Source organism: Aphelocoma coerulescens, chromosome 8 (assembly GCF_041296385.1).
Source record: "Aphelocoma coerulescens isolate FSJ_1873_10779 chromosome 8, UR_Acoe_1.0, whole genome shotgun sequence".
NCBI classification, from domain to species: domain Eukaryota; kingdom Metazoa; phylum Chordata; class Aves; order Passeriformes; family Corvidae; genus Aphelocoma; species Aphelocoma coerulescens.
The window spans coordinates 8,467,700-8,756,057 of record NC_091022.1 but is presented as its reverse complement, the minus strand read 5'-3'; the positions used below and the strand labels follow the sequence as shown (position 1 = coordinate 8,756,057).

General features: G+C 46.7%; 6 protein-coding genes across 31 annotated transcripts; 1 reads left to right on the top strand and 5 right to left on the bottom strand.

The window, feature by feature from the left end:
* Nucleotides 1–9,561: 9,561 nt before the first annotated feature.
* On the bottom strand, nt 9,562–77,588 carry TEDC1 (tubulin epsilon and delta complex 1). Of its 3 annotated transcripts, XM_069022985.1 has the most exons (8): nt 77,402–77,588; nt 76,396–76,474; nt 70,854–71,056; nt 58,596–58,766; nt 52,951–53,049; nt 33,746–33,832; nt 30,517–30,729; nt 9,562–10,493 (listed from the first exon to the last, which is right to left on the bottom strand). In XM_069022985.1, exons 1-8 carry the CDS (start codon nt 77,558–77,560, stop codon nt 10,134–10,136), a joined length of 1,371 nt encoding a protein of 456 aa, XP_068879086.1. In that variant the 5' UTR covers nt 77,561–77,588; the 3' UTR covers nt 9,562–10,133. The 3 variants fall into 3 exon arrangements, with proteins under 3 accessions (XP_068879086.1, XP_068879087.1, XP_068879088.1); XM_069022986.1 differs by lacking the exon at nt 33,746–33,832; XM_069022987.1 differs by lacking the exon at nt 52,951–53,049.
* Nucleotides 77,589–85,139: 7,551 nt separating this feature from the next.
* CRIP1 (cysteine rich protein 1) lies at nt 85,140–89,129 on the bottom strand. Its single transcript, XM_069022670.1, has 5 exons — nt 89,015–89,129; nt 86,176–86,270; nt 86,010–86,067; nt 85,835–85,883; nt 85,140–85,487 (listed from the first exon to the last, which is right to left on the bottom strand). Exons 1-4 carry the CDS (start codon nt 89,052–89,054, stop codon nt 85,843–85,845), a joined length of 234 nt encoding a protein of 77 aa, XP_068878771.1. The 5' UTR covers nt 89,055–89,129; the 3' UTR covers nt 85,140–85,487; nt 85,835–85,842.
* An 8,663-nt stretch (nt 89,130–97,792) lies between these two features.
* CRIP2 (cysteine rich protein 2) lies at nt 97,793–112,384 on the bottom strand. Its single transcript, XM_069022669.1, has 8 exons — nt 112,251–112,384; nt 102,622–102,716; nt 100,717–100,774; nt 100,123–100,263; nt 99,888–99,956; nt 99,396–99,490; nt 99,057–99,114; nt 97,793–98,894 (listed from the first exon to the last, which is right to left on the bottom strand). Exons 1-8 carry the CDS (start codon nt 112,291–112,293, stop codon nt 98,827–98,829), a joined length of 627 nt encoding a protein of 208 aa, XP_068878770.1. The 5' UTR covers nt 112,294–112,384; the 3' UTR covers nt 97,793–98,826.
* An 8,180-nt stretch (nt 112,385–120,564) lies between these two features.
* On the bottom strand, nt 120,565–197,346 carry MTA1 (metastasis associated 1). 6 transcript variants are annotated; one of them, XM_069022387.1, is made up of 21 exons: nt 197,214–197,346; nt 181,715–181,782; nt 179,233–179,326; nt 171,685–171,811; nt 171,452–171,515; nt 166,076–166,193; nt 164,364–164,466; nt 162,256–162,355; nt 160,614–160,802; nt 159,441–159,515; nt 152,790–152,848; nt 146,333–146,448; nt 145,326–145,477; nt 143,484–143,673; nt 143,040–143,129; nt 141,078–141,230; nt 140,211–140,246; nt 134,465–134,476; nt 129,536–129,567; nt 126,545–126,696; nt 120,565–122,257 (listed from the first exon to the last, which is right to left on the bottom strand). In XM_069022387.1, the coding sequence occupies exons 1-21, from the start codon at nt 197,239–197,241 to the stop codon at nt 122,119–122,121; spliced, it is 2,097 nt and encodes a 698-aa protein (XP_068878488.1). In that variant the 5' UTR covers nt 197,242–197,346; the 3' UTR covers nt 120,565–122,118. The 6 variants fall into 6 exon arrangements, with proteins under 6 accessions (XP_068878488.1, XP_068878489.1, XP_068878491.1 ...); XM_069022389.1 differs by lacking the exon at nt 120,565–122,257 and adding an exon at nt 122,273–126,330; XM_069022388.1 differs by lacking the exon at nt 134,465–134,476.
* A 7,768-nt stretch (nt 197,347–205,114) lies between these two features.
* Nucleotides 205,115–279,476, bottom strand: PACS2 (phosphofurin acidic cluster sorting protein 2). Of its 19 annotated transcripts, none has more exons than XM_069022519.1 (26): nt 277,445–277,595; nt 256,214–256,387; nt 251,933–252,020; nt 248,664–248,753; nt 244,683–244,808; nt 242,517–242,679; nt 241,436–241,509; nt 240,591–240,671; nt 238,270–238,329; nt 236,868–237,025; nt 236,562–236,666; nt 235,041–235,131; nt 234,282–234,359; nt 233,427–233,548; nt 232,800–232,935; nt 232,030–232,134; nt 230,430–230,536; nt 229,577–229,731; nt 226,126–226,236; nt 224,105–224,213; nt 217,572–217,614; nt 214,101–214,143; nt 212,801–212,936; nt 209,199–209,425; nt 207,034–207,147; nt 205,115–206,091 (listed from the first exon to the last, which is right to left on the bottom strand). In XM_069022519.1, exons 2-26 carry the CDS (start codon nt 256,306–256,308, stop codon nt 205,973–205,975), a joined length of 2,736 nt encoding a protein of 911 aa, XP_068878620.1. In that variant the 5' UTR covers nt 256,309–256,387; nt 277,445–277,595; the 3' UTR covers nt 205,115–205,972. The 19 variants fall into 19 exon arrangements, with proteins under 19 accessions (XP_068878620.1, XP_068878610.1, XP_068878611.1 ...); XM_069022509.1 differs by lacking the exon at nt 277,445–277,595 and adding an exon at nt 277,203–277,429; XM_069022510.1 differs by lacking the exon at nt 277,445–277,595 and adding an exon at nt 277,203–277,429 and having other exon boundaries at nt 232,800–232,932.
* A 356-nt stretch (nt 279,477–279,832) lies between these two features.
* SEC22B (SEC22 homolog B, vesicle trafficking protein) lies at nt 279,833–287,802 on the top strand. The gene is made up of 5 exons (XM_069023026.1): nt 279,833–279,981; nt 280,231–280,340; nt 284,778–284,938; nt 285,266–285,412; nt 285,783–287,802. Exons 1-5 carry the CDS (start codon nt 279,907–279,909, stop codon nt 285,935–285,937), a joined length of 648 nt encoding a protein of 215 aa, XP_068879127.1. The 5' UTR covers nt 279,833–279,906; the 3' UTR covers nt 285,938–287,802.
* The last annotated feature ends 556 nt before the right edge of the window (nt 287,803–288,358 follow it).

Genomic DNA, 288,358 nt, shown 5'->3' with positions numbered 1-288,358 from the left:
CATCAGCAATTTATAACCCCTGGCTCCCTACAGCATCCTAACTGCTTATGGCTCTGCGTTATTTACTGCCTGACACCGAAATGAGAAACAAGATGAAAATTTGTTGAGGAGTTATTCGGGCGCCCCAGATGCAGCGCAGAGGCGCTGGCACAGCTGTGGAGCATCCAACCCTCCGTGCCCAGCCTGCAGGCGGGCCAGCAGCGGTGCCTCCCTCCCTCCCCCGTCCCTGCAGCCCGCTCGCTGTGCCGCATCCTCCTCCAAGCGCTCCGGGATGCCGGAGCAGCCGCTGACGGAGCATCATCACCTTAATGAGTGGCAGACACTGATTTCAGCCCGCGCCGCGCGAGGAAGCGCTAATTACAGCAGCAGAAAGCGCCGAGGCTGAGCCATTTGTCCCTGTGCCCGAGCCCCCGGTGCCACCGAGCCACGGGGGAGGGCAGGCGGTGCGGCACTACCTGGGAATTACCGCGGTGCCTTCTCAGCGGACTGCGCGGCTGCATTTAGCACAGCAGCCCCTCTCACAGATCCCCATCCATCACGAAATGTCAGGCCCTCCTACAGGGACAAATTAAGAACAGACCGGCCTTTTTTTTTCAACCGGCAGACAAAAATATTAGTATTTCTCCTTTTGTTTTTTTCTTTCCTTCTAGATACCAAAGTGCAGTTTCCCGTGCTGGACAGACGCACGGCTTTCCCCGCGGGCTGCCAGGGGCTCTGGCTGCAGCCCGGGCGGCCACGGCATCAGCTCTTGCTCATTAATAGACTCATTTAGGCAGCCGTCCCCCGCAGCGTCCATTAACACACATGAGAGAGTGCCCGGAGGTGAGAGCTTCACTAATCAAATGTGCTATTAAGATCCTAATCCATTTCATTAGCCCATTTCATTTGACACTTAGTGAGGCTCAAAGATGCTCTGTGTAACGGGGCTGAAGGCACACGGCCTGTCCTGTGGAAAAATAATCTTTTTTTATTAGCCCCATAATTCCCTTTTATCTTGTATTAGTTTGTTTCCCAAGCTGAAGGGCGCCAGGGATGTGCAGCTCCGGCAGAGATGCTGGGGATTTTCCCTTCATGTGTGAACGTGTCATCACACCGAGTGTGAGACCGGGAGGGATCAGGGCAGCAGCAATATCCAAAAATAAAATAATAAAAAAAAAACCTGATTATTTGATTGCATATTATAGGACTGTATTTTGGGGACGTTATCTAGATGACCCTCCACTGAATATTTCAGAGACTGAAATGATTAAAAACTTCAAGTCCATCTGAAATAATTTCTAATTTCTCTCTTCCTTTGAATGTCAGCCATGTGAGGTCTCCAAGTTCAGCAGAGGGGTGGGATGAGGAGTGAAATACAGATTGTTCAGGAGGCTGATGAAGCATCGAGCTGAAGCTGCAGGTGTGTGTCAGGCAGAGAGGCTGACACTGCCTCATTCTCTGCACAGATCCTGTGTCTCCTCTTCAAAACAATGAACACGATGCTGCGTGACTCTGCCTGGGAGCTCCACACAACCGTGGGGATTTTGTGCATGGGGAAAGGTCCTAAGTTATCAGATAAGCAGGTCTTCCTTATCAAATAAGCATTCCTAAATATACGTACTTCCCACACAAAAACACACTCGGAACTGCATTAAAACTTCATACTATTAAAGAAATATTTTACAAAACAATAACTTTGTGGGTATAATATTCACCTCAAGGAGTAGGTTGTGGCAGTTCTTCAGAAACAGCTGAGGAAGATGCCTACGTATCACGAAATGTTCCCACTGAACAAAGCTGAAATGTTCCAACTGCAGGATAAGCAAGCTCCTACCTGAATGCAGCCTTCTGCCTGGAGTTCCAAGGGTTCTTTGGGAGCAACCCCATATGCCAGCAAGCCTTCCAGGCCATGCACTGGCACCAAAACCTCCCCGAGCTCACCCCAGATTGCTGCCGCTGCTCCCTGGCAGGAGAGAGGAAACGCAGGTGGCATCCAGGCTGGGTGGCAGCTTCTTCCTGGCTGGCCCAGGCTGGTTGGGCATGAAGCAGGTTAATGCATCCCTGGAGCAGCCTGTGCCATCCTCCCCAGGAGCACACACCTCGGTTCCCATCCCCAAACAACGAGGGAGAGGACAGGGGGTACAGCCTGGTGACATCCTTCTCACTTTTTCTCACTGGGGTTGCTCCTTGAGATGGGTAAACAGGGACAGGCCACATCCCCAGAGCCAGAGGTGGCAGTGGAAGGGATGAGTGGCAGCCATACCATCTCTTACAGCAGGACGCTTAGGGGGACACGGGCCCTTTTGATAATTTATTAGCATACAGAGTCCCTGCAGCCAAAACAGCAATCCCTGTTCCTTGCTCTGTTCTAACCCACTTTTTCAAGACAATTTCTGAGCAATTGATGGAAAAAAAACTTTAAAAAGCATCTTTACTCTTAGAAATTCAGTGCCATCTGCTCCTTCAGCATTGCCCAGGGCATTTGCCTCCCCCTGAGCAGTCAGTGGATGGAAGCTGGTTCCCACCTGCGCCCACCCCTGGGCTGCCACAGGCGCTGCTGTGCTCTGTAGGGTCCCTGGCACAAAAACAGCTCAAAGCCTGGTGCCACATTCCTGTGCTTGGGAAAATGGTGTTGAGGGAGAGGGAAACGCACAGCACTGCTGGTGGGCAGGGAGCTGCCAGGGGCTGCAGTCCCACCAGTGCTGCCCTTGGCAGTGAAGCCAGGCACAAGTGCAGATCTAGTCAGGGCTCATGTGTGAGAGCAGCAGCAACACAGGATGTAGGCAGCAATGCTGGGCTGCAGCTGGAACAGCGGGGAATGTCCCTACAAGATCCTCAGGGCAGGTTCAGCCCGGCCCACATTAAATACTCACAGCTGTCTTCAGCCAGCCAGGCAGCACTGGGAAACTTCTGCCCCAGGTTCTCCCTTCAGGTGTATGGGGAGAGAGATGTTTTTATTGAAAAGCACCATCATCTCCAAACAAAATTAAGCAGAGGCACGTGAGAAATCCCTGCTGTGGGACCATAAATCACTCCCATCCCTATCCCCGCCGGCCGTAGAGGCTGGAGCGCAGCCACGGCTGGTGGGCAGCAGTGTGCTCTTGCAGAAAGTGTGTTCTCCAGCCCCCTTGGGGCTGGCATCTCCCTGGGAAGCTTCACAGCCTGGTGAGCCCGTCCCTGTCCCCACTGCAGGTCCCAGGGGAGCAGCAGGGCAGTGCATCCCCAGCTGGCTGTCCCCATAGGACCCTCACAGGGATGCACCATGGGGTGACACTGTCCCTCCCCACTGCAGTCCTGCCCTTCCCATCCTGCAGTCTCCCTTTCCCCACAGCACTTACAGTCCAAATCATGGCATTTGCCTTTCCACCATGACACAAGTCTGTGTTCATCCCATGCCACCCCCATGCCCAGCCCGGGAGGTGCAGACCCCAAGCATGTCAATGAAAAGCTCTTCTTGATTTAGCAGTAAGAATTACAGCGTGATGTAAAGGCCTATTAAAGGCTGATTTCTAGAACAAATGCTGCCCCCGTGGCTAATCAGCAGAATATTTCCTTCATTGAGAGACAAAATTAATATTGCTGTTTGGCAGATGCAATGATGCCAAGCAAATAACTTGCAATCGAGCTTTATTGTTATGATGCCCTTTGGTTGCTGGCCTTGGCCGCGAGAGGGTAGCAACAAAAATGGGAGAATACAAATGGAAACCTCTACAAGCCTGAAATAAATGCATGCCCTGAAACTGCAGGGAACCAGCGATTAATAGGGGAGATCAGCCTGCACAGCACAGGCTGGGCATGCTGCCCTGTCCCCTGTGGTGGCACCCAGCAGGCAAGAAGACAGACACACAGCCTTGGCCAGGACATCTGCCCCAGACCCCAGGCAGCCTGGACTGCTGACTGGGGGCTTTAGAGTGTATTTTCATTCTTAAAAGGGGTTTGGGAAGTGAGAAGACACTGTGTCAATACCATGAAAGCTGGCATTAATCAAGGGTGATAGCGTTGTCTCCTTGGCAGTAGTTAGCACTAAAAAATACATATTAGCATTTTTAATATTAATCAGTATAAACAAGAAAGATACTTCTATAAAAATTACTTAGAAAGCTCCTTTACTTAGAGGACACTAATGAATTAATATCACATCTCAGGGCAGCAAAGCATCCGTACAAAGTGAACCTCCTCAGGCTCGTGGCTCGCCCACGCCTCACAAGTCAAGGCTCATTCGCTGGGATCAGGGGCTAATCCCGCCCCCAGAGTCACAGACACCTTGTGCCAGCCACAGGATGAACTGTGCTTCAGAGCTCGTGGTTAGTCTAAGGCTTTTTCCCACTCCCTTCTGAGCCTGTAGCAGGAGTGGACTTTTTATGGCATTAATGGTGCAACCTGGATAAGCCAAGTCATTCCAGGGCCTGACACTGTCGAGGGATGGGGCTGAGCCAGTGCAAGAGGCAGTGATTCCCATGCTTACAGAAAACACACAGGCTTTTACCTGCCTTTCATCCCTCCCTGCCCAGGAGGCCACAACAGCAGGAGACCGAGGGCTGGGGGACCCACCAGCTCCCACACCACACTCCACGGCCAATCTGGCTCAACAAATTCATGTAGTAGTACCCCAAGAGAGCCTCTGCCCCCTGCCTTTCCATAGCCAGACCCTTTATGCTGTGTCCTCCTGGGACCTGGCTGTCAGCACAGCCCTGGCACCCATTGGCTCATGGCCCAGGAAAGTTGCGAGTCCCACGTGGAGGACAAGAGGCTGGTAGGATTAAGAAAAATTCTCTACTTGCCCCTGCCAAGTGCTGGAGATTTTGCCAGCTGAGCAGTCAGACTGGCAGAAAATAACCAGCTTTTTACCTGGGATTTTTATTTGTAACATAAAGGGTGTTTGGTGGCTCCTGTAAGACAAGCCCAAGGGCCAGCACAGTCCTGCTGTGCCAGCTCATCCCCCACATCCCGCTCCCTGACGGCACTCTGGTCGTGCTCCACTGAGCCATGAGGTCTTTCCAGAGGATTCACAGCTCTGTTCCCTCCAGAGCAGCTGTGGGCTGCTGCAAGGCACAGGAGGCGCCTTGTGAAACAACCAGGCTGATTTAATAAGGTCAGATGGGAGAAGAAGAGCATTAGCAGGGGCTGCTTTGACTCTAACCCAGTAAATCCCTTGTTTGCTTCTCTCTGAGGCAGGCAGCCACGCTCAAACATTTTTTAGCTGTACTTCATGCTAAATTAAAGCAGGAGCTGCCAAGAGAACTCAGCTTCTTCCTGGCCCCACTGCCCCCCCAGCCCGGGCTGGTTGGCGGGCCATGCCTGTCCCCCTCTTCCTGCTGACCCTCTCAGTGCCCAGGGAACCACAGGGGGTTGCTTTCTCCAGCTGTTTGGATTCCCTTTGTTCAGGTTCAGTGTCTAGGTGGATCTCCACAAGAAGCGTTTCTGGGTGAGTAGAGGGCTCTCCAGCCCTTCAGAAGGAAGCAAACCAGCAGGATTGGACACAGACCCTAAGATTCACGCTGGGAAATAAGGTGGCACAGTTGACAGTGAAGGTACCTGCCGGTGACAGCTCCTTGGCTTAGTGGGACACAGTCACCTCATTGCTGGGGGATGATGGCTGGCAGAGCCATCTGTACGCACAAATCCCATCAGAGACAGAAGCTGGGGCTGCGACAGACATCCCCAGCCCGGGCCAGGAGCTTTCATGGGAGACTGGATGCTCACAGGAGAGTGCACACCTTTGTTTTCCCTGCCTCCCATTTCAGAGCAGCAGGGGAACAAAACATTTCAGGGATAGGAATAGGGATCTGGCCATGGCCTGATGGCTGGGACACAGGGTGGGCATGAAGGGGCTGGGAGGACAAGAATCTTCGCAGCCTAAAGGTGAGACACTGGCCACCAGGGCTTGGGCTGTGAGTCGAGGAGCAGAAGCACTGTCAGACTGCTCCATATGAGCTGTTGGCTCCAGGAGGCGAAGCGTGAGGGTGAAAGACCTGAGGCTCTCGCTGGAAGAGGCTGAGGGTCAGAGGAGAGGGAGCTGAACCATCAGGCATGTGTTAACTCCCACTGAGCTGCACCACGCTGCAACACACACGCTCACACCAACTGCTAGCAGCTCATCCTCCAGCAGGAGCTGGTGGAGGAATCCCACAGGGAACCCAAAACACTCTAGGCTGGAAATCACTACTCGCAGCAGCTCTTATTTTTAAACATAGGTTGCAGCCCTTATTTACCAGCAGGCGCAATGTTGTCGGGAGTGGTGACTGCGGATGCCGCGCTTGCCTTTCGCAAAGTGAACCTCCTGTTTTGACTGCAAGCTAAATGATGCTCAGTTATTTGGGGAGGAATATTTCCAGCTACACAGTGTGAGCCAGAGTTATCAGCCAATTAAGTATTTATGGCCAATTCCATTTTCCTGGCAAGATACTTGGAAAGCAAGCACCAGTTACATCAGCGCAATGGGTTAAACTGTGCTCTTCTACAAACGCCTCCATGCTGACCTACCAGAGCCTGCACACACACAAGGCCTGTAAAAACTTCTCTTAAGGCTGTGCTTGAAAACAATCCATCACCAGACAGTGTGGTTTAAACACTGCAGCAGTAACTCAGCCTGTCTTCAGTGAAGCATCAGCAGAGCATGAAGCAAAAGGCCAGGTGCTCCCAGCCCCACAAGGAGGGTTAGCTGTGATGGGGGCTTCACGTGGACAGGCTGTGCTGTCAGTTGTCACCAGGTGAACATCTGGGACAGCTCTTCACTGCCTGACCCTTGCCAGGTGGATCTGACTGACAACCACGTGCAGCATCTCTGCCAGGTGCTGATTTAACCCTGGTTTCCTGCTTATCCAGCATGGGCCTCTAATATGCTCCTCTCTTTCCTTAGAGAAAGACTTAGCTCCAAACTGGATCCAAACCCAAATTACACCCTTCAGGATGCACCAACAAAAGCAGAAACAAAAAAAAGCAGAGACCAAACCAAACCCTGCTGCCTACCCCAGATGTTTGGACAGCATCACCACCAGCCTTCCCCCACCACTTGAGTTCAACAACCAGCTGCACACAGTGTGACACTCAGCTTCCCCAGCTGACACCCACCCACTCTTCTCTGGTCAACTCCATCAACAATTTTAGGGCAGACTCCTGCTTTCACAGGGAAATGTCAAACCAGCACAGTGGTATGGCAAAGGACAAACCTCTTAACAGCTTCTGTCTTTGTTTTGAGCCTGTAGTGGGTTATTTACAACACTCTCCAATTTCTGTGAAGTAATGCTTAACATTTAGGGAGCATGCAGGAGCCCATGGATGGCATGTATTGCTTGAGTCACCCTCCTCCTGTCACAGCATCTGCCACAGACCAGCCAGTCACTTGGATGCTGGTTGTCATACATCTCCCAGGGCAGCCATTCCCCCTTCTGGAGCATCCTCAGCTGCTGACACAGGGCCAGGCCCCAGTGACCGAGAGGGTCACTGCAGCCTTGAAAACTGCTGGGCTGTGATAGTGGGTGAGAGAAGTCAGCCTAAACAAGGAAAGGGAAATACTTCAAATGCCACGGTAACAGTGTGAGGTGACAAACATCTATTTGTTCCTAGGTTATACCACATTAACTGTGGTCACTCAGTTCACCTTCCTGCCCTCACTGCAGCTGGTGTTAATGCAGGGATATTTTCTTAGGCTTTTAAGTGGTGTTTATCATTTATCATCGTAGTGGAGAGACAGCTGATGGGCCACCAAGCTCACGAGGACTGGAAAGCTGTATTCCAGATCCATTGATATGCCTCAAAAGTTGTGACCAGTCACCAAGGCATGACCACAGCTCAGCCCCTGTGTGTCCAGCTCCTGGGGAAGTGCTGTGATTTTTAAAAGGAATACAACCTTCCAAAAATTGGTGTGAGAGAGCACCAAGCCCTTACAGAATCTTCTGCTTTGTGCACACTGTACACAAAGAAGAGAGGCAAAGGAAAGAGAAGGCTGCAAGTATTGTCTTTAAAACCACTGCCAGCTCAGAACACACTGCTGACCTTCATCAGGGACCACAGAGTAGCTGTTCTGGTCTAAGCTAATTGGTACCTGAAACAAAAGACAGTGCAAAACTAGTGCCAGGAAATAAAAACAGTTCTCTCCGATGCTCCTAGCAAGAGCCTGCAGCACATGACGCCAGCACAGCACCGCAGGTGGAAACGTGAACTTTTCAACTGCCTCAGCTGCAGCCTCTCTTGATGGACATTCCAGGACAAGAAGCTCCAGCTCCAGCCCACTGGCTCTCCTGGCAGCTCCTGTGTGGCCACTTCAGCATGGTGACTTGTGCCGTGCAGTTGTCTGCAAGCCACTGTGGGCACTTCTGTACATCACACACACATTGTACAGACACACTGAGCACTGCCATTCTTGACATTGCACCAGAGAAAAAAACACTTCTTCAGGGACAAGGGGCTGCCAGTTGCAGTCTCTGCTGAAGGGGGCCCTCAGCTGAACACTGAAGCACAGGGCACTAATTGTCCGTGATGACAAAGGGCTGATCCCAGGAAATGAGTCATCCCCTGAGTGACTCCTGTCAGTTTAAGTGCACAGCAGGACAATGCATCCTGGCATCCAGCATTGAGCCATCCCTGATAAGCCACAGCGAGGCAAGAGCTAGACCCGCACTTGAATCCGAGGGCTCTTGCCATGCTCAAGAATATTTGCCCACTCTTCTCTGCCGAGTATCCCAGGAGAAGAAAAGATCTTTTGAAGGAGATATTTTAAACCTAAATGTGATGCAGTATGAAAATTTCCTTGTATAAAAGCTAAAAGAGGATATAAAATGCTCAAAGAGAGAGAGAGACTGGTGCTGCCACTCTTGTTAGTTCTGGGATATTCTGCTTTGCTCCCATTCATGAATTCTGTGAAACCTGCGTCTGAATGAGTCCTCTTGTACATAAAACATCAGCAGTCCTGGAGCCAACACCTGCCCAGAGCTGTACCAGCCTGAAGCAGGTACCCTGCACCTACAGAGACAGTTTGGAAAGCAGAGGGGTGTGGTTAAAAAGCAGTGTGCTTTTTAAGGCCATGGAGATTCTTCTTCCAGAAGAAGCAGTCTTGGGCCACCTGCCCCAGACATGGATCCTACCAGTCCCACTGGGTTCTTCTGCTCCAGGACCGTGTGTCACTCCTGTGCCAGCTGCCAGCAGGCACACTGGTTGTGACTGACAGCCTTGGACAACACACACAAAGACCCTGCTCCCAGGGGCTGCTCTCCCAGATGGAGGAAATCCCACTGCTCACAGCAATTCACAAATGAAAAGCAGACTGGTTTCTTTAAATATTATTTATTCCTCAAAGTGTACAACTAGAATATAAAAATATTCCTCGGTGAAAGCAAACCAGGAAAGGATAGGAAATGAAGGCCAAAGGAAAAGCATTTCACTGTTCCAAGGGAAGAAGTCTTCAGAGACAGAGCTTGGAGACTCCTCAAGCTTGGAAGTTAAGGTTGAATTTCTGTATCACAGAAACTTCCTATAGCAGGTCCATAAGTCATCTACCTCATTGTGACTCATAACCTGAGGGAATGGGTTTCTAGTTTGTTCTCTTTGAGAACCCAATTACTTCAAGTGCATCACACCAGTAAATGAAATCAGTGCAGTGTTTTATTTATTATTAGGCATTTGTTTTTCTTTATTGTGACTACATTACAGCTGCTACAAATACTCCAAGCAGCTGAATTAAAACAACACACTTTCTTGAATATTTCCAATCTCTCTCAGCCTTGGTATTTTTCATGTTCTCCAATACTTGGATTTTTCTGACTAATGAACTCTTCCAATTGCTGGAAAATGTTGAATGCAATTAGTACTTCAATGCACAGCCTTAATGTACGCCGTGCCTAGCAGCTGGGCACTGTAAAAGAGTCCAGTGCTTGGCAGAAGAACTAGAAATCCAGAAGATAAAAGGGAGATTTATGCACACTCCCACCAAGGCCAAATGCAGAATTTAATTGGCAAGGTTAGCAATAAAGGGGCTCCAGAGAGAGCACTGAGGTTATGGCCCCAGTACAACTCACAAAGCAGTAATGAGTTACGATTCCCAAGCTAAAGAATTAGAAATTACATTCAGTTCCTCAGCTTGCACTCCCCCATGCCAGCCTGCACAACATGATCAAGCCACTCTATTCCTTTGCTCCTCTCAGTCCAGTTTTACCTCTTCAAGGGGAGATACAAATCACTCCCTCCAACCCTTCTGCAATTTCATCCAGCCTCTGCCGGCACTCCTCCCGCAGCTGCTCCAGCTCTCTCTGCAGGCTGGCCTCCCTCATCTGCAGTTCTCTGATCACCTCTGTAGCACTGACAGCTGAAACAGGCTCCTTGGATACCTGAGACTGACCAAAGGCCGTTTTGCTGGCAGGATGTTTGTTTCTCAGCACCAGCCTGCACGAACCATGCATTTTATTTTTCTTTGGAGCATGAATGAATGCAAGACCTCTCAGCTTCACTTCAACGCTTTCCTGTATCTTTCTAGCGGCGGCAGAGAACCCCTCCTTCTGTAGTTCTTCCCTTGCTGCCACCTGTAGAGGGAAGAAAAAGAACAGGAAGGGAAGAGTATGGTACATTTCTGTGAAAAAATCCTCCCGCCAGGAAACAACACAAAACATCATGTTCAGACTAGGACGTACCAGAAAGAAGAGCCAACTGTTAGTGTAAACTAAAGTGTGTGGCAGTGAAAACTGAATTAAGCTAACATGTGCTTTCAGTCAGGGAGCAGCCTCAGTAACCAGAAAGCTGCCTGTAGTCATTTGTTTGCCAGTCCAGCAGCCCCTCCAGTGATGACTTACTCACAAGGCCTCTGCATGCATCCTTTTTACTGGGGAGTGGGTGGTTTGGCTTCAGAGCAAAACACACGCAGCAGAAAGGGACACCCAGCAGAGTGACCTTCATCCCCGTCGTGCTTTAAGCCACCAAGCTGTCATAACAGATTAATTGCCTCGTGAATAACAGCATTATTTCAGTTTGTAAATGCTTTCTGCACTTGGCAATGCTGAAAAGTAGGGGTGACAATCGTAAGCTAGCGATTCCTTAATTCTCAATTCTCATTATAGGGTAACAATTAGGAAAAGGAAAATAATGAAGCAGAGACAAAGAGGCAGAGGCCAAGACCAAAATGAGTACCAGGCAGCACACTTTCACTGAAGACAGGCCCCAATAAAATAAAGCTTTTTTCGTGACAGCATCACACGCTGGATGATAAAAGCAATTGTATATACTGGGATTTTTCCAAAGCATTTGATTTAATGTTCTCTAACAATATGATTTGAAGAACTTGCAAGACAGTAATTGCCCTGCCAATTTTACTAGTGGATTAAATATGAATTCAGTGACTCATCTCAAAATGCACTTGTCAGTGGGGAAACATCTGTAAAAGAGGCACCCTGCTAAGGCCTTCAGGGAAATGGTTCTTGGCCCAATGGGATTTCCCATTTCTGCTATGGCAAAAAGCTGCCAAATCAACTCAGTCAAAAAGCAGCAAAGTTTCCCAAAAGCGATGCTGCCTCTGCAACCTGCACAGATCCCAGAGCTCTCCTGAGACTTGTGTTTAGTTCTGGACTTCATGCCTCAAAAAACCACAGGGAAACTGAGAGTAGGATTCACAGCAGGTCACCCAACGACCCACAGGCCAGAAAACTAACCTTGGAATATGAAACTTAGAGAGTTCAAAATACTCCATTCATGAAGACAGATATGTAATTTGTTTTAGTTCCTAAAAGGAACTGGAAAAGAAGGTGGTAAAGATGAGACTTTGCTGACAAAGCCATAAGAAGATCAAATGGATGAAAATTCCAGTTAAGATATTCAGCTTCAGAGTAAGACATTGTTTCCTACTGTGAGGATAATGAACCATGAAATACTTCACTGCAGCTCCAGGGATGAATCCTTTGGCCAAAGCTCAGCTCAGGTCAAGCTCAGTGCTAATGATAACCCTTCCAGCCTTGAAACTGCTCTGCAACCCCTCCCTTTCCTGCCTGTGGGTGAAGCTGAACAACTCCTTGGGGTTTTAAATCTGCAGATCTGCATTAAGATATCAGTACCTTACAGATCAGGGCTTTGACAAGTTCCCTGTAAAGTCAGGGATATTCTGGCAGCTCTCTGAAGCACCAGAGATCAGGCAGAGCTCAAAGCAGCACCAGCTGCAAGGATGAGAATCCTAAGGTAGCAAAGCACCTGCAGCATTTCCCACTGTCAAGCTACAGCTGCTCAGGATCAGACCAGCTGCTGTCTGTGAGAAAAAAAGGATTTTTCTTCCCCAGATCAGTGGGGAAGGCTTTATTACTGAAAAAAGTTCAGAAGGTTATGACATACAGAGGATCAGTCTTCATTCTCTTACAGTGGAACCCTGCAGGTGCGATGGCTGCAGTCACAGTTAAATTTCCCCACTGACACCAACTTCATCAGGGCTTCACTCACTCATCCCACATCTTCCTTCAGAATATCTTCATGAGTTTTGCAGCCAAGTAATTAATCCTCTCCATAGTCTTCTGATGAGTTATTCTCACCCCTCAGCCTCCGCTTAAAGAAGATTAAGAAAATCAATCACATCAGAAAAGGAGTAAATTTCTCTGAATTTTTACTAACACATTAAAGGCTTTATCGATGCAGAACCATCTGCTAAAGGAGACCTCTGTTGATTAAGGCATTTGAACAGAGAATTGAAGCTGAGAGAAGTCTGTCTTTGTCCTTGTCCAGGAACCAGGGGTCCCTCTTTATCATAATCCCCGAGGAAGCCCAGGGACATCTCTTGCTGTTGGCTGTAAGAATAACTGAGGTGCAATTCTCTAACACCACTTTAGAAGGAACAAAACTGAAAAAATAAATTCAATGTTATCTGGTCTTCCCACAGCCAATGAATAAATGGAAAATGATGTTTGCACAAAGTGGATTTAACACTGGAATCCAGGATGGGAAAAATTTCCCACTAGTTACAAACAACAACATCACTCAGCAAACAGAGCCCACAAAACGTTATTTATTTTTCACATTAAACTCAAGCAGAAGCATAGTAGGGCTGTAAAAAAGCATTCCTAATGAAACATAGGTTTTCATACTCTCCACCAGTCAAAACTGGAGAATTTTATTATCCATTAAACAAGGCACATGATGGAGGAGCAGCATGCTCCTCTCAGCACTAAGTGCATTGAGTTCTAACCCATAGCAGGGGCAGGAATTACTATAGGGAAGCAGGAGCAGTTGTAAGGACAAGGACAACAGCCTTACAGTCAGGAAAACAGAAGTGTAACAGAACCTACATCCAAGTATCAGAAGGGTGTTGCACATGCTATCTTCTATAAAGAGGACCAGCATTTCCTGGGATAACATTAGATAAACTTGAGAGGGGAAATTTTTTTAAATTATCCATATTAAATAAGATAACAAGTTCAGCAAAGCACTATTTATTTCCTATCAGCACACTCTGGAATTGGAAAGCTAACTCCAATTCTGTTCTTGGAAGGCTCTGCAAACATACGTATGGCCACAAATACTCTTGTTGCAGTTTATAGATTTCAATTGCTAAAATCTCCGAGGGTTACCTTCAAGCAATATCCTCTACTCTTCACATCCTGAATGCTTCTGAAAATACTCAATAATCTCCCCCTGTATGGCTAATTGATGCACCTTAACAGCTTGCTGTCTCCCATTAGTCAGCACACAACGATTATTCTACTCTGCAAAACAATCTCAATAGACCACTTTGTATTAAACAAACATATTGTAAAAGATTAGGAGCCTCAGCATTTTGTGCCTGCCCGTTTCTATCCCACAGCTCTGCCTTTCAGCCTCAATCTACCAGCTGGAATTTGAATTCCCAATTAGGTGCGTAGTGCTGTCTGAAAACTGCTGCACATCCTCTCCAAATAAATACAACAACATGATAATCATCTCTTCCACTTGTACAGAACCATCTTCATCCCAAAGGAACCCAGTGCACTTTGAGAAAATCCACTCCAAACACAGAGGGAATCAGCATCTTCAAACTGACACACACCCTGCTCTGCAGTGGGTTGGGTTCTCCCTTCCAGCTCCTCATCTCACCACGTCACCAACTGCTCTTTGGGATGGGACAGGGGCCAAACTGCCCTGAGCACTCCCAAATGTTCTCCTTTAGATAACATCAGTCTTCAAAAGGTATTAGGAACTGAAAGCTAACAGGAAAACTGTAATGACTTTCATGTTCTAACAAGAAGCCAACAAACTAGTGGAGTTGCAGGGAGCAGTACTGCATCTTAGGTCAGACTGAAAAGGGACCAAAGTGACAGCCAGCCTGTGCTGTCCTCCCCAAACCTGGCACAGTGCAAAGGGCTGCCGTGTGCACAGGCACAGATACTGCCGGCATATCCACAGGCAGGAATGTACAGGGAATAAGCACTACAATAAAACAGATCTCTTCAACACTGGCTGGAGGGTGGGCAGAGACAGGTGGCCTCTAGTCCCCAGCGTGGTGGAACCAAGCCCGGCAGGACATCCGTCAAGTATGGAAGGGATTTGCCATCTCTCTGGGACATCCCTGGGATACTGCATTTACAAAACTATTCAGGCTGGCATCTGATTGAGGAAAATGCCCAAGTCAAAACAGAAAAGGATGGGCCCAGTACAGAGCTGGACAGGGGAACATCCAAAGGGGAAGCACAGCCAAAATCCAGGCTGAGCAGGCAGCTTGGTTAATCCACCATGCTGGATTAACTTTTGCACCAATGCACAGAAGAGGCTTCAAGCCTGCAAACACCATGATTAACTTCCCCAGCACTTCTTCAGCCCAACCTTCTCTGAAATGGCTTCTAACCAAAGACAGCTGTCTGAATGAAAAGGATAGGCAGTACTATCCCAGCTATTTTCAGTCCTGGGGATCCTCTGGCTTTGAATAAATTTCGTAACAATGAGTTCAGTGTGTAAATCATGGCATAAGTAACATGTTGCATATTTTGAGTAAGCTGCCTTCCAGTTTCATTGCATCTTTCACAGTTTTGAGGCCAGAACAGCGTTACCCAGATTCACCTCCCCTGGACGAGTGACAATTTGCCATGTGGACAGCCCCAGTCTTTCTGCTGCCCATCTTGTGAAGCTCTGCTTCCATCAACTGCTTAGATGCCCTACACATTGAGCTCACTTGATCCCTCCTCAAAAGGAGACCTTCCAGCCCCTCAGCTCCCTCACGTTTGCCTGCACCTTTCTGGTAATGAGCTTTCCAGAGCTCTCCATTTCACTCCATAGGGCTTGGAATTGTGCCAGAGAGGCTGATCTCGCTCACATTTTTAATAACTCACTAATAAAAAGTGCAGTAAAAATTACACACAAATTGGTTCTTTTTCTGCTAAAAAGCAAGCTGAACGTGAACTTCTTCAGAGAGAATGTTACCAACACGCAAGACATCCCAAAGAGATGCTAAGAGATCTAGATAACCACATCCTGTTACTTAAATCATTTCCAGTAATGGCCTAGCAAAAGTGACAATCTTCCAAATGCTGGAAGTCAACGTTTCAGCTTCCTAGAACTTCACATGGCAACCTGAAAGCCTCAGAAAGTGAATGAATGCTCTGCCTCTCAATTACATCCCTGAAGGAAGCCACTAACAAGAGACGGAGGTTTAAAAAGCAGCATCAAGGAAAGGTCCAAACATCCACTTCCAGGAAGAGGAGGGGGACTCACAGGAGCCTTTCCATTTTATGATTGTATTGTTGCCAGCTTCAAAGAAGGAATAGCAAACCGAACAGTTGGAGTTTCTTTTGAAGTGGATTATAAAGACCAGAATCATGTCATTACTTTTAAACCCCAATCTTTTCATATTATTCTAGGAGTTTTGCAGGAACAGCTAGGACAGCATTGTTCAGAAAAACACTCTGCAAAAGCCTAGAAATGGCACATTTTCTGTCTCCAGTCCTATCTGTCCACTCCTCCTCTCGTATTTCTCTGATGAACAGGGAGAAAACCCCACATGCATACATGATGAAATACAAATAATCCTTGCCAAGCTGTACAGATACTACACACTGTGATGACTGCCTCTGCCAGAAAATACAATGAGCCTGGGAGCATCCTTTGTGCTCCTAGATGCAAGGAACAAACAGGAAAATCTCAGATCTTGTCTTTTGGGGTTGGGGAGTGAAAGGAAATTAGGAAATATAAACAGATACAATATCCAAGCCACCAAGTCATGCTCCTTTGCCATCAGGGCATAATAACCCAACACATTTGATAAACTCTGAAAACACCAAACAGCATTTGACTTGCAGAATTTTGTACTCCTAAAGGATGCTCATTTCTGAGTTTCATTTTAAACCTGTTACGTCTCAGAAGGCCCCTGTGCCTGGGGAGTTGAAAGGATGAAGTGAAATACTACATGCTTGGCAATATAAGATTAATGAAGGGTGAGACTGCAGGAGTGGAAGAGACCCTCCAAGCCAGTCGATGCACTCACCACCTGTTGGAAAGAAAGGTCCATGGACTCCGGCGGGGGGAGGAATTGCTGTCCAGCCAATGTGGTTGGTAAGAGCAAGCTCCGTTTATTAGCAGTCCAAAGGCACTTATATAATATAGTATAAGAGCTTGTTAACTCCTAAGTGGCTTAAAACTTATCAAAAGCGCATTTCTACTTCTACATAATTGGACTTACATTGGCAAGCTGCTACAGTTATGTTATGATTAAAAGAATTCAGAGTTCACCCTCCCTTCTCTCCTGGTTAGCACAGCTTATCTGCACAGCTGCATCACTTCAAAACTCCCTCTTTGTTTCCCAGGTCTTTTTCTCACACAGGCCTTTTTCTCATGCAGTTTTTCTCACACTAACCTTTGCTTGCAGGCCCTTGCTTGTACAGTTCTTTTATTGATCCCATAATTCTATCAATGATCCATGCCCCTGATCCTCTAACCATTCTTCAATAACCACCCTGGCCCCAAACAGCTCCCGAGCACATCAAAACATCTCAAGCATGGCTTCACCAGCCTGGAGGAGCTACCCAGAGCTCTCAGTCTCCATGTAAACTGAGCAGACTCTAATTCAACAGACAAACATCAATTTTAGATAAAGATCTATAAGTACAAAATGAAAGCGGTATAAGCACAGAGATATTGCCATCTCCCCGAGGCTGCGGGGCAGAAATCCTGACAGCTGGGCACTAGAAACCAGGAATAGCAAATTAACACTGATTTAGGAGCTTTCTGTTTCCAGAGTGGAATCCAAATCAGTCCAGGGGCTGAGCCTTACAAGCACTTGTCTTTAATCAGTACAAACACTTTATAAAGGATCATTATTTATACCTTGTATTGACTTAGTGTTTTTTCCACTACCACCCCCTAAGAAATGCCTTGCAGAGCTGCAATCCCAGCTGACAGTCTATCTGGGATTCAGAGAACAGGATACAGAAAACAGGATAAACAAGGATTTGCAGACTACTTTTAAGAAAGTCCTCCTTGACAGCACTAAAAAAACAGCACCAAGTAAAAAAGAAAAGAGCAAAAGGAAATAATAAGCAAGAGTACCAATAACATAGTCGGGGGAAGAGCAGAATTCACTCTAAGCACAGCAGCAATATCTGTAAGTATTAAATAAAAGTAGAATACAATCAAAATAGTCACAGGGATCCCACAATTCCCACCCACAACCCCTTTGTGGTCCTATACAAGGATTTCCTCACTGTACAACACGCATTCTGTACCTTGCTGCACATGGAGCAGCACTGAAAAGCAGCACCCAAGAAGATGCCCAAGCAGAGTTTGTCTCAAACATCATCAGGGGTTGCAGGAAGTGAACATGCCAGCACTGCTTCTCCTTGTACAGAACAGAAATCACTAACTCAAGAGGTCTGTGTGACTCCCAAAGACATAAAACCAAAGCTTTTTTCACACATAAATAGGGTGAGGGCTTTAGCCTTCTTTAACAAGAAACAATAATTTGGCTGGGACACCAGTTTCTTTTAACAAAAATGTTTGCCTTCTTTTTTTTTTTTTTTGGAACAATGATAGTTAAGGTTAAATGCTTTCCTTCCTTAGCTGTAGACAGTGACCCATTCAGCCTCAGAGGAGCAGAGAAAGGCACTATTTCAAGGGATGCTGTGAATGCATAATTGACAGAAAATCAAGTCCTGCAGCTCCTACTGCTGGGAAAAATTATAGAGCAGGGGGGACAGGACCCTGCAGGACCCATAAGTTCAAACATTTGCTGAGAAGGAAAATCAGGCCTCCAACCTTCAGAAAATAATCTGCTGCTTATGTACAAAAGCCCACAAGTTAAAGCAAAAGCAATATCTGAAATCAGCTGTTCTGGAAACACTACAACACTGAGTAAGCAGGTGTTTTACTATAAAAAATACCTTACCCTAATTTCAAATTCTTGTCTTATAGCAACTTGCCCAAATGTAATTTCAAGCCTCTAAGAAAGTTACAGAGTTAGTACTGCAGCTCTATAAACCTTGTCTCATTGAACCAAACTTCTCTGCTATCAGCTTTCAAGGGTTTTAATTTTCTGCTGCAATTTCTACACACTCAAGACTAACCAGTTTCAAAAGCTAGAAACCATCACTTTCTATTTTAATAGCTGAAGACTTCCCACACTGTCCTGCCTAAATAAGGTTTCTTTCTTCTCGTGAGATCCTTGATTGTACACAGAGACTTGAAATAGCCCATTTAATGCCAATGCTCATGCATTTGTGGATTAAAGTCATAATAAACTGTTTGAATAGTCTAATCTATCACAAAGCACAGGCTACAGTCTCTCACCTGGTAATTTCTGCAATGTTCTGCTACATTTTGGTAAACTACGGGGTCTCTTCTAGAAACACAGAGTGTTGGGTTTCTAAACACAGACTCCAGCAGATCAAAATACTACCCTATCACTGCACTACCTCAGCAGTGAAATCCAATTATGATTAAAAACACGCCCTTCTCAGCAAGTTCCACCTCAGCCACTGGGTCTGCTTATACCATCTTTTATCTAAAGTCTAATACCCTCAAAATTCCACTTCTGCCTAGGAATTTGCAGAACACAGTCCAGCTATGAACTTTGCCTTGGTTAAATTACACTTTTCTCACTTCTCAAAAAGCCAGACCAAATGAATTCCTTTATTACCCTGCCTTTAATCCTTTCTAACCTTTCAACTATTTCCCACCTGTGATGGTGGTATAAGTGGTGCCAACACATTTCATTAAACTCTGAATTGTGATCTGTATCTTACCTGCCATTCAATGGCCAGTGGCAGATCGTAACACTTAGTTGCCAATAACCCAGCAACTCTTCCATGACCCATTACCCACTATTTCCTAAGGCCATGAAATGGAAAGGTCCCCATATAACCAAAATCAAACTGACTTGAGGTACAGGAATTGGTATTTCTTACTAAACCCACCCCCCAGCAACAGGAAGAAACTTAAATAATGTCTTTTGGCTTAACAATAATTACAGCAGCTAAAGCAAAATTTCACCTTAATAAAACCACTAATTTAACACTCATTATTAGTTCAGCATGATAAAAAAATCTCAGGCCTTTGGAACTGGTGGTGAATAAATGAAAGGGGTGATCCCAAAGTAGTATCAGTGGGGACATTATTTGTCCCATAAACTATGAAGATATTTTAGAAGGGCTGTAAAGCTAAGCTATAGCAACTGACAGAAGATGTAATTATACAAGCAGCTGCACTCCAAATTTTGCCGGGATCTGCAATTTCCTGCAATTAGGGAGGAATGTATGCATCTCCAATCTTATGGATTTTAAAACAAGACATTCACCATCAGAATGCTCCTGGTGCACCTACTGTCATTCCAACACAAACTGACAGGGAAGCCATGGAGAAGCTGGTTACCTATCTTATCTAGGAATAGATATTATAACTACAAATACAGTTTTAATGCCCAGAATGCACACAGCTGCATCTGAGGAGAAGAGCTGCCACAGCCTGGCAGGGCACTGCTGCTCCCTGCTTCAATTAAACATCAGATACTGCAAAGCACTTCCTAAGCCTTCAGATCAGCATCCACACTGTTATCTCCAATGGAAAGATGGTGAGGAAGCACAGTAATGAAAAGTTAGATGCTAATTAAAGCATTTGACTCAGATAATTTAATAACGAGGAGTGACCTGATCTTGTCAGAACGGATAACAGATTTTCTTAGGGTTTGCTTGGTTTGTTTTGGGAGCTTTTTACTTTGGTTTTTCTTTAAGATAATCCAATGGGTCTGTACTTAAGACTCATGCTCTAAATTCATTGATGGGAGTCAGAAAAGTCAATTTAGCTTAAGATAAAGGAAAAGGATATAGGATGAAGAAAAGAGGAGAGAACAACATTAATATTTTTCAGGGTCTTTACCAGAAAAAAACAAATACCCTTCCAAATATCAGTACAAAAGCACACAACTGATAAAAGCATTGCCTGTGTGCTGAGCCTACAAATAACTACGACAGAGGCAAAGCCAAGGGGAAATGAATCCTGGTAGGCCTGAGAGCAGCAGAACTCTGTGAGAGCTGCACAGTGAGCCCATGTGACAGAGCTGCTCAGGGTCAGGGCTGCACCCAGCTCTCCTCCTGCCATGGAGCTTCACTCCCTGAAGAGATGCATCGAGGCAGCTCCTCCAAGGACAGCCCTTGGGATGGATCCCTAAAGGACATACCTGAGGCAAGCAGCCCAGAACTCAGGCAGCTATGCTGAAAGCCTCATGAGATCCATCCCTCTTCCACAGAGCTATAAAAAAAGTATCCTCACTCAGGGGACACCTTAACACTCTCTAAAACTCCCCAAGAGGAGGTTGTAGCTGGGTGGGGATCGGCCTCTTCTCCCAGCTAACAAGCAATAGAACAAGAGGAAACGGCCTCAAGCCTGGGGGCGTCTGTGTTGGAGATCAGGAAAAATTTCTTCACAGAAAGGGTTGTCAAACACTGGAACAGGCTGCCCAGGAAAGTGGCTGAGTCACCATCCCCAAGGAATTTAAAAGACATGTAGATGTGGCATTAAGTGACATCGTTAGTGGTAGATTTGGCAATGCTGGATTTGACTCCACGATCTTAGCAGGTTTTTTCAATCTAAGTGAGTCTATGATTCCAAGATTCTGTTCCATCATATTTTCTGTACTCTCTGTTTCTGATTTTTTGGCATATGAAATTCGCTTCCCAGCGGTTAGCTTCTGAGAAGAACAACTGAACTCAAAGAAAAAAACAAATAGGAGTCAAAAATGTAATTATACTACTGCAGCAACTCTGCAGATCCAGACAAGGACAGATCTTAAAATAATAAATGGTCTTCAAAGAAATTTCTGCACCACCTCTGCTCACCTGAAGAGGATGCCAGCACAAAAAGAGCAGACATGAAACTTCAGCAAGAGCATCCAAGCTGACCAGAATCCCTGTGCTCTGGAGCCAGGAGCTCACCTGAGCCTCTTCAGCTCCTTCCCAAGAAGATATGCAAGCCTGCCCCTCGGGACAGTCTCTACTCTGAGGAAGTGGGACAGCTCCAAGCAGGATCATCAAACCTGCAGACTTTACCAGCAACTACACTGAGACACAACCCAGACTTGTGAAATTCTGAATGCACACCACAAGAAGTAAGAGGAAAAAAAAACCCTATTTTCTTCTCCAAATTAGAAATCTTGAGCATTTTACAGTAATTTAAAAAGTTCCATTCTACCATTCCAGCCTTTCATAACTCATTTCTTTTTAACTATAGTTTTATTTCTAGACTTTCCCAAATCCTTGAATTCAATTAGAAGATCACAGAAATTAAAGTAGGAATAGGCACATACTGAAAATATATGATATGAAAACCAGAATATGCCAGTGCAAGTAATTTAGACACTTGCAAAAAGGCTGCAGTGCTACTCTGAAAAAGACCCTGACAACTACAAATTACAAAGGAAGGCAACAGACAAGTATTGCTTTGGATAATAAATTGCTCACTTACTTTTCAATTTGTTCTACCAAACTTTTATCTTGGGCAGCGGAGACAAACACTGATGACAGATCATCTCAGATCTAAGTGGCCTGCAGAAGCTTGGAGGGTCCCACTCTGCTTTTAGAATACTTTTATCACTGTGCAACATGAAAGCAGCCACTTCAGAAAGAGTGCTGCTTGTGCCTTGCACCTCTCTATATTATCCCCCTTCGAGAGAACAGGATGTGAAACCTGAAATTCAAGCAGTGGGGTCCTTGTATAGACAGCCAGCAAAAGGAATGTTGATACAAACCACTCCGAAAATATAGAGATGAGAGGAAGGTATTACCACCTAGTCATACAAATTTTCAGAAAAGGGTTTTTCTTATCCAAGAATTACAAATAAAAAGAAAACAAAAAAAACCCCCATGACTTATAGGGAATCTTTTCACCCCCAAACTGGTTTCGTTTCCAGTTAGAAAATACTCCCTTGTCCCTTCCAGGGGCTTTGTATGACCACTGCAGAATGCCCCAGCACCCAGCCCTGTACTCTTCTCCCTGCTTTTGGGGAAGGCAGGAGTCATGCATCCAGAGCAGTAAAGGTCATTCCAGCAACACAGCCTATCCACAACTACGGCACGAGGAAAATGAACTTTAACTCCCAGGTGGAGATTTTCTACAGGAAACATTTTCCGGGTTTCAGTGCAGACATTTTCTAAAGCCACTACTCTTCAGATGCATTCAGCAGTGTCTATTATCTCACAATCTGAGGGTGAGTAGCAGCTGTAGGTGGATGTGAGGCTGCTTGGGTGGCCCCTGTGACTCTTGCCGCAGTTAAAGGCCAGGCCCTGCAAAGGGAGACAATCAAACAGCTCTCAGGGCTTACAGAGAGCCAGTAAAATGAAGCAAAATGATGAGTTTGGAGCTCAGAAGCGTACTAAAGCTTTATTTAGATGCATTTCTGGCTGGAGAGAAGATATGTGACAACACTAAATTACAGGTTTACTTTTATGTCAGCTCTTCTACAAGCACAAGGGACAAAGACAGAAACAAGGTGGATACTTTTTTCTCTTATGATCAAGTAACCTTGATTTCAGGCAGACAACTGAGAGAACAAGGCCAAGGTTTCAAGAAAAAAGGAAACAAAGTTAAGCTTTGAATACATGAATGCAAAGAATCCTTCTAAAAGCACCTCTGTCAACTCACCAAAAAAAACCCAAAAAACCCCAAGTAGTGCTGCAAAGCACTCAGTGACCCTAGCTCCTGCTGGCAGAGGGGGAACTCATCCCCACAGTCTGCCTAGAGCTGCAAAGCAAGCCAAGCACCTCCTGGAAGTTACTGTCCCCAAAACCCACTCTGAAAGGTTCAGTAAAACACACTAATGGTGTTTCAGGTAGAGCTGTCTAAAATACAGCCTCTGGCTGTGGTGTTTAACATGGCCTCTGTCAGCCAGAATTAGCTATGACCCCACGGTGCTGCCCTTGTGGAGGACAACATGTGTTGTAGTGGCTCACCACTGGCAAGACAAAATCCAGCAACCTTGTGGCTTCTGGTACCTCAGATCCCACCCTCAGCCTCCAAGCTTTTCAAAAGATAGTGGTGCTGGGACCTGTGCTTCCATATCTTGTGCATCTGAGCCCTGCAGACATTCCTAGTCTTCATCCTTGTTTTATTGCGTGCTTTAACTGTGAGAACCTAAGTGCTATACTTATTTCTTAAAAATGCACTAAAACATTTACAGTGGCTACAAAACACATTCTCTTGTTGCAATGGGGTTTTTTTACACTTTATCGTTAAATAAAGCTCATCTAAAATTTATTGGAGTATAATTCTCCAGCTGCATTTATTACATGTTTCATTGCCTTGGTCAGTATCCAACATCTTCATAAATAATGCAAGTAAAATATTAACACTGGTTATTTATTATACTTTAACTGATCCTGTCACCTAAGCAAACATTTTGGCAAAGGAAGGGAAAGCAGCACCTTCTGGGAAGCAAGAAAAACTTTCACCCACGCTCACCTAATCCCAGAGTTCTGCACACAGAACAGGAGACAGCACTCAAGTTTTTAATGTTCCTCTCCTCCCTAAGGAGCTGGAGTCTTTTAGCATACATAAGCCCCATGAAAAATGTCAGGCTAGGTAATTTATTTTCAGTTACAGTTTTTGTGTGTGTTTGAAATCAGTTTGCTGATTTAGCCACTGGTACACGGAGTGCCTCTGTGTCTCACACAGCTCGGCACTCATTCAGCAATCTGCACAGTGAGTTGCATCTGCAAATGAAGAATAAATACTTATCTTTCCAACCCTTTGTATGCTGCAAGCTTAACATTGACTATTCAAGTCTGGCCAGCCTACACAGAGTTCTCAGAAGCAAGCAAGAGTCTTTCAGAAAATCTCCCAGCTCTGCTACGTGCAGTAACTTTCCTCATGCACACCAGCCCTAAACCAGGGTAACTTGGGACTTCAGGTCTAAAGCAGATTTTAGATCCTGCTGTCAAAAGGAGAACTAGATGCACAGGCATGATTCCTTTCCTCCTTCCATCACAAGAGAGAGCACACTGCCTTCCATGAACAATCACTTGGATCTCTACAGGCACTTACCAGAAACAAGCAGCCTCGGATCTCCTGCTAGGAATATTGATGAGTGAGAAATAAACCAGTGCAAGAAAATACAAGAGCAAAGAGTGAATATAAAGATCAGGATTTACTTCCTACTGTTCACAGCAGATTCATGTTTTCTAATAGCCTAAATCTGCCAGAGCCACGGCAATTCCATCAGCAGCAAATTAAATCCTACATTTAACTAAATAAGAACTGCACATAAGAGCCAGCAGACTTGTCCCTCCTTGCTGTCCTCCTGCCCATGTCCTCCACTGCTCCCTTTGATGGATGTTTTGGTTGATCTCTGTGGGTTTCCTCCCCCTTCCCAAACATCTGGGCCCAGCCAACCATGCACTTCCAAAAGCTGCTCTTGTGGTCTTGCTAGTTCTTCAATTTCTTTTTGCATGAGGAGCTCCACTGACAGCTGCTCAGTGCTCCAGATGGAGGTTTGCAAATACAAAATGCAACACAGAAGCGTTCTGGGACCAGGAAAGGGAATATGCTGACTGAGGAAATACACCAGCACTGAACTATTCCCTACCACCCCTCCACTTCCTCCACCCCAGACAGCATGGGTAATTAACTGCTCACTACACTAACATCTTCATATTAGCAAAAAGCCCAGGGAACTAGAATAAACAGCAGCAACAGCAAAGATGAAATGGGAACAGTGTGCTCACAAAAAAAAAAGAAAAAGAAAAGGTGGTTTTGACAAGCCTCAGAGAGTTCTTCAGCAAGAGCCCAGCTCTCTTTGCCACAAATCCCTGATTTAAGGCAACAGAAACACAACCCAGCCCTGCACCAGTGTAGGAAGGAACTGAGCCCACTGGGAGCCAGTCCAGCCCCACCAGTGCTCCTCACCATTCCCATGGTGCAGAAAGCAACAAGAATTTACATTTTCCTAGCAGTGGCTACTAGGGACCCACAGCTCCTCACCCCCTCTCCAATCATTATGAGGCATACAGAAAACCTTTGGAAGTGCATTTATCTAAGTAGGTAAAATTCAAGTCAATTTTGGTAAGAAAAACAAAAAAACTCAACCCCAACCAGAAGGATATAGGACTATGTTCCAGCATCAGCTTCTGGAGCTGCTCCCCTGCTTCAGATTTTGAAGACTTAAATCAAAAGTGATCAAAAACCACTTATAGTCTTTTATAAATGTAAGAACCTTAGAAGAAAGAGCTCTCTTTTTAGACACTACAAGGTCTGTAGCAGTGTGCTGGGATGAGCTAGCAGTGGCAAAATGCTGAAGTGAAATCACAGAACTCTTGGGATGGAGTTAAAGTCCCTCTATGTTTCAGTCCCTACCACCTTCACCTGATTGGGTGCCCCAGGCCATTCCTGCAACCCCTGCACCCGCCTTGTCCCCAGAAAGAGAAAACAAAGCATTCCTTTCCCGTACAGCCCCTCCCCAACACACTATGAATTCAAAGGGCATCTCTTCTGACACTGGGCAGCCCTGCATCCTCCCATCCCTACCCAGGAGACAGGTGCAAGGGTTTGGGAGGGTTAAGGATTATTGAATGGAGGGGAGAAGATGGATCAGGAGAAAAATACAGAAACAAAGACAGAATGTAGGTTTCAGTGCCCTCCCACTGTGATTAAGGAGGTCTGGTATGGGCCAGGGATTCCAGTCTCGCCTGGGTACTCAGACACACCACTGGCCAAGCACGCAAGCACAGCCACCAGTATTTCTGAGGAGAACTGGTGTGTGGAAAGAGCATGTTCCAGCTCAGATTAATGGCTCTAAGCCTTTCTGCTCTGTGCCTCAGAGATGTATGCATGAGCAAGCTCCATCCCATCACACCACCATCTCAAAGGAGTCTGGCTTGCTTTTAAATGCAAGAGAACACAGAGGGTCCCAGGATACAATATCCCAAGTTTCAACAAAAGCTCAGAATGGTACAAGCATTTACGTGATGAAAACTGAAACGATTACCATGTGGAGTCAAATACTCTGCATTCCAGCTTTGTGGATGCCAAATGTTTTAACACAGACTGAAATCAAATCCTCCCCTCTAATAGAGGAGCAGGTAACAAAATATTCAGAAAGGAAAAAGCAAACAAACAAGTTCTCTTCTGGGATTAGGAGATTTCATCTTTTACAGTTAAGTTTGTTTCTGAGAGGAGAAATGTTCTTAAAGCTTAACCATTTCCCTCCCCTTTTTGATCATTTCCAGATCCCCAAAATGTCACCAAAGAAATGATTATTTGCCCAGTACTGCAAAGAAAAGAGCAAAGCTAACAAAGAAAGCCCCATGTTCAGATCACACCTCTGTCCTATGCCTTTTCTCCTCCAAGATACTGAACACACTGCTGCCTACAGATGGGTATCAGTTAAAATGTCCTATTAATCAGGGTTTCACAAATCTCCCACGGCAACATTCAAATGTCTTCTAGTGAATGTCCCTGAAAGGTGAAATGGTTTCAGGGTCATTCCAAGCACACAACCAAAGAAACAACTGAGGGTAGGTAGAAACAAACAAAAGAGAATAAAGAAATGAAAAATGAAACAAAAGAAAGTAAGTAAAATACTTTTCTTAATTTTAAGAGACTTAAGATTGATAGTTTTAACTACCAGAATCACAGTGTGCAAATGATCAAACTTGCAACAAATAGATTCATTGCCCCTGAAACCACATCCTGAATCATAAGTAGTTATGCTTAGTGGTGCAAACCAGGCATAGTGGCATAGCAATGACTTTAACACATCTGAAATACTTCTACACAGTCCAAAATAAATAAATGAATCAACTGCAGGCTTTCCGAAATAAAAGACACTTCAACAGGTTTTCAAGCCCAATCCACAGCCTTAGAGAAGGTCAAGTAATTTCCTTTAGGTTCACCCTTCATGAAAACCAAGGAGCATCAGAAGAACAGTAAAAAATGCTTCCTCCTGCTCCATTGTGATACCCCTCTTCAATCTCTCCTCTTCTTATGCAAGGAGCCCAGTAAGTTTCCTCAGAGAAACCCTTTCACAGCTTGGGTCATCACTGCATCCCCTCCCTCCCTGTTCCTTTCCAGCTCAAACACTTTTTTTTAAATTTATGAATGGGACTAGCACCACACGTTGCATTCCAGAAACAGACGGGAGTATTTTAAGTTTTGCTTTTTTCTGCTTCTCTAACAGTTTTAGAATCCAGTTTACTATTTCTGACCGCTGACCTTTCCACAGAGCTCATTCACATGCCATGACGATCCGAAGAAACACATGTAAAATTACGATGCTCCCTTCAGACGTGTGAGCCTGGATTTATCTCCACACACTTGTATCTGACGTTTTACCACTCAGCACAAGGACCCTCAATAATCCTTTGCTGTTGTCCTTCACGTCCTTTCAGGGATTCGATCTCCTCTCTCCACGTGGGCACCTCGCCATGCAGCTCCTTTCCCAGAGCTGAGGGTGGCTCCCAGGCCCGGGAGGCTCCACCAGTGACCACCTCCACAAATCCATCCCAGCCACCTCCTCCCGGCTTCCTGCTCTGCTGTTTGCTCAAGGCAGAGAGGGAAGACAATCACGTGGGCAGTTTATTTTTGCTGAGAATCTTTTCAGGGCCTTCATCAAATACCATTTGCAAATGCGATTAAGCAGCATCAATCCAGCCGCCCCTGCCCACATGCTCACTGGTCCCTTCAGAGAGCTCCAACAGATTTCAGAGTCATGATTCCTCTCTGCAGGAACTGTGCTGTCTCTTCCCCAGTATATCATGTTTCATCATGTGCTCTCAATTGTGCTGTTCAGAACAGTTTCTACCCAGTTGCCTGGCACAGACATCAGGCCTACTGGCAACAACAGACACAAACACTCTGCAGATTATCAGGTTCTTTGTGAAGTACAAGGTAGTGGACGTAAGAGCTGTAATAAACTGTGCTGTCCCTCAGCTGGGCATGCCTGTAAGAGCCAAGATAATTTCCAGATGTCTCAGTACTGCAAGATACAAAGTTAGCAATAATGACTTCAGCTACCGCTGTATCTTCTCTTTGTTTGATTAAAGAAATAATATAGAAGGAAAGATTTGATAAGCTTATTTCTCCAGGGAAAAGAAGGGGTCAGAAACATACAATTGATAGAGGAGCCTGCATTCAGCAAGCATCCTGGCTGTGGGAAAAAAAGACCACAGGAAGAAAGCATCACGCAAGCAGCAACACTATGCAAAGCAAGGCTTGATATAAAGAGGATTGATGGAGAGTCATCTGACCCCAAGCATTCCAAAAAAAGCTGTCATGTAGCATTACAAAACAATTCTGTTTCAGGGCATATGTAGAAGAGAAGGCATTTGTAGTAAACCAGCCTTTTAACAACATACTTAAGATGCACTCCATTTATCATAGTCCCAAACTCATATGACATCCAGAGAATCTCAGAAACACTGGAACATGACCAATCATCATTCAAATCCAATCAGTGCATCTACTTCGAAGAAGAATCATCAGTTAAATCTTTTTGGACTTAATCCCCAAATGTAAGTATTAAAGAAAAAATCAGTGTGATGTTATATAAACCTAACATGATATTTAACAGCATATATATTGTTACATGTAAGAGAAGTCAGAGCATATCTTGCTTTAGAAATTATGCACTGGAAATTTTCTTTTTAGAATTCAAGGTCTGAGCTGTCCCACAACAGTCGTGTCCATTTTGCCCCAGGAACAACCAAATCTGATGATTCTAGAGATCTGCCTAGTCCAGTACCTTGTCATTGACAGTGATCGACAGTAAGTGCCTAGAGAAGACTCTAAGACAAATGTAAATACATGGAGATACTTCCACAGAGCTCAGCCTGCAAAGACTTGTTCTCCCACTAACTCATAAGGTTGCAATTTGTATCTGCATATTTTATGGTTTGGTGGATTTCAACTTCCAAGAATGTGTACAACAGATTTCAAATCCATGTACCCTGCTTATATCCACAGTGCCCTGTGGGAAGAAGTTTTGTACTCTCTGTGAAGCAGCAGCTCCTTGTGCCTTCCCTATCCAACTGATCCTAATTAGTTCCTTATGCTTAAGGTAGAAGAGAGCAATTAGCTCTCCACACACTTTTTCCATGCCAGATGCCTTTTGAACTCTTGGGCAAATACTTTTTGATCTGACAACGTGCCATTTTCCATTTTGGCAGCTGATCTACAATCCTGCCTACCAACACTCCAATCTAAAACCACACACTCCTCTCTGTCCTGAAAAGGAAAAAAATCAAACACCCTGGGCAAAAAAAACCCTCTCCTGAGTTAACACAGACACGAAGTGGTGATATAGCAGTTTTGTTACTGCTCTGTCTGTCCCGTTTCTTTCACTCTTTCTCCATCCACAGGTAACCTATCTGGTATCCTTGTCTCCACCTGATGCCTGGAAAGAATCACTAGTTTTTCATGCCTGCATCTTAATTGTTCTCCTTGTGCCAGTATGTTGATACTCAGATTCACCTTCTACATCTACATTAACATCTCCTTTATTTATGCCCCACCACCCGCTCTGGGTGCTTCCCAGTGTCTCCCCATCCTTATACAGCAAATACCACGCACACTTCCTTCATATCACCTGCTCTCCTCCACAGCCAGCCTCCCACAGCCAGTCTGTTCTTCCATCAAATCTTGTGCTCAGTCTCTTCCCTCACTTCGCAGGTTTCAAATTCCTCTCATTCCTTCCCTCATCAGACATTTCAAAGACTCCTAATTCAATGAAAGATGACAAGCTCAGGCCTCTTTCCCTGTAAATACTTTTCTTTATTTTCTCACTATAACCATTACTGCTGCTTTCAGCCTGCTGCATCCATCCCCTCTGGGGCTGCCATGATTTCCTCCTCTTTCTCTTTTTTCCTCTCCTCTGCACCGCCTATCTTCCAAAAGAACACTTGTTTTGTTTCAGAGCGCTGCCTCTCCGGGACAGATGCCTACTTTGTGTTTGAAAGAGCACTTGCCATGCTCTGGGCATAAACAGATGAGGAACTGCAGATCTGACACCGTGACTGCAGCAAGGTTGACACAGAGCAGCAATAGGGAGGCTGTCCTAGGATGGGCCATAGAGAGTGAGATGAAAAATGCAGGATCCTAAAAATCTCCAGTGGACATGAACACCACCCAAAGCCTTACCTTCTCCCACCACGCAGCCTTTCGCTGAGTTACGAGCTGGTGCAGTTGGTCTTGGAGAGCCATTAGATCTCTGGATAATCTGTCCATTTGCCCAGTCAGCTTGTCAGCCCAGGGGCAGCAGGAGGTCACCTCTGGTAGCCTTCTTCTCTCTGCATGAGCGTCCTGGGACTCCCATATATTTCCCTCTTCAGCCATATTATCCAACACAGTTTCCTAAACAAAAAACAATAAAAGTTACTTTTCAGCAGGAGCTAAAATGGCTCCCCCCATCCTCCTGGTAATTCATAGCTAGGAATTCACTGCTGCCATCTCAATATACGGTTGCTCCACAATTTCAGAGTTATTTTAAGAGAGAACCCCCTCAGTTCACTATAACATATTTCCAAGTTAACAGAAAACTTATGTTGCTAACCTAGTTAATTTTGGAAAGCACTGCATAGTCAGCTACTCTCCACTGCACTAAAGTATAAAGTAACACTCATGAGATGGAGGTGATCAGCACTGCAGCAGCTCTAGGTATGCCCTTCCTCTCAAATTCTGAGGTTGGATGCCCTTCTATGGCTTTTTGTAACTAAGTGATGACCAGGACAGAGGTACATGCTCACACTGTTTGGGAGAGCCCCACCTGCTCTAACACCCACAGGTGCCCACGGAAAACTCCACAAATTGAGAAACATCCAGAGATCCCTGGTCCAGGCTGATCAGGAACTGGCAGCTCTGCTTGACCATGACCATCTAGCTGGTTTGATAATTAATTGTGCAATTGCCTTCTGAGATAGTAACTGCCATTTCAAATGCTCAAGGAAAAAAAAAAACCAAAAGCATTTAAACAAAACATTCAGAGTCCATCTATACAGTCTGGTGCACAGACTGTGCAGAAACACAATTTTCAAGCCAGAGTAGCACAGCATAACTAAAGGACCCAGGCCTCACTCACAGAGTATTAAATATTTATTTCCATACTGTTATCAAGAAGACATTCAATTGGAGAGGTCATAATCTCTTTTAAGGACATAATTTGCATTCAGAATTATCTTTAGCAATTGAAGAAGTAATTTAAGAACACTGGCAGGAAATTCAGCAGTTGAGCAGCGTGGTCTATACACAAGCAAGGAAAAACCAAGTGGATAATTACTGGCACAGCAGCAACACTGCTGGATGAGACGTCAGAGAGCCAGAAGTCACCAATGTCACACTGTTAAAGTCAAGCACCATGTCACAAAGTATAAACACAAGTCTCCGTGATAGAAGAGTGCTGACTGTAGTGCTGACATACAGGTGAGGCACAAAGTTAAACACAGACAAATGGGAGGGAAAGTCCCAGATGAAAGCAGCAACAAACATCAAAAGCTGGAATGAATGGCCTACAAGGACACATAAAGACATCAAAACTTTTGCTTAGCCTAGAAACAGGGACTGGGAAGGCAGTGACATGCTAACAGCCTTCACTTATATAAAAGACTGCTATAAAGAGCATAGGAATTTTTATTTTTTCCCTTCTTTCTCTCTTTTCTCAGAAGGTAGGTTAAAAACTCTGGCTTAATTCACAGCAAGAGATTCTTAGGCTCATGCAAGAAAAAGCTTCAGAAGACAGCTACAAATGGCATAAGACACCCTGCAAAACCTCCTTTCTAGGCAAGCATTGGTACTGGGAATTGGCACAAAGCAGCACTGAGGGCAGCAGCTCCTCCTGACCCACGGCCCAGCTCATGAGAATGCAGACATGGTAGGGACATTGACAGGATAACAAACTGCATAGATATAAAGCAAAGGGGTCTGGTTTTTTGGGAGGTTGGGGGTTCTTCTGTTTATGCCTTATTTTGAAATTGATTAAATGACAGAATTGTAAAGTAACATTAATATCTGGACAATGTTCTCAGGCACATGGTGGGATTTTTGGGCTATCTTGTGCGGGCCAGGAGTTGGACTCAACGATCCTTGTGGATCCCTTCCAGTTCAGGATATTCTGTGATTACTGCAGTCATTACAGTTCCTGCAGTGATGTCATGCTCTGTTGTGTTCCTGCCCACCACCATCAGGAAGAATTGGCAGCAGCTTTGCAAGAACCATCCTATCCCTCAGGTCAGCAATGCAAAACACAAGTTTGGTAGAAAGAAAACTACAGTCTTTTCAAAGCACATCTCATTCCCATACTATACCTCATTCTCATCCTACTGCATCCAGGAACAACCACCATCAGCAGTGACACAAAAGAAAAAGGCAAATTCACCATCCAGCACATTGAATAGTTTAAAAAGATGTGCTGGTCAAGTATTTATTTAGGACTTAGCTCCAGAAAGCAGGCTAACACTCTCCACACTCTTCAACATGTCAAAGGCAAATGTTTTGGTGGATACACAGAAATACTTGCAGTTATATTTTATCCATTGGGAGCCAGGCCTGTGCTAATTTGATGCTTTCCAAAAAACCCTAAGATGGTAAACATGTAAAGCAAAAACCATTAGATAACTAATGAAAATTGGAAGTACCCTTCAAGACAGGTGAGGTAATTCCACACTGCTCTCTGCCTTGCTTTTAGCATAGAAGGTGGCATATGGGTAATTAGCAGTCAGCTCACCAATTCTCAAAATTTTGTAAGCTCATACAGCTAATGTGGTGTGCTAAAGAATTATTTCAGCAACACTGAGTGGGCAAAAGTCGTAGAGAGAAGTGAGATGGATGGCATAGTTTGCACTCACTTGAGAAATCCTAAGATGCGCAGAGAAAGGGTTATTGATTTTCTTATGTTCATTCAACACAGTTCAAGGGGAAATCAGCAATGTCAACACACTATTTGGCTGGGAAAAAATGAAGTTGTTTTCAATATCAGCTGCCTGCAAATTTAGATGTTCTCAAGACTGCAATAAAGCTTAGAGGCCCTCTTCTGAAAAGCCATTTAATTTTACCAAAGTGTGCGACTGCTATGTTTAAAAACTATTAAAAAGATGAAGATCAGACCTTTTCATTTGTGTTAACTATATGAAATTCTGCCATTCTGCCCTGCAATTTCTCAACTCTGCTGGGTGAGTCCTACTGAAGAAAACAGGAATGAAAAAGAACTATGAAAACATTCCTTACTTTACCAAGACTTTTTTTTCCCTTTTTCTCAAGTGCTGTTGAGCAGCTGGTTTGCAACATTTAATTTTGTGGGACTAAAGAGCCTTTGGAAGTAGTCAGCTATGCTGAAGTCAAGAAAGCTGCACCCTTCAAAATCAGTTTGATTCATTACCATCCACTGCCAGTAAACTGGTTCCAGTTGCTTCCACTCCAGAAAGGCTTCCAGCTGCATGGTTTCAGACTCCAGGAGCTGTAATAGCTACAGGAAAGGAAACAATGGAAAGGAAATCAGGTAATGTTGGTCACTTCAGAACTACGTGAAATGTGTGCTGGGCCTGAAGTACAAAAACAGTGTGAGTGGTACATGGGACAACTCTGGGTGACTTTACAAGAACTGTAAAAGCAGATGGGGAAACATGAAGTGAAACACTTCTTCCAGCACCATTGACTGATATCCCTCATGCCAAATGTACCAACTTCATCAGCTTTTCTACACATAAATGTGAGTTTCCATATTGTTTTGAGGTATCAAAGAGACATGCTTACGTGAATTACCAGCTTCAAGTCTTCTATGCTTTTTGATTACCAAAATAGGCTGTTTCTCCAAAAGTATTTTTCCACATCTATCCCTTTACTCTGAAACAGCATGGAAGAACTTACTCTAAAATGTTACGTATTTTATAAACTGTCTGATCTGCTGCATGAGGTATCCCTCCCTTTGCCTGAGAGCACTCAAAGGAGAGATGTTGCATTATAGCCACGCAAATTATAATTTTTTCACAAATATATACATGATACACATATATGTACACATATATGATGGAGACATTCCAAGACTAAATATTTATATATCAGAAAAAAAATAAGTTCTTGTAAAGAATGATAACACTAACAAATTTACTATAAATCAGAGCTCACTAGCTTTAACAATTTTGGTTCTGACCATATATTTGAAATGAACAATTTTAACACCAATCTGACACCAAAGGCAACTTCTTAAGATGACCACAAGGAGTGTAGTGCCTTGAGGAGCATGATAAGGACCAGACCAGTACCAGCTAAATCCATCTTGATGCCATGATGATTTTTTGCCTTTTCTTTTATACCCCTTTTATACCTTTTTATAACTTCTGTATTGGTAGGTTTTTTAGCCTCCATTCTTAGACTTATTTGTCAAGCTAGGAGACTAAACATTTTAGAAGCTTCGTAGTTAGGGATCAGTGTGCCCCAGACCCCAAGGTCCTCTCCAGAACACATTTTGTAAACTAAGATAGAACCATCCAGGGGAAGGTTCCTTGGGGAGGGGGGCTCATTCGAGCCTCTCATTGGGGAATCTTTGATAGATGTGCTAATTACTAAGACCTATAATGTTAGACCAGGATCTATCAGGTGTGTGCACTGCGGGGTGCATTTCGGCACATTCCACCTGGCCGTGTGCACCTAAGGTTCCTTGAAATAAATACCAAGGTAAAATCCCTTCTCCCCTTCTAACTGTGTTCGATTCTTGATTTTAAGACCAGGAAAAGGCATCAATCTAATACAGACAACTAACTATCTTCTGCTAGCTTTGTTTGCTTTAGTTACTTAGTACATAACATAATTTAAGTAACTGCAAAGTATGAGTTGACTTTGCAATTTTATTATGCAGGTATTACTTGAAGATAAAGGAACCAAAGAAAGGAAACCACTTTGCAAGAGTAACTGCTGGAAATTATAAGCAGTTTGCTCTAAAACACTGCTGGATCCAAAATACAATTATTACACATTTGCTCACACACCAGACACTTGGCATTATGCTTAATGACTCTGCTAGTTTCAAGCTCAGCTGGGATATAAAAGGTGGAAGAATGGGGTTCTGTCTCCTTTTTTCTTTTCTCCTTTTCTTTTTCATAGGTACATCTACAGCACAAATGGCTTACATTATGGAATCTGAAGCTTGCAATAAAACCCAGCCAAAAAGTTGATTAAATATTCAGGGAACAGTGAAGTTACTTGACTTTAAAGTAGGTTTGTAATGTGGTCACGAGCTGCGTGTGAATGCAGTATGAACATGTCTTATTACAGCTAGAGAGGGCTGAAAGTTGGAATGGGGAGTTTTTCATTCTGAGCCTTCAAAAAAAGAATGATCTTAATAAAAACATAGTCATCATCTTTATTCTCACTAGAATGTTAGAAGCACCATATGCCACTTGATTTCACAGCACAACTGAAAGGGTATGGTTCTGAAACTTCACCAAACCTCTAAAGGATCTGCTGGAGTTAACTGACTTTAACAACAATCAAAGCTTCCTGAGCAGTCTCCTAGTCTCAAACCCTTTGGGATCTTTTGTATTTGGGGGCTTTTGTTGCCTTTTTTTTTTTTTTAACTGCTTCATTAGTTACACAAAACTTGAACAGCTTGTGTGAAAGCATTCATCTGACTCACCTACTTACAGCATCCTCACCTTTCACTAAGGTATCAACACCCTCAGAAATATCAGGCCAGCAACTGTGTGCTAGATTGCTTCAGCCATAAATCAGTAATGGGATGACTACAGCCATCCTAGGACAACAGTTTCCACCATAGCTGGAATACACCGTGGCAGCCTCAGGCAAGCCTGCAATAGCCAACATTTGAGTTTCTACCCGGAGGGACTTTAGGCACTGCTCCTGAATGCCAATATCCTCTGCCATCCTCTGTATGGGCCTTGCAAGGCTTTGATGTTATTGCAGCACAGAGAATAAAGCAGAACACAATAAAAAATAATGTACTACAAATATCCCTGAGACACCCTAGCAAAAATCATAAAAACAAATAAATGTTCAAGGTTGGGAAGGGACAATAGATTGTATGTCCATGTGCCTTGAATTTGGTCACAAGGACAGCCTCCACATGACCCAGGGGTGACAGGTTTTCACTCAGACATGCCTGCACTTGGGAATGAACATTTCTGTTAGGCAGCTTCCTTCCCCCAGCCTCATCCTCTGCACAAGCTTCTCACAAGCACTTCGTTTTCTTTAACAAACTCTGCTTTTTGTGACTTTGAGGTGTACATTTTCCTAGGTCACACATCACAGTCATACCAGAGCTGGTATTTCAGAAACCAAAGCCCAAATTGTACCTCTGCATTTCCCCCCTACCACAGTACCTTTTCTTGTTCATTTACTACCAACAAGAGTTCACACATATGCCATGAGCAGTTCCATTTCTGCTGCTACATGAACCTCTCAAAATGTAAAACAAATTCCTGTAACTAAAGCTACCTGCCCATTTTCAATGAACTAAGAACCCAATACTGTCATGCCTCCTAATGAAATTTAAAGACTGAAGTCTGTAGAAGAGCATCAATATTTTTTCATTAAGAAAGTGAAGCAGGAAGTCAAAAATGTGCCTCACGTGGGTATCTAAGTGATACTTAAGGATAATGCCTGAAAATTGTGTTTCACAAAATTAAGACAACAAAATCCATTTCCTTCATTCTTCTGGAGGAAGTTACTGCTCTAAAATATTTACACTGACTGAAAAAGTAATGACAAATTCAAATTGCTAATCTCTGTGGCGAGGCAATTCCATAATGACTGCTGAGAGCAAGCACATTGCAGTAACAACTTCTTTAAGCCATTGTAAAGAAACCACCCCTGGTGCAATCAACAGCTTTGCTGTAGAGGGTAAACTGTGCCTAACTGAGCTGCCCCAGAGCAGGCTGCCAGGAAACCTCAGTGTGATGCAGAAGAATTCTAGCTCTGTAAAGAGCATGCCTTGCTTCCTCCGGCACGTGGTTGTGACCTCCAAAGCCAAATGTCCAGCATCCAACCCAGATCACAGGCCTCAGGAAACTGTGGGAGCTTCAGCTGCAAAAGCCTGAGGTGACAAGATGACCTAGGTGGTTTTGGATACTTCCTTAGAGATATTCAAAAGCCATCTGGACACAGCCCTGAGTAATGTGCTCCAAGGGACCCTCCCTGAGCAGGGAGGTCAGACCGGGTGGCCTCCAGTGGTCCTCTCCAACCCTACCCATTCTGTGGTACTCAGCAAGAGGCCAAAGCTGAATCTTCCTCAGGATCCACAAGTATAACTCATATGTTGTTTAAACATATTTGTAATTACTTTTTCTGTAGAGATATTAATCTCTTTCACATTATTTACCACCATATTACAAAAATCATTAGTGCCTGTAGACTGTTACAGAAATCAATATTTAATAAATTTGCAGCATAATGGTCCCTTTTCATGGGCTCAGTTCCAGAGAGCTCCCCACAATAAGTATTTAATCTCTGATGCCCACAGCTCATAATTCAACTACCATAGCACTGACGAAACTATTTTTAATCAAAAATTGCTCTGCCTAAATGTTCAGAAAATCATTTTATTGTTAGACAGACAAAAAATGGTCTTTCAGCAATAAATTCTGTTTCTTGGCTCAGAGACAAAACCCTGCTAATTCATCACCATTCATATATGTCTGTACACAGTAAACTTGCATTGGACTCCTGAGCCCTGCAAACCTCACTCCAGATGCCAACATCTCTGGAGAATCACTCAAGGCTTGAGACAGGGTTGGCTTAGTAGGAAAGCTTATACGGGGAAACTATCAAGACTATTCAATGATTATATTTGTTTAATAGGAAATTGTTTTCTTCACTGTGCACTTGGGTAATCTGAATTCTAGTTCTGAATATCTCACAGCCACAGGAGAGAAGCTAAGTGGAGAAGTTCATTCTAAAAAAAAATGCAAAGAAAAGAGGTAAACAATCATGAAAGTGACACAATTTACACTAACAGAAGTAAATCATAACTGGGACTAAGGCTTTAGAGACCTAACTGAGCATCAAATGAAACAAAAAAAAATTCAACACATCTTCTCCTCTACCAATAGAAAACTCCCTTAACTGAAAAAACATGCAAACCTTGACAAATGGGAGTCTCTCAGCAGGCAGGCTGTTAGGTGGATGGCATTTGGTTTAAAATGGCACGCACTGCCCAAATTGCCTTTGTCAGGGCTAAGTTTTGAGACCCCCTTCACCAAAAAACCCCAGAGAAAATCTCAGTATCACAACCATCTCAGGCTTGGACAAACAAACAACAGTGTAGGTGGACACACTCAGTGCTCCAAGTTTCAGTTCCACATTGTGATTCTTCCAGAAGCAAAGCTGGTTTAAGACATTGCCACACATCCCTTGGAGGCTAAAGCAAAAATAAACAGGCCTGAAAACTAGAAAGTCACACTGGAGTAGTGTGAAATACAAGCAGCTGAAGAGCAAAACCCTTCAGAACAATAAGCAGCCTCTAGCCACAAGGCAAATAAAGACCATCCCTAATTTGTCTGCCTGTGAAATATCACTGAGACCCGAGACACAGCAGGAGAAGCACTGCAGCCCAACCATCACAAGGCAGTGGATCTGAAAGGCTCTTGGAGAACAGAAGTGGATGAGAATTTCTTCCAGCACCAGCTATGGATCCCATAGGGCACCTGACCAACATCCCAGCAGGGGTAGGAAAAGACCTCTGGCTCCAGAAAATAGGATTTCTGTGTCTGCTGAGCATCACCTCTTTTGGAGCTGTAATTTTGGGGGGTGGTTTTGTGCTGCAAGGGAAAGCGGGACTTGAATCTGTTGCAGAAGACACGGTACATAAAATACAAAACACACCAGCTTTGGGTGCAGGAGTATCATTCCAGATGCTTTGATATGTGCAAGATCTCCAACACCTAAATCAAAATATGTAACTTTTCCACCCACCAACGCCAGTTTTATGCCACCACAGCTCAAAATTCAACTGAGCTATCTCGGTTTCACACTGCTGAGAGCAGGAAATCAAACCACTAGTTAAAAACTTAAATGACAAAGATCATCATTATAAAACATAATTGCTATTTGTGGAGGGATTCAGAAAACAGCTGTTTAAAATGCAACTGAAAGAAAATTAAATTTAAAACAAACAGAATGAGGCATTTGGCAGATAAAAATTGTATTACAGCTTTCACATTGATAGGCAATGAAGTGGGATGCATTAATGGCATTCATTTGCAGAGGAACGGGTCAATGAATGGACTGCTTGGCATTTTCCCTATGGAAACAGCATGTATTAAAACATGGCAAAAATACCAGGAAAAAGAAGACTGAAGTTTTATACTTCAGCAGCCAGGATCAATACATGTAAGAATGACTTTCTTCCCCTAAAGGTACCAATGATTTTGGGTGCCTAACCTGGCATACCTGAAAAGCCAAATTTTCAGGCAGTACCAAATACTTTTAGCTCAGTTAAAGCACATCCAGTAGATACCAAAACTCACAATTTACTTTAGAGAAATCTCAGCTAGAGGATTTCAAAGAAAAGCATCAAATTGTATCACAGTACTGCCTGACAGCTGTTATTATTGTACTGCCAACCAAAACCCCCATGCAGCTGATGTCAAAAAAAGACCATTATTCTTCTGCTTTTATTCAGACTTTCTGTACACAGAACAAAGCATTATCCATACTCATTTCTTTCCTTTCCTCCCCCCCATATACTCACCCATTTCCCTGTATTTTTAACAGGCCACAGAAACACACATAGAAATCAACAAGAACAAGCAGTTTCTAACTTGTTTAACTGTTCTGAATTCAGAATTGATGCCACACTTTTGAACAGCTCCAATATCCTGGGTTCCGTGCACTTCCACACGGGGTGTAACTACACCAAGAAGTGCTGGTTATAGGAGGAGCATCCCTGTGTGTGCATGTGCCTTGTTTTCCATGCACCTGTTCCATGGGTGTCCTGACCTTCCACAAGCACCTGCCAGCTCTCTGCCACATTCTTTGCCTACACACCTGTAAGGACCAGGTGGTCCTTACCCCAGGACTGGATGAGCAGCGACATCCAGACTTCCCCAGCTGTACTTCAAGGGAGACAGGACAAAGCTGCACAGCTGCACCTGCACTCCCAGGACACCTTGAGATGGGTATCATGATGAGGACTGGCTTGTACAGCACCCACAGCAACAGAAACCCAACCTCTAAGCACCAACAAATATAAATGTTAAATAAAATTGAGGTCTTGCCCAAAGACAGAAAAAGAAACAAAGACGAATGGCTTCCGCCATCAGACACCCAACAGTACACAGAATTATCACAGATGTTCATCTTTGTTAAACAATTAATTTAAAAATTTATTCAATATGCAGATTAGTCTAAGCTTGCAGCTTGATATGAGTTACAGTTTCTCCCAGCCTAGCTCTTTGACAAGCCATCATAGAATATTTGTGCATGCAGGTATTTTCACACATTTTAAAATGTGTTACTGACTAGAGAAACTACTAATTTAAAGTCTGCTGTAGTTTCTCATGTCAATTAATTTCTCTTGCTAGTCTCTTTCACACTCCTTTAAATTAAGCAACAAACATTTAAAAAGAACCACAAATCCAAAATCTCTCTCAAACCATGAGTAACAGCTGATTTTAGAACTCTATTTCCTTGGCTATTTAAAAAAACAAAAATACCTGCCAGTAGAGCTGAGTTAACATTATGGGCCAATTGCACACAAAGTTTAATTTTACAAGGCTATAAAAACAGCTCTACCAGTCTCCTCACAATGTGAGTTGCATTCTCACATCCAGAAAAACAGTTCAGTTCAGCTTTCCAGTAACAGTTCAGTTGTGGCCAAAGCCATTGTAATATATGGATTTAACTGCAGTCTGCTTCTTTAATCAGCAATGAGGTGGAGAACGCAGTGGTCCTGTCTTGCTTGACTTTCTGGATGGGTTAAGTGTACTTTGATTCAGAGGTGGATGCAGGACAACACAAGGTCCCACTTAGGGATCACAAAATGATCATAGTTCTGGGGCACTTCAGGATCAGCCTTCATCAATAGCTGTACTTTGGCACAAGAGAAGAGTGAGAAGCCTGGGGTCCCTTTTCTGTCAGAAGCTGGTAATTCATTTCTCTTTGGCATGAAAACAACAACAGTGAAGACTCCACAAGCAGCTCTGCACTATCTAGAGGCTACTGTTAGCTTCAAGGCACAATTCAAGAGATGAGTCAGGAGTCTTTAAGGTCCTCACCCAAATTTTTTTCCTGATATTTTATTTGTTCCTTCAGGGTCCAATCCAATACCCCAGTTAAGATCCACTAGGCTGAACCAGCAAGACCCTTTCTGACTCCATCACCAAAAACTATCAGCAAGTAAGCCACTCTCACTCTGAGGTCTCCTCTGACAGAAAGTTAAGAGGCAGCATAGCATGACCAGGGGATTTTGATGTGGATACAAGACACACCTCTCACCACACCAGTCTCAGCTGGTAAGTGGCAATTCTATCTTCAGCTTACAGGCATCAAATATGATGCTGGTACAACCTTTGCTGTAGCACTGTATGAGCCACAGTGCCTGCCTGTCCTCCCTGTGTTAACCCAAAGCATCACCTGAGCTGGACAGCTTGCTCCCTACACTGGGTTTGCTGGCCCTTCCACCAAAGAAAAAAAAAAAAAATCAAACACCAACTGATGATAAAATACCTCAGCCTTGTCTCTCCAGCTTATTAATTCCAGCTGCATTGTCTCAGGTGGAATTATATTATAGTATATCACTGTCATCGTCACTGTCACAGCATTCAAATTATGTTGAGTATGGCATGAAACAAGCAAAAGCACAAAAGCAGCAATGAAGCTCAGTATCATTCCATCAGTTCTGCTGCTGGCAATCACAACCAAGTGTTCATATCAGTGCAGTATGTATAGACTGTGTTTCAGAGACACCTTCCTTTCTTAGGGTGTAGGAGTCTAACATATTGCTGCTACATAGTCCAACAATTTATGGAGTCCATGATAAACCACTGCATCATTTTTCAAGGTCCAAGAACTCTATAAGCTTGGTCAGTAAAATGTACTAAGCAATAACTCATCCCCAAAAAAATGGTGATGGCAACTACAGAACTGCAGCTCTATTAACTCCTTTTTTTTTTTGTATGGATAAGTTTAGCTGAAAGCAATATTAGTGACAAATTGCAGCCTGGGGAAATTTTCAGATCAAGGTAATAATGCTATGAGGTAAAATGATTTGCTTTAGTGTTGCTATATAATGCTGCCAGCTCACTCCAACTGGACACTAACTGCAGCCGGAGGCCACCTTGCTTAAAAAAATATCTAAAGAAATATTTTAGCACTAAACCTGTCTGGAGTAATAAAACAAAACAGAGCATCTTTCCCAAGAAGGGGCACTGGGAAAGTGAAATTGGGTAGAAAGTTCAACAGCTAAATGATTCATGGCTGGTGACAAGCTAGTGCCTGTGAGCTGAAGGAGCTGGTCTCAAGCTAACACTGCTGAACCACATTGGTGGGAAGGAACCTCTGGAGTTCTCTAATCCAATCTCCTGCTCTAAGCAAGGTGCTCAGGGCTCTGCCCAGCAAGTCCTGAACATCAACAACACAGAAGTCACCCCTGCTCCAGGATCTGGTTCCAGAGTTTGATCAATTCATGGCAATTTCTTCCTGTTTTACCTGGCCAGAATTTCTCACGTTCCAACTTGTGCCTGCTGCCCCTTCTCCTGTCCCAGTGCACCTCTGCAAAGGGCTTCATCCATGCTCCAGCTCTAACCACTTCAGTGGCTGTACTGGATTTGCTGCTGGTGTGCCACTGTCCTTGTGCTGGGACAAGGACACCAAGCACTCAGGCTCACGAGCACTGGGCAGAGGGGCAGGATCCCTCCCTTTGCCCTCACAGCATTCCAGCTAACAGTGCCTGGGATGCAGTCAGCCTTTGCTGCCTGGGCACACTGCTGACTTCTGGGCAGCTTACTGCCCACCTAAGCCCCCAGGTACTGTTAAAGAGTACTGGACCAAGAGCTGATCCCAGAGGGATATCACTAACAGCCAGCTTGAGCTCAGTGGCCCAAACAATTTTCCACTTGCACCACCGCTCACTTGTCCAGCCCACCTCTAACCAACTTGGTTATAAGGATGTCAGGATTTTCCTCGAGTGATACACAAACACAGGAACATCCTCTGCACCTACCTGCCTTTCTCCAAGCTCTTTAATTGCATGTCTCTGCCTCCTCCTGGGATGGGATACTCCATTCTGCTTTGAAAGAGAACCAGCAGCAGGATCCGAGGGGACTGCGAAGATGGAAAGTGCCTGTCCCAGAGCAGGTGGAACTGAACCAGCTGGGAACAGCAGGCATCAGAGGAGCAGAAACCATCTGATGCCACAGCCAGTTGCACGGAAGGAGAATTCTTTTGATCATATTCACCTTTTGAGATTTAAAGCAGGTTAGCTCCTGTAGAGGTTTCTTTCTACAGCATGAGGAAGTGTCATTCACACATTCCTAGCCTCTCCAACCTCCCTAAATTAACTCTCCCATAGGTATCCTTTCTCCTGTCATCAAGCCTGAACTTCCACTCTGACCTCCACCTACTTCGTGGCTCTGGATGGTGCTTGTCCATCTTCCAGACAGAATCTGGAAGCCAAGCCCCACTGCTTCTGGAGGGTGAGTAAAACCTCCAGCACCAGCACAAAAGGGATCAACAGGGAAGTTAGGAGAGGAATTCCTCACCCAAAACAACTGGTCCACTGCCTGCCCCAAGAGGAGACCACACAGAGCATTCAAAAGCAAGTCATTTATATTAAACTTTTTTCAGCCTTCCCTTCTAAACTTGACTTGCTTTAGAAACTCCCAATACACATTATCTCACACAATTTGACTCCTCTTGCTTCCACAGTGCACAGCAGGCCAAAGATTTCCACCTTCTTAAGAAGGATCAGGAACTTGGCTACAAGCAGACAGTGTCTAAAAGCAGCTTTGAAGCCATTCGACCTCCTGATTTTACACGGATGACAAGGGTTGAATCTGTTCTGCCTCATTTTTGCAAATGAGTGCCTCGATCCACTGTTTTCAAGAGGTTTTAATAACTCCTACAGCAAGCTATGTTTTATGTGATAAATGTCAGGAAATGAACTGAAAACCATTTGCCTACAGCATTTCGGAAGGAAGATGACATGGCAGCCTACCCTCTCCTGCTGTAAAGTGAATCATTAAAAAAGGCAGGAATAACATTCTTTGTTCCTGCCATGTAGCATAGGGTGGGCAGCACATACTGTCACTGACAGCTCCTTTGCTTTCTTAGCACTTATTCTTGCCTTGTGAGGAAATGTGAGGAAGAAAAATTATATCTGAATTGCCCAGAGTTTTTTGGATCTCTGTTTTAAATTGTTTTCTCAGTAGCCACTCTCCTAGTCTACGGGAAATACATAACAACCACCAAATCACCCTTTTGTAAGACAGTACCCACTGCTGTTCCAGTAAGCATCAGCCAAATGGAACAAAATACACCAGAGCTTTTTCCAATTCTAACAACCTTTAACATATCAAGCTTCAAACCAACAGAGCCTTCTCCCAGAAAAGAAATGAGTAATAAGTATTCTGAATTTTAAAGGTGATCAAGGCAGTCCCACTAAGAAGACCACAACACTTAAATGGATTGTGTTGAGCATCCTCACACACATGTAAATGTGGATTTCCAACAGAGCTTGTCCTCCCTGGAGGCTCTGAAACTCTACCTATCCCAGCACAGCAATTTTGCCGTGCCCAGCACCACGGCACCATTCTGCTCCTGACATTACACCAGCAAAACACCAAACTAGAGACAGCTAGAGAGAAAGAATAAACCTTTCAACCAACATAACCCACGGAGGTTTAAAGCCAGTTTTTGCTCTGTAATTCAGCTTAGCAATGCCAGGGCACCAAGGAGAAAGCAGCAGTCCAGGAGTCTCCCACAGGGTCAGAAAGTCAGCTCAGGAGAGGGTTGCCAAAACAGTCCTGACCCTGCTCATCATAGAGCAGCATCAAGGGTATATTTCATTTTAGCCTGCAGGTTAAACCCATCCTTACAACTTCCACTCCTCCTTTGAACAACCATCATCACAATTTGAGTACTCTGGATCATTCCGCTCCCTCAAGCTTTCTTGTGTGAGCCTCCAGGCCTCCTGCATTTAGGTGCTGGAGCCCCATATATAATGCAATACATCATCAGATCTGCTCTCCTCTGCAATATTAATGCCAGCTCCCATGTTATTTCTCACCAACCTGACTACCATGCATGTAAAATGTCTAAAGTAACTGTGGTTGGAAGAGCAACACAAAACATTAAGTCATTTAACAGGGGGAAAAAAGCACTACCTTTCACTGGCAGTGTTGTTCAGAGCACATGGCAGTAAGCATGCTTTACACCTCTAATGCACAACCCAGCAGGAAAAATGCTAAAGTTGGAAACTGTAGCATTCAAAGTTAAAAAGTGCCAGAATTCAAGCTGCCTGAACACCACTAGTTTGACCCTCCCACATGTATAAGGTCTAGAATTATGCAACCAAAATGTTTCCCTTCATCAGCTGTCTCACCAAGGGCACAGACTGGCTGGTGCTCACTCCACATGCCATTCCTTTTCCTTTCAAATGGTGTATTATTCTGTTTGTTCTTTAGAGGGAAGCCATAGCCTTATTTGTCACACATCATTCAAAACCCATTCTAAAGGCAGAATTTTTATCTTGAAGATAAACAAGTTATCCTCCCTAATGACCCATGTGAGACGAGATAATAGCACTGCTGTCGTGCAGCAAATGGGAAATGAAAACAAGGAGGTGTAAGTAAAATGCTTCCATTGCTTTTGGATGCCTTAACTGAGACTTCCAAGACATGATTTTCAGGAAATTTAAATGTTACTGTAAAGCACTTCATGGATACATCTACCCAGCATAGCTCAACAACTTGTAGGGATGGTTCAGGTAGCTGTCACTGAGATCCTGAGCCAGCCTTGACCTTCCTGTCTACATTCAGCCCCTTGTGCCTCAGTCTGTTTCTTTTCACACGTACAATACGAATTCTTTCACATCAGAGCTACCTTGCTTCCACAATGGCCTCATTCAGGCTTCTTTTCCATGGGTCTCTCCCAGCTCCTGACTTCACTGAACAAGAGCCAGAGCAAAAAGGTTCTTCACTATCCATCCCATCCCCTTCCAGAGTCCAGCTTCAGCTCCCAGTCTGCAGCTCCTAACACAGTCCACACTCCCTGTGTTCTGCAATGAATATTGGAATGGTTTAGTAAAATCAAGTTAAAGACAGGAAGAGAGGAAAATACTTTAAAAGGGCAAAGCATTTGCTATTTTTATTCCAAGTACTGTGGAGAGCATAATTATGCAAATTCAAAAAACTTGTCATAATTGACCTTTTCAAAACATGTGTGTCCATAGGCCTAACATACAGTTCTTTGGTGAACCTTGAAATTTATTAAAGGTCAGCAGCTCTAGAACCTAATTTAATTTCATCATTAAAGAATTTATTCAACATGCAGCCATCACCAACCATCAAGGAAAAACAAATTTGCTTAAAAACAGGTAAAAATTTTGATGCATTGGACTAGCAAAACCTGTACCTTTAAAAAGTTGTACAAGAAAATTTAAAAAAAGACGTTCTTGCTACAGAACCTATCAGTTTAGTTGTTGTTCTGAAAATTTAACAATGCCAAAATCCAAAGATTCTGGTCATCTGAAGCCCTGGAAGCAGCTCTGGTAAACGGTCAGGAGCCACCACTGATTCAATCTGAGTTAATTCTGGCAGTGTATAGAGTAAGATTAAAATCTCATTGTGTTTAGATTCTCCAGGGCTCAGCTGTCTCTTCTGTGCTACTGCTCCCAGAATTGTCACAGACCTTCATGCTCCTTTGGGGAAGATTGTTCTCCACCTTTACAATCTCATTTGCAGCGACACAATCTCTCTCCACCTCGAAAACTGGTTCTTTCTGTGAAGAGCTCACACAGACCCTGGCACAACTCCTGGTAAAATGAAACTCCATGAAGATTTCTGTGACCTCAGGACTGGCCAAGGAAGGATTTTGGACAGAAGAGGCACAAAAAGAAAACCAAAACAGGGAAACCACATGTTTTCACAAACACTCACAAAGCCCCAGTGCAGTTACTCTTATGCTGTATTATTCTTTATGCAGGATCCACTTGAGAAATTTCAAGTACTTTTTTTCTTCCAGGAAAGTAAAACACGATGACAAATAGGCAAAGCTGTCCTTAATTAGAACAGTAGTTACAACACATAATACTGATCCTGTTCCATGACAGAAATGACAGAACTATGGCTTTTACCAAGGGAATGAAACAATAAACCTATAAAAACCTGAGGGCCAGATCAAACAGAATTAGTTGCTAGAGCACCACAGACATGAATCTATGACAATTTATACCAATGAAGGCAGTTTGTCCTTGAAGCTCAAGGTCATTTTTTCACTAAATACCAAATCTTTTTTCTGGAATTTACATGCAGTACGAGCCTTCATTTCCTGGCTTAAATCTTCTACCCAGCAGCATCACAGACTATAGGATGCATGTAATTTTTTTCCATTGGTATCTACACTCTAAGAAATGTGTTGCTTCAACTGCTTCTTGTACAACAGATGGAAGGACATCATAAAATATCAGATGGCTCCCTAACAGGCTCTTTGAAATTCAAATAAGGTTACACATCCTTCACCTCACCATACAAGACTGCAACAGGGTTGATTACAGAAATACTAGCACAGGTCTGTGTCAAATCAATAATGTGACATGGTGTCAAGCTTATCAAAGGGGTTTAACTGTTTATTTTCATTTAGCACCTGCCTGCAGCGCCTGTCACCACCAGGAACATTCCAGGAAGTCCCAAACAACCAACACAAGGACACCAAATATAGCCTGGGACACAGAACTGGAACTATCCTGCCACAGTTACTTCATTTTCATCCAAAAGGGTGAACAACCTGGGATCCATTTCTGGAGATAATGCAATAGATAAATGTAATTATTCAGCAGCCAGACAAATAACCTGTATTAGCTGACAGACCTCACTTTTGCAGCTCTGCCCCCACACACATTCCAGGAGGTGGTGCTGTCCCTCGGATGCACTGAAATCACTGGTTTCCCTTTGCAGATAAAAACTTCAGCAGATCAGGGGCACTTTATGCAAGTGCACAAGCCCAGGACACCAACTGAAGACTCAACTTTCATGAAAAGTAACTGGTAAATGCACATTCAGCATTTCTGAAAATTCCAATTCTATCAGCTCTTAATGCTTCCAATCAGAATGCACTTGTTCTGGAAAGAACAGCAGCTCTTTAATGCTTTGCATGAATTCAAGCCATGGGCTATTACTCACAGAGAATAAACCTGTTGTGTCACCCATCTGTAACAGCCATCTGGGACAGATGTTTTAAAAGGAAACTGCCACAAGATTTAGGGTTCACTATCAACTTACCTTACATCTTGATCAGTTACCCCCTGAATGACACAGTAAGAAATTATGGACCCCACCTGACTGAAGGAACCAATACAGATTGTTTACATTGGTGTCCTTCCCTGGTATATCAACAGTCCAGAAAGCAGATCAGTGCTATGCCTGTACCATCCTACCCCATCCTATTCAATCCCTGCTGCTTGGAGAGCTAAAGCTCACTTCAATTTTTTATGGGCATGGAATTGACCATATATTATGTGTGCAAAGTCAGACAGCCCATTTTTTTGCTCTTATTTACTTGCTACAAAGAACCTTAGTTTCTTAAGCCAAATAAATCACCTTTAAAACATGTTAATGATCAACAAACATAAACATTCTTCATAAATTTCTGAAACAAAATTATTAACTATTCACATCCAACTTCTATAAATTTCATTGCATGTCCATCTGGCAGACAGCTGCATTATTTATTTGCTGTCACACTCAGTAAATTGATTTACTGGCATTTAAAGGTGTCATCTTTACTCATTACAATTTCAATGATCACTCCAGCACTGCCAGCATTGCACCAATGACCTGAGTTTCAACTTTTAATCTCTACTACGATTGAATTCCACATACAAAGCAGTATATGAAGAGACAGAGGAAACTGAAGGACTTGGGTGCTTTGATTTAAAGTTCACTGATCTCTGTACAGTAACAATTTGATGAGAAAGTTAATTTAATGACTCAAGTGCAACCTACACTTTTCTGAGCCCAAGGTAAACTTCAGACCTGGCAACACTGCTGTGCAGAATTAAGATAAACGGACTTGATAGACAGGAGGAATGAGGCCGCATGCTTGGAAAGGATTACTGCCCTGGAAAGCTTGGGGCAAATGTTGCTTACCCTGAGCCACATCATCTGCATGCTCTCCCAAGTATGCTGCCCAGATATATCAGCTACAGTGCCAGAGACCAGAATTACATTCCTGCTCTGGAGATATTTCAGGCAGGCAAATAGCAGCAGCCCCCCATCTCACCCCACCTGGCAAGGGGAACCATTTAAAAACAAGCAGTACCCATCAGCTTGGAAAATGCATCAAAACACAAGATATTCAAGATGCTCTAGACTGTGTTCTAGGACACTACGTGATAAGTACGAGAGATTTTCCAGAAAAGACACAATGACCCCCCCCAAAGCTCCCTGTGGCTGTCCCCAGTTTGTGTGCTCTAGCACGGCCTCAGGCAAACAGCTCCAGAACCATCCCCACTGACTGAGGCACTTCTGTGCTTCCACTGGAAACTGAACTCCAGCTGAAATAACACCACCTCCCCTTCACTGACACCCCCAGGCAGCACAGGAACTAAACAGAGCAGTGACCTGCAACTCACAGCCACACACATAGATATAACCACAGCCAAACCGCAGGGAAAGTTGGAGTTTTGATCATGCCTCACTAGAGAAAAACATAATTAAAACCATTAGCTTTGGAAAACTTCCAGCCCTATGAATCTGACAAAGACATTTATGATGATAGAAGAATAATAATGTCCAGTAAAATCTCTGTACATAAAAGCACTAGAAGTGTTTTATAGTCAAAAATCCAAGGAAAGAACATTTTAAATAAGTTAATGTGCATCTCCTACAGAAAAGGAGCAGCGTGACTTTCACATTTCATAAAGTAAAGCTTGACTTCACAGCTATCTGTATCCTATCACACTTTTCCTGTCAGACTAAACATCTCTTGTTTTGATGCAAGTAGAGCAACTTATCTCACAGGGTATTTTTAATGAAAATGAACTCGAGGCTTAAACAAGAAGAACCCAAGTCCCTTCTGTGATAGCAAATTTCTGACACTTCGATCCACTTTGCATTGCTATGCTTTGAAGGATGCCCAAGATGAGAAGGAATTTATAACACCATCCACCAAGAGGGGGGCATTACAGTAAAGCATATTGACATGCTTGCTCTTTTTATTGATCCATGCAGCAGGTTCTTACTGGAGGTAACATTAAGAGAAATGTCTCGTTTACTTGAAAAGAAAAAAATAATTTCACAGTTTTTGGATAAAACATTTGGCAGAGTGCTGCCATCTGCACCAATATTTGAAAACCGAGCTATTCAAATATGCATGATTTACTTAATCTTAGCAAGATATTTGAAAATTAGAGGCTTTTTATTACACTTTCCAAAGCTTTTTATTACACTTTGCATATTGAGTATTAGATCCATCTGGAAAAGTGACACTCAAAACAACAATGCCTTTTCAAGTTCATACCACCTTGTTGTATCAGGCTCTTCCTACATACTGAGCATATGAGTTCCAGAAGCTACTTTTGAGAAATAAGGGTAAGGGGAGACAAAATCTACAAAGAATATTCAAATGGTGACCCTAAAAATTAGAAGGCTCTCAAAAATGTGTATACTCAAGTGTTGTGATGATTTCCTGCCAATTTCTCCTGTTCATTTTAGAATCAGGCACAAGAGAGCAGCTTAGAACTCCTTTCCTGAATAGGTTTGAGAGTTTTAAGAAGTTAAGAATTTCACAGCTGATTATACTGACAAACAATCCCAATTTTGGATCAGTGCAAGCAGTAAGAGACATAAGAAAGGAATTTCCAACGCACACGCACTGAAGCTGAAGCCTGTTTGGGATTGCACCTCTCAGAGCCCAGAAACTGGAGACAAACTGTGGCCATTCATACTTCATTTAAAGAAAACATCTTCTGTCACCCTGCCTCTCAGTCATCACCCTGGTTTTGTTTCATGTATTTGCTGTTTAAGCCTGGGAAAGGTGGAATGAAGACTTCATTAATTTTAACTAAACAACACAGCTGCCCATTAAACCTTCTTGACTACAGCACTCTACTGAACCCCAATGCTTACAACACAGAAAAATTCCTTGCATTTTATCCTGAGCCTCCCCTGAACAGAACACCTGGAGCAGGCATCCAGGAAAGGGAGCAGAATGCAAGAAAAAAACTCCTGGACTGATTCATTAACAAAGTCATCAAAACCAGATACCAAGAGTATCACTAAGCTTTATTGTAACAGATCAGTGACATACTAAGGGTAAGGCTTTGGAATAAAGGTAGTTGCAAAGTCCTTCTGCACAGCCTAGAAGTTTCTAATAGCAGCCTGCCAGACCTTTACAGACATTTGCTAAGATCTGGAAGACTACAGACTTCAGAGCAATGTGATGCTGTGTTGAGCAAACCACAGGAGGGGGACTGCAAAGCAGAAGTGAAAAAGAAATCTCAAGCTGACTTAAAGCCATTTGCTCCAGAAAAACAATAGTTTTCCCAGAAAATGTTCTAAGATGAATCTTACCAAGAGGCTGGATGTGACCCATTCATCCAAGAAATGCTCAGCAATGAAAGATTTACATGCACTTTTTACTTTAGGGGCTTTGAACATAAAACTTTCCTCCCACCTTCAAATCTACTTTCCTGAATTTCTTTGTGCGCAATATTTACAATGCCCACTTTCATTCTTAAGCAAGCAGCAGGAAGAGTATCTTCTTTGAGCAAACAGGTCTGGACAGACTGGAGAAATTTGCCAAATATTGATTTTGTTAGGGATGAGCTTGAAATTTCCATCTCATTTCAGCTTCACACAAAATGAACTTTTAGAAACTGATTTTTTAAAACAAATGTATTATACTGTATTAAAAGAAGTGAATTAAACTACTTCAAATAATGAACTATCTATGATAATTGAGTAATTGAGAGGAGTAGGAATTTATACTTCAGGGTAAAACAGTACACTGGGAAAAATGATGCTGTCCTAAGAGGTTCTGTCTTGCTCAGGCAAGGCCCCAGGCAGATGTTGTGCCTGACTGGCCCAGATGTGGTTACTGGCAGGAGACAACAGTAAGTCAGCCAACTTATCTAGAGTGTTTTAGTCTACAAGCCTTTTCTCCAGTGGCACTTTCAGACAGGGTTCTTCCCACTCCTTGTCTATCAGGTTCTATAAACTTAGCTTAATACCTTTGGGTTTATGTTCTATCAAACCAGACTCGGTGAATACAAATAAGTGAAGAAACTGAAAATTCAATATATAAGCCCTTATTTCTGTTGGAAACTAAGTTTAAAAAAATGTTATAAGAAATGCAGTCTTCACAGTGTTTGTGTAAAGCATACTGAGCATCCAAGAATTACAGGAGAAGCATTACCTGCTTGTAGTTCTCTGGTTGTCTAATGAGATCTGTTTCTGTGACAGAAAAATGTCCGAGGATCTGGTCCATGTGGGAGCCACTTGTGAATAAATGGATCTGGAACAGATTAATTAAAAAGATATTTGTCCGTGCAAGGACCAGATCATTAACATCATTAATCCAACAGCTGCGTGGATTGGACTGGTGATGTGACCAGTGGTTACAAAGCATTGCCAGTGGACATGTACAAGTGTAACTAATATCACGAATATAACAGCTCTTTTTAAAGCAGCCAGAATGGGAAGGATGAACATGCACCACAATCATCTCACAAAATGGTCCATCTGGTAGTGTTGCCAGAACGATACGCAGGAATTGCAACCACTGCTGCCACAGTACTGTGCTGAAGATTTCTCTTTTCATCCTGTCTTAAAAGCCTTTTTCCTTACAGTACACATGGTCTTGTGCATGTCATGAAAGGAGAAACCATTTACACCCACAGCAGCAGTCTTAAAGGAGCTAAAGTGTACTCTCAGAATAATTCCTATTTCTTTCTTTAAAGCAGAAAATGCTACCTAGTTACAGTAAGGTTCTCTTTTGCTGCTCTATACTGTTGGCTTTTGCTTACCAAGACCTTGTCCCAGCTGCACTGGTGATAGTATCATCAATTACTGGATGAAGAAGCCTCCCAAGTTAGTCAAGGGAACAATAAAAAGCAATTCCTCCTATTCAGAGCTGATCCCTTTGTTACTGTAATAACTGCAGCTGCCAAACAAGATAGCAGTGCACATTTGTCAGACAATCACTCATATTTCATTAATATTTCTGCCAGAAGACAGAGAATGTTTCCTGCTTTTCTTCCTTTATTCTAATACGAACTTTTTATCACACACTTGGGTATTGACAACTATTTTAAAGTTGACAGGCACTGGGTAATTATCAACCCTTCCGTGAAACTTCAGAATATTTTAGCGTTCCTTTCCCAAAACTCACTGCTGGTGACAACCATCTGTCACATGTGCAGAGCTATGCGAGTTTAAAAATAAAAGAGCACCTCCCCACACAATGTTCTTCCTTTCCACTTGCCACTCCTCTCCCTGCTGCATTCTTGCGTAACTCTGGCCGCCAAACCTTTGGGCCCCCAGCATCAGCCCCTTTTCCAAAGCAGGTGGCAGCAGCATCCCTGACCAAAGCCCAGAACAAATACACTAAAGCTGTAACAACAGAGGAATGAGGTGCTCCCCTGAGACCAGACTAGATGGACACTGGAATAATCCAGTATTTGTATTTTTGCTATCTCTTACAGATAACCAGGACACACTGCAGATAAAACAAGGTTTAAAGAGGAAAAGAACACTAAGTTAGAAGTAGCAGGTGAGAGGGTGAGAGGCAGAACATGCATAGGTATTGCTACTTAGCACTGGAATACCCCCAGGTGGAGGCAGGTCTGATCCAACCTTACACTAAAAGTTTGCAAGAGAGCACAGGCACAGACCCCCACACTCAGCACCACTTCTGGGGAGTTCCCAGTACCAATTCCTAAATGCCCCTGAGCTCAGACAAGCTGCTCTCCCTGCAGGGCGCCTAATTCACCTACAAGATGAAAAGGGGGCTTGCTCATTGGTCACACACATTTGCATGAGAGGGAAAAAATTTTACTGTATTAAGAATGTGCTTCTGAGATTTAATGGCAAATTCACCTTAGGAAAAAAGCAAAGATTTTCAAACCAAATAGACAAAAAATATATCAATAAACAAGGTAGCAATTCCCAAAGCAACATGGTAGATTTTTTATGTCAAGATACAGATGCACCTAACAATTACAGTTTAGCTCACTCATAAATTACTGACAATGAGGTAATTACCCAGCACCAGTCCCTGCCCTCTATTATTCAGAGATCAAGACTCTGTCCTTGACCCTTTACTCTTACTACATCAGATATATAGATACAACCCATCCAATCCACTGCACCCATCTTATTTTATGTTGTTTATCCTAGAGGGGGCACAAGAAACCACTCCATTCATAAGTGGTAATTCCCAGTGCTGATCTGCAGTCTTACTGAAAATACAACTCTTGCTTTTAGTTTCCAGCCATATTAAAACCATTATTGTTGCTTTACCATGATCTGATAATTCCAATTATGTTAAACTCTTCTATCATCAAGAATTCCATTTAATATCATTTTTTTCTTACTAACCCACACACAGAGCCCATAATCAGATATTCACCTGCTTAAAAAAAAAAAATCATCTCTGAACCTGCTCTAACCCTCCACTACTTCAGGATGGAAGATAACTGAAAATAGCCCCAGGACATCCATCAGTTTTGCACAAACTCATCTGTTGCACTATTTTTCGTAACATGCTGATTGTGGCACAGTGCATTTAACAGAGCCCCCCAAAAATGAGAGTTTTAAACTACACAGGTTCCTACCTGTTTCGCTGAAACTATGCAAGGCTTCTCACTCGTATTTTTTAAGGCAAAGTGATAACTTGAAGAGTAAATAAAAACAACTGCTCTCTCCTATGAATTCAAGAGAGATCAAAACCAGGCAGACAGATATTCTTCTGGCATTTGACAGAAATAGGAAGAAAGAGAAAAGAAGGAACCAAGAGACATGCCTTAACACAGTAATATTCACCATGTTCCCATATATTTGAAGGCATATCAGGTAAATATGTACCACTGAGAATTTCGAGGGAATTATAATGGTATTACTACGTTATACTTTCAAAGCGAGCCAACCTGTCCATGTTAAGAAACCATTATAATGTTATTCAACAGCTCATAGCCTCAGGCTGCAAAATTCCTCAGAAACAAAGAGGTTAAGATTTCCCTCAAGAAGTCTTCCTCCTACAGCCGGACACGTGTGCTTCTGTAAGCTTCAACGTGCCTTCTGGGAGCTGAAGTCACTGAAAAGCAGCTCACCAGAACAGCTAGCAAAGAGGAGCAGCCAGGGAGGCCACCTAACAAGCAATTCCCAGCACAGAACCAGCTGTAGCTCCAGGGAGGCTTCCCTCTCTTGGGTACTGCAAAACTTCATCCCATCTACCTTAGGTGGCTGCAGGCAGCACAGAGCAGACAGAGGACCCAGCAATATCCATACTGAAAAATACAGACTGGAAGACCAGTCACCTTCTGAGTAAGAATGTATTTTCCAACTGTGTTGTGTTCTTCTCAAAAAGGCCCAAAGAGAGAAAATGGTATTTTAGAGCTCGTGTGAGTCACAGAATGAAATCTGTGGAAGTGTCGTCACTAGTTGACAAAAATTACAGCTCCTGATCAGCAGTAAATAAAATTGTTCCACAGTTGAGACATATAACCTGGTAAGTTATTATTTTACAGAGCAAGTAAAACCCATAATTATCATTTTGAAGAGAAAGCCCTCTGTAAATCTGTCAGCATAATTAAAAAACATAACACCCATTAGCCTTTTGCATACTGTGTTTGTGGTTTATTAGAGAAAAGCAGCAGCTCATATAGAGGTCATACTGGGTCAGTTCAGTCTTCTAACACATAGAATAGTTTAAAAGTTTTAAAATTAATGCAGTAGTAAAAACAATTTCTCTAGAAAGAGTCAGGAAATATCAATTATTGTTTATACAGCTGTTAAATTGTGTTATATTTTGTGTTACCAAAAATGCTAACATTAATGTGGCACTGTACTGAAGTCCTTCCAAAGTCACTCCTACCTTTCTAGTGTCCTGCTTTTAATTCAGACTAAAATATAAACCAGAGCACTGCACTTTATTACAGCTCTGAACAGAGCTCCCACAGCTGCACACATAATACCAGTGTGGGTTCACATATGGAGTTGGAGCAGGGCTCGGTTCCATCCTCCTTTGTGTGCCCCCATAGTGGCAGCCCTGACTGTGAGAATCATCACCAGCATCACTGTTGCCCTCAGTTTAGCCTAGCAATGACTGCTGGAGAAGGCAGTAATGGTAGCTTTGGGAAACTGGATGAACAGGAACATTCTCCCTCCTGCTTATTCCTCCAGATTCTGGAAATTGTGGTCCAGGGACCTGCAGCATAACTAACCTGTCTCTTATAGTTGTCTGACTGTCCTAACTTCAGCGAACATTCTGCCTTAGATAGCCACAAAGGGGAAAAAAAGTCCAAGTTTACTTCAAAGTACAACTTCCACAGGAGGGTCATCATCTCTCATGTCCCCTGTCAACAACTTTAGCATGTTGCCCGATCAGCACATCTCTTCACTACTTCAGTGCCTCACCTGGACCATTGAGAATATCTCTGTTTGTACTTGAGCTTCCAGGTCTGACCTGCTCTCAATTCTTCCTTGGACTCATTAACTGCAAGCTGAGGCACTGGAGCTGCCTAATGATTTGTTACTGTCAAGTCTCACATAAATCAGAGCACTGATGATGAGTTATGGAGGCATTTGCCTCACCTACTAGAAAAAACAGCATACCCTAAATAGAGGTAGTTTATCAGGAGGAGAAGATGCCAATCATTTCACTTGAGATTCACCTCTCCCAATCTCATCATGGTCTGTAATCACAGTCCAAAAAGCCAAGGACTGCATGGGCACTTAAGAGGGAATTGCTACCTTTGTTCCCAGATCAGGGGAAGCACATCAGCAGTGATCAATGAGAAGCAAAAGGTTATTTTAGATGCTGCACACCCAGCACCTGATCCTTCCTCCCTAGGGCTGTCAGTCAGACATGCTCCCTGGCAATCAGTTCATAGAAAGAACAAAAGGTAACCTCATTATAGTTTTTAGCACTGCTCTGTTAGACACAGGATTAAAACCAAGAAGGCATCTTCATTCAAAGGTGAAGATGATTCTGACAACTTTCTGATGTGTACTTTGAGAAGAAATTTCCCCAAACCATTTTTAGTCTCAAAAAAAGGTTTTCTGTGAAGATTTGGAGTACAGTAATAGCTGGCTCCATTTAAGTTATCCAAAGAGATATAAATGGAGAAAGGCGACCTAGGTAAAACCATACTTAATAACTCTTGGGACTATCTTTAGAACTACATTTTTTAGGTTGTCTCTGGAGTCACCACCACTGTCAACTTTGGGACTGAAGGCTGGTTCCATCCTAGAAAGACAGAATGCTTCCATATATAACTGTGATTAGACAGGCATCTAAACATTCATAAATGGGAACAGAACTGGAATCTAAGCAGTGTAGAGACCATAACTGATTCCTGATTTATAAGCAGGTAGATTTTGGGTTTTGCTAAGATGTCCCCTAGTACTTTGGAAAGAGATCTTGCATTTTATTTTGCTATTACTTTCAATATTTATGCTTAACATTTTGAATCCACATTTCCAGTGAACTTATAGTTCTGCATCGCTACTTCTTGTCTGGGCAACCAGAATGCTGTGTCTTGTTTCTACCACGCATTTTCTGAGAAAAACAGCAGCAGCCTATGGTTGCAGAAGTGACTAATGTGCCAACCTGCAAAAGAGACTTTTATACAATTACAACCTTACAAACACTGTACATGCTACATTTTCTCAGGGTTCTGCCACACTGGGGAAAGATGGACATGCTTATATTCAGAGTAATTCACTCTTATCTTCAGAAAATGCAGAACTAGCAAACAACAATAATTTGTACATTTAGCTCTAGCTGACAAGGCTTTTAAATAATAAACTATGTCATAGTGAGTTAGAAGAATCATTTACCTTGTGCAAAAGTTTGCATTGCTCTTGGTGCTGAGCGTGCAAACTGTGCCACTGGAACCTCAGTCTCCCGTTTAACCACTGAAGGTATCGAACATCCACTCTGCCTTCCAGCCCACCTTCAGGTCCTGCTTCAGTTGTACCCTCCTGCCTGTTAGGCAGATCATCTTCACACTGAAAGCAGAAAAGAATACCAAACTGGTTTTAATTAAAACTTCATTTAAATTTTTCAACATTTTCGAGCCATTCAGTAGCGAACATACAAGATATATATAGGCCAGAGGAAGAAAATCGCCCTAAAATGAAGTCAATTCCAGCAGTACAGAGAAATTAGAACACAGGACTGGGAATAGCCTAAACAAGTAGAGAAGTGTGGAATAAATATCAGCTTCTCAGCTGTGACGTGGTGAGCTGTCTCCTCTCCCATCTTTCATTTTCTGTACCCAGGAAGACACAGTGTTCCTGAGACAGCAAGCATGTTCTTTTCCCAGATGGGAAAAATCGTATTTTGACTAGATGCTAATATGTCAAAGAACATAAAAAACAGATTTAGCTCCTGCAGTGTCTTCCTGAGACCCTATTTTGTAAATCAATAACTTATATAGGGACAAAACTGTGGGCCTGTGCTCACCCACATATTTTCTTTTCTCCATCCAGCATTTCCCGTCTGGCAGGATAGAGGAAAAGAAAAAAATCATGCAGCTGGCAATGGCCAGGAGTCCACAGAGGCACTTCCAGCTATAGTTGTAGCATCTGTCTTGCTTGTTTTGCCTTTTTCTAGAGCAATTTGGAAGGAAGAAGAGAGAAGCAAGGAGTTCCCATTTGTTCATCTTGTCCCACTTGCCTTCTGCTGCAAATAAAAAACCAAAAACCAACACCTTCATCTTCTGCCCAAAATTTCTGCAGCACATTTCTGTTGTATCTCTTTCCCGAGGAACATGGGGAATTCCACCTCCCCCAGCCCCTTGCACAAAGAGATCATTCACGTGTACAAACAGATCTCTTCGTTTTCAGCTAAGATACCTGCAGATTGTAAATTAAAAGGGGAAGAAGACATGGGTAGTTTTACTTCTGATGCCAGTAACACCATTTAAAGTAAAGCTTTCCATTTCATGCAGTCTACAGAAATTACAAACAACAAACACAACCCATCATTCCAAACGTTTTTACTACAACATGTCATAAGAAGTAGAAATAACACAGAACTGCAAAGACCTGGTTATTCAGAATGCCATTCTGAAAGGAAGTGTCTCCCAGTTCTTAGACTCTCAAGACATTTCTTTAAAGTGAAAATTTTAAAAGCCTACTTGAAACATGACTGTTTTCAAGAAAACACTTAGGCAGATATTTGGACCCATAGACCTTGACAGTATTTAAACATATGTGCTTCCATGCTTCACAGATTTCCATGTTCAATGACATCTTCCAAAGATCCAGTTGGCAGGCAAAGCTTGAATGTAGTTCCAATTTGGATCCTAAACTAACAATGCAAACTGTAAAATGAAGAGATTTAATCTTGCCTTAAATGCAGATTTCAACAGAAGTGTGTCTACAACCATGATCAAATAACCCCCTAACACTTGTTTTAACCTAATAGCTCCAGCTGACAAGGGCCTCTATTACAATGAGTGCTCTTATTATTTATAAGCACAAAAATGCTGTTCTGGTCACATACCAGAATGTATCAATATTACAGGTTTGTTCCCTTTGCTCTGTGGCTCAGATAAACACATGCTATAAATCACAGAGGCGCAGGGCTGGTAAAGGGCTTCTCCTTTCAAAGGCACAGATTCATCTTTAACAACAACAAAAAAAAAAAAAAAAAAAAAAAAGGAAAAAAGAGTTGGTGCTAACTCCAATGTCCCTCTTTCCTCCGCTCCTTCATCCCCAGGCTCCTAAACCAAGGCACTGTGTCCTAGGACACTGCAGTCCGAGCTAAGCATCTCCACAGTTCAGACTGTTTTGCCCCAAACAGGATGGTTTCTGGACTAGGAAACCATACAGACATGATTACCAAGCTGTCCATTAGCATGATTAGCCAAGCAGCTGGATATTAGTCCCTACAGCAGAGAAAACCCATGTGTCAAGAACATTAAAACACCTCACATGAGCAGCCAGAAAGCCACATGGCCAAAGACAGACTTGGGAATCCCAGATTAAAATCTGCATTGTCCATAATTTACAGTTCTACTCCAACTTCCCTGGTTAGAGGTTTCAGAACACCACAAATACTGCTCTCCTGGGGATTTATTTCAGGAAGGAATGGCATTAAACTCGATTGCTTTGGCAGTACAGGGACAAACACCATGCAGAGCTAATTTTATTGTAGCAACCTGCCTTATTAATATTAAAATAAGGAAGTCAGCCAATGCATTTTTAACAGGATCCCTCCATTATTTATTTCACAAACTGCACAAAAAATTTACTTTTGCTATGAAATACTTAGCCTGGCATAAAGTAAACAAGGTAAAAAAAAAAGGTCTTGCATATTATACTGTGACCTCAATTTCCAGTCCCATCTTTACAATCTAAGACTATTTACTGCTCTCCCAGTGGGTGAAAAATCACTATAATACCAGCCCAAGCTACAGGCTTTGCTTCAAGTATCACTGTGAATTTATCTAATTTATGCAGCAATCCAGGTACACACCTACATTCACTCTGAAGAGAGCATATTTTTTAGTCCAGTTCATAAAGAGAGCAGCCAAGGCAACTACCCAGAGACCTCAACGGCCTTCCTACACTTGGAATGCTCCATGCCAGTTTTGGAACAGATCATTCCATAGCCACTTACCAGAGCAGCATTTTGCTTGTAAGCTGTTTGCTGCAATTATTGTTTCTCTTTGATTCCATTTCAGAGGAGGGATGTGCTTGGATCAGCTACAGGAATGGTGCCCCAGCCTTGCAGCACAAAAGCCACATGAACAAGTATCAATGCCCTCATCACCATGTTGAGTTTTTTTTCCCATTACTGGTGATGATGCCTTTTCTTGGTCTTAAAATCAAGAGCCGAATACAGTTAGAAGGGAAAAAAGGATTTTACCTTGGTATTTATTTTAAGGATCCTTAGGTGCACACAGCCAGGTTGAATGCACCTCCATGCACACCCACAAAAGATCTGGTCTAACATTATAGGTCTTAGTAATTAGCATATTTAGCAAAAATTCCCCAATGAGAGGCTTGAATGAGCCCCCCCCCCCCAGGAGCTTTCCCCTGGATGGTTCTATCTTAGTTTACAAAATGTGTTCTGGAGAGGACCTTGGGGTCTGGGGCACACCGATCCCTAACTACGAAGCTTCTAAAATGTTTAGTCTCCTAGCTGAACAAACAACTCCAAGAATGTAGGGAAAAAACACTAAGAATACAGAAGTTGTAAAAAAAGGTGTAACAGGGGTATGAAAGAAAAGGCAAAAAAAAAATCATCATGGCATCAGTGATACCTGAGATGGTCTTGTCAAACTGGGTGATGTGGACCTGCCAGAGCACCCCTGATCAGTGTAACTTAAGAAGACTGATTAAGTAGAAGATAGAATGAAGCCCCTCAATGTCACCATAACTCACCCCAAAGGAGCTTTCTATCCTAAAAGCTGCTGCTAGAACTTTTCAGTATCCACTTATTGGCAAGACTAAGAAAAGCAAGCACAAACCTGATCAAAGTGACAAGCATATATTTACACGAGCTCTCTCCAAGCCAACTTCTGAACTATCACCCTGCCCACACTTCAGCAGAACCAGCTCTCCTGTGGTAAAAGATCCAGGAAAAATAAACAGCTCAGCCCCATAACAACTACACATTCCAGGACACCACCCATCACAGTCCCACCTAAGGTAGCTCACAAACTACAAAACCTACCCCAGGCTCATAAACACACCTCTGGCTTAGTCAGACCTAAACATGATTAGTCCCAAAAGCATGTATTTAACAATTTTTGCAAGGCAGCCTAGAATTCAGTCTTTAACACACAAGTTTTGCCCTAAACATTCCATCCCATGCTATTTCAAGTCAAATTATAAAAACAGGTGCCAGATCATTCCCAAAAGTGTGAATGGACTTGTGGGTAGACAATGCAGCAAGTGCATTAAAAAAACCCAACACTGCCAATGTCCTCCTGTCAGAATTGTTCTGAGCAGACAAGTCAGTCACAAAATAAAGTGAACTGAAAAAAGCCATCAGATATGAAAGTAGTCAGAGGAAAAGAATAAGGGGTGAGAGAAAGGAGGGTGTGAAAAAAGACATTGTGCTATATCAATTTTCTGTCACATTCCATACATCTGAGGAAACAACTTGTATGCGACATGCTCAGAGAGAAATTAAAGATTAAGAAGTTTCAACTTCAACAGCAGAAATGAAGCTGTTCTTTTTGGTTTGAAATACAAAGCAATCCCGTATGATCAGAAATCAGAGAGCAGGTGTACCAACAGTGGATGGAGATAAATTAAACAAATACTTCATCATATAAATACTTGATCAAAGAACAACACAGGCATCAGTGTGTTTGCAGACATGTGAGAAGGGAGCATTTTTTCCATGACTTGCTTTATTTGAGGATTTTAGTGACTTGGTATGGAGTTAATCTTGCTCTGTTCATACACCTTGAATTACACAAACTCCAGAAACTGATTTAATGCAAAATTCCTTGCAGATCTGGCGATATGCCATAAGCAGGACTGCAGAGGAAACCTCTCTGCTGTGCAACTTCATCTAGATTTTCTATACTATTCCTACTGATACAAGAATCTTAAAGGCTTATAAATTCTTACCTTAATAAATTTGCTGTGCCCTATATAGGCAATGGAAAAGAAAAGGCTGTGCTGCCTGCACTTCTGGAAAACAAGGCGATGGCAGGGCTGGCTCCCCCAGAGATGCTCTTTTCTGACTATGAGCTGCCACCTGTCGGTCCAGGACAGACCCCAGCCACCTCCAATGCATCCCCAGCAAGCTGTGGCTTTTGCCGGGCATCTTCCAAATCCCCCCAAGCACCAGCTCTCTGCTTCCACACCTGGACAGCCAGCAAACAATTTGCTGTACACACTACCCATGGAGAAACAAGTCTGTTGGAACATGGATAAGATGTTTAACCCATGGATAGATGCACTAGGTCAGCTCCCTGACACTAATCCTTGAGCAGAGCAATACAAAGTAACTGCCAGCTGAAACCTCCAATGCCCATTCCCAGCCCACTCCTCACCTGCACTGGAGTTACTCTGGGTCTAGACAGAGAATATTTACTCCATTACCACTCAGATCTTAACTACACTAAGCACACAGCCTGATATCCCAAAGGTGGGTAGGAGCATATTTAGATCCTCACTGCAGGGCTCAGGAAAGGCAAGGCAATCACAAAAATCAAGCCAATGAAGTGCTTCTGCAGCTTTTACTGAGCGCTCGTTCTGAACTGCTCATAATTCAGACAATGGTTTTGATGTGACATAACATATGTTAACTTCTGTAATTACACATCTTTAAACAGAACGTAATTTTTTTTTTTTTTAATTAAACACCATAGCCAGAAATAACAGCATCAGACATGCTTTCTTAATTAATACAGCCATATATCTATCTGCAGGAGGGGAAAATGTGAAAAGGAACAATCTGAACAGATGAATGAGAAAGGGACAGCACTATTTTCATTAATAGCACCATAAACAACACTAATTGGATTTCCTCCTAGACAAGGCAGGATCCAGATTAGATTTATGCAGGGAAAGATAGATGGTGTAAAAACCCACTCCCACATGGTGCACATACCAATTAAATCTCCAGATATTTGCATGGAAGAGCAAGTTTTCCACAAACATAGGTGCTCACAACATCAAAGTTACACTCACGTCGCATTCAGCCATTAAAATAAAAAAAAACAAAGTCCTGTGTTTCCGCAAGGCCTTTTAGCTTTTAAGTTTCAATGCCTTTTGTAAAAATTACTACTCACAACAGCACTCCCAAGAGCTTACTCTTGGCAAAGAGTGAAAAAGAGAAGGTGCAGAGGGAAGACAGAAAATGTGAACACAGCTCTTACCCATGCCTGCCTTGTTCAAACAAGCCTATCTGGCAGTAGCCACAGGCCTGAGGCACTAGAGCAAGTGAGTCCTTTATCCCATCCCTCCTCACTCATTTGGGAGGTTCTTTAAGAGCTCTGCAATACAGCAAAAGCATTATGCCTTTAAAAGAGCCCGGCAGCGCTGCCTAATCTTTGGAGCTGCAAGGCTTTAAAAGAACATTAAAATCCCAATGCTCACTGCATTACATATTCAGACAAAACATGGAAACTAAATATACTAAGACCAACACGTGACAGGGTAGACCTTAACTGGGAGAGCACAGCGTTCTGCAGGGGTCATGAAATGAAATACACAGATAAAGCCTTGCACGGCGTCTCCTCTGCCTGCAGCTGCAGTTCCCCTTGCCCACGGCCACTTGCTCCACTGTGGCAAGAGAGGATAAAGATGCAGCTCCCTACAGCAACAGCACACCTGGAGCTAGAGGAAAACAGGGGAAACAGCACCCGCCCTCCAGGAGAGAGGAGACAGAGCTCTGCCATGGGTAGGAGCCTGCCGGGCCTGTCTTCATACACGAAAAGCCCTCCTGAGAGAAAAGTGCTTTATTTCAAAGGATCCTCCCATGTAAATTAAACCCAGGTCGCTTACAGTGGGACACCAAAGCAGAGGATGGCCACATTTAAATCAAAAGGCTGCAAAGATAATCAGGACATACCAAAGGTACTGGCTGCTCCCTGTCACTGGAGGGCAGGAGAGGCCCTGAAACATCTTAAAATCCCTCTGTTTCACCAACTGCCAAGGAAGGCGCTCCCTATGCTGCATTTCAGCAGAGTACCAGAATGACCCTGGTAAACCTTCCTACTAGCATGCCAGTCCTCATCATCTTCTCCTCACACAGCTCAAGTGACTCCAGTGCCTGTTGCTGAACCCCATCCAGAACACATCAGCTGTAATGTCAGGTTCAAGAAATGTTGCAATTCAGACATTACCAGAGACACAGCAGATTCAATAAATTATAAGCCTTTCTGATCAGTTCAGACTTGTCTTTTAGAGTGTTTTACTTTGACATGCTGTCTGAAAAAAAACCCAAACACTTCTTAATTGTGCATTCACTGTGTCAAGCAAAGACAAATGTTGGTAACTACACATCCTCCAGTGCAGCACAGGAAAAAGGTACCATGACAAGTTCAAAGTATGCTACAACAGACTTGTCAGCCACACTGAGGTGAGGAAAATTCTGCAGGAGAAACTTCAGGGATCCTGCGCCCTCTGTTCAGGTTTCACAGATGGCTTTTAATAAAAAAAGTGTTCCTTAGCAGCTACTGAATCCAGCAACAGTAATAGCAGGAAAAGGGCAAAAACATAAATGGTGAGAGCTACTAGGAAGACAGCACGACAAAGAGAATAGAAGTGTAAGCTCAGGGAGTAAGGGAGGAAAATCAAAAAATGAAAGCTGACAGACTAATATAGCCCATAAAGATCTGGAAAGTAATTATGCTTCTGAGTCAGAATCAATAAGGTTAATAAAATTCCCTCCTCTATCCTCACTGGAATAGATGAAGACGTGAAAAAAAAATGCAGAAAACTTATTTTCACTGAAACTAGTGCCAAAGGTTTGCTGGTTTTCTGCTGGGGGGAACATCGAGCTTGGCTGCTACTTTAACACTTTCTTCTAATAACATGGTTTATGGAACAGCAGTGACTGTCAAGTTTTCTGTAAAAGAAAGGCAATTCAACAAGATTAGACCAAGCATAAGCCTTACACTATACTGGAAATAGCCAGTGAGCCAAACTAGACCGTGACAAACAAGAGATTAATCAAATTGCAAACCTAAGAGTCAGAAGGCATGTTTATCTTCATTTTTGCCCACCAGAAGTAATTAAACTGAGTTCACTTTGGCATGCTAGAGACACATGCATGAATTCCAAGTATAAGAGACATAACAGCTCTATTTGTTGATTATTGTAAATTCACAAAAGGGGAGTGGCATCCAATTTCACTCAGAGGGCCAGAAGCAGACAGAGGGAATTAGTGGAAACAAGAACCAGTGTTTGTACAACATCTCCTGATGATCATGAGGGATATAACATCACTACACCTATTTAAAAAGCTCAACAGCCTCCATGCATAATTAAATCACAGGGCACACAGATTAATTTCAGCTATAGAAAAAGCAATACAGGCAGTATTCCTCCCTGGAAACAGAAAGAATATGTGCTCACAGAGTACTGCTATTACCTGCCCAAACCATCACAGATTTGGAGAAAGCTGGGATGGTATCACTAAAATTTAAAAAGCAAGGTAAATATAAATTAGTCAAATACTGAATGTGCTAAAAAGGGAAGTTTATATCAATTACCTGCTTCTCAGAGACAATGAGCACTCCCCAGGTGTGCCTTGCAAGTTCAGTGAAGGAGAAGGTTTCACCTACAGGTTTTCAGCTGTGTCTTGTACAGCAGGATTTGTTATGTGTGAATAGGAATCAATGAACGGCACTTGAGAATAATGTGCCTGTACATGAGCACCAAAGGAACAGAAGACATTGAGACAGACATGACAACAGTGCCTGAGATGGAAATCCAAGAGGGCTGTCACAAACCCTTGAAAACCAAGTCCATCAATTACTGGCCCAGTGCTTTAAAGCAATTAACAGGTGAGAATTCCCAAGCAGACACTTTGGTAAATCAATGTGAGCCTCCAATTCAGATTGTACTTAAGTCTTTATAGATCCAACAGAGTTAGTGATTACTTCCTCTAAAGAGTTGGCCCATGCAAGGTTTGAACTTTCACTTACTGCTTCTGGAGTCACCAACCTGCTGATGAGAACAATAAATTCAGAGAACAAACTTGAACTACTGCAGCCCAGCTCTAGACTTTACCATGGATCCCCTCCTCCTTCTCCTGCTCCTCCTGCCTGCACAGCAACACAGTTTGCTCCTTTAACTGTTTCCCCCTCCAGTTTACAAACTTCACATGCTAGAAGGATCCTCCACTCCTGCTCACCAGGGCAACCTGCCACAGGCACCAGGATCCTGCTCAGGAGACTGCAGCACTGCCAAAGAGTAGGAGCTGGAGGCCACGAGAAGAGGTGCCCTGAAGGAATCTCGTACCTAACACACAAAAGCAGTCATAGAACCCATAGAAGCACCCCAGGCTACTAACCACGCCTGTCCTTACCTACACCCACCTCACAGTGAGTATTGATTACATTGGCCACACTAAGCACCACCTCTTACCACCTTTCATCATCTTTGAGTTTATAATTTCAGGAATCACTTAACTTTTGATTCTGAAGATCTAAGGGCATGTAGAAGTAAGCTTGTGGAAGCTTTTCCCAGCTCAGGATCTAAAGATTAAGAATTCCATGCAGAGCATGAGCTCTTTGTCCATCATGTGTCATGAATACCCTTGCACCTCTAAAAATCTTTTAGAGCTGATGGAAGTGTTCAATTTGCAGGGAAGAAAAGTGTGTTGCTAAGGAACTGCAAAGGAAAAAAAGGCCAGAGTGTGGTATCTGAAATGAAATTAATTAATTTAATTGGCCCTTAATATGTTGAGTATTTGGCATAATAACAGCAATTTAGCAGGCTTTAGGCTTTGTTTCAAACTTAGGCTGAAAGAATAGTCAGAATTTAGATCTATAAATGATTGCACACTTAATTTAGGGATTAGCTCCATTCTCTTTTCGCACACAACAAACCCTGTTCATTTTTGTGGATTTCACACAAAATTTTAAAAGCAAACCACATGAATATCAGTTTGAACCACAGCTATGCCTACGGTTATTGAGACTCCTTTTCTTTTAAATGAAGACAAAGGGTCAGGATTCTCTCCAAGTTTCTTCTCACTAGCAGACCAACAGATGTACTCTTCCAGCAAGTACTGGCTTTCATGCTTTGCTCATTTTGGCAGAGATCTCAGCCATGCACAGAACCAAATACTATCTCATGGATTTTTGTTTTGCAACATTTCACTTCAGAAAAATATTTTCAATTGTTTGTAATCATTGAAGATTCCATACCGTGGAAGATTTTTCAAGTTCTCAACCGAGAATTTCATTTCAGTTGTTTTAAAGAGCATTTCCTTTTCTCTCTTCTATTTTTTGAGACAGATCTTTCCTGAGTGAAGGTTTTTTCCTCTTCTTTTACCTTTTTCCTTCACTTTACTTAAATAGAAGAGTTAAGACTGCAGAGACTACATCTCTGGTGTGTTAGCTTACAAGATGTCAGGTAGCAAAGTAACAACCTCACCTTCCCCCTCTCTAACTAAGATTTTGGGGCTCTGCTGCTGAACACTGTCTGGCTGATAAGCAGGCTTTGCCACATGGTTATCTCACAAAATAACAGCCAGCAAATAACAGTATCTAACAACAAAAAAACTGTGACAGTTTTATGAAACAAACGACAGGCTTTCATGAGTGGTTTACAAGGAGCTGATTTACTGACCAAAATGAGGTGTGTGACCCACCTATCTCCTCCTCATCCACCATTGCCTCCTTGCATCCTTGCCAGTGCACTCCTAGATCTTCATCTGGTTGGCTCTTAAAGGTTGAATTTATTGGTTTTGCAATACCTAGTTGATCAAATAAAAGATAAGACCTCTCCCTCAAAATTCCATTTGTTTTAACTTTCTTGTGATGGAGAATCACAAAACCCACTAGTTATGCTGTAACTCCATTCTTTTTTCTTTTTTTTGCCTTGTAAATATCTATTTATTGAAGCATGAAAACTGCTGGGTCAACACCATACAAGAAATGTTTCCATTAATACAGTGAGCTTAACATACACAAGCTAACTCCAGCTTCCAGTCTATACAATTTTTGTCTGGTCTATTGAAAAAAGAAATTTCAGACTCAAACCTTTCCCAACACTGTTTTGGACAATTATTGGGTAAAAACATTTAACATGCATTCCATGCTTTTTGAGAAACACAAGTACAGGAGGTGAGAATTGCAGTGAAAGGCACACCAATATGTGTGGCTGTAAGAGATAACATTGTATTACCATAGTTCTTTCATCCCTTTTTGGGAAATGCAAAACTTAAAGCCATCAGAGAAAATAATACAGGTGCTGCCCCATTCCCTGAATTCATGTCACATTTCACTTGTCACTCTTTTGTAATAGAAATTAATGACACAAAAAACCTGCCACCACAGATGAAAAACAAGTAAAAGGTAAAATAGAGGTCTGAAGTAAAAAGTTCTCCAGCAGTATGTTTTTTTCTGAAATCTCAAGGCACCCTTCACATAAGTGCATGGCACTGCCACTCACAGCTCAGCCTCTTGTGCTCCCTCTTGTGTGCAGCAAATAATTGTAGTGCAGCAAGAGTGGTCCCTTTCCTCAAAATACTGCTTATAATGTTACAAAGAGGATTCTTTCCTTTGAACTGTCTTCCATTTGTACAAGTGTCTTCCTTCTGATGACACTGTTTTTATATTGCAGCTTTCCAAACTTTTGTTTTCCTGCTTTGCTGTCCCCTAAAAAGGCTCTAGAAAACCAGGCAGCCTACAGCCTAAGGGAAAAATATATATGGGGTCATGAAAGACCACAGGCCTTAGACATCACGAGATTATCAGCAGGTAGGGTTTCTGACCTATAGTGTCGTTTACAAAAAAACTAAAAAATTCTGTGAGCCTGTCATTTTGAACCAGGCTGATAAGTAATGAGTGTCTGACTAGAAGATGGTTACTTAGAAAAGACTTACTATGTACTAAGAGCTTTTTACTGATGGAAAAAACAACATACTCCACTGTGCTCTCAAAGAGGTTAAAATGTCATTAGTTACCTCAAGAGCAGTAGCTGCCATCTGAGATCCTGTTGTTTGTAACAAGTATTATTTGCCTTACCCTTACTTGCTCTACCCAGTGCCAGCACAGCCAGTATTCACTGCTAACCTGTTTGCCTGCCCTGCAGAACCATTCATGGTTCAGTCTGGGAGCTCAGAACTCAGAAGCAGAGAGATTAAAGACATTCACTTACTTGCACTCCTCCACAGCAGTCTCACCTAGACTGGAAATAGAAATCAGGGAATTCAGGCAGGGGTGGGAGTTTGATAAAGAGAAAGAACCCAGATGACCTGCACATAGAAAGCTTAGAGAAGGGAAAGAAAACAGATGCTGGCTCCTGTAAGACTTTTTTAAAGCTGAAGTCATTTATCTGTCAAGGTACCACGACAGCACCCATCACACACTGGTGATAACACAGCTGCTGTCACAGAACGTGACTCATGGACAGGGTAAGGTGGAAGGACACAACTGTGCTCACCGTGCACACAGAGGTTTCATCCCCAGTCTTTACTCTGTTCCGAGCCAGAAGCTGCTCCAAGAGGCCCAGTCTGTGCAGCAGCCAGGAAAATGCCAGCAGCAGTTCCCGACTTCCCACGGAGCCATCGGGGGGGAGCTGATGGAGCTGTGGCCTGTCATAGCCATGGTACCACAGCGCTGACTTCACAAACCTGATCTGGGTATCTGAAAAGAAAACAATTGAGAATAACACACTGCACACAATGCATTTATCCACTCAGTTCCAGAAACTGCTGCCTCCTCTGAGGGCAATATTCGTAATCCAGCCTCAGGAAGACAGTGGGGACTCAGTCTATATCAACAACTGGTGAAGGGCAGGAGGTAAAGGGTAAAAGCCTTCTTTATGCTGCCCCATTCTGATTATAGGAACTACTGCTCAGGGAAAAGAAGAAATTCAAAGTTGGGATTAAGACCAGTAATGGCCTCTTGGAAATTAACAAAGGCAACAAAGGTAACTAGCCAACCCCACTATAACAGGACTCCAATTCACCTATTCATTTTTTATGAGTCACCAAGCATGCTATGAATTAGTAAACACTCTGAATCACTTTACTCCTGAACTAAACAGGAATTTAGAGATAGGAGTTTCACAGCCGGCTGCAAATCTCTGAGCACCAGAGAGCAGAGATAATGCAGCACAGCACATGGGCTATTAAATTCTCAGGAATGCTCTGATCCATATTCCTTCACACCAGTAAATGTTACCTGACAGCTACAAGACAGGCACTGCAGGACTGTAAAATACTGAGGAAACACAGAGAAAGTTATTATTAATAAAAGTTCTGCACAGTAAGCCGTGGCTCTGTCCTAAGTCAAAAATAGAATAAAGAACATAATTAGGAGGACAATGAAAACAACACATACTGGCTAAGAACCAACAGTTGTAAAAGGAAGACCTGCTCAGAAAGTTTCTGGAATTCTCCAAAGGCAACAAGAAGCAAGTGATTAAGGAAGATTCAACCAATGCAAGACATTTAGACTTCCCACTGGGATTCAGCTTGCACAAAGAAACCAAGGCACTGCAGTGGAGGGAGAGGAAAAGCCCTTGAATCAATGACAAGTGCCCAGCAGACAAGAACCAGAGGGCAGGAACAAATAGTGGTTTCACATGATGGCTCTGTGCTAAACAGCTGCTGTTCAAACAACTCAAAATGACACTTAGACAATGTGACACTGACAGAAAACTTGCTGCTGATGTGATATTAGTAGTAAAGAATGCAGGCAGATCACGAAGGACTGCAGAACCTTGAGCCCAAGCTTTAAAATGACAGATAAAAGTATTTTTAGAAAAAATGAAAAATTACGCGCTCAAAGAAAGAAACGTTCCTAACTTTACTGACATAAGAATGGGCCTGGAACTGATCAGTGGACTCAGGAACACAACCTCACATGATAAGGTTTTTAATGACAGTGTCACAATTGGGTCTGACATGCATCCAAAGGCAAACTCGATGTGAGAAACCTAGAAAGGACACTAAACAGAACACAAATACCCACTGTGACCCTTATTTCTTCACTCCCACAAAGGCTACAGAAGATTTGGAAAGAAATAAAGAGAAAGGACAATTACAGAACAGCTGCATTGTAAGAAGCAATGAAGTAGGACAAAAAGATGAGCAAGAATGGATATGACAAAACTCTTCAAAATCACGAGTGCCGTGCAATGGGTCAAGAGTGGATAATTTATTTGCACAACATTCAATACAAGAACTGTGAGCCACCAAAGCAAGCAAGTCAAACCACAATATGAGATGCTCTTCACACACGCAGCAAAATTCTGAAATTGCTCACTGTGGGACACTGTGGACTCCTAAGAGTCACCCAGGCTCAAGGAGGAACTGGATTTACAGAACAGGACTTCACGGAAAGTTATGAAACACAAATGTATTCTCTCTGGATTGGAAAGTCTGAGATGTAAACTACTAGAGGCTGAAGGAATATTCCCACACCGCGTGAAAGCATCCGTCTCGATTTGCTCTTTTTTTTCCCTTGGGCATTCACTTTGACAGCTGTCACAGCTGGGTGGAGCTAGAGGAATCTACAGTTTGATGCAGTTTAGTCATTTTTACAAAGCAAAAGACCTAAATCACTCCATTTGCTCTTTCCACAGAACCTGTGAATGAAACAAGCAGCTTCCCTTCCCCACGTTATGGTGGCAGAAATGCCTATGGCTTGCTAAAAATCCTGCCGTAGATGCGCACTCCAATCCCTCAAGCACAAGAGGAGCATGGAGATATTACAGATTTTATTTTGATCACTCTTGAACATTCTGATATGAGCAGGGTTTTCATGTTGTCCTGTCCTTTTTTTGTGTGCATTTGTCAAGAAAGGAACTGCCATAACAGGTAAAGGCAGAAATACTCCAAAAGGAAGGATGATCCGTTCATGCTTTCCTCCTTTTTCAAAGCAAACAAGCATCCCATGCTGCCATCTGCAGTTCAAGGAGCTCCTCTAAAAATCACATATCAAAGTGGAGGAAAGGAGAGCATGTCAGGTGGTTTTTTTTCTTTTATCACCATTTCTCTGCTCTGATACAACACTCAGGCAAGATCCACCAAGGCAATTCACCACCTGAATTTCTGTGTTCTGTGTTTCTGTTCTGGTCCTTTATCTCCCCCTCTTTCATGTCTCCCTCTGCAACACACTGCCCTCACAGGAGAGGGCATAACTGGTATATCAGTCAGGAACTGGGAGTGAGCAGCCAAAGCATGGATCTGGAACTGGGGCTCAAAGAGCCTTCCCATGACCTTAGAGAAGTCACTTCATTTTCCTCACCTCTGGAGTGCTCTACTTAAAAGGCAACAGTGATAAATGGCAGTAAAGGTTATGTAAGCACCCAGGACCAAGATGGATTCCTCCAGAACATGAAACCAAGAGACAGGAAAAAACATCAGATAGAAGATAACACCAGTCACTCAGATACCTCTTTGACATCTTCTTATGGCATTAGGATTAAGTAATTTATAGAGAACGACCTACACAGGCCTTCCAATTAATACCCTTCTCCACATTTATTATTTATAAAAGTATATTCAGCAAGTGAGACCAAGCTGGGGAGGAACCTCAGGGTTCAGCTCACTTAGAACTATACTCAAGGCTGTGCTCTTCCACTGTGAGTCCTGACAAGTATTTTGAGTGATTTCCAAGATGATATTCAAATAAGGGCTATGGACTATCCTGGCAGGCTAAAATGGAAAGGAACTATAAACCAAGTACAAGAACAGACACATACATTACTTCATGCACTCAGACAAGAAACACCTGCATAGGTAGTGGTATTATGGGAAACTACTGCTTCAGAATAACATTTTCTGCTACCTTTGTCAAACGAACAAAAATATATTGCAGCTCCAGACCCCTCTCCCATGCTATAAAATCTGAGCAGCAGTTCCAGAAATGTTTCCTCCAACTATCAAAATGCATACTGCACTGCTACCTGGTGTGGCTGTCAGGTTGTTAACCAAATTCATCAGCCTCCATGAAGAATGAACAAGCAGCATGAAACCATTAATCATGATTTCATCTGCAAGATTATGCCTCGAGTACTATTACACAGCTTATTCTGACTCTCCACTGTCCAGAGACACACTGCTGTGACATGTCTAAGGGGCTGGAGTTTACAAGCAGTTTACACCTAAGTTTACAGTAAGTGCTTTTCACTGTGTGAAGAAAAAATTCTCCCAGAACAAGAAACCAGGAGCCAGCTGCAGAATTTTCTAACCACTGACTGGCAGGCTTCAATGGGATTCCTGAACTGGCCAAAGATCAGTGTTTCCTTCAGAAAAATAAAGGATACAAGGCCACTGGAGAATGGCTTCTCTTTTCCAGAAAGCAATTTCTATGCACACAGTAACTCTTACACCAAAGGAGTCCTCACAGCTTTCCTCTGGGATCTGGCAACTGCTGCTCTCCGTGCTCTAACCAAGGTAATTAAGAGGTTGTACAAAAAGAGCAAAGAAGAGGAAAGCTTGATCTGTGGACTAAGGCACTAGACTTGGATTAGAGGAATCTGTTTCAATTCTCTACTGTATAGCAGGATCCTATACAAACCTGAGAAAGTTATTTAGTGCCTATGCCCAAGGCTTATTTCATTTGCATTAAATACACAGGAGACCAGAGCTGGGGCAGAGAAGAAAAGCAGTAATATATTGATTGTGTTCACAGCAGACAACTCATCCACTTGCCAAGCAAAAGTAATTAGTGTCATTTGAAAAACAGTACAGCTCTCCAACCTGAATTTCAGCTTTAATCACTACGTTGTGACTAAAAACGTTTCTAAAAATCAGCTGAGCAGTTCTGAGCAGAACCACACATTGCTACCTCACAATACAGCAGTGGAGGCTGTGTTTGCTCTCTCTAGAGCCAGCAACCTGCCACATGCACTTGGAAATTCTGTCCCCAAATGCTACAGACAATTAGTGTGGGAGCAGCCAGGATCCAATAAGGTTGCACATGTGCAGGACCACATCCACGATGCTGTGGGAGACAGTCAATAAATAGACTTGCCATATACAGCAGATTGTGGATGACTGGAAAAATAAAAACAGCCAAATGAAAAACAGAAGTCCTCTGAGTAACAGGACTTCCTGCTGAACTACCAGCAAAACTATGCTGGTTTTGCTCTGCATTCCACAATGTGTAACCTTTTTTAATTCCATTTACAGAGCCAGCAAACTCTTGGCTACTCAGGGGCTTATACAGTGCTGTTTAGGGTGTTTTGCTTTCAAGGGCAAAAGTGAATTTTAAGTGGTTTTGGTATGAGGAGACCTTGATTAATCACAATACAATTCTCATATAATGCAAAGGCCCTAGATAGACATGTTTTGTTGAATTCTCAATGAAAAGGCCCTAGATAGACATATTTCAAGAGAGAAGATGGGGACTGGTGGTGTACTTGGAATAACATACATTTAAGATGTAAATAGTCTTCTGCTATTGTGAGAAGCCAACCTACATTCAGCTCCTCTCTGGAGTAGTGGCCCTGCCCATAAAGATATTACTCACAGTCCCCCTAGAATAATCACACACACTCTATTTCTTGTTCTGTCTAGAACTTCAATCCAAAACACTGCCTTTATGGTCCTCATGTTGCAATTCATGGCTCTGACACAGGACTGGATAGAAAAGTACCAACAGAATCATGCATGGAATAGGAAAAGAAGGAATCAAAGGAAAACCAAATCTATTTCTCTAACTGTCTTTGCAGATACTGAGAATGCATAACATCACTGCAGAGATTTACCTGCAATAAAATGTCAAAGGGATGCAAAAGCCTGGGGAAACATCCCAGTTTCCAAGACAAAGTGCATCAAAGAGGTGTAAACCCACCTCACAGTACATTTACTCATCAGTAAACCTGATGCCCAGTACGTTGGTGGCACAGGTATTCAAAATGGAGCACTCATGACAGGGAGAAAGGAGCCACATAAAAGGTGCTACAAAACCAGTCCCAGTCCTTCCCTGGGACAGATGGAAATTGCAGGCAGCCAGACTGACCACGTTACCTATGGCATCAGACTCTGTCCACCTGCTCCCGTGGATCTGTTTCAGAAGCACATAGAGCAGCCTCCAGAAATCCAGGCTCTGCAAAAGACAGGGGTGGAACGGGAGATCAGCAGGCAAAGTATCTGCCACATTACTTCCCCTTAATTAGGCAATTAAGCCCATATCTGAACATCATACGTGGAACAGCACACCTGCATCCAGCCAGCACCATCTGATCACGTAGGTTTAGGTACTACCTGTTGCATGAACACAGAATCTATAGAAAGGTGCACCCAGAAAGAAAAGGGCCAATGCTGGCTGTACAGCAAGACCCAGCACTTCTACGGTGAGACACATGTGTAGAGGAGCATGGATTCCAAAATCTGCTCTGACACAACCACATACGGCACAACTCACCAGGAGCCAAACAAGCATTCGAACACTGGTAAGATCTGACCATGACAGTGTCAAAAACTGACAAACAAGAGGCAGCACAGAATAAGCTGGAACTAGGAATCATTTCTTGGCCACACAAGGACAGCATGCTGACAAACTCAGTGATTCTTGCAGCTGGAATTTCAGTCAACACTCGTAAAATCCTTAAAATAGCTGAGGAAGGGAGGTACCCTGTGTGCGAGCTGGAGGCCTTGGAAGCAAAGCAGCAACACCCAAGCTGGGGTACAGTAAAGGGCAGCAAACCTCAGGTGACACTGAAAGGTGTTGCAGACCAAGGTGAAATACCAAGCCTTAAGTTAAAACCACAGCAAGACAAAGCCCTTCCCAGAGCAGCGAGCTTGCTGAGAGCTCCCTAACACGTGTCAGCTGGGCCCACACCGAAGCGGGACCACACCGAAGCCCCGCACGCAGGTGTCTGTCCCAAGGCTCAGCGCCCCTCGCGCTGCCATCCAGACCCCGTCCCCGGGCCCAGCCCCACTCGGGGCTCGCTCCCCGCTGCCCTGTGCCTGTGCCCCGCAGGAGGCGGCGCGGGGCGGGCGGGGGTCTCCGGGCGGAGCGGCCGGCGCTCACCGCCTGCGGCCGGTCGAACCTGGCGCGGCGCAGGGTGTCGGGGGCGGGCCGGGCGCGGGGCGGCAGGGCCCGGCACAGCGCCCCGACGGCAGCGGGCAGCGCCCGGCCCCGCTCCCGGCCGCGCTGCTCCCGGTGCTGCTCCCGCTGCCGGCCCCGCATCCCGCCGCTTCCCGCCGCTTCCCGCCGCTCCCCGGCCTCGGCGGGAGCGCCCTTCCGCCCCGCCCGCCCGCGGCGGCGCCCCCTGGCCGCGGGGAGGGAGCACTGTCCCTGCCGGCGGCTCCCGGCGGCTCCCGGACCGCCGATGGTCCCGGTGCTTATTCCGCCTGCGCGCGTGGCTTGGGCAGGGAATGCTGCGGGCCCCCTCAGGCAGTGCCCTCACACATGTCACCTCGCACTGCTCACACGTGCCCTGAGCCATGGACGCGCCTCCTGCCCCGGCAAAAAACACGCGGGGAAGCCCTGCGAGCTCCCCCCACCCTTCTTGGTGGACAGAGCTGGTGCAAAACCCGGGTTCGGCTCTTCCAAAACCGGCTCTGCTGCAGTCAGAACAGCTTCTCGGACGATGAGAGAGCACAGGCTTTGGCAGCAGAAGTCTGCAGATATCCCTGCCTGCCTCTTGCTCTGCGGGCTGTGATGCGGCCAGCTCGGGTCCCCAGGCATATAACCCCTTAAATGAAGCAATCCCTTCATTAATCCTTGGGGGCCCGTGGGGGAGCAACGGATCTGCTATTTGGGAGAAGCCGGAGTTCCTGAGAGAAGTCCACCCATGGCTGGAATTTACAAAACCAAAACCTGGCGTAGAGATGGATTCCTGCTGTGGATTTACAGAGGGAGCACAACTGGTCTGTGCCAGGGACACCGGTCTGCTCCGCCAGCACTGCGGGGATCCTGCCTGTGCCTGGACATGAGACCTGCTGGAAGCCCCCACTGATGGTTTCTTGGCCAGTTCCCCAGTTCATAGTCCATTTAATGTGCTCACTGTGGATCTAGCGTGATGCCTGTACTTTTTTTTCACCAGTATGTGAACAACATGAAACAACGTGAAATTCCTTCCCTCTACAGAACAGGCTCTTGCAGCCAAATGGCTGCTTGCAATGAGGAGAGAAATCACAGTGGTCCAAAGAGACCTCCAGCCAACATGAACTGTGTGTGCACTCTTTCCCTCTGGTTGCTCCTCTCCTGCCTCCCACCCCTGTGCTGCAGAGCACAGCCCCTTCCAATGCTGAGCGCTGCTTTAGAGCTCTCCCAGTCCTGTGGATCCTGGCTCCTGCTCCAGCCAGCCCTGAAAGGACCCCTGGGTGTGAGTTATCCAGGCTTAAGGATTTTTAAAATATCTTCTCTAGCAGCTGTTGTCTCACATCCTCCTTTCCTAATGGTCTGGAAAGCATTTTCCTTATCCCTTGTCCAGTTCTAGCTCAGCAATCTGTATCCACTTCTTTGCTCTCCTTCCTCACAGGCTTGGCATTTCCACATGGTTCCTTGCCTTTGGTTTCCAACAGCCCATAAAGTCCTTTTTTATTGCCCAGAGCCTTATCGAACCTGGACAATCCTCTGCTGTCTTTGGCATCCTTCTTGGCTTTCCATACCTTGCTGCTATCGGGTGCTGTCTAGCCCCTCCATGACACATCACTTGTCTGTTTTCCCATCCCTGCTGCAGTCTCCAGGCAGGAGGACCTTCAGCTGGAGCCAATTTCCTGTGTTTTCCTGACCACTCCATAAACCCTGCTCAAAGCTATCCCTGTCCCCACACACATTCCTCTGTCTAGGCCTTCCCCCCCAGGGCAGCTGCTGAGACAAGGGCTCTCCTGCATCACCCAGTGCACACACGGTGCGTGGTTCTGTCCATCACCCCTCATCTGGGCTCCTGTCCCCCAGCCAGCACACCAACCCCCAGGGCCAGCGAACATCGCCAATCAGCATGGGAGCAGCAGCTGGGATTCCCACCATCCCAGCACACCAAGAGCCCCGTGCCACCTCTCCATCCCGCTGGCCAATCCAACCCCGTGGTACCCCAGCACGGGCTGGCTGCCCTCCTGGCCAGCATCCCCTGGTCCCTTGCCCTGTGGCTCTCCCGGCACGCAGCCCTGTGGGCACAGCTGACAGGACGCCTGGCGCTGCAGAGGGCTGGCACTCGGCCACGGGCAAGTTGGACGCCAGGCAGATCATCCCAGCCTCTCTGGCGTGGCACAGCACAGCGGGTTCTCAGTCCCAGCATGCGAGGCCCCACTTATCTGCTCTACCGGCTGCCTGGGCGGTTTTCCCAGGGTGGGAGAAGCCGATGGGAAGGCGATGGTTTCCTGCTGCAGAGATGGACCATGTGCAAGGGACAGACTGAGGAGGTGACAGTGTGACAGCCCCCAGTGTGCTGTCCCAGCAGAGATGGTGATGGCACCCCACTGGCAGCAGAGCCCCTGCCCTGCTGCATCCAGGCCACCCTCACCTCCCCTCTCCCAAGCATCAGTCCCGTAAGGACTGGCAGATGGAAACAAGCAACGGCTGGCTGACTTCAGCACACAACCCTGATGTCATCGTGGAGATTGGAAGCCTCCAGGACCCTCTCTATGGAAAGAGGAAGCAGGACAGAGCTAGCTTATTGGCTAGTCCCCTGGGTCCCAGGCACTGAGGCAGATTCGGGGCGAGCGTGGCAGCGGGGACCACAATGAGAAGGGAAACTCCGAGCACATACTGAGGGGCCAGGGATGCTTTACCTGGGAGAGGCCACGGGACTTTGCCCTCTCTGGGTTCCTGGGCTCGTGTGGTGCCACACAGCCGCCCATTTTCAGCACAATGCGTCAGCTGTGGTCATTTCTGTGCCGGGTGACTCAGTGGGTCCAAGGGCGCCTGTTTGCACCCGTGCCATGGCAACTCGCCACCACACATGGCCCTGCTGTGTGTGCAGGGTAGCCAGAGATGATGACGGCAGCCCTGTCCCATTGCCTCATGCTGATTGTATGCGATAGCGGCCATCCCTGCCCCCTCCGGCAGCAGCACGGCTTCCTGATGTTACCTCAGCCCCACTCTGCCAAGGGGAAGGTGTGAGCTCTCCTCCTGGAAAAACAACTCCTTTGGTCTTTTGGGTTTTGGTTTTTTTCTTAATGCTTTTATCCCCGTGAAGGCGTGGGAGGGAGCCAGCCTGTCTCCTGGCCAGGCATCAGTGCTTCCCACGCTCCACCGGCAGCTCGGGTGGCCGGAGTTCCTCACTTCTCTCCTTCCCCTCTCCTTTCCCTCTTCTTTCTGCAGTGTGGTGTCTGCTGAGCAGCAATCACAGCAGAGCACAGCTTCCCACCCTGCGCGCTCAAGGGAGGCCTTGGGTGGCTGAAGCATTTCACACCCTGAGCAGGTCAGGCAGCCTGCACCACTTTCTACTGCAAACATTTCCAGCTCCTTTCCCGCTCCCAACCCAGCTCTGTTATACACACTCACTCTTCCCTCACTGGAACATCAGGTAAACCAGAGTGGGAAAAGGCATGACCTGGCAGCATGGCCAAGATGCTGGCAGAAAGGAGCCAAGCAAGCACAGGGGCTGTGAACACAGATTTGCCTGCATAGATGGGCCGCAGCAAAGCTGTAATGACTGTAACGCTCTAGTGGAGGTTTTCCTGGACACGAGCAGTTAGTCAGCAATAGGCCTGTGTGTGGGCTGTAGCAGCAAAATTCAAGGTCAGCTCCCAGCAGTTGGATGTTTAAGAAAGGCGGTGGTGTTTCAGGCCTTCTGATGCAGGGCTTTCAGTATAAGTGAATTGGGAAGGATTAGAAAAGAGATCTGAGGTCTCAGCAACTCTCTTCTCAGGAGTTTCACCCTTTTTACTTTAATAGCCAAGTTCCTCTGCACAGAGGGAAACTCCCTCTGACCTCTTCCCCCAGGGCCTTTAACATAATGCTCACCAAAAGAAGACAGAGGCTTCAGTGGGAAGCTCTTGCACCATTCCCTCTTGGAAACTCTCCCTGTTTCATTGAAAATAACACAAGAGGTGTGAAAGTAAAAGTCAGCTCTAGGTGCCTGATGTCAACTTTTCTGCTTCCACTCCTTGCTTGGGCAAGCCACCCAGGACCTGGCAAACATCTCCAGGGCTTTCTGCACCCAGCTCCTCTCCAGCACTGGATCACCAGCAACAGGAATGAGGTGAGGATAGAACAGCCTGTGCCCTCCTCTCCCTGCTCCCTAGCTAAACCTCGGTTTCCAGTACCTCAGTTCATGGTCCCATTCACTTCTCATTACGCCCCTGGTTGTCATACCCAGAGTCCCTCTGCCTTCAGTATTTTCAATGTTTGCTGGAGATGTTGTTCCCCATCTGGAACAAGGTTTGACTCTCCTTTTCTCACCTCTGCAGAGCTGTTTCCGTTGGTGAGATGGGGTTCCCCAAACCACTGCTTTGCAGCACTTGACGGGAAGTCCCATCTCACCACACGATTTTGCAGAGCTCCTGCTGCCTGACATCAGCTGCATGCTCCTTCTTACCACATGGTCTGAATAAGAAGGCAGATTTCTGAGGTGTTAGGAGATGGGCAGACACTTTTCTGACCTAAAAGATATCAGAGCTCTTTGAGCTTAACACAAATCAGCCTTAAAAATACCCGAAGCAGCGGTGCACTGGATATCACCCAGCTACAGACTGGTTTCATCCCCGTGAACCATGCACAGCAAAGAGCAAGAACCCCCTGCAGCCACAGCCCCTGTGCCACTCTCTCCCAGGCAGAGGCTGCACAGATGAGACACAAAACCACCTCAAGGGAAGTGCTAGCAGTGTCACATCCGTGTCCCCATCAGCGCTGGTAGGAAAGGGTGAGTGGCCCTGTTGGTGTCCCAGCGAGGTAGCGTTGAACCAGGCACCCAGCACGTGTTAGTCCAGATGTGACCCAAAGCCTGCAGCCACGCTGCCAGAGCACAGCCCCCTCCAGGGGCCAAGCCTGCTGCCTTCCCTAAGGATGACCCTAAGGAGAACCCTGCTGTAAGGCTTCCAGCCCAAGCTATCTCCCTTGCCAGCTGCAGGCACAGGGAAACATCTGTCCCCTGCTTCAGATTAAGGTCTGTCAACCTGTGCTGAGAGAAGGACACAGGGTCAGATGACCCAAACTGGCCACTCCTGCCTGCACTGTGCCCCCATGGCTGAAGGGCCCCCCAGCCCCCTTTCTGCCCCCCTCTCCTTTTCTCTTCTGTACAGAAAGTCACAAAGCCAGAATGAAGAGCAGCAGCAGTTAAGTTTTTAAACCCATCCTGTTTTCTGTCTTTGCCAAAACCTCTTCTGCTTCCCTACCCAGGGCGTTGGGGCTCGCCCACACCCAGCTGCCAGAGGAACTGTGATGTTGTTTATTTTTTTGTCACAGTGATGAAGTGTTTATAGCAACTATCACTCCACAACCCACAGACTGATCTCAGCCCAAACTCAGGAAATAACGGCAGAGAAAGCACCCTTTCTTCAGGGTCACCAACAGTGGTGTTTCAGGTCACCAGAGCAGGGAAGCTTTGTGCTGGGCATCATCATGCTGTCAATCACCCAACGACTTTTGCTGTCCCAGACGGGCAGAAAGCTGGGATTTGCCCTGAGCATCTTGCTCTCCCTGCTGCAGGAGCAGCACAGCCAGGGCATCACCACACTGGGAGGGAAGGACCGTCCCTGCCTGTCCCAAGCTCCCGCCAAGGCTCAGAACCAAAAGCATCACAGATGAGATGCACTGGAAACCACACTGCTGCCTGTCTGTGCAGTCATACTCCAGGCCACAGAGATTTACTGTTCAAATGGAGAAAAGATTGTGTCTGCTGACAGCCCACCTCCCTGGCCGCTGCTGAGCCTTGCTGAGCATCCAGGGGAGGCCTGGCTCGGGTGTGGATTTCCTATCCAAATGAGATACAGATGTTTCTGCTTCCTCTCCAAAGACCAAAGCAAGTTTTAAAAAAATCAATTTATCATATATTTTCATTGACCAAGGCTTCTTGCGGATGTGACCTGTGCCTGAACTGCCCAACCTCACAGCATCAAGGCTGGATCAGGCAGGGAGTGTGGCTTGTACAAGCACAGCTCTTGGAGGGGAATATCCCAACAGCAAGTCCTGGGGCTTAAAGCCATCTCAGTGGGAGCTCTTACTGCGGGGCAAGCAGAGAAACAGGACCCTAAGAAGGAGATTTTGGGAATCAATACCCAGGGGCTTATGCCCAGACCATGCTTGAGGAACCCCTATTTTTTAACACGTACATACATACCCCTGTGCAGCAAAGAGTGAGGCACCTGCAGGATCAGGCTTAGCTGCAGCTGCACAGGCCTGGCACAGCTCAGTTCCTACATCCCTCCACACACCCAGGACAGGGAGAGATGTCCCCAGCCACCACAAGTACACTGCAAATCCATGGCCAGGGACCGAAGCAAGAGGCAGCCCTGGAGAGCAGCAGCAAATAGCAGCACACAGCAAACAGCAGGATACTGCCTCCTGCCCCAGCTGCACCCACTGCCATTGAAAAGGGCTGACATTTGAAGGGCTGGATCACCCCAGCCTCTTCCTGTGCCATCCTTGCTTTTCCACACCTCTCACTGCTTCCCTCCTCATCCCTGCTGGCCTGGCCCCTTGTACTTGGAATAAGCTGCTTCTGAAATTGTAGCACAGGGCCCTGCTGGGAAGGACCCTGAGCCCAGTTCACAGCTTCTTTTCCCAGCTGGACACACTTATGCAAATCCCAAGGATGACAAGGCTTGTGTTTGCCATTACTTTAAATGCTTGAGGGAAAACACTATCTCACTGGCACACACAAGGCTGCTGAGATTATATCACTAGTTTGCTTTGAAGCTCAGCTGGCAGGGGAAAGCCATGTCCCGGTGCCCCAGAGGCAGGCTGGGTGCCAGTGGCCGTGCAGAGAAGGACCGGGTGTGGATGGCCAGGAGCCACGGGTCCATGGGTGCTGGCACCCCCGGGAGGCTGCTGGCAAAGGCAGCAGTGGGAGCAGGAGGTCCCTACGAGCCCTGGCTGCCTGGGAAGTCTGATGACGGCCAAATAGCAGTAGCCAGGGTTTGCCTTTGACACAGACGCCTGTGTTATCGGGGTGGGAGGTGAGGCAGCGCCTTGTAGCAATAAGCAAGTTTAATTGGAAGTTTTAAGATGCTTATCAGATCAGGCTGCTTCTGACACCGAGGATTTTGACAGTGGACATGTATCTCTGACCCCTGAGGGTTTTGGCCAAGTCCCAGGAAGGCTGACATGACAGTAAAATGCAGAGCAGTCTCTAAGGAAATGCATGCATAAACTGTAGACAAAAATATCCCAGTGGGTGATGAGATATCTCTGAATATGTAAATGGAGTTGTTCAGGTTAGGGAAAGACATGGTTAAGAAACCATTTTAGAAACATCCCTCAAGTTGACATCTTTGACATCTGTCAGTGCCGTTTTTCCAGTAGGGCAAAAACATTGAAACACGAAAGAGCAAAGCTCGTGTGAGCCAGCTCTTGCTTTCTAACACCACAGCTCTGCTTTCCCTGCTGAGGGAAGCTGGCTCTGCTTAGATGGCAACCTCCCGCCTCCCTTGGCCTTTTTGTGTGGCTGTTCAGAGCAAAAGCAGCAAATACCAGGTTATCCTGATGTGACAGTCAACCCCCTCCCAGCAAGACACCTCTCTGCCCCACCTGAGGGCACGTGGGGCCATCACACAGTGTGGGGCTCAATCCAAAGGTCACAGGGGCCTCAAGCAAGTGGCAAGCACTTCACAAGCGAGTCCCGTGGGACTCCTGTTACAGAGAGCACAGCTGCTACAGGTGGGAAGCATCTTTTCATTTATTAAAGACTGAGAATACAACTGTGGGCCCAGCCACGAGAGCTGGATGCCCAAAGCAGAGCTAGGTTTTGGTTGGAAGGGCGCAGTCTCTTCTCCAGGCAGCCTTCAGCAGTATCAGCCAAATTTCCTACTCGGCAGGGTAACCCAGCATCCCCACCCTGGCAGCACTCCATCTGGAGCAGAGCCTCTCTCCACACCAGCCCAGCCTTGGTTACTTATTGCTTTGAACGTGCTAGTCTAGTACAGGGTGAATTAAAAACAAAAATGCATGTCTGCTGCGGTGTGTTTGTGGTGTCTTCAGGTTGTGCTGGGAACCCTGGACATCAGACCTGGAGAGGGATGGAAGAGAGGAGCAGGTGAAGTCAGGCTGGGCTGGGAGCAGAGATATCCCAGAGACAGCAGTGCTCCAGGACGGATCTTCTCTTTGCCAACAGGCCACAAAGCAATGGCCTTTGGCATCTGCTGCCAGAACTAAGCGAGTGCTGCCAGTCAGCGGGGGCTGGTGGAGAGGAGCAGCTGGCACCCAGCTCCTGAGCCCCGGAGCAAGGGCTGGGAGCCACAGCCAGCCCAGAGAGATGATGTGGCAGGCCTGCCTTTCCTGCTGGCCTGAGGGAGGACAGCCCCAGCCAGCCCTTGGAGCCGGAGACACGAGGGGAGCTCTGAGGGAAGGACCAACCTTGAGGTTTATTTGAAGGTGTGGCTCTCAGCTCCTCCCCGGCCGAACCCTGGAAGAGATGGAGCAGGCTCAGCATTGCCATGGGATGGTGAGCACACCGGCGGCTGCAACTCGCCGGGGGACAGGAGCCCTGAGCCCCCTCACTCCCTCCACAACCCCGCCACAGACACCCTACCTTTGGGCCCAAACAAGGCAGCGTAGCAGGGGTGGTTGCAGTAGGGTTTGCCATCATGCTGCAGGGAGAGAGAAAGAGCATCAGCCCCACCACCCTTCAGCTCCACCTCTGCCTGTCCCAGCCCTCAGCTGCAGGGGACAGGGACCTCCTGGGCAGCAAACCTCACCTCTGCATGGCCTCCAGATGTCAGGGTCTTGTTACACTTCTCGCATCTCAAGCAGGGCCGGTGCCAGTCCTTCCCCAGAGAAGTCACCTTCTCGGCTGCCATGGAAAAGAGGTGGGTTATTTGAGGCACCGAACAGGCACGAGTTAGTTTTGGCAGATTGGTTGCCTTGCCATCAACCCTTGGGATGACATTTTTGGGCATTTTCTGAAGTCTGCCTGCCCAGGACAGAGGGCACTGTGTTCAAACCCAAGTGTTCACTGTGTACACACAATGCCGTACACATCCAGGAACACGGATCTGCAGCAGCAGTGCCACACCCAGGGCGAGCATGGCTGCATCCATGAGGATGGACTGACTCCTACTCCATCTTCCAAAGCTCTGAGGACCTCCCTCCTTCCAAAAACAGCCTGCATGGGGATTAATTTCTCTGCAGTGAGCTGGAGCCCAAGAAATCACTAGGGCTGGCAGAGGTGAAAGGGGATGCTGGCGAGGACTGGGGAGGCAAAGCCATTGCCACACCCTGCCAACACAAACCAGTCCCCTCCAGCCACAGCTCCGATTCTGCTGGCACCATGGCAAGCCAGAGCAGAGCTGGAGCCTGGCCGGGGTTCAGGCAGCCATGGGAGGGACAACATCCCGGAGCCAGGACATGTTTACAGAGAGGGGGGGAAACACAAGGGTGGCTTTTAATTGCAGCACAGCGGGGGAGAAGGGTATTTTCTGCAGACGTGTGTGCTCTTCGTATTGGCAGCAGAGCTCCTGGGAATTTGTTAAGTGATTAAACAGAGCTGTCCACAGGAATCCTGTCAGAGCCAGGTCGGAAAACTGTCCCCATGCCTGCAAATGGGACCAAGCCAGTGTGGGTAGTGTGTGCCCTGGGGGGCCCTTGGCAGCCTGAAGCACCTCTTCTTTGCAGTCCAAATATGCCCACAACAGCCTGTGCAAGGAGCAAGCTGATGGCTGCAGAGGTGGGAGCGGGGGCAGTGCCCAAATGTCACAAGGCAGCCCTGCTGCCATTCCCCAGTGGCACAAAGGGCCTCCTGTGCCCGCAGCCTGGCAGGGGCAACAGTGTCCTCTCCCTGGGCACCCCTAGGAGCCCGAGCCTGGCCCGTGGCAGGACCCTCCTATACTAACCCTGCAGGGTTTCTGGAAGGAGCACAGCCTCCCCATCTCTTGCACCCGCATTTGCACCAACACTTGGGCAGGAGCTCTGCTAAGGCTCAGTACAGCACTCAGCCATGAAGGCAGAATTCCTGCAAACCACATCCCTAGTCCTCTCAGCACCACCTCCTCCCCTCCCCTGCTCTCTACAGGCACGATTTGGCCCAAAGCAGCCTGAGGCACGCCCAAGCAGGACTGCCAGGCTTCGAAAGCCTGAGGGTGTCCCAGAGCAAGGCTTGCTCTGCCTTCTCTGCCAACACTTTGAATAATCTGCAGGCACAGAAATCAAGTGTCAAGCTTGGTCCTCCAACAGCTTTTGAACCCTCCTCAGCCTCTGCATCAACAGAGACATTTCGTAATAAGTGCAAGCATAATAAGTGCAAGGTCAAACCCCTCCTTGGTCAAACGGTCCCGTCCCAGCTCCTCCATGGCCGCACCTGCGGGCACGGCAAACCCAGCTCACCCTGAGTGGGAATGACACAGACCCACAGGGAAAGGCACACACTGACCCCAGCACCTTGGTGGCTCCTGATACCAAGCCACATGGGTGGATGAGGCACCCCAGGATCCTGAGTCGCAGGAGGGAGCCACAAACTGTATTGTGCCAAAACCCCCATCTCAAAGCCTGGCTGCAAGCAGTGAGTTCAAGGCAAATCAAAGTTTCCCAGCCACAGGAACCACAGCCCCAGCAGCCCTCTGGGCAGCGCCCAAGCCAGCCCCAGCACAGCTCCCCAGGGTGGGCATTGCTAACAGACAGAGAGCAGCTCCTGTGTTTGAGCCCCCAGCTCCTTGGCAGAGCACAAATAGTCGGGGCACACGCACAAGCAGAGCAGAAATAAAGCAGAGAGAGAAGTCAGTGATGGCACCTGGGTTCCAGATCCCTTATCTCTCATAAATTAGAAAGCAGGGAGTGTGTGTAAGCTGCTCCCAGCAAACCCCCTCCATTTCAGCTATGCCAGGAGGTCTGGCAGAGGAACCTGCCCATTCCAGCAGCTGATAGCAGAGTGAGAAGCTCAAACCCCACAGATATCCTCAAACAGGATAGCAGGTCCATGGCCCCAGAAGGGGCAGGAGCTTTGGGGCCCCAGTTTGGAGGGAGGATATCTGCGGGAAGCCCAGCAGCAGACGGCAGCCCAACAGGGCTCACTCCTACCCTGCAACAGCGGCTTAAAAATAGCACCCCAGAGGTGTCATCCTGCTGTGCTAAACCACACAGAACAACATGTGGGTGACCCACTGACCCAGGAACTTGCTGGAGGGCAGGATTTGCCATTGGGGAAGGTGCTTGCTTCACCTGCCCATGCTTTCAGTGCAGCAAGCTTTACCAACTGGGCCTTTGGTCTCCAGACTGGCTCAGGGCTGCGGGCTGTGCTGAGAAGGAAGTGGGGTGAGCACTCATGCTGCGCTAGAAGCACCCAGTGCAGCCTGCGCTCTGCAGCCAGGCACCTCCTTGGGGGTGGATCTGTAGGATCATCCACCCGGGGCACCCCGGGGAGCCACAGCGCAGGGGTGAGCAACTTTGGGGTTGCAGAGGAATTTGCAGAGATGGGGTGAGCAATATGGGGGCACACCCAGAAGCCGGGGTGCCCGGAGGACCCACAGCGCGGCGAGGGGCAGCATCGGTGCCCGACAGGTCCCCCGCGGTGCGGGCGGCTGGGGAGCGGCAGGAAGCCCTTACCGAAGTAGACCTCCTTCTGGCAGCGGGGACACTTGGGCATGGTCTCGGCTCGGCTGGGCTCCGGACTCCGCTCGCACCGGCTGTGGGATGCTCCACGCCGGCCCCGCCGAAGTCACTGCCCGCCCGCCCCGCCCCGCCTCGCCCAGCACCGCCCAGATGTGCGCTCCGCCCCACCCAGATGTGCACCCCGCCCGCAGCTGGAGGAGCCCGCCCGGGGCACGGCCCTGCCAGGGCTCCCGAGACGGGGTCCCGCACCCCTCCCAGCCCTACACCCCCTGCGCCTCTTGCCCCCTGCAATCCCTCCACCTGCACCCTTTGCAGCCCCACACCCCTTGCACCCCAACCTCCACTGCCCCGCACAGAGCCCTGTCCCCTCTGCGCACCAGCTCCCTGCCCACGCTTGTGCGGGTGGCCGAGAGCCCCGCTCAGAGCGGGAGCTGTGATTGGCATCTGTCAGTTAACCACACTCCCAGATAAGAATTTATGGGGTGCTGGCCACCTAGGCTCACTCCCTCCTGAGCACAGACATGTTTTCTCCCAAGGAAGTGTAAAAGTCGACCCTCAGGCAGGGTTTCCTGCCCGTGGGGAATTTCGGGGTGCGAGATGAAGCAGGAGGGAGCTGCAGGGCTGTAACCCCCCGCTTGCAGGACATTGGGAATGGCGTGGGTGCAGGACATGGCTGCACTCACTGTGGAGAGCCAGCCTATCTGTGTCACTGACTTTGTCATTTTATTAGGAGGGAGGACTTGTTGTTCCTTTGTGCTTGGCTGTGAAGGAAATGAAAAGCCTATCCAAAGGTCTGTTTTGTATGAAACAATCCTCCCCAGGGCATGTTGCTGTGCTGGAAAGGTCATGAGGGCTTGTGAAACCCAGCGCCAGGACGCCTAGTGACTGCCTCCCGAAATGCGAGGCATCCCTCGCCGGCACAAACAGAGCCCTGCTGACACCGGATCCCACCCGTGGGTGCAGGAGGAGAGGCGGCAAGCTGTGCCCAGAGGTGAAGTTCATGTTCAGCTGGGACTGCTTTATGACCCAGCCTGGCTCCAGCACCTTCCCTTCCCAACACAACCCCCCTGCTGATGCTCCCTGCTGCTGCTCCCGGTCTTTCACCCCACATTTGGCAGCCCCACTGCAGGCTGGGGAGCACCATCCTGCTCCAAGGGCAGCACTGGGCTCAGCAGGGTGGGCATCACCCACATTGGCGGGACGTCACTGGGATCAGCTCCCAGTTAAGGCGTGAGTCATGCTGAGATGCCGAGACAGTGTCTTACAGTATGGGAGGGGAGACTGTCCTGCAAGGGCCTCCACCCTGCCTCCTCCCCATTCTTCCTGCCCTGAGGCACCAATACATGCAGGCACCCATATTTCAGCCACATCACATCCCCCTGTACCCAGACACAGCATTCAGTGAGCACTCAGCTGGGTTACCCAGGCCAGGACCCCTTCCCCACACCACCAGGGGTGCAGCTGGCACCCTGATGATATAGGGGACAAGAATGTCCTCTCCCTTCTCTGGTGGCCCTGCTTCCCCTCCTACATGGTGCCAGGCTGCTTTGGGGCCACTGACTGGCTCGGACAGACGCCTTCAGCTGCACTCCCTTTTAAGGCAGGTTTTGTGCCCGCCGGCAGCTGAAAACTGCCTTCCTGCAAGTCTCCTCCAGCTGGCCAGCCCTGCGGCCAGTCCTCATGGACCACTCAGCCCAGCTCCTCCTGTGGCAGGAATGCTCCCACCCCTGCTGGGGCAGCAGGTGCCTCTGCATGGCAGCGCACACTGAGTGACCCGGCTGAAGCAGAGCCCAGCTGTCCCCTCCTCTCCACGTCCCCATGGACTTTCTGGAGATTGTTTTGTTCACTCAACAGAGCAGGCACAGAACCAGGACCACTCTCACAAAGTAGGTGCCACCGAGCCACATGGTGCTCTCTGCTGACCCTCCCTGCACGGGGCTGTGTGCCTGCTGGCCCCTCGTGGCTCCTCAATTATCCCGGCTGGCCCTGCTGGGCTACCAGAATCCATGGACCTTGGGCTAGGCCCAGCCTGCTTCACAAGCAGTGAGCCAAAGCATGGTGTTGGTGTGCCCTGCAAACCTGCATGAATTCCAGCAAGCCGATGTCAGGGGGAAGGCTGCTGTGGGACACAGCCCTGGATCCTACATCCCATAGGAGCCGTACCTGCACCCTGCTCATGGCTGTGACCCCACTCTTGTCCACCTGATTAGCAGGCATGCACAGGGCTGGGGCAGTGCAGCAAAGCTGTCTGGCAGAGGGCCCCAGCAGGGAGGGAGGAAGGGCTGCAGGCGCTCCCAGAGCACAGCAGCATCTCAGGCACCCACAGGATACTGTCTCTTGCTCATTTTACAGGGAGTGAGTCCATAAACACTTGGAACGCCGGTGTGCGAAACCCGTCAGCGCTCTGCGATGGAGCAATACACTGAGGCCCCACTGGCCTGTGCTGGAGAGAGCTGTCTGGAAACACTGCAGCAGGCTGACATTTGGGGTCACTGCTCCTTCTGCCATCCAGGGTCCCCCCAGGACACAAAACCATGTGTGCAACAAAAACGAGCTGCAACTGTGTGTGAGCCTTCTTGGAGTGGCAGTGAGCAGCAGCCAGCTCATCCCTCTTCATTGGGGTGCTGCCCATGGTGCCATGCCCACACATACAGACAAGGTCGTCCAGTGGGCAATTCCAGTGCTGGGCAGAGAGAGCACCAGGGAGCAGCAGGAGAAGGGCAGGGGTGATATTTTCAGCAATCCCGGGTCCCACCCAAAGCATCATTTCAAATCAAGGTTCATAGCCTGACAGGGAGAAAACCCATCCAGTGCCAAGAGCAGTCTCTTCAGCAAGCCACAGCTTTATCTTATCTGGAGACCTTGTTCCAGCTAATTTAACCATTAGACTGAGCATGCCTCAGCTGTCAATGCCCTCTGATAAGAATCTGTGGGTGAGGCTCTATCCTGAAGCATCAGGCGCCAGCACTCCCCGATGGCATGGCAACAGCCCTTGGAAAACCTGGGCTGTCTCATGTGTTTGTTTGGGTGGTGTTGTTATGGCCAGGGTTATCCCCTCCCTTGGCAAGAGCCAGCACCCGCTCCCCAGCTCCATCTGTGTTGTTTTTTGTGCAAGGTCCTTGCAGACCCCAAGAGTTTCTTGGGCTCCTGGGGCAGGGCTGCACGTCAAGACCTCCTGGATGTGCCAGAGCTACCTGCCCAAATATCTCCATCAAGCATCTTGGCCTCTGGTGACTACAGCAGAAACAATTGGAAAAGCCACTGGCATTTTTGCAGGCAGGGCGGTGACATAAGCCAATTTGGGTTTGTTTTGCTAACACAGCAAGAAAAAACAGCTATTTCCATGTAGCAGACCAGCCCATCTGCCCAGGCAGCAGCTCCAGGCTCCCCCTCCTGCCCCCCCCCTTGCTGGAGTGGGGTAGGGGCTCCCACAGTTCTCACAGCTCCCCAGCACACTTGCACAGAGGGGAGATGATGCACCAGTGAGGGCATGACCCAGGAGCCAGTGGCACCCCCGTCCAGCATTGTCCCAGCACTCTCACAGCTGCGAGTCCTGCAAAATCTCCCTCCCTGGCCATATTTCAGCCCGCACTTGTGCAAGTCAAAGGCCCTCTCAGCCAAGACTATTTGTCGTAAAATATGCGCTACACAACCCTCCATGGAACTCTAATTTGACAAGAAAATTATAGGATGGCTTAAAACAAGCCCAGCAGAAGCTGGGGGGAGCTGCCAGGCACATGATCCCATGAAAGGCCCGCGAGCTGCCGGTGCCGCAGTGCAGCGAAGCTGCTCGGTGTGCCCTGCAACAGGGGCTGGCGGGCTCTGCCCCCACTGGCCCTCCAGCACCTCCGGATTTGCACATGGCTAATCCCATTACCAGACAGACAGGAAAACAACAGCACGAAGGCGGCTGTCAGGGCAAATTACCCCCTAAGGAAAACCTCTGGGATACGTCTTCATAAAGTTGACAGGTGACCGCTGGCTGGGAGTAATTGTGAACAAGACATCAGTGGGAAAAGCCTTCCAGGAGTGGGGGGCTTGGGGAAGGGGCTTGGAAAGGAGCGCTCTGGGGGTTTCTGGCACACCCACCAGCACACTGCCATTGGTGCTGGAAAGCCCTAAACGGTTTGAGCCTGTGAAGTACGGTCGCTGCCATCCAAAATCTGTGCTCAGTGCCCTTGGGGACACAGTGCAGAATCGTCCTGCCGCGGGCATGGGCAATCACATGTCAGCTTCCAGCTGAAACTGTAAAAACATTTCCAGGCCAGTTCAGGCAGCTGGCTGCCCCTGCAGCCCCATGTCAGGTCAGCTCTCACCCTCCGAGCCAGGGTGTGAATTATCATCACGCGGTTAATGTTACACTGCACGAGCAATAACAAACACAGAGCCATGTGCCAGCTCCCGGCTCAGTGCGGATGGAGCACGCAGGGCTGCCCACGTGGGGACACAACATGGACACGGCTGGGACTTCCATCCATGGAACAAAAGGGTGTGGTAGCCCTTGTCCGCCTTTCCAACCCCGCCAAGACATGGAAAATCTCCTCCAATTTCATCCAGGCTCTCCTGAGTACAGTCTGGCCAAAGTCTCTGCTACCATCTGGGCTTTTCTGCAAGCTTTCCATTAGTGGCAGCCCCAGGAAACCTCCTGGCTAAATCCTGCTGGGGGAGGATTTGGTACAGTTTCCTGGCGTGGCCTGGCTGTTTCTATTGTGGCTATCAAATGGAGCCGGGATTGTCAAGGAAGCAAAATCTGCTGCTTTGGAAAGCTGCCCAGTGCCCAGGAGGCATTGCCTCTGCCTGCCAGGGAGAGGCACATGGGTGCTGGGGGTTGGCAGGGACTGTGGACACTACTCAGAGGCTACTCACAGGGAATCTGTGCCAGGGATCGCCTCCCCAGCCTCCCTGGCAGCACCGGTTGCCCTGGGCTGGGTCCAGGCTGTTGACGCCACACCTTTTATTCCTGGTTAAAAATTCACTGGAGGTGAGGCAAAGGGGTGCAGAAGTGTTTGCTCTCTCTGTGAGCACACTGCTCAGCGTGTTCATGCCGTGGCAGTGGAGCAGGAAGGTGAAAAGGATATGACTACTGTGCTCTGACATACCCAGGCACGACAGAGGGCCAAGACAGAGCAGGAGAGAGAAGAGGAGGAGAGGAGGAGGAGTCACAGGTTTGCACAGCCATTATCAGCCTGCACACCTCCATCCCATCAGCATACGTATTCCTCCTCCAGCAGTCTGCCCCAGGGCACTCGAGGTGCCCCTTGAGCTCCCCGGGATGGTTCCCAGCTGCTCACCCTACCTGAAAACCTAAAGGCTGGTGCAGAACTCAGCCTGCATCCTGGGGTGTTCCCTCGTGGATGCCCCCAGGCAGGAACCAGCCGGGGAGCCAGCACCATCCTCACCAGTGTCACAGCCAGAGCCTGCACCAGCGGCTCTCCCTGCGTGACAGCCCAGGGCACTGCACGGGCAGGGGGGTTTACAGCCCGAATCCTCCTCCTTGGTTTTGTGCCATTCTTTCTTCTTCATCCCTTCCTGCTCTCCTGCACCCTCTCCAGTATTTACACCCAGTTCTTTAACCTCCTACTGGGACCAAGCCAAAGCTCAGCCAAGCCAGGAAGAGCCCCTCTGCTGACTTCAGGGAGTATCTGAGCCGGCTCTTGGTCCTTGTGGAAACAAGCTGTACTTACTGGGTCACTTTTAATATCCCATCTTAAATCACATCTTCCAGCACTTCATCCCTTTTGGCTCCTGTTTATTGACTTCCCAGCAAATGCTTTAAATCTGTCTGGCTTCACTGCCCGGCTGTGCTGCTCTGGCCCCCAGCATATCAGAGCCATCCTGTCCTGCCATCTCTCTGCATTTCAGGATCCCTCCACACGTGATGGTTGCATCTCCCTCCCCTGCATGGACTGGCTCAGATGTACCCAGGGCTGCCCTCGTCATTCCTACCCCTACCAAGTCCTTTCCTGGTGTTTTCCATGTGTGTAACCCACTGTGCCTCTCTGGGACCAGCCTTTGTACACTCTCTGTCCCTTTTCTGGGTCACAAAGAACAGCACAAGCTGTGCAGCCCCGTTTCTGATGCCACAGGCACCCTCAGCCTTCTCTTGAGAAGCACCACTAGGTGACAATCCTGCTCCTCCCACAGCCTGGGGACACCCAGGCTGGCACCCATCACCCAGACTGCTCTCAGAATAGTTTGACCAGCTGGTGAGTTCTCTGCTGAGTTTTGCTGGCTCCCAAGAAACCTGGGAGCCAGCAAGTGAAGTGGCCCAGGACAAATTCACAGGGCTTGGGGGATTTCCAAGCAAAGCTGCATCCACTTTGTTCTCTATTTTCATCTGTACCCTGGAGAGCATGTCTGTAATCACCAGAGCCCTCCGACTTTTTTATCCCACTAGCAAGTCCAAGCTGAAAAAAAAAAAATATTTGACATCCCTGAGGGGAAGGATGTTTTCCAAGCCTCAAGTAAAGGAGCACTTCCAGCTCACATAGGCCTCCCAAAAATAAATACAAAAATGCACCAAGGATTAGAGGCCAGAGCTGCCTGAGCACAGTGCCCCTCTGCTGTGCCTGTGCCCTGGTCCCCACACTGACCCATCAGCACAGGGCCAGCTCCAGCCCCTCAGCACATACAGATAATCCCAAATAGGACCCCAAAGCCCTCCTACAGCCTTCAGGTTCCTGCTCTTAACACCCACCCCGTGGGTACCTGCTGTACCTGGGAGACACTTTCTGTCACTCACGAGGGATGCCCAGTCCCTCCACCTCCCTGAGGGTGGGTGAACACTGCCCACCCAGAGCCTGAGCAGCCAGGTTGTGCCCTTTGGTGTAGCAGGATGCTGTGATATTTGCAGGCTTCCCAGCACTCCCCTGAGCAGCAGAGCTGAATTTTGTCTATTTTTAATTTCATTGCATTCCTTCAGTAAAACTCTCATGGGGAAAAGAACATGTAAGGAGAAAAAACAAAGAAAAAAAAAAACCAAAAAAAAAAAAAAAAAAAGAAAGAGAAAGGAGTTGAGGGGAAAGCCAACCCCAAATCAAAATAAAATCCTGTGTTTGATTGTTACTGCCTGAGAGCAGGCAGCAGCTGGGATGCTGTACCTGCCCTGCCCCTTATCCCTTCACACCCAGAACTAGCCCAGGAACAGCAGGGCATGCCCTCCCATCCCTGCCACCCCTTCCCTGTCTCAACACCACTGGCTTAACTGGTCCCAGCAGTCCTGCATCAGCTCCTTCCATCCCCCCAGCCATACTCTGGGTCACAGGTGAGGTCCCAGGTGTGCTTGGCTCCCTGCTGCAGTGAGCATCCCACTGGAGGCTCCTATCGAGGGGCAGGGACAGTGCCCCTGGTGGGATCCTGTTGGGATTGCTGGGCCTGGCTGGGCACACAGTATGGAGCTAGATAGGTGCTGGGAAGGAACATGAGCCTGTGCAGTCCATCAGGGAAGATCCCTGCTGCATGGGGTCGCCACAGGCTGGCAAAGATATTAAGCTCATTAATTAATGATGGGAAATAAGAGTTGCAAGGAGATATGGATTCATGCCAAGGGCTTTGCTGGCAGCTGTACTGGGCCGTGGGTGAGCGATGGGAACCCCCCACTTCAGCACTGCTGCTGCTACACGGGGCACACTTGGCAAATTTTGGCTGTGAGGGCCCAGCTGCGGGTCAGGAGAGGATCCGGCAGAGCAACACTGCTCTGATTTACACCGCAGCCTTGTCCCTAAAGCATCCCAGGGGTCAAGTCTCTATAGAAACCCCACCAAAACATGAACACACAGAGCCCAATTCCCGACCCAGAAACTGCACTGCCGAGCCCTCTGTGCCTGGGAAAAGGCTCCACGCCGCTGGGATCACTGCCAGGACGGAAACAGCACTGCTCCGCCGGCTGCCTGAGCCCGGGAATGCCGCTGCGGCCGCAGCCTCCCTGCTGCCCCTGTTCTGCAGCTGCATTTCCCAGCCGTGCCCGGGCGAGGAGCAAGGCCAGGGGCTGTGGCTGACAACCAAACCCGTTCTCCTGCATGGCAATGGAGCAGCTCCAAGGATTCAACACGTGGCGGGGGCCACCCGGTCTCTGTTTTCCCCAGCAGACGGGGCCAGTGGGAGGCCGAGGTCCCAGGGGGGCACGGCCAGCAGGCAGCCCAACGGGGTTCTTGCAAGAACGTGACAGAAGGGACGAGCCGGTGCAGCAGTTCCCAGAACCGGTGTTTGCCTTGGCAGCCCCAGGCTCCGTGCCTCACTCTCCAGACGCCCAGCTCCTCGGGGGAATAGCTGCATGTCTAAAACCAGGGCTGGCAGGGGGGTGGTATCTGGCTGGGGACAGGGCAGCTCCCAAGGGCTGGGGATGGCCAATGCCCCCACACTGCATTCCTGCCCCGCTGCTGCCAGGCTGAGCTTTCCTAATGGCAGCCCCACTCAGGCACTGTGCCTGCTCAGCAAGCCCAGGCTGGGGGGAACAATGTCACCTGCTCTATAACTGCTGTCCATTCGTTTTCCACTCCCCAAAGCTGGCAAGGACCCCATCCCACCCCATCCCATCCCATCTGCATGGCCAGCACAGCTTCCTTACAAGCCTGTTGTGCTCGCAGCACAGGGAACAGCTCCTCAGGAGTAGCTCGGGCATGGGCAGCTCAGGCTCAGCTGGAACGGTTCAGTCTGGCCCCAGGAGGAGCCAGCTGGGCTAGGACCATAGCAGCAGGGTCCTGGGACCAAAAGGATGCTGTGTGGTGTGCACAGCTTCCCCCACCTCCACGTGGAGCTGAGCTGCACAACACATCTCTCAAAACCTTTATTGTCAGCAATAACAAAAGTCAGCCCTGTGGCAGCACAGGGGGCCCAGAGAGAGTGGAGTGCTGGCACCCAGGGCTCGCTGGGGTCCCCTGCACCAGCCCCCTCCCTGTTCTCCTGGGCAGCAGCAGGGCTGGGTGTGCACGGGGGGACGGGTGAGACGGGGGGCACGTGTCATTCTCCAAAGCAAGGAGCACATTTACAACTGCTTATAAATAAACAACAACAATGAGAAACCTCCAGCTCTGGGAAGCAGGGGGAGGTCCTGCTGCCCAGGCCACCAGCCCAATGCGCTCTGTCCTCCAAAGGTGGGGAGAGGAGAGCCCCCTCCACCAGGGCTGCAGCTGCCAAGTGCTCCCTGGCACAGGCTCTGCCTCCAGGGGGATCATGCTGGGGGGGCACCAGCCTAAACCAGGTGCCTGGGTGCACCTACAGGGATTCAAGGATAGGGGGGTAGGGAGGTGCCAGACCTAACGGTGGACAGAGCCAGCTGTGGGACCCAGGGAGAGTGAGAGCCAGGGCATGGAGCCTGGGAAGGGCCAGGAGAAGGGCAATGCTGCCAGGTGTCACACATCTCCAGCCACTGGTGAGGAAGAGGACTGGGCACCCTGACCCCAGCCCCAAGCACTGAGGGACAGCATGGAGCACCCTCCCACAGTGGGACTCCTGGCACCACCTTCCCCCCATCCTCAGCCCTTCGGGTGCCACCCACCATCCCCTGCACCCAGGGACACCCCCACACCTGCCCTGCTGCCTCCCACGCTTGGGGGGCTGGTGGAAGGGGTGGGGAGGGCAGAGCGCATTGGGAACCACCAGAGATACCGTCTACCTTTGCCTTTAAACACCGAAGCTTATATTAGAGACTATGATATATAACCCAGGGGCAGGGCTGTCCTGCCCGGAGTAGAGACAGCAGAGGGCACAGCTCCGTGGCCAGCCTGGTGAGGGTCTGCTCCAGCTGGGAGCAGGAGGTTAGTACAGGAGGGGCACAGAGCGTGCAGGCAGGCGGGCGGGGACGCTGTCTAGGGCTGGTTCTTCGCCTCAGGGTCTTTGTCGTAGATGTAGCTTCCCACAGCTCCGGTGTTGACACCTGCATGGGGCAAGAAACAGGAGGGTGAGGACACGGACAGGAAGGTGGCGTGCTCCAGAGAGATGTCCCCTCTGGGTGGTGGCGTGAGCATCAAGAGTGGCAGCCCATGCAGGGCCCGCATCCCTGGACTGGGTCCCTACCCCACGTGCCCCAGGCACTCACCCTTTGGCCCGAAGAGGATCCCGTAGCAGGGCTTGTGGCAGTACGGCTGTCCATCGTGCTGTGCAGGGCAGAGAGAGAAACCTGTCACCTGGGCTGGGGGCCAGGGAAAATCCAGCCCCCAGGACATGTACACCTGCTGGACACCTCTCTCGTTCTGCTTGTTCCCTGCAGACACCCCAGCACCCCCAGCACTTCCCCAGGCTGAGGGGCTGGTCCTCCCAGCTCTGCCCTCCTGCAAAGGCTGTGGGGGCCCATGGGGATGGCTTGGGACATCTCAGCTATGCCCCACTGGCATCCCGAAGTGTGCAGGCCAGGCTTCTAAGGCTGGGACACCCTTACCTCGGCGTGGCCCCCCGGGGTCAGCGTCTTGCTGCAGCGCTCACAGCGTAGGCAGGGACGGTGCCAGTCCTTCCCCAGCGAAGTCACCTTCTCGGCTGGAGTGGGACAAGGAGGGAGGATCACACCAGCCCCCTGCACCATGCTGAGGGGAGCATTCCCCATGGGGGTCTCACAAAATCCCAAGGGAGCACTCAGGATCTCCAGCCTTCTACATCCCTCCCACCCCTCTGGTGCCTCGCAGGTGACAGAGGATGGCTGAGGACAGCCATTACCACGTGGGAGGTGACAGCAGGGGATACAATGCAGATAAAGCCCTGCACCCAGGAGTATATCCAAGAGGAGCCATCCCTGAAGGCCCTTCAGGCACATTCCTCCATACCCACAACCCCCTCTCTGATCCAAAGCCCACTCCCAGCCCCATGCATGCCCCTGCATACCCCATGGGGCCATGCCACCCTGAGGCCAGCACCCACTGCCCACTCACCACCTTACCAAAGTACACTCTCTTGCCACAGCGTGGGCACATGTTGGGCTCCCCGGTGAAGGTGGTGACACTGGAGGCTGGAAGAAAAGAGGACAGGTGGATGGGAAGTGGGGAGACATCTCAGCCAGGACACACCTGAGTGGGGTGGACCCCGCGCCCCACACCATCACCAAACGTGGTGGCTCTGGACTGGCTGCCCAGCAGGGAAAAGGGCCAGGCTGCCTGTCCTGCCCGGCCCCTCACCTTTGCTGGGTCCCTTGGGAGGTGCAGCATTCACCTTCCTCTCCTCCACCTTCACCGGGTGCTCGATGGGTCCCGGAGCAGTCTGCCCCTCGATCTGCGGCTTGTCATAGATGTACGAGCCAGCACCGCCGATGTTCACCCCTGCAGAGGGGCACAGAGGGGCTGTGGGGGCCTGGGAGCACTCGAGGTCTCCATCATCCCCCCAGCCCCCTGTCCCACCTCCCACAGCCCCGCTGAGCCAAGGGCTGCACTTCAGCCCTGGCTTGCTTTCTCCTGACCCAGGCCTTCTCCAGCCACATCTGGGATAGGAGAGTGACTCCACCTTCTGTCGGAATGGGAATTTGTTTTTTTAACATTTTAAAAAAAAGGGCAGCTGTCAGAATAGATTCCTTCCTCCCTCCCTCCCTCCCTCCCTCCAGCAGCTCTTCTCTCCCTCTGCACAAGCAGACAGCAGGCCTGGGACTGCAATTTGCTGGCTTGATGCTCAGCTCATGCTAGCCTGGCTTCTGCGATGTTGTTGAGGCCACAATTGGGGATGAGGGGACGTTGCCCCTCCTGCAGCCCTGAGCAGGCAGTGGGGGGGCACAGACATACCTTTGGGGCCAAACAGTGTGGCGTAACAGGGCTTGTGGCAGAAGGGCTTCCCATCGTGCTGGGGAGAGAGGGCAGTGTTAGGATGCTGAGTGGTGACCACAGTTCATTCAGGAGCACTTCCATCCTCTGGTGTTCAGAGACCACCACGGCCATGCATGCACCCTAAAATGCTCCCGGCTGTGGGTTTGCAGCACCAGCCTAACCCGACCTGAGCACTCAGGAGTTTTGCCTGCATCAACCACTTGGGCTGTTCTGCACATTGTGCCCTAGGGTTGGAGCACCAGCACCCCATGGCAGCTCAGCCAAGAGGCACCTCCATGCCCTGGCCCAGCCATGTGGCACCGGACCCAGCAAGGCATCACCTCACTCCCTCAGCATGCCGTGCACAGCCAGGCCATTCTCGGGTGCTCAGAGCACCGTGGGAGCCCTGAGCTTCGCCTTTCCCTCGCCTTGGCCCAAGATCAGAGGCCCCACATGGGCGCTGGTCCCAGCCCAGCTGCTATCGACCCCACTATCGTCTGGGGTGATTATCACAGGAAAGCATGAGGCAGGCGATAAGCCCCGGAACTCCCCACAGACATTTCTCATGGGCCAGCTGGAACCGAGTCCAAGAAAAGAGTGTTTGAGGCTGGAGCAGGGGGCCAGCAGGGCTGCCACACACACTGCCCTGGGTAGAAAACCCACTGGGAGCCCGTTCTCAGGCAAGATCCTACCCCATTGCTTGCTTGGTTCCACTCAGCATCTCAGCCCTGCTCCTGCCCTCCATCCCTCTGCTGCAAGGCAAGGCCTCCTTGCTCACAAAGGGCAGGGTGGCAGCTGAGCAGCAGTGCCGTGCCAAAGGCAAGGGCTGGGACAGCCAGAGGTAAGGCCAGGGGAGTGAGAAGGCTGTGATCTGGCCAAAGGCAGCTGCAAAATATTGCAAGGCATAAATATGAGTGTGCTCACAGCGTTGCCATGCCAGAGGGGAGGGTAAACATTTAACTGGTCTCCTCGCGACACCTTTCCAACCTAGCCTCCTCAAAGGAAGGGAGATAAAGCAGGGAAGGGCCAAATCTGCTGGCAGCACAGTCAGTGGGGCTTGGCTGCCATCCCCTATGGGAACAGAATCCAACCTTATATGGAGAAGCAGCAAATCTTCTGGGCTTAACCGGGCCTGAAGCACAGATCCACCCACGCAGCCCCGTCCTTGCCGGCAGGACAGGCCCCGCTTCCCCACCGGCTGGGGGCAACCAGCACAGCTGTCCCTGCTGCTCCCCGGCTGTGCCGCCCGCTAAAGCCAAGCTAAGGAGCTGGTGACACTGTGGAATGACAGGTGCTGCCCAAACCCAGGGCACCGGGTGTCATGCTGGGACACCGCACAGCAAAAACACAGTTGCTCCCAAGTCTGAGCAGCTGCCACCACCAGCAGGGCGCCTTCACACTCCCAAGTGCTGGGCAGTGGCAGTGGCATCACACTCCAGCACAAGCCCCAGGGCACAGAGAGCACCACTGGTGAGCTCTCATCGCCATGGCAACCCAGGCATTCCCCATTCTTGCTGTTTTTAACCACAGGTCAGTGCAGGCTCTCAGCACACACACGCCTCCAAAGCCTGTGCAATGCCCAAACAAGTCTGCCCAGTGCATGCCAAGCCCCACCACAGCCGCCTGGGAGCCCAGGATGACAGAGGAGGGACACGTGGTGCCAGCACCACTCTGTGGCTTGCCCAGGGCTGTGCACAAGAGCACCCTGAGTTGCAGCAGCAGCGTTTGAAGCCACAGTGTGTGCTCCTGGGCTTGTATGCCGCGGGGACAGCGCCTCCACATGGCATTAGATATCTGCCCCAGCCCTGTTCCTAGGATTCCCATCCCACCAGGCCCCCCGAATGCCAGCACAGCTCCCACCCTGCCCGCCCTGGCAGCTCTTACCTCAGCATGCCCACCCGGGGTCAGGGTCTTGTTGCAGCGCTCACACTTCAGGCAGAACTTGTGCCAGTCCTTGCCCAGGGAGGACACCTTCTCGGCTGCAGGGGACACGAGAGACGGGTGAGCCGGGTGAGCCACAGCCCAGCACCTGCTGAAGCCCCCGGGGAAGCCAGGCTGCGGGAACCACGGGGGGAAGTCGCTCAAGGGGGGCTGCTCACATTGCACACATCAGCCACGCTGCAGGAAACAGGGACCACTCTGCTGCTGCCCCCAGAGTCCCTGAAGCCCTGTGGGACGTGGGCACAAACCCCCCAGTCTCTGCCCCCTCGTAGCACTGCACCAGCTATTAAGAAGATTAACCCTATCCCAGCTGAATGCAGGACACCGCCCAGCTGCCATCCCACAGCCGCCTTTTCCCACACGCCAGTTCAGCAACGGTAGCATTTTCTTTCCCACTCCCCGTGTCTATTTTTACCCGCCACGTTACCCGGAATGACTTCACTCCCATTCAAATATTTGGCGTTTCCATGCCCACCCCGCCCGTTCAGTCACACTCCCCCCACGCACACCCAGCCTCTCCCCGGGGAGCCTCAGCTGCAGCTCCAGAGATGCTCCCGGTGCTGCTCCCAGGAGGACGGAATGACAGACAGCCTCCACTGTCACCCACGATGGACATTTGACCCTGGAAAACACCTGTCCCTTGGGCGTGCGGGTGCTCCTTAACCCCAGCCCGGGAGCAGGCACGACGTGCAGATGGGCGCACAGCCACCATGCTTAGCATGGCCACAAACCTGCGGAGCAACTCGCTGCCGGCACTGGAAACAGTATCAGAGCATCAGTGGGCAAATTCGGGGAAGGCAAATGCTTTGAGACTGGTTATGTGAGTACAAATACAATCCCTCCGTCTGGCACGGAGATGCAGGTCTCCAGGAGCACCCTGGGAGGCAGCACAGGCTGCCACTGCTCGCCTTGCATCCCCAGCCTTGCACCATCCCTTCTCCCTCCCAGCTCCTGGGCGGCCGAGGGCTGCCTTGTGCCCCCCACGGATTCCTGCTGGCCCTCCCCCTGCCCTGCACATGTGCAGAGACAGCTGGAAAACGCTGTGAGCCCGTTAAAGCCACCGTAAAACTAAATCAGAAGAGCCAAATAAAATATTTAACAAGCAAATAAAAGCGCAGCCGGAGCCGGCCCCACTCCACGAGAAGACCTCCTCCGCGATGTCGGGTTTCCCCCCGAGGACCTCAGCAAATGTCACCTGTTTGCATCCACTCCAGATGGGGGTCAAGAGCTCCCCAAAGGGCAGGTCCTGGCTTCCAGAGCCACCCTCCTCCCAAGGCAAACAGCTGCATCTGGGGCATGCCACAAGGCCAAGATAAGCCGAAACAATGCCATCACCACCCAAAAATTCAACCCCAGTGCAAAGCAGGATGGCCGGTGGCGGCAGGGGCAGCGTGAAGGGGCAGAGCCAGAGCCATTGCACCAGGGTGCACAGGAGACTCCTGAGAGTATCCCCAAGCAAGCACGTGGGAGATGAACTGTGGGGACATGCATCAGTCGGAAGAAACTCCAAATCCACCTCCCGGTGATTCACAAACTGTTTAACCAAACCCAGGCAGGAGCAGACAGCAGGGTGAAAGGGTGCCCCACCACAGCCAGGGGTCTGTGCCTGCCTGCCCAAAGTTGCCAGGGCAAATCTCTGCTGGCTCCCAGGGGCTCAGGAGGGCTCATATCACCCCAGCCCCTCACAAAAGGCAGCACACAAGGAAGGGGCCAGGGCCAGAACTGCGCTCCTTTTCCTCTGCAGCCCTCATCTGTCTCTGAGAGCAGAGAACCAGCTGCAGGGTAAACAGCCCCCAGGCCCCCCAGACCCCAGGGATTCCCCAAAAGCAAGGGGCATACGGAGATCCCAGCACCCCACTGCCCTGGGGGCATCGCGGGAGCCCTGCATCCTCCCAGCCCCCCCGGGCAGGAACGGGTGCCTCCCCGGGGTGACCAGGGAGGGAAACGGAGCGTGATGGGCTGAAAGCCGAGCCAGGGGCTCGGGGCCAAAGAACCACTCAGCTTTGTCACAGTGGATGCACAGCCAGGCCGGGCTGTGCTCCGGCTGCGTCACCCCCGGCTCCCCCCGCTGCCCCGACCCAGCGCCGTCATGGCCACGGGTACAAAGCAAGGAGGAAGCTACTGGCGGATGTTTTCCAGAGGCCATTGCAATCATAGCTGGCCACAGCCCCCACCAGCTCCTTCCTGCTGCCGCGATACGCGATGCTCCCCCAATGACCCCCCGCCCCCCCCCCCGCCATAATATTCCAGCAGATGGAAATCCTTGCTCCTCCCTGACGGATGCGCCCCTCTGCCAATGCATCCCTCGGCCATGCAGAGCAAGAGGGATGTCACTGGCACCCACAGTGCGTGGCAGGGGATGGGGCAGGAGGCGGGAGGCGGCCGGGCGCACCCGGAGCACAGGGACAGCCCGGGAACCACGGGGGCTGCCCCGTGCCTCCAGATGGAAATGCCGCGCAGGCGCTGGTCAGGCATCCTCTGGCTGCAAACAAGGATTCCCGGGGGATGCATCCGGGACCGGCACAGCCGGGATGGGTTTCCAGAAGGCATTGTTTGCAGCGAGCAGAGGAAGCAGCTTGGAGCCACCCCAGCCCATTTCCAGGGCAGCAGCCTGCGGCCACACCATCCCATAAATCACTGCGGAGGGAAAGAACCAGCGCCCAGATTTCCTGTCACTCGGCCACAGCTGCTCCGCTATTGCATCAGCCCCAGAGGAAAAGTCTCTGGCCACATCCTCCTGCTGCTGGGGGGAGCCCCGCTCCTCACCCCAGCAACCCCAGGGGTCACCCCAGCACCGGCACTGCAAGAGCAACCTGGGGCAGAGCAGTGCCGGGGCTGTGTCCAGCTCTGTGCAGGGAGCATGGGATGGCACAGGCTCGAGGGCAGACACATCACTGCACCCAGCCTCTGCCACCAGATACGATGCCCCATCCTCTCCGCATAACACCGAGTGCACGCACACCCTGCTCTGGTACCTGAATCCCACGCTTAGACACAGCCCTCAAGCCAGCCGGATTTAAACCAGCTGTGCAGCACCCCCTGAAAGGGCAGAGTTAAGGGTACTTGACTGCAGGAATTTGGCCTCTGCCACACGTGTGTGGCTCAGGGGTTTGTCAGCCCTGTGTCACCCACACTGTCGTGGCGGGCACTGGGTGCCCACGGAAAATAAAACTCTCCCCAGGGGAAACACCCCCAAGGAGAGGTGGAGCACAGCCAGGTCCGCGTCTGGCTGCAGGACATAGCTGTAAGGTGGGTTTGCTCTGTGCAGGGGGTGCAGCTCACACTGCCGAGGGACGCCACCAGAGCTTGCAAAATCCAGAGGCCAGGAGCAGGCAAGCAGCCGCGGGGCTGTGAAGGCAGACTGATCCCATGGCTCCACAGCAGCCCCACCCCAGAGACAACGCGGCTCAGCCCTTAATTACCGCCATGCCCAGACACAGCAGCTGGCGTAGGCCAGAGGTGGGCGCATCCTCTCAGGACGGGAAGAGAGCATCCCTCCTCCCAGTTTCTGTGCCGCCGGCCGCGCCGAGCCTGCTCCAGTCCCTCGCACAGGTATTTCCACAGCCTGACGTCAGTGCTGCTCCCAGGCGGAGGCTAATTCAGCAAAAGGAATTGTAGCTGCAGCTGCGTCTCTGCAAAGGGCTGCGCTGTGCCCCGTCCATCCTACCAGAGCGCTGGGAGGGCACAGGGAAGGGCTGACAAGCCCAGTCTGGCAGTAAGGGTGCCAAATCCCCACAGGGATCCAGCGACAGGCATCCCTGGCAGAGAGGGATGCTGTCAGACTGTAGATGCGCTTCAAAGCAGTTGCAGACACAAAGGAATGAAGAGAGAAAAGTGCAGGGAAAGGAGCCTGGTAAATGGCTGGAAACAAAGCCAAGAGCCGTGAGCCAGCAGCCTAATCCCCTTCCCAGTTCCTCAAAAGTGGCCAAGAGATGGAAAAGGTGGAAGGACAGGTTGAGGATTTCCTGCCATGCCCTGCCGGGCCATATCCCAGCCATGCTGCCCTGCCAAGGGTCTGCACTGCCTTCCCGTGCCCCTCACCCCATCCCCACCCCTGCCCTCCTCAGGCACAGCCAGGCAGCTCCTCTCCCCCATCCCACAGCCGGTGCTGACGGTTACACCGCACCCTGATTTGTGGCCAAACATATATATTTAGCTTCCCTGCAGCAAGGCAAGGCAGCCCTCCAGGCCTTGGGCTCCCTCCAAGTGTGCAACAAAGCCAGCTCAGTACAGCCTTGCTGCAGAGCAAGGGGGAACAAGGAATATCCCAGGCAGGGGCTCCCACTTCCAGCCAAGGGGAGGGACAAGGTCTTCCTTGGGATCCGAGCCCCCGCATAGCCCAGCCACTCGGGTGCAAGCGAAGGTTGTTTGATTTCCAGCCACAGCCCCAGTGCACAGCATGGCTCCTATCCACCCTGCTGCTCCCTGCCTCTCCTCTGACAGAGCCTCACCTCCTGCAGGCACTTCCCTGGCCAGGAGCCTCCAATCTCCCACTCCACTTTGCAGGGCCAGCAAGTCCCTCACCATTTTCCACAGGGCTTCATCAAGCAGCATCTGCATGGGATGCGTTTGAGGTTGGGCAGCTTGACAGTGTCTGTGCTGGGAGAGGATCAGCAGGGTTTCCAGCCAGCCACTGGGTTCAGCCAGGGCTGAGCCCAAGGAATCAGCTACTTTCCAGCTGCATAGCAGCCCCACATGTGAGGCAAGGCAGGCAGGACCCCGAGGGATGCAGGAGATGCAGCCCACACTGCCGAGGCGCACCACCAGAAAATCAGAGTCCAGCCTGCAGCCCTTCCCTCGCCCATCACACAGCCAGGAGCAGAGTGGCCAGTGAGAGCCAGGCACGGGCAGGCCCACACACAAACCATTCCTGGGTAGTTGCTGGTTCAGAGCACAGTGCTCCTTCTGCACACTGAGATGTCATCTCTGGCAGGCAGTGCCGGGAGAGTAAGACAGTTTCCTGGCCCGTTTCAGCAAGAGCAGGATTCTGGGACATGCTGGAGCAACTAAGGCTGTCAAAGTGCCCCTCCTTCCCCATGGCTCCTCACCTCCCCACCCTGCTGGGCCCCTGCAGCTCCAAGCAGGGTTCGGCCCAAGGCCGTGGGCAACACAGTGTGAACAGAGATGGCAGTGGGAGAGGATGCTCAGCATCTCCCTTGGGGCCGCAGCACTGGTGCTCCCCATGGCCAAGTGCACAGCAGGATGGTGGGACAGCTCTCCCCATCCTCATGCCAGGACCCATCTCCCACCATCACCTCTCTGGTAGCTTCAGGGCCCTTGGCAGGAGCAATGGGCACCACCATCCCACCACAACCAGAAGTGGCACCACGGCTCATGCTCCAGGCTCTGTATTTGATTGCAACACTGCAGTGACAGATTTTCCATTACTTCTTGCTTGGGCGTTCCTGCTCTGCCTTTCCTTGCCTTTTCTTTCCAGTCCCATCATCTCACCTTTCCCCATCCCTGTGCTCCTGCCAGGGATAGGGAGGGAGGATGGGAACAGGAGGATCTGTGTCTGCCTAGAAGCTGGGACACGGGTGCAGGACTCTACAATCCAGACACGAAACTGAGTCACCCAGGACCAGCCCTGGGTTTGCAGGGAGCTGCCTGCCAGCTCCAAGCCTCCAGCACCCAGAACCCCGGGAGCAGCACCGCTCCCCACAGCTGGCAATGCCGGCACCACGCTGCCGGGAGCCCCAGCAAAGCCCAGTACACACGAGCAAGGGGATCCAGCTTGTTCCACACTCCCACAGATCATTTTCTGTAGCCCGTGCTATTTTCCTGAGGGAAAAACTAATGCTAATCAGCCTGTTCTTCAGCTTCCCACAGAGGTATCCCTTCCCCCGGCAGGGCCCTGCACAGGGAGCAGGGAAGTGGAGCATCCGTAGTTACCATTCGGCAAGGTCCACTCACACTCCGAGACCTGGGGGCAAGCAGTTCCCAAGGAGCCCAGCCCGCTCCGAGCTGGGAAGCCGGGACTGTGCCGACACGGACATGCCGACGCTGCACCGGCTGCACTTGGAGAGCCACTCCTTTGTTAGGGACGGCTGTGATGGAAATCAAGCCCTCCTGCCTCTCCTGCCCCACCGTCTCCCTGCCTGGAGCCAAGGACAGCGGTTACTTATTAATTGCACAGTGGCTTCTGCAGCTTGAATTTCGCCGGGCTGACCCGCCGGGGCCATGCGCTGCAGGGAGAGCACCCCACACCTGGCTGCACCCTGTGTCCTGCTGCGCTCCAGCGTGACCGTGGGGTCAGGCATCTGCTGCAGGCCCCTTGCAGCACACGGGGCTTGGGCCCTCCTTGCATCCCAGATGGATGTGTCCATGTCCTCAGTCCATTCCCCCTCTGGAATTCCACCAGCAAACCAACCCTGGAGAGCACCTTTAAGGCTGGAGAGCTACTGAGTGACTCCCACCTGCTTTTAGCATGCACCTTTCCAAACAAATAGAGCAGCAGCCTCCCACCAGCCCTCACACTCCCCAGCACGTGCAGCGAGCTCCCCAAATGCGGTCCGCAGCCGGACCCTGCTGCACGTGTCCTTGCTGCATCCCTGGGGCTTGTGCCTGCCTCGTGCTTGGGATGGGAAAACAGGAAACCCCCTGCTGCCACAATCGCCTGCTCTTCTGGGAAGAAAGGATGGGAGGCGGAAAAGCTTGGCCAGGGCTCTTGGTGACCCTGCAAAACTCATTTAAGGCTCAGCAGTGCAAAAGGGAGCTGGGGAAGTGTGTGGCTGTTTGGCTGCAGGAGACTCTGGTCCCTCCAGAGCCTCCTGCCAGAAGTGATAACCCAAACGCAAGCCCAAGGCCAGCCCACTGCCACCTGCCAGCGCGGGATGGGAGCTGGCCCCGCAGCTGCCAGCAGTGCTGCTCTTCCAGTTAAACATTCACTTCATCCAGCCAACCTGCCAAAGCAGGGAAGTTAGCCCCAACCGTTTGTGGAAACAATGTCATAGACCTCAACCTCCTTTAAAAAAAAAGTAGAAAAAAAGCCAAAAACCTATTTTTATATTTCCCAGTGCTTTTTAAAGGAAAAAAGCTCATTCTGTAGCTCAGGAAACGCCCACATCCTCCTGACTGCGCAGGGAGGAGCCCACTGGATTTTTCCAGGGAGCATGAAGCAACAGGCATGCTGGAAATGAGTTTTCCATCAGTACCCGGGAGTGCCGGCGCTGGGCAGCCGCTCCGGCACTGCGCGGGGCCGGGAACAGGACCCGGCGGCATTTCTCACACATGACCCACGGCTGCAATCCCAGGCATCCGAGCAGCCCGAGCTGCCAGCGTTCATTCAGCACAGGCAGGGAGGCTCCCGAACAAGCGGGGCTTTATGAATCACCTCCCCGCTAAGCTTCGGGCCAGCCGAGGAATTCAGGAGCGACACCAAACCCCGGACGCGGTGCTCCCATTGCCTTCTCACCACACCACGCGGCCTATCGGGAGGAAAGCCCGGGATCCGCATCCCGGAAAGACGGGTCAGAGTTTGCATGTAGCTTTTATGCATTGAATAAACGGACTCAGGTTTATTCTTCCAGAGCCTGGGCGGTTCCTCAGGGAAAAGCTCAAGGCATCAACAGCGATATGCTCCAGCCTATCTCAGCTCTAAGCACAGAGAAGCTTTATGGTTTGCTCCTGTTTCAACTCACCTCCCCCCCCACCCCCGAGGTTTCTCTCAGGGGCAGCATTCCCTGCGGGAAGGTGTGAGATGGGGGTTGGCACTCCCCCGCTGCCAGGGACCTGCCTCCCCCTGCCTGTAGGGCAGGGTGTCCCCACACGGGGCAGGAACGGGGAGCCACGGAGGAGCAGAGACCGGGACAGGGACCACTGCACCTACAGAAACCCTCCTGGGGAGAGAGCTGGCACGCAGCTGGGCACGGGGTACAGCCCTGCTCCCCCCAGACCACATCCTCAGGAGACCCACGAGTCCCCCAGCACATGGGGAGAGAAAAAGAGCACAGACACTGCTGTGGGCTGGCGCTTCTCCTCCTGGCACAGGCTGGCCTCCTCCTCCGGCAAGGCAGGGGTCCCTGAACCCAGCCCTGACCCCCCCACGCAGGGCAGGCTCATCCCTGGAGCGAGAGGAGCAACTCTGACCCCGGGTCAGTGCCCAGCTGGCTGGGCAGGCACTATTTTCTGCTTAAAAAGGAAAAGATTCACACAAAGAAAGATATCCAAGGGGCCAAGCCCTTCCCACCCACACACAAATAGGTTTATTTAAAGGAGGAAGACAGCAAATTCCTATTTCCCTGTGTTTACTTGGAGATGGCCGGAAAAGAATGAAAGCACCAATGCCTCCAATGCTCAAACATCATCAGGACCCTTTGGTATTTCTCCACCAAACAAACACACTGAGGCAACAGGGGCTGGACCCTGGAGCAGCGTGGGGAGATGGGCAGGGAGGGGTGTAGGGGGGCAGTGCCAGCCCAGCTGGACCCCGTGGTCAGCAGATCCCCGGAGGCAGCTCGGGCTGGAGTTCTGGATCCATTCCCAGAGCCACCCTGAGCCCACAGAGCAGTCCCAAGGGTGCTCACCCAGGAGCTCAGGGCACTGCCGGGGAGGCTCCCGGCTGGGCACTGCCCCGCAGGGGGAAGCGGGCTGGGGCAGCTCCTCGGGGAGATTCAGGGAGGCACCAAGTCCAAGGATCAGCCCCTGCTCCCACCTCCACTCACCCCCGGCTCTCTACGAGCCGGGCGGCGGCGCTCATCCCGTGCTGCCTGACAGGAGACACGCCAGCCCTGGTTCCCAGAGCTCCTGACCAGCCACAACCCCAAGCAACGCCCTCGGAGACCTGCAGGGACTCGCTGCTGCCCTAACCCAGCCCAGGCCGGCTGAGATGGACCTCCGAGCCCAGGAGCTGCCTTTGAAAAAGTCCCGTGGAAACCCCAAACCCTTCGTTAGCTCGCCCAGCTGGGAACAGCCCGCTGAGGGCTGGCTGCGAGGCGAGACGGGGAGGGGTGAATGGCACACCTGGGGCCAGGTTTGCAGGGAATCAAAGAAACCGGCTGGAAGAAGGTTTTGTTTGCACCTGCCACTGCCAACTTCCCTGCCCCAGGAGATCCTCCGAATCATGGGAACCCCCTGCCCAGTACCGGCCCTGTCGGGTGGGCCGCGTTCCCCTGACCCGAGCCAGCAGGTACCTGGGGACAGGAGCCACCCCACTCTCAGCACCCCAGGCTGAGGGCATACCCCAGCCAGGGCTCCTCACTGCCTGCTTCCCCTCCTCAGCCCGGGATCACCCACACCCTCTGCGTCCCCTGTCCCAGGGCCAGCCGGCAGCAGTCCCCAGCACAGCCCGGGGATGCGGGGCAGCGCAGAAGGGTCGCAGCCACTCCGGGGGGCCCCGGGGGAGAAGGAGCTGCTGCCGGACAGATCTCGGGGCGAGCCCCGCGGGGAGCTGCGGCGGAGCGGGGACCGGGGGGACACATCCCGGTGGGGGAAAGAGAAGACGAGGCGGGGGCTCAGGGAAGGGGAGGGCAGGGATGAGCGCGGCTCTGGGCTGGGGGACCGGTTTGAGGTCCCGGGGATGCATCTCGGCGCGGAGAAGGGGATGCGGGGCCGGGCCCCGGGGATGCGCTCACCGAAGTACACGGTCTTGTCGCACTTGGGGCACTTGGATGCCATGGCGGGAGAGCGGAGCCGAGCCGTGCTGTGCTGTGCCGAGCCGTGCTGTGATGTGCCGCGCCGTGCGCCCCGCTCCGCCCGGCCCCCGCCTACCGCCGCCCGGGGGGAGCCGGGGCGGGGCTGCCCGCCCAGCGTCGGCCGGGCTCGGTACGGCCCGGGTCGAGCCCAGCGCAGCAGGTGCCCGGTCCCGGCGGTAGAGAGAACTCCCCCTGCCCTGTCTCCCATCCCCAAAGACCAAAGTCGGGACGCGAGTGCTCCCGATTCCCTTGCCTGTGTAAAAACCTCCATAATAAACAGGTTGTAGTTGAGCGACGCGACTTGTGGGTTTTTACCGGCCCCAAAGGCACTGGCCTGGAGCCCCTCCGACTGAGTCCGGCCAGCAGCCGCCCCCGGGACATGAGTGGGGGGTGGCGGTTCCGGGCCAGCCGCCCCAGAGGGGCTCGGGCATCTCCCACCCCCTGCGGGACCACGCAGCCCGTCCCCGCCCCACCCCGCTGGCTGCCCGGCTCCAGCGCCCGCATCCCCCGGCTCCCGGCGCCATTCCGCTCCGTTGCCATGGAAACTCATCTCAGAAACCCCTCCGGCTCAAAGGGATGCTCAGGGAACCGTGAAGCCACGGCGAGGATACTCAAGGAGCCACGATGCCATGGCGAGGCAGGCGAGCCCCACGGTGGGCCGCAGACCCCCTGCGCCCGGGCGAGCCCCTCTGTGCCCGCCCGGCCGGATCCTGCCCCGCGGCGGGGCTGCGGTGGGCGCAGGGCGGGGGCTGTACCCGGGTGGTGGCAGCGGGGGCAGGGCCGGGGCTGGAGAGCTGCGCCCCTGCACCGCCAGGCCGCCGGCTGGGGCCGGTTGTTGGTAAACAGGACATCTGCCGCTCCGCAAGCGCAGCCTTGCATTATTCATCAGCCGGCAGCCTGGCTCTGCTCCGCCGCCATTGTCACAGAATTCCTTTCTCTGTCGGCAGCTGGTGCAGCTGCCAAGCGCCCGCCTGGCCCCCGGCGCACAGGCAGCCTTGGGAAGGGAACCCGGGGCTACGGGATGGGGCAGAGTGACGCGGCCAGCGAATACATGGGGCCAGGGATGCTCGACAGCGGGCTTCTCCATCGCCCGTGCACCCTGCTGGGTTAGAAGGCCCAGGCATCCCTGTCACTCCTCGGCCAGCTGCTGTCACAACAATGTGTGGCTTTGTGGCCGGCGGGCTCCCTGCGCAGGGGCAGGTGGCAGTGGTGCCTCCGGGGCGCCCCAGCCCCACACGGCTCCCGGGAGGGGCGGCTCAGCCCTGCGTGTCCCACCACGGAGCCAGCGTGTCCCAGCCCAGGCCCGCAGCCACCAGGAATTTGCGGAGCTGTTGATTTCTGGAAGAGCAGCTGCCTGCCCCAGCACAGCCCCACAGCACTCATGCGGGTCCCTCCGTGGTACCCGGTGTGTCTGCAGCCCTAAAGCACCCCATGGCAGCAGGCAGGTGCCAGCACAGCACCAGCAGCATCCCTGTGCCTGCAGCAGCTCCTGTCTCACACACTGAGGGACATCCTGGAAAGGTCTGCTGTCTAAATCCTTTACATTCAGAGGAAGTCTCAGCTGGTGCCCCAGCCTTGGGAGCTGAGGGGTGCAAGAGAAGAAGGCAGAAGGCTGCATCCACTAACAGCCTGTTTGGAGTGGCCACAGGAGAAAGCCTGGGCTCTGCCATGCTGCAGAATCACCACCCAGAAGATGCCAGCCAAGGGCTTTCCACACATAGAGCCTGGGGGGAATTAAGACAAATCACCTAAAGGTGTGAATCCCTGCCTGCAAATGCGCTAAATCCCAAGCGGATATGCTAGTTCAGGAGCAAAGTGGCTTTAGCTGGTTGTGTCTTAATCTTCCCCGATTTAGGCTCGGCATGCTCCTGCACGGAGGGCAGGGATGTCCTGGCGCCTCGGGGACAGGTGACTCGGGTTGCCCAGGCTGAGCAAGCGGGGATGGCCGAGCTTCTGTGGGGACAGCATACCCAGTGGCAGGCAGGGGATAGCCTGCTGCCGGGGGGACACAGGATGTGGGAAGGGGTGCAGTGGCACATGAGGGACACCCCTGACCTCGCTGTGCCTCTCCCCAGACAGAACGTTAATACCCGGGCTGGGGAGTAATTTTCTCCAAAGGATGCATTTTCCACCAGAAATTTCTGGGCCCCATCTCTGCCCAAGGGCTGAGCTGGAGTTTCCCTGGCAGCGGGTGACAAAGCCGCCTTTCAGCGGCCAGGGGAGGTCTCTGGCACGGGCCGTGCCCCCTGCAGCAGTGCCCGGGGGTGTCCCAGCCGAGGGGACGGTGTCCCAGCCCTGGCACCCGCGGCGGGAGGTGACCCATTTTCCTCAATGGCGCCGGCCCCGCGCAGCCTCGGGATTTCTGAGCTGCTGAGGGCAGCTGGCTCCCCGGCCCAGCACACATCCCTGGGGGACACCGGCGCTGGATCTGCGCTGATCTGGCCGTGCCCTCAATTAGCCACTTCGGGGGCGTCAGGGGGCTTTCCTCCAGAGAGCGCCCTCCGTGATAAAGCGGGGGCTTTTAACCCAGCCACTTCCCTCAGGGGCTGCGTGGAGCGGAGCAGGAGCGGCGTCCCTGCAGCCTCCCCTTCTCGGGTGGAGCTGAGGCTGAAGCAAGCCCACATCCTAAAGCTGGTGCCCGTAGCCTTTCTCTGGGCAGCAGCAACTGCCCCAGGGCCCAGCAGGGGCTGAGAGACGTGGGGGGTGTTTTGCCGAGCGTGCCGGGCTGGCCCTGGCCCTGGAGCAGGGATTGCCTCCACCGGGAGCCTGCAAAAGGTGCGAGGCTGGGACCTCTGCCTAGGGCAGGTCAACCAGAGAGCTTTGTACAGAGATTAAGGGAAAGTGAGGAATAAATAAGGAATAACTCCCTCCAGGCTGCCTCTCCTTTGGCTCACCTCTCTCCCCCTCCCTGCACCAACTCCCCTCAGCTCTTTCTTCTTCATTCAGATACAAATACCACAAAAACTCATGGACCCAGACAGAGCTGCTCCTATGGGGAGCTGGGGCTGGAAAGCCTTCCTCTGCTCTCATGTTTTCTGGCACCTAGGATCCTTTGGATTTGTTACAGGGCAAGAAGAGGCTGGGGGAAAAAAAAGAAAAGAGGTTACAGGAAAAAACCCTGCTGCTGGCTTGGTGTCCCAAGAGACCAGTAATCCATATGTGGCCTGCAGAGCTTTGGCTGGTGTACTGTGTGCACCCACATGCCCAGGGCCCTCTGTCCCTCATGCCAAGGTCACCCCGGGGTGACACGCTGCAGCTTTCTTTTTTTCACTCCTGAATCTCCTGCAGACACAGCCCACAGCCAGGGGCTGGAGGTTACAAATGGCTGCTGCCCACGGCAAGTAACAGCCACTGACCATGGGCCACCCCATCTATAACCGGGTTTGCGTCAGATCCTTGCATTAGGCAGGAGTTTCACGGAAAGTGGTTGGGCTTCCCTCCGTGGACTGGGAGCAGTTCCCTGTGATGGGATGCAACAGAAAGAGCCTTTCACAAAACCTGGCAAAGCACTTTATTTCTTATTTCATTTATTCTCCACAGCCCTCCTGGGTGTGCCTGCCAGCGTGGATCTGGCTGTCCTACATCACGAGCTGGGGCTGCACAGGAGGGTGAGCAGGGCAGTACCCTGCCTGGAACAGGGGACAACTGTCCCCCAACACGAGGAGCCCAGGGCTGGCTGGGGTGGGGAGGCAGCCACACAGAGAGGGGATAGCCCACACATGCTGGATACCCAGCCTTGCTGCCGAAGGGCGGCTGCAGGATCAGTGCGTGGCTCGGGAAGGGAGCACAGAGGCTTAGGAAGGATTAGCAAGAGACGGGAAGATGGAGGAGCAGAGGATAAGCGTGCCGAGGGCTGGCAGGAGCTGGGTCTCGTCAGGCAGCACATGCCACTGACCAGGGCTCGGCACGTCAGCACTCAGCCCCGGCGCCCGTCATCGGCAGCTCCAGCCATCCACTTGTCACTGCTCTCCTTTAAAAGGCATCCGAGTCCCTGCCGTTATCAGCAGGGCCGATAGCGCTGTCACGCCTGCAATGAACAGGTTTACAGATATCCCACTTGTCCTTGCCATCTGGAATGGATGTCCCCATTGTCCCCGCAACCCCTTCCCGAGGGGCCGAAGCTGCCAGCCCACCCAGGGCCGGTGAGAATCCCAGCAGGCTGCAGGCAGATGCCGTGGATGCAGACTCCATGGGGCAGGTGTGATGCCTCCGTGCAGTGGGATCACAGTGCCTGAAAAGCAGTGCTCCAACTGAAAAAAGGCAGGGAATCAGCTGGAGAGACCTGAGTACAGCACTCAAACCCATGTCAGAACTGTGGTGGGACTGCAGTGGGGAGGCTGTGCAGAGAGTGGCCAGGGGTGGGGGTAGCTGGCACTGGTGGCTCTCCCCCAGGTTTTCCAGGGAAAGAAAAGGTGTCCCAATAAATGGGCTGTGCTCAGACCCAGGCTTCAGTGGCAAAGTTCAGCTCAGGGCAGTTTGTCATTAAGCCCTCCCAGTCCCATGGCCCCCGTAGACATGCTGGGGCCAGAGGTCAGGCTGGCCAAGGTGCAGCATGGCTCTGGGAGCTGGCACAGCAGCAGGGAAAAGTGTGCACAGCAGCTGCCCAGCTTTCATGTGTCTGTGCCCCACATGCACACCACCTCCAGGACACTCTCAGTGAGCCCCTGGGGTAGGGAAGGGGCTGGACATACATAATCCAGCACTTCATGAATGCTGCAATGTCCCCATGGCACCATCTCCTCCTTCGGCATCACCCCCCCACTAGGATGCATTTGGCCCTGGTCCCCACCACACATTATGGGCATCTTCCTGGGATGCAGGGAAACCCAGCCTGGCTCCTCATCCACACGCTCCACACACTTGCCTCCCTACTGTCCTGCCTGGGGGCAGCCAAGGCACAGGCAGGGGGAACAAATCCACTCCTGCTCAGATGGAAAATCTATGAACAAGCACAACTTGGCTGAAACCTTCTGACCAGAACCTGTAAATCTGCTCCCCATGACGCTGCCAGCATCCCACAGAGCACTGGATCCAGGTGGAAAGTCCCCTTGCAGGAAGGAAGGGAGAAAGCTGTCTGCAGAAAGATGCTGAATTTATGTTATTCATTCTCGTTCCAGGAATGCAGTGAATGAACTTGCAAAGCCCAGGGCAGGAATCAAGTGTGCTTCAACCCTGACCTGGCCTGACTTTCTTCCAGGCTGAAGAAGAGGTGGAGACAAGCCTCAGCCCCACAACCCATCTGAATTTACTGTGTGTCTTTTCTTGAGGCAGTTCTCCTCCTCCTGTATGGGTGAAACGTGATCATCAGAGACCGAGTCTTTCACCGGTTTTCAAAGCTGGTCAAGCAGGGCAAAACCCTTTTGTCAGTCTCCAGGATGGGAAGCGAGGGCAGGAGAGACAGGGGGACATGGGCCACCCCAGCCTTCTCCTTTGGGGGGGGGGGGGGGGCAACAAACACCACCCACACTCAAGACATGTTCATATTCTGAAGATGGGCATCACGGCAGATCGGCAGATCCCATCACTGTTGGCTCTTGCTGGCTCACCTTGAAAGGCACTGACTAAAAAGTACATTTACAGGAAAAACCCCAAACCAACCCTCTCTCACCAGCTAGAGAGGGCTGTCATGTCTCGACTTGCCTTTCCACAGTGATTGTTCCTTTCTCCCCCTAATGCTGCTGCCAAAGCTTATTTGGGTTAATGGTGTTTTTAAGTCTGTGCCCTCCTGATGGATTGAGGAAAACAGAAAAGATTCAAGGTCCAGTTTCTGTAAATGAGTAGAATTCCTTCCTTCTCACAGTCACAACCTACCAGATTTTATTTGTGCTCTTCCCAGGAATCCCCCAGGCCGGCACACCTCCCATGCCACTACTCACCCCATGCCCCCTGTGAACAGGTAGGTGCCCCCTCCTCCTGTGGCAGTGGGAAGCAGCTCCACCGTGACGCAACCCGACCATCCCAAAGAGCCTTTCCAGCTTCCCAAGATCTGGCTTGTGTAACATTTGCATGGAGAGCCAGAACCCGCAGCAGAGCTGGCACCAGCTCCAAATTTCCATTTCAAAAGAAAATTTCAGCGTGTATTTTGCTTTACAACTCTCCAGTAGTGTCCTGGTTACAGCCCTCCTCCCACAGCAGGAATGCCAGGTTCAGAATTGTTAGTTTTGGTCATACTTTGCTTTTTTTCACACTGTTGCAGCAGTGCTGTTACAGTCAGGGCACTGCCTTCATGTTACAGCAGCAAAAGCAGAGATCACAGGGAGCTGCTACTGACAAACTGGTAAAATGCAAAATGCAACACAAAACAAAGCCCCCCAAATACCAAAGTTAACTGAAAAAAAAATTGTAACAAAAGCATTTTGGCATAAAGTATTGTAGGAATGTCTGGATTTCTGTTTTTGTTTTTAAAATACTTTCCTGAGCAGCTTCCTACTTCTTTTTAAGCCTGTAAAACTGTAAGCATGGCGCTGAGTCTGGAGGTCAGCATGCTCCATCCACGTGAGCACGGAGCACAGCCTTCTCCCAGGGATCGCAGCTGAGCCTGTGACATGTCTGCTCCCACGTCTGCATGGCAGAGAGGCAAGTGAAGGACTGGGATGCCAGGGACACATGGCTAAGGGAAAATACCCAAATGCATGCGGCAAAACTTATTACATCCCAACAGAGCTGACCTGCTTCAGGTGGGTGAGCACTTCCGAACTCCAGGCTCTGCTTTCCCCTACAATCTCAGGGGCTCTTTAGGAGGTGGGAAGCAAGGGGAGGGAGGAACCTGGAAAATGGGACATTGCCCCACCTGTATGAACATTGTTCTATTTTGACAAGGCTCTAGAGCAGGAGGGTGAGTAACCAAAGGCAGTTCCTGCAGGAACAGGAGAGGAATGTGAATACAGAGGAAAGGTCGGCACAGGAGAGGCTTAGTGACAGCAGCGGCTTAAGAGAGTGACCCCTCGGGCTTGGAGAGGCCAGTGGCGGGACATACCACTCCCTGCACCTCCCAAGAGCCAGCATTTTCCTTCAGTTGCTAAACGGATCTTCCAGCCCCCTCCTCCCAGGCTGGTACAAACATAAGCCAGTGAAACACATGGCAGTGGAGTCTGCTGCCGCATGCCAAAAAACAGCATCTCTATTGAAGGACACGCAAGGGTCCTTCAAAGTTAGGGCAGCACAGGACATGCTCTCTCTCCTTGCCTGGACGCGTTCCCAGAGCAATCTCTGGAGCCGCTCCAAGAAAGCTTTTAAGATGTTGGAAACCGCAGGGCTGGCACCCCCAAGTGGTTCCTGAGCTCTCGGTGCAGCCGGAGCCGCCTCTCGCCAGGCTCATCAATAGCTCGTCCACCAGGATGAGCAGCGCAGCAGCAGCTCCGGCACTCCGGGGTGTCCGAGCTCCCCCGGCCTCAGGGACAGCAGGGCCCTCTGCTACCGTGCAGGGGCTGGAGCCAACTCAGACACGGAGTTTGTCAAAGTGGTGTGTTCAGATTTCCTTTTGCTACAGGAAAGAATCCACATGAGCGCTTTCCCTCACAGAGAAGAGCATTACAAAACCCTCCTGCAGCCGCTGTTTCTTACCTACAGGGAGTTAATCCTAAAGAGTGATGGTGACAAAGTAAAACTGCCAATGGTCACTGGTACCATCCTTCAGCGCTGCCAGAGGGCTTCTGTGCCCTCCCTGAGCAGCACATCCTTCTGGAATAGCTGTCCTGTCTCACCTCTAAGTTGCAGACAGGAAACCGTGACCTGTAGCACAGGATACTCTTAGATCTCCCAGTGCACAGCTGCTCACAGCCAGAGGAAATCCTGCCACTCCTGAGCAGCAACTGAGACCAAACATGGAACCCATGTTGCTCATCTCAGAGGATGGAGCAATGCAGAACCCAGAACTGCCCACGGGTTGGGCTGCTGACCCCCAGGGATATCCCTCTGCCACATGCCAGAGGCATGCCCAGAGCAGCAGGATGAGGAGCTGCTGCAGACAAAAGGCTCATTCAGAGGCACAGCCCCACAGGCAGCTGCTGCTGTGTTTCAGAGGAAGAGGAGGGAGGGAGAAGCCTCTGAAGCACTGGAAATGTTTAAAGTACACAGGAGAGGAATCAAACTATGAGTGACTCCGACTCGTGCCCTGTACAACAGCACTGCTGGCACAGGGACACTGGAGAGCAGAACACAGCCCTGGGATGGGAAGGAAGGCGCAGAGCTGTGTGCATCAGGCACGTGGAACCCGAGCAAGGGTGGCTGTTTCAGAAGAGACAAAAAGCAGATGTTTCACAAAAGCTCACTTTCCAGGTTTATTAAGTAAAGTTAACTGAATTGTTTTCATTTTGTGGGGATTCCTTTCCGTCTAACCCAGGGGGTTAGCAGAGTTGCACAGAATCACGGTTGGACTGTGATAACCCAAATACAACTTTGGCTCATCTCACCGCTGACACATATGGAATGACTTGGGGGGTTATTACATGCTGTGTCTGCTTGAGGCAGGTACATGTACAGATCAGCACAAGTTGCAAATGATAGTTTACATCCTTTCAAAACTGAGCAGGGCATCCAGCAAATGCACTGCTATGAGAAGACATATGAAAAAGAAATGATACAGACTTGCAAATACGTAAGAAGTTCAAGAGATGCAAGAAACCTCAAACACAAGAAATGTCAAGGGGGGAAAAAAACACTTAAATTCAGACACAATGTGTTCAAATGAAAACCCAGCTGTAATTTAAAGTCCCTTCAAAACGGGAAACATACAGTAACGCAATTAAAGAGAAACCAGGTCTCATCCTGGGAAACGTGTCCGAAAGCACTGATGCACAAACAGGTTCAGAGTTCTAAGCAAAATGTCCCTGGGCATTGGTATACTTGACTCTTGGAGCCAGAGCAAAGCAATTCATTACACTTGCTGGGCCTACTGCTGGCTCTTGGTGGCCTAACAGCACATAGGATCCCAGATGTCACAGAGAAGGCAGCACGCAAACTGCTGGTTACTAGGAGGAATGCCACGGGCCACATCTCCCAGAGAGCAACTAGAGTAAGGACACCTAATTCTGGCAGCCTGGCTCCACTGCACACAACATTAGTGTAATGTTCTGCAAGGTTCTTCAGTTCTTAGCTCACTCCTTTCTCAGCCTGAGTTGGTCTGTCTTGTGCATGAGCACAACTGGCTGTGCAAAATGATCCAAAAAACAGAAGGGACAGGACCAAAGAAAACTGGCTGAACCTGGGGCTGGCTTTCAGCTCCTATTTTCAAATATCAGTTAAAGATTGGAAATTTATCTACAAAAGAAATAATATAAATGAAATAAAAAAATGGCACCGTCCACAAAATTAAAAAAAAAAGAGAAAAGAAAAGAAAAGAAAAATCTTACAACACAGCCTCATAAAAATGGCTTTGCAATGAGAGCTCAGTCACAAAATGAAGGGTTCTAGCTCTTCATACATCAGAAGAGGAAACAAAGCTAAAAAGTACTAGTCCACATTCTCTTAATAAGTTAAACTTACTTTCCCTCCCCCTTCTACAAAAGGGGTAGAAGCAAAAGGGAAAAGAGGCTACTAAAAACTAAAAGAAAAAAAAAATAAAAGGAAAAAATAAAAAGAAAAAAAAAAGAGAAGGAGAGTGCGAGAGAGAGAGAGAGCAGTCTGTGGTCAGAGGCTCAGAGCAGGGCTGAGTTCCTTTTAAGGGTTTAAAAGATGCAAAACAGTTCCTCAAAAGTTCCCTCTCTTCAACAGTTAGTTCAATGCTGTAGCCATGGAAACTCAAGTAGATACTGGAGGAGAGATTCTTCCCGGCAGATCCTCCGCCATGCGGAGCGCTGCTGGGCGAGCGTTAATCCTCGATGATTATGGGCTCATCATTCATGGGCTGGCGGAGCTGCACTGCCTGCATGGGCCGCAGGATAATAGGCTTGTAAGGGCGTCTGGCGGCTCGCTTGGCTTCGGAGGAGGAAAGCAGCTTGCGGATTTTCCTGCAGACAGCAAGGAAGAAAGGGACGGATTACAGAGGCACCGTAGATTTCTCCATTTCTCCAAGGGAAACCAGGCCTGCACACACCTGGTGGGGTGGGCTGACAATGGTTCCTTCTGCAATGTCTGCCCTTGGAAACTTAGATTTTCTGATTTATAAACCCCTCAATGAAGAAGAAATTGCATTCTCTGCTCCAGAACCCTTCCCTGGCAGAGCAGAAGGCATTCTGGTCCAGCCTTGTAGGACCAGGGTCTCTTGCTGTGAATAGAACACGTGAAATAGTCAGGACAGCCAGTTTCCACACCACTGATTTATTCTGAAATTATTTTGATCAGCTGGATGTGCTGCAGGAAGCTCTGGGGGAATTTACAAAGCCAAGTCCAAACCAAACCTCTTCTGGCAACGCTGGTCACTTCCCACCTGGCAGTGCAGAGCACTCTGCCATTGCCAGCTCTGAGCAGCTGCCCACAGCTGCCTCTGCAAGGGGAACCCATCACCCACGGAGCTGCACCTCAAGGCTGACTGTGCAGGGGAGCTCCATGACAGCCACCAACCAGTGAACCAATACTGGAGCCTTTGCCCCGTGCTGGAACACCAACAGGGTGTTTCCCCTCCTGCTTCTCCCACACTGCGTGTGCCCAACCCAGAAATGGGCAATATTCACATCTTGTATCTGGTTATGGATTTCCCTATATGTACAAGACTGGCAACAAGTCTTATGAGATGCAGGACAGAAAGCAAAAGAGAGAGAGAGAGAGAAGGGAGAGAAAGATACACCAAAGTTTTAAAATTACCAAAAGAAGTTAGAAACAACACTAAATGATTGCTTGTTTCTTTTTGTCAACACCAAGCTTAGAGATAAAGGAAGTATCATAAAAAACCCCATCCAAACCCAAAAATCCAGCAACAATGAAAAATATACTGCATAATTAAAATGAGGAATTCTTTTACAGGGGATGTTGTGGTGGTCAAAGGCACATAGAGATTAGAAAGGAAAGTAATATAATAAATACTCAGTACCCACTATGAGCCTTCAGCTCAGGAACTGGGGCAACAAGAAGGGTCTGATAAGACAGCACTGCCTTCCCTCACAGGCTTCTGACAGAACAAGGTTTTGGCTTCCCATGAAAGACAAGAGAGGAAGGGCTTTACAGCCCACATTTCAGCCAACTATCCCCCAGTTTTGTGTAGGGAACACTGCTGGGGCCAAAACCCCTTTTTGTTGGTTGTGTTGGTTGGGGTTTTTTTCGTTGGTTTACTTGTTAATGGAAGAGAGACCTTCTCAGTGAGCTGGTGCCTATCACTGTGCTATGATTTCTGTCTTTAAGATGTGATAGCTGCTGAAGAAAGTGGTCAAAATACCTCCCCCATTCTCCTCAAAAACTTACCCTTAGCACCACCAGAACTGACAAACCATCAACTTCAGCTGAAAATTTGGAATCACTTCTTGTCAGATTTGGTCCTCTTTCCTTGTTTTTTTGCCCACTGAACAGGACAAGCTGCTGCATGGCACTTACACAGACATCTTTGTTTGCCCAGTGTCCCTGTTTCTCCAGCACATTCTAAAGCTAAAAGGCCACAGGGTGAGGTGAGAACAAGCTGGCAAAGTGGTGGTGGAGGAGAGAAAAAATAAAATCTTGATATAATGACTCCTCTAAGATGTTTGGCTGCAGTTGATCCACTTTTAGCCAGCAGAGCTCCTTGCAGCACCCGCGTGTGCTCAATTAGCCACGCTGCCATCAGAAACACATCCTCCAGTATTCTAGATTCTGATCAGGTCACTCGCTGCCTCCGCTTGCATGAGTTATAAATGCCAAGTTCCCTACTGTGAGCCTTCAATTCAAAAACTTATTCCTTTCATTCCACCAACTTTTTAAACTGCTCCTTCAGAGCCGTACAGTTTTCCAGCATCATTCTCAACTGGGCTACACAAAAACAAGGAGAGGGGGAGCGTGTAAAACTTCAGGGATACCTACTTGCTGTGACTGAAAACACAGTCTAACCCTCAGCTGGAGGATGATATGCAGATATTGCAGCGAGATTGATTGCTATGGAGCCAACACAAAGCTCAAATTGTTTCAGAGCTCACAAACAAGTCTGACAGTGAAATGCAGCAGATGGTTCAGGGAAAAGTTAGAGGTGAAATGCCCAACAGAAAACCCGTGCTGCTGACAATGCTCCATCACTCAGGCTTCCCTGCTCTTCACAGGCTGCCAAAAATCTCCTTTCACCACTCATCAGTCAGCTAAGCAGCATGGCTGTCAGACAAAGAAGCCTGTGTGGGTTTTTATTCTTTTCTTTCTTTCTTTCTCTATTTTTAAATGGAAGCAGTAAGATCTTACTGAGATGATGTCTATCACGGAACCACGATTTTTATTAGAGTTGTGCAGGTTGCTGGGGGACTCATCTTTCCTGCCTCAGTCAGTGGTTCTGTATGAGTAGAAGATTCTGTGTCTTTACAGTAAACTGTTGTCACAACTGCCACCACACTGGATGAATATCGTCACAGTTCTGTACAGGTCAAAAGCCAGGACCTTGTACTGACACGCTGCCACCATGCACCTGCCGTATTTCATGTGGCTTGGATGGTGAAGATGTCAAGAAGAGCTCCCTAAATGCATGATTATGAAACAACCCTTGAGCATCTAAGGAGTGAATTAGAGACTGTATACCCTGAGTCCACAGTGGCACGTGAATCTGAGAGCTGCAACAGGATTCCAGTACCTCTATATCAGAGCAACAGCAGTAATAAGGAATCTGCTTCCCCTGAAAATTAAATCCTTCTCTCCCTTTTTTTTCAGTTGTATATGGAATTCCACTGCTTTTTTTCACAGCATCTTGCAGGCACAGAAAGGAGAAGGGAAAGACATGATAAAGATATGAGCTGGTGTGAAATGTTGCATAAAAGGTGTCCATAGGAACAAGTCTGACAGGGAAATTAATTTCACGTTTCTTCTGAGTTCTAACAAGGTGTTTCCTGCATTGAAATCCGATTATCCAATAGATCAGTGGTTAATAACTTGAATGTTACTAGTATCACCTTTTCTACAAAGCCCATCTTTGATACTAGGCCCACAAAATAGTTACTTGACACTTGAAATGCATTGCAAGCTAAGGAGAAGTCTGGAGATGTCAGGACTCTTGACTATGACCTTTGTGCTGAACAAATGAAGACTCAGAGTAGTGCCAAATTTAGTAGTACCAGAAGAGACAAAGCACTAAAACTCTCCATCTCCTCGGTCACTTGAAGGGTTCAGACATCCAGTAATTCCCAGGTCTATCTCTGCAAGTGGAGGGAAAGGTAAGTGCTTCTCTGCTGTTGGGGCACTGATAATGCACGTGCTGATAACTCCAGGCTTCTGACCAGGATAGAAGCCAGACAGCACCTCTGCTGTCAGAGAGGGCTGGAAAGCAGGGCTGCGGCTTTGCTCTGACCTTCCTCAAGGTTACCCAGGAGGAAGGCATCAAGTTCTTGGGAGGAAACCACACAAGCCAATTTCTCTACCTTCTCACCACACCCAGGAGCAACCCTCCCATCCTAAGAATACCACTACTGGGAACTTTGCCTTAGGGATCAGGTCACATAGCTTCTACCACTCTGTCAGCAGTTTGTAAACAGTTTGAAGTGAAACTCACACAAGGAAAGTTTCTTTCACTATTTTTATCCTGTGGGCAGACCAACAAGAAGGACTAGGACTAGCAGAAGCAGTACCACCAAAGAAGGCAGATGGACACTGCAGGGCTAAATCTCACCACTACTGGTGGCAAATACAAACCACTGTGAGTGGTAAATGAGTCACCTCAGCCCATGGAAACTCTCTGTCACTTGCAGGTTTCAGGACCCAGACACACGTGGAGATGTTCTGCAGGGTAATACAAGAGAGTTCAGCATGCAAGAGGACATGCAGAGCTCTGTGCACAGGAGGCTCTGCTCCTCAGCATCACTCACGAGACAGGAGGCCCCTGTCCTGTCCCACTGCGATAGGACCTCCAAGAGTAGTGATGGGTCTGAACCAGGTGAACTTCCCACCTCAGTCTTCCTTCCCTTTGTGCCCATCTCCTACAGCAACTGCTCTGGAAGAAGAACAAGAATCTGCTTTCTCTGGAATGTAAGTGCATGATTAGGTATTTCCCACCCTTTAACCACCTCAGCACTGGCTGTGGTCTCTGCATTCAGTTTGTAGCAAAAGATCTGCAGATGAGATACCTCTCTAACCACACCACCAGCTGCAGCACCCACAAACCAAAAGACCTCCCCTTAAAGCCTCTGAAAGACCACGTTTCCTACCTGGTTTCTTCAGTGGCCATGTAAAAAACATCATCTGGTGCATCAATCCAGTTCATCCTCCTCCTTTTCACTGGAGGCATGGATCCACCACGAATTAATCGGACTTTTGTTGGGTATGATTTCCCATTGAGCAGCAAGTTTCGGCTTGGTCCCTAACGTGGACATAAAACAGCATAGTTATGGACTGCAACAAACCTGCAGCAACATGTGCTAAGCACTCAAAGGAAAAGAGCGTTAAAGTTTTCATATGGCTTGCTGAGAGTTTAAGGTAAATACCTCCCCCTCTGGCCCAGGACTGAACACAGAATTCACATATAAGCCATTGTTCACAAGCAGTACAAGTCAGGCACCTTCGATATGCAATAGGACAGCAATACTTCAGCGACAGGACAAGTAATAAATGGAAGGCATTACCAATAGTTTGTTGCTTGTGTCTGAAAGATGACATCAAGTTCAAAAGATTGAGCATCACTTAGATTTCAGCTACTACCATGAATCTAGAGCAACTCTATTGATTTCAGGGAAAAATCTAGCTACAGAGCAAATCAAATACAAAAATCAGAATTTACATTTATGCTGAGTACCAAACTTACCCGTGTCCTTTTTGTTCTAGGGAGGTTAATATTTAATGAGGATAGTATAGAATTAAATATGTTGCTGAAAACAAATCTAGTACTACAAAGCTTAGCAGCTTTCATGATAACACCCTTTTAGTATTGAACACCACAGATTTCCCATAACAACACATTTGCTTTGCGAATCAACACAGGCATCATTTTCCAGACTCACAGTAACCCCCTTACACTCAGCTGGAAAAACATGAGCTGTTATTATGAGAGGTGCAGATGAAAGGGAGCAAAGTGTTAAGCTTCTCAAATGCAGCTGTCCTTGATCACTGAAGTCCAGTTCTGCTGCCCCTCTTCCTGCTGATCAGCACATTGAGAAATCCCACTGAAATCAGTAACACTGAACAGCTGGGAAAGATGCACAATGAAGGCCCAGAAAATTTGATATGCATAAATTAAAGCTGGTCAGAAAACACCCTGGTATAAATTCAGTTCTGGTATTTCACAGGCTATCGTCCAAGATCAGACCATCTGCCCAGATGCACCAAGGCTTCCCCTTCTGCCCATGGAATGGGAAACTGAGGGTGTACGTGAGAGATGTCTGCCCTGGGAGATCCACCTCAAAAGGCATGGTGGGGACATGGGGCCTTCATATCCTTAAGTGTCAGGTCATTGCAATAGCTCAACCGAATTTTAACACCTTGACTTCGAAAGGGAAGACTTCAGGCTGAAAACCAAGGGAAAAAACTCAACAAAACCCTGCATCTATCTCATTTTGTATCTGAGCAGAAAACAAAAAAAGATAATGACTTTTTTTTTTGACCAGCCTTAATCAACTGCTCTAGCAAGATCTGCTTCCTGTAGAACATTAGGGCTTTAGAGCTAAACAAACAAAACCCCCCCTTTTAAAATCCTAAGCTCTTTAAAACTGTTGCATACAAGTGCAATAACAATGTAATTTCTTAGTTGCCCAACTCCATGTTACACAAGACAACTTCAGCACCACAGCAGACCACTGAAATACTTCCAACAATTGCTTTTAGATTTGACATTTGTTAAGCAAAAGTTTTCAAATAAAAGCTTTTCTGATGGCTTTTTTTTTTTTTTTACCCCCTCCAGGTTTCTCCAAGAAAATCCCTTCATTACGGTTGTGAAGGATATTTTCTCCACATATGCAAGATATACAGGAGAACAACTCCAGAAAAAGTTCTTGGAAATACCTAGAAAGGGCACCCCTGTGCTTCCAGGTTGCCTTTTCTCTACCTGCATGGTAAAATCTATTTCAAATGATACATCCTGAAATGAGGACCTTTAATTTTTCATTCACACAGGCAACCAGAAATCAAGGCAGTTCTGGGAGTTTCACCCTAAAACACCTAAAAAGTATTAAATCATCACAGATTTCTCTCACTGCTCTGAGTTGGTTTATTCAGCAGACACAAACAAGTAGCCAGTCTTCTCAGTGACACAAAATGGAGTTGAATTCGTGGAGGAATGCAATTTACCACTTTGGATCAAGGAACAAACCGAAGGAATGCTCTGTTATTACAAGCAGCCTAGCATGCCCAAGTTCTAGCCTCTCCTCAGGCCACTGCACACTACCCCACAACACTGTCAGGTTTAATAATGCCTGTGATCACTGTCCAGTGACCATCGGTCACACCTGCTGCTGGCTGACCTGTGTCACAGGGACCCTACTGACACTAATGCATTGTGGCACTTCAGCTGATGAGGCAAGCTCCACTTGATCAGCATCAGAAGATCATTTTGGGGGGGAAAAAAAGTATGCCTGAAGTTGTTTCCCATAAGCCACGTGCAAGGGGGAAAAGGTATGCACAGCCTTTGGACTGGCTCCTTCACAATTTAGTGAGAAAGCATTTTGCCAGAGACACATCAATCAGACTGGCTATTTGCTTCTGTCCTTTGACTAAACTCAGCACAATAGATGAAAGGCTACAAATAAATTTTACTCAAAAAAAGAACGTAAAATACAAGCATTCTCAGCAGAACTTGCACACCAACTTGCTAAAAAAATAATAAAAAAGAAACTGTTTTCCAAACAAATCCTTCCATCATTTAAACCTTTCTCCTTCAGGGAAACACATTCCACCTAGAAACACATCCTAGAACTTTGCTGTAAGCAGCCACTCAGTTTCTGCATGAGGAGAAACAAAATGCTCCGTTCAAAACAGGATCTCGTTTATAGCTACATAGATAGATTTGAGGTTTGAATTGTATTTAACCACTACGATGATTCAGATGACCCACATTTTTTTTTTTTTTACTTTTCATTGAATTGGGAAGTATGACCAGCTGCAAACAGCAAAGGTGGAAGTGAAGCACTACGGTTTAATGGGGTGTTCTATCTAGTGTGGGGTTAATAATTCTTCTTTTCCCTGTTTTGGTTAAATGAACATTCTCTTACCATTTGTCTGGTTTGTCCGTGGTTAGGCAGACCTAACAAACAGGAAAGAGAATAGAGCTGGTAAGACCATTGCTTTTCCAAGACAGAAAAAAGTACAAAATCAAAACACACGCAGCTATGATTACAACTGTGTTGTTTTGCTAAGCCTAGAGTTGCCTACTGAACTGACTTCTGCCCTACTAGAAAGGTGATGGAGAAAAGCTTCCTTGACAACACAGCTTGAAGAGCAGAGGCCCCAAGTTACAAACACGTTCCATTCACCCAGTCTCTTCTCCATTTACTCAAATCTTGCTTCAAACTACCACTAGAAGCACACCTCCTCTTTCAGATCCGAGGTTTTCCGCACGTCTGGGGAAAAATCTGATGTTCTCTTTTAGTCTGAGGAATTTACTGACGTCAAGAAGGAGAAAGTGGAAGGCATTATTCACTGTCAAGGCAGCAACAAACAGAATCTTTCTTATCCTCCTTGGGTCCCCACGGAACACCTCAGCTCAGATGTCAGCTACAAGCTGTTAGCAAACAGAGTGTGTCTACTGAACCTGCCACAAGTAAACAGCTCCTCAGGCACAGAGCACAGCCACCGCACCTATCACACGGAGCCCCTTCCCAGCCACACCATCAGCACCAGGCACCACAACTCGGTGTGACCAGGTGCTTTGCTGTGCTATCAGGTACCTCCTCACACTGCCCTCAACTGTACTGTGCATACACAGGGACCCTGAAGGACACACAAAGCTCCTGCGATGTGAGGGAAAGGCATGTTGCTAAAAGGCAGCACAGCCTGGCACAGAATGGACTGGGAGACCAAATAAAGCTGTTTGTTAGCACCATTTGGTTTTCCAAGATGCACGTTCCCAGAAAACACCATTCCATTAACACCTGTGCACCAAACCACCTTCCTTAGCCCCTTCTGGCTGAGAACCAAAATGTCAGTGCACCAAATCCAACAGGTACTATAGGACAGGCACCAGCAAATGCTGTTGCTGGCTCCAAAGGTCTCAGTAGGAATTCTGCTTTCACGTTCATAGGCTCTTTGAACATTCCCATTGCTAGTGGGTTAGCTGGGATGAAAGAGAAAAGCTTTTTAAAGAATCTGGCAAGAATGAACTTTCACAGCTCATGGTCTGTATTCCAGCAGGTTCCTGGAGGTTCTCATTGGTAAAACCAAACACAGGGCACAGTAAAATACCTGGAGTGAGGAAGGCGGAACAGGGGACATTTTCTGAGCATTGAGTATCACAATACCACATTAGAATCAACAGTTTATATCAAGTGTATTTTCCATCCTGTGTAGATGTTATGCTGTTAGATGCAGATGCTGTTAGCTACTTCAAATGGGAAGACACATGGTTTCAGTTTTTGCTGCATTTTTGTGCCTAAGTATCCACAGAGATGAAGAAATAGCTGCCAAAAAGATTTCCATCAAGTCTGTAGGACAGATGTACCAGGCACCAAATAAGAAGCCCAGTAACAACCTTTGGATGTTGACAAAGGCAGTGCAGGCGCCAGATAATAATTTGTTTTTACATGGGAGCAGCCATCACATCCAAAACACAGCTGTGAGCAGCTGTTTGGGATGGATGGACAAAGGGCTCCACGGATGCTGGGAAACAGCACAGCCAGCAGGATGCAACCAGAATCTGTCAGCTTCAGAGCTAAGCTCCAGCACTTGTTATTTTCTTCCCTCTTTCGTAACTGAAAGATAATGTTTTCTCCATTCACAGAGACTCTGAGAGATGTAAATCAACTGATGCCAGTCCCTGGATTGAAGCCACACGTTTTGTTTTGACCACACTCCAGATCCGTTCTTTTCTTGTACTAAGAACATCCCGATGCCAGAAAAGACTGTCCTGATAGGTGCTGCTGCAATGACTATTACTGGATGTACAACAGACAGTAAACTGTGCTATCCCCAAGCACCAGAATATTCCATGCTGAGAAGCTGAGGGATGCAAACTGAGCAAAGGCTGAGCAGAACTGCTGCGTGCTCTGAGCCACAAAGCTTCAGAGCCCTCAAGCAGCACAGAAGCAGCGCTAACAACAGGGACACACCTCACTCCCAAACCGTCATTTCTAGGATAAAGCTGCCCATGACAACTTTTTGCTCCAGTAAAATAGGACACAAAACAAAGCTAAAGTTTCAATGCCATTTATACCCTTGCTTTCACAGCAATAAGGTCTCAATTAGCATATTAATATTAGTGAATTAATCCACGAATTTTCTCTTTAGTCACACTTCAATAACTGAAGTCTGAAAGAATGAAAACAGGCACTAAAATGACCTTATTCAGTTTGAAATTTAAAAAAACACCACAGTAAAACCATATGCAGCCAAAGCACTGCTATTAAATGAGCAACTTTTATGCACAATCGTCACCAAAGAGAGGCAGAGAGACAGCACAACATCTGTAACCCATTGCAAAACAGCTGGCAAGTCAACGGGATGCATCTGTACTGGAAACAACGGATTCTCACCCAAAAGTTTTTGGTGGCTTCTGTGTTAGAAATGAAGCCTGCGAGACAGGCACCTCTAAGAACTAAACCAATCCTGTGTCTCTGGGTGAGTGGTGGGACAGGCAGGGAACCACCGTGCCAGACTCACACCTGCCCCATGTGCCTGCTCCACTTTCACAGATCAAGGTTTGAGAGATGTCTCCCCATGCATCCATGAGCAGGTTAAAAATAAGACAGCATACGAATTTAAATCAGGAGCAAAATACAACAGGTCTGGCAGCTCCTCTCCAGAAAAGAAAAAGTCTGACTATATTTTAGGTAGGAATGTCTAGAGAAGACACAGGGTAGAAAGTGTGATTATCCCTTTTGATGGTATCTAAGGTCCAACTGCTTGAATTTACACAGCTCCACATCAGAAACAACACTGACCTCCTCCAAATGACACAAAAATATACAAACAACAAAAGGAAGTGTTTTCAGGATTGACCAAACCTTTAAAACCACTAAGTGTAAAGGTCTGCAGTGATGAATCTAAGCAGGTCTTCCACTCTTTTGCAGCCAAAGAAATTGAAATATACTCTGAAAACTCAGATTAAATGTTAGGGGTTTTTTTCCATAGCACTGAAAAGAACCCAAAGCTGTAGAAAATCTCTTGCCATCCAATTCCTCCTGCCAGTCTCCTCTATACACTGAAATAAAGAGGAAGCCCCAGAGGATAAAATGGAGACAAAGTCAATTGAAGGTATAGCTGCAGAGAAACATAAATGTCCTTTGCCACAGACAATTCGACACCTTACTGGAATGGCAATAAAACAGCTGATCACTGCCCAGAGATTAACTGGCACCCTCAGGGCATGTCCTGCTCCCCACAGCTCAGTGCCAAGGACCTCGGAACTGTTCCTCAAGCTAAGCACAATCACAGAGATTTTGGCTGAAAACCAGTCCAGCAGGTTACTATGCCCTAATGATCCCTTCATTCCTGAAGTACCAAAGCTGCAGGTGAATATACTTTCTCCCAAAGAAGCACAGGAAGGACTACCACAAACAGCAACACAAGTCTGTTACTGCTGCTACTTTACAGCTTCGTTTTATCTTTCAAGGATGGGGAAACCACCTCTCAGCCAACCAAACTGTTCCTTTTCCACCTGTCTCGTGTTATTTGAATATCATGCTTTTGGATTTGTTAAAAAAAAAAATTGAATGAGAGAATGCCCAAACTTACAGCAGCAACTACAGCACCACCCCCAGAACATGCTGTGGGAGTAGGGGATAGCTGGCAACCAAAAATAGAGTGGAAGGGGGAATCTAGTTTCCCAATGGAAAGCAAACCAGCACATCTGGTCCCACAGGATGCCTGATTCTAGACATGCTCTTTGCTGATCCAGTCCCATTCCCCAGCGACTCAGCATCTCAAGGGCAGAATTCCAAAATTACTCCCACTGCTCCAATTCTGCCTGCTGTTTTGCCAACACCACACAACTGCCATGTGGGGAAGCAGGAGAGTTCAAACCCTCAGCAGTGAGCCTAATGCAGGCTGGAGCACAGGGATATTCCCATGAAGCTACTACAGCAAGCTTCAAGAAGCTGCTGAAGCATGGAGAACTTTCTGCTTGATCAGAAACCTTCCAATGCTTTTCCACACTTGAACATACACACTGCTGGTATGTATTTACAGCCCAGTTCACAGTCTGACACAAGTCTGTACAGAACTGACCCTTGTGTCAAGGAGGAAGAGTAGGCCAGCTTCCAGCCTGGACACAACTCAGAGTTGTCAAACTTGTATTTACTCAAAGTTACTAATTCCAGTCTTCAGCATATCCACCGCACACAAAAAAATTGGTCCTTCATCAAGCAATTAGTCACAGATGGCATTTGGTTTTTACTTTGTTTACCCACAAGAAGTATCATACAAAACACGTAATATGCATTAAGATTCAGAAGCACATCTTCAGTCACAATGAATGTAGATAATTTCACACACTCTTTCACAACCAGTGACATTACTACTGCTTTCTAAAATCCATATACTCTTCATACGCATTTTCCTTTTCCAAAAGTAATCCTCCTTCTGGGACTCCATCCTTCCCAGCAGTAACAAAAACACCAACAGTACCACATTTGTGAGCAAGCTAGAAAAAAATATAAAAATTCACGTATGAATGAGGCTTGATGAACAAGGATTTCACTTCCAAGTTACTGGTTCACTTGAGGCAGTCTCAGAGTGTTGACATATACACACATACACTTTTTTGCCAGCTTGCAAGAACACTTCAGCACCCCTCCCTCTCTTATAACTACCAAGAGTGTTTTACCACTGTGAGTGTCCACCTGCTAACAATCAGAGGCTACAAACTTTCAGAAATGTAACTGCAACAAGCAGAACAAAGCATAAATAGTACCAAACACCACCTAGAGTAACATTCTCTTAAAATTCTGCTGTACATAAAAAAAATGTTAAAATTGTAATTTACTTACCTAAGTAAGTTCCTACCAAGATTGGCAAAGGAAAAGGAAAGAAAAGATTTAAGGTTAAAAAAGGAAAGATTCACATAGTTCAGAATACAGTAGCTCAGCTCCATGCAACAAATAGAGAAACACAGACTGGTCTGGTTGTAATGAAACACAGAAGTGATCCCAGTTCTCTGCTGGACAGATAAAACCAAGACGACATTAAACACACAGTAACTCCAAATGAGAGATTTTGCAAAGAGCAGCTTTAATTTTGGATGAGTAAGTACTGGTCTGTACCCACCTCCTTCCACCAACCCTTGCACATTAACCTCACTGGATTTGGACAGCACTTCCTAAAATGCTTGGTCTAGCAGGTCACACTTGCTGTAACCACAGCACCTCACAGATGATGTGTCTGTTCATGCAAAGCTGTACCTCCTGCTACAAGTACTTCAAGGACCCTGCTAATACTTTCTGAACAGTGATATCCAACTGCAGAGAGCCAGCAGCTACCCTTGGATAAGCACATTGAGAAGGGAGAGCTGCTATCTGTCTCAGGGTTGAGTCAGTCAATGCTATCCACCCATATTCCAAAAAGAGCATCATGGTAGATTCTGCCTGGCTGTAACACACTACGTGGTTAAAAAAAGAGGAAACAAAACTATGCACCTCACTGCTTTAGGATTTGCTGATCCAAGCTATCTAAACTAGAAAGCACTGAATTATTCACTGTTCTTAGCATCAGGAATATTATACATCATATACATACATACATATATATATGAATGATATGTGTCACACATTCCATTCAATTACAAATTCAGGCTCTGTACTATCCAGGGCATTTGCAATTCTGCCCTTGTTCTGTTATACATTAATTTCCTCTCATATTAATTACACCTGCTCTCTACCATTGCCTTGGGATATGCACTCTCCTCTCAATCAACATTTGCATCTTACTCCATGCCATTGCTCCTAAATGAAGTGGTTTTCACTAGCTGATCCACAGAGCATGATGCCCATCTGCTGATTTTATTTTCAGATCTTTCTTCGTAACACCAAAATAACCTAATCACAGTATCAAGGCTAAACTGAAGGCAAGTGAAAATGTTTCACTTAGCATCTGAATACAAAATCCCACATAGAATTCTCAAAAATAATTAGTACTTTTGGCAAATAATCTTAAAGCAAGGAAGTTGCACAGCCACATGGTTCTTGGGGTCTCCAAAAAGCAGTTCAAGCAATTTGACATTCTTCCCAGCTGTGCTGCAGCTGGCACTGAACATCTGCTCTCTTGTCACTAGTCAGCATTACTGGGATTTGGATTTCAACAGCTAAAGCCAGGCCTTTTCTCCAGCACTCCACCATTTGTTAAAGGACCAATACTCCTTGCCATTTACATTAATTCCTGGATGGGCAAGATTCCATTGGTTGGCTATCCTTCAGTTTAGAAAGACAGCTGATGTCACTGGTGATAAAAGGCAGAATTTTAATGCAACTTATGGATACAGGTAAGTCCATATTTTCTGCAAGTCTAAGTCAGCCAGAAAAACCCATACATATATATAAAATTGAGATAATTTTGGTCCCCTAGACAGCTGATGGAGAACTTCCCTATCATTCCACCTTGATAGCTGGTTTTGTTCAAAAACAGTATTTTCCACTGTCATGCTCATCTCTTGAGGACTGAACTAAGGCTATGCCAGGCTGATGAATGCTTCCATTTCTGGTTCATTCAAGTTTCCCAAAAAGGATGTGAGAAACAATGAACCAGAACACGTTGAATTAGACTGACATTCCATTTGGGTTTACAAATCCCTAGCAGCAGAAGCAAGGAAGCAAGGTATTCCAACAGTTAATTAACCTCACTCCAAAATCTGCAGCTTGTTTCCAGCCAAAGTTCTCTACTGTACCTTCTGGCTACCACAGCTCATTATTCCACTCCCAGCTAGACTAAAAAGCCCTCTATTATTATACTTCTGCTGTTCCTGTCAGCAGAGACAAACATCTACAACTTCCAGTTTGATAAAAGCATTTTCCATTATACAGTGTGTTTTCCAGTCCCTTCACTGTTTTCATGGCTCTTCTATAAACCCTCTCCAATTTTCAGCATTCGATCCGCTACCATGTCATCAATGCAAGTTTGTTGCTGGGAAAAGCCTTCCCTTTATTGCAGCTACTCATTCATGTTCTCCCTCTTTCTGCCAATTTTAGAGTGCATGTGATGACCCTGAAAAACAAATTTCATTAGAAAGCTAGCATGGTGTAAAAGAGAAGGGAGAAAAATAAAAATCTAACAATGCTCCCTCCCTTCCCCCAGCAGGAATTTGCATTGACAAGTATTACATAGATCCCACCCTGCATGGCTGTAAGGAATCAAGTAAACAGGTTCCTGCAGACAAAACATCCTCTCTCTCTCTAGAGGAAGTTTTATGGCAAAGATTGTCAGTCAAGCTCCAGAACATCAATGAAAAAGCAATAAACTAATAATTTTTTAACATCTCACATTATTTGACAGCTTATGAGACTCCATGTACTTTTCATGTTCCAAAAATAGGATTCTGCAGCAATTTGTCCATGCTAATTTAATGTTGAAGGAGTGCTGGGAAGGGTATTGCCTAATGATGCCTCCAACATGATTTAAGGATGAGGGAAACAAAACAGATGAAAGAACTGCAATCTTCTTGTAAAATAAAGTGGACGTAGTGAGAACATGAGATTAAGACTATATTCCTGTTCTTGGAATTCAGTCACTGGTCAAAAGTCAAGATGGCTGGCCAGACGAATCATATTCAGAGCTTGAAAAAGTTCAGGTCTCAAGGGTTAAGCAGAGATGAGTCAGAAAAAGAAAAGTTAAAATTGCTTAGCTAGAGTTACAGTAGCAAGAGGAAAAAAAAAATAAACAAATAAACAACAAAATTCCAAAGGAAAAATGTGAACTACTCCTTGAAGTTCAGCAACTGCCATATATAAACACACATCTTAGTGCTTTACACTATACAAAGATACAAGCTGCTACATGGCTCTTTCCCTGCAAATAAACCTCTTGATTATATACTGCTTTACAGCCTGGCTTTGAGGAAAGCCTTACAAACCCATCACATGTCACCAGCTCAGCCGTAATTTCCAGTGTTCAGACTTCTCCCGTGTTTGGAAGTAATGGCCCAGCACCACAAGGCTTTTATCACCAGCAAAGAGACTTCAGCTAAAGCCCCCCATAACAGTGTCCACTGTCTCCTGTCAGATTTTGACATGGTGACCTGTCCAAACCCTAAGATGTCTTCCAGGTGCCACCTAGGCAGCACATCTGCAGGAAGCAGAAAAAACCCTGGATAATAGATAAAATTTTGCAGTAAGTTAACATCTCTTTGGAAATTATTTAAACATACGTGGACAAAGCATCTTCCTGCACCTAAATTTGTGCAGAAAGAATATTTTCAGCCTCTCTGAGCAGACATCTTAACACCATCTTTTTTTTGCAGTACACTCCCCTGCAGTGACCTAAACCAGTCAGCATGTAAAGAGGAGATGAGAAACATGAAAATAACGAATAAACACCCACAATTTCTCATAGTATCTATGTAAATGCAGAATCTGACCAATTGTAACAATTCAGGCTTACTCTCATTAATCTTTTTCGACTATTTTAGGTCAGCAATAATCCAAAAATCAGTTATTCTGGATAGATGGGCTTATTTCAATCCTTTCATACTCACTCACTGGCTCCTGAATTCTGGCCACAAGGCTTCTCACTGCCATTCACCTCTTCTTCACAGCAATGTCAGCTTGTGCCCTTCCTGCCAGCAGCCCCCCCCAGACTACTAAGCCTGTATGACTCCATCCAAAACCAAGAAGGAGTCTCAGTACCACAATCACAGTCCTTTCATGGCACAGGAAATCAGTTGCATCCATGCCCACAGCCAGCAAGGTTAACCAGTTCACATGCAAGGCAACTGAGAATCTGTGCTAAGAAGCACTAACACACAAACTGGCACCAGGACAGAAAGAGATCCACCAAACTTCCACCATCTGCTTCCCTGTGCCCAGCAGATCTTGATCCAAGTTCTTTAAATGTTGTTTCCTTGCAGGTGGTTCCCTTCCCTTCAGGTCCTGGCAAAGCTTCCAGCAACCCAGGGTCAGGAAATATTACAGATGCAAAATTACAGTGTGGCAAACATTTTCCATTCACAAATAAATCTCAACTAACAGGTTTAAGCTGAACTGCTCACAAGAATATGCAGTTAACACTCACTACCCCAGCAGGTAAAAAGATTCTGGGACTCAAATGGACTCTGCTACCTAGCAATTACAGGAACAAGTACTACTGCAGGTATTTCAGTGGCTGGCTGAGAACAGACCGAGCAGGTAAAGCAGCAGGTGCTCTGGAAGATCTGGACCCTACACAGCTACATACACCTGCTTCAGAGAAACACATACTCTGAGGAGCCTGAACAGGTACTTCTCCAAAATCATCTTCTTGCAAACAGCTCCAGCAACAGTTATAACTGAATGGAACAGGAATCCTCCATTTCCAGAAAATCGTGTTGGGTTATCAAGTCCAGTGCTCTACACAGAGAGAGCCTTCTGGAGGGAAGGATCCGTTCTTTTACTTCCCTCCTTTGGGCCACAACATCTCTCAGCTTCCCAAGTGTGTTATCTGCTGAGAAGGACATTTAGCAGGGAGCAGCAGGTGTGCCCATAAGCAGGTAGTCACTAGGAGCTGTGGAAATTCAGTGAGCTACTCTGCATCTACATCCCTCATCACTGGACCACGCTTCTGAGGAAGCCAAACCGACCAATGCAGCGGGGTTTTGTTATTCTTCCCAAAAGACAAGTTACAAAGAACATGAAAACTCAGCAACAGGGTATCAAGGAATAAATTCCCAAAGAGAGCAAGACAGTAGAACAACCACTGTGCTCACTGCTGTATTCTCCACATGCACTCATAATTGCATGCATGTAAATACGGGTAACAGCCATCCACTGCCTCAGCCATGAAACACAAAGATTATCATCAGGGCATGCAGTGCTGGCCAGTTCATGGGAACATGTAAGCTTAAGTTTTTGTGTTTGCCTGTTCACAATGACATTTTGTGGTTGTCTGTCTCCTAACTATTCAAAATTGGTCTGTTCTATTGAATTTGGTGAAGTGACATCATATATATGTTTCCTGCATTATCACAAATGAAACATTCTGACATCTACTCAGTACTCAAAACAGATTAATTTATAACCAGTGGAAATTTTGAAAATCATTTTCTACTGCCAGCAGAGAGTATGCAGACAGTCTCTCACCACTGAGACTGTCCACTCTCACTGGAAAATAGAGAGGGTTAAACTTGGAACTTGATGTAAATACTGTCTTCTATTTCCTCTGGTCCAAGTGAATTCAAAGCAGTTCAAGACACGTGAAACTTTGGTTTCTTATAAGTCAAACAGTGAAACAACACCTATTTTCAAACTAACCACCACAGCTTCCTGCAGTTTCACAGAACTGCTGGAAGACTGTTCTGTCAACTTGAGGAATTAGGAATCAATTCTGACCACAGGACTTCATGTCTTCAGTATGGTCGTACAACTCGTTGCCTGCATGTGAAAAGCCTGAAAGGTGAGCAGCAAAACCATGGGTGGAAGTGGTAACCCAAGGAACACTTAGACATCAACACAGAAGGTGCACACAGACTCATTAGCCACAAAGCACAGACAAGCCAGCAGATGAAACTAAAAATCACTCTCCTAGCATAAGCTGAGCGCAGCTTCAAGGTCTTACCCCTGCTAGGCATCAACAGGCGCTTCTTCATGTTGCCTGATAGAGCACAAGTGAACAGAAAAGAGAAAAACATCACATCAGCAACCTGAACAGCAGCAGTTTTAAAAGTTCTTAATGTTAAAACACAATCAGATATCAAATGTTTGCAATTATATTTCAGATAAGCTACATATAAAGTTAAAATTAAAGGTAAAAATGAGAAAGACTCTGGATCTCCCTCCCTGCTGAGTCACCATTACACCAACTGTTGCTTTCCCCAGTTAAGGAGAGCTACCCTCTGTGGTCTCACTCCCATTAAGACCATTTCAACAGACACTTTTCTCCTCATCTGAGATAGAGACTGCTCTTTCTCTTCCCTGACACTCTCAGGCAAGAGTTATTCTTCGGAACAGAGACCTGGAGTCCACGCCAGGAACATCCTGCTTTTATCTCCCACTTCAAACACCTTTCCCTTGCCTTCTGTTCGTGAGGAGGTGAAGCCCAAGCACAGAGGTGGTCAGTAACAAGGCCAACAAGGGAAACATCACTCCAAAAGTCTATTAAGGTAGTCTTCACACTACTAATTTAAAAACTGAAGGGAACTTTCTCCTTTGCTATCCCGTTTGCGAGGTTGGCCAAGCCAGGCAGAGTTTCACTAGCATAGTGACTTTATGTGCATGCACCTCCCAGGCAGTACACATCATGTGCCTCACCCAAAAGGAGAAATGGGACAGGTGACTTTTACAAAAGTTAAAAATAACCTCCCTCAAGAATAAGGAACTCAGAATTTATATAAAGGACTATGAGTTTACATAATCTCCTTGTATACAATAAAGACAGAAGAAAAAGCCTACAGACACAACATAAATTTTGTGAAGAAATATTTACCATCCATTCCATTGTGTTGTTCATAACTTCTTTTTCCCAGGATAGTTGGGGACCCATTATTAATGACAGGTGTAAACTTAGCAGGAGTCAGATTGTTGAGAGAACTGGACAAGCTCTTTGCAGGATCTGGTTTCGGAGGACATGGATGAGACTCTGGTGGAAAACAGCAAAGTAGTATTTTTTCATTAGCAAAGATACTGTAATTATAAACCTGAAAACAACCTGCAAAATTCCAAGGTGACCAAGTACACCTCCTCTTATATACAATCGATCTCAAATCAATAGTTTTGACTGGAGATTGCTATAAAGCATTTCCATGTATTTAGGAACTCACCACTACTAAAGATGTTAAAATCATTATCATAGTACTATCCTAAAATAAGATTTGATAGCAAAAGCACTTTGTATCTATTTCTGTAATACTGTTCTCCAATAATTTTTGGTGAATTTTGGGGTGCTGTGTACTAAAACCCAACTTTGGCCATTCATGCAACATCCCTAAAAACTCTGGGGAAATTACAACTTTGTCAGTTTGCCAGAAATGTTTATAAAAAATATAATTTCTCAAATGGCAAAAAAGGTGAAGGTTCAAAAACCCACTATAAAGAACACAACATCTGAACGCAAGCTTTGGGCCAAGGCAGAGTTCAAGCCCACCATCTTCAAATGAAAAGACTTTGAGAAAGTTACAAGCAACAGCAAATGGGAGCTTCAACAGAGTCTTTTTCTTGCAGACCCAACAGCAGAGTAACATATAAATTCAATCCTACTAACACCACCAAAAAATCCTTCTTGCCAGTCCATCAGCCTCCCTCCATTTCCATCACTTTTCTCCCAGCTCAGTAATCCAATGACACAGTGCAAGGAAAACTCAAAATCTACTGCTATGTTCTGTACAATTATTAAAATAAAGATTTTATCCAACAGCAAACTTCTCCCTTTATTTGCTCTCTTTTGTTGCACCCTATGTGTCCAAAGGTTTCTCAATCCACGTATCCCATTAGTACACAGCAGAAGTACAACGCTCAACAGAGAAGCAGTAAATATTTAATACACCCTCAGCCTTACCATATTTCATCAACAAAACTGTTCAAAGAAACCTAAAATCAACTCCAGTGTTGCTTATCTAAATAAAAAAGCAGTCAACTTCCCTGCTAAGCTGGAAGCCCTCAAAGTGCCCCTGTCCCTGCCCTGAGGCGAGACCCGCTGCTGGAACAACCTGAGGGATGACTGCAGGGCAACGGGCAATGCTGGGGAAAAGGATTTGGCATTTGTCTGGAGCCAGCATTGGCATGTCACATAGCATCACTCTGGATGCTTCCAGCACCTCAAACTTACACCTAAGTCCTGGATGGAACTACTCAGTACTGCCCCACAGATTAGCTCATGAGGCACAAGTCCTCAAGAAAATTGTAGTTAAAAAAAAAAAAAAAAAAAACCTCACCAAAACCCACTAGGAAAGTAAAAAAATAGAAGTATAATCCCCTTGTCTAGGTTCAGCACAGAACAGCCAGTAACTGATTCACAAGGTCTGGGACACAGTGCTGTCCTAAACTCAACTGTACAAACTGCCTCCAGACAGCCCAAAACCAGAAAAAGTGAACAATCAAATGTTCCCAAAACATGATGTTAGTGCCCACATTAGCAGATGGTAACTTGTCCACATATACATCAGAAGCCACAGCAAACACATCCCTCCCTTCACTTGAAAAAGTTTCTGATACACTGGGTCTGTCAAATTAAGTAGGAAAAGTAAAAAGGAGACGTTACTGGGATGGGTTTTGCATTTCGTTTTGTTTGTGGGGTGGGAGCTCTTTGTGGTTTGTTTTTTGTTTGTTTTTAACCCAGAATGAGCATCTACACCTAGACTCAAATGGAAACCCCAAATGGTCAGCAGCGTAGCTAGGAGGGTGTTTCCTATGTTTGGGGGTTTTGCATGTGGTGGTTTGGTTTGGTTAATACCTAAATACCGGAGTACTGCTTCTAAAGGCTTTCGAACCACTTGCTTTAATAGCAATGGGTTTTCTGATGCCTCAGGTAAACGTGCTGTGCCTGCAAAACACAGAAAAATAATTAGAGGGTGAAGACATTTAGCTATTATAGCAAAACTAAGTGAATAATTCCAGTGTCCTGAAAGAGCTTTCCCGTTCACAAACACAGGAGAATGCTCCATGTAATACCAAACATGAATGTTTTAAAACAAACAGCTCATGAACTTTCAAAGGTATTTGCCCAGCCTACCATCTCTACTCTGCAAGTAGAGTAGGCTCTGCAAGTACAGCCAGATTTTCTGAAAGCACTAGCTACGTGCAAGAGAACATCTCAGCAGGCTGCAACTCAAAACTTTATAGGACAGGAGTCTCAAAGGGCTCCTTGGCCAAGAAGTCTCAGCTGCAGCACACTCACATTCTGCTTTGATTGCTGCACTGTTAATGGGCAGATAGGGGTGTCTTGCAGCATGCCAAGGGCGCAAGATATCTCGACATAAACGTCTGGCAATTCTGGTCAGTTTTGTTGTATGGAGATAGAAAGCTTGTCGTGTCTTCATAGCAAACTTGGGACTCCCACTATTTCGTACTGGCACACCATGAGGACTCTAAAGGGAAAGAAAAATAAAAATGGTTTCTGAAAAAGTAATTAAAAAGTATGGTTCTAAAGAAATGAAAGTATTATGTAAAATCATTTGCAACTACTGATTCTCAGGCATAAGAACAGAAGTGGTATTACAGATGAAAAAATTTTCAGCCCAGCTATTCCCCATTTCCTAAATCTTACCCAAAATATCTCAAAGGATAAAATGAAGGTAAACCTTTTCACTTCAAAGAGAAGTATTCATTTCTGTGCCACCCCAAGTTTTAAGTCAGGGATCCAAAAGCCAGCCATGAAGAAGTTACCTGGTGCTATCACATAATTTAGAGCTTATACACTCAACAGAAAAACTCTCCAGTTTTGGGTGCTTAGGGCTGCTCTGGATGTACAATGCAAACTCCTTATAACAAAGCATTTTCCAGAAGGAGAGAAAATCAGAAGAGCTGCATGACAAAAATACGCACCACAAACTCACTTTCCAAAGCAAAGGTATGGCATGCAGGAATGGTCTTGGCTCAAAACTGCAAGAATTTGTTTTAATTCTTACTCTTAACTCAGAAATGTACTCATAGATGTCAAATATTCATTGCATATAGTAAAGACTACTACTGGAAGACATTTATCAGCTACTGAGAACCAACACAGTTATCTTCTTTATGAAAAGCAACTAAGTCAACCAATGAAATAATGCAAGTAGTATCTTGTTATCTCGAGCCAACCCACAGTTGGAAAACAGGAAGAAATTTCAGTTTGGGGAGAACAAGGCTTTCCCTTCTCTGACTATTTACATACTTTTAATTAACAAACAAGAGGGATAAGGTTGATAAAACCTGGAAGTTATCTCAGCAATTGGGAGGCTTCAGAGGGCAAAGAGAAGCCTGAAAAGGATAAAGGTTAGACAAAAGAAATGGAAAGGGAACAATAGCAAAGAATAGGAGAGGAAAGAAATTAACCAGAGATAGAAGTTCAGTATGTGCTATCCTTCTATCCATGACAATGATAGTTACTTTTTCCAATCAGCTTAATGTCTAATGCTTCCAGATTAAACTTTCACCAAATTCAGAAAAAAATCTGAGAACTTTGGTTTCAAATAACAGAGGAAAAATGAAACAGAAACAGTTCATACAATGCTTACTCAAACCTATCCAAAAAAAGGATGATTATTAAAAAAAAAAACAGAATTAGGTAGAAAAACAACATAAAAGATCTCTAAAAAGCCACTAGCTATTTGGGGTATATCTAATTTTGAATATGCCTTGGAAAAGTAAATTGGTTTCAGGAAATAATTAATTCTTTTGGAGAGAAAAAAACAGTGCTGTTCCCCCTACAGCAAAAATCATGGAAACCAAATACCAGAAACACTGGGTGGCATTTCAGTTTCTCCCATCTACACTAAGTCATTTCATGCATTTGAAGGCTAGTTTGCTAAACAAATGATGTTGTTTTTTTTTCTCAGGGCAGTACTTGGCAACAGATTACTTCTAGCCGAGGTGAACGCGCCAACTTCTGCTTGACATGAAATATCAAACCCAAGGACAACGATGAAGGCTGAAGGCATTCTTTTGGTGGTTAAATATTTAAGAACAGTGAGCAGGCAGTTAGGTATCATGACACTCAGTTTGCCAGGCAGAGGCACCAGTCTGCCTTGTGGATACCCACCAAATTATTGCGGTTTGGTCCAGGCCTCTCCCCATCTAACCGTGTTGGCATTTTCAAGCCACCGTATTTCTTCCAGTAGGTCCAACAGGATGCACAGAGGCGACACTGCATGTTAGGGGGACCCCAAGAATACCACTGGTAAGACTGGGTGGCTAGAGATAACAAAGGTGGAAATTATATATATCCTTACACAGGATCACTTTTCAGATCTTATTCTCTTTAGAAGCAGCAGAAGCAGCACAAAAGAAAACATCCCCCCCTTACAGAGCAAAGCTCAAACAGACCTTAGAAAACTAATGATGGCTTCACTGTCATCAGCACTGCTACACATACTTTTGATTTCAGCAGAATTGATTACATTAATTAATCTAAATCCCTTTTAAAATGCAAACAGAAAAAAACAATTATCAGGATGAGAAAATTTCCTGCCAGTGGAACTGAACTCTTTTTGCTAGAGAATTTCTGCAGAACATGGGAAACAGCAAAGATTGTCTTCAGGAACTTCCCATATATTAGTTTTACAACTGAAGAACGTACAGTCTGTGACTGGATGTCTCATACAGTCCTACATTCCAGCATCTCTAAAGGCTCCCCATAAAGGAGCACACTCATTAGAACTCAGTATCATTAATATCAGCAGCAGATCAAATACAGTGGTGTCACGTATTTTCAAATCTACTAAAAAATGATGAAAAAAATTGTCAAATTCACACACCTTGATTTAAATATTCACTCAATAGTTACCTGCAATTATGTAGAACATTTACTAACTCCCCCTTTAGTACTTCATAATTCTATTTACAAATGTAACACCAGTAGTTAAAAAACAAAACAAAACAACCTGAAACAAACAAATAAAAAAAGAAACAAAAACAAACTCAAAAAGCCCCTGCTTAGATGCTGCTATATCCAATTCTTCCCCCCACCCCCAGCACAAGACAGTTTTTACTTTAACATTTACATCTCAGCACTCACTCTGCACACACAGCTGCTGTTCTGGCACTTACTGTAACAGCTCTCACAGGCCCGTCCTGCTCCCGCATTCTGTGCCTGGACTCCAGTACCATTTACCACTCCTGGTTTGACATTATTTACATTGATCTGGTTGGGGTTTGGCTTGTTACTTAAGACACAAAGCAAAAAAAATGACAAGTGTTAACTGAGGCATGCAATTCTTTATTTGACTTCTGAAAGTATGGCCCAAAATGTTTGAAGACTCAAATTTCCTTCAGCACGTGGCTTCCAGAACCAGCTGTAATTACCAGCAATCTGACTTCTTTGAACACACTGTCTCCAGTAATATTTTAAAAATACTGATAATGAAAATAACTGATAGTTCGATGCCATTTACAAGACTTCAAAACCTTTTAAAAAACAATAAACCAGGCCACATAGGTATCCCTATTGACTATCCCAGACATTTGAATCTAGGTAAAAACAGATCTCACTTACAGGTCCTCAACATGAGGGATATTTTACTTAAATCTCCAAAAAGAAGGCTGGGGGCTGGAACAGGAGCAGTAGGCAGAGAGAGGGCAACGTCTGCTTTATTCAGGGAAATATACCCCTAGACTGCAGTCACAAATATTTCCATGTTGTCTCACTGGCCATAATTCACACAAGTACACCCAACAAGTAACAACATCTGGGTCACCTCAGTTTATCCCTATATCCTCTTTAAAATGATGATTCAGGAAAAACTAGGAGCTAAGAGCTAAAAAATAGCTACTGGCAGGAGCTGAGAATGGAAGGCCAACAAAACCTTGGCATGGAGAGCAGTATGAAATAGCACATCTCTGCAGAGGAAGAAGTGTCTGAGGGCAAAAATGAGGCCTTCAAAAAATCCTTGGCATGGGAGGGAAGAAGGAGGGCAGAGTACTGCTATTGCAGGGACAGGACTTCTGGGGAATGGAGAAAGGTGGAAGAAGTCATACATGAAGTTTCAAACAACAGTACATGTGGAGTTTATCAAACATGCAAGGACTCTAGGGTGCTGTTAGGAGTTCACACTATAGAAGCAACAAAGAGCAGGCAGGCATTGGAGCCAACTGCTAAACATAAGCCTGAATTGCAATGCTGATTACATTCCTATCATACTCTCTTACCTGAAGATGGAAAGGAGTGGGCATTTTCCTTTTATTTCCAACTAACAAACCCATTATTTGGAAGCAGAAATATCTTAAAATGGCTTTCTGCAATCCCCTTTTCTTAGACATCAGTTGCACACTGACACAGGAGTCATAGTGACTTCACTAAACCAGAGTATTTGCTATGTTTCACCCTGGCTAGTGGTACAAAACCACCATTGTGGGAATAGAGCCAAATTAAGTTCTTTCTAATGGGGCGCCAGCATCAGGTTTCATGTTCTCAGCAATGATCCCTGGAAGCAAAGGAGTTGCAAGTGACAGAGTTCTGGAGACAACTGAAAAGCTGATGCTGCCCTGGAAGCCAGAAAACATCCTTCTTATCTGAAAATGTCCAATCAGGTCCTGAGATACACAGCTCAGTTAAGCTCCATTTTGACAGAGACAAAATAGGTTCTGCTGTGAATGAACTACAGGAACCACACACAGGTTGCATAAAGAGGCAAGAGTGTGTTTCTCTAGACCAGGAAAAACTTCCGATAGTGTTCTCACTGTAAAATTCAGAGCCTTTCTGCAACAGAGAAAGCTCAGGAGGCCAAGTGGCACAGGAACAGTGTAAGGAGTTTGTTCCTGCAGTGCACTGAGCAGCACACACACAGCTCAAAAGCAGCAGAGGAGATAAAAAAAAAAAAAAAAAAGACATTTAGATTAATTCACAAGCCTGAATATGTTTTCATCTCCTTCTGCTTATTAATTTGCCCACCTCCTACGAAGACTAAAGTGTTTCAGGGTGCTTATCAGAAAGGCACCAAGTTCTGACCCCACAGATGGCAGGAGATCCACAGGCAAGTTTAACAAAGGGGCAGTTGAAAGAGGGAACATTCACGCTCCCCTGCTCTGGGACGTCACTATAGTAACCTGCTGCAAAAGAACTTTTGCCAATGATTCACAAGCAAACTCCATGTGCAAACATTACCAAGACGCTGCAAAACAAACAGCCCTCACAGATGCACACTGCTACAAGGGGCGTTGCTCCACTGAGAAAAAGACTGCAGTAAAGAAAACTAAGGCCTTACGGTTCAACATCAGGCCTGTTGCTTCCCTTCTCTACCTTGGATTTATCCTCCAAAAAGGCAGCGACGTAGTCTGAAATCCATCAGTAAAGCCCAACAAAGCACTGGGACCAGAAAGGAGGATGATGGCCTGACTCCTTTATCCTCTCAAAAACCATTATCAAGCTTGTATTTAAACACAAGTGGAAAAGATGCACTGGTGAAAGCCAATCACCAAACCACACTTATCAGCAGGACTAACATGCTGTGGTTGTAGTAAACTCCAGGATTCTGCAGCACTACAATTAATGAAGCTGCAGCAAGCATCAGAGAGTGTCCTGCTCCAAAGCTGTCAAGTTCCACAGTGGCAGTAACAATAAAATTCAGGCAGATAATGTTTTCATCATATGAGAAGCAAAAACCTCTTAATTGTTGATGATATGTTAATTAAATTTGCTTGATATGACCAAAGCCTGCTACAGCTATTAACAAGAGAATCAGATGAGTAACTGGATGAATCATTAAGCAATTAATGAAGCTGAAGCTAAAGATGCAAATAAGGTAGTGAGAATACTGATGGTGTGGCAAACTGTCATTTCCAGTTCTTGTATCAGGAATGGAAGTCTCTTAAAGGGGTTTCAGTTGTGAAGGAGCAGTCAGCTATGCTAGAAAAGGGATCATGAAGTGCAGATTTCTGGACTGTATTCTTCAAATCAGTCTCAAAGGAAGAGGTGGAGGCAATAAAGCAGGTGCAGAGAGAAGGTGCTGGAAGTCTGTCAACATGGACTGAAGCCCCTGCACAAAAAAATCCAACCTGGAGATAATCTTGATCCCCACAAAGGACTGATATGCCTTCAGTAAACAAGTAGACAGCATTTGACCCACAGCACGGTGATAAAATTTTTGTTGTTAGAAATAATTATAAACTTAATACCACCCAGTGAATGTTTCCTGTTATTGAAGAACCCATGTGTGCTGGATGCAACTGAACAATTAAGAAATAAAGTCTCAGAAATAAAAACAATTTAAAATCCTTTGTAAGGCACATTTGTGCCATTTACGTCTAGGCATCTAATGGAAGTGTCTGGATCCAGGCAACAGAGGTGAGCTTTCCTCACAGCTCTCCAGCCTCCTGTAAATACCCACTTCTAACAACAGGTCTAATGACCATTAAACAATGCTTTTTGAAAAGGAGCAGCTTTCTCCAACAAAATGTTGGAGATTGCCATTTTAACTAGCACAGCTCCAGAAGGAAGAGCAGCATTACACCTTTAAGTTTTCCATGTTGCCATGAACCTCTGTACAATGAAACCGGGAAGAAAAATAGTCTTGCTCTTCAAGCAGAGGACAACCAAGCAACAGACAAAGGAATTATCTTCAGCTTGTTAAGCAGCTGCCCCTTGTAGTGATCCAAAGCTTTGACCTATTCCTGAAGTTTCCCTACTGGATTCACAAAAGGGGCACAGTAGGGAGAACAGTATTTCCCTGCTTCACAGCCTTTGAGAGGCAGCTTGACAAAGTGCTTTGAGATTCTCAGACAAAATACTGTAAATAGAATGTATTCATTAACACATACAGATGTAGAGCTAAAAGTTACATTTTTCACCAGTACATTTTGGAGACTGGAAATTGTGTGGAGCAGTTCATTCTTCCCTTTCTGTTCTTACCCTTTCTGGTATCACTTAGATCAAAGCAAATGAGAAAAAGGCCACACAAAACTGGATGTCTCAGCCTTCATGATTGCAGATGCCCTAATCCCAAAAAGCACAAGCTACACAACCAGATCTTTACCAAAAAGAAGCAAGTAATTGGTACATATGATACCTGTAAGATTAGTAGAACTAGAGCATGACTTCCACAACAACCTGAAGAGTATGTTTGGGTACATACTAGAACACGAAAGAGTCTGAGACTACACCTGCATGAAGAAAGGTCTCCAAACACTGCAATCACTTCAGAGGATGGTAGGATGAGGCATGTGAGAATGTGGAATCTCTTTGTGCATTCAGATTTCTGTTGCTGCTTCAACACCACTCCCACTGACAGAGACAGTGCTACAGAAGACAACTAAAACATTTGGTTTTCAGTATTTCCTGAGTTTAACTGATTTTACACTTCTTCCTTTCACCAGAAAAGCACATTAGTGCTTTTCAGCCAGAGGGCTGCATTGCAAAGCCGTATTTATAGACATCAGGTTCTGTCAAGTCAACTACAAATGTCTGTCCCGAAACCAAGGTTATTCTTGGAAGAGGTACAGAAATGTTTGTTCAATCTAGGTCAGAAGTGTTTTTCTAAGATGTTGGTTTAGGACTTGATAACCTCACATCAATTACCTCTATGACCCTCCATGCTTCAGTTACCCATGTTAATAAATTTGGGGCACAGTCTCAAGTTAAAAAATATCAACTCTAAAACTTTACATTGAGCTGTTATTTTTCATTGTGTTACATGCATGTGACCTTTGAAGACAGCTCCTATTCTTTTTCTTATTATTTTCCTCCTCTCTGCTAGATTTTCCTATTAACATCAGAGAAACAAACAAGACACCTATCAACGGAAGACAGCCAGAGACAAAAAAAAAGATAAAATTGTTTGAGCCTGGTATCCTCCAGGGTCTCTCACTGCCAACAATTTTACACCAGTTACTGTTAAAATGTGTTTCAGTCAATCAGCAGATACACTTCTGCATAGGTCTTGTGACAGCCTACATCAAGTAATTTATTTTTGAGGTGACAAGTGGATCATTATGGCTCAAGCCTAGGAACAGGAATGGGCTCAGTAACATGATAAGGACAAATCAATAACATTGATATTTAGATCCCTACACTGTGCATTGCTATTGCAAACCAAGAATATAATCTTCTTCTAGGTCACAAGATAATGTAGATGCCATACAGTCCCTATATGCCAGACCTTGTACTCAAGCTTGTGTAGAAGTAATACAAAAAGCTTAGAAATATTTAATTGCTGCCACATTTGGAGGTATTAATAGCAAGAAAACAGCTGAAGTATTCATATGGGATTAAGTAAGTCAAGTAATTGCTACTTTTCCTGATACAAATGAAAGGACATTGAAAGAGGAGGAAAACATATCCCCCATTTTATCAATTAAATAGTATGTAAGTTAAGGTATAACACTCATAAAATGAACCATGACTGGAAATCAAAGCCAGAGACAAGAAGAGCAGGCACGTGGGCAGAGACAGGTCTGTTCCTGAAGCAGGGAGGTAAGTTGCTGATTTGATTATGTGTCCTTTAGATAGGAACAAGAATTACCTTGCTGAGGGATAAGATGCCACTCCAGGCAGCCATTATAAAATGAGCACCACAACCTTCCAAACACAAAGCCCTCCCTCCACACATTATAATCCAAGAGCAACAGCAGGACTGTCAGGCTCTCTTGTCTGCAATATCCTTTTGCATCTGCAGTCTAAATTACACTGCCTTTTGCTTTACAAGCTTATCACATTGTGAATTCATGCTTAATTTGATGTCCAGTGTCCCCCTGCAGAGTAACACTGTCCACAAAAAGCAATATTGTTGAAAGACTGCATGACAAGAAATCTGTTTGGCTTCACTCTGAATATTACACCTCACTTTTAGTAAATTCACCTGAGAGGTATTGAGATATTTCAAACCAAAAAAGAAATCATGGGTCCTGTATTTTCAGCAGAAATAAGGTGCTGTCTTGCAAGCTAAATATATAAAAATTAGTTTTATCAAAAGTAACAGAACAGATGGTAGAAGTTCATAAATATTTAAAAGGAGACAGCATAAAAGAGTGAAGGAGTTATTGGGGATAATACACAGGGGAACATATCGGAGTGAAAGTTGAAAAGTGAAAGGAAAGGGTAGACTAGAAATTCTGCATTATAACAACTATTGACTAGGCTATGCAAAGAAAATGAAATAGAAGACACATTTTAGTAAGAATTTTGTTTTAAAATACATGTACACATATCAATAATTATACATTATTTTTAATATATAATGATATATACATTTGTTAGGAAACAAACATGCATTGGTGATCCACTGCTGAGAAAAATTAATAGAAAAACAGAAAGATTATTGAACAGTTAATTAGCTCCCTTTTGTTCACAACCATGCTGACCTGCTATCAAGTCCCCAACTCCCAGTCCATATAGAAATAAAAATTAGAAGGTAAGTAACAGTTGCTTCAGAATGGAAACATTATACAGGATGAAGGAAATGAGCAACATGAGAGCAGAACATCCTAACCAGGAAATAGTAATATTGGTAGGCCATGGAAACTGCTACACCAGTCCCCCTACAATGAGATAGAAAACAAAACAAGAGATACTTACTAGTTGGGTATATACACTTGTTTTAGCTTGCTTTCTGCTTCTGCTGCTTTCAATCGTTTCTTTGAATAGAAAAAAAGAAAACAATTAAAATAAAAAGAAAATAAGAGCCACCTTACCTGAGTCAAGTAGCAAACCTATAAGGATTTCAGCAATTATTTACTGAGCAGCTACCACTAAATCTTCCAACAAGAAAATATTCACTGAAGACAACTGTGGCATCAATTGACTATGCAGCTTTGCAAAAAAGTCAGAGATGCCAAGCTACTAATAATGAGGACAAACTTTTCATTCCCGTCCACTTCAATTCAAATTCCTTTTTTTAAAAGGCTTTTATTTGCCCTGCAGAGAAAGATCTGACATGTCAGTGTTGATTCTCCATTAAAACATTCACCAACTGGACAGTAACAGGTACAACAATGCAACCTCTCCATCACAGCTCCTCAACAGCTGAGCCAATTCATTCAAAGTTTCAAGTAAGACTTTCGTGTCAATACCCCATAACTTCTGAAGGCTCAGTGACACTGAAGATTTTTCTTGAGACATTAAAAAGGTCAAGAACTCCTCTTCTAACTCAAACCTTCACTCCTTAAACTGTAAGAGAGACACACTGAGATTCAAGTTTTCTCTTTATTACATTTGCAAAATAAATTTAGGGTGAGCCTCTGGAGGTCTCTGGTTCAACCCCCTGCTCACAGCTGGTACCAGCTGTCTGCATAAAGCTGTGACAATGTTTTCCAGACAAACCAGCAGCATGGGGATATATTCCAGATAAACAGGTTAGCCAAACATTTTCTATGCAGCAGCCTCAAGGCACGGTCTAGGAAAATGTAAAGCTGAAGTCAGTATCTTCATAGAAGCAGGAAGCACCAGAAAACATAATAAAATTGAAGAGTGTGTCACTGAGGAGCTGGACAAACATAAAAATTGTTTTTACAGACACACACAGAAACAACAAAGTAAATGTTTCCTGTAAGCATAAACCTTTTATCAGGACAGCTTTAAACAACAATTTTCTATATGACAATCTGCCAGTTCCTCAGCAAAGCTCTCTAGACTCCTAAAGAATTCCCCTCTTCCCTTTTCCTGCAAATAATAGTCAACCTATTTTAGAAATCAAAGAATGAAGTTGTCAGACAAGAGAGCAAGGAAAGAGAAAACAGAACCTCTGAAAGTTATCCTGAGACTATGGCTACACCTTCAGAGCTGTACTCCTGGATGACTCCGTTCTGCTGGAGCGAGCCAGCTTCCCAGACTGCTTCTGTTAAACCTCAGCTAGGACAAGAACTGCTGCCTGAAAACTGGCCTCAAGAAAACCCAGATGAAGACGACCTTGTGGAGACAATCCTTATCAATCCTACAGATGTGCAGGAATCAATAACACACATTTTGCTGCCAAACAGTGATGGAACTGAAGAGGTTCTCCTGAATACAAACTGCATGTCCAAACTGAACGTTTTCAAGCCACCCTAACTGAGCATCTTTATGTAAGAAACAAAACCACCCAAAGAGGGGCCCCAAGAAGTGCTGTCACAATGGTTCTCCAAACAGCATCAGAAATCCTCCTTTACCTTCCAGAGAGACACTACACAAAAAAATCATCCTTTAACAAAATGCATGCTCAGGTGCCTTCCTGCTCAAGAACTGGAGCTTGTTCCACACACAGCCTCAGGCTGAAAAAGAGGACTTCATCCTCCAGGCACAGATTGCCACAGGCACTTACACTGGCAGATGAACAGCTACAGAGCTCATAGTCTCCCCAGAAAATACATTGAAATCCAACACCAGAAACTGACAAACAGCTTAAAACACTGCTTGATGACCAGTACCAGAATCCAATTTCCTTGAGAAAGGAAATTCAGGAAACTTACACTGGTAGAGACTGCTGTGTTTTTTAAATTTCTACATTGCGAGAGGAAAAAGCTGCGTTTTCTTGACAAAATCTCCCATGGGGACTATCTGGCATCATTATGTTATGACAGTTTTGGAAATCTATGAATGCAAGAGCTTCATCCAAGCACAAAGCATTATCAGCAACTGAAATATTCTCCTGTGCACAACATAAAGTCATCTGCCTTGGGGACATGGCTAATTTAGGGTATTAAGCAGTATTTTAGTAAACAGGTGATGAATGTCAACCTCACCCCGCAGATTTCCTTTGTGACTGATGACCATGGAGCAAGCCCTGAGCTAACAACTGCCATAAGTCACCTGGACTCCACCACACCCCCCTCTCCTACAGCTGCCTGGGGACCAGCACAGCACACAACAAATAGTACACACCCCTATTACAAACAGCAGACCAGGAAAATTGAGGGTTTCCAGAAGATACCACAATATCCTGGGTAAGAAGAGGCTTTGCACTAAGTACCTGTGGCTGTGGGCAATCGATAGACCAGATATGATGAGTTTCCCATTTCCTTACAGTGACTGATCCCAGAAGGTACAAAAGAAAGGTGCTTGAAATGTAGTCATGCACAATTTCAGAATAATCCCTTCCCTGAGAAAGTGCTTTGCTAGGTCCTTTGCCAGTTATTAATTGATATGTGCCTAAAGCATATTTATGCTATAAATTCTTAATGCTGTCTGATGTAGTTAATAATGTCCTCACTCCCAAGAAAAATCCAGAACATTTGTAACTTTTTCTAGCAGTTTAGCCTAAAAAAAATCTTTTCCCTGAGTTATTTATATACACAGATCTTAAGTATATCCTCTTATTTACCTCATCATATTTTCCCCATCTATAAAAGGAAGATATTTCCAACTTGTCTATCCCGCAGGGACCAAGGGATTAAAGTACTAAGCACTGTACATCCAAGTTGGTGCAAACATCTGTCCTTTATATATCCTCTCCCAGATTTGACATCCTATCCACTGAGCTTGAAAGAGTTTTATAATAGGTGATGTATCAGAGCAAATGATTGTGGTCATTTTCTAAAGAGCAAACATTTATAAAGAGGAAATAACAGAAGAAATCCAGGAACACTGTGGATATTTCAACATCCACAACACAAGAGTTGGGTTGATGGACAGCATAAGGATGCCTCAAAACATCCTCAAATATTGAGCCTTTATTAGTTCATGATAGGGAAGACAAATTACACCTTCTGGATTCAGAGGAGAACTTTCACACTGTTTATCCTTTTTCAAACCTCTGAACATACAACAGAGGTCAGAGAGGTGGGACAGAAGAGAGAATTAGTCTATGATGCATTTGGGAGAAATGCTCCCAGCTGCCTGTGCTCCAGCAACACACCTCAGAATTGATGGGTTGTACCTATGGTTCTAGCAATTTTGGCTAGAAAGTGACTGAGTTCCATATTACCATAGATTTAACAGGAGGTGTCTGGGGATAAAACATCCCACAAATGTGGAAAAACCTTTCACTGATGTTATTTCTACACTTCAGCTCACAGGACTTTATGAAGGCTGGTACATTAAGACATCATTCACAGCTCTGGGCTAGGTACAAATCAAGCTTGCTTCCCTTAAAAAATATGTTTTCTATCTGCATGAAGACTGACCCAGAGATCCCTACCTCATGGAGTCAAATCTAAGGGCACTTCCACTTTCCCCAGTGTGTTCTCACCATGCAGACCTTAAAACCAACTTTCTCTGTCTATTCCTCCTACACTTTTCTAATGGCACTTCCACATAAGAAATAGAACAGTAGAAATTGATAGTATTTGATCTTCCCCTTGAAGTTACCTGCTCCTCAGACACAAATAAAAATGGAAAAGTAAATTAAAGCCATTAACTCTCAGAAAGAAAGTGACTAATTCAAACAGTCATCTGCCCCTGCCATGCCTCAAGTTTGTCTCAAACTCTAGAAAGTTTAATGTTTTAAAGTTTTTAGGACTTCCCCTAATGATAAGCACAACAGTAGAAGCATTTAGTCTTTAAAAAAAAGTCACCCTGGAATTCACAACTATGTAAGAATTCAACCTCTACATTGAATGAAAATGTAGGCATAGCCACACACCACATCAACCCTCAGAGCTCTCAAATCACTGGAAGAAACCAAAAAACAGCAGTTAATCAGTCAAAGCCATTTCAAACCTTCCTTAATCAGAAATACACACTCTCATGTACTGACACAGAAAAACTGTCCCAGGAAAAGAATGTGTTTGAAGGAGAACCAGGATACTGAATTTGGAATGTATCACCTTAATTTTCTTCAAGACCACTCTGAAGGGGTGTTACTGACAGGACAGCTCTTGGGATCACTGTGGATATTCAGGAGCCTGCACTAAACCACCAATTCTGTGTTGACATTGTAGTAGAATTAGTCCTTCTAGCAGCTCTGTTCTTGGAGGGTCAATCCTTCTCAAGATGACTGAACTCCTACTTATGCTGGTAATATTCAAAAGCACGGTATAGCTAAAGCCAAATAAAAATTATTGAATATGAGATCCAAGTGCATGCTCCAAAAGAAGTCAATTTGCACACATCTCCATCTTGGTGTCCTACTCATATGACAATGCAGCAGGAAGTGCTACACTGAGCCTTTTGATCTTAGGTACACCAAGCATGAGTACAAATTACTGTTCAGTTCTCCGAACAGGCTTTCTGTTGAAGGCAACTCAAAATGTCCCTTCCTCAATGGCAAGAAACAGGTAGATTCTAATTCAGGATTATGGCAGTGTTTTCTTATGCCAAGAACACGTCAAGGGAAATATAGGAGGATGTAAATAGCTCCCAACTAACTGCTGCTTCTTCATCCAATTAGTTGGTGGCAAAAATCTTCATTCCTGTGTTTTCTAACTCACAGAAATATAGACAATTTAAATGCACTTTTAATGTTTATTCAGACAAAGATTTTACAAGAATAAGCAAGTTATTAATACTTGTATTAAACCCTCTAACATACAGACTTGGAATACAATTTAATCATCTTCTAGGAAAGAGCGAAGTGGAAGTGCAACAACTTGAGATACACTGTGCACATCCTTACTTGCGATACTTTCAATATCTTATGCACAAAAATGCTGTCAGCCTCAGAACCATTCTGTGGTATTAGATCAAGGGAAGAGTCTACATAGAACAAACACTATGAAGAAACAGATGGAAAAAGTGGCAAAGGATGTACTCTGCCAAAGACTTTGCACTTACCAAGTAAAATATAAATGTAATACACCATTATTTGAACTACAACTTCCTATGCTTTCTTTTTGTGGTTACATATAGATAGTTCTCTCAAGCTTTTTATAAATGTTTCATGGTATTATTTGCTTGTACAAGCTAGGAATCTGAGATGAGGTCTTCAGCTCAGTTCAGACCTAATTGATGTGATTATCTCTGCACTGCAACTTCTACCTGTTCAGCTTATACTGTCTCCTAAGTGCAGAGTCTCTAACTGGAAATTTTCCCCAAATCCCATTCCCTGGTAAACTCCTGGGCAGCACATGTAAGGTGCAGCATAACCATGAGAGAAAACCCAGTGCACAAGAACAGAACAAACCGTAAGGTTTGTTGTGTTTTTTAATTGCTGCAAGAACAAATAATCGAAGTCTTCACATAACTATCTCCTCTGCAATTTTGCTTATGTAAAAACAAACTTTAGGAAAATGGAGAAAGCAATGGGGAAGGAAAAGCCATGAGCATTATTCTTCCCCACCACGTCAGCTTCCGTCACCATCATACATTCCTACCACCCATTTCCTTACTGGAAGGAAAAGTTTCAGTCAAAGAATGAACTTGGGGAAATAGTGGAATAGGGATGCCACTAATATTTTTATTGAAAGTAAAATATAACTGATGCAAAAAAGAGTTTCATTTGTCATGAGGACGCAAAGAAAATGGTAAAAATCACATTTCAGCACATGCCAAACACTGGTCAGTGCCTCAGGCGTCTAGTCTTTTCCCCAGGCTGAATTTCCAAGGAACCAAGTTAAGGCAGGACATTTTCACAATTCCACTTTTTCTAATACTTCAAATAGATGCTTCAGCTTAGGACAGATAATTATAATGAAAAATCCATTCTATATTTCTTCCTTCTTTTACTTAGTTTTCCTGTTAAATACTGTAAGTAGTTTTCAGCAACTGATACTCTGCAAGACTTTGTGTGCTGCTTGCATTGTGTTTGCTTTATTTCAGGGACCAACCAGCCTTTGTATTTAAACAGAGATAAAAATGATTGTAAACACTACTCAAAGTTGATTCTCAAGTATAACGAGTCTGGGAATTTGAGCCAGTGACACTTCCCAGATAAACACTTCACTCACAGAGCTTACATGGGGCAGCCTCGTGCATCTGCCATCCAAGTCATGGGCAGGTAGTGGTGGGGAATCAGCGTGGGGGCCCCTTGTACAGCAACTGCCCCCCCAGAAAGTCACTGAAGTTAATGCTGACCTTGAACTCCATAGTCAGAAAGTAACTGCACTGCCTTCCTTCCTCTGCTGAATTCCAAACCAGACATTAGAAAGCTCCAAGCAAACAGGGTAGCAGCAAACATGAAAAGAATGCACTCTTGCCAATGCTGTTTGTATCTACAGAAGGGCTGATGAGTTTAGTGACAAGAGATTGTTCTGATCATAACAGAATCCTATTGGAAAGGCTGAACCCCAAGAGGGAGAATAGACAAACAAAGCTTGGTTTCACAGGCAAGAAAAACAACTTCTGTTGGAATGAAAGAGGTAATTCTGACTCTCTTACCTGCTGAACGTATCTGTCTGTAGTTTTCCACATGTAGTAATATTCTATAATGCTTGTTAAGGACTTCCATGGGAGCTGGGGACACAAAGGAAAATCAGCATTTATTGAAGGAAGCTGGCACACAGTCTCACTGAAATTCACAGGATTCTTCTGACTGACAGTTTGTAGCAGAGTTTTGCAACTACTAACCCTCCTCAAAAAAAAAGTCTGAATCTACAAAGGGGATTAGATGCACAGGGGATCCATATTAAATTAAATGGCCTTTCAAAAAACCCTGAGCTTTCAGTGTAAAAGTGGAACAGGCTACAGGTAAATCTTCATGCTGCACTGGCTCCATAGCAAACCATTCAAGAGAGGCACAATGTGGAAGGGAGCCCACAGGCTCAGACTCTCTGCTTAAACAGGAGAGACTCAAGCAAGAGTCACAACTACAGTATCACAGTTCTGATATGCTTGGCTTCAATGGAGCTGGCCCATTAAAAAAAGAAAAAACCAAAACAAACTGCTAACAGAACTGTGCCCTGCCAGCTCTGTTCTCCACGTGAGAAACAGGAGGATTTCAGCAGGACCACAGAGTGTTGCTGTTTCCAAGTCCCTCTATAAGATTAGAGCACAGGACAAACAACACTGAAACTACTTGTTTTGTTCCAGAGGACTTGAACAGCAACGCAGTGAAACTTGGCTCTCCTTACAGCGCTCCATTCAATCTGCAGGCTGAGCACCGAGGGTGGAGCTTTGGCCAAACTACAGGACACTTCCCTTGGATGCCCAGAATTCCTTTTGAAAAGGCCCTTTCTGAAACCACACTGTAAAGGTTACTATATTTTCATGTTTCAGAAGGCCCAATACTTATTCTCCTTCAAACACAAATTAATCTAGAGCAGATCAGCTGTCACAACACTTTCGTACATCCTCCCTTGGCTGTAGTGGAACAGATGATGGTAAATTAACGTTTCTAAAGGAAAAGCAATCATCTGTGATTTGAAATTCTGACTGTACACCAGGCTGTCACCAGTATGAGGTCTGCCTTTCCCCACTTTACAGCAAGACGCATGCTCCAGTTCAAAGCTCCCTTGTTCGACACGATGAAAAACACAGTTTAGACAAGCTGCAAGCCAGCTCTGTCACCAATCAGAGCCAGTTGCCATGGGGGTCCCTGTTTTATATACTCACAAAATCTTGCTGAATGTCAGTGAAATCTTTTCCGTATTTTTCTAGTGCTTCCTCGAAGAGGTTTGCCTCTGAAGCAGACCACTCCTCCATCTCATCTCTGCACAGGACCGGCCCACCTTGTGGCACAAGCGCGGAGATTGCCTTGGAAATGTCATAGACATTTTTGTGCAAAGTGTCCATAGCATGGAACTACAGAGTGGGAAAGGAGAAAGAGAAATGTAAGGACAAGTAGCTGGGGGGGAAAATGTTTAACAGTGAAGCAGCAATAACAAATTCTGCACTGAGATTTGAAGGTGCAGTATTCTATACCTAACACAGTCAGTAAAAACTTGTTCCAACCTCACACTGACTGTAGCTGTCAGTGTACAAACCTAGCACTCACTAATAGTGAGGTTTGTGGAACACAAGCCCTTGTGTATCAGTAATTCCTATCAGCTCCTCACCAGCACCACCACTGCAGCACTACTGGTAAAAAAATGCACAGGACAGACACGCTCTCCCCAGGACTGAGTTACCATCCACAGATGGGGCAAGGAGATAGAGGTACAAGGGCGTTTCCTCACAGACATAGCCATGCACTGCGTCAAATAATCCACAAAATTTTCATATATGAAAAACAAGAGCAGCAAGACATGTATACATCCCCCCTCAAAGGGCAGAAACCTCAAAAAAAGATTCAAGTTAAGTCACACATCACAGCTGAGTAGGAAAAAGAATGACTCTCAGGGGCAATTACTCCTCAGAAAGCTGAGCCATAGCTGTCTGCAACTTGTGATTTACAAGGGCTGAGAACACACTGCAAGGAAGAAATTGCTATTAGTAAATGAAAGCTTGGCTTTATTTCCCCATTTCTGCAGTTTTAATCAGGATGCTATTTGTCTTTCATCATACCAGTTTTGTGCACGAGAATAATTAACCTACACTGTTCTAGACTAGAATTTGTTCTACAGATAATGTAAATATTTGTTTACATTATTCCAGTTACGAGGTGAGGCTTTGATAACAGTTCTCTGGAGACTTCATAAATTTTATTCAAATTTTCATTAAACTTTCTGTAGCATAAAAGTTCAAGTTTTTTCCCTTTCCTCGATCTACTCAGCAACATTTATGATTATAAAAACTTAACAATACCCCTACTCCTCAGGTACTCTAAACTGGAGCTCATCAAAGAGAACAACATCAACTGACATTTCTTATCTGACCACAAGCTTTTCCCCCAGACATCCTTGGTCAATCTCACCAAAGGATGCCAGTGAGTCTGCTGTTGGGGAAGTGATGAGGAATGGCTTTCTGGCACTGTAACATTACAGACAGGCAGACAATAATTTGCATTCTTCTCAAGAGAGCTACTGAGCCCATGCAAGGGATGGGCTGTCAAGCACGTCATCAGAATATTTTAATAAAACTAAGCAAAAAAAAAAAAAAATCTCATAGTATTATCCACGATGGATTGTAAGAGGCACAAGGCCAGAAAAAGTTCCTTCATCTGTAACTAAAGGATTCCTTTCCAAAGACAGGGTCTGCTTCACAGCAAGCCACAATTACAATCCATCTGCCCCCTCTCTCTTTGCCAACTGTTAATGCTGAGGTGAATATTTTGCATCTCTCACAAACTTAAGGTCCTCTAAAAAAAAAGTCTTACCAGTGTGATGTCCCTGGAGGCTGCTGCAGCACTCATGTGCAAACTTGGCTGTCTGACAGAACTACTGCAATCCAGGGCTCGGGCAAACGTACCAACAGACCTGAAAGAAATTAAACACAGCATTAACTTTGCATGCAAACCCAGCATAAACACCCAGCCAACACTTTCTGAGATTAGCAGACTCCATTTCCCAGTTACAAGATTACATGATTTGGCGTTCATTCTGAGCCAGAGACCGTTCTCTCCAAATGTGGTTTGTTATTACGAATACTTTACTTAGTTCATATGACTGAAGAGGCTTAGGAATGGGAGAGGAAACAGAGAAAGACTCAAGGGTCACCAACGAGGAGCTCTGAGCTAGTCTCTTATCCCTTATCTCCCAAGAGACTTGAGCTGCAACAGGAACAGAGCACAAGCAAGCTTTATGAATGACGATAGTCTGTTCCACAGTGGCAAGAGCAGTGCTGCACTGTCCAGAGGTACAGACACAGATGCCAACACAAGACACAAAAAATGCACCAATGCAAGCATTTTTCTAAAAGTTTCAGAAAAATCAAAACCAGTATTATTTTAGAACTTAACATTGTATAATATATATCATAAAGCCTGCATAACAGCAATTTTCAAATACTTCACAACTCATCATTTCTGCATCTGAGACCACAATCCCCATGCTCTTCATCTTATTTCTAAAGAAATTAGTTGGAGAAACCTGTAACAAACATTGGTTCTCGAAATTCCTACTCCCCTGCCTGCTTGCTGCACCACATGGGTGAAATACTTGTGCTCCTGCAGAGTGAACTGGAACTGAACTCCTCTGAGCAACTACAGCAACAAAAACAGGTGGGTTGGGTTTTGCCCTCTCCACTTGGATCACTTCCCCAAACTAGTTGAGAGCACTGAAGAACACACTAGTGCCAAGCAGTGCAGGAGTAGGAAAGGTAAATGTTTAAGCAGTAGTTGCCATCAAACATCTAATTTTGGCCAAAATCCAAACCTGCCTCCCCCGTCCAAGTGTCTGTGGCGATTCACACTTCGCCCTCTTCCCAGCCGCCCAGACACTATCCCCATCCCTGCCTCACAACTCCCCCGTGCCCAGCTTTAGCTGAACTGATACTTCTGTGTGTGTGTGTGTGAACTAATTATAAACTGTAATGCTTTGCTGATTCTGAACAGAAGCAATTCTTATACTCATCTTTGCAGTGATTCTCGTTATAGCCGCACCTTGCAGCGGCTGGATCGGCAAACCCAGTGGGCAGCACTGAACTGCCAGAAAGAACCACTAAAACCAGCTCTGCCACCAGAAGCCTACACAAGGTGGAAACTCCCATCACAAAGCAACTCTGTAGTCACTACAAACCAACCCACATGAAAAACCAAGGCGGGGGAAAGGGAAAAGAAAAAAAAGGCAGACAGAATCAGAGTTCATCTATAAAGGTACCGCCTAAAACACACAGAATTTGGAGAGTTACCTGTTTATTTTTCCCCAAAATTATTCAGTCACCAATTGCTATGAGAGCCTAAAATTCAATACAAGCTTCTGTTTACATAAATGCATACCAATGAATTAGTTCGAGAACCTTTTAAAAAGAGAAATTTGATCACCAAAGATTGTTTTGGGCTTAAATAAAAACATCATCAGTACAGATTTGCAGGGGTTTATTTTATTGTGCTTACCTTTTGGAATCTAGGTATTAGAAAGCATCCTCATTCCATCATCACAAGCATTTACCAGAATTTTTTGCAAACCATTAAATATCACTGGTTTTGAAAAAGGCAGTAAACGAACAGAGCAAAGAACTGCCAAGAATTTAATTCAGTAAGTCTTCTGCATGCTGACCAAAGTATTTGAAAAACCCCACCAATTACAGGATCACTTTTACATGCAACTTGCTTTTCTTTTATGAAACTAAGTTGTAAATCTGAGAAGCTGTTCCTAAAGTCATGCTATTCCCAGGAAGGCATGTAAAATATCCCTCATTTCAAAATGGAGCAAGTGAATCAAGCAACCAAAACCAGCATTCATGCTAATAAAACAAAAAGAATGTAAAGCGCTTGAAAGAGTTACTAACATTTACTTCTTCAAAGGAGAGGTAAAATACTCTTACCGTGCTACCACCAGGAACTGGTCTATCTGCTTGTCTACTAGTGGGTTAAAGGCTTCCCAAACTTTTGTTTCAAGTTTTGACTGATCTCTTCCATCATCCTCACCTGGTTGAAAAACAAATCAGAAATATTTAGTATGGTTCTTTTAAAATAAAAGTACTTTCTAGATACTTTTTTTATCTCACAATAATGTCACTGTTAGCCCATCTCAGTTACTCTGCCTGACATGCCACTGTGAAAATTTCACTCACTTATTTGTATGTGACAATTTTAACTTGACAGACACAGCGACACAGCTCATCCGAAATGGGCAATCAGATTTTCACAAACTGTGTGTCAAAGGATATGTCATGGGAAACAGAGTACATCTTTCTCCGAACTAGACAGTTTCTTTTCAGTTTCTTTCCCCACCCCGTCTGTCTTCCTCCTTTATCTTGTGGCAGTCCCACGAAAACCGACACACTCCGAGCTGCTCTGAGCAGGCAAAGAGTAGCTGGTTCAACCCATGTCAGCTGCTTTCTAGGGGGAAATCATGGCATCAGATATTCTCTATTTTCCTGAGTCTAGACAAATCAGAATACAGGTAAAATACTGGTAAAATACAGGAGCTACTGAGACTGTCTTCTTCTTTCTGCTTCCTTTAAAACATCTGGCAATTATCTGTCTCTGAAGCCCCATGTTGGCCCACTGAGGGAACAGGATGCCTTTCAGATTAGTTCATCCTCACTTAGGAGACTTGCCCAGCTGTTGAATAAATACCAGTTTCATAGACAAATTAAACGAGAGTCCTGACCCATTTTTCTGCCTGTTTTAACATGAGACTAACAGTATCAGCAGAGCTTCTAAGCAAAGAGAGAAGCAACTCATTGCTTCCACACCTTGGCCCATCCAGATTGGATACCGTCTTTCCAACACAGGTCACAACCCTCTCTCTCTTAGGAGAATTTACGGATAGACCTTTCCCTCTGCATTACACAGTGCTCAGGAAAGAACAATTAGATGCCAACACTCCCCATGCCTCCCAGTTTTTCCACCCACTTTTGGATCTGTAAGGTAGTGCAGAGACAAATCTAAAGTTACTAACTATCTGATAAATATTACTGGTTCCTGCTACTTCTCCCTCGTCCTCAGGCCAGTGTCCTCATGGTCCCACTGCTCCATGACACTGTGGGGAGAGGCTGAAGTCTCAACAGACACTCCAGCCAGCAAATTCTTCCTCCTGCCTATTCTGCAGGTGAGAAGTCTAGGCTGGCAGCCAACACTGGGATGGGGAGAGGGCTCCAGGGAAAAGGCACCCGGGAATAATGGGCAAATTGATGAGGGCAGACTGCATTTAATTGGCAGTAATTTGGGAGGGGCTCTTATAGGGAAGTGAGGCTTGATTAAAAACACAAAAGGCTTCACAGACGTGATGGAAATTTGTGTTTCCCATGGAAATTCTGAAATCTCATGATAAAAAGAGTGCAAGCTCCGAGAGAGCCCATTAATTCAATTTATTTCAACAACTTTTATGATTTGGATGAATGCCCATTTAAAGACCCGTTTGCAAGAGAACTAATTGCCTTCAGTGGGCAACAGCCTCAACAAATCCAGCCATCATTGTACACATGGCCTGGCAGTGGAAACCACCTCCCACACCTAGGCAGGCCTCACACAGAGAAGCGGCCACATTCAACATGAACTTTTGACAATTTAAATAAATTACAGAAATTACCCTCTTTTAGTAAGTCTGTTATATCTGCCTGGTATCTGTTTCCAACTCGAATCTCTCCTTTATCAGCGAGCAGGGTCTTTTGTTGAGGATCATACACTAGTGAATAAAAGAAGAAATCCTAAAAATAAAACAAGAGCAAAAAGGTAAACAGTGTTATTAGCTTTTACTTTCAGCATTGCAACCATGCTACCAAGTTTCTACAGTTTAAGTGAGGTTTTATTACCCACATATAGATTTTAAAATTGGGTGAACAAAAAATTAATGAACCATCAGTTTTAAAACCCCATTTAAGTGCTGCCACTTTCTTCCACATTCCAAGTGTTAGCTCTCAACAGCAACCTCTCTCAACATATAGCCTCTCAAACTGAAGTAAACAAAGCTCCTCTCACACAGTCAAGGCTCAGAAGGGCCAGGAGACAATTTTTAGTCACATCAGCTGTTTCAGAACACAAAATTGCCATATCCCATACAATTGCCATAGTCCAAATCAGCAGGATTAGATGCCAGCGGCCTATCCACACAGAAATACCAATACAAATTGAAGCATAACTTCAGAGTGTTACAGCCAGATCAGTGCAACCCCACAGAGACGTGAAGCCCCAGATAAGACCTGTGGCCTCTGCTGAGCTTGCTCCAGTCTGTCAATGTCTCTCATGCTGGAAGGCCCAAAGCTGGACACAAACCCACACAAGTGGTCTCACAAGTGATGAAGTGAGGGGATGAATCCCTTCCCTCCATCTGCTGACCACACTCCTGGTAAACAGACCAGGATGTACTCAGCCTTCCTTGTCACAGGGATGCACTGCTGACCAACTTCTTGCCTGCCACCATCTAAGCTTAAACCACCATGTTTCTTTCTGCTTGTTATTAGGAGAGGGGCAGCAGATTTTGCAGCAGCAGTAATTAGCTGCAGGTGGCAATCCATTAATTTGTTGCTTTTGTTCAAGTAGGTGAGGAAAAGGCTAAAATAGCTGCTTGGCTTCCGCTACCTGGGTGTGTAAAATTAAAGCAAGAAGGCATTCCAGAATGAGAATGTTCTGCCAGGGCAGAGAAAGAAAACAGCCAAAATTTTAACTACTTAAAACTGCACAGTTTAAGTAATTAAACTTTTCTGCATGGGTAAGTACTTAGCTATAGCTGTTGAGTGACACACTAGAGGCCAGGTATGTTCCATCAAAGTATAGCGTGCAGTACTGGGCAGGATTAGAGCTCTGGTAGAACATGGAATAACAGACCTTTTGTAACCTCTGTCCACAGCAACATGGTCACCAGGAAAGAGCATTGTGTCTGAACAGAAACAGGATGTGCAGTGTGCCATTTTCCACATCTCAGGTTTCTGGCACATTTTCCCTTTCCCCTTATTTCTGCAGCACTAGCAGGCACCCTGTTTAAATACATCTCATTTCATGCTCACCTCATTTTTCCCTTTCCCTATATTTGTATGTGTCAACAGCATGCAACAAAAATTAGGACAAAACCAGCATGAGTTTTTCAAGCCCTGTTCAGCTTTATGAAGAGGTGGCAAAGGAAAAGAGAGTCTCCCAATCTGTCATAAAAAGCCCCAGAAAAAGAAGAATTGCTGTGAGTTTCCACAGTAACATGGCAAAAATTCTGGAAGAGAACTGAACTTCAGCTGGAAGGGTTGTCTGTAGTTGGGTTTGGGGTCAGACGATTTGACTGCATCCTAAGCAAACGATACTTCTGAAAAAATTCCTACTCCCACAGGCACCAGGGTCAAGTTACATCAACCTACGGGCAGAAGGCAGCTTCAGAGTAGATGAACACTCATTTATATTACATGTATGTAAAGAAATCTGGGTCTCCTGCTCCCTGACACACTCAAAGCTCAAGATATTGCAATATTTTGAGAATGTATCATTGTGGAAATAAAATGTAGGAAAAGCTTTTGTCTCACAGGCTTCCACGTTATAAATACAGTATTTAATTTGTTCCAGCTCCAGAAAACCTGACTGCAAGACAAAGTATATGCAGAGCAACATTAATGCTTTTCAGGCACGTTGCCCAGCAAAAATGCAACGCTGTAGTGTAACAACACAGTGGGGCCCAAAGAAGAACAATTCCACAGGCAATTTCTTTAGTCCTTCTTGGCCAGGGAAAGTCATACATGGTGGAGAGGGTTTCTCATCTGAGTGTTAGATGCCCTATTGCTTTTCTTTTATTGGTTATCACTATGAATTTTCTCTACAAAATCTCAGTCTCAGGTCATCCATTTATGTCTTGTCCAGTTTTGTCTCAAATCAATCAGATTGAACAAAAGAATGAAAAGCCTCTGGTCTCTTCTCCCCACCCAGAGCCTCCTCAAGAGAGGAAAGATGGAAGTCTGTGGGCCCAAGTGCAAATACGACAGAGACTGCAACTCCTAGAGGTAATTCAATACCACTACCATCTTCCCTCATAGATGAGATTCACTCTTGCAGACTGAGTAGGACTGCTGAGAACACTAATAAATGTCAGCTTAATGCCAACGCAAACTAAGAAACAAACCAGATCCTTGTGTGCTCTAAAGCATGTGTGAACTCCTGAGCACCACTATGTGATGAGAACAATTTTTCACAAGGGTCTCACAAGAGTGAGGCTCACAACAAAACAACGCTGCTCTTCAAAATCCTCCACGCTCATCTGTGCTGTCAAAACTGTGTATGCTGGGTTTGCAGCAGTCAAGAAAGAGAAGGGTTTTCTCTGTTCATTTCAGACCCCAGAAAACACCCAACGTGCTCAGAAAAAATTAACATGACCTGCCAAGAGTTAAAATCGAATCATGACTTTCTGCTTCTCCCAACTGTTAGACAGACACATATGCTCAGAGCTTCCCTATCCAAGCCCCTAAGCTACCCATAGCTATAGCCAAGAACCAAAGTCACCAAGAAAATGGAAAAAGAAAACAGGCTCAGAGTAAAAGTACACTACAGAAATAATGGTTACTTCATTGCAGCCTGCAATCTTACTTTCTTGTATTTGATATATTTTAACTAGAGAACATTTTATTTTTAGGGGGGTACCAAAAGGAACAGATATGCCAGACATCTGCTCAGCAGGCAAATTCACACAAGCCTCTGGATATATCCAGGCAGAGCAATAAAACAGAAGGTACATATAAAATAGTTTCCTGCAGAACAGGGAAATCTAGTGCTTTTGCCATAATTGGCTATGCCCTTCTCTTGATCTCCACGGGAATTAAGTGTCTATAGAAAATTCAGGTTTTCCAGTAGCTTTTTTTCTCTCTTTCCTCCTATTCCTCACTCCTGCTACAAAAACCCAATTTTACCAGGCACAGTAAAAAAGTCAGTGCTGGTCCCCTTCAGCCTGCTTTCCAAATGCAACAAGGCAATCTTCCTGAGGAAGATGACAGAGGGAGCGTGGAGGAGGAGAACAGAGATAACAAAAAATGTAATTTTGCTATGCTTACTATCTCCCTAAAAATTTCTGCCTGGATGTTTAACCTGCTTCAAGGCAGACAGCCTTGGGCTGAAAGCCTACTTTTACTGGTCATAACATTTAGAAAATCAAATACCAGATTCCCTAGAACTGCTTAGGCTTTATTGACAGAAGCCACATAAGAAAAAAAAGAAACAACCCTGAAACAATCTGAAAGCAAAGGATGGATTAAGAACAGGAGGCATGGGGAAAGAAGAAAGAGTTCAAAACAATACCATCCAGTGTTAGGAACCTATTGGGCAACAACATCTCCTTTTCTTAATCTCTTTACCCTCCACCCAGGCACATTTGTGTTCCTGAGCTTCTAATTTCTTTACCATCTGTCCAAGTTAGTTTGCACCACAGCAAAATGCCACGCTAAGTGACAGGACACATTCAGGGAACTCTCTCATTCTGTGAAATCTCTTAAGTGCCTGCTCAGTTTTAAAAATAACCCTCATCACTCATCTTGCATTTTGAAAGTTCAAAAGGATGGAAAAAAAATTCTCTGTTTGTGCCTACATCTGCAACTGAGCATTGCAGGTTCAGAGGAAAGCATGTCCCTTCAGTCTCAGCACACCTACCTGTAACACCAGTGATAATGAAAACATGTTGGGAGCAACTGAGAACAAACACTGCTTAAGAGCTGGGCACTAGAAAATCTGAAATAATTTCAGTTTGATTAACTTTTGCTTTCAAACTGGCATATCCTGGGCTGCTAACTGGTTACAAGCACTGCTGAATGCCACGTCCCTTGTTTGATGCTTTGCCATTTGGCAGCCTTCAGCAGACCCGACATTTTTTGGTTTCACATTCCAAAGAGAAACTCAACTATTTAATCCCTGTGCTTTGTTTAAAACTCTCTTAAACTAAAGTATCAGATTAAAACTAATCTTATGCTTAAATAAATACTGAAGAAAGCTACAAAAACATTTAAAAAGAAAGCCCAACTATGAGAGACACTACAGTATGCTTCTTGCAAAAAATGGCCTGTTTCCTCCTTTCTTAAGGGCCAGTAATGGCAATCACCCTACTGTTTTTAATTATAGATTTCCTCTCTTGTGTAACATTTTAATGTTTTCAAATGCAAATTGTTTGCTTGCAGATGTGTTCAAATAATATCCTGAAATTCTTTGCTAATCTCCACAGTAAATCTCTCACAGATTGTCAGATTCCAAGACTGTCTAACCCAGCCAGCAGCCAGAGGTCTAGCCACAATTAAAGGTATATAAATACAACTTTAAAAAAATACAATAGTAATTTTTTAAAATCACAAAATACCTAAAAAAGTAAAACTCAGTATTTATATTCTGAATGGTGATTAATCGTGCAAGACAATTCAGTTTCAAGTGTTTGGTTTGAGATACCTTTAAAGAGACAGACTGGGTAAATTTCTGTCAGATATCACCTGACAAGCAGATTTTCAAGGATTTAAGTGTCTGTGGTGGCATATGAAGGACTCCAGATAAGTACTTTGAACAGTAAACTCAAAGAACAGGGAACTAAGCGCCTCAAAAATCTGAGGCAAGATCAAGCTTAGAGCATATTAACATAAATCTGTATGATTTCAGAATAAAGCAAATATAGAGAACCACAGCTTGCTGGCTTGCTCCCTCCGCTGCAGTTACTGCATCTCCCAGGGCATCAGCCCCCAGGTTTGAACTCTCAGCCCTGCCACACTGATGAGCAAGTTGGGTTCTCTTTACAGAAGGAGAGGCAGCTTGGTGCCACACAGGGATGTAAACATAAGATCTGGCCCCTACGTCCACAGAGTCTTATGCACAATGAAAATTGTACAGAGGCTAAAGCTCCCCACTGTCGATGTCCAGTACATGTAGAAATGAAAAAACTACCCTCTTAGAAAACTTCCAAAAAGGGACCAAACCTAAATTGCGCCAGAATAAACTGTTCAAGCTTTACAATGCACAAAATGGTTCCTACCTCCCGTTCCAGATACGATTTAAGGGATTCTGTCTCATTTAACAGAGTAACGCTGCATTTGCCTCTAAAAAAAGAGAAACATGTCTTATGAAAAAAAACATCTTAAATGCTCATGTGATTCACAAGATGGTATTACTGAAGTTGTACACAGAACTTGATCTTACATTGAAGAGTACTTGAAAAATAACAATGCTATGTGATTTTTGAATAAAATGGAAGAGGACAGTCATTACCTAATGTGTGTGGCTGGCAGAGATTCCAGCTGTCGTGAGAGAAACAACTCACGATGTCGTAGCTGATGCTTCTGTTTCTCTGGTAAATCAACCATTTCTGGATTTTCCATCTCCTCTTCCATTTCCCCTAGTCATAAAGAGACAAAATTGATCATGGACAGGTAAAGTATTGACTTTGAGCAAGTCAGAATGACTTGCTCCAAAACCTTTGCTAAATAATAAACATTAATCAGATCAAATGCAACATTTCAGCCAATTGAACAATTACATAAGGAGTACAGATCCTTGAAATTATGCCTGTGAAAAACTGTATTTATTCACCACCACAATCAAATCATCCCAGGCACCCACAGGTCACACCAAGCTGAAAGTCACACAAATCTGCCACCAATACAGAAGTTCTGGAGAGAGGGAGCTGCTTTTGGAGACCATCAGTGCAAGAGATTCAGCAGGTAGAAGCTGACACATGATGAGCGAGGTAGTCAAAGTGAAGTCTTTCCTCTTTGCCAGGCATCAGTTATCATCTTAAACCCTGCTCCTCTTTCAGGATGTCATACTTCAACAAGCCCATCCAGCTTCAACAGCTTCTGCAGAGAATGCCCACTGGAAAGGGCAGTTTACTTAATTAGTGTTATTTTGTACTCTCCTCACCCCAACCACAGCCAGTAGATCCCAGCCACAAGATTAACTGGAATGCAACCAAGTGCCTGAGGCTACTCTGCCACCTGCCCTACCCTACCCACACCACACACATCCAACTGCAACACTCCTGCATTTCAGCAGTCAGGATCCCCAGCTCTGCCTTGGAGCTATCCAATCTCCATGCAGCCAGTTCTCAAACATACACCGAAGTAAACACATGAAATCACACCCACGCTGGTACACAACTGATCCCAAACATCTCCAAGCATCTTTCTTTTAAGAAATAAATTGTATGTTTTGTGTTCGTCAACAAGTATCCTGCCAGTTATGCCAGTTAAAGCTGTAAAAGGCAAAATTCTCAACGAAAAAAACTCCAAAGATCCTCCATGATGAATGACTGAGAAAGAAGAGATCAGACTTTTCCTTCTCTAAGAAATTAGTGCAGTTACTTGTACTTTGCAAAACCACAGAAAAAGTTTCCCAGACTGTAGTAGAATGAGCTGTAAAGCCTCATGCATGAATTGTAAAACTCTAATTTTACAGCATTATTATTCTCAAAGAGCAGACTTATGCCTGCAGCTTCAACAGTTGTTGCCAAAAAACATTTCTAGTGAGAAACACATACAGGCAGAGTTATGATTTATATACCCTTAAGATTAGTTAACTAAAATCCCCATAGTTTTCCCCAAAAACAAAGCAAACAGAGAGATCTCCATTTTATGAAACACTAAAATTGCATTTAGTTTTAAATAGGCCACCATTATGCCAAAGGCGGTGACAAAAAATTATGTACCCTTCAGGTTCCCCACAATTTATCACTGTTTTACTGCCCTGAAAAAAAGACCTGCAGTTTATTTGCCCGTCAGGTAGGCTGCTCCAACAAGGAAGGGAAAAAAGAGCAGCATAATTAAACCAGACTGCAACATACAATAGCTGCTACACCACATGAGCTGTTAACCGTACAGCAGCATGCACTTAGGTTTTAATATTTTCCTGGGAACCAGAACACCAAATTTACATTTGTTGCACAGTTTCATGGGTCTGCAATTTATTTACTGAAGTGGATTCTGTTTTAGTTGAAAATTAATATTGTGACTGCTATCCTACACTGTAAATATACCAGCAGCAATCCACAAACAAATCAGCAAGTTCCAAGCTCATTTGCGTGAAAACCCAAGGATGCACAAAAGAAAAGGGAATTCATGTCTGCACTTACAGCAGCTTTTGGAAATGATAGTAGTGCACTGTGTAATGCAGGGAAAAATAGTACATGGAGCAACCTAAAATACTTAGTATCTTCAGTGTATTTGATAGCCTACAGCTTTTAGAAATTACATTTTTCTAAAAAGTATGTCAACCCCTTTGTGACAACCAAATCTACAGACAAAATGAAAGCACCCAGCACAACCAAACTAATCCCAGGGACTGCATCTCTTCAGGTAGGCTCGCTTTCCAAGTAGCATTTTATTTATGTGTCTAGCTTTTGTAATAAAATACAGAAGGTGGAGAGCACACATTTTCTTATGGCAGCTCTGCTATGAACAGCCTTTCAAAACCAAAAAGCACAATAACATTTCTTCTTAAAAACAGACAGACATTTCTACAGGTAACAAACAACACCCCCACACACAGCAGTAAAACTGTCATAGCACCCCCAGACAGAGGTAGGAACATTCCAAGAAATAACAAGCAAACAAATCTATACAAGCATTGTTCCTCCTTTTCCACAGCCATGACTTAGCACTGAAAACAACAGACGTGACAAATGCATTCGGAACCAAGGGAAAGGAGAAAAGAGTGGACTGGACCCAGGACAGGAACCTCTCTCCTTCACAGAGGCCAAAGCAGGCAAAAGCTGCTTTGACAGAAACTAACCAGTAGCACCTCAAACCCCACTAAGACCTCACCACCTCACACAGACAGCACAGGCTAAAATCAGACTGAACCGCAACAGGGGCTGTCCCAGCCCCAGCCCAAGTCTGTCTGACATATCTGCATTTCACCTTCCTACAGCTCACCCACTCACACTCTAACTGAAGCAGACTCCACCCTCAAGAATGGTGGTCGTAGTCTTAAAAAAATAGAAACATGTATTTATAAAATATCCAAGAAATCTTTTTCAGAAAGATTTGCCTGCATTTTTTACAGTACTGTGGAATAAGTGGTATGGGAATACAGGAGGTGCAGTACATTGGGACTTCGTGCTCTCATAAAGCCTTATTTCAAAATTAATCTCTCTGCTTGATAGATGTGCTTGTGCAGATTTGCAACTAAACATTTAATCTTAATACAAACAGTAATATATCAGCTATGCAGCAGTAGCCAGTGGAATGCTGTAAGAAGCGTATTAGATTAAGTATTATTTGGTATTTAATGGCAGAATCATTAATAGCACATTAACAAAGCCTAAAGATGACTTATACTGGGAACAAGAGATAGGCAGATTAGGCACAAACAGCAAGACTTGTGTGAAAGCTAACATATATGGGGAAAATAATTAGAAAGAGTAAACTTTGAGTTGGCAGAAGAAACCCAAGAGGCAGTAATTGTAATTTAAAATGACTGGGTGTGTGAGATGTGAAATTAAACATCAATATTTGCTAGACACTAGAAAGAATAGCAATTTGCTATAGATCAGATTGGGCTCTCCAGAGCATCAAAAGCAGAAAGCACCAGCCCTTTCTCGGCATTATGAGTGTCATACAAGTAGCGACATGACAGAATTCAGAAATGCACAAAGGTAAACAAGACACAGAAATTAGGTTTAGAGAGCACCCAAGGTTTACCAGCTTGGGAAACAGTCTGCAGTAACAGAAGAAGTAGTTAGCATGGTTACAATTAACAAAATACTGTAAATAATAAAGAAAAAGAGTGGGGCCAAATCATTGGGAAACACAGGAAAAACAGTGCTAGTGACCTGCACAACAGCTCCTTCAGAAGCAAAGGAAGCTGCAACTCTGGCTGCTTTAACAGCTTAACTAAGGACCTTGGAGGAAAATTCTAGAAATGCTGCATTTGAATAAATTAAAATACAACACCAGGTTCCTTCTTCCAGGTTCAGTTTCAAATGGTTTGTATGAAGCTGTAGCCTTACTCATTTTTTCTCTGTCAAAAAACAGATATTGACTTGTAGCTGTAGAAAATATGGAGAAAGTTTAAACAGGTAGGAATCCTTATACCTTGACACTTCAGAAGGAGTTTACTACATTATCAAGACATCCCACTAGGATCCCTGCCATGAATTTCTGGTGGTCATCTTTTGCAGCCATGGCCACTGTTACAGGTAGCAAGCAGACACTATTTTGGACACTTCTATCTTCCCTCACTGCACCACTCTCGAAGAGAAAAAAACACAGTTCCTGCCTCTCAGCAACAACTGAGCCAAGGTGTCATTAGTGGATATATGAATTGAACTCCTCTTAAATCTGCATGAGAGATACTGAGAGAAAATAGAGAAGGGGAATAAAATGGAAGAAATAAAAAGAGCTAATTTGCAAACTTCATTTAGATTGGTGTTATTTAAAATGTAAAAAAAATTCTCAATCTGTTTAGGCACGCAGGTATCATGCAACCATTTATTTTCAGAAGCTTTGGCACTTCCAGAACCAAGCTGCCATGTGTGCCTGGCACCCAGAGAGCACCTGCTGAAAACCAACCATAAAACTGCCAATGCAGCCAGCACTAACTGGTCAGCTCTCCAACCACTACCAACTCACTGATGGAAATATTTAATTATTAAAAACTGTATAAGACATTATATGAAGAAAATACATAGTGACAGCATCCAACAATTGGTTGAGGAGTCAAGTATCATTCCCATTTCTCTTCCATCGAGTCCTGCCTGCAATCTTGTTTTCAAAGGCTCTGAGCAAGAACTTAAAATAGTGTCTTACTGGTGAAGCAAGTTCATTTCGGAAACAGTTGGAAAAATTCCCTGGAATAATTTGTGAGGTGATTAAAGAGGCTTACGAATAAAAAGCACTAACAATGTATGAAAGACATCATAAGGCTGAAAGATTTATAGGACAGCCCAGACAAGCTTTATATCATATGACAAAAATACTGAGATCACAGATCAAATCCAAGAAACAGGTTACATACATCAGGTACTAATTTATAGTCACCAAGTACAGAATAAGGTGCTTCCAACACATTTCTCTGTATACAGACTTATGAGAAAAGACAACATTTCAGATTTGCCTGTTTCAGATAACTGATGGATCATCCAAGCTAAAGTGGCTTTTTTTTTTTAACTTCAAAACATTAATTTCACAATTACATCTTTTTCCTTCCTTTATTGGAAGAGTAAAAAAAAATAAAATATCCATACAAATTTTCCATTCATGTCCTGGCTGTATCTCCCTATTACTTAGCTCTCTCACTGCACTGATCTCAACAGTGGGTCTGAAATAAAGGCATCTTAAACAGAAGACTGTGTGAATCCAGAAATGTCTGCAGTCAGAAAGCTCCATTAATCAGCTGAACAAAGGCAGTTAAAAGATCAGTGATGCAGATACGTACATCTACTGCAAATGCATCAAAATGAGGCAACAGGAGACTTTATGGAAATGAACTCAAAGTCAGTGACAGTGTGGAATATCTGAACTAGAATCTTAACATCTACAGAATTTGATTTTGTTATATCATGCAGGGTGTTGATTTTTTTTTCAGAGTAAAGAAATAATGGCTGTCCAAAAAGCTTAATTTTTCTCTCTTCTCCCTTCTTATGAGGAATGGAAACCACAGAGCAGCACATCCATCTAAATAAATGGAAGTCATTCAGTAGCAATTTTATTCTGCACCAGAAAGAAACATAGTGGAGAAAAATGCTAGTTACTAATGAAATTTACCCTAAGAGGCAGACTCAGTTGTCTCTGGTAGCTCTATTAATAGGATTGTGCTATACAAGAATTTTCTCATCTTTCAAACAACACATATGAACAATGAATTATTTGTTTGCATTAAAAAAAACCACTTAGATTTCTTATCACACAGAGAAATCAGCATTTGCAGGTTCAAAGAGCATTTATGTGGGTTCAAATATTTTTCATTTTCAGTCTCAGATGTGTGTTTCTGTGAACCCTTCCTACCTGCTTCCTTTACTAAACCTAGTGAAGTGAGACACAGATGAAGGAATCAATAGTCACGTTGCTTATGGTGAAGCTCCTATTAAGCTTCAGGATTCTCAGATAAAATGAATACTGCTGCACTGAAGAGATCTCAGAAAAGCTTTGCCTGCCACCACAATTCTGTAACACAGCCAACTCTCCTCTCAATGCCACATGACCTCTTTTTTCAAGGTATGGTTGCAATGGAGGATTATTTGGATAGACTCCAATCTACACCAGAAAATACTCAAATTTATCAATAAGGGACTAGTTTTGCTGCATCTTTCCCCCAGTGGCATTAGAGCAGTGAGAACACAGCAAGCCATTATATTCATTGCTAAAATGCAGTATCTGATTTAATCAATCCCCAGATCACTCTATTGATACACACACCAAGAAGCACATTAAAAGACAGTGATGCTTGCCAGCTAAATCATAGTTCTGACATGCCTATATCTGATTGCTTCTCTCTCATTTATGGATGTGCCCTGAATTACAAGGATTCATGAGGCTGTCCATGCTTTTTGTTACATTTTAAGCAATCTGAACAGCTCCATCTCACACACTCCATTGTTTACAAGAGAAAAACAGTTTAGTTACTCCACTTGCTTAGTTTTTTTCCTCCCTTTCAATGTGTCTGTTTTGGAAACTGTTCTGTTAGTACTGTGTCCATCACCTTGCAAGGATGGGACAAGAGGGATGTTGAACTGGCAGAAGAAGGTGTAATAAACCTAAATCTAATCCTCACTGGCAATTGGAATGGAGTCAAACAGGCTGAAAACACCTCAGATAAAGTGCCCAATGCCATGTAATAGGTTGCTCTACTTTAAAACTGTTGCTATAATTGAAATGAAATGGTAACACCAAATTTTTGTTTGCAAATAAGCTTCCACCTCTACTCAGCCAGGTGTCTCAGATGCCTCTGATTGCCCTGGGAGAGGAGCACATGCCAACACAAGCTGACATATTCTGTAAAATAATAGTAATAATGAAGAAAAAAAGTCAAGTCATGCATACACACAAGGGAGACTGATGTAAGGTAGGATGAGCAACCTGCTGCATTTTATGATAGTTTAGGTTCATGCTTTTATTTAATCAGAACATAACTACAATACTCAGAAAAAGTTCTAATTTTCAAGTCTCCCCTCAGCATACACATTTCTTTTCCCAACAAAAGGGATTTAAGTGTTCAAAATAGTGATAGGAGATTCTCAAACTGTTTCCAAAGTGTATTTATTGAGCATGTTCAGACAAAAGCTGTGTCACTACAAGAAATATTATTAATATTGAAATTTAAAGAGAAATCCTGTTAGTCAGGTTTCAAGCTGGCCATGTTTCAAGTTGCTTTCCCATAATCAGTTTGATTCACTCAAATAATATTTGAGGTTTTTTTTTAATATACAAACCAAATAATTAATGAGAAGTAGTATTAGACAAGGAGAGTACTTTCTCTCACCCCAAAAATTAAAAAATACATTTCTGTGGAGCAAATAAGATGTCTTTACTCAGCCCTAACTGAAAACTTCTATCTTGTCCCCACCATAATCAAACCGTACACAAACAAGATATTAAAAGGGTTAGGGAAAGGGGAAAATTTAAAAAAATAAATAAATAAAAAAGAGGGTCAGGTAGAAAGACAGAGAAAAGTCAGCCAAACAAGTAATGCAAATTGCTAAAGATGACTACAGAAAAAACCACATTTAAGAAAAAGCAATACTGATAGTTGAAATATCAAAGTCATACCCAAGTCTGACAATTTTGTGCAGAAGCAATTTCATTTGAACACAAAGCAGCTTACTTGCATGTTTGTCTGCCAACACAATGAGCGTGCTTGAGATGTCTCTTCTCCTGTAGAAACACACCACCTTCGCTTCCACATTCCCATTGGCAGTCTGAAACAGGGAACAAAAGAAAAAACCGACCACTAATCAAGAGCAGAACTGTACACTCTGAACTAGGAACTTCATCAATTATTTGGAATTTTGCACAAGAGCTACACAGAGTCTACTTTTAGCACCTCCAGCTGCACCCATTATCTAACACACAAACTCCAGCATGATCCATTCCAGGGCAGGGAAATTCCAGGTAGTTTGGCCTGCCCTCCTAACTGTACCTGAGGAACCACCTTTTCAAGTTACAGATGTTTCAAGAGTGAGAAAAACACACTTACCTGCAATTACAACATATTAACAAGCCACTTTGCTACTTTTGAGGTGATTACTACATTAAGTAGAATTGAAATGAATCTTTAAAAACCCAATTAAAGAACTGTGAAAAATAACAACAGAATTCAGATCTAGGCTGTTCTCCAAACTCTGCAGGGCAGTAGGAAGGCAAGAAAGAACCCAGCTATTATTACTTTTGCAAAAGACATTACTTAAGATTCTCTTTCTCTGACAGCACTGGTAAGCTGAATAATGACCAACACACCAAAAAAAAAAAAAAAAAGAACCACCAAAGAAGCTGCACCAGGCAATAAAATCTGCATCAGTGACAACATACAAAAAAAATCAGAATTTTTGAAAGACTATTTATGTAAAACTCTTAAAATGAGATAGGTGATCAATTGTAAGATGGCACCTGTCAAACAGTGCAACTGGCTTTTTAGAAAGGGGGAATATATAGTGGAAATAAACCTACTGGTTTGTAACAGCCCCAGCCAGTTTACTATCTCTAAAATAAATGAAATAATGCAAAAGTAACTCAAGAGTTGTATCCTACTACTGAAGACTCTTTGAAAACCACAATGAAGGCACAGTTCCAGAAAATAGAAGATACTAATTCCCTGCTAGGAAGTCTCCAAAAAAGAGTAGTGAAGCAGCAATGTGTCCACAAGAAAACAGAATAAAGATTTATGTACATGCTCATTTCTAAGATGTGAATGAAGGGAAAGTTTCAACTTTTGCAATACCAGTTTTCCTACACAAATTTTTTAAAAAAACAGACACCACATACATGCACAAATACTTCCCTTACAGACCAGAAGTTTCTTGTACAGTCTCAGAATTTCTACCCTTTTCTGCTAAATAATTCAGAACTTTTAAATTTTGAGGAACTAAAATACAAAGGCAGGAACCATCTTGTTCAAACACAGACAGCTTCCATGTAAATTGATCTGATTTATTATATTGCCCAAATTTCATTTACTCTCAGTTAAAAAGGGAATAAAAGATCTAGGATTCATTTCAATCAGAGAGACACATTTTTAAAGTGTAGGTCAGAGAAATCACAGCTCAAGCAAGAGTTGCACCAAGATGGGAGGTCCAGGCTGAAAATTCATCTTTTTTTAAAGGTGAGGAGAAGAATGAGAAGGAAGAATAAGAGAGAAAACAAAACAACACTTTGCAGGAAAGTGATCAACAAATCTGCACCCTGTAATGGGTGGAATACAGACAGTGATACCTCATGGATACAGATCCACTGGGAACATTTTAAGAACTCACTCATGTTTCTTTAAGGCAAAAGAGAGGAGGTATTTCTGTAAAAGACCTCCACTAAAAACAAGGGGTTACAAAGATGTCCTAGCATTCAGATTCTTTATTGGTCAAGAAATTGATACATTTTCTCTTCCAAATAACTGTTTGAGAACTACATGCTTTTCCATCACTGGTGGCTGAAGAAAAATACTTGATATTAGTCAGTTAATGTACATCCAAATCCAAACCAGCAATGTTACATTCCTTTTGTATGGGCTGCGATAACGTGGCATGTTTAGGATACAGCTAATGGCTTCAGAACGGTCTTCCCCCCTCAATTAGGTCAAATTTCAGCACTGAGAACTTCAGCTGGCTTTCCACACAGAAGCCATCATGCTTCCCTTTTCGATCCATTGAAAGGGAATTTGGCAGATGAAAGAGTACACTGGCCCAAAGGACAACCAGCAAAGACAAAGTCTGAGCAAGCAGATCATAGCTGTAAATCTTTCTCCTGAACAAGAGTCTCCCCCAAGAAAGATCAAATTAAAGCTCTCCATCCTCTAGGCAAACTCTTATATTTTCTTCATATCCTGTGACCCTGGCACGGAATTGAAGAACTGCAGAAACCTCCTGCCCTAAAGGTGGGCATAATCACCTTGAGAATGACATGCCATTGATACTCAGTCCTTTCATACCAAGGGAGAACAAAAGGTCTTAAAGCATTCCAGAAAATTATCAGAGAACAAATGTATTTTTAAGCTTCTAATTACCAGAGAACTGCTAAAGAATTGTTTTGATTTTAATCAAATCAAGCAGATCATAAATTCAATTAACTTCAAAGACTTGATGGAAAAAAATGTTTACCTTATTGAGTTCTTCTATTCTTCGTATCAAATAGGGGTTACTTGAAGAATTTTCGAAGTAGACATAATCTGACAAAAAGAAAAAAGACTCTTTAAAATATGAACTGCTAAAAATCGAATCAAAACCTTTATCAGCCTGGAAAGCAAAGCACGTGATCTTCCTTTTCTCTCTGATCAGATTATTTCCACTTAGACCACACTGTTGTCTTTACTTGCTTCCTCTTCTTATCAAAATCCAGCCACTTCTCACCAGCAATATGTGATCTCTCTCTTCCCCCCTCCAGTTTACAAGTATGGCTCATTTAGTTTAGAATACAAATAGTTTCTCTCATCTTTTTCTCTACTTCCTGATCTTTTACGGTTATGTGGTCCTAGAATGCCCTCAACAAAATTCTATATAGCTGTCCAAACTGGTCAGTAATACTTGTATTTTCAAGCAGGACAAACATCTAAAGTTAAATGAAAAAAATTAGTTCTTTACCAAAGGTAGTGCCTTCAAAAAAAATTACAGAAACACACATGAGTGCCATATAAATTATTTAGTATTATGGAACTCCAAGCTTAAGCAGTCCTTAAGAAAACAGATGCCCAGGAGTTCGGAATGGACTGGTCTTTATCCCCCAATACTCCAGAAGCCAAACCCTAACCCTGAACTGAGGCAAAGAGGGGTCTGAATCCACCTCCCCGCTGACAAGGTGCTGACCTTGCATACAGATCTGACAACAATTCCTTCCAGGCCTAACTAAGACGATTTCCCTCCAGATTTCCCAGCTCATTTGTGTTTGGAGCAAAACACCCGTAGCCCCCGGGCACGCCTCAGGTGATCTTTCGCAATGCCTACATTAGCGTGATGCTCCGGGATGAATGGTGTTCAGTGGTGCTTGCCCTCTGTAATAGGGACAACTACTGAGGCTGTTACCCTCAATCTCCCTGAAATCCTTGTTAAAAGGGCCGTGGAAAGCACAGATACTGTTCCCTCCTTCCCAGCCCAAAGGAAGGAAGACATCCCCCAAAGGTCTCTGCTCCTGAAAAACTGCACCAGGAGAGTTAAGAAGTCCCCTTTTATCTCCAGGGTGACCAGAGAGACACCAGAGCATTTACCCATCACAGCCCTTCCGCTTGCCCATGTAACACGACTCGAGCTCCAGATGCATTTTTTCAGACTGCTGCTTACAGCCCCTGTTATCCATAGGTCTCCCAGATTTACAGACAGACCTACTTGCTGCATGAGACACAAGAGCACAGCAGTGACCGCCGGGCAAATGACCCCAAGGAAACTGCTGCTTGCACTACCTGCAAACAACCTAAGTGCCCTCTTGCCCCTTCAACACGGCTGGGCTGCCTTAGGAGAGATTCACTAACCAGGAATCCCAGGGGTTACAATCCCAAGAGCAACAATTCTAAACAAATCTATTTTCCAAGCTTTTGTCTTTTCAAAAAGTGTGTTGTCAAGACACCTTGATAGTGAAGTCCCAACGTGGTCTTGGTTGAAGTGACAAGTTTAATGCCTACACTCACACAAGTCTGGGGTATTCAAACAGAGTGTAACCAGGGCTAAGGAGCACTGAAATAGCACACCCAATTTTTGATATTTTTGTGCATTCTGCACTCCAGACATCTCAGACTGACCATCAGCCATCTCCACACACACTAACACGCATCTGAGTGACTCCAAAACTTTCTTCCTGACTGCAAGGGTCAGTTTCTCTTAAATACCACATCCCTGCAGGCTTTAAACTGGTGAGAGATCTCAAGGGAGGAATACAGTTTGGACACCTGGTTTGTAGAAAACTTTGTGGGTTGGTAACAGAAATGGTTAAAACACCCAAGTAAGTAAAGATCCTAATTTTCCATTCCCAAACACCAGCTCTGTGCAGCGCATCAAACAGGAAGCAACAGGCTCAACATTACTATGACCAACTCTACCAGAAGTCACAAAACCAAACAGATATTTGGCAGCTTCAGCAATAACAACTGCTGACTGAAATAACAATGGTGGGCATTAAGCAATTTACTGATCAGCAGAGTAAAGAGAAATGATTTCTCCCACAGCAGAACCACCCATGCCCTAAAACGGCACTGCAGTGGAGGATGTTGAAGCTTTGAGGTGCCTCCAAGGTCACTGGCCACTGCTCACTAGAAGGCTCCAACATGTGAAGAAAGGATGAGTTCTTTCCCTCCACCCCTCCAATAATCCAGCTACTCCTCACTTCAGGTATTTTGACTGAGGTAGATGCAAAAAATATTACTTTTGCAAACACTGTGCCTGAAAATTAAAAATTAAAACCAAAGGAAATGTCTATCTGTGTCTTGAAAATATAATCTTGTCTTTAATCCCATGGGTTTCAGGTGGCTGTTACAAATGTTCATAGTTCACATAATTTCTAATCAGCTTTTTTGTGTGCATGTACATGCATATATTCTCAGAGACACATTTTATACCTCAAGTGAACATTAACTTGATTTTTCACATAACTACAGTTTATTGATTGTAAAATCTGGCATGGATTTGAAGAAAGCTTATTACAGATGAATGGTTTACCAAAGAATAGCTCACAGTGGTATCCAACAGTACGGAATAATAAAGCCCCCAACATTGTCTCAGTCAGCAGCAGGAGCATCCCCAGACCAGCACTGTGCGACCAAAAACTGCAAACCAAGCTCACAGGAACCACCATGCTCTGCACACTGCTGGCAGAAAGGCAGAACCAAATCTCGGGATGCTTCAAGAGCTGACATACGACAGTGCAGAGGTGCATTCTCAGGCCAGTGCTTGGTGACTTCAGCATGTCTAATCCCCGGCCCAGTACATCTCATCCATGTTTTAGACTAATTCCACAACTATGTTAAGCATTTCACCAGTAGCTATGCAACTAATGGAGACATATTTCCCATTGCTCAAATTACCTGGAAAAGGGCTTCTTCCTCTCTGTTGCTTCCAAGGAGGCCTGGGGATGGGCAACCCGGTGCACCACGACCTTCCTAGAAAGAGCGTCCTGCAAGGAACAGCTCTTCCAGGAGCGGTGGCCGCTTCCCTGGGCAACAAGCGATTTCAGCAAGTGTAGCGATTTCCCAGCTACAAGTGATTCCAGCTCTTGTGATTCAGCTCTTTGTGAAATCACCCAAGGCGAACTCGGGGATAGACAGGAGCCTTGTATAGCAGTTCCCCAGAGGTAGCTTTTATTGTCCAGCAGCCCCTGTGAAGGGGTGGCCAGGGACAAGGCTCCCTACATCAGGGCTAGGGGGCAGAGGTTATATGGGGTAGGTAGGGAGTGGGGTAGAAACCGACTAACCAGCTGGGTACTGGGTATTACCATATAGAAACAAGGCATGCTGGGGGTGGTTCACTTTCTCCCCATGACCCAGAGGAAGATTGCTTATCTCTGGGGAAGATCGTCTTGCCCCCAGGTCTCTCTTCTCCAAGGGAGAGCAGAGGGCTCCTGTGCCAAGGGCTCCCAGCCCTCCACACCTATCTGCAAGTAATGCAGAGCACACTATGCAAATCACGTAACACAAAATAAAGCATATCAGAGGAAAGTGTTTGCATTTTCCATAGAGATTTTAAATACTAGAATTAAAATTAAAATGCTGTCCTGCACAGAGAATTGTTTGGATTCCTGTTCCACATGTACAACATGGAAATTTTAAGTTCAACAAACCGCTCTGCAAACTGATGCTTGGGCTGGTGAAAACACTGCCCCACAAGCAACAAAGCCCAACAAGGTTGGTTTCCTGCACAGGAGGTTTAAAGAAGGCACACCACTGGTCCCTACACTCCAAAGCACTGCCTTTCTCCTTGAGTAGCTCTTCCACTTAATCTCCAGCTTCCTCCCATGCCATGGAAGTGCACCCTTTCTCATACTGCCTACCCAACTAATATTATTCCCAGTTTGCTTTCAGGGCAGTACCTACAATGGCAGATGCATGTGCACACACAATAACAGAAACCTTCCACATACTCCCAACAATCCAGCTGTCAATGGGAGACATCCTGTATGCACACAACTGCCAGGGTGCCTGTACCCTGGGCTGAAAGAGGGGATGGGGAAGGAGACAAAATTAGCAGATCTCTAGACAACAGGGAGATATGCATCTCAACTCCTACTAAGAACAGGAAGGAAGAGTTCACTAGAACAAAAAATAAGGTTAGGGAAAGAAAAGTAGAGCCTGATAGCAAACAAAACAAGTCACACCCTTCAAACACAACTATCTATCCTTGCTCATTTATTTGCTTTCCTACCCACAAAATTGAAGAAAAGGACTAGTCTAAAACTGCTCTGCATCCCACAAGCATGACATGCCCCCTCACCACCATAAAAAGCACATGAAGGCAATCCCTCACCACCCAGCCACCTGAAGAGAGTTTCAACCCCATACCTTCACAACAGCTGTCAGCTTCAGCTTACCATCCCCAAATTAATCAGCCATGCATCCATACCAGGGTCATAACTAATGGCATCACTCATGCATATTACAGTTCTCTGTGATCAGGCTACAACAATGACTGAGGAGCGTGGGAATACCAAAAGACAGTAAGGACCATCGCACAGATCATCACCTTCTGACAAACTCAAGATGTAGTTCTTCTTCTTGCCTGTGCTGTTATAGAGCAGAAGTACCCACATACATAAATCTATCCAAAAAAAGCCTTTATATCCCCTAATACTTTTTCTGAATATGCACAACAACTTGCTAGAAAACAATGAACTGCTAGAACACACAGACACAAGTACACTTGCAACAGTACAGCAGTTAAAACTAGAATGACAGCCTATAGACTACAGAAGATGAAAATCTTCCATAAAGGCAGTAAAATAATTGTTCTCAATTGGCAATTAACAGAATTTCTTTCTGCTCTCATATGCTTTTAAGACATTATTGCAAAAGAGCTTTCCTCTCTGCCAGAATTCTTCATGTCACCTGTTGCTTATGTCTACATCAGTCCATGGAAAAGAAAAAAGAAAAGGGGGTACAGCAAAATAAATAACACACACTGTCTAGAGGTCAGATATTTATCAGATTAGACATGTCTGAGCTACCTAATAACCTTATGGGCTTTTAGGTGATCAAGTTGCAAAAATGCCCAAAAGTATTTTTATCCTTCCCAATGCACACTTGCCTTTCCAGCTACAAGTGCTTCCTGAGGACTGACCTTGCTGAGTATTCCCTACCTTAACCCCCAGAAGTCTTACGCAGTGAGTACTGCACCAGCCTACAGAGGTACTCAGGATATGAGGGAGGCTGGAGCCTTCCTCTTCCCACACATGCTACCACTGCTGGGTACAATGTGCAATTCCAGACATGTGATAAAGAAGTAACTTCACAGTTGTAAATATTTCCCCTCCCCAATGCACAAAGCTGCTGCCCTGAATTAAAGATGACCATCAAGAGAGTGCATAAACTTATGATGAACTGCTTGTTTTATGACTTCTTTTACAGGAAGTATGTGCCTCCTCATACTCTGGGCTCTCCAATTCAACTTTGGGCCAGTTTCCTTCAGTAAGTTCCAGTTTTCAAATTATTCACCAGCTTTGTCCCCAAACTATCAATCATTTTACATTTTGGACAATACAATCCCTCTTGGTGTGAAAGAGGAGGCTGGAGAGGCAACACTACTTTCAGCCTCTAAGTCCTGCAACCTCACCTGGCAGAACCCAGGTCCAACTGCCTTCTGGCTGTTCAAAAAACACTCACAGCAGCAGTCACCCGATTAAATGTTTAGTTACAGAGCTGACAAGAGTTTCAACACAAAAAGTTTCATCAGCACAGTATTTTCATCACCAGAAAGGCAAAACTGAAACAGTTCTTTCTACTCCTAAAGGAATTATGGGGTCTAATATATCTGGCAATATACATAAACCAGGTATTAACAAATTAATGTCTTTCATGGATCAACGAAGGTATTGAAGATATACTGTCAGCACAGGCTCCATTTGTATTTACAGGATGGCAGTATTTGTGGCTACTCCATGCACTGGATGCAGCAAGCTGAGGATGAAGCAGCACATGATATGGGAAACACCAGCACTACCACCCAACTCCTTAAATAAAATGTGGAAATGCCAAGCACCCTAGCCTCTGAAATACCTAGAGCCAAGTAGTGAGGGACATGGCAAAAGCAAACATCTCCTGCAGAAATCTCCCCTCCATACAGTTAACAACAAACCATCACTAAATTTAGCAAGGATAAGTTGAAGTACCCCAGTTAAATCAAGCCAGCTTTGCTCTTGTTTCTTGAGCAAGGATTATCTACACACTCACGTGGTAAACAAAATGTTCACGTTATATTTTCTTCCAAATGTGCAGTACTAGAAAGGGACAGCCAATGTTACTTGGCTGTTTTGAGATGTAACCTATGGATCCCTTTTCCAACAGGCCTCCAAAAATCCAGGTTCAATATTACCCAAACCATAACTCAAAGGAGAAGCAATTCACAGTAAGGTCCATGTAACAGGACTATGGATTATGCACGGACCTATAAAAAAGTTGAGCCAGCTCTTCTAGCAAGAGTTATTGCAACAACAACAACAAAAAAAAAACAACACCAAACCACCAAACTTTGAAGGACCTGTACAAGTTACAAACAAAAACTAAAGTACCTTCCATACAGAAACCTATTCAAGACATAATCTATCTTTTTGAAGTAAAAAGAAAAATAAATCGAAGTTAATGACAAGCAACTGGATTGGACAAACTGTCAGTTGCTTGATCCAGTTTAAACTCTGAAACATTATGGTATTTGGAACTTCCCAGAGGTCTTCTGCTCTTTGTTTTCTATCATGTCAAGGGAATGGGCAAGAAAAATTCTTGTCCAGCCATCTCATATCATTTTTTGCCTGATTCTTAGTGAAACAAGGTTTATGCAACTCCATTATCCATGCATTAGTTCTTCCCTATTAACTCCTGAACCCTTTGTTCAGACATTTCACAGAGGGACAGAAGTCTCAAAGATAATTAGGTTCTGATCATTGTTCCCTATCTTAAAGACATAGATACAAAAACTACAAGAGAAAGTGAGAAAGGTAAGACAGAAATATGAAATGGTTCCTGTTTCAGAAACAATTAATAGATCAGGTTTTAAAGCAAATCACTGGAGATTCCACAATGTTCGGAGGAATTATCAAAAGTCCTTGCTTTCTTAGGCACCTCTCAACACCTCTATTGTCAGTGCTGCTCAAGGCAGGTCCTGGGCTCAATTAACTTCTAATCTGATTCACAATGGCCAGGTGTGCTCCCAAATATTTACCCTCTCTGCCAGAGAAGAAGGCAGGTATTCTGCCTCACAGCAATAGCCTAGGCACTGAAGACCTCAGCTCTGCACGAGGCACAAAGCTCACACAGATGGTACCTTTCCCAGTAAAAGTGTAACATTCCAAAGGAGGGGGAACAGAGGAAGGGAAAGAACCACCTCATGGAAGAAAAAACACAACTTTTAGATTGTCAATATCCTTATTTCTATTCCTCACAGCACTGTTGGCTGTTTTTGCTTACAGACATCTATGGAAAAAAACCAAAGGACAGGAGTCTGCTGGTACTTTTGACAAAGAGGTTATGGGTGTCAGCTGTTCTTCATGGGTCACTCTTAGGTAAGAGCTGAGCCACACTGAGGTAACTGCCATTAGGGATGCCACCTTAAAGTACACCAAAAGTTGGTACAAACAAGACTTGAAAAGAAACTGTGTGAGAATCCTGGAAATAAAATTAAGCTTCTAAAGCACTACCCTGAGGACAAAGAAGCAATTCTGGTGTTAGAAATCAATTATATGGCAGTTCAAGAAAACTAATTTCAATTCATCCACTCCCAATATTCCAGCTACAACTAAGGCACATTTGCATGTGGCTGACACTTCAGGTTCACTGAGTCAACTCCTTTCAGCTTCCTGCAGAACAAGCATACACTAAACATTCATGGAGAACCACTTTTTTTATTCTGTGCTTTACAGGAGGTATCTAAGCATGATTTGAAGGCCTCTGGACACAAAGCCTGTTCTGCGTTGCCTCTTCTGCCACTTCACTTCCCAAGAACGTAGCCATATAAACATTTTCTGCAGTAGCAAAGCTGTAAGCCTATGTAATTTCAGCTGCATCCAGTGCCATTCTTTGTGTGTCAATACCATGGAAATTGTTCAGGCTTAAAAATAGAAAAACCTTTCCCCAAAGGTGTGTTGTAAGGGAAGACCAGGATGGTCTAATTTAGAGAAGAGTCACTTGACCAGAGAAACACTCGAGCAGACAGAGAAACTAGTAAGAGTTTCTTACTTAAATCATGGGGGAATATTTGGAGTGGGTAGGGGGAATGGGAGTATCCTCAAGCTACAGCCTAACAACAATCACCATCTGTAGCAGCCAAGAAAACAGCCTGTTCCGTTGTAATTCTCATTGCTAAGGACAGATAAGAAAAACATTACTTTCCAAAAAGATATTTAGGCAGCAAAGAAGATAACAAGAAATTAGCATCGTGTCCCCTGCAAGAGTCTCAAGAGTTGCAAAACAAGAACCTCTGCAGTACTCAAGACACCAAGTTTGGCATCACCCTCAAGAAACTAACTAAAAAAAGTTGTGTTTCTTGTTTGGGTTTGCTTGTTTGTTTAAGAGCAACGTTGAACTTCAGTTTGTCAATGTGAATTAACTGCTTAGGCCACACTATGACAATATATTAAGTCCAGAGGTAGGGGTTTCAGTGCCAGATCAGAAACATCACGGCTTTACAATGTAAAACACGGACAAAGTGTGAACTCCTGCCAGCGTTTTTGCAGATGTTTCTTCAAACAAGAGTGCCAGTGAAGCTGATTCATCCCCCGCCCTCTCATACCACCCCCTCAAATTCTGACAGCCTCTCCTTGGATGGCAGGAGGCCTGCACATGGTAAACCCAGTTAGGCACTCACACAGGTCAAAAACTGTCTCCAACCAAACCAATTCCTGCCCTGCTCCACCGCACAGCCCCAGGCCAAGCTGTGCAAGCCCAGCAAAGGAAGCAAGGAGAGGACAGCAACAATTGTTTAAATGGACACCCCACCAAAAGAAACATCTTAAATCAACACTATCAAAAGAAACATCCACAGAAACTGTCTCACTTGGCTGGTTCAAATTTGCTCAGATGTTGACAACTTAACTCTATAAGGACAAGTCCTGTGCTAAATCAGGAATCATCTGTTCACGCCACACTAGCTTTATGCTTGGTCAAGTGTCATCTGTCCTCCTACATCTTGCATGAAAGCATAAAGTCCCCAAATTAACCAGAGCACGTCGTGTGCAATTTAACAGAAACATTACCATGGGCCACATGTGACACAGATCATGATCTGGCAACGCACAGAACCAGAGCTATGAAAGCCCAGGCACCGTGAAGACTCAACAGCTTGCAAGTAACACACGTGCAAAAGACCGGAGAAGCCCAAATCTTTCCTCCACTTGCACACTCACTTTAAAGCCACCAACTAACCTCTTTGCTTTGCTTCACTGATCAACGTCAAGTAAAAATGATCTCAGAAACGCTTCTCCTTCCTAAAGGTGGTCCAGCCAAAGAGCTGGAAGAGAATAACGTGCACATGGTTTCTTCTGGACTGGGCTAAAGCCTAGAAGTTCGACCAGTACTTTGCAGGTCCTTCCAGACTTGGTTTTACAAGTTAAGAGGGGACAAGGAACCATTCCAGACCTTCAAAGACACTCTGAAGCGGGGCCTCTTTATATATTGGACTTATGGTGATGAGCTCCAAAGACCTAGGACCATAATAGCTTACAAGAGCACCTTTCCCAACTGTTCCAGTTATCCAAACCTCATGGGAAACTGAGGCAAAGCAGCTGCAGGGCTTGATCTCTTACCTGCTTGGGGATTTAAAAAAAATAACGTGCTTGGAAAGCAACAACATAGAGTGTAAAAAACACCTTACTTGGTTCAGAAGTAAGACTGACTTCACAGGTTACCTTTTACCAGCAGATGCCCAGAACTATCAGAAGCCAACCTCCTTTCAAGCAACCCCAAACTGCTCAGGAGTGGTTTATAAATAAAACTAAAAACAGTAACAGCAACCACCTCATTCTCTTCTCATCCTACTGGGGAGACACTATGCACACTATTTATTTAAAGTCAGGATGCTCAGACATCAAAAGTTGCTTGAAAAACAACTAGATGCATGTGAAAGGAACATCTTTTACATTCACCAAAATCTTACTAGTTAAACGAAACAAGTTTTAGGAGTCCTTTTTCAACAATTTCTTATCAAGTGCCTTTTATTCACCATCACTGAAAGGCAAAACACACAAGACTGACAGACCCTGAGGGCTGTTAAGGAGCAAAACAGGCACTACCAAGGAGTGACTCAGCCACTCCTCAGACCTCCAGCAGTGTCCCCTATCCCAGCCCTCCCAGAAGGCTGCCCTGGCACAGTCTCCCACTCACCAGCCCAGGAACTGTCTAAACTCACTAACAGAGCAGAAGCCTGTCTCTGCTTCTCTGCTGACTTTTCAACGGGCCAGTGACACCAACCTGGCCAAAGAGGCAGCCAAGAAAAAATGAGAAAAGGCAGGAGGTGAGCACCACCCTGCTGGGACAAGGAGGGGGAAGCCAGCTTACCCCCTTTGGCAGAAACAAGCTTAGTCCTTTCATTCCATTGTGCCAGCTGCAAATGGTTTGCAGCTATTACAAATCCAGAGTTGTCACAGCTCTAGCCCCCAAACACACCTAAGCTGGCTGACAACACTCTCCTCCATGCAGCATTTCCCAATAAAAAGCTAAATGCTGAAGCAGTCCGATATGGGGGAGAGGGGAAAGGGAAGGGAAGGAAAGGAAGACTGCAAAACATGCAAGATAAACTTGTGTAACTAGAAACAATGAAAGGAAAAGATGAAGAAACCCACTGCCTAGCTGTTGCTGAGAGGTGATAAGCTAGCTGTCCTAAATTCATTAGGGCCAATGACTGCAGACTATTAGTAATTTTAAAGAATAAACTCTCATTTTTATCTTTACAGGTTATTTAATACCTCTCTCCACTAAACCCACTCTCAGCTCAGGTTACCTGCAAAGCTAGAAAACAAAAACCCAGCAAACTCAACCAAAATAAGGATATTGCACAGTAAGCCCTTCTGCCACCCAAAACACATGCATGCTCACAACAAAGAAAGGGGACAGGAGAAGGTTTACAAGTGATCTTGCAGCTAAATTATCTGAATTTGCTCCAGATTCGGACTCAGCAACATGTTCTAAGCAAGCTTCCTTAAAAGCTCTCAGTTCTTTACCAGGAAAGCTCAAACAATTATTACTGACATTATTGTGATGTCAAGAAGACTGATGCACCATCCCTGTGCTCACAGCTCTGCGGTAGCAGTATGGAAGAGCTGCAGGCTGCCACGAGAGCCTGGATGCCAAGTGGGGGTATGGAATGGGATGGGGGCAGGTCAAACCACAGTCTCCAACCATGCATTAATAGTACCCTATAGTAACAGAGAGATGATGCCATATTGCCATTCTTAAAAACTTTGGGGACTATGCTGAAATAAGATGTGTGACTGCAGCAAAGGCAGACACACCACCAGCAGCTATAAAGTAATGAACAACATCAAGTAAGTTCTGGAGCTTCAGCCTCCAGCACACTGGAATAAAGCTGCTGTGAACCTTAGGTGCCTATGTCAGGCACTGAGGGTCATCACTTCCCTCACTTTAAAGGTGTTAGAAGCAGCAAGTACTTCTGTGCCTGAGTGACTTGTGATCAGATCTCCCAATGCCATTTAAACATACCTTAAATGTACCACAGAGTCAAAAACAGTGATAATTTTGTAGCCAAGCATGCTCTCAAACAAGAAGGTAACTCGTAAAAGTCAAAAGCACATAAAAGATTCCATCTAAAAGCATAAATTGACATTTATCTCAGCAAAAGTATTGTCTTCAGTAGTTTTTCCTCCATCCTTCCTATCCTTTCTTTCCCCATCCCCTTGTTCCCTGCCCTCCCACTGAGCCCATTCAGCTGTTCACACAGTCCCACAGTGAACCAGATTGGGTAGCTGATGCAAGATTAAAAATAATCCAGGAAAAAACAAAAAGTGAGGAGGAGGGAGGTGGAAAAAATTAAGTTCCTCAAATCAGTGCAAGATGGAAATGCAAAAAATCATTGTTTCATTGCATCAAGGGAATGCCATAGGGGCACAAACCTGCAGTGGGGCTCAGTCAATTGCCACCACTAAAGGAATACTTGTCGCACTAGAGCCAAGCTCTCCTGGAGAAGGCGGAGACAGAATAGTCTCTTGATACCAAGACGACCTGTTCTCTTCCAGGCAGCTGACACAGCACTCTCCTGAAAGCGGAGCCTGGCACTAGCTACAACAATGAACATCTCTCTCCCACATGCATTTTTTCATTAGAGGCCCCAAATTCCAGCTCAGAGGTCCCAAGCTTCTCCGATCTGGTGTTTATCCAACATTCCCATACGGTCTGTGATTGTGCAGGCTGCCAGTCCGCGCTCCACGAAGAGGCAAACCAGCGCACTGTGACTCCTTCCAAGTGAAAGCAGTCCACTTTCTTCATGCCGCCATTTGCTTCATGGCTGTACAGCAGCTGCTAAGAAAATCTTCACTTCTGCTACACTAAAGACAGGCAATTCCAGGATTTCCTTCTGGCCAACGACTAAGATCCCCCATTTCATTTTGGAGCTTGATACACTGGCATTCTTCCCCACACATTTCCAAAATTTTACATCCCTCCTGAACTGTGCTAGCTTGTTACAGTCTCATTTGTATTGGAAATCAACTCCCTCCCCATCAGAAACCTAGCAGGAGAAACTTGGCAGGATCCAGGAGAACCAGTTGCTCTCTCCAAACAACTGATGCCACCAGTCAACTTATCCACAGAGCCTGACAACCATTCAAGGGGTGGCTCCTAAGCCCCCCAGCATGGTCACTCTGCTACTCAACACAACAGGAAGACTTCAGCCACCACAGTGCAGGCTCCTCAGCTCCTCTACCCAGAAACACATGAAGAGAACAACACACTTCATGTCCTCTTGTTGTCAAGACAGCACTGGCTTCTGAAAACAAAAATTTGTGGTGTTTCATGACCAGGCCTAAAGCAGTGACCATGCTTTCTGAGTGAACATACACTTCCAGGAGCAGTATTGATCTGTAGTGAGCAAGCTGCTTTTGGCAGCTGTTAGGTCTGGAGTTCACGTGGCGCATCCGGTAGTCACAAGTGTAATAAGAGATTATCTGCTGAGTGTTTGTCTTCCAGTGGGAAGCATATGAAATGACTATGCACAAATCCCATTCCGGATTTAATCCTGCCCTGGAGTTCACACACAACTTCAGTACACAAAACCATTAGTGGGAGATAGCAGCACCAGAGGTCAGAAACAATTCGATAACACACACTCCTGGGCTCAGGCTGAACAGATCTCTCACACAGAAACAGCTGCATCCATCCATATGTTGATCTTGGTAATACATCAAATCAGGACTTCATCCATATGGACCATAACAGAACACTGTAACCTTGGCTATCAGCCAGCTGCCTTGCCCTCTGCCCAGAAAGGCCACGGAGCAAATCCTGGGCACCATTTCCAAGAGCAGGAAGGACAAAAAGGTAACTGAGACCAGCCAAAATGGATATTCCAAAGGCAAATCATGCCTGACCAACATGACTCCCCCATCTGGGACAAAGAGACTGGCTCTGTGGCTGAGGGGAGAGCAGGGGGTGTCGGACACCTTGACTTTGTGTCAAAGGCCATGTTAACTCTCCCACAGCATCCTTCAAACCAAAATACTCAGAAAACTGGGCAATAAAGGTAGGAGGAAAACTGTAACATCAGGTTCAAAGGATCACAATCAGCAGTTACAACCTTCACCGGGCTGCTGGTTACTAATGGCATCTCTCAAGGGTCAGCCAACCCTGCTTAGAAGCAGGGATACGGTGAGGGATAATAGGAAAAGGGACCCCAGCTAGAACAAGAGAAAATCCATCCAAGCACACAGAAACAAGTATTTTCTATAAGCATGGTCAAATACTGGACAGGGCCCAAAGTAAGGGTGGCATCACCATTCTTAGAGCCTGGGATGGACAGAGCCCCAAGCACTCTGATCTATCAGGACATTTTCTAGCACGAGGTCAATCTAGAGACCTCCAGAGATGCTTTCCCACCTTCTCTGGGATGCAGAGATATAGCCATACAAAATGCTAAGAGATGACACTCACCACAAGACTTGGCCATTCAGTGCTGAACAAAAATTTCCAGGAAACAATTCCCTTCACAAGTCACACCAGGGTGAATTTCCAGAACTCATCTTGCCTATCATCCTACTCTCAGCATCTCCAAACAAACATAATGCTACACGCACACTATCAGCTTGGGGCAACCCAAGACAAAAAGGTGGGACAGTCAAGAGTTACCTCCTATAGCTCTACGAAACCAGGTGCAACCAGAAAAAAAGTACAAATGTGACAAAAGAAATGGTGTTTTTCCGGGTAAAAAGTAATGGTAGGCCAGAACAGCAGAAAGAACAGAAAGTAGTTGTTGATGGAGAGCAGCCAGACAGGATGGCTTGGCCACCTTCGCTATATTTTTTCTCTTGTTTACTTTACTTTGGTTTTGCATAACTCCACAAGAAACAGGGCATTTTGAACAGGAGGGAACTCCACAAAAACATCTTCCTGTACAGCCTATAGTCCTGGGGAGAAGGAAGCTCCACAGAACAGCTTTTATGAAGGAAAATGGCCGAGCACAAATTCATGCCAGACCACCCTCAGTTTATATTCCATAAAACACAGTCCCAAACCCCGTTGCCTCTCCTTTCTCTTCACGTGAGCCAAAACAAAGGACAATCAGACAGGAGCGCAACCCTGAATAGAAGACTAATGGGAAAGCATACAACGAAACAGCAAGAGTGGAAGGGGAGGCCAAGATCTGCAGGACGTGCCTCACATCAGCCCCCTGGTCTACCAGCAGCCTCTGCCCATCTTTGTGCTCTTTATCTCAGCAACTCCTCCTGGATCCCCACCCCGACAACCTCGCATGACCCCCCATCCGAGCAGCCTCTCTCTCCACGCCGGGGCCCATCCCGGGGCCTGCCCCCACGGCTGCTGTTCCAGCCCCGCTCACCCATCCCACCCTGCCCCAGTCCCGGATCTGCTCCAGCCCCCGAGCCCCCACCACCCCGAACCTCACATGCCTCGTCTCCCTACACCCTGGTACCCCGTACGGCCCCACGCGGCTGTTCCCCCTCACCTCAGCCATCCCGCTGCGCCCACCGCCCCGGCTCACCCAGCCCCGGGCGCAGCGCCCCGGCTCGCCCCGCGCCGGGCCCCGCAGCCCTTCACCCCGTGTAACCGCACGCCAGGCCTCCCCTCCCGCGGGCAGCCCCCAGGCCCTTGCCCCACGCCCACGCCCGCGGCCCCCTCCCGGGCTGCCCCGGCCGCCGCCCGCCCCGCCCCGGGCCTGCCCCGCCGGGCCCCGAGCGCCGGCCGCACGCGGGAGGCAGCGCGGGGCGGGCGGGTGGCGGGGCCGGGGCCGCTCTTACCTCCGACCCGGTACATGTTGGCGGCCATGCCCGCGACCGGGCCGGGTGCGGGGCGCGGGCCGCTCCCGCCGCCTCCGCCTCCAGGTGCCGGATCCGCTGGAAAATGGAGGCTGGAGCAGGCGGCGGGGGAGGGGAGCGGGGGAATTAAAGGGGCCGCGCCGGCGGACGGGGAGGGAGCGAGGCGGAGGGCGGGGCGGCGGCCCGGCGGAGGGGGCCCGGCAGCGGCGGCGGCGGCGGGAGTGGGAGGGAAGGAGGGGAGCGAGCCAGAGCCGCCCGCCCGCGGCGTGTGAGGGCGGCGCTCCGGCCTGCGAGGGGAGGGACGGGATGGGAGCGAGCGGGGTTGGGGGTGGCACGGCCTCCTCACACACACAGAGGGAGAGAGTGAGTGTACATACACAGAGACACACACAGACTGCCTGTACACACACACACACAGTCTGTAGACAAACACAGAGAGCACCCCTGCTCACACACACAGAGTACACACACAGAGCCGCTCCTTGCACACACACTCAGCCTCCCCTCACACGCAGGCCGCCTGCCCTCACACACAGACTGCCTGTACACACCACAGTGGCACACACACTGACTGCCTGTACACACACACAACACCCCTATCCTCACGCAACCCTCCTCACCCAGATCTCCGGTCCCCACACTGGCTCAGCTCCCCTCATGCACCGGCCCTGACCTGGCATGGGCAGCCCTACACACACAAACACCAGACTGTCCTCAGGTACAGCCTCACACACACACACACACACACACACACACACACACGTGGTGCTGTGCTCACACATATGTGCCTGTACACACAGCCCTTCTCCTGCACGTGCACCTGTATTCACACACAGCCTCCATCATGTACAGGCACCACCTGTGGTTTTGGACAGCCCTCACGCTGCCTTGCCCTCACACACACACACAGAGTCTTCCTCACACACACCCGACTGCCACAGGCCATCCACACCCTGGGCAGGAACAGCAGGTCCCTGCACAGACACAGCCCTCCTTGTGCACACCCACAGCCTGCTCACACCTGCTCCCCGTGTACATCTCTCCAGCCCTACACACACCTCCTGCTCACACTCCCCACTCCTGCACTGTCTCGCTTGGGTCCCCTCTGCACTTGTGTCCCCCAATGCCGTACTGGGGCTTTCCCCCCTCCTCAGGTGTCAGCCTGAGAGGTGAAAGGATGGGTTTAGCTTTCCCTTGCTCACTGACCTGCTGGTGTCACTGGTCCTGGGCATGCCAGGGCTGTGCCACGCAGGTACATCCCTTCTTCAGCCTGGCACAGCTCCTGTCCAGGTGTTTCCTCAGTAGCCCTGCAGTGGTTACACAACTGTTGAACAGTTGTCAGCTCCAGATCACTCTGCAAAACTTGCACGTTACCACTGCCACTTCCTCTCCTACAGGAACTGACAGGCTGATGCCAAAAAACACACCAAGACACTACCATTCTGTGGTATGTAACACCTTTACAGCAGGTTCCCCAGCAAGCGCTGACAAAGTACAGCAGTGAAGGTGACAGGCCATCCCCCCGAGGACTTCTCCATGTGTGTGGCCAAGGCTGGATGGTGAACCTCTATGAAAAGCTACACCTCTGATGGTCAGCAGAAGCAGACCTGGAGCACTGCTGGCCTCTAAGGCAGGGCAGGATGACTACACTTGCTCCTTCGCTCCATCACAGAGCTGGAGAGTCACCTGCTGTTGCCCAAGCCAGGTGACACCCTAGAACCTCTCCACACAGTCACACAGGTCAGGATAGCCAAAAAATACCTGTCATGAAACTCTGCTGGAGTAAGTGGTTAACAGTGCAAACAGTTGTACCCTTTACCAGGGCTGCTGCCTGCAGTCTCAGCAGTGCTTCTCATAAAGTCCTGAAACACCTACATAAGACCACCCAAAACATTGACATCTGACAAAACATATATATTTTTCAGAAAGATAGGGCTCTTGTTACAGTTTGCTTTGTGTGTTAGGAAAAAAACCCTATAACACCAAATCTCTAAGAGTCCTCAGATCCCAGGAGGGCACAGGGCTCTGCTTTTATGTTTCCAGTGTGTGCGAGGAACACAGCTGAGTGAGGAAAACACTTCTGGGGGTGAAAATCGGTCAGCCAAAAAAGGTCAGTGCACCGGGGAGCACCACCGTGATATTTCCTCCTTCCTGAGCCATCCAGGGAAGCGCGTGCCGGCACAGGCGCCGAGCACACCGCGGGACACGAGGGCTGGCTCTCCCCAGGCTGCTGCTGCAACCGTTCTGCCGAGCTGAAAATAATCCAGTAGGACACAGAAAAATTATCCAGAACAAATATTTACAAATCCCATCCCAGCGCCCTTGGTAGTTGCACATGAAGAAGCAGACGGTCACACAGTGTTGACTGCTTTTTCCAGATGCTAAACCGTGTTTTAAACGATAGCAACAAAAACGTGTCAGAACTTCCCTGCTGTTCCTCTTCCAGGTTAAGCAACCGCTGTGGTCAGGGCCAGGGCGTTGTGCAGTGGGAGGGAGGTGAGCCGGAGCCGGCGGACACAGCCTGGGAAGTAGCAAGCTCTTGCAACGCCCCATCTCCCACCACCAAACCCCATTCCCATGGGTGCCACCGACTCCCACCATGCAAACCCAGACCTCCCAGAAGGCTTTTGGTGCATCTTGGCAGGGCATCACTTGCGTTTGACACCTCTCCCATGGCAGTGAGGGTGCACGTGATCTGAGAAAGGCCCAGACCTGCAAAAGAAAGATGCCAGTGCTTTGAGAGCCTAGTCCTAGGCTGCCTGGCAGAAACTGGTCTGTCCCAGTGCCTGCTGATGAGGGAAGCTCTCTGGGCCCATTGCATGCAACCTGGTACACCCCAGCCCCAAGTCATTCTTGCTCCACCCACCAGCCCTCATTTCCTTCTCCTCTCTTCCAGGCAACAGGACAGTGTGCCAAGGGCACTTGGCTTGGTGCACTCCCTGCTGATGTGGGGCTGGGCCTCTGCTTCCCCCACCAGCACGAGCCTCCCCACCACCCTAGTCCCCTCCACTCACTCCCTCATTCATGTGCTGAGACAAGTTCCTCCATGGGCTCTAAAAGGTGATGCTCAGAATGTGCCTCTTTCATACAGCCAGGCCATCAGTGCAAGTTTACAGCTGAACCTGTGCAGACAATACACGGCCAAAACACAGCCTTCACATGTTTGTCTCCCCCAGCTCTCCCATGGTGCACCCCCATTTCACCACTGGCCAGATCCTCTCCATGGCTTTTGGTGCTGTTTCTGCACTCTGGAGTACTGAGTTTGCCCTCTCATGAACTACCCCCCCCTTCCTCCTGCCTGGAATGATCCAGTGCCTGCTCTGTGCCAGCACATGTGGGTCTTGTGTCCCCTCTTCCAGAAAGGGCTTGGGCCATAAATGCATCTGCACCTGGACAGGCCATGCAGAGGATCTTTGCTCCAGCAGCTGCCACCCCTCCACCCCTCACCCTCGGGTCAGGAGAGCACAAGGATACAGGCTGCTCCAGCACAGCATTCCCATTTCTGCCTCCAGCATCCTGTATCCTAGGGACCATAGCCATGGGCCCATTTCTCAACATTACTTCTTCACCTTCCTTCTTCAAACCAACTGCTTAGCTCTTCTCTTTCCTTCATCTCTCCACCTTCTGACTCCCCAGCACCAAGCCCAGGTGCTTGGAATCTCACACATCCCTGTCGCTGTACCATGGTCCTCCCAGGAGCACACACAGCTTCAGGCTACTACAGCCTCAATCTTCCCCCCAAGATGCCCCCCTTGGTACCCCAACACTACCGTGTCCATCCAACGCAGCCCCCCGATCAGAAACAGGCACCAGCCTGGTCCCTTCTTGCTGTGCAGAGGTGAGGACTGAGTGCTGGAGAGGGCTGTCAGATCCAGGAGTGCTGCAGGAGGTGAGCAGGTCCTTCTGGGAAAGGATGCAGCCGAAAGAACAGCAGGGCTGCAAAAAATGCAGGAGGGCTGGATGCTGGGAAGGACGTGCCAATCCACCAGCTCTGCCCTGGAAGTGGCAGCTGGATAAATAACACAAGAGAACCCCCAGAGCAGAAAGCCATGCTGCTGTTTCCTGCTGGAGACAACTGCCCCAGTCATGCCAGAGCAGCCCCTGCTGAGAGATGACTCAGGGAACAGGTGTGTGCTTTCATGTCCAGTTTTATTAGTGTTGCATTAGTACCATAAAATAGTTGACGAGGTCGAGCACGTTGCAGTTTGTTCCAAAAAAAAGGCTATTTACATTTAATCTGTCTTCATAAAAAACAACCCTAGAACCCAAACAATACAACAATGAAACAGATGGACAACTCGGGAATCTACAAAGTGGTAACATCCCCTCACGCTGCAGTCCAGACAAGCCTGGTGACATGCAGCCCCAGAATTCAGGCGCTTACCCACGGCTGGGGCACGTCCGCAGCCGGCCAGGCAACGCTCTGGCCACTGTCCAGCCAAGACTCCAACCAGCAGCTGACTGGATGTGGCCCCAGAACAGTGCTCTTCCTTAAGGAAACCAGCGACCTGCTGCTTTGCAAGTTGGCACGTCCCCTTCTGCCCCAGTCTGTCCCAAAGCACCAGAGTGATCCTTCCTGCAGGAGCCGGCCCTGCCAGGAACATCTCCCATGAGAACACCACTGAAGAGTCTCCAAGAAACCTCCACGAGATGCTGCTGCTCGTTTCTGGCCTTCTCCTGCCAGGTTAAGCCCAGAGGGAGTGTCATACTAAAATGCCACTAGTCAAATATCTGCCAAGATCAAGACCTGCCCCCCCAGATGAAGGGAACAGAGACACTGCATCCAACCTAACTTCAAGAAAGCTCCAGGTCCACAAGCCCTTTACAGCTGCATGACAGGACTGTCCTAATCCCAGTTTCCCAATTCCTCAGCACACCAAGCAACAGGAAAAGACCACTGGTTCTGCTGCCTCTTGCCATGATTTTCCTCTCAACCTTGGAGATTCCAGGTGCAACATCCTCTGCCCTGACTCTCCAGTGCTCCCACCAGCACATGCTGCTGGTAAGAAACACGACAGGGCCTTTGTTGCAACCACAGGTTAAGCACAGGGCAATGTGGTCCCTGGCTGAGTTTGATGATGGAAAGCAAACAGGCACATCTCCTCAGCCCCAGAAACCTCCCAGCCACCTACCCCCACCCTCTCTGCAGGATAAAGCCACAAGCTTTATCTAGTGTTCTAATTAAAGCAGCAAAACATAGCCAAAGAGACCATGGTTGTCCCCACACTCATGTGTAATTAAGGAGGACTCTGCAGTTACCGCTGTGATGTAAACGGTGGCAACTGAACTGGATGGGAACTGCAGCACTGAGCTAAAACAGCCACACGAGGTGTTCCCGACGCCACCAGTGCCACAGGAGAGCTAGCCCTGATTGAGCTCTGGCAGGGCTGAAGCCCAGCCTTTGTCTCCAGGAAACTCAAGCCAGAGGACCAGGAAGCACTCAAGGTGCAACACGATGCCACAAAACCCTTCCATCTTTCATCTGCTCTCCAGAGCTGCTAAACTAGGTCAGCGTCGTGCAGCTCAGCACAGAGCCAGCCTGCTCCCCAGAGCTCACCTCGGAGCCAGGCGGGGGCCCTGCCCAACAGCAGCGGGAAAAGAAACCAGCTGCTCTGTGAAGCCACAGCCAGAGGGGCAGGAGACTAGCTGTGGGGAGCTGGGGTGAGCTCTGGGACACAGAGAAAGGGACACACCAGAGGACACCACCTTCAAAGCACCTCCTGGCTGGAGATCCACTCAGATGCTGCCCGCCCCAGCCCCTGCCTTTGCTGTGAGACCACACAGTTCCAAAGCAAGCCCGACTTTAGGCTGAGTTTCGTCATTTGAGATGTACCTTCCCTGCCCAAATTCTCCAGAGCTGAACACAGAGCAGTGCTGTCTCTGCTCTAAACCATCCTTCTGCACTCACTGACATGGCCACAATCACCCAACCCCAGAGACTGGCACAGCTCTGCAGGCATGGGCCCACTGCTGCCCCAGAAGCTTTTCCTGGTCCCACAGCGAGGATCCCTCAGGTCCGTGGAGCTCACTCCCAGCAAGGTCCCCCCCAGAAACTGTCGGGGAAGTTGGGAGGGTGGGAGGCCTGAGATCAGTCACTCACTCATGTCACCAGGTCTAAAGACCCTTCCCAAAACAGTCTGAGCCACGTGCTTTGACATTCTTTTTTTTTTTAGAGACAGAAACCTGTTTCTACTCCAGACAGGGAAAGAAACAGCTGCACAAAGTGGCTCCACAGGAGAAACAACAGAGGCACAACAACCTGATCAGAGCTGTGCCACCAAATTTGCATGCCAGCCCTTGCCTCTAGGGCCAGGAAACACCACAGCCACCCCCTGGGCACACAGCTGCCCACAGGCAGGCCCAGCCTGCTACTGCTGGACTCCCTCTGGGATAACAAGGCTGAGAAGCCAGGATGTTTTCTTGCACAGAAGACGCATTTCAGAGCAACAACAGCTTTCCACAGGGGAGAAATCAAGCCCTCAGGTGTACCGAGAGTTTCCTGATGAATTTGCTTGTATAAAGTTAGAACAAAACACAAACCAACATGAAATGCAACGAGCAGAAGTGTTTCTCTCACACATACACACACACACAGAGTACAGCAGGGCAACACACATTTGATAGGCAGGACTCTGGAAACCCTGTCCTAGCTACCAGGTTTTTTCTTTACAGTAAGTTGAAATACAAAGAGGAGCACAGTGATGGTTCTCCCCTGACCCCCCAGTAAACAAAGTTATTGCAGTCAGTCAGTCCACCCCACCTCTGCAGCAGCACCACCAAGAGCTGCCCAGGCTGCACATGGCTCCCAGTGCTGGAACCCAGCCCAATCACCCTTGTCACACCAGCGTGAGACTCGAGGAAGAAATCACACACTGACTAATCTCCTTTACAAAGCTTTTTCTTTTGATGCAACAGCTTTGATAAAGATGTAATGTGCTTATACACCCTCTCCCACGCTGCTGCTGCTGCTAGGCAACGCTATACAGTCCCAGAGCATCAGCTCAGGTCACCCAAAAACACCAACTGAAGGACACAACAACATCCCAACTACAGCCCAGCTTCTGCCACAGCCAGGAGCCAGCACAGGGCAGGCAGGAAGGAACAGAGTATTGCAGCTAGACAGTGTGTCCTGCCCAGCAGCATGCCACCAGGCCTGGGACAGTGTCCTCCTCCCCCGCATGGTTTGAAGGGAATACCCAAGTCTCACAGCCAAGCAGTGCTAGGAAAGGGTTTCATGACATCAGTTGGTGAAGCAGCCTGAGCTGCAACAGGCACTAGATCCACCTCAGAACCTCTCTGCTAGCAGAGCACACCACCACTACCTGCCCAACAGAACCCAGGTGGTCCCTACACAGAGCAGGACCTGCCATGCAGTGCAAAGCGGGTTCCCCAAGCCTTTAAAAACCCAAGGGTAAGGGATCAGGTAAAAAAAAAGAAAATAAAGTTCAAAAGCATCACTGCCCTCAGAAAGTCCCTTCTGGAAATGCTCATAGAGCCTGGCCTGCCCATAAGGGGGGAACCCGAAAGGGCCCATCAGAAATTTCAGTCCCTTACTCTCAAATGCCAGAGATTTCTGTTCTTCCACATGGCAACAACACTCTGCTCCCCATGTCCCATCCACCACCTGACAGAGCAGCCCATGCCACCTCAGGTGTGCAGCGTGACAGATGGGCAGGAAGGCAGCTGGACATGCAGAGAGCCTGGCTGGCTCCCAGTCCAGCCCCTACAGTGATGCATCACTCCACAGACAACGGCTCATCTTCCTGGGTTTGTGTTTTCTTTTTGGCAAATTAATTTTTTCCTGTTATTTTTTGTTTTTATTTTTATCTTTTTTTTTAGAAAGCATTAAAAAAATCTGCAGCTGTTAAAAAAAATCCTTTCCCTTCCAAGGCTGGACGAGGTTTTATTGACAGGTAAATAATCGGTGTGAGTATGTAAATAGCAGCGACCCCACTGACGTGGTGCCCCTCAGCAGCACAGCCAGCTGGGGAACACAGAGACTGGCTCGGTTTGGTCATTGTCAAAGACCTGGGACACGGGAGTTTCCTTACACTTAGTGTTTCCCTAATTCCTGTTTCTGCCCAACCCTCCTCAGGCATCCCTTCAGCATGAACACCTGCCTGTCCCTGTGGCAGGCTCTGTGCTCCGAGGGGGATCTCCTCTCCAGACCTTCCTAACTCTGCAAGTGGCTTGTTTTCCAAACTGGACAGTTGAACTCCCTCCAGACTCGCTGATCTCTCATCCTTTGGCAGCAGGAAGAAAGACTGGCCATCCTTTTTTCCTAGAAATACAGAGGGAGGGGGCCAAACACACTGTAACGCACATGATCTTCTGCAAAATCCGCTCGAGCTGATCCACGGCTCCCCCAGCCCACTCACACCAATGAGGTCTCAGGTTAATAAGCAGTGCAGTTACTCAGCTATCTGCTTGTAAGTGGTAGGTGTTCTTGGGCAGGTTGCCTGCTCCTGCCAACTCCCCCACGACTTCATGTTGTCAGCACATCTATATTTAAGACTGGTTTGTTTTTTGTTGTTTTTTTTTTGCCTTTGTTTAAAGGGGTTTCCTTCCTTTGTAGTAAACTTAAGAGTTAATAGAAAAAAGTAATTCAAAAGTAATCCAAGCACATCTGTAATTAATTCTGCAGGAGAGGGCAGAGCGACGCGAGTCAGAGTTGGCACGCAGTTCCTGGCTCCTGGTGTGCAGTCCCCGGGACAGGCAGAAGGTCCCTGCACCGAGCACAGCTAGAAGTTAGATTTGGAGTGTCCAAATATGCAGATGGGAAAGTGCTTGACATGAGAGGACCACTGTGCTGCCAGCTGAAAGAACTTGACGTCGTTCCACTCCACCCCATCGATCAGGACTGCAGGGGAGGGTAAAAAGAGAGGAGAGTTAGAAAATACCGAGGGAGAGCAGCCAACCTGAGGCAGCTTTGCCAGAAGTCTCCCTGCAGAGGGAGGCCTGGCCACACTCAGCTGCTCTGCCCCACCCAGCTGCACACACGGGGGAGAAAGGCTTGGGAGCACACCAGCTTTACTGAGAACAGCTCAGATTGCTGCTCCAGCATCGCTCACTGACACCAGAGCTCCCCACACTGCTGATTTCAGCGTCACCTGATCTGACTTCTCAGATTTCCTAAGCACACTTCATTTTCGTTTTTGGGCAAATGCACTCTTACAGAGATGGACATCAGTCTCTCCTCACTGGCACTCTAACCAGGACATCCATGTCTCCTAAAGAGGTGACACATGTACTGTGAGCACCCCTCATGCTCTCCAGTCTCACAGGGACCGGGCCAGGATTAAGGAGGTAACCCAAGCAGATCCCTCTGCTGGGGATTATTAACTGAATAGGCTACAAGGAGATTTTTGATACTGGATGCCCAGCTCCACTGACAGATGCTTCAGGTCTGTCTACAAGATGCATATATGGCTCCTGCTGTGGCATGAGCATATGCCAGTGTCCTGCCCAGAGAATAGCCACAATGTCACCACCCGCCACCAACCACCACTTGCACCAGCTGTGCAAGAGAAACAGAAAATGACAGAGAGGGGAATGGAGCCCTGTCCAACCCTTGTCCTCATCCAGAGCACTGAGTCAGAGCTAGCTAAAGATTTTCCTATATCCCAGGCCTATTAAAGCATTCCCCCATGCTGGACACACCAAAGCCCATTCCCCAGGAATATCCCCATCATGCTGGCTCTAGGGCACAGGGCAGGACACCAGGTCAGACCTTTGCCTGGAGGACGATCACAGCATGTGAGCCTTGCCCCAGCACCCAAATGGATGCAAGCACTGCACTTACCACGCAGCATGTTCTGCTGATGTTTCGCTGTGCAAATCAACCTGCTGATTCCTTCAATACACTGGCTCTTTGACTCAACCTCCTTGTCCTTTGTTTTCTTGGGCAAAAACATCACTGGAAGAAAATCAAACCAGCACACAGTGAATCTATGCCACTCACAGGAGCTGCACTGACACTTGTTTGAGTTTTTGCATTTAAACATTCATGCCAGAAAATTCTTACTTCTAAGATCCCCCCTTTTTGGCAAGAGTCTGTCAGTGCTGAGCACCATCACTGATGCACATGAGCATCTTAGCCCTAAGTGTCTCTATGTGAAGCTTTCCCAGCTCATAATCCTGACCCCAAAGGGCACTTTCAGGTAACTCCTGCTCTGTTGGGACACCATGCAGGAAAAACATCTGTATCTGCAGCGCCAGGTCTGCAGCACTGACTGTGGCCCAACACAGCCAGGGCTGCACAAACACCTGGAGAGCAGGAGGGACTACAAAATGGGGGCAGCCAGCAGATAGGGAAGGCATAAGGAGAATTAAAAAAGGGTCCAGTACCCCAAGAACTGTCCAAATGCATGAGCAAAGATGTACAAGCTGGTTCCACAAAAGCTGGTGGTGATGAACACCTCCACTGCAAGCTGGGCCACCCCCAGGGAAGAACATTTGGAGTGTCTCAGGACTGCTTCTCCCAACGACATGACACTTACAGAGGGTGTCACCAGGGGTGGCAGCTCCAGTACCAGCAGGGCCACAGCTGTGCTGGCCTGGGAGTGACTCGGCTGCAGGGTTATGCACCTGTGTCCTGCAGTCCAGGAGGCTCTGTCAGCCTTCTCTGAGAGTCCACCAGGAGTGACTCCCAGGCCGACAGGCCGAGGATGCTGTGAAGGACAACTACTGGCAGCTAAAATGTAAGTGCAGAACCGCCTCACTGCTTCCTTGAAAAGACTTTGCTTCAGAGCTGTTCTCAATTTCTAAAATGTTTCACACTACCAAGGCCAGAAGCAAATATAAAATCACTGACAACGTTTAAAATGTCATTTTTTTAGTTTGTTTAGAGAAAATAAAGCCACGAGTTTAGGAGCAGGAGAGTATTTAACTTCTACTTGCTTTTGACCTGTGCAGCATTCTGTACAAAAGCATAAGAATTATAAAATCATGGAATTGCTGAGGTTGGAAAAGATCTCCAGGGTCATTGAATCGAACTGCTAATCTAACACTGCCAACTGCACCACTGAACCATGTCCCCAACTGCCACATCTACCTCCAAGCATGTAGGGATGGTGGCTTCACTACTGCCCTGGCAGCCTGTTTTAGGGCTTCACAACACTTTTTGTGAAGAAATTTCTCCTAATATCTAATCTAAATCTCCCCTGGCAAACCTTGAGGCTACTTCCTCATGTCCTGTCCCTCGTTACCTAGGAGAAGAGACTGACTCCCACCTTGCTAAAACCTCATTTCAGGCAGTGGTAGAGACTGATAAGGTCACCCTGAGCCTCCTTTTCTCTGGGCTAAACACCCTCAGCTGCTCCTCCCAGGACTTTGCTCCAGGTTCTGCATCACCCCACTGGCTCTAGTGTGGGGGTGGGTGCAGGAGGAGAGCAGGAGGTCCTAGACTCCAATTAAGGGGGTACTCCTGTTTTCTCATCTCACAGGGATCTGTGATACTTCCTGGGCTATTTTTTTTCCCTTACATGCCTTTTATTATTCTCTGTGGCTCTTTTGAGCTAAAGGCTCATAGGATGGGGATATCATCCCAGAAAGTACAACTATCCCCAGTTTCCAGCACACTGCTAGAAAGGAGGGGCCCATTTACCCTCACTGGTGGTTGGGGCACAAGCTGCCTCTTATCTAATCCAACATCCCAAAACAGCACCAGCAGGCTCCCAAGGAGCACAGAGAAGCTGTCCAGAGCATGGCCTTCTGCATGTGCTTGCTCTGTCCCCACCTTTGTTCCTTTGTGCTATACCATCGTAGCTGTTCAGCCATGAGGATGAACACATCCCCTTTCTACCTCACATAGAGGAACCACCCTTTCAAACACTATCACTTTATGCAGTCACTTCTCATCAACTGATTAGAATTTTGGGGATAAAAATAGGACCAAGGGGCTGTAATCCAGCACTGACACATCAGGCAGCTCTGGAGCAGCAGGACAGAGACAGAAGGACACTTTACCTTTTTTGTTCTTTTCTTTTGTCACAACAGTCATGGACATGGTTGGTGTGGTGGCGATCTCACCACTGGCAGGCAGCCTGCTGACCTGGAGGGACCGGAAAGTGCATTTCAGTGTGTTTTTGGTAGTGGAGGGGTCCTTCTTCTCCGGGTCTCTCTTTCTGTCCACAGGTGGAGCTGCAATCCAGTAATCCACCTGCAGGCCCATCAACTCAGCACCGAGGCCCTGGCTGGAAAACAAGAGAAGGAGGTAATTTCTGCACACCTCTCAGCAGAGTTTTGTCAGAGTGGCTGCTATTCCTGGTCAGAGGATAAACAGCTGGCTCTTTGGGAAATCAGGCAGTGACATTTCATAGTGAGACTCAGCAATTACAGAAGCCCAAGAAGTCATCCCTTAGAGATGCAGCCTGAGTCCCCTTGTACAGTGGCATCAGCTTGGTAGCACAGAACCTCACTGAGCCGAGACAAGCTGACCTGCAGCACAGTCATGAGGCAAGCAGTGGGAAAGGGAGCACACAAGCACTTTCCTTAGATGGTGCTGAGTTCTGTGACACAGCAGCAAAGGCAGCTCCTGAGGTGGTCCAGATTACTTCATCTTTGGGTGGGGAAAAGAGGCCGTAAGCACCTTGCTGCTGCCTCCTGAGCACTGATAAGTGACTCTGTCCAGGCACAGCCCTGCCAAAACCAACTCTTAACTGAGGCGAACAAAGACTTGGCAGGTCCTTGAACATCAGGCACTCAGTTCCCAGGCTCCCTGACTTGCTTCCATCTCCTGTGTTCATGAGTTCTTCCTGCCACCAGCTGCCTCCCTTCCAGCTCTGATGCTCCACTAGGTCAAAGAGGACCTCTGCTCACCCCAGCTCCCTGTAACAGAGTTGGCATAAGGCAATTGCCTCCCCCCAAGCCTTGCCACTTGCTGGGGAATTCCACTGTTGGAAGAATGTTCTGCCAGCCCCATGATGTTTGCTAAACAACAGCAGATTTCAGGATATGATCTGTTATTGAAAACTCCTGTGCATCATGTGGTAGCAGCCGTGCATCACCAAAACATGCTGCCAGCCTTTCTTGAGCCAGAAAAGGTAAGATGAGCAGCCTGGGAAATTCCAGCCCTTTCCTGCCCCTGCCTCTCACTGCTAACCCTGAGGGGAGCAGGGGTTCATCATTCAGCAGACCTACAAGTGACAGCCTATACTTCTTCCTACACAGTGACATCAGTGTTGAATAATACACAAGTACCAGACAAAAACCTAAATTTATCTACCAGTCTGTGTCCCCAGTTTGAGAAATGGCAGTTGTTAAGGAAGAGAAATCTGTGATCCTGAATGAAATATGCATCCCTCTGCACCACCTGTCTAGTAAGAAACTCAAGGTAAAGCAAGGACGTCCCATCATTACAGTCCTCTCAGCAAATCCTTTCATTTTCTTTGCCATTTATTCAGCTAAAAGTCAGACTGCAAAGCAGAGTTCATCTTTGACGACCAAAACCAGGTTTTTGGTTCTCAGGGCAATATTCAGAAGTGAGATTCTTTAAGGATGATGCTTTGGAGATACTGCTTTGAGTTTTAAGGCTCCTTTGCATCATATTTCTCAACTCAGTCATAAAGACAATGCATCCTAATGTTCACTAGGGCCAGGCAAGATTTTATGTTCCATTCCAGTTAAACACGTGGCTTAATCATTCACTTTGGGTCACCCTCCACCCCCTGTGCTGTCACTTACAGATCAGGGGAGATGGAACAATGTTGAACCTACACTTCCTCATTTCTTGATGATTTTACCACACAATATGAAACCAAAAAGTACCAGATTCCTAGAGCGGGGGTGTCAGCTTCAGGTTTATCACATCCATGGCTCTCAACTTTTAATACCCTACACTCTTGGGGGCACCAGTTCCCAAACCACTTCCACTTTTGGAAAGCCCATACACAAAGCTCACACACAAGAATGTATGTGACATCTGTGGCTGTACAGCCCCCAGCTCTCTGCACTGCCAGCCAGCTGCTGCTGCAACAGCCTGGGGCACACAGGGCTCTCCTGCCATCAAACCACAGGGACACAACAGGAGGGGCCTGGGGAGCCGGGCCCCTGACACAGGTGAACACGAACATCTAGTCACTAACAAGTCACTAATATCTTCCAGTGCTGGGCACCTAAACTGGGACTTTCACATCTCCACTTCCTCTTGGTAAAAGGGAACTCTTAAGCCAGTTTAAGAAGTCAGAGGTTAAAGGTCCCTGCAGGGCTCTGTGGAGTGGGCACAAAAGGTCCCCATTCTGTCTCCAACAGGAACAGTAGGGGATGCTACTTTAGGAGAGCACATAAGCCCAGCCTCAGAGCATGCCCTTGGACTTCCCCAGCCTCACAATCACAGGATTAGCGATGCTAGAGGGGACATTCCTGAAGCATCCTTTAGTATCCATTAATGGATCTGCTGTCCCTGAATTTGTTTGACCCCTCTTGGATCTGCTGATGCTGCTGCCACAGAAGCAGCAGAGGAAGACATGGTCCCTCCCTTCCTTTCTCCCTTTTGACTGACCTCTTGCAGTGTCACTGTGTGCCCCCAGGTCTTGTGCCACAGACTTCAGAGAATCCCAGAATTGTTAGGATTGGAAGAGACCTCTGGAGATGATCCAGTCCAACCCCCCTGCCAAGGCAGGGTCACCTGGAGCAGGTGACATAGGAACGCATCCAGGTGGGTTTGGAATGTCTCCAGAGAGGGAGACTCCACAACCTCCCTGGGCACCTGTTCCAGTGCTCTGCCACCCTCAACAAACACAAAAGCCCCTGACTTTGCAAAACTTGAGTGGCTTATCTCTTTCCTCTCCACTCCTAAACTCCAGAATCCAAATGCTTCTGGTTTCCCCTTCTCATCAAGAGTGCTGCTACGTTCCCTTAAAAGTTATGGGGAGCTAACAAAATCAAAGGCAACTTTGCCAAATGCTTCTGAGTACCAAAACTGCACACAAAGTGTTAGACAGCTACACCAACGTTTTGTGCAGCAACAAAATGAAGAGTCCTGGCCAGGGCAAGTCTTACTGGCAGCTTTCTAAGGGTTTCCTCCCTTCAACCCTAAAAATTTCAGCTAAACCAGGGCTTAATATTACCTCTAGGTGCAGTCTCCTTGCTATTCAGATATGCTTTCAGGCACACACATGAATGGAAACTGCAGTTCCACCATGCCACCTTACAACTGCCAGCATTACCCTCACAGAGAAAGTCAACAGCTCCTTCAAAAGTCACTCTGACCTCATACTCACTTCACCATTAAAAATATAAGAATCATGAGGGATTAGTCTGGCACCCACATGTATTAAGTCAGTAATTTTTTTGAATACATATAGTCCCAAGAGAATCCTGCCCTTGAGACATGCAGCCTTCCTACTAAGTGTAAAATCCAATCCCTCCTGCCCTCCCCAGCTCCTTGTCGGCCTTAGCAAGGACACAGTCACTCCAGAGGGAAAAGAGGTGAAGGGGGAAGGTGACAACTCCAAATGTTTGCTAGGGATGAAGAAAGAACTATGGGTTTTTCTCTGGAGGAGTTCTCTGCCATGTGTATGCCAGATAAGCCAGCCAAGGGAGCTGTAAGGAGACAAAACATGGTTTACCTTGGGGACGAGAAGCTGCCTGTAACAGACGGTGAGGAAGGGGGCGTGGGGGAGGCTTCTTTCACAGCAGGAGACACAGAAGGCGGGGTGGAAGAAAGGACAATGGAGCTTGAGGGAGCTGCGTCATCAGAGTCACCTTAAAGAAAGGAAGTCACACTGTTTGTCTGGGTTTGTCTCACGGCACAGAACATTGGGACAAAGCTCAATCTCCTTGTCCCTGCTCCTGCTGCACACGTTTTGCTCAGGTTCAATCCAGAGGTCAGCTGGCCCATCAGTTCTGACTGCCTCCATGCTTCTGAAGGGCTTTATGTGTCTGGATAAGAGGCAGGCACAGACATTCACACTCCTCTGGGTTCCTCATTTGGCATCTGCTCTCCTGGGGTTTGCTCCCAGCTGATTTTGAACTTCCTGCACAGCCACAGCCCAGCCCATTGATCTCCTACAGGGAATCTCCCCCTGCAACCACTGCAGGGCAGCACCACTCTTGGAATCCAGTACCTCTGGGCTGATCACAGGGATCTCCCCATTCAATCTGCCTCCACCCTCCAAAGTCAAGGTTTCATCCCCTTCACGTTGGCCCTTCAGGATGGTGGGAGCAGTGTGGCAGCAAGGAGTGACCCACAGAAGGGCTGCCACCATGCACAAACCTATGTGTGACCCAGGCCACAAGAAGCTCGGTATGACAGTGAAACAATACAAGAAACAGTCACAACACAAGGAAAACAATATTCCTGTGCATATGGAAGGAGGAAAAAATGAGTTCACGTTGACAAAATAGCACTACCCCATGTCTGCATATGTAAGCAGACAGTATCCTGTACATCAGCCTTGCACTCCCCCAGTAAAAAACAAATGGGTCTAAAATTTTGCCCACCCTAAAGTTCCCAGGCACTGAGATCAATTTTACTCAGCAACTGAGCCCAGTATAGGGAGACAGGCATGAACTTCTGATGAACTGCTTCCTCAGCTTGAAGCAGGAACCTCCAACTACTGTAACAGTGAATCCACCCTACGGACAATACACATTAGAAAAATGGTGTTTGCACAAATGTGAGAGTAGACCTTCCTCAGATGAAGGTGTGGGAATTTCACCTGGCCTGAAGCACCATGTAAAGTAACAAGAAAAAGGGCCTCTCCCAAGAGAGGGCTCTCTTTCTGCAGACAAGCCACTGGGAGCTAATAAAAACCAATTCCACCTCACAGAGCTCCAAGGCATCAGAATGGACAAGTCTGTTCAGCCTGTGAAGTCAGGCTCCCACCTGCTGTATGACACAGAAAGCACACACAAGATGCTCCTTACCTGATGTTGCAGAAGATTGTTCCACTATTCCAACCTTCACCACCTAAAGGGAGAAAAACAGAAGAGCTCTGTCAAACAAGAGCCCCCTGAACTTCAGGAGCCCAAACCCCAGAATTAAGTTCATCTCTGAAGGCTCCATGACACCGTCCCTGCAGTCAGAGCAGTTAAGAAGGAGTCTTCTAAGAGCCAGGCAGGTCCTGGAAATGTCCAGCCACGCAGTGCCAGCTCACAGCCCTTCCCTGACCTACACAAAGGACAGCACTGACAGCACAAAGGACAGACCCTACAGTGCTGTTACAGACCTGCCCAGCTCTACACAGCCCATCAGGTCCAAGCTATGGCAACTATAGGGCCTGTGGCACCTGTGGGAGGAGAAAGGGTCATAAATATCCCTTCAGCACTGCTTTGATACACCTGCTAATTACAGACACACTGCTTCCATGGCTCAAGAGCAGCCACTGCCAGGGTGCGGCATACTTGGGGTTTGTTAGGAAACCATAGAAGAAACGAAGCACAATTTCTGATCAGAGTTTTCTATTCTCCAAACAAGGGAAATGTCCAACAAAGAAGATAAAGCCCCTAGCAAAGCCTCTGGAGGCAGACAAAGCACCACATGGACAGGTCAGAACGATCCAAATGACACTGTAATAAGGGTACAAATGTGTGTGGCCAACCACCAGCTAGTACATTAAGATTAATGGTAAATGTCACTGGCAATAATTTGTGGAACAGAACATGCTGCAAACAAACTCCTGAGAACACACTATGCCTCGAAAGATAAACTGGTCCTTGGTGATACAAAAGCAGAGACCTTCTGTAGTGATAATCTGGTATGATACACAGGGATCATTACTCTTAACACTGCAGAGAAGAGACCCTTTTGAAGGTCCTTAAGAAACCAGGACTAATGTCTACCCTATACAAATGCTGACAAATGGGAAAGAGCTGCAAAGGGAGCTCAGGTCAATAAAACCTGCTTTAGAATGAGAAATGATGTCACGCAGACTGAGTAGTTTGAAAATAGAAGGTCATTAAGTTCAGACACGACCATGTCTGGACCACATCTCTAGGGAGCACATTTCTGTAATATGGGATCCCAAAAAAAAAAAAAATTAATTATTAGAAGCAAAACGCTTTGCAGAGTTTGGAAAGGTATGCTCAGCAGTAGATCTTGGAGAGTTGTCAGGCTCTCTGGTGGATTCTCATGGTGGATGCAGGCTTGGAAAAGCCATCATGAATTCAGCAGTGTGTGCACAGGCTCCCTGAGGGGCTTGGGAGGAGGAGGCTGTAGCTCAGTTTGGCCAGTCTCCATCCAAAGGGCAACAAATCAGGCTCTGGAGTGCAGCAGCCATTTGTGCTGTATGTGTTAAATGCCAAGAGGATGTTTCACAGACTGTCACTGGCTGTGAACAAGAGGAGCAGAGTTAGGGAAGGGACAAGCAACACAGAAAACTGCCTGCAGCCACCTTCATCTGTAAGCCAGACAGGAAATCTCTTCTGGCCTTTTCCTCCTTGTTGGCCGACTGAAGATGCTGAAGTTCAGACACATGGGAAGAACACAAGTTTAAACACTTTCCCTTCCCTCCTCTCAGGGAGGTGCATGACACCACTGCAGTTCCAACACGCTTCCATCCAGGGAAGTTGCAGCAGCCAGTCCCCTTTCCCTCCAGAAAGAGGCACATCCTGTTAACTCTCCTGGCAACTGGCTGTCAGCCCAACGCAGCTTGACCCTGGCTTTTGCATCTGTCTGGCCCCCTGTGAGGCTCCACTCCCACCACTTTGAGCCCAGCTGAACAGCACAGCACTGCTCTGCTCATTTCTGGGTCAAAGACTGCACAATCCAGCTGCAGGACATCAGATTTTTCACCCCAAAAGCCAAGAGTGCAGCCAACATCAGGAGCTGCAAACCCAGAAGTTGCTGGCTCTCTCTCTTCCTTGTCCAACAGCTCTGAGCAGGCTGCACCTGAGGGAAACAGCCTCAGTGTTCATGTCCAGCCTCGGACTTTGTGAGACACCTGCAACTGGCCTTTCAGTCTCTTCAGATGTGTTTAATGGGGAATTACTGTGTCAGGAATGCTTCAGAATCAAGAGCAAGCAGCACTGACTCGATCCTCATCACCAGATGACTTAGGAAGTCAGTCTGTGCTTTCAAGGCAAGATTTTTGGGGGGGTTGGCAACATTATATACACAACAAAGCCATTCACTCTTCCACCACTTTCAGATAATCAAATCCAGATGGAAAAGCAGTACTAATGTGAGGACAACAATCATTTTAGAGCAACTGGATAAACATTCTGAGCCCCATTTGCTTGCACATAATAAGAGACTAAATCAGTCCTGAAGAAAAGCTTGCAGAGCCCAACAACAGTCTGGGATGTTCCAAGTCCTCTGGGCTTTTCACATTACTGGGAAAGGTGAAATAGCTGTTTTGTAAGAACAGTTCATCACTAGAAATTGGAGTTCATACAAGTTCCCAGCAAAGCTCATCAGCAGGGAACAAATTGGGTAGATGTGTCTGTCTGCTTTTGCAGAAGGCATCTCTTCTTCAACAAACAAAAGTAGATTGTCATCTCAGGAATACTGCAGAGAGAGACTCTCACTATGAGGAGACACCAGAGTGAAAGCAGGGTCAGCCTGAGGGCAAGAGAGACTAAGCTCTTCAAATGCCTTGGGATTTCAGATTAGCTCTGACGCACCCGTCGGACACAAAGGGGACGCGCACATGTCAGTTTCACACAGAGCAGGCACTGCAAGGCCAGCATGCCAGAGAGAAGCTACAAGACAGCAGCACAAACTGGGAAGAGGACATCCAAGAGCTGAAGAGCAGCCAAGGCATTTCTTGTGGCCAATGACTTTACACCCAAAACTTAATGAATTGAAGAGCATGATCAAATAAGGGGAGGGAAGCTGGAAAAGGCAAAGAGCACAGTGCACAAAATACACTGACAGAGGAACAAACATGGCCCTGACCAGATACTTGGCACTTGGCACCTCAGATAGGAACACTTAAGGACAGGAGGAAAAACTAGGGACTACTGTCCCAAATACATAACAGTGGTATAAATCATGTCCCTGCTGGGATGTACTCTCTACTTCCCAGGAATAGATGGGATACTAAGAGGATGGGAGACCATTAGTGACAAGCATGCTGAGGACTGACACTGGAACAGCAAATTTGGCCAAAACAATCAACCAGGGCAACGCTGGGCACAGCATCCCTGTGATCAGGTTTCCAAGGACACATCACATTCCTGTCTGAGGAGTAAAATACACCCTGTAGTTTGCTGAAGTGTCTTAGAGGTTTGCTTACATATCAGGCAGCTGCATCCAGCCATCAGATTCTCACACTGATAATCTGCCTTGGAGCACCCAATGGCTTCTGCTCTACTCCAGAAACCTGTTAAGTTTAGGTTAACACCTGTGAACATATTCTAGCTTGCTTGAGACAGCACAACCCCGGTAACACTCACCCCGACAAAGGGAATGAACTTCTGTGAAGACTCTTCGTCAGGGCTAAAGGCAAAGAGAAGAGAGTTGTTAGCAGCTTGCCTCCACCCCGGGCACCATACTCACTCCATACGTTGCATTCCAGCATGCAGCAGGGACGGACAGGATGCAAGCGCCAGTCCAACGCTCCTCTCAAGGCCCCCTGCCAGCACTAAGAGCCTGCACGGGCGGGAGGAGCGCACAACCTATGGCACGTCTCTGGGGGAGAAGGGCTCTGCCTCCCTCCCTCACGCTCCACAGAGAAACATGCTTGAATGGCATGGCAGTCATCACAGACACACGGCCTCCTACTGCAAGGAAATGGATCTGTGCCACGACAACACGGAGAACTGGGTGTTACTTACTAGTACCTGAGGCGCTCTGCACGCACGGCCTCCAGGCGTCCCCCCCGTGGAGCCATGTGCCATAGCTTGCACATCCCGGCACCGCCAAAGCAGTGGCCCTGCCGCGGGTTACAAGCCGTGACACGTGGTTATTGGTAAAGCACCAGCAAGGACGTGCTCTCACGCTCACACACGCTCTCACACGCTTCCTGCTGCTGGGAGCTCGCAGGCCCTTCCACAGGCACACCGGAGAGGTCGGGCACTGGGGCACACACCAACAGCTAAACCAAGCTGAACAAAAGGCACACCGTGTCCCAGAAACAGCTGGAGACAACACTATACATGTTTGGAAAGCCCCTCTTGCTCTGGGCCCTGCCCAGGGCTCAGAAACCAGAGGGTGGAGAATGGCCAGCAACGAAGGCCACAGCCAAACCTAGCAGGAATTAAGGGGAGACTCGACAAAGATGAGGAGGAAGAGCTGAGTGAGGAGGAAGGCAGGCCTGCAGAGCCACTGCTCCCTCCAATGGCAACAGAGATTAGAGGTGGACCCACAGGGTGAGGAGAAGACCACAGAAGCACATCCACATATTTTCAAGGAACTATGGTTCAGCAGAGGGAAGTGACTGCACGGGCAAGACACACATTTCTCAGTGACTGAGCACAGGAAACAGGTAGGAAGCAGACAAACACTGAGACTTCTCATGTTTCTCTTCCTGTGCATCCCCCAGTGGTCAGAAAAAAAACATCCAGCATTCCTTTCATCCAGAATTTAGCTGGGAGTAGCATAAATACTGTGGGTATTTCTGGGCTGTTTCCAGCACTGACCAGAAATGCACCAAATGCACAAAGATTGTTAATCATTGTGTGATCAGCACAGGTTGGATGGACACTTTTCTCTAAGCCCCATGGAAAGAATGACATAAAACTGCAGTGACTCAGCCAGAGCTCCCTCGTGGTCCAAAGCAGAACATGATTTTGCAAACAGCCTCTCGCTTTGGTTCGGCTCTGCTTATCCATCCTTAAGGCAAAACCAGGGCCTTTGCTCCCTTCCTACCTCACACCCTCAGGCACTGCACCTTCATGGCTCTCCTGAAGCACAGGACCAAGTCCCTTGTTCCGTGTTGGAAGGCAGAAAGGTCACATCTTTGCAAACACAGCTGCAGGTCCCCAGCAAACACATCTCCTACGAACACGACATTTCCAGCTCCAGTTTTGCAAAGGGAAAAGAGAAAACCACAGAGCTGTTGGGAGAGGCAGAGAACAGAGGCTCAGCTCTCTTCTCTTTCGTTTAGTTCCATGGGCTTGGTGGCCGGCAGAAAGTGAGTTCCACTGACCAAGTGAGGGAAGCACAACACCACCTAGTCATCTCTCACTACTGGATGGGTTTGCTCCGAGCTCTGAAAAAACAAACCATGCCCAATTCCAGCAGAAAACTCATTCTCATTCCCCCTGGGAGCGTTGATTCCCACTGCAGAGAGCTCAGGGGCAATTCTGAAATACATCGTTTGCTTCAGTCACCATTTATCACCGCTCACAATGATGCACAGGCTGTTCCTGAAGCAATCCAGCTGGATTTCAGCTCAGCTAGCCTAGTACTGTCACATGTCCTCTTGGGAACTCTGGTCTTGCACATGTGTCTCTGAAAATGCAGCTTATCAAAACAGCTGCTCTTCACGTGGATGGAAGAAAAGATGAAATGACCGTGCTTGTTCTTCATTTCCTCCTTCATGCTCTTCCCAATTTTTGTTCTTCAGGATCTCAAGATCCCAAAACATTAATTCAGAATCCTTTCACCTTGGTAACAGCTGCTTTGATTCATCCTCCTACCACAGCCCTGCAACTAAAATATCTCCCACCTCTGGAAAGGCAGCTTCCCCTCATTACCTCAGCTGCACAGATTCCCAGGCTGCAGAGGGTTAACCTCATATGCCCAAGGCTTTTTTTTACCCACAGGGCTTATGAAGGCCCTGGTACCTCAGCTGTAACTTAAAGCCAAACCTGGCCCCAGTTTGTGATTTGTAGCAGTTATTGATGTGCCATCTCTCTAACTGGGAGGGTCTCAGGCACTCCCTTTATTCCAGTCAAGTCCTGAAGGAGGCAACAGGAAAGAGAGGAGTTCTATCACTGAAGGACTAGAAGGACTCTGGGCCATTTCACCCCAGGCAATCCAAGGCTTATCCATGCAATCCAAAACCTCTCCAAGTTTTATCTATGGTATGAAATCTGTCCTGCCCACTGAACAACTCCAACTGTCTGCTGGCTAACACTGGCCTGGTTCCACCAGGGTCAAACCAAAACGGGACAAAGCAACTCCATGTCCTCACAACACATCAGAAGAGTCTCCTCTCAGCCTTCCCAAACACCTCCTCTCCAGCACTCTTCACATTGCTATGGCAGGCTGGACATGGTCAACAGGACATCCATAATTTCTTGAGCCTTGATTCTCCTCTGCTGCACTCCTGTTGCATTTCCAGCAGCTGCCCAAGGAGTTTGCTGCAGTAACCAGCCAGATAACATGGGCTCTGCTGAGCCAGAGGAGGGACCGTGCCCCTGTTCACCAGCCGTGTTCATGTTCGGCACTGCTGCAGGGTGTGTTTGAGGAGAAGCACCCAGAGCAATGACCTGGACTCTGCTTAGCCACTGCCCTGCAGGGCCTCCGAGACACACAGCAGGCAGAAAGAAGTGTAATCCGTGCTTCCGACTGCCCAGGAGCCCTCCAATCCAAGGGAACTGGGAGCAAGAGCTGGGAAGTGGTCTCAAAAGCTTTTGGTAAACACATAACCAGGCAGGCAGTGATCCAGCCCTTGCCCTGACAAGTGAACAGTGCTGCCACTTCCAACAGCCAGGCTGCTTCCCAGATTCATGCAAGGGCTATCCAGAAGCCACATGGCATGAGCTGAGCTGTGCTGGGAACTGAATTACAGTGGGTGACGCCAGCCCAGCAATCCAGCTGCACTGGGAATGAGTGCTGAATCTCAGACCTCAAATACCACAGGGTTTCTTTCAAGAAAACAATGCAGAGCGATATCAATGACATGCTCCTCCTAGTGAGAGGCCCACCCCTGTCCCCATGGTCTCAGGTCCCCAGGTGTTGCCTGGATTGCACTGTTCCTTCACAATTCAGTAACCAGGACTTCTCCCAGAGCTCACAGATAGAGTCAGTCACCCAGTGTAACTCAGAGGAACTGCAATGGCACTCCATTTCCTTCTTGAACCCCTTTCCTCATTGCCAGCCCCCCGCTTTCAGGTAAGGTCAGCAGATGCTCCAGAAGACCAGGACAAAGCTTTGGCACCATTGCAGTCCATCACAGGCAGTACATGCGCCAACCTTTGCCATGACAAACAGAACAAGGGCACGGGAAGAGAGCGGGGTCAGTCAGAATAGGGACAGCTGGCAAGAAAGTTATAAAGCAGCTCATCACATACAGCTACATCCTAGAGACTGGCTTGGCTTTCCTTGGACCACTAGGGCTTGTTTAACAGAGCAAATACCAGGGTTCTGGGAGATTTTTCTTGCAATGAATTTGTAGGTAGCACTGCTTGTTTCTACCTGGACCACTGCCTTGAAAACTGGCCTTGGAGAAGCCACTCACCTCTGGCCTCAAGGGAGAGGGAGTTGCAGTAACTTTGTGTGCTGAGCACAAAATAAACAATGCCCAATAAGCATATGATTCAAAGCAGGGGACCCTGCAGAGCATTGAGGTTTTGAAGGCAGCTCAGAGAGCACAGCTCCACTGCTAGCATACATCTGTCTTCTCTTTCTTAAGCTCAGAGAAGTCCCATATGTTTGTCATACCCTGCCAGTAAGAGACTAGTCCTCAAATTTTTGATTACAAGAAGGAGATTTGCTGGTCTGCACTTGGACACTGCACAGCTGAACCCCACCTTGAGCCCCTGAGTGCCACCTACAGCACTCCAGTTCCAACAGATGGGAACTGAAAAGCCTTTTCTCAGTCCTGATCCTTCTGGAGCTACACTGTCTCTTCTGATGGCTAAGGGAAAAGGTAAGAAAAAACCTCACCTTCTCCATGTTGTACTCCTCTAAGCTACTCTCTCAACAACTCCTTCATTCCCACTCAGTCTACATCCTGGGAACCCAAATGTGTGGTCCAAAGGCACAGCAGTCATTTTCAACTAAGCATTCTGCCAGCAGATGCCATAGTTTCAAAGCAGCGAGCAGAACTTAACCTAAAGCACAAACTGTGCATCCCAGACCCACAGGAACTGTTAAACAAGGCACAAAAGACCAGTTCACTGGGAAAAGAGATAGGAGATGGGAGAGGGAACCTAAAAGGAACTGATACCTTATGGTAAAATCAAAATGAAAGCTCTTTTTCCTTTTCAGGAAGCAACCAAAGAAAAAGACAAATGTGTTATTATACTTACAACAAAGCGATGCATTGGTTTAGATAGTGCTAATGGAGACACAATTTCTGTGTTGTTTTGGACAATACCCTCCCTAAGCTGCTGCCAATGACAGAGACCCCCATTCCTAAAGGAAGACACACAGGTGACAACTGCCCATGCTGCATTGGAGAGCCTGTTCCTCTGACTCACTCTCATGGGGTACTGACCTGAAAGCAGAAGTTATTTTAAGGCAGACACACAGAAATACTGAGAGATTGCAGGCTATGCCAGAGTCTGACTATGAGTTTCAGCAATCTCTCTTCCCAATAACCTCCTAACTTAAAACTATGAATGGCATCAGGCATGGTACCAGGGTCCAAAGGGTGTAAAACCCAAATGGATCAGACCAGCTTGGTTAAGCTGTCCTGCACACTGCTGGGAGGGGTAAGAGCAGGGCTTGCTCAAATGCATTTCAGATGTTTTCTAACAAGGTGCTGATTTGACCTTTCTGGACACATTAGAAACTCAAAATGTTTAAATGTGTGTTACTGACAAAAATGAAGCTGTAACAGAGTTGAGGAGGCAGTGGAAAGCAGTGCAGAACCCAGCACCTGAAGGGTGCAGAGAAAGAACCAGGCAGCTCAGAAGGGGCTCACACTGCACTGGGGTGTCTGATCTCCCTGCTGGTAACTACGGTAAGCCTTCACACCAAAAACAAAACGGAAAACTGAAGGCAAGAGCTTCAAGTACTCTGTAGCTCTTTAAATTTCATCCTTGTTATAATGTTAACTTTACAAAGTCCACAAATACATGAAGAGGCTAGACTAGTCTCTTACTTGACTAGTCAGTCTGGAAATACAGGAAAAACACGTAGAATGGGTGAAGTTTCACTGAATCATTTCTGCACAGTAATGTGAGAGCAGACACAGGAATGGAAAAGCAATATACAACAAGAATTTCCAAAAAGGAGGGAAAAAAGTGACTCTACCCACACTTTTAATTTCTCCCAATTCTTACGCAAAGGAGACACCAATGAGGGATGTTAATGGAGCAAAAATGAAAAATCAAATTGAAGTAATTAACAATTAACAACATCCATGCCTCATAGGGATTTGCTGGTCCCTAACTGAGAAAACTCACATGAGCTGAGTTCAAATCTATTGTTCTCCTCTGTCCCTTGGTAACAGTGCTTCTCTACCCTTCAGTAACAGTTACTCTTCTTCCTGGCCCCATGGCCACAGGAGGCCCTACATACTCCTGAATCTTGTTTTCAGGCCCCAATCCTCCCTCCTACAGGCTGCTTATCCCTTAAGAAACATTGAAATAAAACCCGCTGAATGTCAGCCCTCCTCAGCAGGAGTCCTGATACCTTGCAACTGCCAATCAACAAGGATTTGTGTCTCCTGCAAGAAGCTCTGCTATTTACACTCCAAAAAGAAAGGGGCTTAGTTCCCTGAATACCAACGTAAAAAGGTCAGGTCTCATGGAAGACACTTTGTGGGGGAATGTCAAGGTCCAGTCTTACACACCTAAGGTCGCTGTGGTTAGAGATCTCTGGAACCTAAGCACACAGAATCTGTCCATCACCCATCCTGCTTAGCCCCCACTTCCCCAAACCACTTATATCTTTAAAAAGAATCACTGCACTTAAAGTAGCCCCGCGGCTGTGGATTCACTGAGTGGGACATCACTGGGTATAGGCTACCATGAGGCTCCCGAGGGTTTTGCCGTTTGGAGTGCTTTTCAGACTGCTGGCATGACACGAGAAAAGCACTTCGCTTTCAACCTGGCTCATCCTGGGAGCCAGCAGGACGAGGGGGACATACCTTTTCTGTTTGTACGTCAGCATGGCTTCAGCAATGGGCAGCTGGTGGGCACAGTTTGCCCCTGCTATGTACTGCGTTATCCGGGACACGACGTCAGGTGCTTCCGAAACTGAGGGAGAACAGAGGGAAAAGCATTGAAGTGACTTCTTAGACCACTGCCAGTACTGTCCTCCATTTGCTGATGGTGCTCAGCCAGCTGCATTTACACTGCCTCTTGCACAGGAAGCTCTGCCTACCCCAGAGCACAGTAAAGCTGAATCTGTACACAGCATTTCTGACTGAAGTGTCTCTCGTCTTTTAGATTTGTTAAAAGCTTTACTTTGTACCCACCCAGAGCCAGCTTTAGACTTTTTCACACCTTGACTGCAGGTATCTGCTGAAGAAAGTGCCTGGCCATCTCTCCCAGGTGAGCTGCTCTGCTCACACCAGCACTGAGTTACCTGAGTTTCTAATGGACTCACAGCCTTGCTGAATTGACCAAAAAGACTGAGGGACACACAAGGGTAGGACAAGCACAAAGATCACGTGTATTTGTGAGATTGTAGTTGATTCAAGTTGACACAAAGACATTTCCCAAATGCCTTCCATATTTCTTTGGTTTCAATCAAAGAGCCTCAACTGTGAGATCACAGGAACACAAGTGACTTTTACCAGACACTTCCATACCTTATAATGGGCATTTTCACCCAGACTCTTTGTATTTGAACAGTGAACTGGTAAGAGCTGTGATTCTCTGCCACATCGTCTTGTGCCATCACAGATTTTCCGTGCAGTTGCCACCACACAGACAAAAATACAGAATGTACAAAGTCTGTACTGTACAAAAATGAGGTGGAATTTTCCTCATAGCATACAGCATATAAGCAAGTAAGGAACAGATATGGCTCTTGGGCTGGATTTCTATAGGTAATGACGTATTCCTAATTCAGACACAAAAATCAAGTCTGTATTGTAATTTTTCTGCATTTTCAAGTGCAGCAAGGAATTAAAGGAAACCAGTTCCATACACCAGTTCTTCCATGAATTTAGGATTAAGGGAAAGTGTAGGTTAGGTGGGACACTAGGAAATTTCTAGTCCAGCCTCCTGCTCCAAACTGGGCTGACCACCTTCAGAACAGGCTGCCCCGGGCCTTGTCCAGCCATGTCCCCATCTGCTGGAAAAAGCTCTGAACAATTACAGTGAAGAGGTCTCTCTCCTCCTCTCATGGATAGAGGACTTCCAGGAGCATCCTGGGAGTCTCAGGAACTCTGCAATTCCACCAGGGAGGACTACACTGCAACCTCCTCACACTCACAGTGCTACACAAACTCCAAAGCTTTTTCCTTCTAATGAAATTTCCATATGGGCAATGCTGCCCACGACAGCATCAAATCTCAAGCCTTCATGTAGCCCTCAATGTTTCAAATCCTCCTTTCTCCTGTTTCTTTCTGTTCTTGAAGAAATGGAGGAAGAAACTGTAAGCATTAATATTTTAAACAAATTAGTACTTTAACATGAAGTAAGGCTTTAATCTGGCCTAGAACAAGCTCAGATCAGAATAGGAACTTGTTGGTCTGACCTAGGGCAGCTCCCACTTGTTACCACACTGGTGAAGAACAAAATTCTTCTTTAATGAGAATGTTTTCAAGTCTGCTGGCAGGATCTTTCTCACACACAACTAACAGAAGTTAATCTTCCCAGAGCTTCCAGTTTCCCAAGCGTTTTAGGCTGCACAGTTCCTGAAGGAAAGCAATGTACTGAACTTGGTAGCGAGACCTCCACATCAAAGAACAAAGCAGTAGGTAGGTAAGAACAGCATGACTCAGAGGCAGCTAGTTAGTGCCTCTGGGAGCCAGTAACTGTTTGCAAACCACCATGTGCAGGACTTAGAAAGGTCAGCATCTGAAATGAGAATATGGTGGAGTGAGGCGAAAAGAGGAACAAAACCACTTGTCTGCTTCCTCTTGTATTTACTTGACCTTTGCTAAAATTACTCATTCAAGCTTTTTATCCCACACAGGCCAGACAGACAGAGTCTTACCAGTGGTCTGTGCTTCAAGTTTGTTGAACAGATCTCTCCAGGCTAGATCTTGGAAGAAGTTGTTGTATCTATAATCTACAGACCCCAGATACTTGGCCACTGGATGAGAGCCTAAAGAAAGAAAGGAAAACATGACAGCTGTTCTTTCCAGCACTGAACACAAGTGTGGCTCTGCTCTGTAAGGAATTAAACTCCAAAATCAAAACCACAGTAGACACCCCAGAAATAAACTTCTTCAATTATAACCAGGTCATTTAGTCCAGCTTATCTCTACAAGAGCATGCAAATAGACTTCCCAGCACAGACTGCTTCAACACACTGATATCTTTCACTTGACACTTCCGCCCCTAACAAAATAAATTTTAAAAGGCCAAAGAAAACAGGACTGGGAAACTGCCTAGAAAATAAATTATTTGGAAGGCACAAAGGCCCTACAGCTCTCCATGTCAGTCTCTCAGTTTTGCAAGCAGCTTTCCCAAAAAGCCCTTCCTGCCCACAGGCTGTACCACAGCCAGGCCACCTCTGCCAAGAGGGGCCAGACCTGTTCCTCCAAGCACCATTTGCACCCCACAGCTGTTGTGCAATATTGAGAAGAGGCAATTGCCCCCAAGCAGGGAAAACAACCCAGGGAGGCTTGTTTAATCTGTGGAGAAGGGCTATAAGCTCAATAAATATGCTGCAATTTGAGACAGAACAGAGCCCAAGGATTACAGTACCCAGTGAGTACTGGCATATGCATCAGGTCCCTGCTTACTCTAGCTGAGCCTTGTGGCTCCTCTCCTCTATGAGCATGGATAGACCTCCTTGCAGAAGCTTTGGGTGTCCAGCCTCCAGCCCTGCATGGAGATCTGACTTCACAATTACACTGAGCAGGACAGGGAAGATGCTCAACTGACAAACTCTGCCCTGGGAGGTGGCAAAAACTTGCCACTTTCATTTTAGGCCATCTGTGTCCCCAAAACAGACAACCTCCCCCTAGCAACTATCTCTACAGTCTTTGAACACAGGAGAAAAAGTGTGCCAGGATCACCCTTCCCAGTCACCACCTGGCAGTCATGGTCAGCAAGAGTCCTGTACATTTACAGTCAGCCATGAAGTAGCCTCAGAGTTCCTCTTAATAATCACATTATTTTCACCCTTCCTGCAGACCAAATTTTCACATCAAGCCACACTTCCAGTGGCTGCAACAATTGAGTCATCAGCTGGTAATTGGAAACGTGACAAATTCTTTCAAGACGACCCCAGCTGCTTAACTGTACTCACCATGGTACAGGAAAGCTCTGGTGGGGAAAAAACATCCCCCCAAACAATAAACCCACTGTCTCAGCCCTCCCAACCTCCAAGCTAATTTCCAGACTTCAAAGAAAGGGTAAAGCAGGAGGTCCCTCTGAGCTCCCCTCAATGTCATTAGAGACTGGAGCCTAAGTTCTTCCCCAGCCTCTCCTGATCATGGCTCCTTTCACACCCATCATTTCTTCTGCAGTGGAGCCTTAAACAGTGCACACAGCACAGCTCTGCACCATGTACTGGAGAAGCTTTCCCACATGCTGGGAAAACACACTGCACATGGCAGATGCAGTTGGAAACAAGCAATAAACAGGAAATCTCCCCAAGAAGTTCTATCCATGGGAGCTATATAAAATGTTAAAATACCCCAAACAGCCAAAATAACCCCCAACATTTTATTTTATTTTCCCCTTTTCAGTTGTTTATACAGTGCTTAGACATCAAAAGAGTCTTTCAGCCATAGAATCAGTAGCGTGAAGGAGGACTGAATCTCCCAGTACAAATGTTTACAGACACTAAGCATTTCTGATTGCTAACAAACCACTGAAGGTTGACCCTTCTGTTATTGGAGTGTGTAGTTGTGGATTTAGAAGGTAAAACCATCCTGAGAAAAAGTCCACCAGCCCTAGTTCAAAGGTATTGCTAGCAGCAGAGAGGCTTTTCCTTTAAGACATTTATGGCACGTTCACCATTCTGTCTTTGGTGCTTTTTCAATTGTCAGAAATGAGAGGTTGCTCCTCAATCACTTTAATGAACTGCCAGAGAGCTGGCCAGAAATAAGCACTTGATCCGATCAGGAAATACTGCAGACTTCTATGGAAAAGGTCCTGTTAGAGAAGTTTCTATATTTAAAGTAGATTTAAAAAGAATTCACAGTTCTAAAGCATTTCATTATCAAAGTGCCTTGTTAATTTTTTTTTTTTTGATTACAAAATGAAGTCTTAAGATTAAAAAACCAACCCAAACCCACACTAGCTGAATCTTGTGTTTCACTTTCAAAGAGACAGTATTTTCAGATCATTAAAAACTGCAGGACAGAAAACTCTTCTTCTGAGGCCAGGAGACAGTCAGCAAGTGAGTACCAAAGTCTCAGACACAGACTCTCATTCAAAGCACATTTAACCTTGCAGAATTTTTTTGTTTTGTTTTTACTCCCTAAAGGGCTCTCTCTTTTCTTCCTGCCAACCACTTTGGAAACTAAATGCCTTTTTTAATAGAAGGACCCAGCTCTTTTCCTCTGCCTTTTTTATTTGACTTTTGCAAATGCCACCACTGAATGGACAGCCTGACCCCAGTGTTCATAGTGCTGGGCAGCAGCTTCTGATTCCTACAGGAACTGCCATCAGCTGGTCCCAGACTTAGAAAACTGGAAAATACTGGCAAAAGTGCTTTTCAGGTGTTCTGTTGCTTATACCACTTAAGTGCTCTGTCCACACAAGCCAAGCCCTGGACCACACTAGCACTGCCCAGATGTCCCTGCCCACAGCACCAGCGACTGCCCTGCTTCCCAGGCCTTGCCACTACAACATTCCTCATGTTTCCGACTACAACAAGACCCCTGGTGTTGTCATCAGTCCACTCTACTTCCCTCACCACACGCAATCCAAGCTGGGTAATTTTCCAGCCAGGCAGGCTTGTTGAGCTGCTGAAAGGGCAGAGATAAAGTGTTGGAAAAGAGAGGGAAAATCCTGAGGAGACCAGCACGTAAAGAAAAGGTCAAAAGATGCATGTAATTTGAATAATTTAAATTCTCAGCAGTTTCAGAGCCTTTAAAAAATTTCCAACCCCTCCTCTATGAACATTTTCTGAGTCAAGCCCAGGGAGGCCAGAACAGTTATTGCTTTGGGAAACACGGTTCCCACTGAATTTAACATTTCAGCCAGAGAAAGAGCGTCTAGAACAACATTCTGTGCATAAGAGTCTCCCTGTATGGGGAAGAAGTACTTAAACCCCTTGCTTCAAACAAAAGGCTTACAAGCAGACTTTGGCATCAGCAACTTACAGATGAAATTCAATCCTGCAAGAGCACCAACACCAGCACTACACAATAATACATTTTGCCTCATTTAACCTACAGCCAAAGCTCCAGAAAGGCTTCTCCTGAAAGAACACAGCAGATTTCACCCATTCACCTTTCCATGAAGAAACACCATTCCTTATTTACCTAGAGGGATGATCAGAAATCTCATGTAGCCGAGCCAGTCGGGGGTTTTGTGAGACAGCTGCTCTACAAAGAGCCTCAACACAGCACTGAGGTAATTCTGGGCTCCTGCCACTGCAATTTTAATTGGGTTTGGAGGCTGAGAATTGCAGTTACAGCTAGACAGAAAAAGAGGAAACATATTTTTAATGGTGTTTTCAACCACATATTTCAGAACAAGCAGCAAAGAAAACCCCAACCTGGTTAATAATAATTACAGCAGAAGAGAGTTTGTTCAATACACAAGGCAATACTGCAATGATTTTCAGCAGCTTAAAACATTATTAATAAAATACAGCATTCTTCAGTAATTTCTTAATTGGTCTCCTTGCTCCTTCTTTTGCACATTTTGATATTCTAAAGGGCTGGGATCAACTATCTAGGTTAGAATGTACCTACTAACTGCTGGGTCAGAGAACACACTCAGGTACCCACAGCCCTTAGCAGGTAAGTAGGGAGTGCCTTCAGGAACCGAGGAATTAATCTGGGAATTACTTGGAAGGGAGAGCAAGAACTATTTAAAATCCAGTTATTTGTTTTGCATGCTTTATTGGTGCATTCATCTGACCTACGAGGCAGCCTCCAAAGCACAGTCTTTTATATTCACTGGTGTTGGTGACTTGTGTCCCCCCACACAAGGCAGAACAGCAGCACCATGCAGGGGTGGTGAGAGCTGAAGAGCCACACAATTCTGACTTCAGGAGAGTAGACAGGAAAGGTTTCATGCAGTAGTTGAGAAATAAACTCCCTGAGCCCTGGGGCCCAGGAACTGAGAGGCTTTTAGGGCTGAGACAACACAAGCAAGATGAGAACTTACTATCTCTGTATCCTGGAGACAATTGTGCTGAAAGCTGCCTGAATATCAGCAGAGGAACATGTGCAGACCACTGGCAAGGTGTGCTTTTGCAAGACATCTGAAAGGTACTGAGGAGAGAACAGAACATTTTATAGTCCTTTGCTTGGTACAGTTTGTCACTAGAAGAAAATGTGCCTCCCCCAACCTCCTGGGTATTCTCATACCCATTCTTGGGCACTCTGCCTGTGTCTGATTTGCAGGTGATATGGCTATTTCACAAATGCCTCCGCCTTGCACAGCAGCCAAAGGGAAGTCCTCCTTCTAGAAAAATGGCAACATCATCTTGACAGACACAACACCATAACCCAAACATGGCAATGACAGCTCTGGAATAGCACAGTTTTTACAGCCACAGAGGGCAGGGCAGCAGCAGCAGCCCATTCACCTCACAGACAGCACTGGGAAAGAGCAGACACTGTCTACCTGCCTGCTTCTGGAACTGCAGTTGCCTCTCTCTGATTCCAAATGGACTTACACAAATGCAGTGTTCTGTCCACCCCTGAACACTGAAAAAAGGGAAGGGTGCTACCACACTCATGTTCCTCGTGAGGGACTGATTCCCCTCCATGCAGCTAATGGGGAACACCACACAACTCGGGTACACATAATTATGCCATTCAGTAATTGTTTCATACTCTCAATTTCTGTACTACTAATCTATACACCCCGGTCCACATCCTTCATGCCCTCTGATAATGCAGGCAACAAGCTCCTAGAACCACTGGAAGATGATCTACATCTACTGTCCATCTCTAGAAGGCATTTCTCTGTCTTCCAAGTATAGAGAAAGTGGAACCAGTAGCTCAGTTGGTATTTTTGCTCTCTCACAAATTGAGACCCTAGCTCTTCTGGAAGCAGAAAGCCAAACCAGACAATGTAACTCCACAAGCCTGGCACAAGTTCTCCAGGCAACAGCCACCCAGCACATATTCATTGGTCCTCTTCCATACATATTTTATTGCTTTCTCAGAGTAAGGTTCCAAAAGGAGCAAAATTTGTTCCAAACCCATAACAAACTGCTCCATGTTGCCAGCAAAAGAAAGTATTGCTCAGGGTTCTTCTTAAAACAACTATCACTCATGAAGGATGGGGTGATTCCTGCAGTTAGCAATCACAAGCACATGTACATGGCTACAGAGCTGACCTGGAATATTTTCTCCTGTTCACCACCTATGCTCAGAAATCTCAGCCTAAACCACCACAAGGTCAGACCTCCCTGCTTTCTTTGTTCCAGTCTACCACAGTTTAGGAGGCTTTTGAGTGCAAGGATTTAGCTATTCCCAGTGTGCTGCCAACCAGAAGGAATGGCATTGCTTGGAGGAGAAAACACCTCTGTGGAAAGACTCAGGTGGCAAAGCTCTATAAGATCCCAGCATCTCCTGGCCAGATGAAATCCAACTTGTGGGCACTGAACACTCAGGATGCTGCCAGCCCCCACACACCACCACCGCTCTTCCAAGCAGCAGAACCTACTTGGTTGGTGCAGAGCTCAAGGCCTGTCCATTCCTGAGGAGGAACAGCACAGGAGAACTGTGCTCCAGGTAATGTCTCCCGCCTTTACCTGGCCTTGCCAGTCAGATGTATTGACAAGAATGATGTTTTCTGGCAGCTGGTCGTCAGAAACCAGGATGTGATTTAGTTGATCATACACTGTTTTCCTGGGGATCTGGAAATAAAGACACAGAAAAAGAGAACAGTAAGAGGTGTCAGCTCTAACCACCAAGCCACCAGCTCCAGCTCTTGCAATCGATGAGGTGGCTGTGCATGCTGGCCAATCATCCCATCAGCAAAGGCACACCAGGCTGCGGGGACTGACACTGCAGCTTCTTCAATATTAGCCACCCTGGATTTGTTGGCTATTACCCTTTCTGCCATGCACTTTTACTTACATCACTTTATACCAACTAACAGTAGCCCAAGAATCTGAGATTCATAAAAGCCAGGAACAATCTCCTTTGAGGAGGGAAATAAATGAGTCCCACAGCTAACAAAAGCATGGCACATATGCTGTGCCCAAGTCAGTCCCTAGCAATCTGCCTTATTTCAAAGGAGTAATTCCTCAACACATCCCTATTCATTTCTCATTCTAACAATCTGTTCCAGTGTTTTCAGTTTATGGCTGGCTGACAAAGCTACAAGCTGGCAAACCCCAGCAGACTGGACAGAAGATACAATTTTAGCCAAGACATAAATTCCCTCCTTCCTGAAGCTGCGGGGCCCAGTTCCTTCCCAGCAGGGACAGAGCTCAAACCAGAAGGAAAAGAACCACAGGAGACAGTGGAGAAGAGGAAAAGCTCTGAGTGGCTGGAGAGACAGCAGTGTTATTCACACCTGTAAGTGGTGCCGGGTGTCTGGAGAGCGCTCATTGTCCAGGCTGTTCGCTCTCTCGTTCTGCGGCCTCACCGGCTGCCTCTCCTTCAGGGATGTGCTTCTTCCCCGGCGCCCCGTCTGCTTCCCTTCAGACCTGCTGGAGAGATGTGCTTACATTTCCAGAGCTGGCACAAATCTGAGTGAGATACAGCCCCCAAATCCCAATCACCCAGTCTGGCAAACTCAGTGATGTCAGCAGAAGCACTGGGGAATTCTGCACACAGATCTGAGCTAGCCTGAGACCTGCTGATGCTGCTTCTGACAGTGCACAGCGCAGAGTTCAGCACATTCCCAGGAGTCCCAGGATGACTTCCACAGCCTATGCTAACACCCACACCACCTCTCTGCTATTGCTACACCAGTGTAATAAGATCCAGCCAGGCAAACTGCAGTCACACACCCCAAAGCAGCACAGAGTACCTCTGAGTGTTCATTTATCAAGTGCTCGAGACCCATCATTTAAGTGCCCAAACATGAGGATGGTGTCCTTGCAGTTTAGTGCCTTAAGGCCATCCTGACCAAATCCTAGCACGCTGTCCATGACTTCCTGAGCAGCCCTGCAGCAGGCACAGCGCTGTCCCCCTGTACCTGGTGGATGGGATGATGAGGGACTCTGTCTTCGTGATCTTCCCGCTGGGTGGGAGCTTCTCCACAAACACATCTGGAGTGGGGAGTTCAGCCTCCTGGACTTCAGCTTGCTGGTTAGACTCCTGCAAAAACACAGGGAACAGAGTCACCAGGAACAAATCCTCCCCTGTCTCACCTTGGGAGCTTAGCTCCATCTGAGGCACATTGAGCCTGCCTCTTCCAGACATGCTCCTCACTGCCAAAAGGGAGAAGCCAATAGTGGCTATCTGGGGCTCCCAGTTGCCAGCTCTGCCTCACAAGGGAGCTGTAGGTAGGAAAGGTGTTCAGATATGCTATTTGGAACAGGGACTCTCACAGCTCAAAGCCAGGGACATGCCTCCTCACCCAATGCAGATTAATTCAGCTTACCCAAATGAACCAGCTAAGAGAGAAAGACACGAGAGAAGTGTTACACACCCCATGTTCCCAGCAGAGCAACTTGAGCTTTGGGATTTTTCCCTCAGGACCAGCTTGATTTCTGCCAATTCAGCTTAAAGTAATACTTCTGTCTGATTAAATGAAACAGCCTTGAGCATCCTTTACATGCTCAGTAGCAAGCTTTGGGCCAGCCTTCCTCAGGCTGTTTGAACAGAAGGTCAAATAGAGCATTTCACCTGCAAAAGGCTGAAAGACAAGAACCTCCAAACTAAGATGAGAAGGAAAACTCAGTGTTATCTTCACTGCAGCTGCAGTTACCCATGGAAGTCGTGTTGCATGTGCAGCTATATGGACAAACAGATGCATGCCACAGAATGCAGCCCACAGCTGACACACAAACTGACAGGAGGAAAGTCAACAAGTGCATTTTCAACTTACATAAGGGACAGTGTCAGAAACACTGTCGCCTGCATGTTTGGTTCCAAGACTCTTTGTCTTTTCAGGCACTTCTACCTGCTTGAGAGAAGAAAAATCCTCAGGAGGTTTAGCACCAGCACAGTTTCCAGCCACACTCTCTGGGTCAGGCTGTTCAGAACAGATGCTTCTCCATTTAAACATCACACAGCTCTGCAGGATGGCCAGCAGTGCTTCCTGGTCATACCAGGACTGCACACAGTAGTGTGGGATGTGGCCAAGCTGATGCACAACAGACAGTAGAGGCAATGAAGTGCCCTGAGATGGGACTGACACTTTATGCCCCTCCATGAGGGAATGGAAAAGCAGTTGAGCTGCCCCTGACCATTCACTGTCAGCCACCAGGAAAAGTATCTCAACAACAGTAAAGAAAAGCTTCTTCCACAGAGTGCTAAGAAGACCCTAAAACTCCCAGGCAATACCTCCCATCCTGGCAGTCATTTCAGGCACATGGGAATCTGAAGCTATTCGTACCATCAGTAAGTATTCAATACATAACCCGAAGATGCACCCTTGAGTTAATACAATATTGCTTTAAAAAGAAAACAAAACAAAAACCCCCAAACCCCCAAAAATCCAAACGTGTTTTCTTAGCAGAAAATTTGTATCTCTGCATCCAAGTCTTTGGAGGGAGTCAGAGAGGGTGCTATAATTTACACATGCAAATAGAGACAGTGCAGGTCTGTTACGTGCAGATAGGCTAACACCTGAAATGTGACTTACAGGACTCGGTGGCTCTCTCTGGCTTCTGATGCTGTGGATGCTACCAATTTCTGTCTGAGAGCTGGAGTGTGACAGTCCTTCAAAGTAAGGTCTGAGTAAGAAAAGTAAAACCCATTTCTTACTATCAAAAACACTGACAGGGCAAGTCCACCACATTCACAGCAAAGCAACACGACAGTTTCCAGAAGATCTTACTGCTCCCCAATGGTTCCAGTAAAACAGGCTACTTTTGAAAGGAGAGGAAGGTGTCCAGGACAGTAAGAGAAGCCAAAAAGCCCAGGGATCCCTGGATCTCACTCTTGACTGACATACAGCAAGTAGAATTACTGCTTCCCCCCAAACCCCAACACTCTGCTCCTGGGTAAGTGATGCTTGGTGCTAATACGCATTTTATCTGCAGGTTGCATCTGGATTTGGCTGCCAGCCCTAGGCTCCAATTACACATTTGTTCAATAAGGTAAAGTAGCACACACAATCAGATTGTGGTTCTACTCAAAAGGCAGCTCATCACATCAGGCTACAAGACTCAATTATAATGTAAGGAACTGATTTTTTGGTGTTGCAGGAAGAACCTGCCTATGAGCCATCAGCATTTATCACATCCTCTTCAAGATATGCACACAAGAACTGCCCACAGGAAACTACAGTGTCTCCCCAGGACCAGACACATTAAGTTCTTATTCCAGCATTACTCCAGCAATCACATATCCCAGAACAGTTAGCTCCTCAGCTCCAGGGAACAGGATATGAACTTCCAGTGTGCAAAGTAAAGCATTTTGGCTTGTTTCAAAGCAACTGCTTACCACAAAGCATCGATTTTCAAATCCCTTCAAGGTAGGGCCTACCAACTGGTTGATATCTTGGGTTAAGCATCAAACACCTTTACAAGCCACCAGCCCTATCATTTACCAACACTGCCCCAGTCTATCCTTGACATCTTCTTGCTCACTGATATGGAACGGGTCATTCCAGACTCAGAATCTATTCTTAGCCCAAAGAGGTAATGCAACATTAATGAGGATATTATGACACCTGGTAATTAGCAGATTTAGCAGATGCTGTACTGACCAACTGCAGTGGTCAGTGCCATAACTGTTTCAGAGCCATCAAGCACTGAGGGCCTGAGGATGCAACCACACACCAGTCAGAAGGATGAGTGCAGCTCAGTCTCATGTTTTCAGTCTTTATTGGGCAGAGATGTGACACAGCTCTGTTAGCTCAGGGCTCTGCATCTGCTCGAGACCCCGAGCCAGGAACCCCCAGCTCAGCTCCACAGTGCTGGGACTGACCCACACATCACTGCCCACACGAGCCCTTTAAGAAAAAGGCTTGAGCATATCAGCATGTGCTGTAGTCAATGCCTTTGGGCCCTGAGGAATTCATTTGTTTCCTGCAGCTCTGCTTCCTTAATCCCTGCAAAGACTCTCTTTCCACACAGGGTATTATTACAAGAAAGGTCTTTCCAGAAAGACAATGTGCCTTGTTCGTCCCCTCCTCTACTTCTGCCTTAGCATACATTACCTTCCTGTTTTTACTACCTCTTCAAAACACTGTGTACAGCTCAATTCTCTGCCTGCCTGCCACCAACTCCTTCCCCTGTGCTCAGGTGGCAGGGCAGCAGAACATCTGCAAAGGGAACAAGGAAGAACTGAGACTGAAGGGAAGTTAGACTCCACACACACAGCCTCTAGATCACAAACTGTCATTCCCATTCTAACACCACCACGTCAAGAGGGGAAAAAACAGCATGGAAGGGTGGGAATGACACCAACATCTGACACTGTACACAATCTCTCTCTGGCCCAGCATAAGCTGCCTCACACTTACTTTAACTTTGGCTTTGGAGTGCTCAAGACACTGTCATCATCCTCCATTTCTGGCCCACTGTCACTGGGATTCTCTATATCCAGCGTGTCATATAGAAGGTCCAAATCCTCCTCCACCTCTGGAACATGCTCTGCTGGGTCCTGTTCTGAATCCAGAACCTACTCAGGACAAAAACAGGTATCACCAACCCTGCTAGGAGCCAGACTGAGGAGCCTCCTAGGATTGCAGTACACCAGTCCTGGGAGGAAGATTCTATTCCTGGTGCTAGGATACTGTGTCCAACAGGAGCATTAAGTATATGAGAAATGCTTGCCCTAGATCAAGCTTGTCAGTGCCTGGTTAAGCAGGAGTTACATATTGGAACAGGCATCCACGAGCATGCAATTTAACCATTGGTTATGTCCATTATTCAACCCTATTCTATAAACAAAGGTTTAAAAAGGCTCCAAAGGAGTCCCAGTTTCCTTAGAACCAGTACAAAATTCCAGTATTCCCAACAATGTAACCTGTCTTGGGTTTTACTGAAACAGCTGCCCAGACACCTCGTGATTTGATACCCAAAAATGTCCACAGGAGGCGCCCGAAACCTGGACGAGGACCCGCCGCCACCGACAGGGCAAAGAGAACATATACCTCACACTGAACTTGCACGGGTTGTTTCACATATACCCCGGAGCAAGCAGGGGCTGTGCCCAGGCCAGAGCTTGCTTTTTGAGTGGCAGCTCCAGAAAAGCAGCAGCTCGGCTGTCTGAGCCCTCAGCTGCGGGTGCTGACTCTGCCAAGCTAACTTGGGAAGAACAGCAAAGCTAACAGGACTCTTTGGAAGAGATAGGAAGCAGGAGGAGTTACTCACTCTTTCCCACAAGCACAGAGCCATGCAGCCAAACGAGATGTTAACTGTTTTTGTATCATATACTTAATGTTACACAGGTTTCTTGGGTTTTGGATCTGTTTCATCCTTTTCAGCTCTGACCAAGCAGCTGACTCTTGTGGATCTGAGCTCCCTATCCAAGTTTTTCATGTCTTTCCTGGTTGTTCTAGTAAGATGATCAAACAGGCTGGGATTTAACTTCACAAGCAATATACACCATTTGGACTATTTGCCTTTGAACGGGTCAAAGATAATTTCAAAGCATTCTGCAAAACTAATGGGTATGCACATGGCTGCCAAAATCTGCTTTTGATAAAACTTCATCTAGAAAATGTTTACTGACATTTAGAAGTTGGCCCTCAAGCCTCCCTGCAAGGCCAGGGTGTAAGGAAAGGTCACATCCACTGTGGACTTGAAAACAAAATGAAGGGAACAAGAGGAAACAGGAGAGTGTTCCTGAAGACTAAAGCAAGATGCACCAAGCAGAGGGCAGCACATAAGACAGGAAGGTTTGCAGAATGAATTACTCACCTCATCAGACACTTTAAACCTCTTCAGCAGTGCCACAACCTTCTGTTTGAAGTTTTGTTGCTGCAAGTTAAAGACACTTTTACATAAGTAAAGCATTAAGTGAGCTGTTTTCTCCCAGTCTTCGAGAAGCCCAGACACATCTGACACTGGTGGCTACATTGCTGTTTCAAATCAAACAACACCTGGCACCACAGACCACCTCTCTGCTGTTCTTACACTGAAATCAGCTTGTCCACACCTATGATAATTTCATTCCTGCATTACCACAAACTGATAGGTCCCACTCCAACAAGCACTATAAATCTGAAAGATGGCACACAGCTTTTGGTTGGATAACAAATTTCATCTGCCAGATCACCTCCTGTACCTTTTTGATACATTTCTGGAAAACACCTGACAATCACCTTTTCTGACTCTTAACAAGGATGAGCCAACAGAGACAACTATCCACTGACCCAGAGAACAAATACAATTTCTACTACCAAAGCATGGGGGGTTTTTTTTGCAGGAGCTTGCATGGCAGGTTCATTTATTTCACTATCAGCACTGGAGAAAGAAAAGTTGTGGCGCTTATCCTTAGCGCTTGCCCCATCATGCAAGTGTTTCCTGAGCCATACTCCCAGATCCTGGACACAGTGGGAACCAAGTCCAAAACAACACAAGGCAAACTACTGCACTTCCTTTGTGTTTGCTTATCCCCAAGAGCTCCCCCTCTTGCAGGATCAAACAGCTGAGGTTTGCCAGGAGCTGCCCAGCCCTTCTCTGCTGGTCACTGACAAAACCAATATGCACACTCTCGAGAAGACAAGAAGGGCCCAGGTCTTAGTGCTGGTACAGAGCATTTGAGGTGGCATCCTTGTGTCAGGAGGAAAGGGAGAAGGAAATGGCTGGTACCAGGCCACTCTTAGGTGAAGAAAGTTGCTCATTTGCTGACTCTCCTGTATCTCACGTGCTCTTGCAAGCCCAAATGCCTACTCCTAACTCTGGCCTCAGACACTTCACACAGATCCCAAACTGCACCCTTTATCTCTGAATTCATATTCTGCAGCTGCAGCCACCTTCTAGACAGCTGAAGTTTAGGTGAAATAAATCTACCACACGCTCCCAAGACAGCTCTGTTTCTGTCCCCAGTGCATCCCTGAGGCTGAGATGCTCTCACAATAGTGACAGCTCTCCTCTGGCTCAGGGTGTCAAGCAAAACCATCCATCACAACACCTTGGACCAGCCCAGCAGCCTACGTAGAGGGGACACTCAGCATGCAGTAGCTAAGGTGACATGGCAGAGCTGTTTGCTGGCCTGAGCGGTTTCACAGAGAGAAGATCGGGTTTGGAGCTGGGTTGATGTTAACTGGCATCACCAAACCCAGTTTTGCACCAGCTGGAGATTCAGCATCAGTTCAGAGGTCAGGGCTAGAAAGACATTCCTATTATGAGTTCCTTACTTAATAACTAAGTGGTGGATTTTGTCCTGACTGGTCACTGACACTTCAAAACAATATGGACACCAAGGATATGAACCAGCACACTCCTGGTCTCATAGAAAGGATCTTTATAGTGACAGATTCAGGTCAAAATAGGGTTTATTTCAGACCTCATCAAAACAGGGATTTCAGAAACAGCTTTAGAAGTGGTAAAAGGATGTCCAACTTATTCCTAAAACCAAAACCAAACCTAGCCCATCCTTGGTGATTCTGAGTTATTGTCATCATGGACATGCATAAACACTTGTGAAAGCAGAAAGCTGTATCATTGTGTGGTCAAGCACGAGTCCCTGCTCCACACAAGTGCAGCTTTGCAGGCACACTCATGCTTGTGTGAGAGGGTGGATAGCCACATGCATCTTTCTAAGTGTGTGTGTGTGTGTATGTATATATATATATATATATATATAATATCCAGGTACTTTTGCCTCAGCACCACATGCACCACCTGAAATTTCTCTATCAAGCTCCAACCCCTGACTAAGCCATTTCATTTTGAGAACTTCCTGCTGGCCTCTCCCACACAGAGCACAAATAGGAGAACTTTCCTTCACTTAGAGCTTCTTTCAGGACTTACATGAGCACGGATCCTGCACTGGCTTCTTCATGGGAGTGGAATTTCATACACTTGCATGATTTTTGGAGGTCCTTAACCTTGCACACACCTTGGATGGTCCCGGTCCCTGAACTGGCTGCTTTTTCTAGCTCTTCACATGCTGTGACCATGCCCTCAAGCTCCATGCTGGGCCAGCATGTCTGGTGCTGCTGCTCCCACAAGCCACATGCACTGCACATCCTGGCCAAACCCCATCAGTGTTAGTAGAACTAATTTCCACCGACCCTGGTTATGGACGTCGTTCTTACTATCGATCTCCGCTGCTTCTTGGGCTTCCCCAGCTCGTACTCATCATCATCCAAATCCTGAACAGAAAGAGGATTCTTGTGTTACCTTCACGATTCTGTGACACATGAGCATTTAAGTGCTAAAAATGTTCCTTCTGTGAAGATGAACCAGCTGCTCTGTCTTCCAGGCATCCAGCATTTGCCTTAATTGCAGTTATGATGGCAGAGGGAAAAGGAAATGAAACAGGTCTGCAGGGACAGGAGTAACAGCTTGGAGAAGTAAAACAGCCCTAGATCTACATTCCAGGAACAAGGACAGTCACAGCTCCGCATTTTGGGGGGTCCCTCTCTCAGTACCCTCTGACAGGTGAAAGGCATGTGATGCCAGAGTCTGAAAGCAAATTAAGACCCAAACTCAAAAGCATCTCACATCTAGTCAGGGGATTCTCCATAAGGACCAGTTTTGCAAAAGGTATTAAAGACTAAAGACTGCCTCAGACCGCACTGGGCCTTTACTTACAGCTGGGGATCCAGTTGGGCTCTTTGAATCCAATGAGCACTACAGAAGCAACCAAATGATGCCCTGACCATTAAGCAGAGAAGCACAAGGATGCCAATGTTTTTTCAGGGAGCTCAAGTCCAAACATGTGAACAGATAAATCACAGCATGGTAGAAGAAATGTGTTACTGTGCAGGCCTTCTCCACTGCAGCTGAACACTTGGTAACAGTCTCGCACTGGCGTGGTTTAGATACAGAAATAGACTTCTAGTTTCAAGCACGAGCCGGGAGTGCACATGCTCCACTGAGCCCCCAGAGGGAGAAGCCATGCCCTAAACAGTACCTGGCCCTGTACGGCATCATCACTGGCCTCCTGCTCAGAAGAGAAGCTCTCGTACTCTTCCTCGGAATAGTTGTCTGAAAGGGAAGGAAAGAGGGGAGAGATCCTGTGAAACTCCTTTAAGGTGAGGGCATCGTCTCATCTCAGGAGCAGAAAAGGCCAACTAAGTCACAAATCAAAAAAGGAGGCACACAAGGAGAAGATAAACTAGCAGGCATCTCTCTGTGCTAGAAACAGTGAAATGGGAACCCAGTAAGAAGGAAGGATCAGGACACAGTAAAGGCTCCTCCTCCTTTTACCCTAGAAAGAACCACCTGGTAGACAGCAGCAAGCAAAGAGGTTTCTCCACATGGGAAATTACTTCTCCCCCTAACATGGGCATAACTGACTTAAAGGGGCAAGTAAAACATGACAGAGTCTAAAACCTTTATGGAAATGACACTTCAGGTGAGCTGCCTGGCCCCAAGCAACAACACACAAACACCTACATGCACTCCTTCAGCAGGTCACTCTTGCAGCAGCGAGCAGAGGGATGGTACCACATAAAAACATCATCACAAGTATAAACCCAGTGACTTCCCTATACAGTGCACAACATCATGGATTTACACTCACTAAGCCAGGCCACCATCCACAGCAAAACATGTTGCAGGTTTGCAGGTCTTATCTAAAATTAATCAAACTTATTGTACAATAGTCAAAGAAAAAAGAAGATGGAAGAGTAGCTTAAATGTGAATCTCCTGAATACAAGACTGGTAGCCAGGTGACAAGCTACAAGTTCTCACCACATCCACCAGTAATGCTGGGAGAGCACTGGTGAGAACACAGCCAACCCTTGCTGGATGGCTCGGGTGTGGTGTAGCATGCAGGAGAACCTTTGACAATTCAATCCCCCACTCCTGTCACAGCTTACACAGCAACACATTTGCAAAGTGAGTTTTCTTTGCATTGCTCAGTTACAGACACAGCAACTTGTGCAAATCAGTGCTCATTTGTCCCAGGAAGCATCCAAACCCAGGAGGGGTTTAACTCCAGCTAGTTCAGGAAGACACTGGTCCTCAGAGAATGTGGTTGGACTCTTACCTGTAGACTTGATTTTCTGGCTGGCCTGCATAGTGCTGTCCTCATGGTCGATTGGCTGACTTGATAAAGAGAAGATCCAGATTTCTGCAACCTTCAATGGAGCCTCTTTGATGTTGCTGAAAAGGCTCAGAACCTGCCCACCTTCTGTAGGGTGCTGCATGACCTGGGACAGAAATTAAGCAGTACAAATCTGCATTTAAATGTCATTTGCATACTACAAGAGTTATTTATGTTAATAGAGTTACTCTAGATTTCCAAGGCCTTGTAACCACAGGAACCACTTGCAGGCAATACACAAGGCTAGTTGAGATTTTATCTGACTCCTAATGAAAGTGATGGAAGGAAAGAAAAAAGCATTAACAGTTGATTAGCTCATCCTTGAAGCAGAGTACTTGACTACCTCATTACTGTATTTGCTTCCCCAGAACAGTAATGATTTGAATTATCAAGTTATCCACCTTCTGAACACCTAATTAAGGAATTTCGCTTGTCTTAAGGTTTTGAGCTGGTAAAAGCAAAAATTCTTGGTGAGATACAGATGTAAAGTGTTTCCTAAGGCAAAATATCCCTGCTCCAGAGAGCATGGATAACACACGAATCTCAGAATGAACTGGCCACCACCCTGAGGTAATGAAGCAGCAGGTCATGAAAAACAAGTCAATGGTGGAGGCAGAGGGGCATCTTGGTGCAGGTTTCTCCTTCCTTTGCCACTCACAGCTCACAGGTTTCTCCCCAGAATGTAAGTCTTGTGTTCTTCTCCTGACCCACCAGAGTGAGCAAGCACATCCCCACACCTGCACATCAGCTTCCCAACACACACCAGGCTGCTTTGTCAGCTCCTCATACGGACCTAACCAGACCTGAGCTGATGAGGAACATATGTCCTCTGCTCTGAAACTGCTCACTCTCAACTCCAATTCACTGCTTTGTTTCAACAGCTAAGAGAACTTTTAAAGTTTTTTTAAAGAAATGAGTCAGTGCAGTTTAGGGGTCATCTTCCTATAAACTCCAAACGGGAAGGGGGGCTTGTAAAATCTGTTTTCCTGAAGACTGCAATTTCATAAATATTCCAGATGAGCTGGAGAGCAACTATTTCCTAACATGGTGAACCTTTGAACATTTTTGACCTTCTAACCCCCAGTCAGCTGACATTACAAACAGACATAAGAAAAACCATATGTAGCAGCAGCAAATGCCCAACACTTAGAAGTTCACTGATGACTCTAATTAATGGGCCCACATGTTTTCTGCCTTACAGCAGTATTTACTTTTTAGTTCTCCAGCAAATCAAACAGTACAGGAAAAATGTTAGCTGCAACACCACACATTTGGCCAATTCAAATAAAGAGTTCACCTTTCACTGCAAGACTGAGAGAAGCTGAACTCACAAGAGAAGTAGTCTTTAGAGTGAATTATTTAATGCAACTCACCACACCATAACACAAGCTTATTTTAGATGAAAGTCGTTTGTTGACAGAATGCAGTCTAATGAAAAACACTGGTGTTAAACTGAACTTGCTACTGCTAAGCCCATTTCTAAACACTCAGAAACTGAAACAGCAGAAGTTAAACAGGGCATGAAATAACAAAGCATGGAGCTATGCCATTCAGAAAGCTTTAGTGAATAATTTAACCATACTTGACTCCAGCATTAATTTTATCATTTACTTCTCATGAATAGAGCTCCACCTAGATTACCAACAGCCATGAAATAACAATGGCAAAGTGTTTTTCAAGCAAAATGAGAGGAATTACTTAATCCTGAACTCTCATACTGCGGCACTGAGAAGCACAGCAAACCTTGCTTTAACGTTACCATTTCTCAGTGTTGGAAGGCTTGCCCAAGTGACTCTGTCTTGTTCTGCACTTTTGATCTGGACCCCCTAACTCTAATAAAGCCACAAAACAATAACAAAACCCTCAAAAGGTCATAAGCTATCCTTGTGAAAGCTTTAGCTATTAAGATATGAGGCAGAAAACGCTCAGTATTATTACTCAGTAATAAAATCTGGTTAAAATATTGCCCTGTGAATATTGATTACAGCTATTAAGACAGCTATTTGAAATCCTGCCAGGTACCTCTCAATGAGGAAAGTGACAACAATGGGTTTGAAGAGAAGAGAGAATGTCCACGTGTGTACACGGACCATGTGAAGAGCAGCTCACCTCAGCCATGTTGATGCACCCCACAGCCAGGGTCTTGTAGCCTAAAATGGTTCGGTTCTTGTATCGCTTCCGCCGCTGCAGCATGATCTGAAGCTTGTTGCCTTCTCTCTTCAAGAAGTGAGGGTACTGAGGTGGGAAACACAATGGAAAAGTTTGTTTTGTTTCTTGACAGTATCTCCCAAGCTTCATGGATAACCTCCATTCCTAAGGAATAACCCCAGGGCTTTTCTAAGCGCCAACAGCTCATTCACACTCAGTGGGCAATTCTTCATTATCCGGAGCAAGACTTCAGCTCTGCCCAAACTGCTCAGACAAGCACTCCAAAAACACAATCCAGGCACACAGAGGAGCTGTTCAGTTTGGGAAGGGCTGGTTCCAGGGAGATGAGCAGCCTCCAGGAGACACTTTCCCCAACAGCTGAACAGAGGTTGCCCAGAACTGGAGCCTGAGGTGCTACCCAGGGGCACGGACTGCCCTGCACAAACAGTGGGCAGTGGCAGGGACAGCCACAGACCCTCACACTCTTGACACTGCCTTCCCTCCAGCACAAGGACACTTCTCAAGTGGTTGTATTTTAAGTAATTGAGTCAAGAAAAAAATGTGTCCTACTGCCAGGTTATGTTGCAAAGACATAAATCCTCCCCAGACATGTTCCATACAAGAAAATACATTTGTTTATACACCTCCCCAAAAAAGCCCCCAGGAATAGAAAGCTGTCAAGTCCAGCAGAGACTATTAGGGAAAGAGCAGAGTTAACCATAACCATAACCATGAGGGAGAAGCTGTGCAAAGGAAGAAAAGTCTTCAAGAAAAGATAAAGCAGCAACCTGAGCAGTCTCATCCCAAGAAGAGAGGAGACTGGGACACATGCTCCAAATATACAACATACATAGTACTCAATAACCAGCAGACAGGAGAACCCAGTTGCTGGGATCTCAAAAAGGACATTGCCAAGTGAAGGATGCTTCTCTTGCAGGGAAGAACTACTTGGATTTTTCCTTGGTACATTATGAAAATTAACTTCCTGCCCATCAAAACACTTGATAAATTCAAATACCAAACACCACCAGAAATCCCTGAGATATTAATTTGTAGTCCAGAGCAAGCCTGACTGCTCTGCAGGGAGCTGGGAGCAGCGGCCACACAAACAAGAAGAATACTAATTAGCTGATTGCTCTGCAAGGGCAAGATCTACTGCTCATTGCCCAAGGAAGAGGCGTTGCAGAGGAGAGGAACAATAGTCCACGTAACTAAGAGACAACCTCAAAACACACAGAGCCTGTGACTCTACAGATGTGCAACATCTCAAAAGAAGGATGGAAGAAAGTTATTAGAGAGAAGGGGTAGGAGGGTCTCAAAAAGCCAGAGGCACCTTTCACATTCAAATTTACCATATCCTTGCTTCTGGGGCCCATCTGCATGTTGGAAGGGCAGCAGGGAAGAGGGACTCCTTGCTCTCAGTTCAGAGCATTTGAGCCACACCAAGGCTGCTTAAGTACAAACCTAGAACTGAAGTCCCAAGTCACACGTGGTCCCAGGCCAGGTAAATTTGAATGTGTCCAATTTGCTGGGATTAAACTGAATAGCTCAAGTCCCTATATGTACAAGTTTCTGGTTTCTCAGGTGTACTGCCTGGCCACCTCTGATGAGCATTCACAGAGGTGGTAAAAGAAAGGTATAGAGAGACTCAGGCCACTCAGCTCCTCCATTAAAAGCAAGGCCCTCCAGAAGAAAAGACCAGCTATTTGCATAGCACAGTCCAGCTTTTTTAACACCAGCCATGACTTACCAACTCTACAGAATTGCTTCAACACAAACTTTTCAGTAATTGTCAATCCATGACAGAGATTGGAGAGGAAAACAGTTTGGCTCAAAACATTTGAAAACTTTTAGAAGGAGCACCAAACACCTCAAGGCACCTCTGAGGGGTGAGAAAACACATACACCAGAACAGTGAGAGTCAGGGCAAGACTTTTTCTGAAGCCCCAATGATGTAATCTCTCCCATCTGGAAAGGTTTATTAGATTAAAGACAAGAATTAAGTGCAGAGCTCTTAATTAATGCCAGAGAGCTGTGATGTTGTGCTTGGAATATCTGGGGAATTGTGGGTCAGGAGAAGCAGACATTCCAGTAGTAAGGGTGATGGTAGCTCTCCTGCTAGAAAGGCTGCTGCTGGTCTAGCCCTAGCTAGAAGGTGAAGCAGGATTGGACACACACCACTAACTCCAGTCATACTCAGCTGTGTAACAGAGCAGCAGGAAACTCCTCCCCGCTTCAGTTTGAGCAGCGGCCTTCCAGACACGAGGGGCTGCTCAGTTACGCCAGCCAGCACAACACCTCTAGCTTAGCTCTGACAAGGAAACAAGCACAAAGGACAAGAATGTCACCCCAGAGGAGCTGAGCAGGCAATGACTGAAGGCACAAGGGGCTGGAAATCCAGGCAGGTAGCACAAAGCAAGGCATATGGTGTCAAGAGCTGACAGTGCAATATGGAGATACTGACTGCTGCAGGACAACAAAACCTCGTTCTGTGACACCCACGTGCTTTTACTTTGTGGCCCACCACCACTCTCAAATATATCCCAGGCACTAAATTCAGATTGTACCTACAGTTGTTAGCTAGAAGTACTGTCCAATTAAGTAGCAGTAAAAGTTGCCATAAAAACCCAGCTGTGCCATTTCAAGAATGCTTCCCAGGCCTTACTGCATCCAAGACCACCAAACCTTCCTGCAGTCAAGAGACCAGCAGCACATCTCTGCTTTAAGCTCACTCACCTCTGCTGAAGGCTTATTGTCACAGACACTCCTCTCCCCTGTTCTGGCTCAATTCCCAGCCCCATCAGGGAAAACAGAGCTAAAGGTAGTGCTCTTCATCCTGCTGCAGCCTTGCTCTGAGCCCCAGAAAAAAAAAAAAACAAACAACCCACCATATTCCCAATTAATTCTAAAAAGATCTGCAAACTTGCTCCTTGCTGACACAGTACTGGCAGAGAGCAACCTGGCTCATCTTACAGCTTTGCTCCCAGCCAGAGGAAAGCTGCAGCCACAGGATCCAGGTGTACATGTTCCTGACATGCAGCTTGGTTATTCCTGTTCACAAAAGAGGGGATGCAATGCTGCAGTTAACGCAGTCTGTGCGCTGCATCAGGACTGAAGCAAAAGCATCAGCCGTCTGCTTGGGCAGCTGCAGGGTCACCATCTGTCTGCAATGAAATCTTACCTGCTTCAGTCTGCACAGGTCTGAGCAACAACCAGTCTCACATCATCACTTGAGCCTTTTTCCTTACCAGATCAAAGTCCTGAAGTCAAGATCTAACTAACAGTCACAAAACAAAGATAATCCAGGTACGAATGCTTCTGAGTGTCTGTCTGGCTCTGCTCTATGCATGCAGGATCCTCTCTCTCACTTTCAGGAAGCCAGCCCTTATTTACCTTATTTTCCTGCTCAGGAGTAGCACCAGGACAGCAGGCTTTGAAGAAAAGAGGAACCAAAAACTGCACTTATTCCAATTCACAGCTATTCCTGTGACTCTAGAGCCAGGAGTAACTAAAAGCACACTGCTCCTGCTTCCCCAAATGGTGCCTCCCTCAGCAACTCCAAATCAGAGGCTCACCTGACTCATTCCTACTACTGCCTTCTGTCAGCCTGACACTCCACACCACCCCCATGGCTGCCATCCTCCACTGCCTATTCATAAAGAAGGCAACAAAAGGCAAAAAAGAGCCGACTTGCTCTGCTTCAGTTCTTGCCACAGCCATAACTTGAAGAGGACAGCCTGCAAAGTCTTCATGTTCCAAGATGCAGTGTGGAAGGAACACTGTGAACCAGCACCCTGCTCCAGATCCTCAGTGCTGAGAGGCAATTCAGACAAGCTGTGTTGCTGCACACAGGACATGCAGAGGATCTTCACCTCAGAGCCACCACACATCCCTGCTCCCTGCAGGGCAGCCAGTCCAGCAAGCACCCACATCCCAGCCTACCTGCAGCGAGAAGGTCAGCGCGAGCTCCGTCTCCACATGTCCACTCGGGGGCAATACAATCTCGTGAGACCTCAGGATGCGCTTGGAGCCCTGCACGGAAACGAAGTCCAGTGGGTGAATTCCCCCGAAGCCAGCCCTTACATCCCATCCCAGCCCTATTTACTGCAAACCAGGAAACGTTGTCATGGACTACCACAGAGAAGTGAACGGATGGGTCTGACCTTGTACTTCTGTGAAATATTAATGAGATGAAAGGGAGATATTTGACTAATAAAGATTTGGGCATATTTACTGTCCCTAACTGCAACAATGCAGCTTTTGTTCTGCCAAACCCCAGCATTGAAAAGCTGTGATTCAACCCCCACCCCTGGAGTTGAAGTCTTGTATTTTCACTTCAGCCAATAGGTATAAGGCTCTTCATCTCCGGGGTCTGGAGGCTGCAGCATCATGCTTAAATCTCCGGCATTAGCCATGACAGACTGGGCTTTTCTTTTTGTGAACACACTCCTCCCTGGGGAAAATGGGGACTTTAACCTGTTTAAACAATTGCCAGTAGCTGGGAATATTAAAGAAAAAATTCACTAAGCATCTCAGTGGAGTCTGGAGATTTAATGTATCACAGAGCAACTCCAAATCAACCCTGTGTGTGGGCTGCCTTATGCTAACAGAGTTACCAGGCTATTTACTGTGTGAGCATTTCATTTCAGGGAATGTTTGAAGGAAAACTAGCAGGAAAACATGACAGACTGCTGCCTAGCAAACCCTTCTGCATTGTTCCAACACAGTGGCAAGTTTCAGAGGTCTCTGGCTCAATGCTCTGCTGAGGCTGCAGATCTGGCTTTGTCCAGAAGGGCTGATCTCCCAGAAGCACAGAACTGTAGCTCTCGAAAAAGCAGCATCTGGGAAATCAGAGACAGACTGGGGGGGTAAACACCTCCAAGCTACATCCAAAGGGAAATGTGGTCTGCCCCTATTAGCCTCAAAGAGCATCATGAGATGAGACAGCAGCAGAGCCTCGTTTACATCCCCTCCTCCCCAAACGCATGGCTCAGGCAGCCAGAGCAAACACTGTGATCTGCAGCGGTGCCTCAGCTCCCCTCTGGAAGCTCCAGCACATCAGACAACAGAGCAGAGCCAGGCACCCAAGGGCTGCCCCCAGGACAAGCAGCACACGTGCAAGTGAAGCACAGCCAGCCTGGCTGCTGGCAACAGCAGCAGCTGCTCCATTTGTGCAAAGCTCCTAATAGCAGCAATCTTGCTTTACTGGTTACGCAACCAAAATCTAATGAAAGACCAAATATAGTTGCTTTTAAAAGACCGCAGCAGATAAACAGAGCAATGGCTCAGGAAATACAGCTGACAACTCTTTGAACATCACTGCTCAGGAGGCTGCAAGGAGACATAGGAAATGCAGGTAAGATGCTCTCATTAGGTCTGAATTCAGTCATCCCCTCTGGAAGGGCTCTGGTGTCTGACAACTCTCGTGCAATTCCCCACACAAAGGCAGTCATTTGACAGAGATCATATATTTGATGATCCAGTACCACCAGCCTCAAACAACAGCCATGTCAGAAACCTGAGTGCTGGCAGATTAAGCATCCCTGAAAGAGCTTGTCAGCATCAGCATCATAACCTGCAAGCTCTAAAGGGACTTTTAATAGCAGGGCTTCGAACCTGGCTGTGTCGACAGCTGCAATGCTACTGACCCACTGTTAAACAGCACATCCCAAAGAAATACGGGTGCAGAGCCAGCACAAGGGACACCCAAGGTGAGGCACTCTTTGGAACAACGGCCATTCCAGCCACTGTCACCTCTAGGTCAAGTGGACAGGGCAAAATAGGGGTAGCCTGGTGATGCAAGTTGCAGCCTGGGACATGCAGATGCATGTCCTGAACAAAGCACGCCTGTCTGCCTTCCAGTTCCTCAGGGATGGGCCCTGGTGTGGAGAGGACTGCTCAGGTTCCAGTGTCTGGATTACAGCAGGAATGCAGATCACAACAAATACACAAAATGGGATGTGAAACTCCCACGTGTTAAAATTCCATTTGGATTTGTGGGTCTGGGGCAAGCTTTCACCTATAGAAAGTGTAAGCAGTCAGCAGTAATCTGGAGAGGAAAAGAAGGTTCTGCTCTAATAAAAGCTACTGAATTCTTCAACCCAAGTCTGGCACTCTCTGGGTATAGATCATTCACTGACAAGCCTCAGGTCCTTACAGTGATGCATTCATCATCTAGGTGCACAAACATATGGAAAGCTTTCAGCTTTGATAAGCAGTATCTGACAGTCTGGAAACCCACAGCAGTGCTTCTTCCGAGGTTCCCACAAACCAGGTGTGTGAAGCAATTCCCTGCCTTTCTGCTCCCTGCTGTGGCTGCATGAACTCCCTCCAACACAGAGGGACACATTTTTACCCCAGCTGGACAACTCAAAGATGAGAGATACCAATTAAATCCTCAGCTATATATTTTTCCACCACAGGCCCTTTCTGATTTCACCTTCCAAACTAGATTTTGTGTGCTTTGACACAACCAGCTCTCTGCAGGGGTTTACATAGTTCTTTATTTGAAAAGCAGCAGCTTTTCAGCACAGTTGATGTTCTACTTATAGGTCTGCCAGGCTTTTACTCGTTAAGCACTTTAGCATTTGCAGTGATGGGAGCACATGAGCCGAACTGATGCCGTGACGCACTGTGGAATTGAGTCCCCTTCCTTCCCAGCCCGCCTCCAGGCAGTGTGACCTACATGGAGTTACCTAATTAAATGGCACAAACATCTGCTGTAAAGTGGGTTATCTACCTAGGATGACAACTGTATTTTAGGAAAAGTAATTAGTCTGTACAGGCACTCTATAAATCCACTGACAAGCTTGGCCACAGGCTCGATAGCAGAGCTGCCCACCAGCAGAGGAAGGCCCAGACTCCCCCAAACCAAGACCCAGTTACCAAGATGTTCAGCCCCAGACTGTTAAAAAGAGAACCAGGCTTGGATTTAGTGCCAGCTCAGGAAGAAAAGGTGACATATGATTCATAAGGAGCATTTTTACATGCAGACAAGCTCATGCTGAGCCATCAGTGAACAGTATTCTTCGCTTACAACAGTGAAATGAAGTAGGAAGATGGGAGAAGGAGAGTCTGCACAGATCCAGAATGCCCTGATGGACTTGGGACTGTAAATGCAACGGATCCTTACGTGGAGGTAAAGCTCAGTTTGGGCACCTGCCAGTATTTTTAGTCAAACAACACAATTCTTAGAACTGAGCAGCAATTACCTGCATTTTGACAGCAATGACCCCAGAAATAAGCTCCTTATCCAATTCCTTTAAGACCACCAGTTTCTTTAATGTCAAGCTGCACAACCTGCAAACAGGAACAGAAGAGAAACAGTTACAATCATGCCTGAAAAAGGAAAAGCTCTGAACAGCTTTTACACACAGCAGTATCCCAGTTTAAGGGTGAACAGGCTCCAGACACAAGCCACACACTGATACAAAGACAGCAGAAATATATGAGGCTTCCCTGGCTTCTCAGACTCAATTTCTCAACTTTCAATAAATACAAGGAGGTGGATAGGAGGTACATCTGTCTCTGATACAGACCCATGGCCACATGAGAGCCCCAAACAGCACTGGCCTTCACTGACCACAGCCTGGGAACCCTTGCTCTGAGTCAGACCAAAAGCTTCAGGGTCAGAGGAATTAAATTCCAGCAATATGAAAGCATAGGGTCAATCTAATTTTAAACTTGTCTACAAGGCTTTCCTAGATTGTTGGCTTTTTCATCTTCAGACTCCTGGCTCCCAAAGATCTTGCTCCCACCTCCTCTTGTCAACCCACACATTCTTCTCCTCACCCCCAAACAAAAGTAGTAGCAAGTGGCTCAGGCATCTCTAATGGAAAGGAGGGAGAAAAAAAGGAAAAAGAAAGAAGGAAAGGACTCAAGTGGTGCCCTCTGGCCCTGGTGTTCACATGCCACACATATGCAAGTAATTCACATTCTTCACCCAGGCAATGCTACATTGTTCTGGTTAAAGCTGTTTGCACTTCTGCCTTCCAGCACAGGGAGCTTGGGAGCAGATGAAATTCAGCCTCTGCAGCGGAGTTAAGGCTCTGGGTAACAGGACCATGGCATTGGCAGGGTCACAGTTTCACAGAAGTTACCGCTAGCTGGAGGAATTCAGAAGGCATACTCATAAACAAACTTCAGGGAAAGATAAACCTGAAGCCAAGACAGCTCAGTTTGAGGATAGCAGAGGCCAGAGAAAGTTGCTGGGCGGGCTGTAGTGACTAGACATCATCTGTCACACTGGCCAGGAGCCAGCACTGCCTTTGTGTCAGGTCCTTACTCCATGGCATGGGCATCTCTGGCCTCTGACATGGAATGTTAGCAGACATGAGCATTGCTCTTCTCCAACCCACTGCCGAGCTCTTTCTCCCAGATCAAGTGTAACATCAGGGCTGTTCATGAAAGGGTGAAGTCCAGCAGCAGATGAGAAGGAAAGAGGAGCTGATGCTGGATTTTGGTGCATGTCCAAGCAGCACTAGCACAAGTGCCACTGACTGACGCCTGCACTTGAACTACGGTACTTCACACTGGTGCCAGGTGCCCAGTAGTTCAGCACTGCAAGGGTGACTTGCATCTCCACCATCTTTTCCACTGTGGTGGGAAGCTGAAACACTGCTTTGCTGCAATGCCTGAAGGTAGACAGGATCAGCCTGGGTGCAAAACAGCAGGAGAGGTGCAGCTAAAGGCTCTTCCCAACAGGAGTGGGGGTAGATGTTGAAGCAAGTACTGCCTGTCTCATCCTGAAACATCCGTGGCTCTGTGTGAACTCTGGTCTCTCACACAGGGCCAGTAACAGGGAAGAGCCAGTCTGAGCTCTTATGGTTTGCACTCCAGCACCTCTCCAAACATGTCCTTGCCAGCCTCTTCTCCACCCAGCCCATTCCATCTGTTCTTCCTCCTCCTTTGCAAAGCACTGGTTCCTGCTAAAACCCCCAAAAACCAAGAGAAAGGGAGAACTACAAGCTCTCTCCTTTGCAGAGCTTTGCATCACAAGACAGCACACCCAGATATTCTGCAGAAATAACAAAAAAGGTGGAAAAATGGGGCCTGCCTGGGCCTCTGTCCACTTCTGTCCCCCCACCAGCAGCTGTGTGCACTTCGAGTCAGGTGAAGCTGCATCCCTCAACCTGGAGCACAGGAGAGGGTGTTGGCTTTTCTTCTGCATCGTGAATAAAACAGCAAGCACAGACACACGTGGCTGCTGCCATGAAGCAGCCGGGCCAGGATCTGGAGGAAGGAGGCTGTGAAGCCGTTTGTTTTCTTTGTAACGCTGTAGCTGGAGGACAATTGTGCTCAGCTTGCCAAAATCCACAGAGCTCCGGCCAGTCAGGTGCTGAGAGCAGAGGTAGGACAACACACTGGCATTGTCTCAGCTGACAGGCAAGGAACAAAGACCTTTTCTCTCCAGCCCCGAGCTCGAGGATGGAAAAGGTACAGGAAGAAACAATGGTGTTCTCAGCACACAGAGCAGAGCACAAGGAGGGCGTTCTGTTCTCCGCCGGGCATTCCTTCAATTCATCATTTATGAGCTTTGATCAAACCCTGTGGAGCACTTGCTGCTTGGAAAAAAAAAAAATTAAAAAAAATTGAAAGCCTCCTTTACAGTGATCAGAAAAACAAAAGCAGTTTAAAAAAGACATGGGACACATCTGCTTTCTTTATCCCCCATTGCTGGGCTGCTGGTACTAAAAGGCACTTCACACAAAAAACAATGAAATGTTTATCCTCTCCATCGGTGGGGGGCAGGGTGTGTGGGGGATGGATAAAAAGCAGTTTAAGTCCCATCAAATCACTCTTACCCTCAACACACTATTTCAGTCTAAGTTGGCAGCTTACAAATCAAAGCAATCTTCAGAATATGTGGCAGAAAGGGGCCACACCTTACTCAAATCATGATGAAAAGGCAGATGCCAAGTGCGTCCCTGCCACCAGCACAAGGATCCTGAACTACTCGTGCACAAAGGTACAGCAAGGATTTGTGTGCAATAACTGCTTCTGATAACAGTGGCACCTCCTACCACACACTTATCTTTTGCCAAGGTTTTACTGTACTTCCATCAAGTCTCAGGAGTCAGAACAGGAACCAGTCTCACAAGCCACTTCTACCAATGAGCCCGTTAGGTTTAACACCGGTAAGTAAAACAGAACAGACACAGGCGGGCCTGGAAAGATGTGGAAAAAGAACAAGGCTGCATTTGGAAGCTTCTAATACATATAGATATGATCTCTGTGAACACAGAGAAAATAACCTAGCACACACAAGGGGAACTGAGGAAGCCTCAAGCCTGGAGCTGAAGAAGCCTGAAGTATTTTGAAAACCTGGAACAGCAATACAGAAGGTGCAGAGAAATTCTGTTTCCCGTGTTTCAGCCGTGACCTACAGTTGCACAAGGGGCATTAAGTTAGCAAAAGCACTAAGTTAGCTGAAGCAGACTTAAATAAGGACAATAGAAATCTGAGAGCCTATATTTCCACCCTTTATTGAAGGTTCATAGCTGATATCCCTGTTAGGAGCTCAGCTGGGTCCCTAACAGCAGCAGCCTCTGTCCCCTCTGGTCACTCATGTGCCCCCCAGCAAGCAGGTACAAGGTACTTGCCTGATCCTGGTCTCAGGTTAACAAATCATGAGACAGCTTAATGCTACAATAAAACTCCATCTTTTTACATCACTGCTGCAAGACCAGAGTTTTAAAGAGGAAACCTGGACCTGACCCAATGGTTTCAACTTGCCTTGCTAATGCAGGTTGTGCTGAGTAGCTTCATCACAAGCCCTTTGCCTAAGGAGGCAGCTCTCTGCAAAGAACATAACATTTTGGTAACTGAGATGCAGCAAACGTGTCCAGAACAACCAAATAAAGTGTCGCATTCTTTACTCACTGGATGTTTTGCTTTTGCATCCCCCTGAGTAGGAAGACCAGGAAAATAAACCCCCTCCAAGAAAGAGTCTGCCTTGCTGAATTAAATGTCTGTTTCTCCACAGGGAGCACAGTAATTGCACCGAGACCTCATTCACACAGAGACAGTCGAATCAACAGGAAGGAAAAATTAAAAATTAAAGACCCACATTTTAATTAAACCCCATAGAAATAGAGAATAATAACAGGAGGCATCCACACTTATAGGGGACTATGAGCACAAGATGGGAGCTGGGGCAGGAAGACCATAGTACACAGATACCCTTTGTCCAGGTTAAGAGCTGTGAGGAACTATTCCTAGAGAAAGTGTTTCATGCCAGGAGCTCTCTCCTCTGAGGTCTGAAAACCTCAATCAGCCAATGGCTATAAGGAAGGAATCAGTTTCCATTTGGCCACTGGACAGTTTCATCTCACCCAAGTTATTTCAGCATTTCAGTACAGCAAGCAGCCTCTTAACCCTGGTGCTTTCAATGTCCACGTTGAGCGTTGTGCTCCAAGCTGACACTTTACACCCACATCAATCCCAAAATAAACCACAAGCCACTCAAAGGAGAAGTGGAGAGAGACACCCACCTACACATGGTTGCCCAGACAAACAGAGCCATTCTGCACATAGCTATGGGGGTGTCTGTGCAGGAGAGGCCGGAGCCAAGAGCCCTGCACAGCATTTTTGGGAGACAGCTGCTTCTGGAAGGTATGAATGTCTGCAGTGCACCAAGAGCCGACTGCACCAGCAGCTTCTTACACCTGCTCAGGAAGAAAAGAACAACACATGGATAAACCTGTTGCTGCAGTTACATGCTAAAGGCAGGGCTCTGTACTGGCCTAGGAGCTAACTTGGGGAGAAAAAAGGGCAGAAGTACTGTCCTCTGATGCCACTGATACATCAGATTTGGGCCTCTGGTCAAGGGCAGCAGTAGGAGCCTCAGGAAGGTCCTTCCTCACTTTCCAAAGCTTAATGAGACAACTCCCTCAAAGTGATCTAATCTTGGTCGCATTATCAGGGAAGCTCCAAGGCAAGGTGAAATTAAATGAGGAGGCAGAGGTCAAGCACCCCATTTTCTGCCATGCCAGAAACATAACCTGAGTAACCCGCAAAGAAACCTAATAGTCCTTCATTCACATTTCCCACTAAGCTGACCGTTAATCAGCTGTTCTGGCTATAGATCCATTTGAGTAAGGTTTAAGCAGCCAGGAAACAATTGCTGAGCCAGTATTTTCATTGTTCTTGTTCTCAAGGATCTTGAAATCCTCTTCCCAGCATTAATACAGAGAACTAAGCTCTTAAGATTCTGGGGACTAAGATCCATAGAAATGCTGGACCAAGCAGGTCTTGTTCAGCCAGGTAGGAGGATGGCAGCTTATTTTATGCAACAGGCTCTACCCAGGACCTCACAAGGACACACATATACAGCCAGACACTGTCCTTTTATAGTTGAAATACTGTCCTGCTCACTTCAAATATATTACAGATATGCCTACTCCAAACTGAGCAAGCAAAAGGGGGTGGGCATGTTAAAATTTTGCAGATCTGCATAATTTTTACAAGATCCTAGAACTCCACATGAACACACTTGCTACTTGAAGTTAATATGACCAAGTAGTAAAGTGCATCTGAGCTTAGATGCTCTAATCCAGCGTATCAGTTGGGAAATGCTGAGAGATGTCTTCCTTCAGTAGGTCAAGACATTGCTGGCTGGCTCTAGGGGACTTACCAAGGTCACAAAGGGATCAGGATCCCTGCAAGCCAAATAACCCTGACTCACAAAGCAGAATTTACATATTCCATTAGCACTTCTCATTTCTTAGTGCTTCAGTAATCTGGGAAGGAAAGGGCACTATCGAGGCACAGCGATGCTGGTGAAACACACAGGTGAAGCTAAACCTCCACAGTCCCACACACTCTTCAGGTAGCCAAGCAAAATCTCTTCTGGCAGTTGCTGGAAGTTGTGTCACACACCATGTTCTGACTACCCAGCCAAGATGTGAGGCATTCCAAGTCACACCTGCAGGAAATCAGCCTGTCTGACACCAACCGCTCACCTCCAGGTACATGCTCTGAACTGTGCTACTGAGTAACAGTAGCTTTCTCTCCCTTTAGGAAATCATCTCAGCAAGAGCAGGGGTAGCTCTTCACACAACTGTTGGCCTCAGTCAGATCTCAGTTCCTGCACACATTGTTACACATTGGTTTCTTACTCTTCAATTTGATGATTTCAAATCCCTTTACAGGGTGACTCAAAGGAGGAAAAAAACCCAACCACTGACAAAGCAGGGATTAAGTCTGTTTCTCAGACAGGCTATGGAGTATAAAGGAGTCAGGCAAACTCACCTATGTATTCACACCATGCTGCCTGCAAAGCCAGGCACAGGCACAAATGTAGTTAAATACACCTCTCCTGGTTTGCCTCTTCCAAATCCAGCATCCAGAACAACAGGACTGCACAGCATCCTGATACCAAAGTGAGCATCAGTGAAAGTGCCTGTGGTACTGGTGAATTAGATTTGATCAATGTTTTCAGAGTTTTGAGGCAGTAGGAAGGTGCTTTATTAGCTTTAAAGAATAAAGTCAGCTGATTCATGGTTAAGGCTCCTCTGACAGGCATCAGGATTACATTTTCTGTATTACAGATAACACAAACACATTTGATATTTGTTGTATTAATTCACTAGTAGCTGGAACAGCCAGAGGCACCACCAAGGAACAAAATGGAGGCAGAGTAGGCATAGCCACATCCATCTGACCAAAGGCTTGTGGTAGCTATGGGTCTAACAAGCTTGCAGGAGACACCCATGGAGTGCAGTAGAGCTCAGAAAGCCTCACAGCAGTGCTGAAATGCCAATCTCCCATCTGAACACCTAATGAGCGCAGTCAAAATACCACGGTCAAGGAGGGGGAGCCTTTAGGATGTGGGCTGGTCAAGCTATTTCTGTAGCTAGGGCTTCATTTCTCAGTCAGCAACAAAGCAAAGGCACGACCCACTAAGTTTACGAGAGCCAGCCAGGGTGGAGGGCAGCTCCCACCACACGCCTCACACATTGGCAAAGAAACAGATACACAAATGAGCCAACGAATGACGCCCTAAACCACAAGGAGACTCCGGGAGGAAGAATGCAAAAAAACAAATCAGGGGGTGGGGGATGAAGAGGAGAGACCTTCGCAGCTGGAACAAATCCAGCAGCCCTCCACTCCCTGGCTCATCCTTGCATGCCTTCCTTATGCAACCTGCCTTCTGGCTGCCCCCCTGCCCCAGACAGCAGCGCCTGTCACACAGCAGGCTGATCACCGGGATTGGCTGTTCCAGGCACGACACAGGAACACTCCCTGCCTGCCCGGAGCCGTTCCCATCTGCCCCTGAGCCCTCCAGGACTAGCGGGAGCTCCATGAAGTCGCCAGCAGATGAGAAGGACTATCAGAGCTAAAGGCTTCCTGCTACGTCCAATTTGCCTCAGGGCATGGAGCAGCACATCCGCCCTGTTTGTAGCAGTATCCCCTTCCCAAGCTGTCAGTGCTGCAGCCGGCTGCAGGAACAAAGCCGGCACCCAGCCGTCCAGCACACGCCCAGGGGAATCCTCCCTGTGGCAGCCACCTCTGTTACAGGCACCGTCCACGAGATGAAAGGGTTAAAAAAAGTGCCTCAGGGCACAGGTTTTCCCCAGCACATGCTTTGTCCGGATAACCCTCAGTCTCTTCCCTGTCCTCTCCCCCCCGAATCCATGCCTCAACCCTGAGCACAGCATTCCCAAACACAGCAGCAGCGGGTTGGGAGCTGTAACATCTCCACAGCAACTGGGGCTGTCACAGCCCACACGTCACCAACTTCTCCGCATCCATGCAACAAATGAGACCGGCTCCTCCGACAGACTGCTTGTTCCTGCTCACTCCCTCCGGAGCAGTCTGATGGCAAATCCTCCTTCACTACTGCGTCAGGAACGCTGTTCTCCAAACAACCACTGCCCCAGCAGCTCCCCTCCCCAACCCAGCGAGGGGATGGAGTGCAGGTAGATACAGAGGGAAGTCCTGCACCAGTCAGTCTGGTTCAGTATTTAGTATTTTCCTTTCGACAGCATGAAGAACAGGTCTCCAAGTACTCTTGCGCTCAACTACTTTCAAAATGCCTGGTGCTATTCTGCTTTTTGTTCCCATTGCTGAACAGCCCACAGCAAGAGCCCACTGTGCTCTGCACACTCCTGCTCCCCACGTGGTACCCTGGGGAGACAGCACAGTCCCAGTCACAGCACACTGCCTCCAAGGCCTGCAAATCTTTAGAGAAAAGGACTGTCTCAAATATTATGAGCTTCCCCATTGTCTGTAAATCAACCATCAAGAGGAAAAAACTATGCCAAGAGGAGCCTGGACTTTGGGCACATGTTAGAAGAGCATGTAAGGAAGGCTCAGTTCTGCTTGGGTTATCAGTCACTGTGATTTCTTCAGCGTAAGAAATCAGGACTAGGAAGCCTCCAGCTAGGAAAGCAGTCAAGGAAAAACAGACGGCTTCTTGGTGTACCCGAAGCTGAATTTGTTCTCAGGGCATGAACAGCGTGCCATCTCTCTGCTTTATTTCTCTCCACTTCAAATAGCTCCCACGCCATCACCTGACAGAGGCAAGCTCAACAGCCTGTCACCCCAGAGACCAGACTGGCTCACACCATGGGTCACATCAAATTACTTCTCACTCAGCCATCCAAGAACAATTCCTAGCTCACTAGCAAGTCAGGCACATCGCCCTCCCACGCAAAGCCAAGATCCTGATGCTATGTAATTCTTAAGACTTGGTGCTTCTTTGGAAGACAACCACATTACACCATTCCAAATAAACAGACCGTCTGAAAACTGCCGTAGGAGTTTTCTTTAAAATTAATTTTGGGGGTGGGTTTTATGGTTGGTTTTGAAATTGCTTTTCCCTTGCTGACCCATCTGGACCCAAGGCAGCAAAGCCAGGGCAGGTGATCCATTCCTAACCACTTTCTGTAACCTCACTTTAAACTAGCTGCATCAAGTACCAGTTAAGAGGCTTTTGTTTGTGAAGTTTGCCCTTGTACATGTGGCCCAACATGTACAAGCTGGGAGAACCACAGAGACATAATTTAGACCCCAAAATGCTGTTTGCTTTTTTCTGAGAACTCAGTGTCATGCAAGAGTAAAGGCAGAGCAGCTAGCAGCAGTGGAAAACATAGTGAACTTTGATGGTACGTTTGGTATTAGCCAGCACAGCAATCAAATATGAAAAGCATGCTGCTGGCGGGCTTGCTTTCAGGCTAGGAGAACACTTCACAGATCCCAATACTGTTCCCATTGCAGCAAGGCTGTCCAAGCCTGCCATTCTGATCTTCTTCCAGACAGGCATGTGCAGCCAGCCACCCCAACACCTCTCAGAGCCAACAGCCTGCACTATTCCTTCAATTGCCCCATGTTTAATGCTGGCTCCCTTCCTCCCCGACTCCAGAGATGAATGGTATGACAATCAATGAAATATCAAAATTGGTTACTTAAGTTTGAAACTGAATTGTTTTCCACAATTCTCATTGTGCCTCAAATACAGGAGAACTATTCAGCACCCCAACATATGATTTCTCTCCAGCGTGCAAAAATACAGAACTGACAACTGGAACGACAGGAAAGGAGGCAAGAAAACTGAAACTATAAACCCCAATGTATTCAACAACAGGTCAGAAGGAAGGTTAGGAGAAACACCAGCTCCACAAAGAGCAATTTCTACAGCTGTACCAAACACCCCGTGTAATGCTCACAGCACCTCAGCTGTGCACTTTGACCTCTGAGCCCCACAGCTCTGGCTCACGTGTGCACAGGTGCTTTCACCATGGGACTGCAGTGTCGGCAACCCATTTGCTCTCTGGCCACAACTCAAAGGATGTTCCCAAATCAAACACATTAAAACAGTTATAAAAGAAAGGTGGTTCTTTCCCAGAAGCATTTATTTGAACAGTGCTGGTTTTTACAAGGCAACGATATACAGCTGACAAAGCAGCCTCCATCAGCACTAAATAGAAATTACAAAGAACTCTGAATCCTGCCACTAAAGCTGGGGAACCCTATTCAGCATTAAACTTGATGGAAACATTGATGAACATCCCTCAAACTGGAACGAAACATTGAGGGTAAAGCAGCTGAAAGGTACTGTCCCTTGCAGATTTGTCTCCCCAGAAAGGAAGGGGCAAACTGAGAGGAGCTTTCCAATATTAACAGTGGTCAAAAAAGGTCTGAAAATGCCAAGTGCCATTCAGCACTCCTTGCAAGAAAATGCCTCTTATTGAAGCTGCATTGTGCTCCAGCACATATCCATTGCATTTCTTCCATCAAATATTCTGGGTAGCACTTGCTCATTTGCACACTGTCTGCTCAGAAGAGCACAGATAAGCTGGGAAGGAAATCACCAGAGAACAGAAATAAGGAATCTAGTGAGATTCTAAAAGCCAAATAGCTGAATATTACCCCAGCTAATGCAAGAATGAGACAGCTTAATCAAAACTACCAGCACTACTGCCAGGGACGGAACTATAGCAGTATCCAGAAACAGTATTTTAACTTCCAAAACCAGCTGAACTGGACTGAAAAAGCTTACAGAGAGTGCAGTGCCCAGTCTGCTGCCAAGCACAACATCAGCTCTCCAAACACAGCCCTGAGAACTGCAGAACCCACCAAAAGTGCACTAATGAACAGAAACTGGGATGTCTTGTAGTCTTTAAAGCTGACCCATGGAGGTGACCTTACACTGAAGCAGTAGCAGATTTTGCACTGGCAAAGACTGCATGTAACACCCTCTCCCAGCCCTGAGGAGATACCTGAGTGGGGAGGCACCTGCATCACCAGGCCAACCTTACGACCTGGGGGACAGCCAGGACATGCACTACCAGACCCTGCAGAGGGGTCTGCAAACAGCTTGGGTTTTCAGAGCACTTCTGATCCCCTCTCAATAAAAGCAGCTTCATTTAGGGAAAATCCCAGCTTCCAGGTGATCTCAAAATGTCTCTCAACAAAACCTGAAAAATGCCTTCCCCCACAGTATATCTCTTTTACATCTAAATATACCCTGTGTGCTCTAGTTTAAAGAATCACTACTGAAAAAGAAAGCACTTGTTTGGAAATAACTCAGCACAAGGTTTTCTGTTTATTTTCTTCTCTGTAAAAACCCCTCATGACTGAGATTTCTCTGCATTTCTCATGAAAAAGGGAGAAACCTGGCAACTCAGACTTTGTTCACCCTCTTTTCTGAATGCTAATATCACCTTTAAGTTTGTCAGGGAAAAAAGCAACCACAATTTTTACTAAAGAAGTACAGAAGAATCCCAGTGCCAAACATTTGCAGTGGCAGGCAGAATACAACAGTTTGCTCCAGAAAAACATTTGCATTTCCTTAATACTCTAAACCTCTTCAGCAGCTGTGGGAAGTTGAGCTGGCAAGCAGAGATTCAATATTATTGAGAGATTACAGTTCTTCAGCATCATTGCTGGTGATATTTCATTCCTGAAAGCAATAAGGGAGCAGCAAAGAAAACCAAGTGCCTAAACTTGCTAGTTCAATTTGCCAAGAATATTTATTAAAATATCAGTGTGACCTGTGTAAGCCAGCAAAACAGTGAGCTTTGACAGACACAGGGTGCTCCAAAATGTTCATCTTTGCTGCTCAGAACTTGTTCCAGACTCCTGTAGGACTTTAAAATGTTGAATACAAGCAATAAAACAAAAAGTAATTTATAACAATCATAATCCATTCAATACCCAGAGCCTTTCATCAGGCCTGTGAGTTCCACTGAAACTGGATTTATCAAGATAAGCTGTAGATACACTACAAAATAAGCAAACCGAGGTAAATGAAACATGAACAAGCTGAGTTTGAATGAGAGGCTGCTCTTCCCTAGCAGGATATTAAGGTTCACTGCAGGAAGGGATTACTAAGGAGCCTATCCAGGAACAAGATAGTTACTCCACTTAGGAACAAGATCACACCATCAGATCATTCATGGAGACCAAACCCCACAGCCAGACCAGTCTCAGCACCCTGAAAACATTCTCCTCTAATGTCTTTGCTGATGCAATCAGCTAACTCTAACATGACAGTGATGCTAAGAGCAAGGAATAGATATCAGGATCACTTTGTGGTCAGTGCTCCTGCTCATGGATGAGGCATGGCACATCTGAAACTAGGTACACACACTCGGGCTGTCAAAGAGCATTTCTGTCACACAAACAGCTGAGGATCATCAGTGGGGATGAGACAAGGCCAAGTACCACAACATTAGGATGGGATTTATCCTTAATTTTATGCTGTCCTCACTCAGGGGACCACACTCAACCTCTGATTTTCACCACATGACTACAGCTAATACCAAGCACACCAACTTTTCCATCAGAGCCTATGGCTAATCATACAAAAGAAATGTATTTACGTGTGTGATACATTTCTAGCACAGTCCTGGTGAGCCCAAGCTCTCTAGAGCACCAGTGTAGAGTTTCTACCACTTCCAGAGTGTTCGTTTTGAGCCTTCATTTCCATCACGGTGAAGCAAAGGTCTGCTCATAGCAAGCACCTTGAAACTCGCTGAAGGGAAACACTGGAAGCGAGGCAGTGATACAACTGCTTCACCTAGAGATTTTGTGTTATGTATAGTGTATGTTATGTAATCATACATAAATGCTCATGTAACTACAAATTACTAAGACATTCTCTGCTTTCACACCTGAATCAGCAAGAATACTGCAGACACAGATGACCCCCCATGACTGATCCTTAGTGGGAACACCTATCTGCAGATGTGCCACCTCAAACACAGGGTAGCTTCCACTCAGAAGAGGTCCTCTTGGAGAACTGATAGAGAGTGAATTCGCTCACAGGAGAAAAGCCCAAAGTTACTCATGCAATAGCTTGGAAAATGTGGTGATAATTTTGGAACTGAGATAGGCCCAGGAGACTCAGCAGGAGCAGCAGCAGTCTGCTGGCAGAGGACAGAGAGCAGAGAAACAAAACCTAAAGGAGCCTCAGTTCACTGTTCAAGAGTCAGGAACTGTGGGAGACAAGATGAAATGTTGAATTTTGAGAGATTAGAACATTGTTTCCATTAAATTACACCAAATTCTGCCACTAAACTGATTCAAGTCTTCTGAGCTGTCCTAGATGTTGATAAATCTATTTCAACTTATCGATAAACAGACATTGGATCTTGGTATGGCTGAGATTCAAGCAGCCCCATATCAAATCCTTGCAACACTGGGCCAACAGTAACAGGATACTGCATGCCTGCAGCTTCCACTTGCTGGGCTTTGTCACACACCAGGAAAAGCAAGGAATCACAAAAACACCTGGTGGATCCAAAGAGGGAAAGAAAGTTGCAAAAATTCTCCATTCAGTGGGAAGGCAGAGGAGAGCTGCAGCATGCAAGACTGGATATGACACTTCAAAAGTCAAGAAAACTTTTTTTAACTTTTGTCTTTAATTGTACTCCAGCTGTCATATGATTTCCACAATACAATGCGGGAAGAGCAAAGGATAACTTAACTACATCCCCTTTTTTCAGGGACACATCTAACATATTTCTCCAGTGTAGATCTCCCCTGCTCAGATACTTCCTATCTGCACTCAAAAGTATCAAGTGGTCAACACATTCTCAGAGCTTGATAAAAATCAAAGGCAAGTGTTTTCAACAAAATCCTCTTTGTTACTGCACTCTGATGGCTACTGAAACTGCCAACCTGTTCAGAGATGCTTTAACGATGAAGCGTCATTTAAAAATGCATTTGCAGCTGTGCATATTTCACTTCAATCACTCAATTGTGAATTATACCTCAGCAAGCCCTTGGAAAAAAGAGGTGGGCTGTCAGAGGGATGTGAAGGGGGAGAGAAAAGAAAGGAATTTCTACCAAACAAAAGAGCTCCAAGAAACTGATATAACTTCACTGGAAGCTATTCCCAGCCCACTCAACATTTTTTACTGTATACAGACATACCAGAATCCCAACAAGGGGCATTTTTCCCTGCTAAAATACGAACCATCAGCAAATCTGATCACCACCAGAGAGAAATACGACAACCTAGCGGATGCAAAGCAAAGCAGAGTGAAATAATCTTAGAGTTGTGTAAAACAGAGAGCTACCTTTGAGACCTCACCGTGGTTGCAGCCTCACACAAGCACTGCCCAGGGCCCAGCACACTGCTTGGCAAAGCAAGCTTCCTGTTTGCTCTACTGACAAGAGTTGTTTACATAAGATAAAAGTACACAACATACAAAGCACTTTTCCAGGCCTCCCCTGAAGGCTTGTGAAGAACTGTACAACTTTGCCAATGTTCACCAGGCAGTTTTACTGTCCATTCTGCACTATTTTTGGGACTCAGAGCCACAGCAGTGGCTGGTGGCAATGTTGAGAGAGGCCAGGGCAGAAGTAAATACCACAGAACACTGGAGGCAGCACATGGTTGGAATGTTGGTGGGGTCAGCCTAAACCTATCCACAACCCAGCTCTGGACCAGATCCTGTACTCAAGTACGTGGGTGCAACTGGTTTTTTGATCCAGAGATCTTCTTGATCACAAGTGCTGTGCAAAGGTGGAAACACCAGTAATCAGGCTACTGGAACCTGCAGGAGAGCAGTGGTGCCAAGCAAATCGAAGCATGCAAACCCAGACAAGGCAGATGGGTCCAAATGGAGCCCCTTCAGCACGTGTGAGGAGAGCTGAGCACTTTGCACTCCACACAGGCACAGCAAGGGGCCAGCAGTAGAAAGCTGGCCTTGAATGCAGGTGCAGCAGGAACACAAACAGCCACTCAGACGTTTAGGTTATGATCCTGGAACAAGGAAACAATTGAATGAACAATAAAAGCTTATTATAAATCTTTTTTTAAAGACACCCAGCAGGACCTGCCATTTAGGTATCAGAAAAACAAGAGCATGCTGACCAAAGGCTGAACTGAGAAAATCAATCTCTGAAATCCCTTTTCCCTGGAAAAAGCTCCATGTGCTTGCTTGAACTAAGCACTATCCAGGCTTCTGATCCTCAGGCACATTCCCATGGGCCAAGGGTAAGAAGCCACCAAAGTTTTGTCTCAGTGAGCAGCTTTACACTTGAGCTGCTGAATGCTACATGTTGGGAGGAAAAAATCCTCTGATCTGCTTTGGTATCTGCAAGTGGTTGTCTCAGATCCTCACTGGGACTGAACTTGAACAGGCAAAGCTTATCCAAGTACCTGGAGACACTAAAAGTCTATTTATGAAGCAAGGACAAAGCCTACACTAACGGTCTTCAACTCTATTAAGCAAAATAAAGCAGAATCATAGAAGAAAGAAGATACAGATCCCTCCAGCCTGAAGGAAATCGGAGCACCTTAAACTCTGGCATACTCTCAGGGAAGAGGTAGAAGAGCAAATAAAAGGGAATTCAGCCCCTAGCAAGCCACTAGCAACATGAAATATATATGATCCAGTTCTTGCAGTTCTCAGCTTTCCTTGCAAATCCTTCATTTTGAGGCAATGGGTGCAACTTGATCGGGAAGGCAGCATATCGTCTTTCTACCACTTAGAAAGCATGCAGGTATATTTTCATTAAAGAAGGCATTTTGGAAGGATCCTTTTGATGCTGAAAACTGCTCATCTGAGAGGAAGAGATCACAGAGGAAAGGCTGCAGGACAGCCCCAAGTAACTCAGAGCAGACCCTGCAAAGTGTAAACCAGCAGGCGGATGGAAGAGCGGAAACAGGAGGAGGGCAGGATTAGACGAGCCATAGATTTATGGTAAGTGATGCTCTAACAATAGCTTTATTTTAAGAAGGAAGCTCTTCCTGCTGTAGTTAATCTAGTTAGTCTGCCCATACATTTATGCACTGGGGAAGGACTGCATACAGGACAGGTAACTCCTCAGTCAAGTAAAACCACCCATTTTAAAGCTCATACAATACCTACCCAGTAACATGGACCATGGCAGAGGGGAAAGAAGGAGTTGCTCCCCTCAGCAGCTGTCAGGGGCTGTTCAGGGGACCTGTTCCAGCCTTTACATAGCCTAGATGGCCCAGGAAGGTCTTTTTCAGCCATGTTTTCCATTTTCATAATTTCTCCCCACCCTGAAAGGTCATGCAGATGAAAACATCAATTTAACTAATGCCAGATGGAACACAAGTTAAACCATATGAATCTTTGCTGATTATATAATTACCTTCATTTCTTGCAGAAACATGGAAATGCTTACAGTCACTGGCAGATTATTTAGTATATAAACAAACATTTCTAAGCTGTTTGTACTTTAAAGAAATTAAGTCCACATGGTTTTGACCAACTGCTCCATCACCACGTGGCATATGCATGAAAAAAACAACCCTGAATTTGAAACTACACCAGGAGGTTGCAGACACCCATCTTCCACGAGAGCCCAAAAATAATACTTTTTAAATGGGCTCATCGACTCACAGTTACAGATTTACTGGATTGAAACCTAAGATGATTTGTACTCAGTGTTAAATACACCAAATTATTTTCTGCAGACCTCAAGGTCATTTAATTTACCTCTTATGAGACCCAACACATCAGCAAGGAAAAGAGCACTGAAACGTTCAGGCTCATTTGCTCCTGAGCCAAAGCAGTATGGCAATGGGCAGTGTCAACAACAAACACACCAAACCACGTGCCAGAACCTCCACAGCTGACTTAGGCAAAATCTACAGGGAAACTTCATGTGTACAGGTAAGGACAACACTGAGAAACTGATACAGATGCAGCTCTGCAAGTCTCACTCTGACTATAAAGCCACAAGCAATTAAAGATCCAGCGCACGGATGCTGATTACTGAATGGAGCCGGTTGTATTTGTAGGTGTCCCATTAGAAGCCAGGAGCACATGTTTAAATTTGCATAAGAATCGGTGTGAAAGATTCAGTTACATCCCCAGCAATCTCCAGCAGCTTTGGTTACACTGTCAATTACTCAAGTTAGAAAGTGTCTGTTTGACAATTTCATTGCAAAGAGCCCAGCTCCCAAAACTTTCTTCCTACCAGAGACCTCCCCACAAAGCCAAAAAAAAGGAAAGACCACCTCCACTCCAACCATCTCTTCACCCTGACCAGCTCTGTGTCTCTGACAACAGCAGCCCCGAGCTGGAGAACACACACAAACCTTTGGACCACCCAGGGTTTATAGCACAGAGCTAAAACACCAGCCTCTAAACACGGGGCTGGACTTCTCCTCCCACAACCATTCAATGTCATTTCCTTGGCCCGAAGAGAAACTCCACTAAATTAGAAACGTGGTGCAGTGCTACATTAAGTGGGTTACTTGCTCCATCCTCGTCCGCAGACTCTACCTGCAGAACCATTTGGATCATCACGCAAAGCACAGCAGAGAACTGATCCAACTGAACACAGCCCACTTCCTCACCTCTGCCCCCCAAAAAACCTCCACCCTGATGATCCACTTTACCATGTGAACTCTTGTGCACTGGCACAAGGCAGAAGGTGCTGGCAAGCAGCAGCCAAAGTGGGTAGTTTACAAAAAGCCACCAGACACACCAGCTTCAGAGGAGCAGGTAAAAGCCACCTCTAACCTCACCTGGAGGGTGTCAGAACAGTACAACAGCTCTGCACACATCAGAGAAAGCTCTTCAGTGAGCGAGCTGCTGGAGCCTTGCTGTAACAGGCAGAAGAGGTAAATGCTTGTGTCTTACACCCCCAAACACCCACTGCACAGATGGAACAGTAAGAAGACAGCCCTGATGCTGGCTGCCCACAGCTGGGAGACCGGCACTACAATTGCTCTGCTGAGAACAGCAAGGGCCCTGTCTCCATTACAAACCACCGTGATCACACAGCTCAGGCAGCACTGAAATCAGGACACACAGGACAAGGTGAAGACTGCACACATAAGATCTGGGAAGTTTGCAGGACTGTCTTGAGATTAGACCCCACAATACAGACACCCATTTTCAGCACAGCCCCTCCAGAGGCAATCAAATTGAGCTCCAGCACAGCCTCCAGCTGAAGTGTGCAATCCTTGAAGAAACTCAAGACTGAGTGACCTCAAACGATCCTGCTATATTTGTAAAATCATGTGTGAGGAGATGTCCTCCAACAATCCTATGACTTTCACAGACATTACACCACCAGACCAGCTCCCTAAAAGAGAAAGGAATCCGTGTCTCCAGCACAGAAAATGAGGTTGCTTTCTGAAGACCTAGGGCCACAATCCCAAAGCCAAATGCATCCAAAGAGAAAGCCATGCCTCCAGCTGGTCCAACAGAACCTTACAAGCTGTTCATGACTGACATTTCAAGCTGGTACAAAGCTCCCCAGACTCTCACTTCTGTGATTTCAGGATGTACTGCAGAACTGCTAAGTGGGCAGCAAACTTTCTGCAGTAGAAAGAAGGCTGTGCTCCTCCATGGCTGGCACTGAGCAGCTGCCAGGACAGCTACAAAATATGGTGGCGCACCAGCTGGAGAAAGTAATGTACTAAATGGAAAGGAAGGCTGGGAATGGCCTCAGACATTCTAATGGTGAAACTGCACCCACATATACATTACTAGGAGACCACACTGTTGTGTGAAAGGGCACCTTGTCCACCTTATTGTGCGTTCCCACTCCTGATCTAAGACACCTGCTCACAGTTTGTTTATTTGTTTTGAGTTTTTCTGCAGGTGGGCTGAGCACTGCAAATTGTTTCTCATTCCCAAAGCAGCAGAATGTCTGGTAAGCAGCTGCAATAAAGGGAACTGCACTGGCATGAAAATCCTAACATAAATTATTTCATGACAAGTCACTGCCAAGCTACGATCTCATCGCTTTAATGAGAGCACCCACCAGACCAACGTGCTCCAAAGGCACAGGCACCATCAGCTCTGCACGAATGATGTACCCCAGCCCCCACAGCTGTTCCCTCTGTGCTTCGTGCTCCCACAGAGGACAAGCCTAGCTGGCCACCGGAGTGTGTCACCAGCCTGCCACAACAGCACGGTCATGGCACGGAGTAGCACAGCTGGGGCCCTCAGCAGAGAATTCCCCACTGCCACCCAGCGCAGCAGGAGCCAGGACACGCACGGGATCACTCAAAGGATGTGGCAGACGTGATACTTATGGATCTTTGCCTGGTTCTCAGAAGCTGGGGCGTGTCTGTATTAACCACATTCCCTGGGCAGACTGTGCTTTCAGCAGAAAGGGGATACAGACTTATATGGACTATATATAGATAAGGCTTCCTAAGAATCTCCCAATGGGGGTTATTCTCTGCTCTATATCTAGATCTGGCCTAGTGCCTGTTGGGAAACACGTACCAGACAAGTGCATGTGCAAACTGCAGCTCACTTCGGCCATAAATGAGAGCCCTGCACTAGAAACTCCTGAAACACAGGCCAGAACCACATTATGAGCTCCATGGTTTTCCCATGTCTCCATTTACAGCCTTCCATGTGTCTCCTTGCAGAGATAAAGATCCCTTTAGAGATCTCTCTCCGGCACATGATATTTACTTGCCAGCAGTGAGGAGCACCTCCAAGCCCTTGCACAGCAATGGCTGTGTAGAAAAATAAAAAGAGCAGGAAAAAATTTTGAACAATTGAGCTCAACAGAGCAAAGGGATCTGATGAAAGCAGACAGTGTCTTTCTTCAGAAGATTTTAAACAGCAAAATAAAGTGCTTTGTTGAGCAGTGAACATGTTTCACTTCACTCTGCACACACAGGCATACCCTTCATGTCCTGCTCCTTCACAGCCTCACGCCTTCAAACCTCCACCTCTCCCCACCAACACACATTAAAAAAAGTCATCCTGGATCACCAGGTTTGATTTTTTTTTTTTTTTCCCTTCTTTTTAGAACAAAACCAACTACCTCCCTGAGGTCCAGAAGGACCTGCAAGCTACGTAGGATTTGGATAAACACCAACATTCCCCCTTGGCTAGTCCCTTTCACTTTCCTCCTACAGGCTCCAGAGCACCTGAGTGCCAAAAAGGCAAACAAGCAGGAGAGGGGAGGGGGTTTATCATCAGACCAAACTAGAGCTTGGGGAAGGAGGTCCCACATGTTAGAGCACTGGGGGAAAAGTGGCTAAACTGCCTTTTCCCAGCAACAGCAAAGCCATCACATTTATTTGTTTGGATGAGCCACAGCAAGAAACAGGACAAGGTAATGAAAACCTCACAGTGCCCAGGTGCTGTTCCCTGCCCAAATAACACACACCATCCTTGGGAAATACCCAGCCATTCAAACACTGATGAGACAAACAGTTAACTCTCCAAACCAGTACAAAGGCTATGGATGAGGAGCACACTTCGAAGGACATCAAAGCTGATATTTTATGCTAATCCATCTGCTTACAGGAGAACAAATGCCATTTTCCTTGACAACTCTTCTGAAATCAGATCTGAGCAACCAAGCACATTTCAAACCCTTTTGAAACATCAGTAAACCAAATGCTCTTACTTTCAGTGCAAAAATTCCCAGGAACAGCAGCTCATTCAGTGACTTCCACAAAGCACACAACCCCCAGGAACTGCACCCAAAACACAGGTGCTGCCACACATACCCCAAGCCAGGTGAGCACGTGAACACTGCCTGGCTTGAAGACCCCAGCTCTGGTTTATACACGCGAGAGCCTCCACCAAGTAAACTTCACAGCATGCAAAAGCTGCTCTCAGTTTTACTTTTGCTGCGTGCTTTAAAAATTAGACTGCTTTCCTGCTGGAGCAGGGGAAGCAGTTAAGCTCCTGATCAAAAATAGTTATTGCCCTGCAAGTAACTGTGCTGGGAGGCAGCCTGGCCTGCAGACTTGCAGCTGCTAGATGAGAAGGAACAAGCAGGCCACCTCAAAAGAAAGGCACAGCTTGTGACAAGCGACACAGCCACATAATGCTCTGCAGGAAAGGCTGATGTGGTTCTAGAGGAGGAAACGTGTTCCAGACTCCAGCACACAAGAGAGCCCACGCATCTGTTTTTCCAAACAAAAGGAGCTCATCTCCTCCTCACCTGGAGACCCTCCACTATAGCTGCACCAACCCAAGGACAGGGTCTTCATGTGTGGTAGCCCCTCATTTTTGAGGGATCCCTTCTCCAAGGATACTGGCTGCAGCAAGCACAGCATGCCCATCAGAGCTCTCTAGGCAATTCATTATTTTAAACAAATGAGTGATTAGCAAGGATCCACTCTCTCCTTGTGAAGCTGGCTGCATGCCCTGCAAGCCTCCACATCACTGTACAGTATCATAATCCAATTAAACCTCACCATGAGAGAAGCTTCACGCTATCACATTCAATTAGCCAGTTAAGCCTCTTATCATGTGCACGTTAGGATCCATCCGGACTGAAACTCCCCCAGCACTGATTGGGCATACTTCAGCCAAGCAAGGACACACAGATGTCACATCTGGAGCTGCAGGAGGACCATACAGCTTAGGAAATTCATACTGCTGGCTTATAGGGAGGGAGAAACACAGGAAAAATAAAACACAGTGACCAGTTCCTGTCCATTCACAGTTACATGCTGAGGTGACTCGCTCTCCCTCATTCTCCTGCTCCCCACCTTCCCAGGGAAATCGGTCAATTCTGAAGGAACTCAAGGGGCCCAGAGGAATTTCAATGGAAAGGCAAAGGCTAATAGAGGACCTGGCAACAGAGAGTCGTCTGGCAGCCAGCCACCAATTCCATAGGAAATACCCTCCCTAGAAGGTCACCATAACGGTGGCAAAATTTGGCCCAAAAGAATTGGAAAAAGCTGCCAAGATGTGACGCAAATGAAGCCAGCGAGCAGGCCAGCTTCCTGCATGAGGCCAAAACACGGAGCGCTCTTGGAAGAAAGAAAGATTAAGGGTTGCAAGGAACATAATGGCCTCTTGTAACAGCTGAGTTGTTGCTTTTCTTTTCTTGGCAGAAAAGAGGGATGTTTTGTTGCTGGTTGATTAATCTATTATGCAAATCATTTCATAGCTAATTTGATACAGCCACAAGCTTGCCACAGAAATTGTCCGCCTGCTCAGAGCTGATGAAAGGGGGAGCATCAACAGCTCCATTTGACAAGCACTTTTATTTCCTGGACAAGCAGCTGCAGGGTCACCTCCTGCCAAGCAGGGCTGCAGGAGCACAGGCCAGACATGCCAGGGACACGAGGGGAAGGTCCTTTGGGCATCCTCACTTCGTGGAAGGCAAGGAAAGAGGCCTTTCAAAACAGCAGCCCATTCCTTCCACTCCCAACATCCTTCTGCACTGGGCATGCATAAAGCATCCAGGTGAAAACCATGTAAAATCCCATCCAGAGACTTTGGCTAGCAGCTTTGAGATTTTAAAATCTGTTTCAGAGCTGTTCTTGACATCACAAGCTTCACCTTAAAAGATGACTCAAAATAGGTCTAACTGGAACTCTGACTCCAACAAACCACTCAGCCTGTAGACAGAACGCTTCCACTGAATAACACAAGCATCCAAATTACATTCAGCAGTATCATACAAAGATAGGATTTACATGGGGAATACTTAGGGATCACTTGGGTTTGATCTCTTCCCCAAAGACTGAGGAGGAGAAATAGGATGTTCCAGCTCCAAGAAGGGTTGGTTCTGGCCACTGCGCTTTACTCCAAGCAATTTATGTCCATTGCTAAGCTGTGGATGATTTTCCTCATGCATCTCACACATTCAGCATCACCTAAGTGATATTTTTAAAGCCTGTCCTGTGCCCTCATCTGTATTCAATTTCCTTACAAGGTAAAATGTTAGGCATTTCATGCTATTCAAACAAAGTCAAAACAAAGCTTCCAAATAAGCACTGCTGAAACGTACCTAGTCATCTGAGTAATTAGACATTTTCCTAGTTCCAAATGTACTGAAAAACTACTGTCAGCTCACAATGAACGTGCCAGAAGTTATCCTAACCAACAACAGTTCTCTCCCAAATGTTAGCATACCCACAGAACAGAAAGTTAAGATACATTTAAATTAACATCTCTCCCTACCTGAATTAATCAGTGTTTTTAATTATGTAGCATCACCTGATCATAATTATTACTCCAGCAAGTTGTTCACCTTTCTCTGATGATACAATGCACAGATGCCATTGCTCAAGCCAGGGCAGAACATGCTCTCACTGGCCAAGAGAAGCTCCCATTCCCAGTGTAGGCATGCATCCCTCACACCAAGGGGCAAAGTGTTTCACCTCCAAGCGAATTTGTGGCAAATCCTCATGGGGAAGAGTCAGCTGTGGACTTCACACAGGTCACAAGGCCCTGAACACTGCTAGTAAAAGGAATTACTATGTATGGGTGTAAACCTGCAGATTGCTGGAGTGGCTCCATGCCCCAGCAGCCCTCCCTGTGCCCCTCCTGGTCACACATCTGTGGTGCTGTCACCTTTACATGCTCACAGAGCCCTCTGCAACTCATTAGCCTCCAGGAAGCAGACAGCCAGATAGGTCAGTGGAAGAAGATGGGAGCTGGCAGAGAGAGAGGAGCACGTAGCCTGGGGCATGAGCAGGATCCACTCAGCTGCCGTGAATCCGAAATATCACCCCCATCAGTTTCCACTGCCCCTGGGGATGTCCGTACCAGGGCTGGTGTGAATGTCCGAGTGCTGCACGGCCATGCCACAGCACTGAGCAGTCACATCCCGGCACCCCCAACCTCCTGTGAGTCCAGGGGATGTGTTTGGACTCCTTTCACGTTTCCTGACCCAGCAGGCAAGCTCCAGAGGTGAGCAAACATATGAAATGTTCAGGCAGTGCCCAGTCAACAACCTCAGATCTCCAGCACCATCTTTTCACAGGTCTGTTCCACAGGCTTCTTCCTTCATGTCCCCAAGGGACACTGGGTCACACCTGCTCCACATCCAGTTTGGTCTCAATCCACTGAACTTCATTTTACAGTTCAAAGCTTAGCAGCAATTTTTACAAGTTTGTGACGATTAAGGCAGTAGCCTGAAACAAAACCTACTCCAAATGGGAATACTGGTTATTACTGCCTTCTCTTGCTTCAGCAGACCCTTCCAACAGAACTTTCCCCCCAAGACCACTCCTCCTCTGGACAACCTCCGCATGGTGCCATCTCCTCATGAGGCTCCTTCAAGATGGGACAGTACTGCATCCTGCCATTCACACCTACAGATTCATCAAAAGATTGGAAAGTAAAAAACCAACACCAACATCCACAGAATTCTTACTTCCACTTTCTCAGTGTGAGGAAAATGAGAGGAAAAGGCGTTGATTCTCTCACTGCCATGCAGCAAGAACATCACTCTCAGTGTTTACAGGTAGTAGGGAGAACTTTATGTAGTGTAACCTTCCTCAAAGGAAGGTCTTTCAGTGCACAGAAGAAAGAAACAGCAGGAGAAGGTAGGCATCTCTCCCTTCTGGTATGCAGTGGATACGCCCAGATAGTGAGACATTTTGAGTCACATTTCTGGGATGACTAAAAGAAAGTAGTTGCATTTCAGAAGCACTATGGTCAAACCTCCCAGGAGCTACATGTGCTGAAGAATAAATCAGAAAATCATTTCTGCAGATGGCAGAAGAGTAAGAGAGGCCAGAACAAATGCGAAACACCACCTCACCTCGTGTTTCACACTAAGCACACAACTGCAGAACAACACCACGACTCTTCACTATTATTCTTCCGTAAGTTTAGACACAGTTTTCACACAAGGAAACTCCATGGATGCACCAAGGCAGCCTTCCAGATTTTGCTGACACCCCACCCAAGCTGAATGGACTTTCAGAAAATGACCTACCAGAGTGTGTTGAAGAGCAGTGCCTTCAAGATCTCCCTCCCACAGTCCAGCTCTCAGCCATCATCTGGGAAGCATACACACATCCAGATGAGGCCCTCCACCTCAACACCCACCCACACAATTTCGAGCAGTGTAGGCACAGATCACTCCAGGCACTGCTTCCACCCAGCCCCCCCTGCTCCAGCTTACACTAGGAGAAACACCATAGAAATGGGGTAACATTTACTGAACCAAAAATAAAAGGAAGCAACATTCCCTCCCCAAACACATGCTCCTCTTCATGAATCTTCTGACTTTGTGCCAAGTTCAAATCTCTTCTGTGCTTGGAAAGCCCGTCCTGCCAACAGAAACCCAGAAGGGAACTCATAACTGGTAGAAATCTCAGAAGAGACCAAGGCAGTTCCACAGCGTTTGACTGCACACCAAGGCCCAGTCTCCTCCACATCCGCCTCTCATGTCCCAACAGATGTTTGCTGGGACAACAAGCTCATTTGGGATATGGTTTCCCACACAGAAGTTTTCACTCTAGTAACTCTCACTCTAAGATAAAGAATCCTAAATGCTACTGTGCCATAGTAAAAATCCTTACAATATGAACTTAAAAGGCAGAGGCGTAACTTAAAGGCTTTCAAACTCCTGCTTTCTCTGAGAGAAAGATCTGTTGCAAAGCCTGTAATGAAATGCAAAGCATGACGACAAATTATTAGAAACAGCAGCACTGACTGGAGACTGCTGCAAAATTCGGTGTTTGCCCAGCACACACCTCACCATGCTATAGGACCAACATCCCTGCAGAACCTGCAACCTCAGCTGCTCCTAACCTCACTTTAGGTTAACAAAAGCCACTTGGCACCCACAGCTACAGCTGCAGACCTGTCACACGCTGCAGCCTGTATGCAGCCTTTGCACACGTGCCCAGCCCATGGGGGGCACTGCATGTGCAGCAGAAAACTCCTCATCTGTGGAAAGACAGGCTCATTTGGTTGGCAGCAGCAGATGCAGCAGCTGGATGTTAGCTTATCCCCCTGGCTCTAGGGAAAAACAGCACGCAGGAACAGCAGGCAAAGGTGATGGCAACAACGGGGCTGAGAGCAGAGGGACCCACTGTTACATACAAACTCCCTCAACTGAAAGCTTTGTTCCTAGAAGGTCCCAAATGCCCCAGTTCTTCCATCAATGCCTCAGGGCAGGCAATCTGAGCACTTTCATCATCCCCTGCTTCACAGCTTGCTTCAGCAACTCCAGACTATCCCCCTCAAACCCCAGTTCTGTCCCACCTGCCCAGATATCCACATGTGCTTTACATTCCCCATATTCTCTCAGGCACCTCAACCAGCTGCCTCCAATCTGCTGCCCACCACAATTCCAGCACCCAGGACCCACCCTAATTGCTATTTTGTGCACCCCACCCCCTACCACATCAAAGCAGGGTCAGTGTCCTTACACTGCATTTTCTGGTCATCTACAGACTTGCAAACAAGCAGGCTATGTTGTGAGCTCGTTTGCAGATCTGCAATATCAGCATAAATGATAATGCAGAATGAAAAATCCTTGACAGTGTCAGATATTTGGGCTTTTATTTGTTTAACAGCCACTGTTACAAGGCTGGATGAGATGGAAACCCAACTGCCTTCCTGTAGCAAAGGGTGCAATGGAGAGAATTGTTTTCAGAGCAGTGCTACGAGATGCTTCCGTGTCCTCTGCACAGCAGGGACAATGCCAGTTGTGCTGGAACTACAGAATCACAGAATGCTTTGGACTAGAAGGGACCTTAAAGATCATTTAAGTCCAACCCCATGCCAGGAGCAGGGACACTTTCTTGTCTAGTGCAAAAATGAAAAAGCACCAACTGCTCCTCCAGCTATTCTCATCCAGGCAACAACTTCCATAGCAAAGGGACTCCTTGAAGAGGGGCACATTCCCCTGGGTGCCAATCCCTTCCAAGATCTCCCGTTGCAGAAAAGAAAGGCAGAACGAGACACAGGCTGAAAAGGTTGCTGCTCAAGGCACTGCTAGCACAGATAAAGTATTATAAACCGAGATTACCTGCAATTGCAGGACTCAGGTTTGCTTCTACCCCTCTATCTTCCTGCCCACGATGTCAAACCACTACAACTGTGGGCAGTGTTTATGCCGAGATAGTTACTCGTCCCTCCAATACAGGGGCATGACCACCAAGTCCAGCCTGCTATCTGGATGGCACAGAAGACAGAGGGATTTGGGGGGGTTTGTAAAGCTTGCAAAGCTTTACGTTCCTGCCAGGTCAGCCTGATGACTCTGTTCCTTTTCTGCTCGCTCACTATGTCCTTGTTTAAAACAAAACAAAAAAAAAGAGAATGAGAAGCGCTTCAAAGATTTTTCTCAGGAAAAGATTTGTCTCAGGCATTCTGTTCTGAGCTAGGCTTGAAGAGCGCAAAATTTAGAAAAACTAAGAGGAATGCCTCCCATGCGGGCTAAAAACAGCGCAGGCAGGGACCACGGCCGCGTGTTTACACACACCAGAGGCGGGGAAACAGACAAGACGGGGACAGGGTGAAAAACCAGCACTGGAGAAAGCGATGCCCAACCCAAGCCCATCCCTGTGGGGCATTCCCAGGGAAAGGCGCCGTTAACAGGACACTCCCGGGGGATGGCGGGGCTCGGGGGAAGCCCCAAACCCTGCCACCAGTACACATCCCACGCTAGGGGTTTGAGGGGGGACACTCACTGTGAAGGTGACCCCCTCACACACATGACATAGACGGCAGCAACCCCCCCACCCTTTTTAGAGTCGGGGGTCCCTGCACCTCCACCCATCCCAAAACCCATTGAAGGGACAGGAGGAGCCGTGCCCGTTACTGCGGTAGAGGCGAGGGGTGGGAAGGGACCCTGAAATTACGGGAAGGACAGCACAGGTGCTGGGAAAGGAGGCTGAGGAAGCAGCCGCGAAGCCTCGGGGAGGAAGGGGGTGGGGTCCGCGCCCGCGCCCTCGCCCTCCCGTTACCTGGGGACGCAACTGGGGCTGGAACCGTCGATCTCCCAGGTGGCGAAGAGGTTCATAGGCACGGGCCGCCCCAGGGCCCCGGTGCCGCCGGGGAAGCTGAGGCGGCTCCGCTCCGCCGCCGCCGCCATGGCTGTGCCCGCCGGCCTGGCGCGCGCCCACCGGGCCGCCGCCACCGCCCCGCCCCGCCCGCGGGGGGCGCGTCACAGGGGGCGGGGCTGAGGGTGCAGGGGCGCGGCTCTGCGGTGGGCGCGGCTATTTTGGCAGGGCGTGGCTTGAGTGTGGGCGGTGCTTCCTGGGGAGGGCGTGTCCCTGTCGAGGGGCGGGGCCTTATAGGGGGCGTGGTCATGTTTAGTGGGCGTGGGCAGAGCGGCGGGGGCGTGTCCTTGCGGAGGGGCCGCGTCGGCTCTAAGAGGGCGCGTCTGTCCATGGGGGCGTGGCCACCGCGGAGGGGCGTGGCCTGTCTTGCGCAGGCGCGCGGTGCCGCCGCACCTCCCACACCCGGGCGGAAGTGCCGGTGGCGCGGCGGCCGCGGACCGGAAGCGGCGGTGGCAGTTTCCGGGCGGCTCCGTGGCAGGGCGGGCGGCGGGCGCGACTATGGTGCTGCTCACGATGATCGCCCGCGTGGCGGACGGGCTCCCCCTCGCCGCCTCCATGCAAGAGGACGAGCAGGTGGGGCTGGCGGGCGGGGAGGGGCCGGTGTGTCGGTGAGGAGCGGGCGGAGGGCGACCCACGGGGACCCGCGCCGTCCCTTCGCACATCAGGGGGGCTCTGGCACAAGCGTTTCCCTCCCGGTGGTGGCGGGAGGGAGGCGGAGAGCTGCCCGGTGCTGTTAGGCTGGTCCCGGCAGTCCCGGAGCCCCCCCGGTGTTTCTCCGGTACCGCCCCAATAGCCCGTTCTCCTCCCTCCCTGCCCTCTCAGTCAGGCCGCGACCTGCAGCAGTACCAGAGCCAGGCGAAGCAGCTCTTCCGCAAGCTGAACGAGCAGTCCCCGACGAGATGCACTCTGGAGGCAGGAGCCATGGCTTTCCAGTGAGTATCGGGAGGGATGTGGGGGATACTGGCTCCTCTGCCGTGGAAACAGGCGAGGGCTCTTCTGAGTCAGGGTGAAGGTTTGGTAGAAGCGGGGCTGCCTGGAAGAGGCAGCCTGTCAGCCCCGCTGGAGTGCAGTAGCTGTGGGAAGTGGAGAGTGTCTGAGTTGTCGCTGCTTGGCACAGGTATCTGGCACTTGATTTTCACCCAGGGTCATAGTTCTGCCTTTGTAGAAGACAATACAGGTTCTGTTCCCTTTCAGTTTTTTCTGCTTGTTTGCACTCTCTGTTATAACTTTGCTGTGTCTTCTGGACCTCCTGTATCTTGTCTTTAAAGAGATATGTCCTTGGTAAAGCCAGCCTGGCAGTACCACTGTGAGCTCTTCTGGCGCAGGATTGTCCTCTCTGTGCCCTGTGAGAGCCCAGCTTTTCATGCATTAGAAGCACACGGAGCAGTTCTGAATATTTTTATTATTATTGTCTAATGTCTGGCAAACTTCTTTCTCTCATCTTGTAGGTTCAGTCTTATTGTTGGTAGATTTGTTGGGTGTGTTTAATTAGTTCCTAGACTGTTTGGGAGCTCTCGACTTAAAGCACTTTTGGCACTCTCCAGTAGTACACCTGCAAGGGAGCTTGGATGTGGAATAAGGAAAGCTTACAGAGAGTACAGGTCAGACATTCATATTCCTTAATCAGTAGCAGGGGAGGTGGAGAGGCAGGTGAACAGAGGGGGAATTGACAGTCACTGAAAGGTAGGAAAGCTCGTGTGTGAGAAAGGAAATGCTTCTTTCTGTGACATGTCATTACCTGGGAGAATAATGCCTGAGAACTTAGTCAAGGTCCTGTCAGGAATCAGAATTGTGCCATGACACGAATACTTGTTACAAGTCTCTGAGATCAGATGCCAGGTGAGGTCTCCAAGCAGAGTTGTGCAGTTGTGGCAGGAATGATTCCCACACTTGGCACCACTTCTGCCATGCCACTAGCAGCAGGATCCCTCTCAGTTTCCATGTGATTCCGGGTGACTGGGTGTGTGTTTATGGCTGGGTGAGGGGGTGGTGGCCTTTGAATGCAGAGCAAGGTTGGCTTTAGGCCTCTGCTCCAATAACAGGAGCCCTTTAGCAAATCTCCCACCCTGTCCCTTTGCTCAGAGATTCGGCGACATGGAAAGATGGGAACAGGAGTTTTTTGGATGGGCAATCTTTGGCAAAAGCCATGAGGTTTTGAAGGATACTTTTCTTGCGGTTGTCTTACATATGGTAACTGCGACAAGATTTTTTAAAATCTTTTCTCTGGGCTTCTGGTTGCCTTTGATAGGGAGTTGCAGTTGCCAAAGGATGGCCCTGATTGGCCCGGCCATCCCCATCTCCTGTTGGATTTGGATGTTGTTGCCAGAGTTAACTGCTAAGTGCTGCTCTTCATCTTGTTTTTTCTACAAGTTAGAACTTCATAGAACTTAAAAACTCCCTCCTTTTTAAGTGTTTCCTTGGCACAGCATGGGTGTAGCTCTGACTGGCAATGAAGCCTTGGGAAAGAGCCTGTGTAAATCCCAGTAAACTCCTTCTTGAGTTACTTCCATGATGCAAGCCAAGCGATGTCTGGGAAGGTGGCAACACTTGCTCAGGAAATCAAAGCCTCTTAGTGATGGCTGTAATGTCACCAGTTCTGATGAGGAGGGAGGGCTTGGGCAGGCCTGTTTTGACAGCTGTCTCAAAGGAACAGCCAGCTTACCTGGCTGGCAGACAGGCAGGGACAGCAGTGTTCCTCCTTCTGGGTTGAGTTAGTCCCTAGATAGGTTTTGCTGGCCATTGACAGCTGCTGCTGCAGAGCACTCACAGCTGCCTCCTTTGAGGTGGGACATTACAGCAGGACTTGTGTGAAAAGAATACTTTCAGGTGAGAAAACTTCCTCTACAGGAAGAGGAGGTAATGGGGCAATTTGAGATTTAGTCTAAAATAACGCTGACTGATGACCACACTGCTCGTTAACTCAGCACACCAATTTTTTCCTGCCAAATCAGAGCTCTGACTGCTGAGGGCAGCGCAAAGCAGAACAGAGCATTTTGTGGTGGGAGTTAGTGTGGCCAAGGGTATTGCTGAACTTGCTGAGGTGGTGTTGAACATCTTTAGCTTCATCAATTCAAAGCAGAGCCAAGCCTTGCTGAAACATGACGTTTAAATTGTGACCATTTAGGTGATTTCTGTCAAATGCAATGCCCAGGCTTCAGCTGCAAAAGCTGTGTCACCCTTTCAGCTGCAGCACTGGGGGCTGTCCAGGTACAGGAACACTGATGGCATCTGCTGTGCTGTCAGTAAGTAGGTGACCTTTGGCTGCTGGATGGCTGAAGTGATTCTTACCTGTCGTTTAAAAGTAACCCTTGGTCTTTGCCACTGTTACCAGGATAAAGCTTTTCTCTCAAAATGTCCAACATAATTATGAGAAACCTAATGGCTGCACTCAGTGTGCAGAGTTAACAGTGGCAAATGGCCACATCTGCCCCTCGTGTGAGGACATGCAGGCAGCTGCTGTGCTGAAGCTTGGAGGTGCCCACAAAGTATAAAACTGAGAAGCCCAGCTGTGCAGGAGCTCTGGTCTGAACTTGACAAAATTGTCTGAATCTGGGACAGAGTTAGGTGAGCTCGCTCTCTGTGTGCTGACAGACACCAGCTTTAAATCCAACGTACTGAATATCACATCAGGGAGAAGCAAGTGGGAAGGGCAGCTGAAGAGTTCCAGGCAGGACCAGGCACAGATAAACAGAGCTGTGGTGATGGGACATGTTCCTGAGAGTGCTCTCAACTGGAGAGTGCTGCTCCAGCGATGCTGTCAGAATTCCCTTCTGACACTGGTTCTCCTTATTTCAGAAGATTTGCTCAAGTCTTGCTCATCATGGCAGTGGCTAAATCAAGCTCCAGGTGATGATATATAGCAACCCCAATGTGTCAAGCAGGTCTCCAGGGGTAAGGGAAGAACAGAGGCTTGATGATGTAGTGTAGGGTTAGTCTAGGCACTGATGTGGTCCAAGCTGAGGAACATAAAAAGGAACAAAGGCCATGGGCACATGGGGACATGCTGTGGAATGGATTATGGCAACTGGAGTTTCTTGCTTCTGATTGGGGTAGATCAGTTGTTGATTGAAGGCTGGCAGGGTTCACACACAGGCGATATAGAGGCAGGAGAAATGGATACTCCTGAGCCCAGGAACAAGTTGAGGATGGCTAATTCAGAGGACATGGCCCTGTTGGGGTATCTGGAAAAACAGTGGGGAGTGGGAGGAAGCCTGATGTGTCTATTAATAAAATTTTTAAGCTGCTTATTTTACTACGGTGCCCTGAGGACTGGATCATTTCTTTAATACACTGCTAATCTTTATGCTGACCAGACTAATGCTTAATGGCATTACGCAGAAAGTCAAAGGAAGGTAACCTAAAAGTAGCATTCACACTCCACTCTGAAGAATATAGATAAGCATTTAAAAGTGTTTACAGGGCTGTTTACTGTCTCCACCCCCTTGGTTTTGGTGGGAGCATTGTAGCCTTTATTTTTATATTGACTGAGTGAGGAGGAAAATTCAGTTGGGAATGTGGAGCAGCAGAGTGATATAGTGAAGCCTAAATAATCTCAAGGTTGGTGGTGGGATGAGAAGAGGACCCATGTGCCCTCAGCTGCAGGGCAAACCAAGCAGCATTACACAGTAGCAGGTGTCATTGTGTGCTTTGGGGCTCCTCACCCTGCAGCTAAAGAACTGGTATCACGGTCACACCCACCCATGGCAAGCCTGTAAGGTCACCAGAACCCATCTAACGCCAATACTCTTCCCCAGGTGTCCTTGAGGTGATGCATGTACATAGCAGCACCCCTCCAAGAGGATGGTGGTGGTGGAGGAAGGGGATATCCAGCCCTCTGAAATGGAAAGGGACAGCTGGTAGTCACTGGGTGGCTTCCTAGCACACTGAGACCAAATTCCTGTGTGTCTCCTCATCTCAGTGCCTCAACTTCCCATTTGTGGGCCTCAGGTACTTGGCTATGCTGCCAGTTAGAGATGTGTTGGCCACCTTCCCCTCTACTCTGCTGGCAAATTTTCTTGTGCTCCCCTCCTCCTGACTGCAGGGTGTTCTCTCTTTTATAGTCCAAAATTATAACTCTTTTGTTGCTGGTATTTTGTTAAGCTAATGGTATTCACAGGCCATTCAACTGAAGTCAAAGCCCAGGACTGATGGCAGGGGTGTAGGGTCTGAGGCTACAAGAAAATTTACTTTGGCCAAAGAAAAGATAAGCTATTGCTTTGCAGAAAGGTTTACACTTTATCCAGTCATAGAAAACCTGAAGTTCTTGTACCCAGTTCTCATTGCCTCATAGGAATAAAGGTATGCAGGGTCGTGCTTGATAGGATAGGTTCAAAACTGATTGATTAATGCTCTGTCTGCTGTTCTTTTAGCTACATCATTGAGAAAGGAGTGTGTTACCTGGTCCTGTGTGAAGCTGGATTCCCCAAGAAACTGGCCTTTGCTTACCTGGAAGACTTGCACTCAGAGTTTGATGAGCAGCATGGCAAGAAGGTTCCAACAGTGTCCAGGCCCTATTCCTTCATTGAATTTGGTGAGGTCCCTCTCCCTATGGCTAGGGAAACTTCTTGTTGGGAGGGAGCAGCAGCTACAGGATTCTCTGCAGCTTGTCCTATAGAATTGACAGTTCAAATTCTCCTTGGCACTAGAGACACGGGTGTTCTGAGCAGGAGAATAGAGAAGTGGTGGGGAAATGGTATATGTCCTCAGATTCTGATGACCTGCTTTTAGTCTCTTGGCCTCACTCCAGGGAATATTTGCATGTAGTCTTCTGGCTGTCGCAGCAATGCTCCCACTCCTCCAGCAGCCAGGCTGCTCTGTGTTAGGTGAGACTCCCCCTAATAGCCCTATCTCCTTCCAGACACTTACATCCAGAAAACCAAGAAGCTCTACATTGATAGCCGGGCGAGGAGGAACCTGGGCTCCATCAACACAGAGCTGCAAGATGTGCAGAGGATTATGGTGGCCAACATCGAGGAGGTCTTACAGCGAGGAGAGGCACTGTCAGGTACTGGGAATGGCCACTGTTTGGCACACAGTTCTATGTCTCCTCGGTCAGCTGTGTGGGCAGAGCGTCCTGAAGAGAAAGGCTTGACCCTCCTGAGAAAAGCAGGGAACACAGTGGATATTTCAGTTGGATCAGTTGTATTCTGAAACACCTGGCAGGTGCTTCTTTGGGGAGAGACCAGCACCTCACCAGCTTGGGTGGCTCTCACCCAGCAGGACAAGCACTGAAGCACTGCAGGGAGGCACAGGCCATGCTGCCATGTGAAACCGCTGCGCTTCCAGCTGCTCCTGAGAAACTTGTACACTTAATGTAACATTTGGGGAACATTCAGGCAGTCCTGACTAACTTCTCTCCCCTTTCTCTTTAACAGCTCTTGATTCCAAGGCCAACAACTTGTCCAGTTTGTCCAAGAAGTACCGCCAGGACGCAAAGTACCTGAACATGCGTTCCACGTACGCCAAGCTGGCAGCTGTAGCTGTGTTTTTCATCATGCTGATTGTCTATGTGAGGTTCTGGTGGCTGTGAGCTGGCTCAGTCATGGAAGAGGGAAAGCCGGTAGCCTGGCAGGTGGATGTGTGCAGGACACTGTTCATGGGGGATGTGCATTAGAATCCACACAGGACCATCACTTTTACAGGAGTGTCCTGAAGTTGTTAGGTGACACCTGGCTACTGCATCTCTTAGTGGAGCCTAACAATAGGTGTAAAGGCTTGTTGACTGCAGGCTTTTCCTCTGAGGCAGTTTGCACTAGGATACTGCAGAGTTTGGCCTCCCAAGGTTCTTCCCCCTCCCGGGACACTCTGGGAACAGTCAATCAGTGCTGTTTAGCATAATCACATTGTACGTCCTCCTGTTGAGTAGCTCTAGTGGGAACTGGACTCTAATGAACATTCCTTGTGTTGGTAATGTTTGTTTTTTTAGAATCTGGGTCTGCAGTTATTTTTCTTTCTTTCTTTCTTTCTCAAGACTCCCCTGTTTGAAGGCAAATATTTCACTGTACATAAACCAGCTTTCACCTCTGTCAGAATACCTGTCGAGTGTTCTGTGTCTGACATCCCAGCTTGTTACACTTTAAATTGCTTTAGGAAGAAATGGATGTTAAACTATGCCTTAAAATACATTTTGTCCAGTACTAGGAGGGACAGTGGAAGGCTTCTGTATTAACTGGTTCCTGCAAAATTAAACTCCGGATTTCTAAGTGTCCACTTTCCCTCTCCTGACAGCTGTGTGTGACAGTATGTTTCCACATGAACAGGGTGTGTAATTCAATGCTGTTGGAACGGGCACAGTGCAAACTATGTCAGCACTCTCTATTTTTCCCTTCTAGATGCAGATTCACTACATAATTTCCTTCCTTTTTATAACTGTGCTTTCCTTCCGAAATGTGTCAAAACTGCCAGCATTTCATCTCTGGGATCCTTGTTTTCTTTCTCCCTGTTTCCCTTACCCAAAACAACCAAAAAACCAAAACTGAATGTTGTTGTGAATAAAAGGCAGTGTTTCTTTAAAGAACACTTTACATGAAGGATTAGGATAACTTTAAAACCGTGGAATCCTTTAGAAACACCACCTCTTTTTCCCGTGCTCACCTTCTCCCTACCTCACTTGGGAAGTTGAAACTGTAGGTGAAGAAAAACTCATTATGGGGCAATAGTATAGAGCTTCTTCTTTCTTATGGGCCAATCTGTATATCACCACTGTAATGTCATTTTTTAAATTTTTTTTTGGTCCACCTGTGCTAAGAATAACATTTTAGCAGTCAGATTTTGGTTTTATTAAAAAAAAAAAAAAAAAAGAAGCAACCCCAGAGGTCCAGCACTGCTGCACTCAAGTGCCTGCCACTTGGTAGAGGAAGAAAGTAGTGTCACAGGAAGTTGCAGGACTTCCCAGCACCTTTGACAAGCACATAACCTTGTGTAGTTCTGGATGTATAAACTGTGAGCCTGGAAGTGTTTCCTGCCATGGGTGGGAAACAGCTGTTGGCCTGTCTGGGAATGCTCCCCAACTTGGCACCGTGTTGGACTGGCAGAGAAGCAGTCAGCACTCGTCCACTGATAAACCCAGTAAATCTGAGCTGCCATGTAGTCTAAAGTAATCCAGTTTCTGCATGATGCCTCCAAGTGTTACTTTGTAGATTGCTTTAGTATAATTATTATCATTATTTTAAGTCCTTTTAAGTGGTGTCCCTACCAGGTGAATGTCCCAGTGATGTAGGTCTGTGTAATGTAGGTGCTGGAAGGTCTCACCGTTCAGACACCGACCGTCCGTGGATTGTTGTGATTGAGGGGGGTGATGTTTCTGCAGTGCAGGGCAGCTCAGGGAGCAGCTGCCTCCTGCAGCCCCAGTGTCAGCAGTGAAATAAATACTTCTGAAAAATCCCCTCTGCAGCATGGAGTGTCCTGTGTCTCTTTCCTGTGACCTTGGAGGATGCTTTCCTTCCTTCCAGGTACACAAGAGGGTAAAGACCTCATAGATGGAGCCACCTGGGATAAGGGCTCCTTTCAGGAGGCAGAACTAGTGGAAAGACATGAGCTTGACCATTTTCTGGTGGAGACGCTGTACTTTGGTTATAGCAGGGGTCTCTCCCTGCTGGCACATCTCTGCCTGTTGGCAGGCAGCCTTCTCAGCGTGGGTGGAATTTTATGGGGACAGTTTTGTGGCGATGCTGTTCATAGGGGGCACACGAAAAGCAGCACAAACTGGGAGTGAGTGGGGTGTGTATCCCCCATGGGCTGCGCCAGTGTGAAGAGGGCACGGAGCTGCAAGTGCCGCTTGCCTAGAGGGAAGAGGAGGGGTCTTCCACTCCTGCAGGCCAGCGTGAGGCTCCAGGGGACACCTTACAAGCAATTCCCTCGCTGCGTTCAAAACACGGAGCCCCCTGTCGTCCCTCGGAGAGCGGAGAGGTGCTGCTGCTGCTCCGTGCGAGAGAGGTTGTGAGCAGGGTTT

Bases quoted from the DNA above. Each gene is read 5' to 3' on its own strand.
- MTA1 (XM_069022387.1), bottom strand. From the start codon at position 197,241: ATGGCCGCCAACATGTACCGGGTCGGAG. The intron at 146,449-152,789 runs GTAAGTATCTCT...TTGTGTCTTAAG, and splicing joins CAAGTGTATATACCCAACTA to TAACAAGCCAAACCCCAACC. The intron at 143,130-143,483 runs GTGAGTGTGCTG...TGTGTTTTGCAG, and splicing joins TGCAGCAATCAAAGCAGAAT to GCACAGCACGTTTACCTGAG.
- CRIP1 (XM_069022670.1), bottom strand. From the start codon at position 89,054: ATGCCCAAGTGTCCCCGCTGCCAGAAGGAGGTCTACTTCG. The intron at 86,068-86,175 runs GTGAGGTTTGCT...CTCTCCCTGCAG, and splicing joins CATCTGGAGGCCATGCAGAG to CATGATGGCAAACCCTACTG. The intron at 85,884-86,009 runs GTAGGGTGTCTG...CATCTCTTCCAG, and splicing joins TGCCTTGTTTGGGCCCAAAG to GGTTCGGCCGGGGAGGAGCT.
- SEC22B (XM_069023026.1), top strand. From the start codon at position 279,907: ATGGTGCTGCTCACGATGATCGCCCGCGTGGCGGACGGGCTCCCCCTC. The intron at 284,939-285,265 runs GTGAGGTCCCTC...ATCTCCTTCCAG, and splicing joins CTATTCCTTCATTGAATTTG to ACACTTACATCCAGAAAACC. The intron at 285,413-285,782 runs GTACTGGGAATG...TCTCTTTAACAG, and splicing joins GCGAGGAGAGGCACTGTCAG to CTCTTGATTCCAAGGCCAAC.
- PACS2 (XM_069022509.1), bottom strand. From the start codon at position 277,288: ATGAGGAGTTTTCTGCTGCACATGCAGTGCCCCCCATGGGCTGGGCAC. The intron at 232,135-232,799 runs GTGTGAATAACA...CTTTATTTCCAG, and splicing joins ACACCCGGCACCACTTACAG to ATCCCCAGGAAAACAGTGTA. The intron at 229,732-230,429 runs GTAAGTTCTCAT...TTTTCTGTCTAG, and splicing joins GTCTCCAGGATACAGAGATA to CTGTAACTGCAATTCTCAGC.
- TEDC1 (XM_069022985.1), bottom strand. From the start codon at position 77,560: ATGCGGGGCCGGCAGCGGGAGCAGCACCGGGAGCAGCGCGGCCGGGAG. The intron at 53,050-58,595 runs GTAAATGATTCT...AATCTGTTCCAG, and splicing joins AATGCAAACTTTTGCACAAG to ATCCATTTATTCACAAGTGG. The intron at 30,730-33,745 runs GTAATGAATCAA...TTTTTTGTTTAG, and splicing joins CAGTTTACTGGCAGTGGATG to GAAACTGTGTTGGATAATAT.
- CRIP2 (XM_069022669.1), bottom strand. From the start codon at position 112,293: ATGGCATCCAAGTGCCCCAAGTGCGACAAGACCGTGTACTTCG. The intron at 100,775-102,621 runs GTAAGAGCTGCC...CTCTCTCCCCAG, and splicing joins CCCCGGGTGGGCATGCTGAG to CACGATGGGAAGCCCTTCTG. The intron at 99,957-100,122 runs GTGAGGGGCCGG...CTTTTCTTCCAG, and splicing joins TCCCAAGGGACCCAGCAAAG to CCTCCAGTGTCACCACCTTC.